Consider the following 288,358-nt stretch of genomic DNA (forward strand, 5'->3'; position numbering starts at 1 on the left):
GATACGACGGTAAACCCGAACAGTGCCAAACGGCTCACTGGAGTGAAAACAGCCTATTTGCCATGCCGCCGACAGGCAAGCCTGCTCCGCGACCGGGAAGGGATGCCGTTTCACCGGCGCTGTGGTTGCCGAGCTCACATAAACGTCGCCTCTGTTTTGCGGGGCGGCCCCTGCCCTGAACCCCCCCCGCAGCTGCGTTCTCCCGAAACACACTGACCCGCGCCCGCTCCCGGCCCGGCTGCAAGAGGCACCCCGCTCGCAGGCGCCCCGCCAGGCCCGTCTCGCCATGTCGGCGGGACGTCCCGGGACTGCTCCCGCCCCGCGCCCGCCCGGTCCCGCTGCAGCCCCGCGGGCGGCGGCACACAGCTCCCCGCAACGCCCGCGCGCCGCCCGCGTGCCACAAACCGCCCCACCCCCTGGCGCGCGCGCGGCCTCTCATTGGCGAGCACCTCCTCGGGAAACCACACCCCGTTGCCCCCGCCGCGGCGGATTGGTGAGGGAGGCCGCGAGGGAGCTGCGGAGCCACGCCCCTTCGGTCCACGCCTCCGCGGATTGGTGAGGGCCGCCGAGGGGAGCGCAGAAGCCACGCCCCTCCGCCAGCGGCCCCTCCGTCTCACTCCCGTGGCCCCCCCTGCCCCCTGCAGGCCCGGCGGCGCCTGCGCAGTGGCGGCGTGGCGGCCCTGGCTGTTGTTATTGTGGGGCTGGTCTGCGCCGCGCGAAGATGGCGGCCGGGCAGGGGGGCGGTGGCGGCGGCGGCAACGGCAACGGAGCGGGGGGGCTGGGGATCCCCGCTCACCTCACTCTCTCCTTCTCGGCCGGGCCGCACTGGGGCGCGGCGACTCTGCCGCAGCCGCACACGGTGCGCAGCCTGGACCGGGCCCTGGAGGAGGCGGGCAGCTCGGGCATCCTCTGCCTCAGCGGGAGGAAGCTGCGCGACTTCCCCGGCAGCGGCTACGACCTCAGCGACACCACGCAAGCAGGTGTGGGGGGGCTCTGGCTGTGAGGGGTGAAGGGGCCTTCTGCCGAGGGGGCCCGGCTGCAGGGGTAATGCGGGGCGGATGGGGGGCCCGGCCGTGAGGGCGGGGGGTGGGGGCGTCCCCGCTGTGGTGGCAGTTGGGGAGAGCAGTGGGAAGGGAGGGCCCTGTGGTGGCAATGGGGGGGTGCGGGGGCCCTGCTGCGGTGGCAGTGGAGGGGGTGCAGCGAAGGGGTCTTCTGTGGTGGCAAAGGAGGACTGCAGGGAGTGGGGGCTGTGGTGGCAATTGGGGGGATGGCATGGGAGCGGCCTGCTCTGGTGGCATTGGGGGGCCCGAGGGTGCCCAGTGGCTGCAATGGAGCAGCGAGAGGATCCTCTGTGATGGCAATTGGGGGGGAGCAGTCGGGGGTGCATGCTGTGGTGGCAATGGAGAAGATGTAGTGGGGGGCTGGCGTGGTGGCAATGGGGAGAAGCACTAAGGAGTCCCTGCTGTGGTGGCAGTGGGAGTCTTGGAGTGTGTGTGTGGGCTGCTGTGATGGCAGTGGGGAGGAGTAGGGGCCCTCGCTGAGTGAGGGCAATGGGGGATAATGGGGAGGCTCCACGTTTGGGGGGGGACGACAATGAGGGGGCTCCCCCTGCATGCAGTGGGACGGGGGGGCTGGAGGATCTGGGGTGTGCAGTGGTGGGGTTCTCCCCCTCTGCGTGCATGGGGGGTTGCTTCTGCTGTGTGTGCTTACGGGGGGAGCGTTCCTGCTCTGTGGGTACGTGGTGGCGGGCTGTGCACCACGGGGGACCGTGTTTCTGCTGTGTGCGTGCAAAGGCAGGGGTGCTCCTGCGGTATGCCTGAGGAGTGCAAGGGGCGAGGGTACCCCAGTATCATGCGCCTGCGCGGAGTGCTGCCGCTGTGTGTGTGCAAAGGCAGGGCTCTGCGGGGAGAGGGGCTAAACCCCGTCCGTGTGTGCACACACAGCGGGGTGTTGTGCTGAGTCCGTGTGTGCAGTGGGAGGGTTATTGTGTGTGTCTGCGGTGGGGAGGGGCGCTCTCTGTGCCTGCGCCCCTGCTGCGGGGGGAGCCGGGCTGCCTGCGCGCGGTGAGGAGAGAGGTTCCCGTCTGTGTGTGCTTGTGCAGGGAGGGAAAGCTTGTGCTTTCTGTGTGCGTGCAAGGGGGGGCGGGCATTCACAGGGAATTAGGCGTTGTGTTCTGTGTGTCTGTCCATAGGTGTCATAAGGATGAGGACTTGCAATTCGTGTGCATGCATACGGTGCCTGGAAGATGAGGGGAGCTATTTAGTTCGCGCTCTGGTGAATAAGAGCTCCATGCCGTGGTTGGTTTATACTTTCAAGTGTGTCAAATCCCTAGCAGTGAAGATTTACTACCTGGGGTATTCCAGTAGGTCCTTCTTCCCAGCTCAGCAGGAAGATGGTTACAAGTGCGGGTAAGAGGGATGTGTGCGCATCTAGCAGAGTGCTTAATGTATTCACCGTGTTGGTAAAGGCTTAGATATCACGAGTGTGAGCCTTGGTCGTTTACCCAGGCTTTTAGGTGAAGTAAACTTGGAGATGTTTTTCTATGCAGTTCCTAGAAAACAAAACTACAATTTCTACGTGGGTTCTATTATATTTTTGGCTCACCTCTGATGTACTTCTGGATTTATTTCCTGCTGGAGTAGCTGCTGAAAATGGATCATTTTGAGTAATGTGCTAGAACAAAATATTAATGAGACGTCTAGCATCTTTTGTTCACAAGTAGTAGTGGCTTTCCAAAATTGTTGTTTGGGTGAATTAATTCCATGGGGTTTTTTTGTTTTGGGCCTTTTCTTTCCCCATGGGTTATGAATAGCTGGCTTATTGTTTTGAATATGAGACTGCCCATTGTGGTACCTTATCCATCTCTGACAATCCTCTACTCCTGGTCTATCAAATACTCATTCTGTTGCTCTTCATTGTGGGCTGCATTTGTGTAGAGGGTTAAATAATGATGTACTCATTCTTCTGTGATATAGGGTGTAGAATTTGTAAGGAACTGATTTTAAAATCCCATTTCTGTATCCAGTACCAAGCCTGCTAATGATTTGTGGGTTATTAGATTTTTTTTTTTTCCTGACACATGTAATGCATCCCTATGTGTGATGCAGAATAGGGATAGGTAAAAGTGTGTTAGTTATTTCATAATGGAAGCATAAGATTAAAATAAAAACAGGTTCCATGAAATAATAGCTCTTTTTCCTTGTAGTAGCATAAAACTGTATTCAGCAACATAGTAGGTCACTTCTGTGTATAAATATTCCATAACTAAAGCATTAAAAATGAAGCATTGTATATAGACAATCTAGTATTAAAAAGACTCTTTCTGTATCCTGAAGCAGGTGCATATTTTGCAAGGATCCATATTTTGTGTTTGCTTCTAATTATTACTAATTGCGTTTTGGGGTTTTTTTGTTGTTGTTGTTTTATTTTGAATCTCAACATATTTGAGTAAAAGCTGTCTGCAGTGATCTTGCCTTTATCTCTTAGGATGTAGTAGAGCCCAGTCGCTACCATCAGGATTGGATTTTCATCATGAAAGACTGTGTGAAAATGTTTAAGGGCAGTCTCTGAAAAAAATAGCTATATTGCTTGCTGCTCTGAAAAAACTTGCTTAAATAGTTCATGCGGGACTATGCAAGTACCATCTCGTAACAATCCTGATTTAATGTAGCACTGATTTGCGAATTAATCCTGTGAAATACAGGATAATACCTGTCTTTCAAAATATGCTTGTAAACAAAAGATTTGTTGTATTTATTTTGACTTAATCTGTAGAATTTTTTTGATAAGGGGGTAAATGGTATTCTGCTGGTGAATCGCGGACATACTTTACAGTATGGCATAGAGGTTGATGGAGGATCAGCAACTGCCTCAGAGGCTATGGTCATTTACTTATTGGCATTTTTGTAGGAGTTATCACTGTTTCACATTACAATATACCCATGAATAAGGTCATAGATTTAGACTGAGGCCTGAATGGGAGATGGGGGGTTGGGTCACAAATTTTTGCTGTGTTTCACTTTCTGTTCTAAGTCAGTGACTCTCTGAAATTTGGTTCTGTGGTACTTGAAACAAACATTTAAAAAACCAGCCTCTAACAAATCTGGATGTAAACAATTTCTTTTCTGTATCATAAACCCTTATGCAGTAGGATCTACAGTGTCGCTGTAAATCCAGAATATTCTGCCTTAAAGTCAATAAAATCAGCAACAGAAAGTAATTTCTAGGATTGAAGTAAAACCACTACAGTTCTCGGTAAGGTTCAGATATATATATGTTAAAGCACAACTACTGACAACTTATCAAAAGTACCCTGGGATTTTTTGTTTAAGGTCTGGCCATATTTTATATCTAACTTATATAATGGCTTGCCAGTACATAACTTGCAAATACTGTAGCAGGTTTTGGGCATCTTAAATTATGTGACAAAAGTTTTTGCTGAGCTAAAAGCACAATGACGATATCTGGCTGTTTAGCTCTGTCCTTATGTTTGTCATATCTTTTTTTAACTGTGAATTGTCATTGCAACTCTTTGGCAAAAAAACCCTTATTTTATTATTTCCCTGAATTTGTCTTCTGGCTGTTCAAACAGATCTTGTGCTGTTGTTAAATAAACTTCTGGAAAAAACATCGTAGGTCATGAGATATCAAGAGGTGTATCAAGAGGTATATTGAATATTCCAATCATTTTATTAACGTGTGTAATTTTGCTTCTCACTGCGTGAGCAACATTAGGCCCCCTGGCAGTTAAGTAATTGAGTATATCACATCAATGTAATCACTGTCTGCTTAGCTGAAGAGTTGTGTGTTTTCTGTTTTGCTTTTTTAAAGATAGGTTCCTGTGCTATATTGCCATGCTGAACTAAGTCAACCTATGCCTTTAGCAATTTCCCCCCTTTTTTGTGAGCACTTCTTAAAACATGAATTGAGTAAATATGAAAGGTACTAGACTGACAGCTCAAGAACAATTTATTTGCTCTGGAAAAATATAGTGGTGCCATCAGGTTTACTTGTTTATGACTTCGTTGCAACAAACTTGATTCCCAATTTTTAATTCTGAGGGAGCCTCCAAGCAATTATAAATAGGTGAGTGATTGCCTGTAAATATATTAACTTTGAAATTTCTCCTTTCTCACCACCTGCTACCTTCTTGTATAGCTGAGAAGTAACACCATTGTATTCCCAATATGCCTTCAGGATGAGCCCTCCTGTCATGGCCAATAACAATCTCAGCACCACAGGCAGAGTTCCCACATTGTGATTCCTGCGTGTGTCTGCTGAGGGGATGGATGGGAGGAGACACGCTTGTTGTTTAAGATACCATTGCTAGCATTACTTGCATGACTCTGTTGATTTTTTACATCATATTTTTGGCCTTACTAAGGTATATAGTCACTCGTGATTACAGATTAAAAACAACAAAACCTACAGCTTAATATTGAGTGTGAATTGCATGAGGATGTTTATTTATAATATTCTTCTTCTGCCTTTATAATACACATTTCTAAACCAATTATATTTTCCTGTCTGAATAAGGTTATTTTTGTTGGTGGTACCAGCTTTGATTAAAGTGATGGCAAGTAACTGAATAGCAAATCCAATTTTCAGCTTAAGAAAATAACATTCATATATGATGTATATCCTAAATCTAGATTACATTCTAGAAATCAAAAGTTGAAAAATAGGTGGTTCTTCATTAATGACTTCTTCAGATTTGAGCAAAAAGAGAAACTCAGATTATATGGTTTTTTTGGGGGAGGGGATAGTGTTTATGCTCAGAAATGCATCAGATGCAAAATCTGGAAGTGACACAGTTTATAAGCAAGTGATTGTGGAAATTCCCCACAGTGGTTTTGTAGCCTGTGCAGTGTTTGGGCTAAGGGAAGATGAATTGTGTATGTTGTCTGAGGCCATCTTGCTGAAGGCCAGTAATAAGGGTACTTGTTAAGGATACTTGGTATTATAGACAAGTTAGGAAAAGTCTCAGTTCAGTCTCAGTTCCTGCATAAAAGGATTACATTATGAAGAATACCACTAATATCTCAATCTAATCTTAAAAAAAAAAAAAAAATTCCATGTTATAGCCTTATGTGAAATACTGACCTACAAGAAACGTGCAATGTGTAGTTTTTTGACTTTTTGTATTCTCCATCTGTCAAAACTAAATTTGCCATCATGTTGACTATTTTTGTGCCTTGGAGTATCAAAAAGATTTAACCTCCGAGATATTTCTGCTTTTGATCGATTTAAAGAACTTCTTGTGATACATATTTCTGCTTTGTTACTTATTATTTGAGGAGGGGGCAAATGTATTTAGATCACGAATTGTATTGCAAAACCTTGTGCGATGAGAAAAATGGACTAGCCTTTGATTTTTCAGATTTTTTGTTTGTGAAACGTAACTTCTCATTTGACTTGTGAAGCTTTGTTGGAGCTGATTCAAAAGTATATATTCATTTTACTGGCAAGGCTGTCATTTAATGCTGAAAGGTGTCCTTAGCAAAAAGGTAACCGAATCAGGACTGAAGGCTAGAATTCCACAGAAAATGCAAAGGTACTCACTAGATCTCTTTTGTGGTAAAAGTTCTACATGACAGTGGAGAGAGACTTCTGAATTCTCTGCTTTTCTGTGTCTGTCCAACAGTCTGATTTTCATCATTCTTCATGTTTGCTGCTTGCTAGGAGAATCTGCTACCAGGTCTGACAGATCTAGAGAAGGTATAGCACTTTAGGTGAGGGGAAAAAAAAAAGTCTTATTCTCTGTTACAGAACTAAAATATTTTTTTGCTTGACAGACGATTATCACTAATGTGTGCCCAAGTGTCAATGTATGATTTCTCAGAAAAGGCTTTTGTTGTTAGAAAGCTTGAAGGAACCCTTCATCTCAGGCCTGTTCGTAGGCTGCTGACCAGCAGATGTAACTGCACAACGAGCAAATCCCTGACCATCTGTGTATCAAAACAAACATCTACTTCAGTTTGTCACTTTACCACTGTTTCAATAGGTGGAACCAGTATGTAGTAGACAAGAACTTGACATACTAAAGACTGACCTAGAACTAAAACATTTGTGGAAGTGTTCACTTCAAATCATTACGTGCAGTAATGAGTGATATTACATACTTATTTTTAAGCTAAGAGAAGTGGCTACAGCCATTCTTAAATGCTGCCATGAGGTCTGGCATGAGTAGGACAGAGTCAGCGGGAGGCACCAGCAAATATGAACAGATGCTGAAGTTGCTACAGCAGTGGCCTTCGTGTCTCAAGAGAACATGCTGTAGTTGTTGCTAGACCCCATTCACTCTGTGCTTATGGATTGTTAGTTTACCCATTTTCTTCAGGGTTTTTTCTGCTTCACGCTTACTTCACTTGCCTTGTTTTTCAGTGTTCTTTGTCTTCCAGCAATCTAGCTTACTTTAAAAATGTTTCTGCTTAGTTTATCCAGTGTCAAGCAATTTTGTCCACACAAAAGATAAGTCATATAGTAAACACTGGTTACAGTTGATTGGTTGTTGAGGTCTCTGCCTCATGTCTATTTAGATTCTAAACTCTTCAGGGCAAAGGCCTTGGATGTATATAACTGAGCATACAGAGACTAACATAAGAAGCTTTACTTAGGAGTTTTGTGTGCATTTGAGGTAATCCTTAACAAACCCAGACTTCGCTTCATTTATGAATGGTGATTACTTTCCCTTATATTACTTTTCTGTGAAAGTTAAAATAATTTGAAACTGAAACTTGGAATTTAAAAAATTCAAAAACAAAAAAGAAATTGACAGAATTAAACCAATAAATAATGACCAATTTAAGTGGGAGGAAGATGCCCTGTGCTATCATACACAAGCTTAATAAGTCTTGCTGACTTGTCAGGAAAACATGTTTCACTCTTTCTGGTAGTAAGCTGTTTTAAGAATTATAGTTTAGACTAAATATTAAAGTGCCGAGTTGTTTAGGGAAACAGATAAGCTTCCTTGGGATTTGCTGCTTACCATTTCAAACTACAGAAGATTTGTGGTGACAAGACACCTTCAGAAGTGGAGAGGAAGATAATCCTTGACATGTAGTAATGTCCTTCTGACTGTATAGCCAATTGGTGTGCCAATTTACCCTTTCATATGCCAATTTGAGGCGTAAATTATTCCCTCCTCTTGGTGGTGTGTTCTTTATTTTTTGTTTTAATCATGCTATGCTAAAATAACTGAACACATCTATTGAAGAGTTGGAGCAGTGTGCTGTCTTGTGTTTGAAATGCCTGGATTCTTCTCATGTGGTAACATGGTGAGGAATTCCCTGAATTCATCTGTTGGTTTCATCCCTGCATTGGCGGGCAGCAGGTCAGCACTGGCATGCCCCCCAGTTGTTCCAACCTTTAGGTCAGAGCTTCTGGTTTAGTTTTTGATGAGTGCAAATTTCAGGAGAAACCTTGTGTACCTGAACCAACATGTGGCAAGTGGAGATGACCTACATGAAAAACAAGAATTGCTTGAACCGAACTGCCAATTTAGACATGTTCAATGTAGATGCATCCAGTGTAGACTAGGAGACTAGGTTCAATGAGGACGGGCCAGAATAGTGGGTTCCTCAAGGCTACCTTGATTTCAAAGCCAGTGTGCTGGATCTCAGTCCTTCCTCTCCAGTAGTGGAAGTCTATGAGAGACAACTGTTGGTCTGTTCCAGTTACAGAAACATGTGTTTCACATGGAAGAACGGTGGTTCGATCAGACGGGATGCTTTTTTTGTTTAAGTCCCTAAAGTAATAAGAGCATATTTTTTTAAAAAAGGATTTTTTCTTTAGTAGTGCTGTTTAGTTTGAAAAGCCAAGAACTCAGAATCTGTAAAATACAGTTTCTGGTTGCCTGTACAACCTTCCCTTTGTGCTTGATGAGCAACTTTAATTATGTGGTTGTGTACAGCTTCTTCGTTTGTCACTTTAACCGCACAGACTAAGTATGTAGCTAAAATCAGTGACATGGATAACCATAAAGCAGGTATTCCCTAGCTCTTCGGTTGTTGGATTTAGAATCCAGACACCACTTTGTAATATCTCTTCGTAATATCTCTTTCACAAAAATAGAAGCTATTCTGTGCTCTGTCAAACACCCAGTTTAAAAAAAAGTAAAAGCTGCTTGTAGCCGCCTACAGTCTTGGGAGTGTTTTCTTTCTTTTAAACAGCTTGAAGAAGAAACACAAGCAGAGGAGTATGAAACTGAGAAGGAACACGAAAAGATGGTTAGCTTCTCTATGATACGGAGCAGCCCTGTGCTAAAATATTTGATGGTGCATTGCTATGAGAAACATGGTCACTCACATTAGCACAGTCCAGTACCCTGTGTTTCACTTTAGTAGCATATAAGGAAACATTGCATGTGTTAGAAGACTGAATAAATGATTGAACATGCACTGGAAGCTGTTAAGCTGGCCAAAGTAATTAATTTTCCTGGAAGGTTTTTTCATCTCTCTCTAGCTTTTAAACAGTGGTCACATTGGTGGGAAGGAAACACCTCCTTTATACTTTTTCTGAACTTGCTCTGAAGTCCTGAGTTTCTCATCCATGCGTGTTGCAATTTTGTGACAGCATAAAAGCTGCAACTCTGTATCAGCGCTCTTTCTCCTTTCAGTTTCAGAAACTTTTCTTGCCCTTACTGTTAAATTACTATCACATCACTTGCAAAGGGTTGTTTTTATCTTTGCTGCTGTCTCCCACTATATTCCCTGGTGTAGTAGGTGCTTGGGAAGGGGTACTGGTCCTTATTGATGTGCAGTCACTCTGATCATGGTTATATGTAGGATTATATACTATATAATTAGAAAAAAGAATAGAAAATTATATATCTACTATATCTTAGAAATATATTTTTCTAATATATAAATTGGACATAACTGTATTGATATAAAAGGTGATCTTTTTAACCTGTTAATTGATAACCTCCTTTGCAGCCCCGTATTTTTACTGAAAATAATGAAAATGGATTGTGTCCTCAGTTGTCTATTCCAGGCAGATGAAACCTATTCTGTACGATCTCCTCTTATACTGAAAAAATTCTCATGTGTGTGCATATACTCTTTGTATATGTTGTACTGTATCTTTTTTGAGATAAGCCAGGAACTGCATGCAGTATCAAGGTATGGGTATGCAATGAAATAACTTTCTATTCTCTGTTCCTAGCACTGTTTTGTGCCTTTGACTTGAGTTGCCATTTTCAAAAGTTCAAGAATTGAGTAATATGACTGGGTGAATCTGTTTTGAAGTGTCAGCATATTCACTTATGAGTTATTAATTAAATACAATACATTAAAGCTAGAGAAGTATGTGGAAGTGAAGTCTCACAAAATTGTGCCTGAAATAAATAGGAAGCAACACTGGAAACACAGAAGTAGAACTAGCTCCACATATAACATTGCTGAAAATGCAAAATGCTGAAAATGCAAAGTGTGTGTAAGACTTTTCCTTCAATTTTTTTTTAATCAGAAGCTACTGCGATATTAATCATGAAGTGAAGATAAAGTTCTGGTAACGTCATTTAAGTTTATTTAAATGTGAAAATTCATACAGTTTCTAAAGTAAGCCCTTCTGAGCAGGGACACAAAAAAAGCTTATTTCTTAAAATGATCTTTTGCTTCTGTAGAAACTTTAAGTGATTTGCTCTTTCTGCACATTGAGTCCATGCTCAGATTAAAAAGGCTTATACTCTTCTGAAAGTTTCATTGGTTTGAGGGAGCTTTTCTAGATGTAGGTTTTACTGTTAACATTCCAGGTGATTTGGAATTAAATTTCAACTCTGACAATGACATATTAAAAAAAAAAATATTTGGAGGATGATCTTTTACATGGCATTAAATATTTATATATGAAAACTTATTTTCTACAAGTGCCTAATATTTTTTGAAAGTAAAACAACGTCGTTGTTAAATGCTCAGGCGTAACTTGATAACAAGTTGTGTCTCTGTCTTCTGTTAAAAAAGTTGCTTCCCATTTGTGGGAAGACTGTGCTGCAGAGTGTGAATCCTGCTGTTTGTGATTCCATAACAAATACTTATGGGGCTTATGAACCAGTTGTGAGTTTTTTCTATTCTATGTCATTTTGATATGTCAATTAAAATATATAGCAACCACAAGGATTAGATGAAGACAGACTATGCTTCTATTTTACTTAAACAGATAAAAATAAATTTAAATATTACTACATAAACTTTTAACAATAGCCTTTAAATGTATTTAACTTCTCTTGTGACAAGGAAAGTACATTGGTCAATTTAGTTTCCTGAGAGCTATAGGTGTTGACAGGTATATCAGAGTTTCCTTATTGTGCATAAGGGCTGATAGGTGCTCAGTTTGTTCTGTGTAGTCCTTCACCATAGCTCTTAATGTTGGAGAGCAAACATATATTTGTATGTGAAATACATAGTTACATGCAAAAATTATTTTTGCTGTAATTCTTGAACATCTTTTGCCAGTAAATTCTAAAAATTTTTTGTCTGTTTTGCAGCTGAAGTGCTTGCTGTTTATATCAGTATGCACAATCATTCTATATTTGGACATATTTTAATTGTTCAATGCTTAATTTTGCAACCTAAGTAAATATTAAGAATTCTGATATTAGTTACTTAATTAACCAGGCTTCTTTTTTCCTTTTTCAAAGGACAAGTTTAAAACATTTCTATGTTTAACACCACTAGTCATGCATTAACATTAACTCTGAACCTTCAAGTAGGATGTGTAGAGCTTGAGGGGAATGCTAGAGGACATCCCTTTTGATGTAATGTCATGGTTTAACCTGGCAGGCAGCCAAATACCACGCAGCCACTCGCTCACTCCCCCCACCCTCCCCAGTGGGACAGGGAGAGGATCAGAAGGGTAAGAGTGAGAAAAACTTGCGGGCTGAGATAAAGACAGTTTAATAGAACAGAAAAGGGAAAATAATAATAATAATAATGATAGAATATACAAAATGAATGATGCACAATGCAATTGCTCGCCACCTGCGCTGACCGATAACCAAGTAGCGATCGGTACTTCCTGGATCACGCCTACCGTTCATATACTGAGCATGACGTCACATGGTATGGAATACCTTGTTGGCCAGCTGGGCTAGCTGTCCTGGCTGTGTTCCTTCCTCCCAGTCTAGCTTGGTAGCAGAAGTTAGTTGCCCTTAACAAGATACTTAGCAACAACTGAAAACAACAACTGAAACCATCAGTGTGTTATCAACATTCTTCTCATACTGAATCCAAAACACAGCACTAGGAAGAAATTTAACTCTATCCCAGCTGAAACCAGGACATGTAAACTTGGCAAGCTTAAGAGTTCCTTTCTCCTGAGGTTCCTGAAAGTCAGGATGAATCAGTAGTTTCAGAAACCTGGTTCTGTTTCAATTGTAATGGAAAGTGCTTAGGTGGCTTATGGGACTTGTGATCAGCATCTATGAGAAAAAAAATTCTTGAATAATCTGTTTTCCACCAAATCTAGCTTTCAGTTTCCGGCTTAGTCTTGAGGGTTTTTTTTTCCCTATACCAGATAACAGCATAGGAGCAAGGTGCTTAAAACACACTGTAGTGCGGACACAGCATACACATTGTTTTTTTTTTTCAGGTGGATTTCAGGGGGGATTTTTGTGGGGGTTTTTTATTCTCTTTTTTTTTTTTCCTGCCATAACTTTGTATTTGAAAGCTCCAAATGAAGATTTGCATTTCATTAATGCTGCCATCAAAATTCATGGCTGGCAGAATTAAGACCCTTTATAGGAAGCAGATATGTATTTAGGCATAGTTGGCTTTTTTGATGCATCTTTAGTTTTCCTCTTTACCATCATATGGAACTGATATTTGAAATACCCAAACAGTGCTAAGATGATTATACTCCTGTAATACAAACAAAGTACAATTTTATATCCTGTAACTATATAGGTTGTAAGAGATCTTTGTAGGTCATCTAGGATAGTCTCTGCTCAGAACAGGTCCAGTTAGAGTAGGTTGCTCGGGGCCTTGTCCAGTTGAGTTTTGAGCATCTTCAGGGATATTTCAGTCTCTCTGTGAAATGTGTTTTCTGGTTTCTCCTAGAAGCCTCAGTTAATTTCATTTTTCTGACTGAAGAAAGCGTTGCTACATAAACAATGAAATTGGTTTGTTCCTGCCAAGTGCCATTTCTGTGGTTAGTAATGAAAGCCAGATCTCTTATTTCCTTTCTTAGTTTCTCAACAAACTGGGCAAGGAGCCTTAAGTTTTAGTAGACTTTGAAATATACTATTTTCTTAATTTTTCTTTTTTTTAAATATATCATTTGTCACTTTAATATTGGGCTGATAGATTTCAGCTTAAGATCAGTAAATTCAAATAGTACCTTTGAATACCTGCTGACTCATGAATCCATTTTCCCCAGACTTAGAATGATCATGTTATTTATATAGTACGTGACTCTTTTGAAGATTAAAACAAGACAAAAAACAAGGATATTCTTAGTGATTACACTAAAGACCAATCATATTCTTAGATTATGTAGATATTCACTACTGAAATATCACGACAGAAACTGGCAGCTTCGGTTTGCTAATAAACAACTACTATATACTATTTCCATGGTTTTTGTTACCTTTTTACTTCTCAAAGCAGGATTGCTAAAACAAGGAAGGAGGAAAATATAATACAAGTGGGTTTGTTTTCTAAACTGTTTTGTTCAAACACTTGTAAGTTGTTAATAGCTTTTCAAGGTCTTTGGAAACTTGATACTGACAGAGTAGTAAAATGAAGGATGACGTTTTCAGATGTGGATAATTCAAGTTTAGTGTTAGCTCATCAATGTTTCTTTTTAATAAAATTTCTGAGCATCTGCATTTAATTATTCCCAGTAAAGAAGATGGCAAGACTCATGATAATGTGAAAATACAGTTTTTGTAGCATTACAAACATACCTGAATGGGAGATGTACAGGCTTGGAATATTCTCCTAAGGACTAAACTAACACTTTTTCATGGTATGGCCATGCAAACTGTGCTAGTATAATATAAAATAGGATGGGAGCTAATGAACTTATGCCACTGCTGAGGAATTACTTGTTGAGCCACAGCCATGAACAATAACAATACTCCAACTGAGATTTGGAGGGTTTTTCTACTTAATTTTGAGTTTCTGTGGCTCTAATTCTGCAGCCCTGCTGTTGTTCATCTGCAGTAGGTGAGAGATTCCCTCCACTGCATGTATTAAAGCTATATAATAACATTGCAGGGCTCTGGAACTTGACCCCAGCATGCCAGGAGTCCATGGTGAGCATAGTGTAGATGAAGTGTTGGACTGCTTTGGCAAGTTGACCTGTTCTTAGTTTTGGATTCATGCTTTTCTTTCTATGCTATGCTGGAATCTCCATTCCTGGTAGAAGGTGGGCGACTCCTGCACATAGGAGCTTAAGATATTAGACTTCTGTAGTCTGACTTAGGGGTTTTTTTTGTTTGGTTGGGTTTTTTGTTGGTTTTGGTGGGTTTTCTTGAGACAAATTTCACTATATTTCGTGCATGCATCTTTGCTTTATGGTAAATCTTAAATGCTTGGCAGCTTAGATTTAACTTTCCTTCCTCCTCCTTAGGGAGATAGGGAAGTGCATACATTTACTGGCTGATTCCTTTAGATTATTTTGACACTTCAGCATTTGGAATATCTTTGTGCAACAGAACTTAATTTCTTAAATTTTTTATTGTCTCCTGTTCTTTGAATGCTGTGGGGCAAATAATGCCCATCATTTACCATGGTTGATCATGAAGTTAAAGGTGTTTGAAGTCTACTGTCCTTACTTGTGGGAGAAGGTGACACATTAGTAAAGCCTTAGTCTTGCCTGTGTTGCTGATATCACTTCACTCTTGGAACTCCGTCAGATAGAATGCAAATCTGATAATTTTCTCCTTATAAGATCTTACTCAAGGAAGGAGGCTTGGCTTTCTGTTTGGGATAGAAGAAGATAGATGGGATATTAGTATAACAGAAGAATAGTTGGTAGGACGTGGTCATAAGGTGGTTTTGGAGCGTTACACTAAGTAAGAACATTGGCCTGCCTGTATTCTTCAGTACCATTGGCCTGTCAAGTGAATTAATAATTGCTGTGTGAAATATAATTAAACTGAGGGTTTTTTTTAATGCTGTTATTATTCAATATAAATTTTAACCATCACAGGATTTGAATTATAAGGTGACTGAGTGTTTTGTGGACGTGGAAAACTTCTGCCTCCTGGAATCACCATATGCAGGTGTTTCTGTGGTGTTTGAGACTTTTTTTTCTTCTCCAGAATCATCTTGCATCTGACAGACTAGTAAATTTACTCATGTTCTGTGTGTTGATCTCAGATTTCTGTTTAGATCGGCTAAAAGTATATCTTTAGGATCAGGTCTGAACAGTTTTAATTTTATACATTCATTGACTTCTGTAAGACTTAATTATATTGTTATTGTTGTTTTTAGATGTTTTTTTGGCTTAGACTCGGCTAAAGCATTACTAGAAAAACTGGCTAGGAAAATCTGTACATATTATGAGTTTGGAGAGCAGATCTGGGTTTTGCGGCGAGGCGGGTTGTTGTTTTCTTTTCTATCTAGTTTCTAAATAAAATTTTGGAACACTGGTGTTGGGTTTTTGCTTGCTCGATATCATGGATCAGCATATTTTTATGAAAAATGTTATAACATCAAGCTGAAGTTCAAGTGTAAATTTCCCAACTAAGCCTTGTATTTCAGATTCAACATGTAGAGCATGCAAAGTGTCAATATAAAAATGATTGCACTGGATCAAATAAAAGGCCAGTCTGTTCTAGCAGCATGCCTCTGATAGTAAGCACTAATGAATGCTTAGGGAAAAGTGCAAAAACAAGGCAAACATGATGTTAATACTATTTGACTACCTTGCTGCACACTGCAAGCTGTAACCTGACAGCTTGAGCTTTTTGTTTTTCCTTTTGATCATGGCTTAAATTTATGCAAGATACATTCTTACTTCTAATAGCTTCCCCTCCAAACTCTGACTGATTTCCTAAAATTCTTTCCTTCTGAACTTTCAATATATTGCCTTTTAATCGTTGTCTTACAGTCAGTAAAGACTTTACTCTTTTTGTTAAAAAGAAACTAAGCTGCAACCAACTTCATATTTTTGTAGTTCCTCTTTTAAATTTAACCTTAGTAACAGTGTACTTCTCACTTTTATTGTTTCTGCAGAGATAATGAATTGAAATACCCAGTGATTCATGAGCAGTCATGGATAGTGTCTTCTATTTAGTCTTCACATAACACTCCCAATTTAGAGTTTTCCAGTCTAAACTGGTTAAGTAAAGAATTCCTATAATCTCACTTTTAGAGGAGTTGTCATTTTAAATCATCTGTAGTTCTGCAGCTTTCCTTGCTTCTTCAGTCTATTCACCCTTACGAAACCATTCTCATTTTAAGTGCAAGCAACGTGCTTCCATTTTGATTGAGATGAAGTCTGTCTTGTTTATAGAGGAACACTTCCAGAAGTTTCTTCCTTTTTTTCTTACAATATTTTCTCAATCATACATTGGGTTATTAGCCTTCAAAAAGTACCTAAATTGCATGAGCTTCACATCTACATTTTATTTAGCATAATAGATGAACTCATCTTATAAATTTTTTGCTCGTTGTGAAAACATTTCTGGAGTAGAAGTAATTTTTCAGTTTAGACAAAGAATAGCATTACTTGTTTTTAAAAAGCTGTAAGTACATTTGATATATGAATGTTGTGGAAAACTGTATACACTTGAATCTTTCTCTTTAGAAAGATTCGAACCCCTGGGACTATTCTAATACCGTTCTGAAATGCATGAATGAAAAATTGCTTGGAAGAGAAGTCATACTATTTTCCAACTCTTTTCTTACCTTTTTTATTTTATTATTGACAGATAGTGGGTATCATTTCCTATTTTAATAGGACCTCTGGAATCCTTGTCCCACAGTGTCCTAAGGCCTTGTTTTCAGGGAAGTGTTTTCAACAGTAGTATATACCAATTTCACAATATTTGTGTATTTTCTTCTAATGTGAAATTGTATGGTTTTTGTACGAGGGTACATTAAGGGACTTCAACCAGACTGTGCTAGTGTGATTTTTGTCAGGCCAGGCTAGAAACCACAGCTGGTTTTATATTGCCTGTTGAGTACTACAGACCTGGTCCACTTGTTGTCCAGAGCAGAGAGTTGGTACACACTATAGTTGTTGTCTGGCCCGCCTTGGGGCTTTATTTCTGCAGAAGAAACGGCAAAGCTGTTTTTTAACCTGTGTCTTTCCAAGATGTGTGGTTGGGGTATGGCTGGATGCACATACAGCAGCAGAATTTTCATGGTACTCTTGAATCTTCTAGTTCAGATATAACCTACAGTACTGCTCTTTGGATCAGAGGCAGTAGGGTGGGATTCTGTCATTTGTGTTTTGTGGACTAGATCTTTGTACTAGCCTTCAGTTATCTTTCCAGCTGTTGATAAAACAAAATCAGGAAGAGCCTTAGAACTGATTTCTTCAGAATGGGATTGTATCAAAGACTGACTGTTCATCGCATGGTAGAGGTTGTAGAACTGTGCTGGCAATAAAACCGTGTGCATCTTTTCTGCACACAGTTGTCCCACTCTGCTGAATATTAGAATGAGAGCGCCTTTGTTTAACCTATAAAGGGTTTTGCAGAAAATTCTTTCATGTGAAAGCTGGTATTTTTCTGTAATGTTTTGCAAATTGGTGTGGTAAAAACAGAAAACAAACCTCATTGTGAAAACTTTCTCAAGCTATGCCAATTTTTTTTTAATAAGCTTTTTAATTCTATTTGGGATTTTTAGTTGTAGTTAACTTTATTCCATTTCTCATTCACTTCATTGAGAATGCCAGTCCTGCAACATAAATCTTTCCCTTTCTGCCTCTTGCAGCTAAAGTTTGCAGAATTCAGTGTCAGCAGTGGATGTCCTGATCTACAGGAAGGCTTTGTGATACTTTAGCTTGAGAATGTTTCTTAGAAAAGATGGAATGATGGAGTGACAGTCAGTTAGCTCACAAGTTTCACATATTCTAGACTTCAGGAAGCAAAGTTGAGGCTACTTCCAAAAATAATGCCACTGGAAGGTGATGTTTCATTGTACCAGTCCATTTTATTTGATGGGCATCTCCAGCACACTGTGTGGATGGCCTTTCCCACTGCTAGGCACACTGATGACTTGGATTCATCCAGGTTGTGTACCAGCATCATGTGTTCTTCTCTACAAAGCTATCTTCTACCCTTTTATCCTCCAGCCCACACTAGTGTGAGGAGTTACTCTGCCAGAGGTACAAGTCTTTGCATTTGCCTTTATTAAACTGGATGGGGCATCTGCCAGTCGAGGTCACTCTGGCTGGCATCCCATCCTTCCAGCATGTGAGCTGCCTCTTCACTCCCTCCAACTTGGTGTTGTCCGTGTACTTCCTGAGGGCACGTTCTGTCCTGTTTTCCAGGTTATTGATGAAGATACCAAACAGTATTGATTCCAGTGTTGGCTCCGAGAAATGCTGCTTATAGCTGCTTTGCCAGTTATATTTCAGGCTGTTATGCTCTCTTCTTTGAGCCTGACGGTGACTTTGAGCCACTTTCTAGTCTGCTTTTTCAGTCTAGTGTAGAAAAAACTGTTTATTCCAATGATAATGTGATAGGAACTGAGCAAAAAGTTATTTCATGCAAGTGCTAAAAACTGAGAACTAAAGCCTGAAATAGCAAGGGATCTGTATTGCTTCTGTGTTAAAAGAGTTTGTTCAGCGTTTCTGAGAAACCACATTCTTTTGAAACATCTTGGGTTGGGAACCAGAGTTACTTTCAAAAAAGTAGACAGTCGTTTTCAAGTAAATACCTCTTTCTTTCAAGAAAGTTTCATGGACTTTCTATGACACAGGTTTTGGTAATTAACTGATAATTTCCAGGATTCTTGAGTCACATCCAACTTGAATTTTCTTTCTTTTTAAAGATTTCATATAGTCAGAGATGATATGCATTTTTGTAGTGTGCTGTTTTTTCATATCTTGTGCATGCAGATCTGCATAATGCAGTCATGCATTGTCAAAATAACTCTAGTTCAAGTATTATGTTTCCATTGTCAAAGATATCTCCTTTTTCTGCTCTTAGGCTAGGCTAAATTGCATCCTTATTTTTATAGCTAAATACATTTGGCATTGGTCTTTGTGACTTTATTCTCTTTTTAGCTAAGTTGTAGATGTGTAACTGGAAAATGTCTCAGTTACTGTGCTTGCAATAAAGAATATTTTTAGACGAGATTTGTAGTTCTTTAGCAAAGTAAATACATAAGATTTTTTTGCAAACTTGGCTTTAGCATTGCAGATATTTTGTGCAATGAAATTAGATTCTAATGTAGCTGTCAAACAGGAAAAGTAATGTTTACTGGGTTTGTACCTTGACTTACTGTTGTGCTTAGAAGTGGAGGAAAAAAACCTAACAGTTGCACAGAAGAAAGACTGATAGAGGAGGGACAATCATAATTGATATTCAGTTGCATTTTAAATGTTCTTAATTATGTAGTGGGTAATATATTTTTGAATTTCTGTCATTTTTCTATTTTCTGTTATAATTGCCTATCAAACAATAATCTTTTAGTATTTTAAGTCTTTTTACTGTATTAATTATATGCAGTAGCATCTGGTAAAACTGAATTATTTTACACTTCTTGCAACACCTTAATTTTTAGAAGCATGACAAGAATAACAGTGGGTACTTCTATCTCCTCTTACTGCAGGGAAACTTTCTACTAAAAAAGTTTTTTGTTTTTTTTTTTTTTGCTTCTAGATCTTTCAAAGAACAGATTTACTGAAATTCCTTCTGATGTCTGGCTGTTTGCACCACTGGAAACTTTAAATTTGTATCACAACTGCATCAAATCCATTCCAGAATCTATTAAAAACCTGCAAATGCTTACCTACCTTAACATTAGGTGAGTAATGCTTGTTATTTTTGGTCTTTATGTAATTTATCTCATTGGAGAGGTGGCATTCTACTTCATCAGGTCATTGAGTGCCCTTGTGCCCTCATTTTTGCCCAGATAAATAAAATTATTCTGTTGTTTGTTTGCCTTATCCTTGGTGTATTAGGGCCAGCAGTTGTTGCTTCCTTTGTGGGAAGGAATTAACTGCATTATGAAATTTCAGTCAGTAAACTAGGGTAGCTGAGGATAAGGAGAGTTTACAAAGTTTGCTTTGTTTTTAATGTTATGCAGACAGACAATGTTTAGAAATGACACGTGTAAAACTTTGCTGCTCTCAAGAGGGTACATTACTCTGTTCAGAAGGCCCTACTCATTTTGCACATTATTTACATCCATTGCTGTATTGCTGTTCTTAAACTTGGAAAACATATGGTTGGATCTTCTCAGAAGAACAGAAGATTAATATGAGCTCTGGAAGGAGAGGGAATCTAGAAGAACCCTCCCATAAAGAGCCAAGACCCTGTTTTCCACAATATTCCTTGTTTCTTATATTGACTACATCAAGTCCAAAACAGTCTTCTCAGCTAAGAACTATTTAACATGTGAGATTTGGTTCCAGAATTTATTTTGAAAAAAATCTGTGAATTGATCCTTGGAAAAGAAAAAAGTAGGGGGGAAAAAAAAACCCAAACCCAACAACCCCAAAAAAACCACAACATCCCCCCCACAAAACAAAAAACCAACAAAACCAACTGTCTTGAAATCTGCAAATACCAGTACTTACAGTGATAATTTGAGTAGTTTTCTGAAAGAAATTTGACCTAACTTTCTTCACAGAGCAGGAACAGCCCATTTCTCTTTTGATGGTAATTGAGGTGCTGAATATAATTCCTTACAGAGAAATAAAGTAGCATGTAGTTCTAACTGGGTGTTGCATGCTCTTTCAAGAGTTGACTTTTCTAATCATCATTTGCCTTACTGTGCTTTGTCTTCATTTTTGTGCTAATGTCTGAGGACTGTTTTCACAATGCATGAACATGTGGACTACAGTAGTTGAAGAACAGGCTAAAATCCTGGCTTACTAGTTTCAATGTTTTGTTACAGAAGAAAACCACATGATCTCAAATTCCAATTGTGGATTCAGATGACTGAAGAAATGTATTATGCAATTCATAGTAAAGTAGGCAGCTCTTTTAAAGAAACAAACAAAAAAACCCAAATACCACCAGAGGAAATTTATTTAAGTGAAACAGAGAATGAGTGTTTCATTGCCACATTTTTATACTCAATTAAAAAAAGTTTACTTGCACATTATATTTTTGTTTCTCATGCTCTCCAACCAAAAAAACCTGTCACATCTGCCTGAACTACAACATAAAAAAAGACACTTACTGCATACCTACATCCGAAACTTACTTGTATTGTTCACTTAAAATTAACAGAATAAATACATTACTTTCTATAAAGATACTGATAGAAGTTTACTTTCATTTTATGGTGTTAAAATTGCAGTACTTCTTTGAAGCTGAAATGTTGCAAGGAAATAAATTTATTTTTGTTGGTTTTGCAGCCCTATAAACTGTAGTCATGGAGAAAAATAATGTAAAAAGCTTTGGTTTAAATATGAAAACAGTGCTCTGATACATGTAAATTAAACAGTAAAACTTCTGGGTTTTTCTTACTATAGTGTGAACGCAAATGTCAACACTTAAAAGATAGTTTGTTTTGTTTGTGTGGGTTTTTTTTTTTAATAGAACTTCTGGCCTCTACACAGTTCTACTTAAAGCAACAGTAATTAATGAATTTTGTTTACTTTTATGTACGAAAGGAACTGCTTTCATATCACATCTGAACAAGCTGGTTTTCCAATGGCTTTTTTAAATGTACAAGTACCTTATTAGAAAAATTCTATGTATTTCTGGCAGTGGCAGTTTGCAGTTGGTAGTTTTTTCAATATGGATTTAAATCAAATTGTCAGTTACAGTGTATTTCTTGTGTACAAAGCAGACATATGTGCATGCAGTTGGAAAATGATATATGCAAAAGAAATAAATTTTAATTAAAACTTACCTTCCAAACTATTGCTTAGCAAAGTAATAAATAGATGTTAAGGGCTTTTTGTGATGGCTCAGGAGTAACATGACCAGATGACATGAGAAGCAATGGCCTTGTATAAAGTTCTGTTTTGCTGAGAACATTAACTTTATATTGGTAGACTGTCAGATCAGGTGGTCCTTCTGAAGGTATCAGAAAGCAGAATAAAAGCAAACATCAAACATATTTCTTTTAACAGATTTCTCTGTATATTTTAGTGTTAGATTCAGTTATAGTACATACTCATTTCATCAAGCGAGATGGGGACCTAAAATTCACATATCTGAGAGAGGCTTTATCTTTCAGGTAAGGAATTCATGATGGAGTTTATAGCTTAAATTTAGATGAAATTGTAGTGGATGGAGAATATCTTCTGGAATAGGAGAAAAATTGTACAATGTGCATCTCAGACTCCCCATCAGGTTTAAAAAGAAGATTATAATCTAGCCTTGCTTTTTCATTTTTCTTTCTTTCAAGTCGAAATCTTTTATCAACGTTGCCAAAATACCTGTTTGATCTTCCACTTAAAGTTCTGGTTGTCAGTAATAATAAGCTGGTCTCCATTCCAGAAGAAATTGGAAAGTTGAGGGATCTAATGGAGTTGGTAAGTACAATTGTGAACCAATTTACTAAGTAAACTTAAACTACAAGCAATTTATTTATAGTATAAGAAAAATATAAATTAATAATTTTTTAAATGTAGAACTACAAAATGTAAATTCAGTTACTGCTTTCTCTTAGTGTTTGAGCTCAAATTACAGGTGTGATATATTGTAGAGTTTAAAAAATGGGGTTAAACTTAAATCAGTATGTTGGGTTAACTAAAGCTTAATGAGTTCATAATCTTGTCAGATTATTTCATTTGAGTCCCTTGCTTGTACGTTGTTAAAAATGGTGAATTTTTCTGTTTATCTTCCTCACGGTAATCATAATTCTATTTATTTTTCTTATATGTTATCAGGAATCTTCTTTCCAGCTGAAGAGTTCATCTTTATTTACTCTGTACTCTTATACAAGTTACGCCATTCAATCATTGTTGTCTTGTTCTGTGTGGTGTGGGTTTTTTTTTCCCTTCTTTCCCCATTTCTGCTATTCCTTTATTTTGATTGGGGTGAGTAGAATGATGTGTGATATTCACAGTTTATGCGTCTGTGCAACATGATTTTATCCTATGGCATACTAAAGTTTTGTGCTTTGTCATCCATTACTTTCTCTGTATTTCTTAATATTCTGGGCTTTTCTGATCATTACTCTGTGTTAACCTCATGTGTTTTGGAGAACTATGCACAATTATTCACCAACCTAGCACTTGGACTAGGTCTGATTTTTTTTTTTTTTCCCCCCGTATGTATGATTTCTTTGGTCATTGCAAGCAATCTTTATCCTGTTTCCACAGTAGATGTATATGCCCTGGAGATTTCTTTTAACATGACCTGGTTTCTGAGCTATAAATCAACATTCTTTTTTAATTTATAAGTAATATAAGATATTCTGAATGTTTGTGAGGCTTTTCTAGTGGCTTTTTCCTCTACTCTTTGGTGAGAAATTCTTTATGCTCACTTCAAGTCATAGGATTTCAAGGTGGCATCACTGCTCTTGTTTACAGGAGGTGAATGTTTTTCAGAATTGCAGGTGTGGTATTTTTGGCTTATTTTTCAGAATTGTCAAACCTAGAATGTGTGCTTGATAACATAGATTAAGGCCATACTAGACAGTTGCATTCCAGTACCTGTGTTACACCTGTTTAGAACATAAGTAATATATATACATTTAAAAAAAAAAAAGTTGACAACTAAGCCATGCACTAGAAAGATCCTTTTAGGAAGGGAATCCCACCTTAAATTTGATGATGTGGACAGAGAAGAGCTTGCAATAGAGACACAACAGTTGATCCCAAGCAGCCTGTACTTTCTGAGACATCCAGCTATGTGCAGACATCATGGTTGCCAAAAGTCAATGAGCAGTGCCTAAGCTGAAGCTCTGGAAGCGTGTAGTGGAGAAGGAGGCTGGATTTGTCTGGTTAAGGCCTGGCTTCTGGTTACTGACTCAGCATGCCTTTGAAATCAGCTTCCAGTTTTTCATCAGATAGATAGGTATCTATCATTGTTATCTAGTCTAGGAAACTAGTCTCTGAAGTCAGTTTTATTGAATTGGTAATAAAAAAAGGTTAGAAACGGTCCTATCAATGTGGTTGTTGACTCAGTCTGGACTACATACATAAATGTTAAAATCAGTGGCAGAAATAGCTGTAGTGAAGTCTGTGTTCACTTGGTGCAACTTTGTCACCCTCCAGTGCTTGTATCCAAAAAGTTGGTGAGCCTGCTATTGCTCTTCGTAAATTTTTAGTGTCACGGATTAGTTCAAGGTTTTTTAAGGAAGAAGAATTTTTATGAAAGGAGCAGAATGCAAATCATTTGCCAGCAGTAGCACAAGAAGTTTTTAACTGATATGGGAACTACACCAGGAACTCCTGATTCCTAGGCTACAGTTCTAACCTCAAAACCGGTCTTTCATCATTCATTGGTTAAACTTTTTTAATTGAGTTTCTGAAACATGAATCACTAAATACTGAAGAAACAGCAAGATCTGTTATGGTACTTCATAATTTGTGGGGAAAAAAAAGATAGGATTTCTTTTTTGTATAGTATGCTTTATAGTAGTTTTGATAGCAGTTTTCTTTTGTTTAATTTCATTTAAGATGTTCAGTTCATTTATTAATTATATCTTTCTTAGGATATTAGCTGCAATGAACTTCAGGTTCTTCCCCAGCAGATAGGAAAATTGCAGTCACTTAGAGAATTAAACATAAGAAGAAATAATCTCCATGTGTTGCCAGATGGTAAGCTGCTAGTCTTCATTTCTTTGATGTAGGTAAATTAGGTAAAGTGTTAAGAAGATATGTGATTTTTTTTTTTTTTTGTGTTTCCCCCAATGCAGAATTAGGAGACCTTCCCTTGGTAAAGCTGGATTTTTCTTGTAATAAAATTACAGAAATTCCAATTTGTTACAGAAAGTTACGTCACTTACAAGTTATAGTTTTGGATAACAATCCAATGCAGATACCACCAGCACAGGTTAGTATTAAAGCATTCTAGTTCAGAAATTTGCACTAGGATCTTAAGAGGAAGCTGTTCTAAGTTATATCAATCAGGTTTTCATTTTTTTTAGCTATATTTCTCCTAGTGGGAAGTTGTGGATACAAACTCAGTGCAGAAATTATTTGTTGGGGTGCATTTTCAAAAGACATGTTATGTAATTAAGATTTTTTTTGTTTGTTTGTTTCCCAACAGATATGTTTAAAGGGTAAAGTACATATATTTAAATTCCTCAGTATTCAGGCATGCCTCAGAATAGATAAAAAACCAGATTCTTTGGATCTTCCATCATTAGGTAAACGAATACCCTCCCAGCCACTCACAGACAGGTGAGTAGTGGGGTTTTTGTTTTATTTTACTTTAGCGTTTGCTATGAAGTGATATATTTATTACAGATAATAGCTGTAACTTCAATACTTTAATTGTTGTGTATTTAGGAGTCATAGTTTTTATTTTCTAAGGTGTTACTGGAAGCTTAATTGGCTCCTCTGAGTTGTTATGAAAAATTTTCATTGTACTTGCTAAAGATTTGGAAATCAGACAAAGAAGTATTTTAAATTCATTTATTGGAAAACTCAGCTATTTATTTCCCAAACAGATATGTCAAAACACTACATGGGAAGTTCCCATAAATGTCCTGAATACAGAGTTAGTCTGTTGGATGGAAAGTCTGCGTCCCACATATATATTAAGAGAAGCTAATTTAAACATCAGTGAAATACCATGGAATTTTTTATTAGATTAGTCAAGGTCAAAAAGTGCAGAATATTTTGTTGGACTTTTGTACTGAGTACCTCTTGAGAAATTAAATGGGAATGCTTTTATATTTTCTGTCTTCAGTTGGCTACCATTGGAAACCATATGGAACAATACTCTTTTTTGCCTATTTTCTTAAAATGTCACGTGCAACTTGTGCATCTCTGTGTTCAAGGCTGAAGGAAAGATGAAAGTTAAGAATAAAGCTTACACAGAACCATCTGAACCATCAGATTCAGTCCATGGTCTTGGTCTCAGGCAACTGTGCCATAGGGAATTAGTCCACAGTGTCTGTAGATAGCTTCTAAATGCTTCTAAAAACTGTGATCCACAACTGCTCCCCAAAAGCCTTCACTGAACTTAAGGCCTGCAACTAAAATGTATTGCAAAGGAACGAGGTCAGGGGTATTACCACTGTACATCATATTTGTAGTAGTGAGAACTTGTTTAATTAAACTTTCCAGATAATCTTATTGTCCTGGTTTCGGCTGGGATAGAGTTAAATTTCTTCCTAGTGCTGTGTTTCGGATTTAGTATGAGAAGAATGTTGATAACACACTGATGTTTTTAGTTGTTGCTAAGTACCCTGCTAGTCAAGGACATTCAGTTTAAAAAAAAAAAAAAAAAAAAAAAAAAAAACCAAAAAAAAAAACAAAACAAAACAAGCATTGGGAGGGAGCATAGCCAGGACAGCTGGCCCAGCTGGCCAACAGGGTATTCCATATCATGTGATGTCATGCTCAGTATATGAATGGTAGGCGTGTTCCAGGAAGTAGCGATCGCTACTTGGTTATTGGTCAGCACGGGTGGTGAGCAATTGCATTGTGCATCACTCATTTTGTATATTCTATCATTATCATTATTATTGTTATTATTTTCCCTTTTCTGTTTGATTAAACTGTCTTTATCTCAACCCACAAGTTTTTCTCACTCTTACCCTTCTGATTCTCTCCCTGTCCCATTTGGGGGGGGCGGGGGGAGTGAGCGAGTGGCTGCGTGGTATTTGGCTGCCTGCCAGGTTAAACCACGACACTTATGATGTAAACCAAGCTCCAGCACACAGCTGGAAAACACATCCTGCTGATGCTGCCAATTTTATGTCTTCAAAAGGCATAAATTTGGAGGAAATATTTCATAGATATTCAGGCAGAGTTAAACATTATAATATGACAGTCTATTAGGGAATGTATATTTGCTATTAGTAGAAAACCATGTCTGCCAATAGAGTTCAAGGAATTGCGGTTTTTCAGAGGGAGCTTTCTCTTCTTAAGACAGTATTGTTGAATGAAATAGAACAATTCTAAAATTGCGTAGATACAGAGAGGCTACCTTAATTGATCATTTCCACTTTAACTTTGCTTTAATACTTTTTTTCTTGAACAACTCTTGTAGGAGATTAAGAATTTGTTCTCTGCACATGGGGCATTGTGCAAAAATTCTGTATCAGCAACTGTAGATGAGTATAGAGAACATATTGTTAAAAGGATATTTATTTTCTTTTAGAAAACGGAAACTACTGTTTCTTTTATTCCTGTGTGGGTTTTTCTGTGTTGTTTTTCTTAATGTAGCATGGAGGACTTTTATCCCAATAAAAATCACGGCCCAGACTCCGGCATTGGAAGTGATAATGGGGATAAAAGATTGTCCACAACAGAAGTGAGTATTTTTCTCTGTTGAATTTGTGTAATTTCTGGTTTTTCGGCTTTTTTCCTTTGTATTTTGTATCATTTGAGAAATACTTAACTAAGTTGCATTTAACATTCTTTGAATATCTGTACAGTTGAGTTTAAACCATTAGATTGCCAGTATCAGACACAAATTATTTACATATTGCTTTGACTTTTCTGGTTAAGGCTCATTCCAGTCCAAATTCCATACATTTTAAAACTGAATTCTGACTTAAGGAATTTTTTGGATCCTTGTGTGAAGTGCATAATCATTTTCTACACAAAGGACAAAATTTATTTGAAACTTTCTTTAGTTATTAATGAAATGAATGTACTTAAGAAAATGAAAGTTTATTTGGACTAAACTTGAGTGTTGTATATGTTAGTAATCCTCATTGTTGTTTAAATTTTAATAAACTGCTGGATGATCTGCTAGATTTAAAGTCATGAACAAAAATACCTAAAAGTTATCTGTGTATTTGTAGAAATCTAGATTAAGGTCCTGTAATTAATAACAGTGATGTCAAAGCTGAATAGTGTGGAACAAAAGGTTTTTGAAACTTAAAGAGAATTATTACAAATGCAGAGTGATTGTTAGTGGGAAAACTATAGAACAAGGAGTATTACTAGTTGGGTTTTTTTAAGAAAATTCCAAATGATTAGAAGTAAAGCTGTGATTTTTTTTCTTTTTTTTTTTTTTTCCAGTAGTCTAACAAGGGTCAAGTAGTGGGAGGCTTTAGATAAGAAAGTACCTAAGTACAGTTTTCTTAGTCCACTGACCGGAGTTGGACTGGACCTCTTTGAACAAAATACTGTATTTCAGTATTATATTATATACTGAAGAGCTGTCTATCACTCCCTAAACTATGATTCTTTTAAACCCCCTTCCCATCCCCCCCCAAAAAAACCCACCCACAAAAAAACCCCACCTGACTTGATGTTATTTTTACTGTCCTGGGAGCCATCCCTCATGATAGGGTCAGTTGCACTATAATTTCTGAGTTCTTAGCAAATCATATAATAATGTAATTTATAGTAAGTTCTGTATTAAATATGACTGTCTTTGCAGCCGTCTGATGATGATACAATCAGCCTTCACTCCCAGGTATCAGAATCAACAAGGGAACAGACATTAAGGAATGACAATCATGTAATGGGAAGTAAACTCGATCCACAGAAAGGTAATATCCGTTGTGCATCTGTCATTTTAGGTAACAGAAATACTTTTGCTTAGGTAATCTAATATAAGAAAATTGCACAAAACGATATGATCACATGTTGGCATTGTATTTTCATCATTTCAGAAAACAATGTAATAATCACAAAGAGACAAGGCCAGAAAGAAAGAAAAAAGATTATTTCTAGCTCAAGGAGACATGATTTCATTGTTTTATCTTTATCTGACATTTTTCTGACGTTTTTAATAAGTACTTATCTCTCTCAGGAATAACATTTAGTTGAGAGAACTGTTTAATATCATCTTTTTCATTCTTCATCAATCCTCACTAGACCAGGAGGTGTATGATTACATCGATCCAAATGCAGAAGAGGGAGCTGTTCCTGAGCAAGGAGATGTACAGATCGGACCATTGCTGTCTTATATCAAGGTAGCATAGCTTGACAAAAGAAAAACTGTTCAGCAGGCTTGCTTTTTTTAATTCCAAGTCTAAGTTTATTTTTCATTCTGTGTAAGGAACGGGGAAAAAATCCTGAGAAAACCCAGAAAACAGAACAGAATGAGGACTGGGGAGATGAAAAAAGGTAAATCTTGATCTTTTTTGGGAAGGTTTTACTGACAGTGGAGGGTGAGGGTGGTTTTGTTTTAAGCTCCTTGCATATGAAGGAAAGAAATCTCATATTGAACACATAGAGTGCTCCTTCTTAGACAGAAAATAAGCTTATAGGAAGCGCTTCTTAGTTATTTCCAATAATGTAGCTGTTTCTGTGTCTTGCTTTACTGAAGTCAGGCAAGTCACTAATGTTTAATTTTTCAGACTTCAGAAAGAACAGCTACTGGCTGAAGATGATGATGAACTCAAAGAAGTGACTGACTTGAGAAAGATAGCAGCTCAGTTACTGCAGCAAGAACAAAAACACAGGTACTACAGTATTAGTTAAGATAACTTGTGTTACAATTAGTTTATTGTTTAACCTGCCTTACCCAAAAGCTCTTGACACCTTATCATTTTGAGAACAATTTTGTCCAGCTGTTAAACAGTTAAAGTGACACACTCTTGCAAGATACCTGTCCTGTGTTTCTTTTCATAAAATTGCTGTCTAGAGAAGCAGTGATATACCTCCTATGGAGAGGAAGAGATGAATGTGAAAGTCTCTTGATTTCCTGCTTTGATGTATGTTAACTTTTTTATACTTTTTTCCCAAAGCAGTATACTTAAGTAGGCATGGTTAATGCTCATATAAGTAGATTATTGGTAACATGTTAAAATGACTTTTTCTTAGTTTGTATGAGTTACAGAACCTGCATACAGTTTGTTTGTGACTGGTTATTTTTATTCAAATATGAGGTAATTTAGGTGGTACTTCTTCCGTTCAGTCTGATGCGAGATATAAGGTTCCTATAGACTGAAGAGGAAATTTGTTCAAAGACTATACTGTCAAATGACAGAGCATATGTATATTATAAATATATATAAAAATAAATAATTGGAACAGTGTAAGTTCATCCTGATCAACTGCTTGACTTTCTCCACTTCATGTTGGGCATCACAACAGAATGATTCTTGAAAAGGAGCTGTAGGACAAGCAGATTAAAGGAATGTAGTAGAACAAGATAACTCTGTAAAAGGAAGAGCAGGAAGGAATACCTGGAGTTGCATAGGATGTGGACAGGCTAGTGCAGGAATCGTGTTCTCTCTGGTTCCTTTACCAAGCAGGCGAATAACCAGTGAGGTACTTTGGCGAGAGTAAGCTCTTTCCTGAAAGGTAAAAGCTGTAGTTAATAGTAGTTCATTAACTAAAATAGTTCATTACAGTCGTTCATTATCCCACAATAGTGGATTTAACTTCATACCAGCTTAAATACTATTTTTGTTTCTTTTTGAACTTCTGTGTAATGATGAGATTCTGCACAGCTGTTTTTCTTTTAAGATAGTTGAAATACCTGTGAAGCCCTTAGAGAAATTGATATCCTGATACTATGAATTGCAGAGCTTTAAAAATTCACCAGCGTTTTATATTAGTTAAATATAATAGCGGGGGGTGGGGTGGGGGGAGATAGGCTTTACTTATAACTCCATGCAGTGTATTTAAGAATTGATGTTCACATTGGGAAGGGAAAGATAAGAATGAAACCTTAATGCCAATACATTCTTATTACCAAAAGTATTGCAAAAAAGACTAAGAATGCTAAATTTTCTTGTATTAATTTATTAATAAAGAGAGAATAAGTGTGTTTTTCTTATATTAGGTTTTTATATGACGGTTATTTATATTGCATGTGGATCTTGTTTGATTAGTTTTAATATTTCCTGGTTATCTAATCATTTGAAATACCAAGCCACTCCTCTTCTGAAGTACTGCAGCTTAAATTTTACTTGTCATAGGTTGTTGTATCTTAATGCAGCAATCTTGCTAATGGTTCTTGAATTGTTCAGACATATGCAATCTTATTAGTTGTTAAGTTTTACTTAGTTTAGCATTTAAATTTTAAAGCTTGCTTATGTATCTTTAAGTATGTGAGGGCAAAATCATCTCTGATACAAAATTTAGCCCAGATTTTGAATCCATAGTTTTGTGAATTTATAATTTCTTGTCGTAAACAGCAATAAGAATAATATTTAGAAGTTTAGTGAAGATATTTCTGTGTTTATTTGTGGAAAATATGTTCAGTCTGACTAAACAGAATCCTCAGAAAAGTGAGCATCACGAAATAATTTCTTACTAATCATATTTCTGTTCGTTCAGTGTGGGTTTTTTTTAAATATTATGCAGTCTCTTTTCTTTTTGCTTGCTATGCTAATGACTTCCCTGTCCTCTCCCATCAACCTATCCTGCTTCCTTCTTCCGTCTTTGGCTTTGGTGTACATGAAATATGAATACAGACGAAGGCCATTAAGCTATAGAACTTCATTCAGTGAAAAACTCTTCCAGAGGACAAGGGCGGCAGGACGTGCATCAAGGTATAAAGTGTTTGTAGAGCTTCAGATTTCCAAAGTTAAAATGTGGACAAAAGAGTTTTGGCCATTTCTTGAACAAAAACAGAGTAAAGGGATTGGATAAATTAGCCTAAGATATTTTGTTATCAAAAATAGACTGTAATGCGTTTATTCTTCTTTAAGATGAAGTACTACTTAAGGAAAATATTAGGCAACTCTCCAAAGAACATTTAAATGAATCCAAACCTAGAAGCGTAGTTTTCTGTACCTTTGGCATGCTTTCTCTTCAGTTTTTTGTTTTTTAATATATAGTACCTCAAGTATAGAACCTCAGGCAAAAGTGTTTTGGTTTTGTTTTGGTTTTTTTATTTAAGATATCTTGGTTTTAAAGTGATCATTTTCAAATTAGCATGACCAGTGTCGATTTGTTTTGCATTTGACAGCCATGAGGGAAGCATTTGCAGATACACAAACCTCACGGGTAACAAGAAATCTGGAATGGGCTGTGTAGACTATCCTCAGACATGCAGATGATGAATCAAGTGATTTCAGACTTTGTTACCTTATCAATTGAAACTCTGTAACTTACTCTGGATACTCCTGATCTGTTTCAAAAGAAAGTAGGATAGTTTAGATTAAATAATCTTCATTAGTACCAAATGAGCCTGTTTCAGTTTACATCAAAGTTAAGTACGGGTTCTTACCTGACGGCAGTGACTTCCTAAAGCTGTCTAAACCCCTGAGACTACAGCTTACGATCACAAAGCAGAGCCATATATGAAGACAGTAGACTGCTCCTGAATGAGTTTAAAACCCATCACTTTTTTGTCACTGTAAAAGATTTCAGGTGTCTTTATACACTTTATAGATCCTAGGTAGTGCTTGCTTGTTTAAACTTGAAGATAGCTAACCTTAAAATGGCATTACCATCGTTCACTTCATTTGTGTCCCTTAATCATGACGTTATGTTTGCTCAAAATATGAAGGTGTAAGTGACTGAGAAGAGATTCCACTTTTTAAATTCTCAAACTTTAGAAAATATTTTCCAATATCACAATTGGTCTTGCCATCGCCTTTCTCTCCCATCTAGTCAGCAGTTTGGAGTAGGTGTTATGCTTGCATGATATAAAACTAGAAAAATGAGTCACAATGTTGTTATTTGAGTTTAATATATATAAATATGCGTCATTGTGTACATGCTGTTGGGTAATTTCAAAGTTTGTATGAGTTTTAGAACTGTTTCAAAGTAATAGTTTGTATGCTACATCTGTAACAAGAGAATTCATGTGGTTAGTAGGAACCATAAGTAGGAAATTAATTGCAGTATTAACACAAGTGTCTTATGCAAGTTCTTACTTAGGGATTCAGTATGACCATCAGTAAGTAATTGGCCTCATAATTGATCTGCCTAATAAAAAAAAAAGTTTTGGAAATAATGAGTTGTAGTATGAATGGCAACAGTTGCAGGAATCTTTGCACCATTAACACCACACTTAAAAGAGCGTGACTTCTGAATATAAGCTGCTTGTACTTTCATTTTGCATACTCTGTTTTGCATTGTATTTCCTGGAAGACACTTCTTAACACGACTACAGTGATCCCCGCCCCCTTCCAGCTGGACAAATTATTTTGCCCTGAATTCCTTAGTCTGCAATTTAGTAAATTCAGATTAATTTTCTTCACCATTTTCTTTAAAGACTTTCAAGTTCCTTATTCCACAGGAAATTCAGATTTCTCTGACTGGACTAGTAACTGCTAACCTGACAGATACTGAACTTGCTGTTACTTCCCCATCAATATTCTTCAGTTTTTAAACAGGAAGTTTCAAAAATGATTGTTTGTGTTTGTTTTACGAAGTATAAAAATATACTTTTTTTTGTAATAAACTTAGTTTATAATAAACTCAAACATTAATTGTATACATGTTTCATAGAAACAGCATCGTTGAAAAATGTGTATGTATATATGTTTGAATTAGCTTGAATAGTTTTTCCTTACATTTCATATAATAAGTATAAAAAATAAATGGCCTGTGTTATATGCTATCATTGAATTTACACTGATGATGTCAGTTTTGGTGTAAGTGTTGCATCAAACTGTTTAGGTGACTCAAATGTCTTTTTTTTTTAAAGTTCATTCTATTGTAATGGTAACATCTTGCTACAAAGTCTCTCTGAATTTCTCATTGCTTTCAGTTGAAGACATAAGGCTAATTTAAATGGGAATTCTCTCTAAAAATTAATGACTTAAAATAGCATGTTTATATTACGGTTTGATAACCTATTCTCTGAATATTATTTTTTTTTAACACTTTTTTCAGGCTGTAGTATAATTTTATTCTGGAATGCGCCCTCAAAATTAAGTTTCTGAAGACAAAATATAGGGAGCAGATGTTGCAGACTGTGAATGCTGCAGACTGTTGGTTTACAGGCTTAACTTCTCATAATCCCATTAAATTGAGATTCACACAGTGAGAGATTTAAACTACCAATGAGATTACTGAGCTCAAAGTTACCACAATAATCAGAGAAGTCTGAAAATCACCAGTCATTTAATGTTAATGGTTGTACTGCCCTATTTAATGATAATAAATATAAAAAGGTGCCTACTGCTTTACTTTCTTCCATTGAATAGTTGGTGTTCTTCTAATTCTTTCTGATTCTTAATACATTCCAGTTCTCTATATAATTTAGTGTAAATATACTTTGATCACAGTTCTGCACATGAAGTCAGTGTCCAAGTGTAATATTACTACCTCCAAGAATTCAGAATTGCTCATTCTAGTTACTGTTCAACATAACACTTACTTGAAAACGTTTAATTTTAAGTGTTACTGATTGTTTTGTTATTTTTAACACTTTAAACATCCATAATAGCTCATACCTTCTTCCTGTGTGTGCGCACACATCTGGTATGTTCCAGATGAAAAAACATTTCTGAATATCTATGTAAGTTTAGGCTTTTTTGACTGTTTACCATTTAGAAGAATGCAATTTCCGTTGGTTTATTTCTGCATTAGACTTTTCATTTAGTTCTTAGCCTGTGTTTCTCCATTTTCCACCTCTCCTTTTTCCTCTACGTTTCCCTTGCACTTGCAGTGTTTCTTACTCAGCTACCTTCTTACCTGCTCCTACTGACTGACTTCTTGTGCTCAGTCTGTGTCTCATTTCTTGTCTGCTTTAGATTGACTATCTTCTGTCTTCTAATTTTAGTGAACAGTGGGGCCTTCTGTGTTGAGGGCAGCATAACTTTACACAGGTGTGAGATCAGTTGAAATAGTATGTGTTTAGGGAGAAAAATAAGAGGAGATTTCATTTTGGTTTGAATTACCAAGTTTTACTTCCTTAAAATTCAGAACTCGAAATATTTCAAGGGCTAGAAACAATATTGTTGATTTAGATGGAAGCAGGATTGGGCTTGGATTTCATATGTGTACACACATACATATTCTAATTTTATGGAAAATGTCACCTTAATGTTCAAAACTCTTTATTTACAGGAAATGTTATGCAGTGAAAGTAATATATATTTTAAGAAAAAGGTTTAGTTACAAAGCTGTTTAATAAATGTTTGGTTTTTTTTCTTTCTAGGCTTCTTAATCATTCAGTTTCAGTAAGCACAAGGAACAGGCCAAAGCAGCCAATGGAATCTGAAAAATGGTATTGATATACTTAAATGTATCACAGCTTTCAATATTTTATTAATTTAATTTTTATATTTATTTTGTGTCGCTACTGCCATCTTCTGTCATAATGTTTTTAGCTCATGATGAAATAGAAGCTGCCCAAATAACCTGCTCTTGAGCATCTTTATTTCAGATAAAAATTAAAATCTGTTCTTTTGAGCCTTTAGGAAAGTTGATGTAGTCCAGAAACTGATTTGTGGGTCTGATTATGGCAGCAATTCAGGTGCCTAAAGATAAGCATTCAGTGATGTTTTAGACATCCAGTTCCTGTCCAGAAAGTCATGTCTCCCATAGGTAACAGTCCTGTGCAGATGTGTTAGATCCTGTGTTACATAAAAGGGCACTGTAGCTGGGCTTAGGCATTTAAATTTTCCTGCCTGGCAGTCCTTTTGCACTTTTAAGAGCTGTTGGAAAAGTGTTGCTGGGAGTTCAGCCTGCAAAACCTTTACTGTTTATGGAGGATGTGTCAATGAGGAATCCATTGTCTGCAGGAGCTGTACTCTTCTGCTCTTTCATTGAATTAAAAAAAAAAACCAAAACAAAACAAACCACAAACCAACAACAAACAAAAATACCCAGAGCCTTGTCTTTAGGAAATTGGGAAATCGCAGCTTCCCATTTCAGACTACATGGGTGAGAGAGAACTTAGCAAGTTTTCAGCCCTCCCTCCCTTAAGGAATCCTAGATCAGTTCTTTTAATCAGTTTGGTCAAGAAATAATCTATTTTAATTCTTAAGCTAAAGAGGGAGAGCTTACTGGCAGCCTCCTAATGAGAACTCCATTCGAATGATGGCTTTTGTGATTTTTTTGCCAGCCCCATAGTTTTCTAAAATCTGTACCTTCAAAAGAATCTGTACCTGCTTGTGTCCAGACGCTAGTTTGGCTGTGAATCTCAGTGACAAAAGCCATAATTGCTTTTGGTGTTGCTAGAGAGCACTGAGGGTGGTAACAGCTTTCTACAGTTCAGGTACACATCAGGAAAGCATTTACTCGAACAGAAAAAGGGATACAGGGTGGATATTTCAATGTGATGCATCCTGTTTTGGCTATCTTCTCTCTCGTTGGTATCTGTGGTTTTAAAGAGCTAGTCGTGCACGTCCTGTGGTTATATGAACCATGCTGCAACTATTAATCATTTGCATTTGGAACTTTCTGGTCCTTGGTTACTTAACATACAGTTTCTGTTCTTTGTCACCTATGGTAGTGTACAGCTATGTTAGGCCTTCATATTATAGGGTAATCCAGGAAAGGTTAAATTTACCCTTCCCTGTTTTGTTAACGAAACAGAAACAGTTCTGAGACTTAAAAACAAAACGACCCCAAAACCAAACAAAAAATCACCCCCAAAAAAACCCTAACCACTCCCTCCCCTCCTTGTGTGAGGTGTGCACACAAGATAAGGTAGATGTTGCAGGCTATTTGTTGTTTTATTGCACAGGTATATAGGAATCCAAATCACACACTGCATAAGGAACATACAAAGAGAGTAGAAAGACTGTCATATCCCTGAAGAATTTACACTTATAGAACATGTCATAATTAATAGATACATATGTATCAACAGCAAACTCAGCTATTTATTGCAGCAGTTTCTGCAGTTCTCAACTTACCAAGCTATTGGACACGATTCAGACAAATTTCCTACGCCTAGCAGCTTTAAAAAGTAGCATTATTGGTTTCAGGCAAACAGAAAGAAAAAGGCAGGAAAAGGAATACAAAGTAGCAGAAGCTAAGTGCCTTTAGGATTTATTATAATTGCTCATGGTGTTATGTCCTTCTTGCATTCAATCCCCAGCTGTTAGTCTTTTTGCATACTGCACAGCTTCTAAGCCAGCTGTCAGAATGTGAATGAAATGGTTGCTGGTAAGATAATAGAAGTGAATTTCACAGAAAGATTTAGAAAGAAAAATTTGAAGTGACACCAAATCTAAACATTTTTATTTTCCTGAGAACATTCAATAATCTCAGGCAGTCCATGTTCCAGCGTGTTTGCAGTTTCACTGTCCCATCTTGCAATGTTTTTCCCTTCCCTGTTAGTATAAGCTTCTACTTTACTGTATAGATCTAACATTGAAATGAAGCATGTGAGTCTTCTAAAAGTTTAAGAACAGATATTTTGTCAGCTTTGAACAAAATGTTTCATTGGTTGCTTTGAGAAACAAAACAAGGTGCATTAGTAATCTCTAAAGATCCACATGCTTAAGAAAAAGCTTTATCTGAGTAAAGTACTATAGTGTGGAAGACCTATTGTCAGAATATGGTAAAGAAGAGTGAAATATGATTTGAGATTTTAGTCAAATGGTCATACTTTTTAGCCACATTGTGACATCCTTATACAGGTAGCCGTAGTGCTGCAAAGAAGCTGCTTTTTAATAGTGTTCACTTTTTTGATACTTTAAAGTAACTTGGTTTTAAAGTACACAAAAAAGCAGTAAATTTCATGATGCCTCTCATCTTAATTTTTAGTGTCTCAACAGATGAAGTGAATTCCCCAGTGTCCCCATACAGCTGGCAGGTAAATAGTCAAATGTAAATGTGGTAGCTCCATATTTGAGTGATTTTTTTTTTTTTGTTTGGTTTTGTATTTCTGGCAGAAAACTTTTATACATTCATATGATTGCTTACATGTGTAGTTATTGTATGTGTGTAACTGTGGTGGAAAATATAAAACCTTTGAAGTACTTATGCTTCAAGATAATTTGACTTGTATGTAATGGAGGCCTTTTCTTTTAAGAACATATGGTACTAGCTTTAAGGGCTTGAAACTAATGAGACATAAGTTTTACTTACTTGGTTTTAGTATTTCTTTACATATAAATTTTATTGCCTCACCATAACGTATGAGTTTAACAAGACCAAGTGCCGGGTCCTGCACGTCGGCCACAACAACCCCAGGCAACGCTACAGGCTTGGGGAAGAGTGGCTGGAAAGCTGCCCAGAGGAAAAGGACCTGGGGGTGCTGGTTGACAGCCGGCTGAACATGAGCCAGCAGTGTGCCCAGGTGGCCAAGGCGGCCAACGGCATCCTGGCCTGTATCAGAAACAGTGTGGCCAGCAGGAGCAGGGAGGTGATCGTGCCCCTGTACTCGGCACTGGTGAGGCCGCACCTCGAATACTGTGTTCAGTTTTGGGCCCCTCGCTACAAGAAAGACATTGAGGTGCTGGAGCATGTCCAGAAAAGGACAATGAAGCTGGTGAAGGGCCTGGAGCACAAGTCTTGTGAGGAGCGGCTGAGGGAACTGGGGGTGTTTGGTCTGGAAAAGGGGCGGATGAGAGGAGACCTTATCGTGCTCTACGCCTGAAAGGAGGTTGTAGCGAGGTGGGTGTTGGTCTGTTCTCCCAAGTAACAAGTGATAGGACGAGAGGAAATGGCCTCAAGTTGTGCCAAGGGAGGTTTAGATTGGACATTAGGAAAAATTTCTTTACTGAAAGAGTGGTCAAGCATTGGAAGAGGCTGCCCAGGGAAGTGGTTGAGTCACCATCCCTGGAAGTATTTAAAAGACATGTAGAGGTGGTGGTGTAGAGGCATGGTGGTGTTGGGTTGATGGTTGGACACGATGACCTTAGAGGTCTTTTCCAACCTTAATGATTCTATGATTCTTTTCTTTTAAATTTCTAAATGGTTTGAATTATGTAGGCCTTCCATTCCCAATACCTCACTGAGAAGCTTGCATGATACAATAAAATTGCAGTGAAACTGTAGAGAGTACTTTTTTATTACTTTAAATTTTAATCCGTTGCGTATTTGCAATTGCTTTAAATGGCGTCGTATTCTAATATGGAGAAATAGTTGGAAGTGTAGTTTTAGCCTTATTATGAAATGGTCCCTTTAAATTGTCTGCTTTCAGTTTTAATAAAATAGACATATTCATACATATTCATTGTTATTTTAAGAATAAATCTACTTTAGCTGTCTCTTCAGAATACATTGCATAATACAATACTTTGAAAGAGAGATTTCTTTTATGGCTAGAAGACATGTATAATCTTTTAGATAGGAACAGCAGAAAAATACTTAAATTGTCTTGTTGTAGCCATCCTTTTCCTGTGCAATGAGTATGCAGATTGAGAAATTAGACATGCTAGTGGCTAACCATCCTTCTAACTGTTTTTTTTGAAGTTATTTACGGCAGTCTTAAGTGTGAAAATTAGGCTCAGTGCAGAAAAGTGTGTTATTTTCTTAAGAATTAATTCATAGATTCTTTTTCTTCTATGAAATATGTTTTAGGATTTGAAAGGAAGTAAATGATTTCTGCCAGAATCACCATTAAGACTGATAACACTTCCATGTCATAAAGCTAGATTATCAGAGAGGCAAACAATTCATAACTGTAGTTCATAATAATTAGTGTTAATGCACACGAAGTATATTTACCTTTTACGTAAAAATATTTCTGAACCTTATAGCCACTGGAAAACCAGAAGGATTCAATGGATGAGCAGCATTGGCCAGAAACACAGCCAGTGATTTGGCAGAATGAAGAAAGAAGGAGAAGTAAACAAATTAGAAGAGAGTATTTCAAGGTAATGGTGGGGGAATGTGGGTGGGTGACACTTTTTTTTTTTAATGAGAGTAGAAGAAACTATGACTAAGTAAAGATAAGAAAACCTCAAAGGTTGTCATGCTTTTAATTTTGCGTGTAACCTGTAATTTTTTGTTTGGCTCTTTTGAGTTAAATTATATATATCTATGTATGTATTTAGGGTAATGTGAGTGTGCAGGAAAATCAGAAGGAAAAAATCAACAGAATACTTTGTTTATCCTTTAAATAAAAGAAAGTCATTTACAGTTATCTTCTGGTAAAGCCAGAAACTAATCTTCAGTCATTGGTCCTTCCCCATCCATTTTGAGGTTTGGTTGGTTTTTTTGTAGTGCAAGAAAATATATATTACCTTTTTTTGCAGCTTGGTTATGAGAATGATTTATGCATTTTGGTTCTCACTGCATTAGTTTGCATTTTAGAGAGGAAATTTGCTCTGCATAACTTTGCTGCTGTAGTGTGTACCATTCGTCACCAGATGTCAGTATCTGCTTAGTGCAAAACAGATACCAAGTTATAGCAGCATTAGATAAAATCTGTTTTGGGGTACGGTAGAGAAATAGGAGAATTCTGACCAGTGCTAGGTTGAGTTAAAATTAAATTTGTCACTTATGAAATTAGTTTCTTGGGTCTTTTGCCATCAAACATCTTTATGAAATGCTAGGAAACTTCAAAGAAATTAAATTCTAGGAAAAAGAGAGCATGCCATATAGCTCAGATACATTCTTGTGATTATAGAAGCTATTAATGTTTTTTTCTGAAGAGTACATGGAGTTGTATCCTAACTTGAATTCTACTGACCTCTTTCCAGGGTTTTCATCCCTAAATTAATTTTGCCCTGCAGCCTTTGAGGGGAATGGGAGAAACTTTTAAGTAAAACAGAATTCAGTCATTTAACTCATTAAACAGCTGTGGTATTAATACAGAAGACCTGCATTAGTGATTCCTCATAACTTTAAAGGATGTCTTTAAATGCTAATACAGATTTCAGTTTTGAGCTCTGTGATGGCAGCAGATACCTGAAATCACGTTACATACAGCTATAGACATGTCTCAAAAGTGAATTAAGCAGGCTGTACCAGTAACAAAAAAAACTGTATCACTGATAGCTTCATTTCCAAAAACAAGGCAATAAGCAAGTGATGAAACGAAGTCTGTCTTCCACGGCAAACTGGGGAAAAAAGTAGGTACCACCAGTGAAAATACAATTCATATTGTGTCCATGTTTTCTTGGCAAAAAAGTTCATTGAATAATCATATCTGTGCTGCCAGACATTAATATCTTAAGAATACATGCCAAGTTACTGTAATGGTGTCATTAGAACAGGGAAAATTTCTGGATCAGCATCCAGAAGTATTTATAGAGCATCTTTATTATATATATTATATATTTTTATCGTGCAATTGTACTGTGCATCAGAAAGGTAGGAAAATGCTTGTGAGAATCAGAACTCCTTTTCTTGTGGCATTGGACTGAAGTCTCACTGGAACCTGAAATCTTTGTTGCATTAAATATGTAAAAAGGAACTTAAGATTGAAGACAATTTTATCAACCAAAATGCATTTTTTTTTTCTTCTGGAATAGTTTGTAGTTGTTTCGGATCCTAGCTACATCCAAGCTGAAATTCTTCTTAGCAATGGAAAAGAATTACTACATGCTGGCTTTGTTATGGTTAATTATGATGAAAAACATGAACACAGAACTGGCCAAAGGCCTGTATAAACAGAAGTCAGGGCTTAGAAAATTAGGCTTTGCCTTATCAGCTGCCAAAGCAATATATTCCCTTGTACTGCAAACATACAGGAAATAGATCTAAGAAGAGAAATATCCAGTCATGGATATATTTAGTAGGTCTCTATCTGACCCAAGAACTACCTGTACTCTGTGCATAGTTTTAAAAAAAAAAACCACACCAAAAAACTCAGCCAAAACAAATAAAAAAAAAAATCCACAACCCCCCCAAAACCTCTCAAAACAAACAAAAAACCCAAAACAACAAAAGAATCCCACAAACCAACAACTGACACTTTATTCAATCACTCTTCAAAAGACATGTTTAATTTGCACAGAAAATGAACAGCAGTAGGATAGCTAACAAACGCTATGTTTGTCCTAGACTTAGATTTTCGAGAGATGCTGTTCGTCATTGTTGTCAGCATCGTTCAGCACACAGTTCAAAAGCTGTTGAAAATTCAACTCTATAAAGCTCTTCAATTTTACAGTCCAACAGTACTCAGTTATAACTTTGAAGAAGACAAGCATCTTCTATGCATAACTAAGAAATACAACTTTCTGTAACAGAGCTATGTAAGTTTGCGTGCTTATTAATATTAAAGAACATAGTTGCAAGTCAGGTTTTTCTTCCATTTTTAAGAAATTCTTCTAACTAGAAGCTGTATGTACCCCTAAAAGTCAGACCTTAGAAGGAGAGCCATCCTTCCAAAGTTAGTCTCTTAATTTAGCCTATGTTATGTGTTATATCATAAAGATGGGTAGGCCGGCCATATACACACAATGCACTTATCAGAGTTTCGTAGTGATGGATCTTTTTAATTCTAGCTGTATGGTTTTTTCTGGTTTTTTGTACACTTGCTCTGCAGACAATGAAACACACTTATTTTCTTAAATACCGCTTTTGTAAATTTCTTCCTTCAATCCTTCCTTCATTTCCTACACTTCCAGGATAATCAGGAATTGGGACAGTGATGAAGGCAGTGCACAAGAAATCAGACAGAACTGTGGAAAAAGTGCTGGTCTTAAATAGATAAAAGTATATGATCAGGCTTTGAAGTTGTAAAGGAAATATTGATTTTTTTTTTGTTAATTTTTTACAATGTCAAGTCAATCTCAAAGTGTAAGCAATCTTAAAATTACATAACAAAACATACTGTAAAAGTAACTTTCACGGGTTGCATAATTTTTTCTAACAAATAATGCTTCAGAGTAACAGTTGTTAAGGACTTTTCATTTGGATCAGCTGTCATATGCACTCAGAGTTCACATTGTATAAGTATTTAGTTTTAAAATGGTCTTATCTCATCATAGTCATAACGAAGATCTTGACTAGCTTAGGAACTAGATACTCCTTTTCTGCTTTGTTTCTGTTTTGTTCCTTTGTTTCTGTACCATGGTTTTTTTCTCAGCAGCTTCACCGGTAATAAGTAATATCTGAGTGATATCAAGCCATTTAGTTCAAATGAAAACCATATTTCCATTTTAAAGTAATAATTCTGTGTGTTTTGCAGTATAAGTCTTCCAGAAAGAGTTCAAGTGGAAATGAAAACGAGGTGAGAAATAGTAATTGTGTAAAAATATTTAAGAAAACATTTTATTCATTTGTCTTTTATGAACACCTACGAGCCACAGTCACAGAACAGGAGAGCATTGGCTAAAGTCCACGCAAACAAAATTTGCATTCCAAAGCCAAAGCAGAAATAAGTATTATACTCTTTATTAGAAAAAAATCATCAAGATTGCGTACTGGGGAAAAGTAGGACATTTACTTGCTTTGGTAATAGGAAAGTTAATTCAGCTATCAAGCAGAGGTAATGTAAAAGTAATATTTGACATGAGCAGTGAACAGTGTTTCCTTGACTTACATGTTTTTAAATTTAGTTGCTGCCAGTTTGTCACACACTTGACAAATGTTGCATGTCTCATGTATTGTGTATTTCATAATTTCATGTTTCTTGTTAAATCATAATTTTCATTTTTATAATTTCATCTCTTTGATTTCTTTTTAGCAAGACAGTGATAATACTAATGTGTCCCCACAGTCTCCTGTGTCGTCTGAGGTACAAGTTTGTGGTTTTGTTTTTCATTCAACAAACATTTCTTTCTGCTCATTACTTGTCATCAGGTTTTCCACGCAGACATAAAGCTGTTCGTTTCCTTTGAAACTGCAATTAGAAATATTTTGTCATAATAAAAATTCAAAAATAGATAGAAATTAGAGACAGATTTTACAAACTTGTTTTACCTTTGCAACTGTCTGATCTCTCCTAGATTTCTTCTTTTTGACTGGTGTGTAGAAAGGTGCATTGCTTTGTCTCCATTATCTTTCCTAATGAAAATAACTAATAAACAAAAATCAAATTTGCCATATTTTGTAGGTGTCACCTATGCAGAGGATTTTAAGTAAAACTTGTAGTTTAGTATTTTATATATCACAGGGAACCCAAACATACTGACATGTCTTAAGAGAGTTTCATCCTTTACAGTTCTGGCTGTTGCCTTTATGGTGCAGCCTTGCAGCTTCATTCACTGGTTGCTTTCTTTTTTAAGGAATGTCCATGTAGTCTCACTGTGGCTGCATTACACTACTGAGCTCTGAATAAAGCATATTATTATTAGATTATTATATTAATAAAGATTATTAATGTTTCCACCTCATGTCAATAAGGAACCTGAGGGAGCAGAATGAGAACATCTCCCAAATACAGTGAAATGAGTTGAAATAAGGATCTCTCATGCACATACCAAATTACTGAGTGCATCTTTCTTTTTAGATGGTGAAATGAGAAAAACCTGATCTTCATAATTGAAATATTAAGAAATATTTTGATGCTAACATTGGAAGGTTATTTGCATTTGTTTACAGCTGGCTTAGAACAGCTGGCTGTTCACAAAATGGTTTCCAGTAGTTTGAAATGGTTTAGAGTAGATTTTAGTTAATCTGGTGCTGCTTTTCTTCCTCAGTAAGATAATTTTATCTGCATATAGTGAGCTTACTTTAATTCCATTTATTTTATACTGTCCTCTTCAAAAGAGTGTGTTACAGTTAAGCACAAGGACTCACTTTTCTTAGGCAAGAGTAATTTAAACACTATCTTGATAGGAAGAAAAGTTAATTCTTTTAATGAACGGAAGAAAATTGACTTTATCTCTTTTAACAGGATTATGAAAGAACAGATAGTAATGCTCATGGTCCATTTGGTCTCAAACCAAGGTCAGGTAAGCTGCTGTTCTCTAACATAGCATGATAGAACAGATGTTTATTTCCCAGGCTGGAATTAAATGGTAAGGATAGCAGATGCATGAATCGGAATGAATATGAAGAGACGCCACAGTACAGCAATACACTCGGTGTACTTATCACAAGCGTAGTACTGGGAAAGACAAAGGCCGCTGCTTTGGCAAACAAATAATTGAAAGTTCCCCAAGTTGCACAGCGACTTTTTTTTTAAAGTTTTTTTCCCACACTTTTTTTTGTGCATATTTAATCACTGTCAAAGAACAGGGAAACAGCATGCAATTGTTCTTGAGACTTGATGGCTGAGGCAGGAGGGTTTCAAGAGAAGTAGATTTTTGTAATTTGTCCTATGAAAGGATGCTTTGAGCAGAGCTTTGCCAGGAGTTTTGTGGCTTAGTGCTACTTTGCACCCTGACTCTTCCAAGACTCTGCCATACCCTCATAAGAAAGTTGTATTGTTTAAAGCAGACTTTCAGTCCTCTGAAATCTAGGTAGAAATAATACAATTTTTTTTGCAGTTACAGTATTCTTTTGTTTGCGAGTGTCTATGTGAACATTGGATGTCAAAAGTGTAAAACATAGTTTGGAAAAGCCTGTGCAATCCTTTCTCCAGTTAATACCACTCTTCTCTGTTTTTAAGGGAACAGTCTTCGTGCAAATTCATTAAGAAAGAATCAGTTCAGCTCTTCAGTTTGATTTCATTCATTGTTTATGGTAGCAAAGCTTGACCTCCTTAATACTAGCCTGTGAGCCCTCAGCAGTAGAGTATGTCTGGCTGAGGTCATGCAAGTGGTTTCTTCAGGGCCCTTAAGTCACTTGAGATTTGTAAGCAGTTATGTGAAACTTCTGTGCCAGAGATAGGACATGCCTGGCTGTGATCATTGAGAGGCTTCTGAGTTATCTACATCTTTGGCTGCAGGAAGGTGCAGCCAAGGTTTGATTTGATAGGAGGAAGCAGCCTTGTTAGGACTTTTCAGCCCATATTTTCTCAGTGCGGTAGTAGGCTTCCTAGGAGCCACCGCTAGTTCATGTCTGTAAAACAGCAGCACCCCTTTCACTCAGTTCTAGGAAAGTGAATGGCATTTTTTCTTCGTTACAAGCCAAAATCTTTGTGGTTTTAGATGTTTCTGTAGATACTGTCGGTAACATGCAATTGTATTTTTCTGTATACAAACTACATACTGTCATGATGTATAAAATCAGAGCAGTGATTTCAAGAGTATCTATAAAATTCCTGTTATTTTTGATTTTTAGGAATCTTGCTAAAATCCAAACTATTAGAAACAATATAGAAAGTTCTAAAGGTGTAATACTGATTTTTTTTTTTTTTTTTTTTGCTCTAAAGCATGGAGTAAAATACTTAAGGATACAGTGGTATTTCTACAGAAGAGTTTTTATTTGCCAGTGTTCTATAAAATAATAGAATTGTCATTTAAAGGCTTTCTGACCATGAAGAACAGTAAAGTGAATGTAATTATTTAACAGACCTCCTTTTTAAAGAAGAACTCTGAACCTTTAGATGAGACACTTCATGTTTTTCAATTAGTTCTTTAATAAGCAATCACTGTGTCTCTGCATATGCACACCAAACACATGCGTGTATGTGTGTGTGTATATATATTTTAAGCCTTTCATTATAAGTTGTCGTGGTTTAACCCCAGCCAGCAAAAATAAACTCCACGCAGCCGCTCGATCACACCCCCCCCCGGTGGGATGGGGGAGAGAATCGGGAGGGCACAAGTAGGAAAGCTCCCGGGTTGAGATAAAAACAGTTTAATAATTGAAATAAAACTAAGTAGAACAGTAATAATAACAATGAGAACAACAACAATAACAGAATACACAAAACAAGCAATGCACAACGCAACCGCTCACCAACCGCTGACCGCGTGTCACGAAGGGGGGGCGAGCCCCCCCACACCCCTGGTTTTTATACTGAGCATGATGTCACATGGTATAGAATACCCCATTGGCCAGCTGGGTCCACCACCCCGGCTGTGCTCCCCCCTCCCGGTTTAAGCATCACCCAGCAACAACCAAAGCATCAATGGGCCATCAACGCTCCTTTCACACCGAACCCAAAACACAGAACACCCCCAAGCTACTGGGAAGAAAGTTAACCCTGTCCCAGGCGGAACCAGGACATAAGTTTATATCAGGGAGTTCTGTCCCTTTTTTTAGTCTCCATAAAGACTTTATACTGGATTAAAAGTAAAACACAATGAAAATACTTTCAAAGCTAGATTGCAAGGTATGCTTGTAAAAGTGCAAAGGGAGTTGTATATCTCAAACAGATATTTGAATATTGAAGTCAGTTCTGTCTCCATATTTTCTAGTTATCCATTTGCACTTAAGTAAGATGATCTCTGTATTTTATTTGAAAGATAAGTTTTGTAGACAGCATGTTTTATACCAGGATACTTAAATATATTTGTTCTGAAAAATTCTTCAGCTTTTTTCCCATTTTTATCCTTGTGGTAGATTTTTAGTCACTGCATTTTTTTTAATCTGAATTCTGAAAACTAACTTCAATAATGTTTAATAGCTTTCAGCCGTGCATCTCGCCAGGACTATGGTGCAGTGGATCCTGGATTTACAATGAGGAGAAAAATGGAGCATTTAAGGGAAGAAAGGGAACAAATAAGACAACTTCGCAATGTATGTACCATTATTTACTATATGGGTGCAGTGCATTTAGTTTGCTATGTACCACAATTTAAACCTTCATAATAAAGGCCTGCAAATCATTAGAGTTGTACAAGGGCATCTCTGTAGTGATATTTCTTCCTAAGGAATTTCATGTAACTGGCTACACTGGTACTATTTTTGGTTCAACCAAAATACCAACCAGGAACTAAATGTTTTTTCAGCTGAAAAATGAAGTGAAATGAAAAAAGAAATTTTTTTTAGGTTTCTGAGGTTTTAGGTTCTCCTACAGAAACAATAAGTCTGCTAGTGTTTGCTGCTCTTTGACCAGAGATTTGAAGAAAGATGGTCGGTGTCTTCTGAATAGCCAAATGCTTTTTGAGTGTAGAATGTTGCTACAAGTTATATAATACTGAATGGGATCTAAATTTCAGACTTCCAGTAAGTTGTTTTCTGTATAGTTCTGTTCTCAAGATATTTAACAGTTACAGTTAACTGTAAATCGTAGCAGCTCTGCTTTCTAGGGCAGTACTAATTTGGGGTCTGACTTCTGTGAGGGCTGTTTCTGTCTTCTCTGGTTCACTTCCTGAGCAGTGAAGGCTTGCTGCTGGGGTGGGGAAAAAACATTCCCTGCTTCCCTTCTCTGTTTTGCAACGCTAAAGCTGTTTAACTGTCATCTGCACGAGTGAAACAGCCTTGCTCAAAGTGATTGTTCCCCTCTTTTTTTTCCCCTCATTCTCCTAGTAAAATTCTGCTAGCTAACAGCTGATGAGGTATTCAGCCTAACATTTCTGTCCTTAAATTCTGTGCTTTCCTATTATGAGTAGTGAGTTTGTCATACGGCTTTGAGAGCTATGTATCATGATAGTTGTTGGCTGAATGTCTTTCTCAACGTATGTAGTTGTGTCATTAAAAAAAAAAGGCAAAGGGAATGTAAGGTTAATGATAAAGAGAAAAGGATATTTGTACTCAGTAAAGTGTGAGTTGACTCCATTTACTTCACTTTAGTATTAAATGTCCCTTTTAAACTGAATGCTTTAAAATACCCTGGATTTAAAAATAAAAACTAGCTAATGTTGAAAGTAATTTACTTATGGACTTTTTAATAGAATCTTGAATCAAGGTTAAAAGTAATTTTGCCAGATGACATTGGAGCAGCATTGATGGATGGAGTAGTTCTTTGCCATTTAGCCAATCACATAAGGCCACGGTCTGTTGCCAGCATTCACGTACCATCGCCAGCAGTGGTAAGTCATTTATCTCACTTTTGTTGTATCTTATGTGAAAACAAGCTTTTTAAGTTCAATACTAAAACATCATGAATCACGTTTACCATATTAATTGGCTACATTCCTCACTTCAATTTTTCTGCAAGAAGCACTAAACAAGGCTCAGAAGTTTAGTTTAAGAGCTATTTACATATACTGAGTCTTCATAGAATTTGTTTTGTGTTTAGCAACTGTTACTGAATTCGCATCATAAATATGCAGTCCTTCACAAATGTATGACGAAGATCTAACATCCTGTCTTTACAGCCTAAACTCAGTATGGCAAAGTGCCGAAGAAATGTTGAAAACTTTCTTGATGCTTGTAAAAAATTGGGCGTTCCACAGGTATTGCTTTATTAACTTATTATTAATAACCACAGAAAATGTCAGCAAATACTGAAGTTGGGTTTTTTGGGGGGCTTAATTCAGGGAGCAATAGTGATTATAACACTGACCAGGGAACTTGAAGATACGAAAAGAAGTCCCATTTCTGGCCTGTGGCATGAACTTGAGGAAGCTACTTTATGGGTTTCTAGTCAGTTCCTTACAGGAGAAATAATACTGATCACCTTGTAAAATAAATTATCATCTAAACAAAAGAACTAATGCAAGAGGATCATGTTGTAATATTTGTAAGTCTTGAGTTTAGCAACTCACTTTGGCGTGAATTTCAGTGTCTGCTTAGGAAAAATCCTGCAATTACAGAAATATGTAGCCTAACTGATAAGCTGTCTTTTTTAGCACGACCATAGTTGCAGCCCATTATTCATGCTTCTGTTGCCCAAGTTCATCCTCTTACTTCCCTGTATGAGGGGAAAAAACCTAAAGATCAAATCATTTCTTGCATATTACGAGAGACAAAAAACTCCTTTTTAGTGGAACAAGAAAATTAGTTCATGGATTTAGAAGCCTGGCTACTGCTCTGCCACACCTTCTATCTTGCGTGGAGCCACAGGCCATTCAGAAGTTAGAGATGCTAGCAGTTGGGAAAATTGTCCAGCTTGTGCTGAATTTTGAAACTGAAGGATGACTTTCCTGGGGAATGGTCATTACTGAGGACCCAGCATATCAGCACTTCCAAGTTTCCCCAAGGGAAAAATGGGTAATAAGCCTACAAAACAAGGGAAGGGGGAAGTAGGCCTCTGAGCCAACAGTGCCCATCAGCCTGTTTTTCTTGCTCTGCTTGTGAAAAGAAATGGTCTTTGGCTTTATGAAATTAGCAGTCTTTTATGTATCTTCTGATGTTGCCATAGTTTAACACTTCAAACAGATCTTAGATATAATTAGTTTCTGACCATTCTGTTACTGTAGAGAACCACATGCGAAATTTAAGGCCAAAGACATTTTCTGTGCAAGTCTCTTATCGTGATGTATGTGTGACTTCAGAGAAAATGCGTTTGTTACCCGCCTTGGGGAAAAAATGGAACGAAGCTTGATACACATACTGCTTTATTTTGCAGGAGAGACTTTGCTTGCCTCATCACATTCTGGAGGAAAGGGGTCTGGTGAAGGTTGGCCTCACAGTTCAAGCTCTGCTTGAATTGCCAGCATTGAAAGTATCTCAGCTTTCCTCCATGTGATATGACTTCTTGGAAGCTAGACAACTTACCATTTGATCTGTTGATTTGGATTGCTCTGAGGCAGTTCAGCTTCCTACGTGGGAACATCCAAGCCATCAAAAACTAGTATCTGTCCAGATGCTGTAGAGAGCCTTACTTTGGAATTGTACGTGAAAACCTTGGAGTCAGCTGACAGTTAAAAGAACATAATTATTCTTTGTCTTTTGTAATTGGATGCACAAAGAGATTGTGGTAGCATCAGGTTCTCTTTTCAGTTAATTTAAGTTAAAAGCTGCCATTTAACATCTCACAGTGTTACAGTTAAATGCTGGATTTCTTTTCTTACATTGAAAATGTTGTTTGAATTATTTTAGAAGTACAAAGCACGCCCCCCCTCACTTTAATCTTTCAAGTCAATCATTTGTTTTAAAGGTAAGACAAAAACATAGCGACGGTATGATGGTAAAAATGCGAGCGACTGATCACTTGTAATCCACTTTCACTCTCTTAGCTTAATTTTTACGTTCTTTATTTTTTGCACTCCTGATTGTAAGTTACACACTTCTAACATTGCCAGTATTTAGTCTGAGTGTATGGTGGTTACACAAAACAGTATACAATGGGAAAAGGACACATTTTATTGAGTTTTTTCCAGTCTTCTAGGTTGGTGCCAAATATTTTTTTCAGTTGTACTGTAGATTGTTTACATGTGAAGTGCCTGTGTAATTGATAACTCTTAATAGTCTTGAGCATTTTTGAAATTTCTTTGTTTAAAATAGATAAAATGGAAATTTTTAAATATTTTAATAGTTTTTTGTAAAATCAGTATGTGAAGATTTAAGTAATACTTCACATTTTTGATGTTGGGTGTTTTAAGTTTGTTGCACAATTTAATTGGTTATTTTGTTGTCTAATAATTAGAAAATACTGTAAATACTTTTTATTTATGATATTTAATTTGATAATACCTAATCACTTTTGCTTTAATGTATTGTTGGACGAAAAAAAGTTGTCTACTTTTCTTTGTTTGGGACAAACAAATATACATGGTGAATAAGACATGAGGACTAGTGATGCATACAGAGTAATTTAGGACATTTTGATAAAACTGCCAAAATCTCAGGTTTACGCTGTGACTTTCAGGATTTTGTGTAATATTGCTCCTGATCTCACATTACATTTTTACAACAGGTATATCCATAATTTAGTTGAGAAATATCAGTGTTTATCTTTTTAGTGTTTACAGGATTTATTGTGTAATTTACACAAGTGTGGCATAGCACACAAGTCAGTTTGTACAAATGTCACTGTGCTGAGACATTAGACTCTTCTGGATAAATGTGAAAAAGGAAGATTTCCACTGTGGTGGTTTTTTGAAACTTCTGAGTTTATGTATTTGTTTGCTTCTGCACAAATTCTCGGTATTATGAGAACATTCTGAAACCATACACAGTTGAGTTCTTCTCCAAACAAGTTGCAAATAATTTCATAATTTTAGTAATAAATCTGTTTGCATTAGTTTATTCTTCATGAATAGGTAGCTCAATTAAAAAAAAAAGTTCTGTCACAGATTTTCTATTTCAGGCTAAGTTAATTTCGATTGAGGGATATGTTTGCCAAGCGTGTAACAAGATTTGATTCTGTTCTTTCCAACTGGTCAAGACCCCATGTAATATAATTCATAAAAGAATGAGTGAGGGGTATAATTTACTCCTTACTTAATTTACTATAGTCCTTAAAATCAATAGCTGAGAGGAAAAATAACCTTTTTCTGATGACAAGATTTTTTTTTAAAAGATACATTATTTTTAAATCCATTGAAACAAGCTGATTCATATGTAATGGTTAAAACCCACTATTATTTAGTGTTTTCTTAAAGTACAGCTCATGGAGAGGCTGGTGTAAAACTTAATTTGCAAAGTCCTAGATATAAATCTTAGGTTACATAAATACTTGCTTAAGGAAACTGGATTGCTTTGACCTTTGAAATACTGTATTTCAAATCTCTCTAATTGTTTTTTAAATCATTCACATAATACTCATTTTAAAAACTTCAATCTCTATTTTTCATTAAAGGCAGTATCTGAAAAGTCATGCTAAGACTAAAATGAAAAAGTAATATAAATCATTAAGCAAAATGCTTGTTGTCTGCTACATTTGAAGAACATAACCATTCAAAAAGAGTAAGTCATTGTCTTGCTATGGTATTTGACAACAACAACAAAGTCCTATTTCAGTATGTTAGCCATAGAATTGCTAACTGAAATTGTCACTTTCAGTTATATGGCTTAAACTGATCTACACTACTATTTCGCTGTCATATTTAAATATGTTTTCTGATGATAAAGTAACTTTTTTCCTACTAGAGCTAAATTTATAAAGTTATATCACAGTGTAAACATTAAGAATTCCCTTGATGTAGCATGCCAGATGCTTACCAGGTTTTTTTAAGCTTAGCTTATTTCCTAAGTAACTTGAAAACTGGATATGAAATTAATGTACTCATTTTAAACTGTATGTCTGAAGTTGAAAACTACTAAAATAGCTTTTTTTTAAGTATTCTGGAGTTCTTCCCCACAAACTTGCTAGAAACAGTCTTGCTTTGCCATTCATTGGAAATTATAATGGCCTTCTTAATGCTTAAGGATAATCATGATTCTTCCAAGGCTTCCTTTTTAGCATTGCAACGATTAAGGCTTTCAAGTATCCTTAGGAGCAATCTGAGAAAGGTCCACTGTGTCTGGATGAATCTTTTCTCATCTTTCTTTAGTGCTTTTACAAATAATAATAATCTAAAGCCTTGCTAAAATTGGCTGTTCTCATCATGATTTTTTTGTGAGCAACTGCAAAAAAGATGCTAAAAAAGCTTTGAATTTGAAGTTTTCATTTTAAAGCAGTTTGTGGAAACTGTTGCCGTCTTGCCTGTACAAGAATTTGCCTACTATCCCCTTTCTCCCTTTCCATTTGATTCCCAGCATCTTCTTATTTATTCTTGTTTGTTCACACATCTAGTGACTTCACATTGTTCATTACTGCATGCCACCTTCCTCTTTACTTTTTTTTTTAAGAAATTGCTCCAGTGGCATTGGTGAACTACTGTGATTCCAGGATCCCTGCTCCCAACATTTAGTATGTTTGAGATATCCTTTTCCTATTTTGTTTAGGATGCAATGTCATTACTTAATATTTGGTACAGCTGATAGGATGGTTAAAAACAGAGGCCTGCCCAATTCCTATTGTAGTCACTCAGTTTTTACTTTGGACGTGAAGAAAAGTCAACATTAAAAGCTTTAGGAAACTGCATTAAATTTTCCCAGTAAATTTAAGAGTTGACTAGGGTGCTTTACAATGTTACTGCAATAATATGGTATGAACTGTAAATTACAGAGTGAATCAACATACTGACAGGGCTTCTGACCTTGTGTATTTTTTCTATTTTTTTATGTCATTGGATGCAGTATGTCGCACATGAATGAACTTTCATTTAAGCAATAATGTCCCAGATATTGCGAGTAGCAGTAAAATAATTGTTGTGAAGTGTAGTGACTTCCCACACAGTAACTCAGAAATGCTTCACATCTATTTTATAATACTGCTAATCCAGTGTGCTAGCTGGGGCACTGCTGGCGATGCAGAAAACCATCTCTACCCATGTATCTGGAGGCTTTCCAAATATAACCAAGAACTAAAACTATCATAAAATATGGAAGAATACATTTGAAACAATAAGTAACTATGACATGAATCATAAGAATTTGAGTAAAATCCTAGCTTCACTGAAGTCAATGCAAGTTTTGTTGACTACAGTAAAGATTTCACCTTTTTAATTTATGGAACACCTGAGCTGGAGACCATAGCAAACATGGCTTAAAGTTGTTTGACACTAGCAAAGCTTTAGTGTCAAGTTCTTGACTAAAAATAGTGATCCCTGGTAAGTCAAAGGAAGCTGTAAAATATTACACAGATGCATTTATTTAATACAAATTTTCTGGTATGCCATATTAAGATGGTAGGAAAAATTACTTTGAAGTACAGCTTTATACTATAAGAAGGTATGTCACCTCAATAAAATTTCAGGTGAGGACTACCATCAGTTATTTACTGCACTAAAAACTTTATTTCAAATATCTTATTGTTTAGCAGCAGTCTTCTCAGATTTTGACATAAATCTGTAGCCAAATTAAAACAAAAAATGAAAAGGTATCTGTTTTCACTAAAACCGAATTTCCATTTTCGTGTCTTCTCAGTATTGAAGAGGACAAAGGCCTGGCACTTCTTACTTCTTATTTCCTAAATGCTTGTATGAAAGGTAGCTGTTTTATCTAATACAGCTGCAGTCTGCCTGTTTGTCTTGGAATCGGTCTGTATACCAATGCAGAGATAAACCATGTTAATAATTCAACTGACTTCAACTGAAAGCAACTTGTGGAAGTTTTTAGCACTTTCTGCAGATAGGAGATGATTTTGTATTGGTAAATCAAATTTCTCTTTTTTCCCCATTAAGTCAGGCTAATGCATGTGTTTCTTTCAAGAGGTACATCACATTAAATAGTGACCTCTACTTGAAAAACAAAAGCAAATAAACAAGCAGCCACCACCCCAACACACACAAAATGGTGAAATACTTCCTACTTACAGGTGACTCTTTAGAATTAAAAAAAAAAAAAAAATCATTAAAACCAGGAATGGGAAAGGCAAAGTATGATTGTCCAAGGAGAGGGTGCTCTGAGTGGATTTCACGTTGAATGACTTCACAATGAAAAGCCTTTAGATTTAGAAGAGAAAGAAATAGATGTTTTGTAGCTACTTCATGCTGAGGGAGGCAGATCCTTAAGTACATGGAGCGTTCCGCAGAGGTTACAGTAACAAGAAATTTGGCATCTTTGTTCTCCCAAAGACTGTATATTTTGGATAGCTTTATCCCAGTGCTGCAGAAAGCATTGTTGATTGTGCAGAGAAGATTGCCCATTCCAAGCCCTAGGCAGGGTACCTCGCTGGTGCCATTTGCACTACCCTCTGGCGTTGTAATGACGAGTCTGGCCTGCATGGTGCAGCTTCTGAAGGAAACAGCTCCTTGCTTCATGCTGCTGCCTCCTCCTGCATAGGCTGCAGAATTCTTTTGAATAGATGTTTGCAATCTGAATAAAAATACTAAGGAAGATGATAACTTTACTTGAGAGTAATACAAGTAGATGTTTACCAATATTTAACTTCCACCAGCAAAGAATGGTGTAGTGAGACAGAGGAAGCTTGCTCTAGGAACTACAGAACTTCACTGATTGAAAATTGCACCATGACTCTTAACAAGTTAGCGTGTCACTTGTCCTCTCACGTGAATGAATCAAAACAGTAATACTGTTTCTTGTTCCATACGCAACACACTGTGGGATATACGTAATTCATTTACAAATGGAGGGAAAGGCAAACTGTATTCTTTTTAATCAGGAATTTTATGGCACAGATCTTTTTGGTAAAATAAAATATGAAGGTAAAAAATTATTCTCTTCCTGTGAAGAAAACTTCTGCTGATCTTGACTGTTAAACTAGAGAACATATGTGATTAACTGAATTTTAGTTTAAACTTGCCCCTGCACAGGAGCAGTTCTGGCTTCTTACATAATAAAATACGGCTTTGCTTTATTTGTCTTTAAGTATTTCACATAGGACAATTCTGAAAATATATTATCTTAAAATTATGGTTATATGTAGTATTTGTTCCCTCATTGGTTTTGACCTTTTTTTTTTTCCTTTTTTTACCATGGGAGGCAAAGAGAGGCAAAATTGCTGTAAGCTACTTGATTAATTTCTATGGAAGGTATACAAGTTATTATAAAAATGACATAATCAGTCATTTTTAGTTCAAATGTTTTATAGCCAACTACATTTTCAAAGAAGAATTTTTAATGTGTTTTTTCCATACACATTTTAGAATTCTAATCTTAAACAGAACCAAAAAGTCTTTCCAGGACTACTTTGGTATCTTAGCAAATATTAAAGGAGAAGAATAGCTTAAACTGACAGCAAATTTAATTGTTTTGGGAAACTTTCCATTTTGGCAGTGTTAGGTTTACGGTTGGGCTTGATCTTAAAGGTCTTTTCCAACCTAAATGATTCTGTGATCTATGACTTCAATGAAACCAGAATTTCCCTCAATAGTTTTGTAACTGAGCTACAACGTGAAGTCAGTCATTTAAAATGAATTCTTGACACTAATGAGGATTTGCTCACTTCTTTCAAAATTGTGTGAAATAAGACAAACATAACATCTTTTTTCACAATAGTTTTATGAAGGCAGATTGTGAAATAGAGAATATTTGGAAATAATAACAAGAATGCTTTTTTGTTTTGTTTCATTTTTAAATATGAGCAAACCAGTGAAATCTTTCCAGAATTGCTATATTTCTTTAGGATTTGGTCATGCCATTCCTGGCATGGGAACTCCCACTGTTCCGTATTTAATACACGTTCTGGAACATGTGCAAGATTGTGCTCTTCACATGCAAATGTTAATACAGTTGTTTTTACTGGATCGATGTGTTACATTAAGCATTGCTGCAACTATTCATGTCTGTTGCACCAGCAGGTAATGCAAGGCTTTGATTCCCATGAGGGATATATGCAAGCATTGCAAAAGGATTGTTTGGTGGATTACGTTGGGAATAATGTGAATACTTTTTACTATTATGTAATGTGTAGAACAAGGAAAATGTGATTGCTTTACGATTATCATTCAGTTGGTAGTCAGTTATTTTATTTTGTAACTCGTGATTATAAAACTCAGAAAACGCAAACGATCAATGTGTGCAGGACATGACAGAAGTAGTTCTGAGGCACAATTGGAGAGTGATCATTTAAAAATAGATGCTTAAATTGTGTATATATTTGCAACATCTTTGATAATGCATTTTAATTCATTTTGCATTTCATGTTCTTGTAAAGTGCATCTTCCAGACTTCTGAAGATTGTCTACTTGTACAATACTGTATTAAGTCTTATTTCAGGACTTCCATTATTGCTGGAGCTTCCAACATATATGTTTCTTTTGAAAAATGTTCCTACCGTTATTTTTTTGTAAATAGTTTTGTATTAAATTTGCATGGATAAAACCCACATTTCCAAAACCAGTGTACATACTCTGTGTATAAAATACAAACTGTTTCGTAACTTTCATGTAGTCAAGTTATTCAATTTGATTTCACTTCAGTTTTTATATTTTCGTAGTAAATAATGAGAACTTGTTGTATGTTCTTTCAAATGTCTATGTTGCCGTTTTGATAGATAAGTGACCTGCCTCATTACATATCAGGAAATATGTTCTTTTATAGTGACAAACAAAAGAAATGTTAACTCTTATTCCAGGGAAATATAGGACACTTTTACATATGAAGTATGTTAGGACTTTGGTTTTGACCATCATGGTGAGAATAGATGAAGATGAAGATGCCTTCACTTGTAGCAGGGACTTTATATGTTTACACGCTTTCCTGTCTTACACAACGTGAAAACCACCCAATGTCTTATAGCATATATATTTGGAAAAACATAGTTTTTTGAATCTTGCTAATAATGAGCTTAATCCAGTACAGAAACTTCTACTGACAGAGGTGATCTGCTTCCCTTCTGTTCCCTGGGTTGGAGCTGGCAATAGCACAGATCACCGTTTGTGTGGTTTGCAGTCATTAATTGCTAGATCCAGCATTAGGGAAACAGAACTGCCAAGTTTTGGAGCTATAGTTAAGTTGGGTTATTCAAATGTAGGTTAAAATAGAATTCTACACAGTGAAATTGATTTTACCTTAATTTATTTCTGTTTATTTAAAACTCTGGACAATTTTATTATTAGACCTGAATATTTGAAAGTAAAAGATTCTCTTTTGAGAGATGTTTTTCCCTGTGAGACTTTTCATTCTGCACCTGCACACACCCAGCTGTTCTTTGTTTCCTGATGAAGCACAATTTGGGACTATAAAGCAGAAATTGAGGAACAGCATTACAAAGAAAGTGAACACCATCCCTTGACAAAGGCATCTAAACAGTTGGAACTCTTTTTGCAGTTGTTGATGAAGGGTTTGTGTTTGAAATGTTCTTTGAGTCTGTTGTTCAGTTTCCGGCTATAAAGAAAACTTTCCTCTTATGAAAAGGCCTTTCGAGCCCACAAGGGAAATGATACCATGTGCAGAGGCCTCTGTTCTGGGCTGGACTCCATGAATCACGAGATTCCTGTCTGTCCTTGGTCATCTTCATGGGGAAAGTCACTGCTGAATAAGGAAAGTGTTGTAAGCAAAAAAAAAAAAAATATCTGCAATTTCCACATGAGATGTATTAAGAGAAATGTAAAATTCTTGAAGCTTTGCAGTGTAATTTTTTTTTATTTGAGCTTAGTACATTTGATCAGGGTGCCACAAACAAGTATGTTCCTTTATATTTAGATTATCAGCTGTGGATAATACAGCTCAGACATGGACTTTTTTCACTGAGTCATGAGGTGTTAAAAGTTCTGTAAATGGCAGGCTCCAGCTATAAATGAAACATAGATAGATTACAACACCTGCCTTGGTAAAGGTGTCTGCTGCTGGCAGGCTGTATTGATTCCAGCAGGATTTGAGAACTATGGCACTGAATACATTTTATGGATCTTTATTGCAGTGCTTTCTCCACCCAGTGATTCTTCAGGAGTAGTTCTTAGGTCTGTATAGGTCTTGCTGACTGCAGCACCTTTTTCACATGCCACACTGAGCTTGTTCAGCTTCTATTTCCTAAATCAAAGATGGTGAACTACTGCTAAATAGAACTTTTTTGTTTTCTGTTCAAGCTTGAAATCTGCATCTCCCTCCATAGTCTGTCAGATACCTGTGATGTATGTTCTCATGCTGTGTCTGCTTTTACAGTCTCTCTACTGCTTACAGACCAGTCGCACATCTAGGTGTCTTCGGCTGCTGGTTTGCATTGGTTAGGATTCATTGTTATGACTGTAGCCTTTTAACTTTCCTCTCTGATTAAGATATGTCTACACCAGTGATGGATATAACTACAGTGCCCCAGCTAGCATCGCTGTTCTGATACTCTTAGTTTGTGGAAACTGTAGAGTTCTTTAAAAAAAAAAAAAAAGACAAACCCAAACAAAAAAAAACCCACAAAAAAACAACTCCTCACACATGGTTTCATGGCGGTTAGAACCCTTCCAAGAATATTTTTTAAAAGGTTTGAAGTTTAATGTTGCAATTACTTTAGCAGATTAAATCTATTTGCAAAATGTGTATGTAATTATTTGTGGTTTTAATTAGTTAGGCCTCATTAATAATGGAAATCTCATGCTAATTATATTCTGATTATATAGCCAAAGAATAGATTATAATACGAATATCTAGTTTTCACCGCTGTAACACATTGCCTTCAGAACTGAACGATGCATAACTCAGCACAATAGCTCATAACTACTAGTAAGGGCAATATAAGAAAAATCAGAACATGTTAACTTTTCTGAAATTCACAGGTGATTGTTAAGGGTTTGACTTTATATCATCTTAACATAGTTTTCATTATAGTGGGGAAGTGGAACAACTAGACTGTGTGTAGAACTTTTGTATTTTTTTTTTAGCTAACATTTAAATGTGACAAACTTGCTGGAACACTTGTATTTTTCAGCAACTCAATAAATGTCTATCTTTAGAGTATTGTAATTGTGGCTTTATTATAATTACTTCATTAGCAGAATTCACAAAACTTTTCATACATATATGTGTATACATACAGATAGATACAGTGTGCGTGATCTCTAGATCAGATCTAGAGATCTTCATCAGAAGTTGGAGAAATAATAAATGATAAATTATTTATCCAGAGAAAACCATGTGTTCTGTGTTAGCTGAGCCTGTAGGGCCTCTGCTTGTATACCTGGTTCTGTTGCAACGTCCGTGATGGAGTCATCTCTACTAGTATATCCATATCCATAGGAGGAAGAAAAACTGAGGTCATATCTAAGAATGCATCTGTGGGACTATGTATTGTTGCCACCACCCTAGCACACAACTATGAAAGCTCATAGCATCATGGGGACTGCAGGAGGCCACCACTTTTTGCATCTTCATCTTGGTATCTTTCCATCCCAAATGCATGTGGCATTGCATTTGTCTGTATGTAAAAAACTGCATTGAAGCTGGTTATTGGAGGTCTTGGGGCTCACTGCTCTGATGAGTTTAAGGTGCGAACCTTCCAGAGGACCTTCTCCTTTACTCTCATCCTTTCACAGGACGTGGCCCCACTGCCAGTGGTAAGTTCTCATTAAATGGCATTCTACTATTTTTATCTTACATAAAACTGTTCGATAGAGCTACATTACATTTCCTGCTCTTCAGCATTTCAAAGAGGTTCATTGCTTTTTCTCCTAAGGCATTTGCAGATCTTTTTCTGCTCCAAGGTTAGTGTGTTTTTGAAACCCTTTTGCAGCTTGAGTGAGAAATACTGATGCCTTAAGTGTAAATGTTAATTTACGTTAGTAAGAATATGACATTCCAGATAAACAGGTATGAATTCATGAGCTGACGAGACATTGTTCATTTCAGCCATTTGCTTTTGATCTCCAGAATCTCCTGTTCTTCTATAATCAGAAGGAAAAAAAAAAGTAAAGCAACAGCAAACACTATGCTTCCTAGCATAAGCTTCCAAGTGTGTGAACTTCTGAAAAATATTTGATAAGACAAACCACCCCACACTCCATATATTCTCCAGCCCCTAAGAAATTAAAGCAAAAGAAAGGAGGATTATTTCTGAAACTTTTCAGCGATTTAGAAATGGGTAAGTAGTATTGAATTCAGTCACAAATAATATTTGATAAAGCTATTCTCCTCCACTAATCAGTGGGTGATGTGTCTAGCTTGCACATTCTGCTGTAAATGGTAAGTTCATGCTGATCTTTCTTCAGTAAGACATTTATATGGTGATGAAATTGAGATACCTCTGCCAACAGTGATAATTTTGTGATTTTTGGCTCCAGCAACATAAACTTCTATTTCCTGGGAATATCAGCTAAATGATAATTATATTGTTTCTGGTGAAATGCTGGGGGAATTGTCAAACAGTTTCCTTCCCCCTGTCTTTGCAAACTAGGGATTGCAAAAGAAGAGAGGTAGTAGATAGAATTATTACTCTTGGACCACCCCAGTGAATCAAGCATCACTTGTTACTCAATTTTCTTGCCTTTTTGTGAGCAGTCCTATGCTTACCTGTTTATCTGTTATTGTAGTATTGCTTGTATATGGCATCATCGAGCCTTATTTGTGTGTTTGGGAACTTCAGAACTCCCTTTGCCAGTTTTTAACCTTTGCTAGTGGCTTAGAAACAGCCTTATCACACAGGCTCGGTTTGACGTGTGCTCTTTCAATAACGCATTAATGTTTTGTTTGAAGTTCTTCGCGAAAACCGCGAAGGCAACAGCGCAGGGGAGCGAGAGGGTGCCCCAGTCCCCCTCCCCCGAGCCGGAGGAGCGAGCTCCTGACGAGCGGCAGCTCTGACTCAGCGTGGGCGGGGCCAGGAGGGACGGCGGCCGAACCCCCTCAGGTACAAGAGCAGCCCCCAGGGAGCGCGAGCGACCCGGAGCGCGGCGAACAGGGCGTGGCGCGCCGGAAGGGCGTGGCGCGGCAGTTGGCGCGGCAGTTGGCGCCGGCAGGGCGCGCGGGCAGGGCGCAGCCCCCCTCCAGGCTCCAGAGGCCAGCTCAGCTCGTGGTTGTCGCCCTCCCAGAAGAGGACCTGGCCATGGTATCCACTCGGCCGAAAGCCATCGCCAGGAGAAACGTGGCGACCCAGACGGAGCCCCTACGCAAACACCCATCTGTCCAGGTCTCCGGCTGCAGGGAGTGCCTGAGGCTGTCCCTTGTACAGGAGGGCAGCAGAGACGACGCCTGCGTGCGTTGCGACCAGGTGGATGATCTGCTCAGCCTGGTGGCAGAGCTGAAGGAGGAAGTGGAGAGGCTAAGGAGCATCAGGGAGTGCGAGAGAGAGAGAGATTGGTGGAGCCGCACCCTGCCATCCCTGAGGCAGGGGCAGCACACGGAGGCTCCGCAAGAAGCGGAGGAACCCCTGCCCTCTTGCCACCAGGCAGAAGGAGGAGACCCAGGCGACGGAGGGGAATGGACACAGGTCCCTGCTCGGGGTGCCAGGCGAACCCCCGGCCGGCCTTCCTCGCCTCAACCTTCCCAGCTGCCCCTACACAACAGATACGGGGCTCTGGAACTTGAGGGCCAGACGAACGAGGACGAAGATGAAGGCCCATCCAGGGGGTTGCCCGAGGCGAGGCAGCCAGCCCCACAAATTACGACTGCCTCCGCTAAGAAAAAAAGGAGGGTAATTGTCGTAGGTGATTCCCTTCTGAGGGGGACCAAGGGCCCAATTTGTCGGCCGGACCCATCCCACAGGGAAGTCTGCTGCCTCCCTGGGGCCCGGGTGAAGGACATTACTAGGAAACTCCCTAGTCTCGTGCAGGCCTCCGATTACTACCCACTACTGGTTATACAGGCTGGCAGTGAGGAGGTTGCAGGGAGAAGTCCCGAAGGGATCAAAAGGGACTTCAGGGCGCTGGGGCGGCTGGTGGGAGGATCGGGAGCACAGGTAGTTTTTTCCTCGATCCCTTTAGTGGCAGGGCAGAACACTGAAAGGAACAGGAAAACTCATCGGATCAACACGTGGCTCAGGGGCTGGTGCCATCGACAGAATTTTGGCTTCTTTGACCACGGGGAGGTTTACACGGCACCGGGCCTGCTGGCAACGGACGGCGTTCAGCTGTCTCGCAGGGGGAAAAGGATTCTCGCATGTGAGTTGGCCGGGCTCATCGAGAGGGCTTTAAACTAGATTCGAAGGGGGACGAGGATAAAACCAGGCTCTCTAGAGAAGAGCCTAGGGACCGCACGCCATTGTCGGGGGAGAAATCGGCAGCCCAGCTGAAGTGCATCTATACCAATGCACGCAGCATGGGCGGCAAACAGGAGGAGCTGGAAGCCATTGTGCAGCGGGGTAGCTATGACTTAGTCGCCATCACGGAAACATGGTGGGATGAGTCGCACGATTGGAGTGCTGCAATGGACGGCTATAAGCTCTTCAGAAGGGACAGGCGAGGAAGGAGAGGCGGTGGAGTAGCCCTGTATGTTAGGGAATGCTTCGACTGTCTAGAGCTCGATGGTAGTGATGACGAGGTCGAGTGCTTGTGGGTAAGGATGAGGGGGAAGGCCAACAAGGCAGATATCCTGCTGGGAGTCTGTTATAGACCACCTAGCCAGGAAGAGGAGGCAGATGAAATATTCTACCAGAGGCTGGCAGAAGTCTCCCAGTCGCTAGCCCTTGTTCTCGTGGGGGACTTCAACTTTCCGGACATCTGCTGGAAATACCACACGGCAGAGAGGAAACAGTCGAGGAGGTTCCTGGAGTGTGTGGAGGATAACTTCCTGACGCAGCTGGTAAGTGAGCCCACCAGGGGAGATGCCTCGCTTGACCTGCTGTTCACGAACAGAGAAGGGCTGGTAGGAGATGTGGTGGTCGGAGGCCGGCTTGGGCTTAGCGACCATGAAATGGTAGAATTTTCGATACTTGGTGAAGTAAAGAGGGGGGCCAGCAAAACCGCTACCATGGACTTCCGGCGGGCGGACTTTGGCCTGCTCAGGACATTGGTCGAGAGGGTCCCTTGGGAGACAGTCCTGAAGGGCAAAGGGGTCCAGGAAGGCTGGACGTTCTTCAAGAAGGAAGTCTTAAAGGCGCAGGAGCGGGCTGTCCCCATGTGTCGAAAGAAGAACGGGCGGGGAAGGCGACCGGCCTGGCTGAACGGGGAGCTCTGGCTGGGACTCAGGGAAAAAAGGAGAGTTTATCACTTGTGGAGGAAGGGGCAGGCAACTCAGGAAGAGTACAGGGATCGCGTTAGGTCGTGCAGAGAGGAAATTAGAAAGGCAAAAGCCCGGCTAGAACTCAACCTGGCCACTGTCGTGAGAGACAACAAAAAATGCTTTTATAAGTATGTTAATGATAAAAGGAGAGCCAAGGAGAATCTCCATCCCCTATTGGATGCGGGGGGGAACGTTGCCACCAAGGACGAGGAAAAGGCTGAGGTACTCAACGCCTTCTTTGCCTCAGTCTTTAGTAGTCAGAGTGGTTATCCTCAGGGTACTCAGCCCCCTGAGCTGGAAGACAGGGACGACGAGCAGGATAAACCCCCCATAATTCAAGAGGATGAAGTTCATGACCTGCTATGCCACCTGGACGTTCACAAGTCTATGGGGCCGGATGGGATCCACCCGAGGGTACTGAGGGAGCTGGCGGAGGAGCTTGCCGAGCCGCTCTCCATCATTTACCAGCAGTCCTGGTTAACTGGGGAGGTCCCGGACGACTGGAGGCTCGCCAATGTGACTCCCATCTACAAGAAGGGCCGGAGGGAGGATCCGGGGAACTACAGACCGGTCAGCCTGACCTCGGTGCCAGGGAAGATCATGGAGCGGTTCATTTTGAGGGCGCTCACGAGCCATGTCCGGGACAACCAGGGGATCAGGCCCAGCCAGCACGGGTTCATGGAAGGCAGGTCCTGCTTGACCAACCTGATCTCCTTCTATGACCAGGTGACCCGCCTAGTGGATGAGGGAAAGGCAGTGGATGTGGTCTACTTGGACTTCAGTAAGGCCTTTGACACTGTCTCCCACAGCATTCTCCTAGAGAAGCTGGCGGCTCACGGCCTAGACAGGTCCACTCTTCGCTGGGTAAAAAACTGGCTGGACAGCCGAGCCCAGAGAGTTGTGGTGAACGGAGTTAAATCCAGTTGGCGGCCGGTCACGAGCGGTGTTCCCCAGGGCTCAGTACTGGGGCCGGTCCTGTTCAATATCTTCATCAATGATCTGGACGAGGGGATCGAGTGCTCCCTCAGTAAGTTTGCAGACGACACCAAGTTGGGCGGGAGTGTTGATCTGCTGGAGGGAAGGAAGGCTCTGCAGAGGGACCTGGACAGGCTGGATCGATGGGCTGAGGCCAACTGTATGAGATTCAACAAGGCCAAGTGCCGGGTCCTGCACTTCGGCCACAACAACCCCAGGCAACGCTACAGGCTTGGGGAAGAGTGGCTGGAAAGCTGCCCAGAGGAAAAGGACCTGGGGGTGCTGGTTGACAGCCGGCTGAACATGAGCCGGCAGTGTGCCCAGGTGGCCAAGAAGGCCAACGGCATCCTGGCCTGTATCAGAAATAGTGTGGCCAGCAGGAGCAGGGAGGTGATCGTGCCCCTGTACTCGGCACTGGTGAGGCCGCACCTCGAATACTGTGTTCAGTTTTGGGCCCCTCACTACAAGAAGGACATGGAGGTGCTGGAGCGTGTCCAGAGGAGGGCAACGAAGCTGGTGAAGGGCCTGGAGCACAAGTCTTATGAGGAGCGGCTGAGGGAACTGGGGTTGTTTAGCCTGGAGAAGAGGAGGCTGAGGGGAGACCTCATCGCGCTCTACAACTACCTGAAAGGAGGTTGTAGCGAGGTGGGTGTTGGTCTCTTCTCCCAAGTAACAGCGATAGGACAAGAGGAAATGGCCTCAAGTTGCGCCAAGGGAGGTTTAGATTGAACATTAGGAAAAATTTCTTTACTGAAAGAGTGGTCAGGCCTTGGAACAGGCTGCCCAGGGAAGTGGTGGAGTCACCATCCCTGGAGGTATTTAAAAGACGTGTAGATGAGGCGCTTAGGGACATGGTGTAGTGGGCATGGTGTGTTGGGTTGACGGTTGGACACGATGATCTTAGAGGTCTTTTCCAACCTGTATGATTCTATGATTCTATGATTCTATGATTCTTTCACTGCACATCTTAAGATTTTGTTTGCATAAATTGAAATGACAAACCTTGTTCTATTTAGGAAACAATAATTGATTCTTTCAGGATTTACGTGCCCCAAAATTGGGATTTCATTTAATTTGGTTAGATTATTTGGCCTTTCAGATATCAACAAACAACATGAAATTCCGTTTTAACTAAAAGCAACCTCAGAGTTGCCATAATGTGCTTAGAAGGCATCTGTAAAACACAGCAGATCTTATTACTTCTGTTCCGATGGGTACAGATGGAGAAAGAAACCTCTCCCCCATCTGTTTTTTCTCACTTGGACTTTTACATAAACTAAGAAAGCCTTATGCACAGAAGGTTAAATTTAGTTTTTCTAAATAGGAATTTTTTAAACCTAAATTTATTGTTTGTTTTTTTTTTTTAAAGCAGCAACAAATTTATATCTAAATTGACAGGCTACTCTTAACATAAAAATTGGTAAAAACATGCAGGTATTTTTAACTTTCTGATGGACCACATCTGTTTGACAGTATTGCAACTTGATTTTCCTGTGATCACTTCTGAGCGCAGGTCATGCTCTGCCTACAGACATTGAACCCCCTTTATTTTGGTAGTAGAGGACTGCTTCTGCACTCTGATCTCCAGGAGTCCAGAGCATGCTGCTGTTTGTCACTTTTTCAGCATTATACAAAACGCCTTTACTTGATGCCACCGAAGCTGTTACCCTTGCAAGCTTATAAACATGAAGAACAAGCAAAGGAAGTGGACAGACATACAGTTAAAAATATGCATTTGGGTAGGCGTCAGGGCTGCCTGAAGGGGTTTCAGTTCTCCATCAGCTTCCAGCAGTGTCGCTACAGTGTCTGCATCCCTTCACCCCCTCTCCAAACTAGGTGAGCTCCATATCTACCTCCTCTATAACCCTTGCCTCAACAAAGTCTAGGGCTTGGTCTAGGGCTAAAATGTGTCTTGCTTAAATTTTAAACCAGTTGCCTGACTGTTAGCGTGTTTGACCCATCTCTGCCCAAGAGGTTGGACTAGACGATCTCCTGAGGTCCCTTCCAGCGTTGGCTCTGCTCTGCTCAGGCTGGCAGGGCAGGCATCTGTGCAGCTGTGAGCATCCTTCTGCTCTGCAAGATCTGCAGTGTGCTGCTCTCCTGCTTGCTGGCTCATGGGCTCCTGAGGACGGTACCTCGGGAAGAGCGAGCCAGCCAGCAGAGTTTAGACAGCTGTGGAGGGTGGTTTGTACCAAATCCAGTGATTTTTTTTTTTTTTTTTTTTTTAGGGAAATGGATGGGCCGCTCCTGTCAGTTGGCAGAAAAGAGGGTGGGATGTTTCTTCACAAGCGAGTGTGCTCTGACATTTCCAAAATGAACAGCTGGACTGATGTGAAAATGTATCTCTATGCTGGTTAATTTGTCAGGCATGCTGTGATTTTGATGGACCGAAGGAATCCAAAGGCATTTTTGCCCTGCCCCACACCACAGTTTTAGTTAAGCACAGTTTTGAGTGGACAGTTCACACATTGTGGTGCCATGAAAAGCACCCACAAAAAGTGCTGCTGCAGGCCAGAAATTTTTTAAACAGTGTAGGAGACAAATTTGAAACCAAAGTAAGGCATTTGAAATTAGGCTGTCAACAGTGATTAAGGGTGGGGAGTGTATTTACTTGCTTCTCTCCACCTCCCAGCAGGAAGATGATAGTGGCTAACTTGTATTTTGTTGAGCAATCCTTCCCAGCGGGGAGGAATTTCTGACCTCTGATGAATGTTTTCTGTGCCAGACATTCACAGACAGAAAACCTAAAAGTATGGGAAAGTTTTATGCTTGATATTCTTAGACTATAAAATAGGGAGCCAATGAGGGACAGGTGTGGGCTGGAAGATAAGCCAAAGGCAGTTTCCCTTGTAAGCTGTGGCTCATTTGCTTCCTCTGGAGCAACCTCCCTGTTGTGCTGGGCAGCCTCCTCTCTTCTCCCTCCGCCTCTTCTCCTCCCCTCCAGCACACACACAACCATTCCAGGATGTCCAGTATGCTCCCTTTACCACAACCACCCCTGCATCCAAGGCAGGGCAGGCAGGGGGGGCACCAGGCTGAACCAGCAGCTCTTGGCCCAGCAGAGACAGCGATAACCTCTGCCCATTGCTACCTGCAGTCCCAGGCTGTGTCATTAAAGGCAAAGTGCTGGAGTAGTGAAGGCATGACCATTTCAATGGTTGAATGTCTGTGAAGACCTTTCCTACTTTCCTGTTCCTGACAATACATGGGTTTTCTTCAAACCCTATTTATTTAAATATATGGTTTATAATGAGCCAATGCATGATCAAGGGACTTCATGTCTTGAGGGACTTAGTGGGAAGTATGACTTCACTAAGAAAGCATCGAAGAGCGCGTCTGTTCCTGCAGCATGTTCCCAGGGGCTTTCTGTAGAGGCAGTTGGTGCAAGACAGGGAGGTGTTTCAGAAGGCGGCAAGCCTTCAAGATTCAGGGTTATAGTTGTATTAAAAGTGTATTGTAAAGTCACTGCTCAGTCAACTTGTGAGGAATTTAGGAGAGCGTAACTCATTTTTAGAAGAGTGCACACTGCTGCACCGACAGGTTTAAGGAATGTCTTTTACAAAAGCAGGCAAATTACTGAGATCCTTTCATTAAAATAAATAATTCCTTTCCTCTATTAAGAGAAATCTTCTTCTGCCAGCTGAAATCCATCTTGTCAGTGGCAATTGATTAACATGTTGACGAAGGATTTATTAGTATATTTTTTAAAGCCTGTTGAAATATTTTTTTTCTCTTGTACATCTTTATAGTATTACTCAAATGTACAAAGTCAACTCTTAGTAATGTAGGGCAAGCCCCAACTGCAGAGCATAGCATCAGTGAAAGAAAAGGGAACAAGTAGGAAATAGCATGATGATCTTTGGGCTTAATCCTACACACCCACCAGCGCCTGTACCCTTAGGAGTTCTGTACTTCTCAAGCATTAGACTTAAGATGTTAGGTGTTAGCCAATATTTTTGTGTGCAACATGCCCAAGCAGTCTTTAAACAGGGTGAGCCCTGCCTGCAAGGTGAAACTGGGGCAAATGCTAGTTTTTTCCTACCAGTAAGGGATCTGCTATTAAGTTATCCCAGTTTGGCATTATTTCGGGAGGTGGCAGTTCCTCTAACAGTGCCCAAGCATGAGAAATACAGTAGGAGAACTGTATTGTTTTGATTAAAAACCATGCTCTCTCATATTTTTCCTCACTTTGCATGTGGGCATAACCTTTATCACACCAAATGTGATAATCTACCTCATGGAGAGTAAACTGTGAATTTGTTACACAACCTGGCAGGGTGACAACAACTTGTGATGGCAAGGTGCCATGCTCTGGTCTCCTGCTGAGAGCTAGAAGGGGGTGGATTTCCAAAGCCCTGGCTTGCAGCATCCCTGTAACCTGAAATTACATGCCAGGGAGTTCAGGCACTGATACCTGACAGCTGTGTGCTTGAGGACCTAAATCTGCATCCAGCCATTACAGGGGTAGGGTCTTTATTCAGGCACACCATGGACATTGGGACACACTTGACTTTCAGTTGCAGGAGTCCTTGGAAGAGGTGGCTTGTTGGGTGTTACGAGGTCTGCACGCTCAGCAGTTGCTGAGTGGGAACCCAGTTTTGCTTATAGGGCTTTGCAGTAGTGTCTCTGCAAGGACTGAACCAATAAATCATTGCTTTATAGCTCTTCAGTAGTGCCTCGATTCATCTTTTCACTGGACTGCTAATGGCACATTCTCCATGACATCAGATTTTTGGCTCTGGCAATTTAGCTCTTCCTTATCCATGGTGAATCAAACATTATTGATTTATGTCAAAGATTTTGTATTCCCTTAGATGTTTTTTTTTATCCCAAGGTAAAAGGCTGTGGTTGGTGCAAATGCTGCCTTCTCCAAAGGGGAAACCCAACAAAGCTCCTATTGAAAAGGATCGTGAGGAGACTTGTATAGGAATGGCCCACCCAGGGCTCTGGCTTTGGAAACCCGCTGTGCTTTTATAGATCTTGGAGCAGTGTTACCTTCAGGTCTGGTCACGTGGACCCACTTCTTCATTGGTGTTACAAATTGTTGGTAAACTATCTGACAAAAACTTCCGTCCCCAACATTTGGCCAGAATCTGTCTCTCCCGCTACCAGGGTGGCAGGGGACAGTTTTCAAAGCAGGGCTCTGCCTTTCCAAGCACGGCTGAGCTGGATTAGCCAGACCACCATGTCAAGAGGCTCTGTGTATCCTGTCCTTGCCCTCCTTGACAGACCACGGTCCTGCAGCAGCTGCTGGAGAAAGGTGCCCTGCACAGTAATGCTTTGCAGAGAGCAGAGCTGCAAAGCAGCTCATTGGTCTCCCCTGGATTACTGTTCCTCTGCTTTTCTTTTCATTGTTATCTAACGTGTGCATGCTCCTGGGCACATACAGAGATTTCAACACTGCCAAAAGAGACTCGTCTACCCTTTTCCCTAATCAAATTTCCTGTTGCAGAACAAACGTATGTAAGAGCATCCACAAGCCAAATCATACCGGTGAAATCTAATCTCTTCCTGGTATCACTGGCCAATAACCAAGAGATCCCAGTCTGTGCTGGGGAAGACCAACCAGCTGTACCTGCACCTCCCTGGAGAGCAGTCCTGCCAGCAATTCCTCCTTCAGCACTGTGATTTATAGCTGAACTGCTAGCATCTTCTCTCAGGATGTGAGGTCTGATCTCTCAGTCAATCAGCTCCATCCCACCAGTGTCACTTCTGCCTGTAACTGCTTGGGGCAGTTTTTATTCCATCATCTGCTGCATTCCTTTCCGAAAGCAGCAGTCATCTGATGAGGACCTTGGTCAAAACATATTTCACGGGAAATAACAATGGAGCGAAGCTATTCCTTGATGAGAAGGAGCCTCATGCAGTTTGAAAGGACCCAGGGGAAGCAAAGACCAAAATTTCCCATTGGATAGAAACTTAGTGTTTTACTTTCATACACTGTTCTTTCTTTTTTCTTTTTTTTCCCCACAAATGAAGTGTTCCAGCTGTCATCTGCCTGTTGAGACTTGCCTGCCCACAGCTGGGATGCTGAGCATTAGTTCAGGATGTGCAGAGGCGCAGCAGTCACTGCGTTGCAGGTGACGGGAGGTGGGAGAGCTGCAACCTCCGAGACCAGCCAGGTTTTTCAAGGTTTTCCTGTCTGCTCACCACAGAGCCCCTAGCCCAGACCTTAGGCACCGGAGCTTGCAGCAAGCCATTTGCTGCCTGGCTGCTGGGGGTTTGCCTGTGACGCTGTTCCCGCGCTGGGATCGCTGCGTTACCAGCAGCCTTGATGCGAGCTGGCTGGCAGCCAAGCAGGAGTCTGTCAGAAGTTAGCTGGAACCAGTGTATTTCCACAAAACACTTCAGATTTATCAGGGTTTTCTGATCAAATTGCATCTTGTGGCAGGAAAACATCCCTCAAACGCTGGTATGGGGCTGTTTACTATATCCCATGTATGTAATGTGCTTACTTTACTATTTGGGAGGGGATGTTGAACCAGAGGCTTGCTGTGGGCAGTGAGCAGTGATTGCCTTCCCTTCCCTATTTCTTCATGTGCATCCTATGCAAAAAACACTTTCAGGCTGGCTGTTCAGATGTAGCTGCTTGAAACTTGCTCTCTAGAAACAGGAACATATGCAGGACTTTTTCTTTCATTTTGCTGTTCCAGTTTTCTTTTTTGAGAGCTGGTAAATGTTTTCGTCTTCCACGTTACCTGGCTCAAAGGAAAATCCTGACGCATTATGGTAAGCCATAACTATGTGATCAGCATTAAATCTCAGCAACTCACACTCTGCTGCATTTAGCCAAATGGGGGTGGGAGAATTTGTCTGCTTTATATTATGATTTTATTTTGTGTTTACTTTGAAGCTTAACATAGCTGTTTAGGTGTAATGCAGAATATGGATTTATGCATACCAGCGTTTCTATATAAATTTGAGAGAGTTTTTTAGTGTTTCTTTCTTTTTTAGTGGTAGTGATGTTTGTGTTCTTGAAATAACTCTGGTTGCATCTGCTCAGAGTTTAATGTGATGCTTGAATTGCAGATTTTCAGGCAAGTATGTTTATACTTTTTGTGTGTGTGTGTTTACACCACTGTTGCTTGAACCAATATGTGTCCCATCCCTTGCAAGCCACATTCTGGCTGTTCTGAAATCCTTGTGGTCGTTCCTAACTTAAGTGTCTTTTCATATTTTCCCTTTTATGGGAAGATTGAAATGCTTTTAATATAATTAACAGTATTTAGGCTTGTCCTAAATCAGCATTGGCTGATAAGAGGTGTCAGCAGATATCATTGAGGGGCTGTCTGTTACTGGCAAAACAGTTACTCTGGGTTAATGCTTGCTCTCTTGAGGGAGGTGTCAAATGATTTGCATCTGAAAAGGACAAATCCATTCAGCATTTTTGGTGTGTCTTTTAAAAAAAAAAAAAAAAATTCTCGGTTTGTTCACCATCAGGCCAAACTTTGTACCTTTAACAAAACATTTAACGAAGCACCTTTCAACACCAGTGAGATGTTTACATGAGATGTAAAGACTTGGGCTGCTGTTTGCATTGGTGATCCCTGGCCACCATACGGCAAGTAGAAGGCACGGGAGAGCCGGCCAGCACTGCCGTCCCCTCCAAGGCACCCCAACCTCCAGGAATACCACCTGCCCCCGGGCAAATGCTATTTTATATCCCTCGGGGTTGCAGCTCGGGGTTCAAGGACCAGTCTGTGATAATGATCTGGACCATGCCCTTTCTCCTGCATTTGCCAGCTGCCCTGCCCATGCGCTCACCCTGTGCTCATCCCTCTGGATCTAGCTGCCAGATCCCGCTCACGGCAGCAGAGGCAGGATCAGGCTCTGACTGCAAAGTGCCTCCAGGACTCACCGGCCGCATCGTTATGGGGGAAGGACCACTTCTCCCAGCCAGCCCCCCGGGGCTGCTTGGCCGTCCTGGGCTCCCTGCAGGATGTACCTGGCCCGCGTGTGCTGGGGACCCGCCAGTGACAACTGCTCAGCCCCTGGCAGATCCTGCCCTGGCCAGGGCAGCAGCAGTGCTGCAGCGCTGCATCCCCACTGGAGATGAAGGCAGGAGGAAAAATGAAGTGAGCAGGAATTGCCAGATCCCCTGTCACCCCAGGTTAGGGCATTCAGCTGTACAGAATATCTGTCTTTTACACTTATTACTCCCACTGCACAGTGATTGTGCCAGAAGGACCTCTGCCAACATCTCTGTAAACTCCCTAGTACAAGATATTGGATGGAATTTAAAGGAGAAGGAAAGGGAAACTTATTTTGCTTGTCTCAAGGGCTAGGAGGCTTGCAGAGGAAAACTGGGTTTTAAAATATGATGCAGAGAGGCAAAAGCCATAAGGTTATTATTATTTTAAGATGGCCTGAAAGCTGAGATGGACCACTGGCTCCTTTTGCTGTCGGTGCTGGTGCTGGCAGAGGCAGCTGGTCTCTGCACATCAGGCACGCATCCCCATCCATGCTCTTGGGGCCCATCTGCAGTGTGCTGCACTGCTGCCAGGCTTGTTTTCCCAGTTACCGTGAGAGCACTTCATGTGGAATGTTTCTGCTTTCATGACAACTCTTTAGACCTCTTTTTTATTTGTCTATTTAATTCTGGAGCAACCTGAAAACAAGATTGGAAGTAACTACCACTGTCTTGTGAAACCTGGCATGTTAAATTAGGAAGATTAAAACCCACAGGCAGAACACAAATCTACTTTTGGGGGCAAACGCTACTGGGAAAAAAATCGGCACAAGGCAGGGCAGGTGGCTGGTGGGGAGTGGGATGCTGGTGCGATGCCTGCCAGCAGCATCCTGCTGGAGGGAGGCTGGGCTGAGACCTGGGCATTCGTCACAGGCGAAAGGCTGAGCGTGGCCCTGGCAGGGCTCAGCCATCCCAGCAGGAGAGCCCCAAGGATGCGGCAGGGTGAGATTCCCCCGCTAGTATTTAGCGCTGAAGTAGCTATTGAAAGCCTGGCTGCTGTCCGTCACATCGCTCTGGTGACAAAGCTGCGCTCTCAGGTTTTCAATAGCGTGTCGGCAGCCGGCCTGGGAGCTTGCTCTGCTCGCTCCAGTAACTGCAGCTCAAGCTGGATTCAGGACCGCACAAAGACTTAAGACCTGTGCCATTCCAGGTAAACTCATTTTTGCAGCCGGGCTCAAAGCCACATGGTGGGAAGACTTCAGTCTTTCCTAAGACAGCCTCTGGGCTGGCTGGGGGACCCGCGTATCCACCTGTGGGAGCTGATGGGTTTGGGGGGAGGAAGCAAACGGAGGTTGTTTTGTACCTCTTAACGAGCAACTACATGGTCACAGCCTGGTGCCCAGGAGGCTGTGGACAGGCAGGGGAGGACAATGTGGATGGGGAGCAATTTATCTTTGGATGTGTTCAGGCTCACGGCTCACTCTGATGGGTATGAGGTGTTATTTCTCTCTGCGCTTGCCTGAGGAGTAGAAAGTGGTCCTGGAGCGGCCCTGGGCTTCCCAGCACGGGGCGTGCAGCTCCCACCGCCTCCGGGCAGCACAGGTCTGAGTCTGCAGACAGAGGGAAACAGGGGAAACGGCACCTTCCTGGGGACCAGGGATGCACAGATCTTCCCCGTAAACCCTGTATCCCCTGGCAGAGCCTGCTGTAGCCACAGGACCCAGTTGCACCCAGCGCTCAAGGTGCTGGGACCAGCCAGGTCTGCCAAGAGTAGCCGTGTCGCAGAGCTCTGTCTGCATGCATATGTAGGGTGACTCTTTGTCCCCCCAGCTCCTGTTGGGAGCTATGTCAGAGCCTTCCTGTTCTGGAGGTAATTTTTAGCTTCTTTTGCATTTCTGGCTGGATGTAATTGTGGCCCATTTATTATCAGTTGTTGCTCTGCCAGCTTTGTGTCTTCATTTCAGTTCTCCGTGGCGCATTTAGCAGTAGAATTTGGGCTCCAGCGTGCCAGGCTGTGCTCTTCATCCCCTTCCAGCTCGCCAGTCCCCAGCATCCCCACAGCCCACCCTGCGCATCCCCGGCCCCTGGAGCCCATCTTCACTGCAGGCTGGTTCCCAGACGCAGCTACACATGTTGGTCAATGCTGTCTAATTCCTCAGCCCACCTTGTATTTTTTTTTCTACAAAAATTTTATGTGCACTGGTGTGCCAGGGTAGAACCTAATCACCGAGTTGTTTAGTAAAAGCTGCCACTGTGCCACAGTAAGAACGAAACTATTTTCACGGGCTCTACTAAACCCCCAGCCCAAGCCCAGCGGCATGGGAGGGAGAGTCAGAGCAAGTCCATGTGTGGGCAAAGGGCACATGCACGTTGTGGAAGAAATTGCTCAAGGAGCCCAAGAAGACGACTTGGTGCGATGTGAAGACAGGAGCCAGCAGGTTGTGGACTCTTTGGTCAGGGTGTGCTCCCAAGGCAGGAGACGTTCTCTGCACAGGCACTGTTTCATCAGCAGTTACAGGAAACCGAGATGATCGGGATGAGGAAGGGGTGCCTCTTACCCAGTGTGGAACCTGCGGTGGAGTAAACTGAAAGGCAGAGAGAAGGGATGACGTTTGGCTTTTGGCTGGACGGACCTTTCTGGGAACAGAATTGATTACAGAAAGCAAAGATTTCAGCAGTGTCAGCTCCACGGCAGCCACCTTGTTGGCTTACATGATACAGGCACATTCAAACAGCTGCTGTCCCTTCTTTGAGATGCCATGTAAGCCAGGATTAGTCCCCAACAGTAGTCATTAGCAACGAAATAGGGAAAACTGAGACCTCCACTCACCACAAGAATAAATATTGACACTGGGCATTGCTAGAGAGTCTGGATTCCAACATTTCCTGAAGTCCCATGGAAGCTGTAAGTGTTTAATTTATTAATGCAAAGAAGGGATTTTTCTTGCAACAATCAGTCTGTCACCACTGCCCCATGCTCCTCTTCTTAGCACATTTCCTCATGGCGACATCCCCTTTTTGGTGCAATTCATAATGCTGTGCTGGAGGCCACAGGTTTGTTTGGAATTGCTGAGTCTCTTATTCCTGCATCTCAGAAAGAGCTTGTTTTATGCAAGTTGTATAAAAGAGACTGGCTTCCCTGAAACATGAGGCAGTTAAGAGGCTTTTACAAGTCATTGATTTTTCATGCCACTGGCAATTTCAAAACCATCCCTTTGGATCAAATGAAACATGCTGTTCAATACCAAATGGTCTGTTCATAGCTGGAGCCTTTTATTTTTTTATTTTGTTGAATAGGAAGCTACTTCTAAACACGGAGCTAAATTGCAAAGTTGAAAACTTTTATTCTGAACTATCAGATCCCAATATTTTAATACAGGAAGGCAACGGATTGCTTGATAGACCCAATTTAGCACAACTGGGATGAATGTATCAAATATATTTTAACAAAAAAGGATTTGACCCATTTTTTGGACTTGGTTCCAGTAATGATCTTTGCCAACTGCTTTGCCATTTGCAATGAGACATTTCAGCAACAATGCTGCTCTTCCTTTATATCCTCAAACAAAAGTGGATTTTTGCAGAAGTGCTTTTTAATTTCTGCGTGCACCTGCCCAGCATATCTGCCAGAGGCCAAGGATTCAGCCCAGGAACTTCGCTGCTCTTTGAAATCTCTTATTCAGTCTGGAGGCACCTTTACAAGTTTGCCTTCCCTGGGCTTTAGCTCTTTTATTCATCTTGCCCCTGTAGAGCAGCTGTGAGACTCTGGGACCTGGCCAGGCTCCTGGAGGAAGAGGAAGCTTCTGCGAGATGTTTGTGAGTACATAGTGACTCCAGTGACTCCAAAAACTCTCAAACTGGACAAGTCAGTGGTGCTTCCAAATACAGTTGTAATGCGGAAGGCAGCCATGCAAACAGGAAAAAATCCCTGTGGCTTTGGCTGTTGCGGGGCGCAGGAGTGTCTTGCTGCCGATTCCATGAGGCTCCGAGGACAGGTGAGTGCGGGGCACAGCAGCGGGTGGCTGAGCCCAGCCAGCAGCTATGCCAGCCGCGGTGCTCGGGGACAGCTCGGTGCACAGTGGTTTGCCAGGGCACACTCCCAATTGCGTGCGGGGCTTGCTGGTGAGCCAGAGCAGGTATATTTTTATTACCTGGTTCCATGAGCTTGTCATCACTTTATGTAGGAGTTTTTTGCAACTTGACCCCGTTTGCAGAATAGTTAGTAAGAAGCAAATTGCCTGCCTGTCCCTACCCCGAGCTCAAGGCCATGAAGCTCTGGTCCAGCATGTGCAGGGATTTGCCCTGTGTTTCCCGCAGCTTGGTAGGGCATTGCTGACAGCTACAGCTGGTAAGATCTCAGCACGTGGCCTTTCCAGAGGTGTGCCCTTGCCACCGCTCTCTATCCCACCCACGGACAGTGCTTCCACTCAGCATCATGGGAACCGGGCACGGATCCTCCCTAGCTTGCCCTCAACCGATCTTCTTCTCCAGGACCAGCATAGCGATTGCATTAACACTGGCAGGGGAAGGAACGCAGCACGAGCATCAGGTACCAGCACAACGGCACAAGGAGAGGAAAAGAAAAGCGTCTGTAGTTTGCAAAGGGAGCTGGTTGGGGCAGGAGGGCGGCGGCCGGATGGGCAGGCGCTTTTCAGCGCAGAGCTGCACTCGCTGCTCCTCCCCACGTGCTCCAGCCCTGCCCCTGCATCGTGGAGCTCTACTGTTGCAAATCCCGACTATGCTTTTTTCCAACCTAATTTTCTCAGGAACTGACCCAGTTCTAGCACTCGGGAACTGGCATTCACCCTTCTGGCAAATGTTTCTCATCTGTTTCAAATTATTTGTCCAGTGTGACCTTTTCTGCTTAATTAGCTTACACAATGAAAATACATGAACTTTAAATCCCAATCTTGCATAACTCTGAAAGCAGGGCCATACATTTACCAGCAGCAAGGGACTTTTTCCCCGTCCTTTGCAGAAAGTAAGAAGGAAACGGCCAGCACTGTGCAATTGCAGTGAAGGAAGAACTCGTCCATAACTCCCTCACCCCCAAAATTCACAGGGCGCTCAAGGCAACAGGGTTTGTACTACTCATTTCTGCTGCTTTTTGCTTTGGAAAGATGAAAAGCAAGGGACTGTTCACCTATTCAGTGGTCTCCAATGACTGGCAAAGCCTCCACAGCCTTCTGGGGCTGTTTCCCAACCAAATGCCACCACAGAGCAGGACAATGGTGGGTCATGGGCTTCCCGGTTCCCCACTTCAGAGCTCCCCTTGGGACCCAACAGGACTGACTTGTCTTCATAGTCCAAGTGCTCTTCCTCGCTCTCATCTCTGTTTTCAAAGCTGTGGTCTCACCCAGCGCACCGCAGTTGGTGTCTGTTCTGGGAGGTAGTTGCTATAACCAGATGTATGGGATCACTTTATATCTTTAGCATAGCGAAAGGTAAAAAGGTTCTGAAATTTTGCTTGACACTGCCTTGAAAGTTCAAAAAGTTCAAAAGTGCGAGGGATGGTCATGCTCTTCCCATTGGCACCTACCTTCACAGCATCTTATTGGAGCCAGAACCAAATAGCTATGACGTGATGGGAATGGCTTCACACCTGAAAAGTGACCGTGCCCCCCCCCAGGTCTGCACAGCCAACGCAGCCGGCTGGCAGCGCTGCCCTGCCTGAGCGCGTGTCTACCTGCATGTCCACAGTGAAATGGAGAGGATAACTGGCAGGTGGAAAGGGGCCTGATCCTGCCTTTGCTGCTCCAAAACATTCCCATTGACTCCAACTGGGAAGGAATAACACATTCATTTGGACATCAATTCAAACAACGTTACCGTAAGTCTTGTACAGGTGCTTGGAGGGCCGTTTTCTTCCTAACGAGAAGCGCTCCTTTGGTTTCTAATGCTGTTTTGCACGTTCTTAGTATGTCTGAACTGTTTCTCAATATGCCTAAATTTGGCCATGGGAAGATCCCTCCTCAGCCACAGCCCGTTGCTTGTCGGGGCACGCGCACCACAGCTCCACTCTTTCTGAAACATCCTTTATTGTCCCTCCTGGAGGGGAGTTGCTGCAACCAGCTCCCCTTGACTCACACAAGGCAACATGGAGATGATCCACCCAAGCATTACTGGTCATGACCTTGGCTGATCCTTTAGCACAGCAACAGGAATCATGAGATGTTTTTTCAGCAAGAGCTATTCAGTACCAGAGCTCTCACCTGGGGCAAAGCAGGTGTGGTTGCAGCACCCACTCCTTGCAAAGGGTGCTCCAGGCTGGGGGCGAGGGTGGTGCAGGGAAGGAGGGATGAAGTAAATGGTGTCAGGCAGGGCTATACAAGTGTCATGTTAACCAGCTGCGCTGATGTGCCTAGCCCACAGGAGAGGAGTGAGGGAGTGGTAATTGTGTATATTTCCTGCAGAGCCCTGAGAGGCCGGAGCAGCTGGATTGGCTCCGGAGCCAGCAGAGCCACCAAGCTTGGGGGGAGGCACTGCGGTGGGTCAAACCGGAGCTGGCCCTGGGGGGCCACCAGCCAGAGCCGTGTGGGCCGCGGCTCCCAGATGCCGGGGACAGCTGTGCGCTGCTGCCACAGCGAGGAGCTTGGGCAGCCTCTGGCAGACAGCCTGCACTGATTATGCCATTTGGTTTTCATTTCAATGGATCATTTAAACATTTCAAACATACCTTTGACCTACTTGAGCACAGTTACAGCAAAATTAACACAAACACCTCATAAATCCTGGCAATGTCCTCTCTGGTGCTAACTTAGTAAAGCCTCTGATCATGTAGCAAGTGCCATAACATTGCAATGTGGCATCTGATTCCTGAAGAGAACAGACGGGCCTCTTCTATGAAATGCAAAGTTTTGAGCAGAGCAGCCATGAGACTGCTGAGGAGCTCGCCACTCCAGAGGCAGACGGGCTCCCATGCACTTAAAGGTCCAGGCAGGAGCACTTTGCTGGTTTTAAATCTTTCTGTGTAAGCCTTTGTTTATTTTTACTTCCCTTGTGAAATCATGTGAATCCATTAAAATTAACTGGACTGGAAAAAGCTTCCTCCACTAACATTCATGCGCAGTCCTTGGATGCTGTTACTCACTGGCTGTGAGTTATAGCTGCTGCTTTTCCCAGCTCTGTAAGCTGGCTCTCCTTATCATTGCATCCTTGTATTGAATTATGAGACCTTTCTGAGGCAGAGACTTATGCACACAGCCAGGTTTGTACTGACACAAGTTTTATGTCGTGTTCGATACATTAAGAAGTAATTCTGGTCATTTCTTCTGACTGGAACTTCTCCGTATGTTCTCATTTCACAGTGAAACAGAGAAATGACTGGTATTGCTTATACTTATGTGATGACTTGGGGAGATTTGATATTAATTTAAATTTAAAATTAACTGTTAAAATTGTTGTGTATTTTTAATTGCTGCCACATGTTGCCAGTACAACCTGTCTTGTCCAGCTCCTCTGAGCCACTTCTTCTTCAAATAATGAGGTTTTTGTTAGCCCCAACCCTCAGATTTCCCAAGGTCCCGCTGACTTAAAGCTCTGACATTCAGTAGACCCCCAATTTCATATTGTCACACCATAGCTGCGGTGCTGAGGAGTAAGCAGCTGTGCCAGACTATGATCTGGGAATTCACCTGTTATAGCCAAGGCTGCATGGACAATGTAAAGTGAATTTGTAATCTGAAAGGAGCTCAGTGATGCATTGCCTATTCACATAGATGTTGCCATGTTCTTATACAAGCAGAGTTCAAGTAGTGGCCTCAAGCTTTCAGAAAGATTGATATCTATATACCTATATCTATATCTAATCTATATGATATCTCTCTCTCTCCCCCCCCATCTCTATCTAATCTCTACCAATACCTGCATCTATATGTAAAAATTAAAGATTTTTTTGTTTTTTTCTTTTTACCTGTAATCCATGTGCTTTCTGGTATAGGGAAGCAGACTGGGCTGGTGTCTCTGTAGGCAGCGATTCCTACACACCTTCAGCATGAAATCCAAAGGAAGGAGAAGCTCCCCCCGGAAACTCTGCTCCTCTCTCCTTCTCAGTCCCCATCTTCACTCCAGCAGCTTGCTCAGGAAGAGAAATTTGTCCTCTTCAAAAATTATCATGACAACTAAGACGACTTCTCACAAGCATATCTACCATTTCTTTTTTCTGGCGGGTGAATTAGAAAGGAAATTCTCTCTCTGCATTTTTTTTTTTCCTTCTTAGTCACCAAATCCTGAAACAGGAAAGCCAAAAGCACTGGTGACAGTTGCATAAGATGGGTCTGTTTTTATTGGATAAAGCGAGGATCAGACGTTCTGTTTTGGTTTTTTTTAATGAAAATGTCATTGATCTGACGCGCTCCCTACAGCAGGCAGGTCAGTCAGTCGGCTGCATCACTCTTTCCACAGAAGATGTGCAGCAGATGGCTTGGTGACTGAAGTAGAGGCTGACATGTCTTTGGAGAATGTGCTTAGCTAGCCAGAAACTATTTCAAATGAAGACAAAGTCATCCATGTGTTGCCATCCCCAAAAGTTACAAATAAAAGTCTTCTGGGAAATGATTAATCAGACTGGTAAATGAGTAAAAAGGCTCTTGTTGTCAGTGCTCACCCTGCAGAGGGAATGCCAGGCCCCACCGACGTGCTGAAGCCTTTCAACTCTGCTTTATTTCTCCAGCCTCCTTGCACGTGTGCCACAGGACCGCTTTTCTGACGCCGCACACCTTCCAGCGTGAACCCCTGACGTCCTACCTCTCAATGGCTCTCCGGCAGCTTTACGCTCTCTCCGTGGCACTGGTGTGGAGCTGCGTGGTGTCCTCCTCCTCCTCCTCATACCACACCACAGGTAAAGCCCGGCGTGCCGTTCGCGTCACTGCTAACGCCTGCTTCACATTAACTCGGGCCCTTTATGAAGTTAGTCCTTCAACCAAAGCTTTTCTTGTGTGTGTGTTACAGCAAGTGGCTGATATATAACCCTGTAATCAATTGTGTAAATATATCGTGTGTTTAGTGGGTATTTTTCTGAGTAACTTCAAAAGGAGCAGAAACTGCCTTTGGTGCACAGTGAATATATTGTTTGATACAGAGTTATCAAATATAGATACCACTTGGATAGATGAATGCTCCTGACCGTGGTCCCAGCTGGACACACTGCTAGGTGTAAGAAAAACAAAGCTTATTTGTAATTGGAGAATAATACTTTCTGCTAAAAAAATACTGCTCTGCAAGCTATCATCCATGGCAATGGCACTTCGAGCACCCTTTGCTTCAAGCCCTTGAGCACCTCTTCGCTGCACAGCACCCGCCAGCCCTTTTGGCCTCCAGTAGCTGGGACTTTGCATCCAAAAGCTTTCCTTCTTCAGAGAGACAGCAAGCAGGTCTGGCCCTCCCTGCCGCAGCTGGTGCACGGTGGAGAGGTGAAAACTTGGCCAGGAGGGCACTGAGAGGCTCCCTGTCCTGCCAGCCAGCACGCACGGAAAGCTGCCAGCCAACACGCCGCCGCCATGCCGAGCAAAGCAGGATTGCCTTTAAAATGGTCTTCTCAAAACACAAAAGTCGCCTGCACCTCTCTGACCAGCACAGAGAGGTGCAAATGTAGAAGATAAGATATGGGAAGCACCTGGCAGGCTGCCATGTTTCCACTGGCAAAATAGGCAGAAAATTGCAAAACCTCCTGCTGCTTGCACCACCTAAGGCACTGCATGGCGCGGGGCACGGCAGCAGGGATGAGCAGGCGGTCCCTCATGAAAGCTGTGGTGTTTGAGTGAGCGTATACGGCAGCCGGGAGCAGGTGGCCATGCGGCACGTCTAGCTGGCACTCACCGCCATGCAAATCAGGTAGAGAAGTTGTTGGAGTTTTTTTTCAAGAAACATTCAGGAGCAGCTTTTCGTCAAGACTGGATAATGAAATGGAGTATTTCTAGTCCTGTGTTCTGTATGAATGGTGTGAGTGAGACTGGTTTGTCATGTAATAGCGTGAAAATGAGAAACTGCAAGAGGCAATGCTGACATTTAAAAAACAATCAAATCCCAGAATGCAAGCCACATCCCAAAAAGAAGCTTTTCCATTCCCTCTGAAATCCAGTCAAAATTTATTTTGCAAGAATTGCTGTTTACAGATGCAGTTGTTTTGAAAAAAATATTACTGTTTTGGTCAAGCTCAGGATGATTTCAGAGCGTTATCATTTCCAGTCAGAAATTCTGTTTTTAACCAATCTAATCCTCTCTTGACAGCTTATCACCAGGCTCATGACAAAGGCTAGTAGCTTTTTGCTTCCCTGTTTGCATAGCTGCAAGGCTCAGCATTTATCCACTCAGGAGGAGCATCCCGAGCGCAGGAGAGTCTAGCTCGCAGCCCTGCCAACAGATCTCCTCGGCCAGCCTGTTATGCAGACTATGCATGCCAGCCACCATAACAGGGTTCGACTCTAGGACATGGCGCTCTGGCGATGTGGAAGCCCTCCTCACGCTGGCCCTGGCGGGCTCTCAGCCTGGGCTGGCCGGTGGGAAGAACACCCCTTCGCCTTCTCCCCCCTCCCTCCTCGGCGCGGCTATAAATGGCCATTCTGGATGAGCCAGTCATTCATTTTTTAGCTCTTCAAGCGCTGTTTCTGCAGACTTGCTGTCCCCCACGCTGATTCTCCCTTTCCTGGAGCCTTTGCACGTTTGCGAAGACCCAGGAGGTGGGTGAGATGCCCTCACCTTGCCCCTGCTCCCACCTCTGATGCTCACCAAGAGCCCAGCTTGAGCACTCTTTGCACAGGCAGAGCTGCCCGTGTGCCGGTTCTCCCTCTGCCTGCGCTGGGAAATCTGTCATCGCATAGCGACACCAGACGCTCGCCTCCTGCGGGAACATGGGGCTGCTGAATACAAGATACTGCACGTGCAAGGCCATGCCCCATCGCCCCTGGAGCTGGAGCAAGCCCACCACCACCCTTTGAAGCCAGGCTGCATTCATGGGACTCACGGTGGGAGGGAGAGCATTTTACTTGTTACACAGAAAATACATAAAATCTAATTTTTCTCCTAATTATTACAGTCTATTGTTCCTTGCCCCAGCACCTCCTAAATACATTGCCATGATATCCTACTTTGCCATGTAACGTAACAACAAATCTCCCATGGAGCTTTACACGCTGGGAAAAGTGGGATCTTAGGACTGCTGCCTGTGGTGTGTTTCATTTGGGAGAGTTTCCTTAGAAGAAATGAATCCTCCAACGATGTTCTCTGCACAATTTCCAAGGAGCACATTGAAGTTTGATTTGTATCACCATCTTCCACTGAAAGATATTCTCAGGGTCTGCTTTCACAATGGATTTATTAAAAAAATAAAAGGAAAAATGGTGTAAATCCTGAGGAAGACATGAAAAAGGTGGCAGAGAAGCCAGTGACCTGGAGGCCAGACTCAGACAGAGAAGTGGTGGCAATGCTGGACTGACACTGCCAGGACATGGGCTCCAAATCACCGTGAAAAAAGTGTATCATGCAGTGAATATGTAGAAACCCAAATAGATAACCTCACCTCTAAAGAGTGGAGAAAAATGACCTTAGATGTTACAAAAATTGACTTTGTTTGAACTAATAAAACTGAATAGCCTTTGTTGTGTGAATGACAGCTCCATCCAGATCTGGGCTTTTAGGAAACACGTCTTAGTACGGAATTCATCTATAATGTATGCTGATTTATTGACATATGGCAGCACCTTACAATATCTTAATAAAAGCCAGATTGGCTGTAAAAGCACATTTTTGTATAGCTGATAGATATCCAAAATAAGAATGATTTTAACTCTCTGCTTTTCTACTTCTGTATGTTTTTTGTCTTGGTTTTTCATTAATCTTTAATACACTTAAAAGGAATATTTAAAGTAATATGGGTGATTTGTGTATGTTACAGTTAAAGAATATAAATTTCCCTGACAGCATGCTGTGATCTGTCATCCTATGTGCTGAACACAATATTTGCAAGGATACTTGTCCTGACAGTTGGTAAATATCATGAGTTAAAAGTAAGCAAATATAGGACTTGAAAGGTCATCCCAGGACAGTAGTTTTGCTTAAAACATCTTGAAAGAGTGTCAAAGATGTGGCATTCTTTGTGCCTTTTCAATGGTCCTTGAGTGTTTTCTCTGAGCATCAGCAAAACCTGTTTTTTGGGGGATGGGCAGGAGTAGAGCTTGTGCATGTTTGTTGAGAATAGGCTATTAAATAGCCAGGGCTCGACCTGGATCAGCAGTGCTTCCCTCCACATCCAGCAGCTGCATTTGTCATCTTCCCAAATTTCACAATGGTTGTTTGTTTTTTTTCTCTGCATCGACACTCTGTTTTACCCCCTGCTTTGTTTTTAATTTAGTTGCTCCCCCACAAGACCTTCACATCACTGATCCTGGACTCTTAGGTTCTCTTGATATAGAGTGGAAACCTCCACCCAATGTACAAACCTTCAATGAATGCACAGTAAAATACAAGTTTGAATACCGCAACACTGGTGACAGAGACTGGAAGGTAAGACAAAGCACAAATTAATCCTCTTAAATCCAGGCTATTGTTCTGCCTTTAGTTCCTGCATAGGTTTATATTTGCATTTCAAGGAGGAGTGGTACCAAGGCAGTTCCAGCTTTCCACGAAAAATCCAGACTGTTCCAGTGGTTTGAATCTTTTGCCAGACGGGAATGTGTTTTGAAATGCAGCAGTCAGAGAAGGGCTATTTCTGTCAGAGGGTGTGGTGCTTGCTGCCAAAAATAATCCAACAATGTCTAGTAGCATTCCTCATTGTAAAAGGCACTACACTTTTTAAAAATTCTTTACGGGGCTTGAACTGAAACTCAGTGTCAACAGGTCCTTAGGGATGCAAAGTGGTGAATAAATAAAAGATTAAATTTCATTAATTACCCTAACATTCTAACATTCCCTTTATCCAGAAGGGTGTTTCTAATTACCATTTAGTTTTGTCTTTTAAATATGGTTGCCTCTAACTCAGATCTATGATAAAATTGTCAGTCTTCTCTTGTTGATGTGTAGCAGGGCAATAGCAGTCAGGCACAGTCCAGGAAGGGTTGTAGGAATATACTGTGGGAGCGCTTAGAAGATGAAAGCTGCTGCAGGGTTAGGACGGTAAATGGAGTGGGGAGAGGAGAAACCCAGCAGTAGGTTGTTTGGTTGGCGCAAGGTACTGAGGAACACATGAAAAATACGCTGAGGATGTCCCCCAACAACCCAAAATACAGATTGATGTCCCGAGAGAAAGGAAGATTTCTTTTGCACAATCCTAAAGCAAGAGTGCGAGAGAGCTTGCCAGCTCAAGAGACCAGGGAGAGAGAGAAGGAGCAGTCACATCGGATTAGCAGTGCTGTGGACCCCAGCCTCTTGCTGTGAATGGTTTCCGCATGTCCTGGACGAGCTGGTCATCCACTTCATCCGCCCGAGGCAGCAAAGCCAAGGCTGCCAGGCTCTGCTCAGCCACCACGCAAAGGGGTTTTGGCCCATCCCATGGGAGCCTGCAGAGGTGGAAGAGTATGGTGCCTCCCACCCTGTTTCAGTTATGGATTGCAATCGCGAGGGCATGGAAAGGTGCTCTTCGACCTGACATTGGTCATGATGCATGTCACACTCCCAGCCATGTAGCAGCGTGCAGCTGTGCAGATTCTTCTATGACGATTTTAATTGGCATTGAAAAAGCACAAAGGAAAAAAGAATGCAGTTTTAAAAAAACACGTCAGAATTCCCTAAATCACAAGTAATAAAAGTGTCTTATACAAGCCAGATCAAAGAAATAGAAAAAAATCACCTTTGGTATCTTGCCAAAACCTTGACCCCAGATAAGGTCACAAAGAAGACTCAGTCTGAAAAAAATCCATGGGACATCAGCAGAAGCAAGAGTCATTGATGTCTGTAGGAAACACATGGCTCAACGCCTCTCTTACATTCTGGGACTGCTGATAAAAAGCCTGATTGTGGGCTGTGCCATTGCAGTTCCCGCTGCAGCACACGTATGCATTTTATGGCACGTTACTTCTGTCCTGCTTGGGCTAACGTGACACCTTCTCTCTCTCGCCATTTGGCGTAACGCTTGCCAACTTATTTTTCCCTTGCGTAAAGTAAGGGGAAGTAAGTCTGAGGGGAAAAAAAAGAAAAACCTTCAGAGGGGGTGCTCAAAAAGTCCCACAAAGGGCTAAGCCCAGCGGCATACGGTGGTGAGCCCGCGCTGCGCTGCCTGGCTGCTGCTCCATCCTTGCAGGGTATGGTTGTGCTTCCCATGGGAACCATCAGTTTCAAGATTTGTTGTTCCTTCTGTTTCTGATTATCTCACGTCACGAACAAGTGCCTTTTATCTGGATTTATGGTAAATCCTCATCAGACCCTCCCCAGCGCTCCTGGCTGGTGGGGATCCCTTGAACCATAGTCTGCTCTGTCTTGTTGTTGCTCGTGTCCTGTGGGGTGGAGGGACTCAAAGCCAGCGAGGCTGGGCAGAGCAGGTGGTACAAGAGCGCTGGAGAAGCACTGGGCAGAAGAAGCAGGACGGAAATGTAAAGAAACATTAAAGCACACAAATGAGCCTACTCGCAGCTGGAGCGGGAGCAATGGCAGCTAATTCTGCAGTCCACTTAGCAACAAAAGAGGTGCTTATAAAGTCTGTCTTTCAACCAGGTTATTTTTACTAGGAAGCTAAAATTCAGAGTTGGATTTGACCTCAGCAGGACTGCTGAAGTGAAGGTACAGACGCTGCTCGAAGGACGGTGTACCGATGACGTGGAGGTACAAAGTGACTGGATTTATGCTACCTTTCAGGTCCCATTGCAAGGTTAGGAGCAGCCTTCCGTACCTGGTGTGGTTTTGCACTTTGCATGAGACTGTTGCATGAACCACTGCTGGCCTGAGGGTTGCTGGATTGATAAGCCATTGCAGGGCTTGTTGAGGTATAAGACATCAGAGCATCTCTGCTTCCACTGTCTGTGGTTGTGGGTACTGGATACTTGGGGCTCATTTCCCTCTGCCCGTACCCTGGCTCTGCTGGGTTGCCCTGCACGAGCTCCACTGCTGAATGAAAAGGTCAGTTATGCATCTTTCTGCTCAAAGCACAGTGAACTGGCTTTTATAGGAAACAGACCACTTGGCAGCAAACCTATCATCTAATAACTGTGACTGGCCGCCTTTTCCTTTTTTCTCTTTCAATTGCAGCACACGATTGTTCGAAGACGTAAAATGATATTTCTGCTGAGCCTGACTGGTACGTTGCTAAATAGTGGTTATTTCCTTCTCATTTGACAGGAAAACACGAATCAGAGGTTCAGAATTTTCACTGCATCTATCATGACTGGGAATACCTCAAGTGCACTTGGCAACCAGGTCTCCTCGCTCCTCGTGGCGTACATTATGGACTATATTATTGGTATGTATCAGCAAAGTAGAAAAACATCCAGGCAGCAATCAGATGAACCTCTCAGGGTACTAAAATGTCATGGTAAATACACTTTTATGGCTGGCAATAATATTACATGATCCACCCAGAATGAGCAGAAATAACGCTCCAAGCAACGTGGCCCTTCTGGCAAGGAATTACCAAATCCTTGCCTCCTTCCTTAAAATCAGGGTCGTGCTGACCTTCTACCAGGAACGCCTTCTCCCTTCCTCCTTTCCCTTTTATTCACTCCACTGTGGAGTACTTTCTGTGTGTTGTCCATCACAAAGCCTGGTGCTTTCCCTTTGCTGAACGTACCTGGATCATTCTGGCTGCACATTTCCCTTGATCACAGTGCGTATATCTCTATATGATAGGATTCAGCAGGAGGTTACCAAGCTCAGTGAACCCTGTACAAAGAGCAGGGCTTTTTGGCAACTAACAGTTTTACTCTTCAAATATATTTTCATAGCCTTAGCACATCTCATACAAGCAAACATGCTGCCAAAAGGTAATAATAATGCATGTTTCTCAGTGTTTCTTTTATACTGCTGCCTAATGATTCTGTTCTGCAAGAAAAACAAAGCTAGACTTAGTGGTTTTGGACAAAGTAAATGCTGTATTTGTGTTTCAATTCCTATGATACTATGGTAAATATGACTAGTTAGGAAATCATTGGGTTTCATGCTTTTGGGCTACATGTAGAAAACCATAGCTGCTTTTTAAAAACAGTTTCCACATAGCTCTTGGAAATAGTCTTCAAAGCAGAAACACTGACTTAAAACCAGTTTGCTAACTACAAAGATCTGCTTGAAGAAAACCATGGAAATTCATGATTCGTTCCTAAAAAAAAAAAAACACAAAAAACCCAACAAACCCCCCCTTATTTAACTGCCTGTAACAAAACCAAGCATTTGGCTCTGGGTCCCATTGTGTGATGAGAATGGGTGGGAACGCAGCCATGGTATCCTTTGATCCCTGTGAGTTAATTTTTATAGCACTACCACATGAAGTTTTTCCCCCAAACATAATGTGCTGTGCAGGGAGACTTTCATTAGGTGTAGAGTACAGGGGCCGGATTCAGCCCTGCCTCAAGGGCACTAATCCAGCAGGAGTCTTAAAAGGTAATATGAAACACCACTTAGTATTTCCAGGACGGGGCCAGCAGCTGAGCTTTGGGGAGTGGCCCCATAGACAGGAGGCAGTTTGACAGGACAGGGTTAGTACATTAGTTGATAACCGGCAAATCCCTTCCTTGCTCCCACCCCTGGGTTTCCACTACATGCTCTACCCGCAATCAGCCCTAGCAGCTCGTTAACACTCATTACATTCATGGCACCTGTCACAAACCGCTGCATTTTGGCTTGGGAGGGGACCTTTCTGCAACTCCAGAGTTGGTGGCTGACGGTGCCGTAAGTGCCCCGTGGGAGGATGGGTGTTACCGTGAGTAGGGGCCAGATCCTGCCCTGGCTCCACTCACACAGTGACACCTTGTGAGGCCTCTTGTGCTCCAGGAAAGGGCTTGGGGAGAGGCTGACACAGCCTACAAACCAACCTGAGAAGCCATCTGTGCATGTTAGTTTGGTTTTTTTCTCCTCCCCACACTTTTCCCATAGCAGGAGTCCAGGTAACTGATGCATAACACTGTGCAAAAGGCAAAGGGTGGATACAGGCGATACTCAAGGCTTAGGTCCAATCTTAAAAAAAAGGCCTTACCCAAGTAGTAACTGCCATTGCTTTGGTTATTTTTTTCTTTCTGTCTTCCTAATACACTGCTAGGTACGAGGGGCTGGACCACGCAGCGCAGTGTGATGACTATATTCAGGATCACGGTATAAACATCGGCTGCATGTTGCAAAATCTGAGCCAGGCAGAATATAAGGATCTGAGCATTTGTGTCAATGGTTCGGCGGCAGCCACTCTGCTACGGCCGTTATACATCACCCTTCGCCTTCACAACCTAGGTAACACTGGCAGGAAAGCAGCAGGGCTCTGGGGACCCGCACGGCCACCACGCACCCAAGGCTCACGTCTTGCACGAGGGGGCTCAAATAAACGCGTGCTTTTGTAGATGGGTGGCTGTAATGTGTCTGGGTGGATTTCACCCTGGAGAAGGGGCTGTGGCATGTGCCACCCAGGGCTTTATTTTCCAGCAGTGTTTGCAGGCGAGCAACACCACTCAGCGCCGACCCTGGAGGGTCAGTGAGGCCTCCAAGTGCTGCGCTCAGCAGCTGGACAACTCGGGACATAAATGGTCTGCTGGGCACATGGCAGAGCAGCTATAGGTTTCTTGGCTCTAGCAGCACCGCCACAGAGGTGGCTTCATTTGCTGCTGCTGGAACTGAAACTGCTGTGCCACTCCTGCAAGCACAGGACAGACCTTTGGGCTTTGCTGTTCAAACCAAGCTAAGGGCTGGGGAGAATTGAGTGCAAGGTGTGATGGGGTCCGCCAGAGCAAAGGTGGATTTCAAACCCGTCAGAGACAGGGAAAGGAAGCAAAGAACAGCATGATTTATAACCCAATACATGTACTTACTTTTTATTATGGGCGCTTACCATGCTGATGCATTTACCCACATATAAATGTCAGGGGGATATTCAGTTAAGCCACTGGGCTAATAAGCGGGATTTCTGGATTCAATTAGTGCTGCCATGTGCTTCATGCGTGGCTTTGGGCATCTGACATAAACCAGAGCCTCTCCTGGGATGCAGAGAGTATGAGGCCAACACTGCTGCGGTGTTTCGCTGCAGGGGCCGAGGCTGCCCTTGCAGCACAGGGAGGGCTGGCCGGCCGCGCTGCGAGGGGAAAGTGCCGAGCACAACGCTCACACCTCAGCGTTTCAAAACCCCTGCACCGCAGCCCAGAGCAAGGACCTTGCCCAGCCCACGTGTCAAGTTAAAATAAACAACCCACCCTCCAGCCTCGGTGACATCCTGCAGCATCGTGGCTGACAGCAACGGGAGCTCAGAAATCCCATCAACGGGAAAAATGGGCAGAGGTTGGCGGTGATTAACTGAATCCTTTCCCACCAGGAGCTGTTTGATCGCACCTTATGGCCTTCTCTCTTTTTGTTCCCCCCGCCAGCAAAGCCCTCGCCCCCAAAGCAGCTGGTGGTTTCCACGTCTGCATCTGAGGAGCTCCATGTGGTGTGGAGCCCGCCGGGTGGTGAAACGCCGCCCCAGTGCCTGGAATACGAGGTTCAGCTGGCAGAAGATGAGGGGGAGGCCAAGGCTACCTGGGCGGTAGGGACAACACACACCGTGCCGCAGGGAGGGGAAGGGGTGGGGGAGCCCTGCCCGATGGCTGGCAGTGGGGAGGCACGCCAGAAAATTAGGGTTCACACCAAGTTGTGAACGGCGTGTTAGCTATGCTGTGCGTGGACTGTGCAGAGACTTTAGCTGGTGCTGCCAGGGGAAAACGCTGACCAGCTGCTCCATTGCACATGTTCCTACTTAACACCCTGACCTCCAGCCACAGCATTTGCTTTAGCAGTAACAGATCCCAGTGCGAGTCTCTGAGCGATCGCTTTCTCTGGCCTCCTGCCTGTTATCTCAGAAAGCTGTCATCACAGAAATTTAAAGGTTGTTGTGGTTTGTTTTCCTGAACATGGTGGCACAAATTGGTCCAATGAAACTATAATTCTAATCTCTCCAAAGAAGTGGCCTGGGACGCAACAGGTCTTTTATGCGTGATGCTTTTTCCTTGTGCATTATCCAGGTGCAGTTTTGATAGCAAAAATGGCAAGAACTAATTAATCATAGGGGACATCTGAAGGACATTTTTTCTTTAATTGCCATATTCTACACATGAATCTTCTTGGCTAATTTAATGAGAGAGTCCATAAATTAACAGGCATAAATGGCAACATACATGATGGCGTCCCCCAGAATGTATGTATTTTCAGTAGATTCATCCCCATAATCATCTTATTGGCATTAGCTGGTCCAAAATTATTATGAAATCATTTAAAACTGCCGAAACATAATCCAAGGGTTCGCAGAGCCTGGAGAGTATGTTCAGAAACATCAGGCCATGCCAGAGAGCTACTCCTTGACATTTGTTCTCTCTGTTTTGTTTCTCAGTCTGTGTCAACCCAAATGGAGACCGCTTTAACAATTTCCAGAGCAAATCAAAGCCGCATTTCATGTGTTCGTGTCAGAGGGAGGACAAATATTTTCTGTGCTGACCACGGCTTTTGGAGTGAGTGGACGCAGGAGTGTTTCTCTGGTATGGAACCCAAAGTAACCAGCGTTTCTTTTACATCCTTTATAAAGCCCATTTGGGACCAAGCGCTGATGGCTGCCATGGGCATCTGCTGGTGTCCAGCACTGGAGGTGGGATCCTGGTTTGGTTACACCCGCAACCTACTCCAGCACAGCCATTCCTACAGCTTTGCATCTCCAGTGCACCTAGCAGGCAAGCCCCAAAATATTAACGGTTCTGCACCTGCACCTTTCCCTGCTGCAGGGGGACAGCTGTGATGGAGGATTGACTGCTTTGCAAGAGAGGGCACGTGGTACTCAGAGTTTCTCCGCAGGGCAGCCTCTTGGCTGCCCTGCACCATGGGTCAGCTCCTTTGCACTCCATAGGCTCTATAGGACTGTCCCTGTGTGCACTGGTTCTGCTGCAAGATGCTGAAGGCAGGGAAGAGGCACATAGCAGTGGCTACATATATGTGCAGGATATATGTTACCCTGAAGGAGTATGTTACCCTATACAGTAATATATACCTGGCATATCTTAAATAATAAATAAAAAAATAAATAAATAAATGTGGGGTAACAAACCTGGACACACTGAGTTTGCATCTAAGCCCAAGATTTGTAAGAGGTAATACAATCTGTTCTGGAAGCTAGCGTTTTCTTATTTGCTGTCATTTATCTTTGCAGTGTCCAGAAAAGAGGACAAGCAGCTATTTATCCTTATTCCAGTCATTCTGAGTTTGTCAAGTAGCCTCATAATATTTATGTTGATCAGCCAGTGCAAGAAAAGGTAAGCACCAAGGCAGCCTGTCCATGCAATGTGCTTTTATGTGGGTGTCTTAGACTACAGTTATAGATGAAACAACATATTAAATACTAAAAGCCAAACATTAACAGATGCTTTAAGACTGGACACCAAACAACAGTTTATTTTCAGGAAACAACCATGTAAGTGTGGCTGTTTCTCGTATGAAATGCCTCACAACAACCCATAAACTCACAGTAGAGACCCAAATCTGCTCATACGAGCCCAGACTGCTTCTGTTAAATGCAGCAAAGTTACTTGCATGCACAGCAGCATAAATAAAGCCATTATCTTGCCCCAAACCGCTCAGGCAGCAGAGATTTGTACTGGTTGTGTTAAAGAAGTGCCATTTTTATGGGCTAAGGCCTCATTCTCTTTGCGCTCCCGTCCCAGTTGTTTGCATTCATGTCAATGATGGCACGTGGGGAAAGCAGATGCAGTGGATGAATTTGCCCGTATCCAAATTATTGGTATTGGTGACATTTTCTTCAGGTCTGAAGGACCACCTAGAGAGAACTGATCCCCTGGTACTGATAACAATTATATTTTCCTTATGACCATATACTGTAAGCAAGTGGGTAGCTTTTCTAATATGCCTTTTGAGGCATCACTGATGAGGGAGAAGTGGCCATAGAAATACCTTCGTGTTGTCCTCAGAGATGAACTAACACCTATTCGGTTGTTGAATGCATGGAGTCTGAGACACACACTCCTTCATCTTTGTTTTGTATCCACCTTTCAAATGTTTTTGTTCGTGAAATTTGAACTAAGTATAGATGCTAGCAAGAAAACGGTGGAAAGCAAATGCTTCCCGCATTGCCACTGGGATGCAGTGATGTGTGACGGAGATGCTGTAGCATGTCCCCAGCTGTCTCTTGGTTCTGGGAATAATAGTCTGTACCCATCTCAGATCCTCAGCAGGAAAGCCATTGCTTGCATCGGTGGGATGCTAACTCTGCTTGTGACTGCTGTACCGCTTGTGTTTGATGGATTGCTCTTAGAACATCATCCCAAGGACAGCCGAGAAGCCCTGAGCTTTCTATAGCCCGCATGGGTCTTCCCTACCTGCTGCCATTTGTGAGGCTGGTTGTTGCAATTCAAGTCCTCAATGGGCCCAGGAAAACATTGGAGGAGTTTTAAACTGGCTCTGGAGCAAGCTCTTTCTGATAACAGGACAAGGGAGAAAAAGAAGGTAGTGGAAACTGCCATGAATAAAGATAACACACTGCTACGTGGGTTTGTCTTTTTTTTAAGGACTCTAGAAATCTGTCAGCACTGAAAGGCGGCACCTCACACAATGCTAGGTACAAATGCCTGCATCTAGTCACTGTACCCAGCTGGCTCTCACCACGTCTTCCTAGTCCCCAAATACTCAGCCTGATGAGAGCATCTAAATGTTAACGTGAGCTCCTTGAGCTATTTATTTCATTAACTGATAAGCCTTATCTGTTGCACACTGAAGTGGGGAGGCCTCAAGAGAAACTTTTGCTGTAAAAAGGCATGATCACAGCTACTGCAAAGGACAGATGCTTCAGAGGAGAAGTGAGGGTTACTCTGGCAAAGGCAGTGTGGGAACTTCTCTAGGAAGTGGGCACTGGTACCAGAATTCAATGAAGCACCCAAGATGTCTCTCAACACCATGTATTCAGCTGATGAAATTGCTGACTGATTTTTAAGGAACCATTCCCTATGATGATGATAAAAAAAATTAAAAAAAACTATTAGCACTAGATGGGACACTCCAAGCCCATTCTGGGTTTTTTTGGTCAAAGAACTAACCACTAAACCCCAGAGGTTTAGTGTGCTTTTGTTTCACCTGAACAACCCAGAAAACATATTTTCTTGCAGGAGCATTTATTCAAAATGGGAATTTCTAGTGAACAGTGGAAGCTCAGAGAGGAAATCAAGTTTGCGTCAATCAGCTATGTAAAGAGCCGTGCTAATCCAATCAGGCACAAAACAACACAGCAAGTGCTGTCTTACACATCCAACTGCGAAATTATTCAATTGCTATCAGCTGCTTCCACTGCTAAATGGGCAACAACCCAATGTTATTTGGGGAGCCACCAAAGGAGGAAAGCACCAGAAAAAAATCGTTTATGCACAGTCTGGAGCAGAAATGAAGTTTCCTGTCTGTTGTTATTTTGATGAGACACAATCTCTGTCTCCTGGGGCTTCTGGCCAGCCAGCCAGGGATGGCTTTACATTTAAAAGTACCTGTGAGCAATGGGCATTAAAATACTGTGTTTTACCTTGATGGAGGTAGCACATGAGAACTGGAGAAGGGAGCTGGACTTGCAAGGCACTGGCTGATCTAACAGAGAAGGTGAAAGGAACCACAAGAGAGGGAAGGAAGCAGGAATAAAGCTGGCTTGGCCCAGAAGCAGCCCCCAGCCCCAGCTCAGGAAGACCTGGCCTGCAGATATCTCCAAAACATGTTCATCAGAGCAATTCAAGGGAATGCATGGTTCATAAAACAGGCCAGATGCAGGAGGCTCGGGACAGCATTTCCTCCTCTGTGCGATGGGAGAAGAGCAGCTCTTTGCTTGGTGCCCTCCCACCAGCCGCAGAGTCCCCCTCCTTCCCTCTCTGGTCTCCAGCAGGATTTTTGCAGCGACAAGGGGCACAGACTTACACCACGGCTGCCCCTGGCCAGCACAGCACAAATGTTTTGCTCTGACTTGCTCTGGAGGCTGGCTGCCTGCGCCTCCCTGCAGAGCGATGGGCATCAGGGCAGGGCAATCTCTGGGAGGACCAAGCCTGGATCTCCTGCTTTGCACGACCAGGATGAGCAGAGGTGCTCGGCCAAGCTCGTTCTAGGGTTTTCGGGTACTGAGGAACTAGAGGACTTTGGCACATGCAGAACTGGGTAGCATTTGGGTTATGGGTTTTCAGAACTGCCACCAGGGCAACAGTTACTGCACTAATAATAGTTGAAACCAGAAAAAGCACTAGAGAAAACTATTGGAAAGAGTCCCACTGAGATTTGCCATTACTGGAAATAATTCCTGGTAGGCCTCTTACATTCTCCCACCCTCTTAAATGGTTTAAACATCTACTAAAACCACGAGTGAACCTCCCCCAGGGGAAAAGCGAGGCAGGCAGCTAGAGCCACCCTGCTGCCCTGGGTACATCTGATGCGATCTCACGCGCTTCACCACGTGGGAACACTGGGCATGGGCATTTGGAGTGGGCCAAATGGTGCGGCAACCCTGACCTGCTGGACAGGTTTAAGCTGGGTTAAAGTTTCTAGTCTAATTTTGTCCAAAAAGAAATAAGAAGGGAAGAAAATTAAAGAGAATGGGCTCAGGTAATAGGTGGCAAAGGAAGAGGTGTTGTACCTCTGCAGCTAGAACTCACCCCAAAAAAGATGAAAGCTATTTCAGTAACCACAAAATATAAAAGTTAGGTTGAAGCCTGCCTAGAAACCTGCCTAGTAACAGAGTGATAAATTAAGTACATCTGCTTATGGTATCTGTATGCTGCAGCTTTATAGGAGTGTTTAGGTAAGGAAAGCTGGGCTTGGCCCTGGTGCAGGGCTCCCCGCTCACCCAACTCACCCCTGCAGAGGGTCCTCGCGGCAGCAGCGGCAAGACACTCCCCACCCGCTTCCTCACCGCAATCACATCTGCAGCATTTGCAAAATTTAATCTTAACAGGTGGACAGCTGCTAGTCCTCCATCCCGAACCTTGCTAGAATTTCAGTAGTATGCTTTTTTCCCCTGTGTTTATAGAATTACACTAATTACGTATTTCTTTCACACAGTATTTGCATTACAGTGGTTTAATTCATTTGCTGTAGTCCATAATTAATATTTTCAGTAAAGCACTTTCAAAATCACTCCTTTGGCATACTCTGCTCTTATTGTTTTCAGCTCATGTCTGGATTCCCCGGTGTTTTTACCATCTTAGCCCCACATGCCTGGGGAGGCATATCTTTGCCGAACATACAAAGAGAACTCCTTTGCATACCCTTGAGTTTAGAGTCTTTTCTCTGTCTTTGACTGATAAGTCTTAGAGCCATTTGTGAAGAAACAACCTTTCCTACGGAGTTTTTTTCCCTAGAGAATGTCAATACTTGTCAAACATATGAAAGCATGATCCTGTGCATGCTGCAGGGAAATGCAAAATCAATTCGCATCTGTCATATTCTAACTGCTTTTGGGAACTAGCAAAACAGAGAAGGTGAATGCCAAGGTCTCTGAACTCACAAAATCTCCCTCCTTCTCTCACTGAGGTCTATTTTCAAGCTGCCAACAAGAGAATAATTTGAAAACCAGTTTACCTTCTGTTTCCCCATTATCCATCCTCATATTTTTTCATTTTTCTGACTGGCCTCTGAATACAAGATTTTGAAGTGTTTCAACCACTATAACCTGCCAATGGCAGAAAGACATAAAGCAAGGCTGGCATCTCTCAGGAGCTCTTCACTCCTCTTGCACTTGAGGAAATGAAAAGGTAGAAGTTGTATCTCACCGGCTGAGGCATCTCTGCTGAAGTTTTCCACCTCGTCCAGGCGCTAGAAACTCCATGGCCACTGGGTGTCAGCATCTGTGCTTGGACGCAGAGGAGGAGGAAAGCAGGCGCAGCATCGCTTCCACCAGAACTCAGTATTTAGTGCATGAAAATTAAATAGAGGGGACAATGGTTCTCTCACTGTAAGATAGATGAGTTTTGTTTCTTTTTGTACTGCTAAGCAGAGAAGTGTCACACCTTTGCTCCATCATTCAGCGCCGGGCTGACTGCTGGGTAACATCAGCCCTTGTGCCTCGTGGCACCGTGACCATGGCCCAGCTCTGCTGCACTGACCGGAGCTGCATCTCCCATAGCGTGTGCCAGCCAAAACCAGCCCCTGCCCCCCTTCCCATGCTCGTGCCATTGAGCACCCACAGAAATACCCCATCAGCTCAAACTGGAGGCTCAGCTGAGCGGGGACTGCACCCTGCTGTATGTCCCTGTCTCACTCTGGCGTCAGGTCCTACATCCCTGAGCCACCACGGGTTTCAGCACCCATCCCAGAGCCACCGTGGGTCTCAGCACCCACCCCAGAGCCTCCGCAGGTCTCAGCACCCATCCCCGAGCCACTGCAGCTCTAGGGAGTACCTAGATTTTAAAAGGACATAAAGCAGCACAGCCCATCTGTGGGCTTCAGCTTCCAGGTGTCGAGGTTTGGGAGTGCAGTGACTAATGATATCATCTAAAAATCTAAAGAGCTTCATGGGCCACGGCAGGTTTGCAGCTCACTGCCTTGTGTGGCAGGGTACATTTGAGAGCACTGTCAAGCTCTTTATGTCTATGTAGAAGCTGAATTTTCTCAGGAGGATCTGTGGTTCTCATAGCTTCAAGGCAAACAAGTAGAACTGATGCATGTGTTTAACATAACAATTTGAGGCAACATATTGTGGCTGAGCTGTCTGAACAGCTGAAACGGCTCTGCAAAGCATCTGTGTCGAGATCCTCTTCCCAGAGTACAGAGAGATAAAACAACCAGCTCAGAAATGATGGCCACCGCAAGTTTCGCACCAAAACCGAGTATTCGCCTCCCTGCCATCCTGGGCTGCTTGCTGGATCCCTGTCGAGATGTACCACCGGACTGCTCTGCTCAGGAAATAAAATGCCATTTCAGCAAGTGTTATGCCACTAGACATATTTCAAAAAAAAAGAAAACTAATTTAAAAATCCTAAGCATGGCCTTGACATTTCCTTTTCTGATGGCTCTGCCCTGGAAACAACCTCAGTGTTTAAACAGGTCTTGCTCCATGGAGAGCTCAGTGCAGGCGCATCCTTAAGCATGGGGGCTTGACAGGCATGGTTGCAGCCCTGCTGCAGTCCCTGACAATGCGTACACTCACCTCCGACAGCAAGGAGAGCCTGTGCAGCACCTGTGCCTTCTCTGAGATACTGAATTAGGCTGCATTGCCCTGCCTTTGCTGGAAGGTGCAAAAGGTCGCCCCAAGTTCCTGCAGCTGCAGTGGGGGGATTTTAGCCATGGTCATCACTGATCATCCGCAAACTACTTTTTTTCTTTCCTTGCCTGGGAAGCTGTGAATGGAGGTGGTAAAGGGACGTCAGACTTTTGGTGTGCTTGGATGCCCCACCTCACCAAAGCACCAGGGACTTGCAGGAGTCATTTTCATTTAGAAAAAAACCCAAGTAATAAATATCAGGGCTTTTTTTACAAACCAGAGAACACCTTCCTTTAACAGAATTCACTTATCTAGATATCTTTATGATTTAAAAACAAATGAAGGTTGGCAGAATGTTCTTCACTGGAATTCACGCAGTGGTAGAGAAAACATGCATACCAAATAGAAACATGGTTCTTGGGAGAGAAAGCTCTATATTTCAAGGCTAAAATCTGTAAACACGTTAGTCCCTCACCATCCAGGCACAGGGTCAGGCTCAGAGCACTGAAGAGTTATTTATCTGCCCACATTTGGAAAGAAAGGTTGCACTGGAACATACGCCAGATAAACCTAAGATGCCAAATGCCCCGTGTGAACATGTGCGCCTCTAAGTGTCCAACCGTCCTCAGCTCCATCCTGCTTTGGATCTGCTGTCGATCCTGTCAGCCTGTGTGCCGACTGTTGTGGCAGTCCACAGCAAGCCTTTTCTGCCAGTCTGCTTGTGCAAAACCTGATCTTTACAAGAATTGCAGCCTCCCGGCCACCCTTGAATATGTCAACCTCCCCTCCCCAAGCCCCCCTCCCTGCGTGGCCATGACACACAAGTGCAGCTTCAGTAACAGCAAACAGATGCAAAGAGTGTATTAAACCATCCAGTGCATACAGCCTTCTCCATGGAATGGCTGCAGAAAATCTACACAGAAGAAACCAGCAACAACAGATGCAGGTTGCCATCCTGCCTCTAGGTACCTGAACATCCTTTGCACCCTCACAGGGTCTGACCGCAGAGCCGGGGCCACCCAGGGAGCCTGGGAGAGCCACTGTGCCACCGAGAGGTCCCCATCTGATGCATAAAGCCCAGCAGAGGATAGTCCTTGCCTTTTATCTGATGATGTTCCAGCTCTTAACTGTTGAACTGGAAATACGTCCCAACCTTTGGGACTGTCAAATTGGTCTTGGCTGGTAGCTGCCCAGAAGTTTGTGCCCATGCTGCCAATTTATTTAGAAACACTCACACTGAGAAAACAATAACCTTGCTGCCTGCCAGGTTCAGCTGAGTCCACTTTTAACAACAGAGAGCTTAAAAGGCCAACACCACAATTTATTTTACTGAAGCAAAAGCATGAAGTTCCTGGCTGCACAGTTGGAAACGCAGCGACAAAGAAAAGCATTAGAAAAGTCAGACAGTGCAAGCACAAAGCAGGCTTTCAGCTCTTAAAGCTGCTCACCAGCATTTTCTCAACTACACCCGTTAATGGCAGCCCAACAGGACATTACCTCAATGCTGCAGCTCTCCAGAGCAGACTGAGACTGGCTCCAATAATACTCAATGTACATGAAAATGCTGTTATGGGTAAATAAAACTTACTTACGTGACTGCATGCAGTCAGGCTTGGGCTAGCCAAGCTGGTTGCTTCTGGATGCTTCTGAGAATGCAAATGAAATATTGCTTCATACAATTTGGGGCTGGCTCAGGGCTGGGAACACACAGCCTTCACGATCCCTTGACTTCACGTTGTCCTACTTGCGGGAGGTGCGCTGACTTGGCATGGCCTTGCCTGCCTTTCTCCAAAATTGTGGCATTTTTTGTGGCTTTGCTAGGACTTGGAAGGACCATAGCACAAAAACAGTGTTCTTGCTTCAAGATGTTTGTTCCTTCTACACTTTAGGACATGTCGCTGGGGAGGTCAGAGGTGCTGCCATGCAGATGGCTGCCTTGGTGCCTGAGCTCTGACAGCCGGGAGGCTGAGGACATAAGGGCTGAGTTGGGCCCTCCCGCCATATCCCTATAGCATAAATTCCTGCATGAATGCAAGAGAGCCCTCAATAAGTTTTTCAGTTGCTGTTACTGCTGCCTCACTAGAAATTGCAGTCCCAGACCTGGAATACTCCTCTTATGAGAAACCTGCTTCCAATTCCTAGTTTATTTCTGGCCCTTTTTGTATGCCAATGCTTCCCTCTAGCCTAAATAGCTCCTCTCCCTCCTTAGTCAGAACAAGCACTCCCTGATGTCCTGATGGAGAGCTTTCTTCACCCATCTTTCGCTGCTAGGAGGAACAAGCCAAGCTTTCTACTCTCTTCTCATAAAAAGGGCTCTCTATGCCCCTGCCTGTGGACTTGTGTGCCCCCACCATGCCTATCACCGGGGCTGCTGCTCAGGCCCAACACACAGTCCTGTCTATTTTTTAAAGCAGAAGTGCCAACTAACTACAGCGCAACAGGCAATCACATTAATTTACCCTCAAGGAGTAAAGATCTGGCTAAGGAAAAATACCGTTTGTTCACCATGGTCTGCTGCATTACCTGCTTTTTTGCATGGAGTCAGTAACGCATCCCACCGCTTTGCTAAATGCCATCATAGGACAGCCTGGTAGAGGAAACAGGCAGTTTTCTCTTCAGCAACACCTAGGAAAGGTGCAATATAGACCAAATGCTCATTTGAGGGTTAGCCCACCTGTGTGCCAGCCTTGTGGCTGCACTGCAAAAAGAAGGGGGGGTACTTAGCTGAGGGAGTTAAACATTGCCATGGCTTCACGGGTGAGTCACTGTGACCCATGATCCTCTCTGAAGACATTTTGGGACATGAACTATTGGTGCCTATAGGGGAGGAACCCCCAACACAGCTGAGATCTCTGCCAGGCATTTGCACTTACCTGTTGCTTTGAGCAGTATCATGATCTTTGGGAAATGTGGGCTCCGCAGGAGGGGCACCTTCCCAAAAAGTTGCAGAAGAGCCGTTCTAGTCTTCAGCCAGGGAAAAGGACCCTGGTTAAAATCTTCAGTGGCTTTGATGAGCATCCATCACCAGCACCCACCTGTTCTTCTGCAGGAGGACACACTAACATCAGCAGCACACACGAATGCAACCAGGCAGTGGTCTGACAGGCACCAGCCTACAGATCGTTTTTAGTGTTATCAGCAATTTAAATAACTCAAAATGCCACAATTAGATCCTATTAAAAACATACGTTGGATAATTAGGCTGTATTTTAATTAAACAATTTATCCAATTTGTTGAACTAATTATGATTCAAGCATAGGAAAGTTCAGAACAGTGGATTTAACATGCCCCTATGTAATGCTGCATGATTCATTTTTCAAGTCCTAATTGTGCCTAACACCTAATTGTTGGTAGCCCACTGGAGTGACAGTGCAGCAGCCGTTGTCCCATGTCCCCCAGCTGCTGGGGAAATTGTATTTATATGCTAAGGGACCCTTCGTTTTTTGGGGAAGCAGAACATAAGGCAACATTCATGAGAGATGTAGTACGTAACAAGGACTGTCTCAACTGTCTCAACTTTCCACAATAAAAACTTGCCCACTTGCTAGGCCCCTCCCCAAAACTTTGAAGTTGTGGCCCAGGAGGTCAGGCTTTTGCAACTTTTTATGTATTTGCACTGCTCAGCACAGAGTGGAGTAAGTCCTGCTGGACAGCGTGCCAGGACACGCTGTGCCGGGTCGTGAAACAAGCACCCTCCCGGCGGGAGCGTGCAGCGGGGCTGCTCAGGGCAGCGCACAGCTCAGGGCTCCCTGCGCTGCCAGAATCCCTCCCCATGTACTGACACATGCTCCTGCCATCAACAGAACCCATGACTTAGGAGAGTTTTAAGCCAAATTTTTCAGTGTGTAGCGCATGCACCTGACTGTTCGTTAAAGATCTGGTGTGGTTCTTTAATCGTCAAGCAAGCCTTGCTGCACTGATTGTCTGTCTCATATATGTCTAAAATCACTCACCTGAAGAGTCTCCATCTCCGTGTTGTTATGGGATTGCAGCATCCCAGCTGAGAGGGAATGACACATCACATCATACTTTGTCGACTTCTGACAGCTTCAGAGCACAAGTTTCAGTGTGGGTAAAAGCAAACAAGCAGAAGACCTGAGACTTAAAGAAAAATGAGGGAGAGGCAGAACAGTCAATAACAACTTCATAGTTTAACTATGAAAAAAAAAAAGGCGTTTTTTGGTACATGCACCCCCACCACTACATTATCACTAGAACAGCCCACACCTACAGTCGCAGTGGATCTCCCATCACAGGTTTCCTCCCCAGCTGTTCAGCTATTCCCATTTTTTCAAGGGAAGACTGAAGCATGATGACATCTCCTGTTGCTCTCTGGGGGCTCTGGGATGTGTGTGTTCCTGTGTGCAGACGTGTGCGTACATCTGTCCTTCTTTCTTCTGCTGCACCTGCCCAAGGCTTGCTGGTTTTTGTATGCGTTTTCCCAGGAAAAAGCTTCTGATGCCTTTTCCCCCCCAGTCTGAAATGGAGACAAAGCCACGTGCAGTTCTTGGCTTGGCACGTAGCTATCCTAATGATACCGTGACCCAGGGAGGAAACCCATCCAAGAGACATCTGCATCTTTATCACATGATGGACGCTGCTTTTGGAATGCCAGATTAGCATAATTTGTCTGCAAGAATATCAGACATCCTTCATTAGCTCAAAGCTAAACAATATTTCTGAAGAGCTGCTTGTGGTTTGCTTTTTTTCTTTAAAATACATTTTTCCTTTGGAATTTGGGTGTCCATATCCAAGGCCCTCGTGGCTCCAGCACATCAGATGACTGCAGCCAGCCTGCTGACTTGGAAGGGAAGAGCACTGGCCGCCCTCCACGCCAGTGATGAACCTCTTTGTAGGGCTGCTCAGAAGAAAGGCACTAACGGTTAACATGAGTGTCTCTATAGAGAAAAAGGCACTAACCACACTGTTCACACTGACTACTCACACATCACCTAACATTAGCATCTTTAAATTATCACTCAGATAAAAACTATTGCTGATTCACAAGTCATTAAAACAAGGAGAGCCATGCTGAGGTGGGACGCCTTGAGGCATCAGCTTTGGCTCTGAACCCTATCGCCTCCCAAATGCCACAGCCTCTGGGTAGCTGCTCTTATCTTCAGCGGGCACAGGACTGAAGGAGCAGGCCCTTGTCCTCAAAGGACAGCCTTTGAGGCCCTCAGAGGTCCCCAAAGCCACACAGCTGACTCCATGGATGCTACACCCCAGACTTGGCTGTGTGGGGCAACATGTCACAGATGTAGATGAGCCACCTCTGGTCTGGAAGCCAGGTTGCTCAGCCACAAGGCTTTGTGCCTGAGCAAACACGGCCAGCCTTGCTTCTGGCCTCTGGTGGGGAAGGCTGCAAGTCCCTACAGCTCAGGAAGGGGCTGACCCCATGAGTAGACTCCCTGATGCAAGTCAAACGGGGAGGTCTGTTTGCTGGGTCGGAGCCTCCACGTGCACGCTCAGTCTCACAGGCAGCCTGCCTGCACATCTCCCATGTGGTTTGGGAAACAAAGCAACCAACACATTTCAGCCTACAGCACCATTTCCAAGGAATTATTTTCACTTGTTCAGACCAAACTCAAAACAAAACACCACCACACACACTATTCATAAGACAGAACTGTACCTGCGCTGAGGTTTGAGGACTCACACAAAACTTCCAGCGGGTACTCCCACCAGGCAGCCCTAGGGCAGGGCTTCTTGAGGCACCACCTGGTCATGGTTAATGACTACAGCTCAGGAGAAGCAAAGCTGCTGTGGGGACAACCTGACTTTGGTTAAGTTGCAGAGAACTAAACCAATTTTTCAAACTGAGGTAATTTTAAAAAATGCCATTTTTAACAGTTATTTCTGGAGGGAGCAAGGAGAAGAAGGGGAATACTTTATCACCATCTTTGTATTTAACAAGTTTTGGGATTGGAAGTGTTGGGATATCTGCGGACACTAATTTCTGTGATTAAGCAACTGTGGGCCATACTTCAAGTGTGGGAGAAGAAATGAAAGTTATCCTCATCCTGACCCTCATGTTTTGTTGTTATTTTGTTTTTTGGTCAGGACATATTTTTCACTCAGGAAAGAGATTTTAATTGGGGACAGATAAAGGAAAGAGAGGGCATGTTCATTTATTTATTTTCTGATAGACCATGAAAAAAAATTAAGAGTGATTAAACCAACAAACTTTCTTTAATAAATTAATAGCAGCATCACAAAACCCTGATGTGAATGACCCAAAGGAAGTTGGGTAAGTGACAGTATTTAACCATTCACAAAAATGTTATCACCCGCTGGCTGGGAGAGAACGCAGGCGCTGTAAGGCAGTCCCCTTGTCTGTTTATCTAAACAAGTGACATACATCACGTACGGGTCCAGCTGAGTCGCAACGCTTGACATATTTACAGTTCTGGTGCTGAATTTTTTAAAAACATTTATAAAAACTCTGTAAATTCTCTGTTCAATTCCCATTATTTACATCCAAATATAGTAGGTTCCCTTTTTGCCCATACAACAGAATCGGCAAGGGTAGACATGAAGGCTCCTATGCGAAGACAATGCCTGTGTGTGGACTTATAGCGAGTTTGAGGATGCTGTGGAAAATGAGCTATTCACATATGACCTATTCACACATATGCTAGAAGCTACTGTAATTCAACTTATTGCTAAATGCTTTCAAAGTCTGTGGTTGGTTTTTAAATATATATATATGTGTATATATATGTACACACTCACACATATGTACACACACACATATACATGTTTGGAAAAGATGTGCTATGAATGCACCCAAGGAAAAAAAGAACTTAAAAAGCAACGTGATCTTTCTAATTTTTCTGTACTGTTTGAGATAGATAGTCAAATCTGACTCAGAGCAAAGGGCAGTCACTGAAGGCACAAGTTTGCGTCTCTGGCCAGTCCTTTTCCTACTGGTTACCAGACTTTTGGAAAGGCAAGTGGATTCCCGAGCATTCAAACCCGTGGCGGTATCAGCAGGCTGGCACATGGTGCATTTCTGCTGCCTTCTGCAAGCAGTAAGCTCCACTCCGCACTGGGATATCTCGCCTGCCTGCATGGAAATACTATGGATTTTTCCCAGGAGGAGATGGAAGGAGATGGAAGAAGAGAGGACCATCAACTTCAGCGCATCAGGCTGGGAGCAACCCAGCAGCAGATGCAACCCGTATGTTGTGTTTCGGTTGTGGCCTCAGCAAGGTTGTTGCTGTACACAGCAACGCGACAGCACAACATTGCGCTAAACCACTAGCAGAATTTTCCATTTCTTCTACGAGTTAATTTTGGTGGGATGAACACAGCAAGCATAGAGTATAAGCAGTTCATGTTAGTAAAATCCAATTTATCTATGCCTAGTGTAAGCTTTTCTGTTCTGAGGATTTTCATAGCCAGATGCATAAATGCATCCATGTTAGATGGGCGCTGCAGCATTTGTGTATTAGTTAAAACCTTACGGGTGATACCTGGCATTATCTCCCTTGCAGAAGGCAAGGGAAATTGCATGACAGGCATCACCCCAGAGGCACAGTGCCAGAAAGACACAATGCCTTGGAGGGTTTGTCTACACAGGAACACAGAGGAAAATCAATTCAAATTATACATGGTGTGAATTAAAAGCAGATTACCTAAACTGCATTAAATCCCAATGTGGATGCTTTCATTAAGATGTAAGTGGTGTTAATATGATATACTATAATTTACTTTGGGAGTGAAATGGAATAAATCAAATTTAAAAGTTAATTCAGATTAATATTCCATGTAGACTAGTTCCAGGTCTGCTTCCTTCCTGTCCCTGGTCATTGTTTGCTTTTGAACCACATCACCAGCAAGTGATTCCAGTCACTACTCTGTCCAGCTCTGCCCACCCCCTCCTGAGTCAGGAGAAATGAGCGGGGATCCTTGTTTCCGCCTCTCTCCTGAGCACCCCCCAGGGAGGCGTATCCTGCACCGCACAGCCTGACCCCGACCAGCACTAAGCGCACAGCAGCTTCTGCTCTACACCCAAAGCAGTGTTTTATCACCAGCACTGCAAGTCCCAGGATGTTGAAAAATAAAAGCAAATGGTAAACAAGCTAAGGAATACGTAGATGTGATGACCGAGAAGACAAGAGCTCTTACAAAGCCAGAGCGCTCTTCTCCAGGTCAACCAAAGACCCTGATCATCCAAGCAATCTGTGAAGGCAGTGCCATCCACACTGAGCACAGCTTGCTCCATCCCAGAGCTGATGATTATCTGTAAGACCAAAGGAGGGCTTTTTATAAATCTGAGGCACTCCATTTATAAAATGGTTGAAGCAGATAACTGGGGTTTGCTCTGTTTCTCATACTGCTTCTCCAAGTGTGCAAGTGATCCTGGCCAGGATCGCAAAACCACACCAGAACTGCATTCCCCACCTTCCTTAGGGGAGCCAGAGCCTGCTGGGGAACGGAAAGAAAACAGCAGGATTGGGGAGGGAGTCAAAATTTAACAGAGGTCCCTTGAGTGCAATATTGCCCCAGTATGGCAGCAAGCCACTACCCGTAACAGGACATGTCTGGCCAGGTGCCTGCACAACCGCTACACTTTCATGATGTCTCTCTGCCAGGTTTCTGCACAGTCTTTACACGGCACAAATAGGGGTGAGGATTTAAAGTATATATTTACTGTCAACTTGAAAAAGAAAGTTATACTGACCAAGTCTAATAGCATGTATTTGATATATAACTATTAACGTGCCATTCTGGACTCCAGCAAATGCCACCTGAGATAAATATTCAGCATTTTTGTTCATGCAGTGGAAGAAGAATTCAAACATTTTGTCCATGACATATGCAAAGTAACTAATAGTTCTGATCTAGTATTAACAGTAAATATAGAACCTTAAACTTCACTGCAGTATATTAATATATATGATTTTAAGTACTGGACTGGAAAGACAACTCTTTTTTTTCTTTAAAAAAAAAAAAGCTTTGTTCAGAATGCAATATTTACATTGTCCTTTGACAACACTTACATTTTTACACAATATATTTTGGCTACAGATACACCATAGCAAAAGGCTGTGTGAGCCACCTTTACACACAGCTCACTCTTTCACTTACAACATTACAGCTGTTTATGGAGAGCTCTGAAGTCCCTGGTTGCATTTCAAGGCCCTCCTCAACTTCATCTAGTTCCATGCTATTGAGTTCATTGCCATTTCGATAACTAGTTAAAGTCAGGTCTTTCCCATATAAAGCTGTTGAAGCAACATTCAGACACTGATTCTGCCGCAGCGCTGATTTTTTACTGGTCTTGTATTGGCAACGGATGTAATTGGAAAAAGCCCTGCGGTACGTTTTATTGAAGAGTGTGTATACGAGGGGATTAATCCCAGAGCAAACATACCCCACCCAAACAAAAACATCAAGTAGTTCACTCAAGAGGTCTTTATCGCAGGCTTCCTTGCAAAGGACAGACATGACATTAGTGATGAAAAATGGGCACCACATGATGAGGAACAAAAAGAAGACGATGCCCAGGACCTTGGAGGCTCTTCGCTCGTTGTTGATGGACTGCATAGTTCCTTTCCGAAAAAGCACTGCTTCCTTATTTACAGGAGAGTTCAAGTGAGATGCCCCCTCATGATTGTGAAGCATTGAAATGTTCTCTGCGTTGTTTTCCTTCTTGAGGCAGTTTACGCTGCTCCTCCTCTGCTTGGGCACTTCTCCACACATGAACACCGTTGCCTGTCTCTGCAGCACTTGGACGGTCAGGCAATAGGTGATCACCATGATGATGAGAGGGATGAAGAACGCCATGAAGGATCCAATGAGGACGAAGTTCTCATCATTGAGGACACAGGTCCCATTTACGAACACCCTGGAGTCATCCTGCAAACCAATGACCGGAATGGGCATAGATATCCCTAGAAGAACAAGGCAAAAAAGAGAGAGTTATCTGGATGAACGGGGCTCCAAAGAGGCAGCAGCGATGATGCAGGTCCTGCATGCATTCAACCCGCTCCCTAAAGCCGTTCGAAAGAGGATTTACTACTCCCAGATGGAAGGGAAAACCTCGTCTAACACCACTCCTGGGAGCGCAGCTCCAGGGCATGAACACCCTCCGCCAGGAACAAGTGCAGCTTTGCTGTGCTCCACAGCTGACACAGCGAATGCAGCGTAACTCCTTTATCAAGTTATTTTTCTAGCGTTAATTGCAATTTGTGGGTGTAGAAAAGGCAGTCATTACCCTGCTCTGTTCCAGCTGGCCACTCCATGCCTGCCAGTTTTGGGGGAGGGTTTGAAATCACTACGTAGGGTAGATAGTAGCAAACTTTAAAGAGGAAAATTATCAAAATGCAAAAGAATTACAGCTATGAAGATTTAGAAGCAAGTTTCTTAAAGACATTAAAATAATCCTGATTGAAAAATGGCCACTTTTGCCATGACATCATGGACACATGGAAGAAAAGCTCCTGGCTTTCTGGGTCCTTATCGACTATCTCGGTGCAAGCAGACAGTGGTCTCTGCAAGCTCTGCATGCCCAGGCATTTCATGCACAAGCAGTGTGAAACTGAGAAGTACCACAAAGACAGTCTCGCTTGAATTCTTAAGGCAATTACATGAAATGAAAAGGCTGCAGCATGCATCTGCCTGATTCCTACCCCTCTATCTTGAATACAGAGCTAAAAACTGGAACAACAGACAATGTGAGAGTAGAAAAGGTGTAACTAAAATAGTAATCAGATTGACATGACGGTCTGAAATCAGAACCCCAGCTACAAACGCTCTGGCTGAAAGGAAGGAAACTTTAAATTATTCAATTATAATAATAACTAGAGCACAGCTTCCAGCTACTCATAAGCACTAAGCAGACTAATAAGCCTTGGGAATCACTGCACTTGCTAAGGCAGTTTTTCTTGTATCCTGATGGCACAGCACTTTTTATGGTCATGGACTTAATGGCAGACAAGTGGGATTAAGAACATTTTGGATCCCTTTTCCCCTTCAGCATCACCCAGCACAGTTTGTCTGTCCAGGATTTCAGGACATCAGGCCTTTCTGAAGCAGAAGCAGGAGTCCTGCATGGAGGGTCTCTGCAGACGGCCATGTGTCCATGCTATTTGGCACATGGGCAGAGCAGACAGCATGTCAAGCCCAGAGCACGATTGTCCAGGACTGCACATAGTAGCCCGCACCCACTAGCTGCGCGTTTGTCCCTTGTAGAGTGAAGGAATGAAAGAATGAAAGCATTTTGAATAGCTCTAATTCAGATGCATTTACTTAATGTCCTCCAACACTGTTTTCCTCTAAGGAATATATATCTGTATAACTGATCTACTCTATCTTGTGAAAGTCATCAGCAATTTACTGTGGGGATAGAAAGAAGAGGGAATACAGGACTCATGCCAGAGGACTGGATCTCACTTGAATATTTTTCATGCGTACTGAGATCCAAACTTTATCCCTTGATCTGTGGAGCTCAGTCCCACACCAGGACAGACCTGAAACCTTCCAAAGAAATCTGTCCAAACATAGCCAAAAACAACAAAAGCAACAACATATTTTGGAATACCACAACATATGTGTACGTGAGAACACGGAAAAGACATGGTGGGCCAGATCTAGTTAGACCATTATGGGTTCATCTAGCCCTGTCTGTTGTCTTTGGCAGGTACCAGAAGTTTAGGGCCATGGTACAAAATGGGGCAGCTGTCAGCATTATAGCTCAGAAAATTCCACAGCAAGAAGTTGCATCCACACCTCATTTTTAAAATAACCTTTGAGAGACCTATCTTCTGTGAATTCTTGATCTCATGTATAACTCCACAGTACTCAGTGGCATTCAGTTCCACAACCTATCTGTTTGTCATGTGAACAAAGTATTTCTTGCTCATTTTAAATTTGCTATCTGAAAATTTCCTTTGACTACCCTCAATTCCTTTACTGTGAGAAACAGTGAATAATCACTCTATGGTCACCTTTTCCAGCTTCTTAGTGATTTTATAGACCTTTATCAGGTCTTTTTCTACTGTCTGATATCACTTTTGGAACTGAAGAATGCTATTCTATTTAGTCTCTCCTCATGCCAAACTCATTTTATGCCTTTGATTATCTTTCTCCGTTTCTTTTCAAATTCCTCCCTGTCCTTTTAAAGAAAGGAAAAAAACTTCACATCCCAGGAGTTAGAGAGCAGCAGAATGTCTTTTGTTCTCCCCTTCCTACCCTCTGGCCGCCTGGCTATCAGTGAGCACTCACTCGGCAGACATGTCTGTGGGGCTGGCCATGCCCTTCCTTAGGTCCTTCACCCAAGAAATAACCAATGCTGAGGCCACTGTTGTGTCTGGATTGCTTTTTTTGGGTTGCTGTGAACAGCACAGTCCTAGAGCTAATCCTGTGGGACTCTGAATTTCTAAACAGAAAGAGTGACATGCTAAAGAGATTAACCAGGGCATTTTTCCCATTAGAGCTAAGTGTTTTCCAGGATTCTGCAGAATACATCTGCAATTTGTCACTACCATAAAATTACCATTTGCCAGTAATCTAGTGAAGGAATTTCTTCTGAAAAGTAATGATTATAAATGCCTTCTGTGATTATAGTATGTGTTTCCTCAGCCCAAGTGATAGTTCTAGGATTCGGTCTTCTTTCCCTCTACATGCTAATGTTTATCAGCTTACCCTTGGCAAGGCACTTGCCTCCTTTCTGGTATGTTAACCCCTGTTACCTTGCCTGTGCCAAATCCCTGTGACTGCAATAACCTCCATCCCATCAAGCCATAGACTCTACCAGTAAATACATCTTTCTAATGCCTTGGCTCCATCAAACCACAGACATTCAGGGAGGTGGAAGAGCAGTCTTGACACAAAGAAGAAATCTGAATTAGATCAATGGCATTACACTGGGATTATATTTGCATGGATAATTTTATGCTTTAGAGCCCTCTATAACACATATCCTTTGAAATAAAACTCCAAAATGAATAAAGGTTCATTTATGAAGTAGTCATCATTGAATTTATTATTGCTTTAGCCAAGGGAATTGAGATGAGGTTTCAGGGTATCTTCATGGTCAAACACATAAAGTACATTTGGGAAGAATAACCTAGTTCTGGGATATAATGAATATACAGATCAAGAGCACTGATGTCAGCCTAAAACTCTGCACGAGCATGAGATACCTCAGTGCTGATGACAGGGAATGAGGAGGTAGCTGCTGTAATGGAAAAGTGTCCCTCACCTCTCTTATAACAAAGTGGGATTTCAAACTGAGAAAGCAGTTTGAAGAGAGCAGAAAGAAGAGAGAGAGCACCAGGTCTTTTTTTGCTCTTTCCTCCAATCCAGGAAAATCCCATCCTTAACAGCGATAGGAAGAAAGATGCCCTTAGAGGAGCTGCCAACACACATTCATTCAGCTTCCAGCGTTACCCTCATCTCAAATGCTTTCTTCCACATCACACTTCTCCTTTGTAACTCGTTCTTTAATAAGAGATTTATTACTCATCCACCCCACAATCCAGCCCTAAAGAGAACTAAGTCTTTTATGTAACTTGGGCAACAGGGACTAACTCTACACCACCCCAGTAGTGAGAAGTGAAGTGTGGAAGGTCTTGGACATCCCAGAGGGGCTTCCAAAATAGCTACTGCCACAATCCCATATGCACAAATACCTGCTTGTAGACACAGCTCAAACCCTGGCCCTGATTTCAATAGGGTTACCCGACCAGTACGTGCTGTGCTTACCACTGAGCATTCCCATGGTGCCTGAACACGGATAAACATGAATGCCTGCCTTACTTGAGTTCAGCTTTTGAACAAGCACAGAGAAGGCATTCAACTCCACTTGACTCAGGCAACCCACAGCGCTGACACTGTGGTTGTAGCTGTTCATAATTTAAGAACTAAGGTCAGTTGGTCAGAGAAAGCCAAACTCACTACACCAGCGCAAGGACGGTGAGTGCCAAATCAGGCAAGAGACTCCGCAGCCTGCTGCTGTCCAGCCTTATTGCTGTTCAGCCCTCCGAGCCCCAGTGCAGAGCGTTTCATGAGCTTTTGCCTTGCACCCAAGCTGACACATTCTTCATCAACAAATGTCAGGCTGATTTAGTGAGCTGAGATCTCCAGCCTTGGAGGCATTTTCCAGTTGTGCCAAATAACCCTTTCTAACTAAGGCGGCAGCGAATTCCCAAAGAGAGGTGGCGTTGTTCCAAAAACTTGCAAGGTAAAAGCATATCACACTTTGCCCTTCAGAGCAAAGATGGTCCTCTTGCTCGATGTTTGAGCAGTGCCTAGGGCAACTGGTTTTGCCCCAGAAAGAATAGACAACCAGCCACCACCAGCCAGCAAGCCATGAACCAGGTCCCTGCTAGACTCAACACTGAGAGCTCTGTGCACCCTTCTGCCAGGCAGCAGCTTGAGCAGGACATCCCTTTTCACCACAGCAGTTCACAAGGGAGAAGATGAACGTGATTTTTTCCTCTTCTTCCCTCCTTTAGCCTCTGTCTGACAGAGTAGTGGGAAGCAAGACAGAGAGAGATCCTCCGGATTACAAATCCAATTACAGTTGTTGTCCTAACTGCTTCTTGTCAGATTTAAAGATGTTCTTAAGCCAGCAGAACGGTTCACCAAATGGGGCTGAGATGATGCTGTGGACACAGAGTAACAGATGCTCTTCACAGATTCTCAATTAATAAAACAAAACCCAAATGACTACAAATACGGCTTTGTAAAACATTTACTAGCTTGCTCCAGAGAAAAAAATGGCTAAAAAGTCCAAATTGACATTCACAGAATTTAGACTTAAATGAAAAACAATAATGTTTTTGTGTTTAATATCTTGCTTTCTTCTGTGAAAGCCCGAGAGACTGATAGAGATTACTGGGAAGATGGAATCTTTGATGGTTATTTCTACTAGAAATAGAAAAAGAAAGGAAGTAATTTCCATTCTTTCTCACAACACTCTTATACAAGAAGACATTCCATTTCCTCTGGGGACAACCACCTCACTAAAGAAAACAGAGGCCTGCATATGGGTTTACTCTGTCTTTCCATGTGTGGGATTCTCAGGGCTGAACACAAGAGGGGTCACATTTTGCTGCAGTTACATGGGCTTAGGAATGCCAGGGATCACCTCCCCTGGTGTCAGCATTGGAATTAAAGTCTGCTGTGGTCCATGGCAAGGGCTCTGCTGATGCAGGTGGGCTTTGGACCTCACTACCATCCTCCTGGCATTTACACAAAATTAAAAAAAAAAAAAAGCAGAGAGAAAGAGCTGTGTGCCAAACAAGCCTATGGCTGCCACAAAAGCAGTCTGCACTGCAAAACCAAGAACACTGCTGTCCATGCTAAACACTGCATGTTTAAATCCATGTCTTTAACCTTATATTTAACCTCATATTTATTATTATACAAAATAAACGTGGGTTACAACTTTAAGAGACATTCACCTGAATGTTAGCAGCTGCTGTAACTATGCATTAGCATTAAAGTCTGTTAGAAGAAATAGGAACTGACTCCCCTAACCCCTCAGAAAAGGGGAAAGAAAACTAAAACAAATCCGTTTGGTTTCTTACAGACGTGTCTCACAAAGTGCCTGCACATTTCTCAATAACTAACAGACAGCAAGAAGTAAACCCTAACAGACAGTAGCCTCCTGACTTGCATTGTAAAAGAAAAGGCACCGGTTTCAGGAAGCAAAGCTCTTCAGAGGCAAATTGAAGAATGTGGGCTTTTGAAGTGCTCAAAACCACAAAAATTCCATATATTCCCCATATGTCAGCAGACTAATTGCAGTGCATTTTGTGTGCTAATGCAGCAACAATGCACCTTCAGGGCTGGATTAGGTCTAGTTTTATCTAACTGTTCTAATAAAACAACAGTGCCAGCTTTGTATTGGTTTAAAGTCAAAGATAAAAGGTGGCTGAACTTTGAAGGATCTCCCTGCCTGCAAGGAGCACAACTGCAAACAGAGGAAAGTAATTACTGACTGTGCCTGAACAAGCAGCTGACCCTTACTTAAACCTTGCGAGAGCACTGAACAACCCGAGCCCAGATGGACAACCAGCAAATGCCTGTAAAAGACAGAAGAAATAAATTATTTTCCCACCTGCCCTTCTATTTTGCTAAATTACTTCTCTTGGTTTGCCCAGCCGCATGTTTCCAACGCTGCATTTGAACAAAGGGGGATGGGGCTCTTGCTCACAGCATACCTGCCACCAGGGCTGGGCTTCCCCAAGAAATCAAACAGTGATGCCTGAACTGGTGCTCAGTAGCAGTAACCTCAAACAGGAGACACTGACATCTCCCTTGCTCCTGGGAACGGATGTGGTGGGATGGTCAACCCATCTTTTGTGCAAAACACTTCACAGACTATCACCATCTGCTGCTGCTGTCCGAGGCAAAACATTTCACTGACGTCTGATGACAAAATCAAACCAATCCAGGCACCTGTGCCTGAAATCCCAAGGTAGTTCCCTTGCTATGAACTCACCTTGTTATCAGCTGCTATGATCTTCCTCACCCTGATAACTCTTGCTGATGTGCTATGGAGATCAATGCCCCTCTTGAGAATCACGGTACAAACACTCAGGCAAAAGCATGTCTTTAGAGAAAATAATCTTGTAATCAATTCAAATGAATGGGAAACAGAGGCAGATGAAGCCTTAGCGTCATGCCCTAGGCCATAAAGCAAGAGTTTCTATCTCACCCGTGACCAGAAGATAGGCCTGAAAAAGTTTTATAAGCACAAACCTGCTCTGCTGCTCCACCAGAAGCAAGTAGTAGCCTGGCTTGCAATGCTGATGCCACCTCTGCGCTCACTTGAGGCTAACAAAATCTATCAGGATCGCCACCACTGCAGCAGCTCTGCCTACAGAAATCATCAACCATGGCCCTCATGCTCGTGAGGGAAGAATTTCAGTCAAACATACACTGTCAGACATTTAATGTCAAAGATAAAAAGGCAAAAATACAATTTTCTCCCAAATCTGGAGAGAAACTAATGCTACCGTCCTTAGGCTTTACTAACATGCAACCATTTTTCTCAGCAATAGTATTACTGTTCTTCTACTAAAGCAGTGCTCGTAGTCAGGAATTTGTACACTTTTCCAGGAGGTGAAGGGTGCCTGTCTAACCTTTGCTTTGCCAGTGATAGTTGTCTTAACACTGCTTCCTCATCTCCAAGTGATGAGCCACAAACAGAACCAGTCTGCTTGGTAGGAAGGGTTTGAGTAAAATCCTGGTAACACATTTTGACCTTCCACTTGATGCCTTCTCCATTAGTAGTGTTTTCGCCATTTTTTTCCGTGAAATGTGTTCAAAGGTTTGTTTGCTAACCCGGGCCTGAAGCCTGCAAAGAAATTCATGGGTGTGTGCTCCTATCCCAAAGCACAGTCTCTCAGGAGCAACTACTGCCCAGCACCAAAGAGAGGGTGCTCAGGAGTAAGCATGTCTCATCAGCAAGCATGCCATGGGAACAAACAAATGCCTTGCTGAGAAAGCCACTGATCCCAGAGACACACCTATGGGCAGAAATGCAAACCAAAACCCTAAACATGCTCTAAAACCAGGACCCGAGGGAGGCTACATGAATTACTCCAGTCCCCCTTTACCTCCATGCACAACCTGCTCTCAGCCGGTAAGTAGACTACAATTCCTTTTAATATCAGTAGTGCCACTCTAAGCATGTTCCTCAAACTGAGTATCATTTCCCACTGGGATTATCTCCAGTGAGACAGGGGAAGGCTTAACTGATACCTGGAGGCTCTTTAAGGACATCATTAGGACAGCTTGCATATATGGGGCTACTCAGCCTTGTGAGAGAGGAACACTCAGGGCAGAAGCAAAAAGCTGTTAGACATAAGATCACTTAATCTGAGATGAGCATTTACTGATCCTTGCAACACACATCTTTCATACTTCTATAAATAGATCTCCTCAATAAAACAATGAAGTAGTATGGAAGTTAAATGGGGATGTAAAATTCCTTTTTAAAGTTGAATGGTTTATTATATATACAAACCCCAGATATCTACCTGAAATCGAAATTATAATATCACCAGTGAGTCAGAGAGAGAATGAAAAGAAAAAAGTCCAATTTTAACACATATCATGGTATTACCATAATTCAACAGTGCATTTCCTTTTTTTGTTACTTATTTTGTTTTCAAACAAACAAACAAACAAACAAAGATGCGGGGTCTGCTTATGGCATGGATACAAAGAGCAGAATTCAAAGAATAGCCTTATCTCAGTCGCTTATCAAGTAAATTGAATTTACACTATTACTAAGAATGTGAAACTGTGAGCTGGGAAACTGGTAGCATGCGTAACTTTGGCGCTCTCTGGTAAATGACTAAACCTTGAACTTTCTGGGAAGCAGAAGAAAATCCCTTTTGTGCTAGCAGGCACACACCTGAGCCACAAGGAGCTTCAGAATTAAAATGTTTTACTTATTTTCATACCAGAAGCAACGTGTGTGCACCCTTCCACATCACTGAAGTTCTTTCATTCACATTTCCAAAGTGATATTTCTTTTATATTAATATTACCCAGTTACCACTTTCTCCTGTATTATATGGTGTGCATTTAGAGTTTGACTAGCTCCTCATCACTCCTGCTGAGAGCTGCACAAGGATCTCCCCTCTTGGCCAGGGTGGCCCAAGGCCACCTTCCTCAGAGCAGGATACAGGGAGTCTGGTGAGATGGTTAAGTCCGCATGTTACCGGTGAAAACCTTTGCACTTGCAACTATGCAAAATCTGAAGTCTTGAAACAACATCAAGATTCTGCCAGCAAGCTCACATCTATAATTTCTTTTCATTTTCAATTGTGTGGATATTTCTGTTGCCTAAATTTCTATTTCCAGCCTCAGCACAGTGCTGTCTATCACAAAACTCATTTTCACAAGCCCAGCACTTCACTGCACCCACTTTTTCTCTAACTGAACACAAAAAGTCTTGCTCAGGTTACATTTGCTAAAACACAGGACAACTGGCTGCTATGTACTTTAATCTGGAACAAACAGGCCTTTGGAAAAGACCCATTCATAAAGCAATTGTCAACAGACAGGAGGACTCTGTTATGTTCCCCTGCTTAAAAACCTAATCATAGGTTTAGGCATGTGCAACCTGCCAAATTCATAGCTCAATGAGCAAAGAACCTCTATTATATATTTTGCTGTCAGCATTAACATTTCAGGAAAATGGAATGCAAAAGCTACTAAATTAAGATAAATTACATGCTTTTTCCTTCCTATTTTAAATTCTGATTTAGGAATTGAATTCAGGATTCTTTACATGGGATGTATTTAAAAGTTTCTTCAGTCCAACTGAAGCAGGATTTTGGAAATGCAAACTGACCAGCCTGCACTTAAGTGCTGCTTTGAATTTGATACTTAATCATGTACAGAAATGCACAAATTCTTTTGTGATATTTAATACTGAAGGGAGGGTGAATTTACTTAACCTATTTCATCTTCTTGAAAAGTGCATGGGATTTCATCAGGCCTTTCCAAGTGACAATTAGGTAAGAGCCAGAAGACAGCAACAATACACTTTGGGTGAGTTCTTCTCTTTCATTCCATGTTCAGTTTATTCCTGTGTCTGTCACATTTCTAAATTCATTTATGAAGTAAAAATCGTTACGCTAAAATAAGCTATATACATACCAAAAGTACTTTTCTTTCTCCATTTAATGCAACCTTTCTGAAGAAAGCCCGAGTAAATGGGTAAGCGCTATCGCATGCACTGGGGAGGGTGGAAATCCAACAGCATTTCAATGCCCTGAACAGACTCTCTGGGGAGTATCGATTCTGCCTGTATTTTCAAAAAATTTTCTTTGCAAGCAAAGACTCCCCTGGGCCAGCTGTATCTGCATCAAAGAGAACGAACAAAACATGAACAAAGCCCAGACATGTTGTACACCCTCTCAGCTATGATCCCAGCAAAGGAGGGCACGCAGGTACAGCTGTAATGCATCTCCCTTCCCAGCCTGGGGAGGGAAGCGCTGCCTGGGGCAGTCCCTCAAAGCATTGTGCACTGCAGACATCCTGCTGAGCAACTGCTCGCAGCTTCTTCCTAAAGACTTTTGGATGCTGGGGAATAAATGCAGCACCCATTGCCTTATTGAGGGCTGACGGGCCATGTGCCTGCAAAAGAAAAGTGCCATTCCACCTCCTTTCCAAGCTATTTCTTTTAGTGTTCATTATTTCACCTGTTTCACATCCTATTATAAATACAGACTTGTAAACATCAGCTGAGAAAGCTGGGCAGGGGTGAGGTGTTTGGACTCTACAGCAGCACAAACCCACCTTGCCTACCCTGGCTCTGGTACTTCTGTCCTTGGGAGGCAGTAGAGCCCATAATGCTCCTGTTCTCCATCGTCCCGAGCCCACTCCCCACCCAGTAACTCCAGAAAGAAGTAGGTCTCTGGCTGTCTTTACATCTATTTGGTTAGGCCCCAGACTTGCTTACTAGTCTGCTTACTCAGCGAACCATGCATGAAGTAGTCGTTGCCTTACTTTATTCCTTGGACCCATAGTCCAAACCACAACCTAGCCCTCAAGGCCCTCAAGCCACATTCAGCACTAACCAAAATTTCTAAGGATATGTCTGCAACATGCAAGGCAGCACAGGCAAAAATTGCAAGATATCTGTGGGTATATATCAAAAGACAGGAAAAGTGGTGGTGATTAATTGGGACGTATTGGAAAATGTGAGATCTGGGCATGACGTAGATGGTATAGAATAAGGGGTGGATACTGTCCTGGTTTCGGCTGGGATACAGTTAATTTTCTTCCTAGTAGCTGGTATAGTGCTGTGTTTTGGATTTAGTATGAAAATAATGTTGATAACACACTGATGTTTTAGTTGTTGCTAAGTCGTGTTTACATGGTCAAGGACTTTTCAGTTTCCCATGATCTGCCAGGTGCACAAGAAACTGGGAGGGGGCACAGCCAAAACAGCTGACCCAACTGGCCAATGGGGTATTCCATACCATATGACGTCATGCTCAGTATATAAGCTGGGGAGAGTTGGCCTGCTAGCAGTGACCACTGCTCGGGAACTGGCTGGGCATCAGTCGGCGGGTGGTGAGCAATTGCACTGTGCATCACTTATTTTGTATATTCTATCATCATTGTGATTATTATTTTCCCTTCCTTTTCTGTTCTATTAAACTGGCTTTACCTCAATCTGCAAGTTTTACTTTTTTTTTTCCGATTCTCTCCCCCATCCCACTGGGGGGGGCGGTGGGGAGTGAACAAGCAGCATATGGTGTTTGGCTGCCTGCCAGGTTAAACCACAACAGCTCCAGAAATGGAAGCAGAAAAGTCTTGTTGCCCAGGTTTTGCAATGTGCTACTTAATGCTGCTGACAGATTTATACGGCTCTGCCAGGGGGATACCGGCTGCTCCCTGTGTGTTAAGTGCAACACAGGGCACAGCTTCTGCGCTGACTCTGAACTGCCCGTGCAAATCGAGCCCAAGCATCCTGCACGTGAAGCTGTTCGCACGTGACTGCTTATGCACTGAATTCAACAGCTTTCTTTCCTATGCCAAATAGGCAGCACAGAGATTCTAAAAAATAATTTCAAAAGTTAAAAATTAATTGATTAAACTCAATCTAATTTCACTGTGGATTGTACTACCTAGAGGAACCACAGCAGGCCTGTGGCACGTGAAAATTTGTTTCTAGCAGATATTCTTGTTAAATTCATGAGGAGAAAAGGTATATTTCCCCTATTTTTTTTTGCTTTATTCCATAGCTTTTTTCCATGGCAAGCTTCTTCAAAAGTGGTCCCTGCAGCACCCAGACATCCAGTATCATATTGCAGGCAAAACCCAAGAGAAGTTCAAGCACCTGAAACATGCTTTTCCTTGCAGTACAGCGCTGAAAGTGGCAACCACTTTATAAAAGAAAAATTAAATGTTAAATCTTTGTAAGACTGCATTTTATTCAAGCAAAAAAGGCAATACAGCAGAGGGAAGTGGTCATACAATTCTTCTGACCCTGCCTCAAATGTCTCTTTTATAAAGCACATTGAAAGAATTCCCCAAAAAATGTTTTTCTTCTCATAATTCCTCATATTACAGAGTCATCTTGCTATCATTTTTCCCTTTCTTCCTTATTTTACTGCTGCTTTATTCATCGCTTTTTATCAAAATGATACAAAAGTGTCTTCTCTTACATCTACTCCTCATTTACTATAACTTCAAACTTGCTAGCTCAGTACTAGCAGCAATCCAACTGTGCCAAAGCATAATATAGGCTATAAAGCCTGCGCAAGAGCAGTAAATACCTCGCTGTTAGCCTGCCTTCAATTCTGCACTGCTTCACTTAAACCGCTACCAGGATTTGAGCGAGTGTAACTGCAGCAACTGCAGTGTAGACATGTCATTTGTACTGGCTGGGTTTTCCTTCCAGAGTCTTTGCTAATGCTATTTTCTACTTTGTTTACACAGCAGTTTTATAGTACCATTTGTCTGTGTTACCGTCATTATCGGCATATTGATATGTACACAGCAGCAGTGCTTCAGCATTGGAAGTGGTGGTATTCTGAAAAATGACTACTTATTTTGGTCACTGGCCAACCGCAATGAGAGACTTCTATTTCCCAGTAACCATTTATTATATTCAGGCATGCAGGCCAGGTAAATTAATTTGAGTATCCTCTTAAAAATCCTAAATGAAAATTGGAGTAACACTATTATTCATTAAGACACAGTTAAGATCGTGAGCCGCATTGCTTACCTATGGATATGGTCCAAACTGCAGCAATTTTCATAATAGCCTTGGTGCGGGAATTGAAGCGGCTGTGCTCAATGGGATTGCGTATTGCTACATACCGATCAAGAGAGATGGCACAGAGATGCATAATAGATGCAGTTGAAAAGAGCACATCTAGGGAAATCCATATAGGGCACAACTGTTTAGGCAAAGGCCAAGCATAATCTGAAACATAGAGAGAAAAGAAATGAAAGGAAAAAAGAAAAGGAAATAATTTGGGAAGCTAGGCCATCATTTCTGAGAAACTGTTGGGATATTTTAACTCTATGATACCAGTAAGGGGCACATGCATGAGGAGTGGACGAAGAAACCTCTCGCGGGGCCTCTCTCCCGGCAGTCCCTAGCTCTGGACACTCCATAAACCCCGTAGCCAGTTCCCACACTCTGTTTTTGATGATCAGTAGCTAAAGGCAAAGAAACATTTGGCAGTGCCTCCAAGTTACTATTCTAGCTGTGTTCCTCTCTCTTAACCTTTCTCCCGTATCTTTCAAAATCAGATACTACATTCATTTATAATTGCCTCATCACATTCTTTTCATACATTGCATAGCGCTATGTGGCATTAACTTCACTCAGATCCGTTCTAAAGCTCTCTTGATATGTACTGCTCAGTTTCTGTCTGCTGAGGAGAAAGGTAGCAGACAGTTTTTCTACACAGTCTAACAACTCGCTAAATGACACTACTTCACCTTAAATATTCTCCCCAGGCAGTGTGCCTTAACAACAGAGGAAAACTTGCCTCCTTACAGAGCAGCTGGGATTGAGTGGCTGAAATCTGAAAACTGTTTTGAGGGTAGACAGAGCTGAGTATTATTCTGTACAGAAACAAGTATGCCAGCAAACTGAACAGACTAGATAGCTACCTCTGACAGCAGCTGGCACGCAGCTAATTTGGGTGCCTGCCTTTATTAATCAGTTTACTCAGTGCTGAAGTACAGCTTGAGAATAAAAGTGACCCAGAAAGATCCTCAAGGGGCACTGGTATTTAAATTAAAGCTCAGAGAAAATTGATTTGTGAATGATACTCCCATGTTAATGCCCAGAATGGATTGTGTGGGATCAATAACATGTCCTGCCAAGCTCTGGGCTTCTAACACACTTATCAAAACAAATCAACAGTATCTATAGCAGCTGAAAACATGAGAGACTTCATAATAGTTGAATAATGAGATATTCTGGTGTCTTCATTCAGAACATGGATATCTAAAGCAATCTTGAAGTTTACCCCAAGGATCAGAAACATCACTCTGCAGAATCAATGTTATATTAAGAAAGATGCAGCTCCATCGTACTGATCTCAGATGGAAAGGGAGAAACGTTAGTCTCCGAAAGCATATTTTGAAACAAATTACCCAGCCAAGAGAGACCCAGGATACCTTACATGCAGAAACCCGAGATGAACTGAACCAGAGCAAATTATTACGAATTGTCCCAGCGAAGCCCAGGAACCCTTCACAAAGAGCACAGCAGAACAAGATGGACACATTAGCTCATTTTACCACTGGGAAACCCACAGAAGAAGTGGAAGTAACTCACGAAACCCACACAAGACCTCAGCTCTGGGGAGATAAACCATTTATTTCAGCAAATTTGCACCACCCCTACTAGATGGACTGTAGGTGGACTGAAATCCAAAGCAGCAAGCATTTAAGAGGTCCTTATCAAAGGGAACTAAGTAAAGCAGTTTGTGGCTGGAGCATCTTTACTTTAAAAGGCACCTCTGCTGTACAAATGAATTGAACTTGGTTAAATTATGACTCAGCTCCTTTATGAAGCTACGATCAAATTCTGCACCTCCTGCTCTCGTTCACACTTTGCAATAGCTTAGGACATCATTGCCATCAACCTGCAATTGAGCTCACAGCTCCAGCTAAGCACACCTCTGATTGCTGGGTCTTTAATGATGCCTCAGTGAACGCTCCAGGGAAGCACAAGTCTGATCTTCAAGTGGTACCCGTGCTCCCTGTACAGCCCCAGGTTTTTGCTGCCAGCCCAAGCTAAAACACGTTCAGTCACTCTTTATCCCTCACTACTTCTCCCTCTTGAGTTGCTAAAGCCAGCTTTCTGATACAGGCTGAAAAGAGCTATGAGCACAAGACCTGGGGAAAAGCACCGGGGAGTGTGCCCTGATGGATGAAGCGGTCCCTGTGAATACGCGTGGGACGACTGTGACTGTGCAGAAGCCTCTGCACAGAGGGACAGTGATGGTGATGGCTGCTCCCCCCACCAGGCAGACGACCAGGAAATCTCCGGTGTCTCCAGAAAGGGACGCCAGGCCTCCAGGCTCTCTGTACGTGGGAGCATCTCCAATCTGATCTACGGCGCTGCAGTGGGTACAATCTGATTCTTGACATTTGCTAGACCTGGAAGAGGTTTCTACAGCAACAACCTTTTCAGCATTATTGAATGATGAATAGCCTCTCTCACTTCATTCTTTGAGCTACCCGAACACTTCCCATGACTGATTCCCCCTGGAGCAACTTCTGCTATTGATGTGAACTAGGCAACGGTATTACAACCAAAAAATTAGAAGAAGCAAAAGTGACAGTAAACATTCATACCCATGGTGTGAGGTTAGTAGGTGTCACCTGCTGTCAGCCCTGGCACTGCAGAAACCACAGCCACCAACAGCTCAAAGTAATGTTGCCCAGAATTACTGCCCGGGCAAACTGTCAGGATGTCTTTAAAGATAAAGGTGATATGAGAGCCCTCCTAATGGCTAATCCTTTTAGTCTTTACCGTCCCAAGGCACTCCGTTATGCTTCTAGCTGAAAAGGCAGTTATATGAGGAGACATTTTACTTTCTGAGGAAATTTCCTGAAATGATCTGCAATAATAAAATGTCACTCTGGAAATTTGTAGAATGGCAGCTTGTAACGCATGACTATACCTTGATAGGAAGGGCATAATATATATCCCATCTCAGAATGCAATTACTTTTAAGTAAGCATGGTGTGTGCATTTGAAAAACACCTACACAGCCTACAAAGCCAGTAATTTGTAAAAAAAAGAAAAAAAGTTTATTCTAATTCTGTTTAGAATAAATGTACAAAACACAGGAAATGTGCCCTGTGACTGTGCCAAGATGCAAACAAGGATTAAAAAACAATTATGTTAACGATGTTATACCTTTAAAACAATCTTATCCTCAGAAATACTCTATCTGCAGAAGGTAACATTTCTCTAATTTGTTCTATTTTCTCTCATTTCATACACAAAGAATAGCAATTTCCATATATTTAGAAGTGCAGATGACTGAGTGAAATGAATTCTTGGACCCCAGCACTTCTAAGCTTTAGTAATTGTATTTCCAATGGAAAGCATGCATCTCAGTCCAAATTTGACTGCAGAAAGAATGAAACAGTACTAAACACCTGGGTAAGCAAAAACCAAATTCTTTGTAAGAAACTCTGATTTTTGTACCTTGAATTAATCTGTGCCCTTAAAATCAGTCATATATTTAATGCACTGGCTGGTAGACCAGACAGGACAGTGCTGAAGGGAATTAGATTAATCCAGCAGGTCAGAACAAAAGGCGATATTTCTTTACTCAGCGTGTAATCAAACTGCAGATTTTTTTGCCTCCAGACATTTTGTGGATGCTAGAAGTTTACACTGGACAAATTCATAGAGAAAAGCGTATAGAAGACTACTGCAACGATATTACTTTTAGATCAGTGTTAGCTTCTGGCTCTGATCAGGATAAAAATACCGTGTATGAAATCCTGGAAGGAAACTTCTGCAGAATGCCTGTGTATATTGCTTCAGCCTCCAACGCTGAATAGCATCTCATGGAACCTGAGATGCTGTCGTTCTTCATGGGAAACACGGGTCAAACACTCATATTTAACCAAGAGCCATGGTCCATAAGTGAGATTGCATCTCCTGCGCTGGGATAAAAAAGCAAACCACAGTTCTTGCATGTCACTGAACAGCTGACATGGGCACAAACTATTGGCAGCAAAATACAGAAACTCAAAAGCATTTTGGCAAAGTCGCAGACCATTTCTGTGTGTAGCTAATTTGCTGTCAGATGAGAGTTCCCTTAAATTTTTTGTGCTTTCCATCAAGAAAGATGGCAACAATGAAATTTAATCACTTTTGTCAAAGGTTTTATGCATATGGGTAAAAAGTGTTGTGTAACACTGTTATTATGGTCATTGTGCTGTTCACTGCATGAGAGTCAAAATTACCAGCCACTGCAGCAGGAGGTGACTGAATAATCCAAAACACAGCAAATGGAAGCAAAATTAATTATGTTGAATGGTAAAACAGAATTACTCCAGATAGTAGGAGAATGGCTGAACTGAAAAAAAAAAAAAGTGTTAGAACCTGCGGCTGAAAGGAAACTGCAGGACTGCGGAATAGACGGAGGCTGATTCAAAACCCCTTCCTTCTCCCAAAGCCTCGAACAAAATCTCATGAGCTTTACCCAGCTTTTTGTGCTAAGCGGTAGTAGACAGGAGTTGTGTGTACACATACAGACAAACACATCCCATGCTACAAATGGACTGGCTCACTCTATTTACATTTTAAAAAGTGACAATTGCTTGTACATATTTACTACTTCTATAGCCCAATCTACCCCAGAATACCTCCTGGGAATACGCAGTGTAACACTCGGGGCAAATCTGGAATAATCGTGACAAAATACCTACTTACACCACAATAACACTAAGAGTTAATGTAAAATTCATCCCTGTAGCTTCAGAAATTTTTCATGGCAAATGCACAGTAAGCTGCAGCAATCATTTATTTTCCAACCATGAACAGGAATTTGGAAAAGGCTTCAGAACACATTTGTTGTGTTTAGCCAGTGCTTTATATCTATCTGGATGGATAAAAGGGTAAAAACCACCCTTCAAAATCACACAGGAAGAATAAGGGCATATTTTGTCTTTTAGGCTCATGATGACATTTTATATACATGTAATATTTCTCCTTTTGGGGTTCTGATATTTACTGTATTTACGTTTCGCTTTAACTACTAGTAGGGCTTGAATGAATTGAACTAAAAATGGTAGGAAATCATTATGTTTGAATGAATCTTAATCCCAGCACAAAGCACAATTTCCCAGCAGTTAACATGGCAACACAGCACATGCTTGAAACACCTCTTGATCATCCTCTAGCTGCCACGGGTCTCTTCCAGGCCATACATTGATCTACTGCTCTGTGTAGTGCTCTGACTCTTGGAAAGGTCAATGACAAAAATCCAGGAGATGTCTCACCTAATTCCCTGAGAAATGAGGATACGGCCTTTCAAAATGAGAGGAGGAGTGCCAATACTCAATAACGGCGTTCGCTCAGCTTTCCTTGCTCGGAGCAGAACGCAGACGATGGGAAAGAGCAACCCAGAAAATGTACCCAAAAGCTGTCACTTTCCGATAGATTTTGCAGTTTTTGAAGATTCTTTCACACGTTCCAGAGAAATTCACTGTTGTGGGCTGCGGAAAAAAGCCTACCCTTGCCCACTGTAAAAGTCTTTTTACCCCCATTGCACCATTAACGTATTGCAACTGAAGCATTTTCTACGAACCAGACTTTCCAGTACTCACTTTAAAGTTTCATAGCTGCCACAGGCTTTACAAAAATAGAAAGCAATTACATACAGTTTTAACATTACTGCATTGCATTATTCCCAAGGGAATGAAAGAATTTAAATTATTCTCTTCTCTCTCTCTTATCTAGGAAGTAAAGTATTTCTTAGCCTGAAATACATCATCAGTAAGTGTAAAGCTATGTATCTCTTTTTTGCTAATTTATTTTCTTCAGTTTTACATACACAAATGACTCAGAGACATCCGTATCACCCTGAGAGTCACAGAACCGAGAGCACTGAAAATCTCCATCACGCCTGAGAAGTACAGAATGTCTTGCTTGACCCCCCGCAGTCCTCAGTGATTACCAGCACATCCACAGAAGGGATCACGCGCGTGTAGCCAAGCTTCCTGGCTAGAGGAACAGCTTGTCTCAAGGGCAGCACTGCCAATGCTTCTGATTTTATCATGAATAGAGTGGAATTTAATGTTTTTCTGACATATTGAACTCCTGGGCGCTGGGTTACGTGAGAAATTAAGTTTACCTCTGAGTTTCTAGCCTGCATTTTTCTAGAGGAAAAAAAAGCTATCCTAAAGCTATCTGGATCTCTTAAATAGCACATATTCTACCACAGCCAAGCACAGGGACACAATCTACGCGCAAAGAATGAAGATGCCTTTTAGGAAAGGACTGTATTCTTGAATGCTGCAAGTTCAAAAAGCCTTGGGTCCCAAAGGTCCCAACAGATGCTCAGCAGAGGATGGGCTCTCAGGTGACATGATGGCTAAGAGGGTGAAAGAGACCACCAAGTAAGAAAAGGAGGGTGACACTGCGTCCAGATGCGGTGTTGGTGAGACCACTGCTGGCACCCTGCACTTGACTCGAACCTCTGTGCCTAGAAGATGCTATTTTGCCATAGTGCAACACCACACAAAAGATTTACTTGAGTCTGTGCCACCCATCATATCCAAACTGGGCCGTGCCACCGTTCCTGAGCTTCGGTCTTCCTCTGAGCTATTTGTTTTTCACCTCGTGGAGCTGTCAGCATGGCACAAGTGGCCCTGGGGCATGGAGCAGCAGGCAATGGGCCCAGAACAGTGTGGTCTCCTTCAGAACCCCCCCCCATCGATGGAAACCCCGGCAAAGCTGGTGTGCCTCCAAAGGTCTTTTGGTTCTTGCCTCACAAGTTATAGCGATTAATTGATGTGACTGTATTTTATTGCAAATTAAACAATTGCACCCACTATGCTGTTTTGATTTTAAATAACTGTGTTAGATTTTGCTTTTTATCGAGTATGGCAATGACTTGCAGTCTTGACAGGACTTGTAAGAAAGAAGCAAATTTAAAGCCAGAATGGATGTAATTATCTGATCTAGGGAAAGATTGCTTGAATATCATTTAAGTAATATTTTAAATGCAAGGAGCCAGCTTTATCACATACTATACTTAAAACAACCCTGCTAATAAAATTGGATGTTTGCTAAGAAGAAAATATAGAGAACGCTGTTGCCATCCCAAAAGCAGCATCTCTTCTCTTAGGGAAATACCAAATTATTCCGGTGTGGTCTGTCATTCCAGGAATCCACATTACATTCATCTTTTCATTTATTGGTGGAGACTAAAACTGTGTTTGAAGTCAGAGGAAAAATTTCTAGGCTCAATAACGTTCTTTGCTCACAGTTTAAGCATGTGCAGTTTAAGATGTAGCTGCATCTGGAATTTTTACATTGAGTGATACGGACAGTTAACAGGACAATGGTACAATTAATTGAATTGTATCACCAATTTTGTATAAAGGGTTCCTTACAGCTTTTTAACTCCAACAGAGATATGATCTCTTGACACAATTCTGAGATACAAGTTCTTCATAATACTTTATCTAAATGAAACCACAGTCTAGTAAAATATTCACACCAGTAAACATTTTCTTTTTACTGATGTTCTGTATGTCAGCACAATGGCAGGACAGTGGCCTCTCCTTTAATTTTCTTCATGCAGGTTACGGATCAGCCTTCACCCATTATTTAAACAACTAATAAGACAACAGTTGAACCAACACCACACTGGAAAATAAGCCCATGAGCAAAAATAGACCCCAAATGAATACCTTCTAAATGTAAAAATATAAATATTTTCAAAAAAACTGTTTCATAACAAAGTGCACAAACATGTGACAATAACAGGTGGTTTTCCCTATTTTTGATGAAATTGAAAAAGATCCATTATCACAAGAAATAGCTGCCAAAACATACAGATCATTTGAGGAAACTAAAATTCAGAACTGAAAATGATGTGGCATTATTCAGATTACAGCTGGCTGCTGAGCAGTTACCTTAGTTGGAACAAAGAAGCCATCTGCTCGAACCTAGAGTTTCTAATATCAAATAAACCTTAGACTATAGCTCTACCCTAGGACTGGCTCTGGGGCTAGTGAGAGGAGACAAAACCATACAGAGGGGATTTTTTTAGGTCTTAGGTTTGATTTCAGCATAACTCAGTGGCAATTCAGACGTCCGTGCCATCCTGACAGCTGTCTGGGAGCCTACCTGGGATTAATCCTTTTTCCCAGCTCGGGCTCCCTCCTGGCAATGCAGCTGAACAAACTGGCCTTCGAATCCTGATAAAATGTCTGATTTCAGAAAGAGACATAATAAGGATTTTCTTCATTTGATGTAAAGGGTTCTGTATTCAGAGAGCACAGGTCTGTCATCTTTAACTAGCCAATGCTTTTACTAAATATCCCAGGAAGATGGCCAATTTAATAAGAATTGACATACTTACTCTAAGCCAACTTCTGCAAATCACTAGCTTTAACTTTGAGTGCACAGATGCAGATGTCTTCAGGAGTTTTGTTAGTCTGGTATACCTTGCACACCCAGTCAGTATTTTTTTCCCTCCTATGTAGGGGGAAGTAAAGAATTGCATCTCGGGGTATAAAGTATAATGTGAGGCCAAAGCAAGATCTGCAGTTTGAAAAGCAGCCGTGGTTTTGCCTCCCATTTGCTCACAGGCTGCTGGATGTGACAGGATACAACTATTGTTTTGGCCCTCGTTCAGCGCAGCGCCACGTTTGTACCGGTCTAATGCCAATGGAAAGTGCAACCCACGCTCAAGTGCTTTGATGAATTTAGGGAAATCAAAGTAGTTCACTGAGTCAACTTACTGTACAGTGCACCTTCCTCAACAGCAGGAAAGCTATTGGGGACAGTGGGTTAATGGTCTGGCTGAACTTCATGCCAGTGTGAGTCACAGTTTGCTTGTCTGATGAGGTTAAAAGCCAGTACAAGCAGTCGGTGAGACTGATAATGGCAAGAAATCACTTCAAGCAAGGGAAATAAGCCATATTTTGGTGACACTCACAGATGTTTATTTTCTTTTCTGATATTTCTCAGAGCAGAGGACTTGCAAAATGCAAAAAAACAGCAAAAAGCTGTTCAGCTTCCTCCAAGCCGATGGACATCTCTGATTCTTCATGATTGTACAGGTAGAAATGCCAGCGTGAGAGTGCGCCACAATAGCCACAGTAAAAAGCAATTATTTGGAGGTTGCTAAGAAGCCTAGAAATTCTGCTCCATATCCTTGAGTGCCATCTACTGTCCTCCTGTTACTGAATACCTTAGATGCAAAACTCCTGCTTGCAAAGCATTTCTGCCACCATGCCCAGGCTGCTTCTGACCAAGAACAGATTTCATTATAGGAGAAGTGTCAGGCTGGAGTTCATCACATTGGAAACTTTCACTGTGGGAGTCTAAAAGGTGATAGAACAGCACCTTCGGTTGCTTTCTCAAGGAAACAACTTGCTAATGAACACTATTACATATGCAGTAATCCCAGGGAAAGCTGTGAACATGTGAGCAAGCACCACTGTTTTCTAGGAGTTTAATGGCCACCATGTGCCAACTCAGCATAGTAATCTGTGCGTGTGCAACCTGCCCCAATTAAAAGGCAATGCAACGAAGAATCACTGTCCTTCCCTGAAACAGGAGTGGAACAGAATTCATCCAGTATGTAAACAAGATTCAAATATTTAATTAAATAATTCTAGTAATCTAGAAAATGCATGTATTGCTAATCAATTCTACACTCTATAGGAACAACCTGGTGAACCATGTGAGTGTGCAAACAACCCCCAGATTGCACCCAGAAATGTACAGTTATCCACCAGGATTCTTGTAGTGGTACAACCCAGACTTACGCTTTGGGGGAATTTTGCTGATAATCTTCTTTTAACTGAAGAATAGGATGTAGAAAGGAGATGAAGCAAACAAGTGCAGCTAAAGTAGAACAAGTTACTTAACTGCTTGAGATCTTGTCAAATCTTGCACAATACTTGAAAAATAACATTTCAGTAGCCTTTATCTTCCAGTACAATGTTTCAAAGTCTGGAGTCCCCTTCCCTCCACGGTCAACCTTATTTACCCGGCTGTACTTCCCCACTTCTTCCACATGTTATCCCACGATACTCAGATGTTTCCCCATTTTGCCCGGCTATAGGAACCCTGGAGGCTCCTTTCACAGGCCTGGAAAATAATTTTCCACAGCAGGACTAAGTCTGGAAGCTTCATTAGCAGATAACCCAGACAGCGTGGTGCCTGCCGGAAAGCCCGTTTCTCCGTCAGCGGCACAGGAGGCTTTCCTAGACAGCCCAGACACCTGCAGGGCACGGACGTGCGAGCGGAGAGCCCTGGCGTGATCTGCTCTGCTTCTATCGCCGCAAGACAGTGCGAACTTTAAATGCTCATGTTTAATCGAACCTCTCTGCGGGGAAGTATGGACAGAATCACAGTCTGGGGATGCCTCTACATTAAGCCTCGGAGGGAAGAAGGCTTGCGGACTTCACCTCGGCATGTTGCAGTATTTCTTCCTTTCTCATCTGCAGAGGCCTGCAGGCTAATTCTGTCTTCAGCCCAGGAGCAGCCAGTGCTATGGCCGAGAGACTCAACTCCTGGTCCTCACGCAGGATTTGATTCATTCAGCCTAGCTGGGAACCAACCTCCCACCTGGGTATGATACTCAAAGAGGGCTGCCTCGTCCCAAGCCCCCTTGCCATGAACAGGGCAGGTCACCCTGTCACCAGCATCCAAGCATCCAAAGCAACCCCGGGAAGGCAGGGGTGTGGGGAGGCTGCATGTGGCCGAAGCTGCACGGTCCCTCTTGAGAAACATGGGGCTTCTGTCCCCTCGCTCACCCCATGCCCGCCCGGCAGAGCCGATGCACAACCAGCCTGCAGCGTGATTTTAAATCAGCCCTTTACTCCAAGCTGATTTGTTATTCAGTGTGACAGCCCAACTTGTAAAACCACATAATACGATGTTAAAGATTTGCAGTATTGTAAGCATTTTGTACGCAACTTGTTACTAATTAAAACTGGTCACTGCTAACAGAGTCTACTATAAAAGACTTGAAGTTGTAATAAGATTTAATCTTAGATTATGGTGCTTTCATACCGCAGCATTTACAACCTATAAAATGCCAAATTGTGGTCAAACTGCTGCATGAGGACACATAAAAGTCAACTCAGCACAGATGCAAAGATTTAGAAACACCTCAGACTATGCCAACACAGGTACCTTCATCCTCACATCCTCGAATTCAGGTGACATCCCTCAGCCAAAAAGAAAACAAACGGCAGCAACAGCAATCCTGCCTGGCTCTATGTCCCTCTCTGACAGATGATGCAGGTGCACAGTTTCGGGTTCTGAGGAGGTCTGTGTTGGAAACAGCAATGCAGGACAAGGTGATCCCGTTTCCCATAACAATGTTTCCCATTACAATGTTTCCGCATGTGGAACGTATTTCAGACGGGTAACATGGCAGAGTGAAAACTTAACATATGACCACCATCTGGGTACACTTGTACTCCTTTATTTTTGAGTTTTGCAGAAATTGTAGGCCTATGGTAAGTTCCATTAACATGAAGTAGAAGTTTAATTTAATATGGATAAATGAAGTGTGGGCGTACTGATATATTACAAAGAATACTATTACCCAGAAAATTATAGTGGTCTCATGAGGTGGAAAAGGAAACTAAAGAAATTATATTTAGTTAAGTTATACCATTGGGTTTTTTGATAGACTTGTTTTTGCTTTGTAATCAAGTGCAAAGTTATTTTATTATCATGGTTATACTATTATTACAGTGTAATCTTGCACTTGATTACAAATCAAAACCAGGGATAACTATGGTAATAAAATAATGTGTTAACATAATAATCTAGCAAAATGTAATAAAATAAGTGTTGCCATAGATTTAACAAATGTAAATGAGTAATATGGGTGCCGTAATAGAACTAGTTACTTCCAAGATGCAAGAGGTACTTACCCCAATGCGGACTAGAAAAAGCTTGGAAAAATCATTCTGGAAAGTAGATAAAGTAAGACTTGAAAGGTATGTTTAAAGGACTTCATCTTGGAAGCTGTTTTTCCTGTGTTCATGCTTGTCAACATCAACTTGCCATGTTATATCAAACAAATAACCTTGTTCTGCTGTTGTGCATCTTGGATGGAGACAGCTAGATAGATTTTTAACAGTAAAGTAGACTCATGACTTTTGGCTTCTGCTGTGTTAAAATGCAATCTCCCTTTCTGTTCACTTCAGATCAGCTGATCAGAAGGAATCAACAAAAGATTAACTGGCAAATTCAAAATTTTACCCAAAAAATTCAAAATTTAAATAGCGGAGTGAGAAGTAATTACCATTCAGAACAAACGCACGGACGTAAGGACAGAGCTCTGCTGCCTCCTAAAACCAGCCATCAATATTCATAGGTGTCAGACACACATTTACAGTCTTCTGCATCCCAGTGGGTGCCAAATAGGTATGGTAAAAGCCTGTCACACCAGTCAAACAACACCAAGACCTTTTTCTACAGCTGCTGCCTCTGCTTCAGGATGGAAATAGACTTTTATAAAAACAAGCGAAACACCCAAAACTTACCTAAAATAAACACATTGCAAAAAAAATTATACATCACAAAATGGAAACGGATTGGTCAGGGTAAAAACTGGTCTGTCCTGATAACTCCAGCACAGCTGGAGAAGAGAGCCTGCTGCCAACACGTCAACAGGAACGGAAATCAAACTGCCTGAAAAACAACAGAGAATCAACCTCATCGACCATCCTGCCTTGCCCATAAAATCTCGTACCTAAGACTTGATAGAGCAACTAGGTATTTCATATTTATGCATTACTCATTGAACTTTGTAGTCCTGAATCTTTTTCTTCTAGGAACTGAGACAGCATCTCAGAGGAGAGATTCACTCACTAAACCCACTGCTGTCACTGCGCTTATCAGAGTTCCTGCAGAAATAGCAAAGCTTTCCAACGACGAGACTTATTACAACCAGAAAACATGGAGGAGGCTGGAAAAATGGAATATATATTTGAAACTAATGCATGAAACCAAAATGTTGATATAGCACATATTGGTAATCACAGCCTAGGCTCCATGACAGGCTCATGAACAAATTTCCCTCATCTCATTAGCATCTTTAATGACAATTTTGGCAGAAAAGCTAGTGAGGATCCATTCTGTTTCTCTTGTGAATTGTCCATTCAGGAAAGGATTGTATTGCGTCAATAAGGCAGCGTGCAAATTAGTGCAAGGCAGAGCAATTGGCATGTGGCCCCTCTTCCATCAATGTAATTTCCATTTAATTACCATGCCAGCAGATGAATCACATCAGAGCCTCTTTCCCAGCACGTGCTGATAAAACACAAAGTGGGAACTTAATGCTACTCTTACTATTAGGTCTAAGGGAAGTGAACTAACCTACGAGGGTATTTGCGCATCTTTTAATGAATATTAGACAAATCTAGAACCAGAATTTCAAGGGATATGTCATGTGAATTGCAGAGAGACATTAAAATCATAATTTGCTGAGTAGAATTTAATGATATCAATTCAACAGACAGATGTGAAAGGAGTAGAAGAAAAATTTGAGTTAATTCTGAGTTAATTGACCCAATCCTCGAAACATTTATAATTCAAACTAATGTAATATATTGGTATATTTGTCTTACAATATATCTAAGTGCTTTTCAGAGATTTCACCTTGCTTCTCTGTATTTCTTTCCATCTTGTGTAAAGCAGCTGTCTATATATATATTGGCCTGCATAACAGCAGTGATTTTTCCATACTTTTGAACTCAAAGGCTGCCCATTACATGCACCTCTTCTAAAAATGCAGTAGTCTGTTCCTCGGGCTCTTGGCATGTCACCATCACTCAGGTTGAGCCCTTAGGCAAGAAATTACGATATTATTGTATTAATCACGTATAAAGAACATTAAGGTTACCATATGCTGAAAGGAAATCATACTTATTTTCACAAAACGCTGCCCATAACACAATACAGTAAAAGCAACAAATATAACAGGATGTACACAAATATACCAAGCAGCAAAATGCTGACATGAGGCATCTGTCTGCATGCAACAACAGACTTCCCAAGAGAATACAGGGCATAATTTCCAAACAGAACAAGGATGAAAGAGTTTTTCAATTACACGTTAAGTCAAGACAGAGTGCAGAAATACAGCTGACCATCCTTGGAGTCCTTCTGCATTTCCCCTTACATTCTCCAATATCTGCAGCTGCAGCCAGCACAGGAAAACGAGCCATATGTTAATTTTTACAACAGACTGCAAGTAGGACCGTTCCTGGAAATTATAACTGCTTATTGGCAAGTGCTGAGAAACACATGCTACTAACTAGTTCCTCAATCCAATTTCACTCTGTTGGGGTGAGTGAGAAGAGATAGCAAGTTCTCAGCATGAGATAATACGTCCTAGATATTTGGTGTGTGAAAGTGTCGCCAGATTTAGCTGCAGGCACCTTCTAGGAGGGGAAGCAAAGGCTTTTATGAGCAAGAGAAAACAGAAGTAAAAGTAATAACTGGTACGAGGTGTTCGGGGTGGACAGAATGGATGAAGCCATTGACATGCGCTCCTCTGTCACAGCTCAGGCCAGGCTGCTTGTGGTCACATCTGTGTTTTAAACTCCAAGTCACACAGATGATGTTTCTATATGGAGAGTATTTTATTTCCCACTTCCCTAAGTTAATTTAATGTTTGGATAAAGACTCAGAGGAGTTGCCATCCTTTCCGCTCTGCTATTCCGTGGAATTTACTATTCCTCTCTCTCCTTTTTTATCCCTTTTTTTTTTTTTTTTTTTAAAAAATGATCACACTGTTTACAAAAATCAATAGAAGTAAATGTCAGTTCACAGGCACCTCCTTTGCTCACTGAGCAGATGCTGCTTGAGCACCAGGCTTTGTGGTGTGGTTGGAGAGGCGGTGCACATTTTAACTGGGTCTTTCTCCAGATGGCCAACAGATTGTGAGAATGAGGGAGGTCTGAGCTACAGTTGAAGCCGAACTCAGGCAAGTTTTGCAAAGGGGCACCTAGGCTGGGACTAGCATCCATATCTAAGATAAAGTCCCTGTAAGAAGCTATCACAGGTAAATACATATGTACAATGACATAGACTAGAATGAACTCAATCTTGGTAAAATGTCTGCAATTCTGGTTAAATCCTTTCTCTTTATTTTAAAATTTAAGTTTAAGGATAGGGATTTAAACATACCTAAGGAAGACTCTGGGTGGCTGTGTCTCACATGGCCCCAGCACCCAGAGGTGATGCTGCTCTTCCTTTCAGATGAGGCTAAATCTGTCTGTGGGAAACACATTAGCTGTCTTCATTTTACTTGTTATCTCGGTGATCTGCCTGTTACCTTTATAAAGCAGCAAATTTATCTCTGGAACAGTTTATCATCATAGGGTCTTTCTCTTTATATACAACAATTCTGCTTTTCTCAATGTCTTGTATCATTTTCTGGTTTGCTACAAAGTATGTAAGTTTATATCTCTTTTCAACTAAACTCATAAAAGTTAATTACAATGAGACAACGCGCTTACAAAGCACTGTCATAAAAAGTAAACAAAGATTCATGCATTTTAAAGCATGTTTAGCTTCACTGATCTAGAAGAAATTGGGCATGAGAAGATTGCACTGACAGCATTAAAACTGCTGCTGTATTTAAACTGACATCAATACTCCTGTAAAACAGAAATGTAACTATACACACTCCAGGTTTTTGGGGCTTTACTCCCGTGAATTTTAAAACCCGTTGCATCTTCCAAAGATTTTTAGCAAAAGGATGAAATAAAAAATATAATTGGATCTAAATCTTTATTTGCATTAAATAACAGCATTTAAATCTGTGCCATTCAAAATCATTCTAATGAGTCATACTTGAACATAAAAGATTTATTTCGGATGGGCAATTCTCAATTACACCAGGCAGGCAAGACATGCCTGTCCAATTTAGTGTCTAAAATATGAAAAGTAGCTCCCTGATTGGAAGCAGCATACATGCTGTGTGTGGGTAAATTAGAAAAATATAAGGCCATATGTTCAACTAGTGTAAGTAGGAGTTAATCCACTGAAATAATCTAGAATATTTTAACATTTCCCTTCACCTCTCAGGAACTTGGGAGGAAGACAAAGGTGGACTCTGCTGGTCTTTTCTGCCATATTTGTGGAGGCTCCATCCAAGGAAACTCCTCAGTGAGATGCCTGAGTGATATTTTTCATGGTTAGTGCTTACCTAGGACTGCTTCCATGGTGTGTTTTAGGGTGAGACCACATCTGAAGTTGAGCTGTGGAGCTGGAAGTGGTGCAAAAAACCTGCCTCCACTTAGCAAGTGCGCACTGAGGCTTTGTTACAGAAACCTGCTCTGCAACCTGCTCTCATTACCAATTAGCTTCTGGCTTTATTTCAGACCACAGCCTTAAATGGTTAAGAGACGATGTGCCTAACTGACCTAGTGATGACTTCTTGTGCCCTGCTAGAGCTGTGAGAGAGGCAATACTGATAACAGGTTCTCTTGGATAAAACTGCAAAGGGGAAGCAGCCCAGTTTATCAAATTTTGAAGGAAAGTTGCAAAGCACATTTACTTCTTACAAAGTACAAAGGTACATGGGGGCTCTGCTTTTTTCACACTGCAGCGTTAGGATTTTCTATTTAAAAACTGCTTCTTGCAAGAAAGTTGAGGTTGGCAAAGAGGTGAATTTTTGATTTTGTAATAAGGTGCTCAGAGATTTGTCATGGCTTTCTGTTGCTACGCACTGACACATACAGATCCTGGCTTCGGCATCCCAACAGCAGGCAGACCTGAAAGGAAACAGGCTCTGGAAGATGTAAGATACGACTGCAGTAGCTCAGTGTCTTACTAACACTTGGTAGCAAACAACAGGACACAGCGAGTCAGAAAGTCCTTTTCACTCCTGTATTCTTGTGGATCAGGAAACTCTCCCTGGAATCTCTTTGTGATTTCATTTTCCTATTTGGATCATGCTGCTTAGCAAAATATGATTTTTCTCTAAGGTGAACTTGCTTCCTCTGCCTTTTTTTAATTTTTATTTTTTTAACAAAAACCAATGAAATAAACAAAACAACCTCAACAGTCTCAGCCAACCCAGAAGAGAGGAGTTCACTCATTTTCCAGCAGGAAACACAGAGCAAAAGAGAAGCGCCTTAGGGAGAACCAGCCTCCCAAAGCCAATGCAAAGGCAATCACAAGAAGCTTTTCATCCCAAACCACATTAAGCAAGTGAATGTCCACTGAAGTATACTTTAGGATCAGGCCCTGCACAGGCTGGGAGCACACTTCAGCACTGAGCTGAATGTTTCATACTGCGGAGCATTAGGTCCTCTTACTTGGACAAATGCCAGCTCATTTCTCTTACCTATATGTACCATAAACCACAGGAGAGTGGCTCGTGATTTGTGTGAAAACCTAATAAACAGCAATGCCACGAAGGGAGCTGCACTGCAGTGGCAGAAGAGATTCCCTTAGACTCAGAGGAGAGCAGCAAAACATCTGGGACCCTTGTAGGTGAAGGATGCTGCCATAGTCATGCCAAGAGCTAAAGTCATGACCAGGCAGGAGGAGTGTAAAGGCGGTTGGAGGAGGCAGAGAAGTGCTCTGGCAAAAGCCCTAGCCTCTCTGAACTTGCTGCCAATGTTCCCACTGACTTGAGAATGGTCAGGATCTCTCCTGGTGCATTTTGTAGGAAGCCATTCCCTAGGTCCACCTGTAAGCACAGGGGAAAAATCACACAATGTTACCTACCTGCAGTCTGCTGCCACTGATCAAAGCAAAGGAGGCAGTAACACATTTAGAAAATAAAATCTGGGGTGTTCTTTAGCATTGCTGGTTTTCATTTTTCTCCATTTAGGGGAAAAAAAAAAAAAAGGACGGACTTCTCTTTTCTATTTGACAGGTCACCTTTAATCTCGGAAAATGGATTCATGCTTCCATGCAGCATTTTCCAGATTAGCACAACCGATTTTGTTCAGGCCTTTCTGCAAGAGGCTCTGTCTGCAAAAAAGCCTGTCAAATCCACAGCGCAAATGATGAGTCTCTGCAGCATCCCTCACGATCTGTGAAAATCAGGGCCACAAGCACATTTTCCTGAAAAAGGCCAGGCTTAGCTCTCAGTCTGGCAGTGCTGTAACATGCCGAGACTATCAAACGGTGCATGCATGGCTCGCTCACACCTGACACCCACCACTGCCAGGCTGGGATGCTGGCACAGCCCCTTGACCCGCTGATGCGCACCCGGCTCTTGAGTGCATACCCAGGGGCTCCGTGATCCCCTCAACTCTCTGGAGGAGTGTCGTTTAATTAAATCTAACACAAGCTGATTCAAAGGGTGTGCAATCAATAAATGCTCTGCCAGCCAACAGAAAGCAGCCATGCAACCTTCTCCATGACCAGCCCTCATGATGAAAGCTACCAGAAACAGAAGCTGTTGGAAGTGTTTGTGCTGTGTTCATCTGTGCTGGACTGAGCAGCCTGAGCTCCATGTGCAGCAACATCAACCCTGGCAGATCACAGGCTAAAGGCTCCATTAACCCACAGTAGGCAAAGTAGCTGGTTGCTTAACAGCAAGAGGTTAGGAGGAGCAAAAAAGCATGTTTACAAATGTGAAATGTTTATTGTTCTCTGGTGTTTTCTCCTAAAGCTGGCATATGGACAAGATTCTTTTGTCAATGGGAATGAACACAGGGAGGGTAATAAAGAATACCTCTGCTACCGAGAAGCAGGCTGAAGCCAGAGCTGGATGATATACAGGCGGCACAGAGTGAAGAAATAACAAGAAAGAGGCAGGTGGTAAAATATTAAATAGTAACAGTTCTGCCTCTGTATCTGACAGCAGAAATTGGTCTTTAGAGTCCCATAAACTGATGCTCCACATGTGGATTATAGCTGAGCTCAAATTAGTCATAAGGACCTGGCACAGGACTGCCAGGCCCTATCCACAGCAGGTAAGAAAGGTGCCATTCAAGCCCTCTTTCAAGGCTGGCCTTGATTTACTCTGGGGAAAATCCTCTTTGTAACAGCAAACCCTTTGCTACACCATCCAGAGCTCAGCAGTACGGGAAGCAAGATTAGAGACCTAAGGCAAGGGGTCCTCTGTTCTCCTCTTGAAAAAAAAGACAAGACTTGCCACATGCAAGTGAACCCGAGCAATGCCGAAGTGACGGGCAAGAAGCTTTCAGAGAACAGCTAATATGTGAGCTGGTGCACCCTGGGAGCTCAGACGTAGCTCTCTTCATCGCTGCCAGAGATGGACGCGCTGAGCTCCTTCCTTGGAGGAAGGTGCTTGCTGACCACAGAAACCGGCTCCTGTTTCCCACAGGCTCCAGAGCTGCCCAGTTCACAGAACACGCCTGCAAACTGCAAACTGGATTTCACAGCTTCATGGCCCTGGAGTGCCTTTTGCTGTTTGAGCATGCTGAAGGACGGCATTTGAGTTTCTCAGCAGTGTTACAGGGCTGGAAATTCGTCTTCATTCAGCGTTAGAATAAACATGAGAATTCTGAAGTTTTTTGCAAGAACAGAGTTATGTTAAAAAAATACACATTTTCAAGACAGAAGTTCTACTTTATAGCTTGAAATATAGTCCCATATGCCCTAGTGATTATTATGTTACTAGCTAAATTTTTAATTTTTGCACAACAGATCATCAGGAAGCTGGCAGAATGGGGACTGGGACCCCCACATCCTGCAAAAATACTTCACCAGCAACGAGAATAATCCCATTCTTCTCCCAGCTTCCCAGGAGAAGCGCTGTAGACATGGATACACTTCTACAGAGTTTTCAGTTTTGGCAACGCACCATATTTTAATGAGAAGTGTAATTAGACAAAAGCACTCTGAGCAGTCTTATTTGCCATGACACGCTCGCTCAGGATGCTGTGTCTCCAGAGCAGTGGCCGGAGAGAGCCCCTGCTCCCTGCTTTTCTGCAACGCAAGGCATCAAGTGGTGCGTAGCACAATGGAGTTCAGGCTCCCACGAGCTACGGCAGAGAGGGAGCTTCACCGTGTGAAGCATTCACTTCCAGGGCGCATAATGAAGAATAACAGCATTCATTTTCAGAAGGAAAGCGCAGAGCGGTACACCTTGTGGAACGTGACCTTCATGTCTATAACCGAAGTTAATGAAGCCTTGCCGAGAGCTCAGGAGGGACACTTGTGCATTCATTATAGCCAGTTATTAACACCCAGTTCACTTGTCCTACCTCAGTAACAGATGGAAGTGCAGGTAAGATGGATATCAAAATATCACGGAGCCTGGGTGATAGTTATGGTTGGTTGCACCTACACATCGTTGCCCCACAATACTTGCTCTGACTTTGGCCCCTACACATTGAATCATAGAATTATTAAGGTTGGAAAAGACCTCTAAGATCATTGAGTCCAACCGTCAACCCAACACCACCATGCCCACCAAACCGTGTCCCTAAGCGCCACATCTACACGTCTTTTAAATACCTCCAGGGATGGTGACTCCACCACTTCCCTGGGCAGCCTGTTCCAAGGTCTGACCACTCTTTCAGTAAAGAAATTTTTCCTAATGTCCAATCTAAAGAGCTGTGTGCTCTTTGCATGAGCCTGGCTGGGGTTTGGTGTGGCTGCGTGCTCTCGCACGGGTTAGAGGAAAAAGACTCAAATCGTCCTGCCAGACAAACACAGCAGGACTTGCTGACACAAGGAACTGCCTGCGATCCTTTCTTGTGGGGCACAGGATCTCCAAGGATGCAATTCAGATGATACTTGGGGTGCACTACCAGAAAGCCCTGCCTGCTCCTCTCCCTCCCAATATCCTGAAATCTATTCCTGGCTGTCACATCCTGCTCGTCATGATAACGCTGCAAATTTACCAGCTGCTGTTGCCGCACAGAGGCCTGCTAAGGAAGGGACAGGTTTGCCCTGAGGGAGAGAAAAGAGCTTCCATACAGAAGATTTACAGTGAGTCCCACGGAGGAATTTACAATGCAAGCCAAGGTTTTACTAAAATCTGAATTTTTATGGGACCAGTTCCTATTATATTAAAAGTGACAAGCTTTCTAAATCTGTCCGTGAAGCTGCAGCACACACAGAAAAAGCTCAGTTACTGATAAAGGACATTACCATCGGCCCAGAGAAGTGATGGCAGGTCAAACTCTGAACACTGTTATAATTTAATCTACTAGAAGAAAGACAGAACCTGCAGATATTAGAAGTGATGCAAAACTACTTTCCAGAGGAGCTAAGTGCACTCTGTAGCACTTCTTGCTCTACCCAACTTTAGGTTGAAACATTGTTCAGAAGTCAAATCCAACTCGAAGTAATGTTTTAAGATAATTAAAATAAACCTCCTAATTGACAACAGTCTTTCTGCAGGCAGCAGTGACTTCCCTGACGTGCTTCCATGAATTTATACAATTTATTTATGCATTTATGGATCCCTTGCTTGCAAGCCCTGAAAGCAAAATCCATGCATTGTCTCAAAAGAAGAAACTCAGCAGAAAGCAAGCCAAGATACAAGCTTGACCAGGAAACTTTTCACTGTCTCCTTCCTAGACCAGAAGCTCACCATCAGTGCTGTCTTTGTGTCTTGTTTTACATAGCATAGCAGCAGCTCATCATGGAAGATGTGGAAATGACCCTTCTCCAGTTTTATGGGCTGCCCATTTTTGATCTTTCTCTTACTCGACCTGATGAGGACTAAAACTTCAAGGGGGCTTAGAAAGGAGCGTATGAGGAAGCCACTTCAGTCAAATAAGTGTTCCCAGGCAATAGGAACAATCAGTACAGGTGTTACTGGTGACATGTTATTTCATTGAAAACAAAAACAAGTTTAAGCCCCGTGTCTCTCTATCAGGGGGTAACTGTGCCCACATAAACACCTCTTGCCACTTAACTGCATCCATGGTTTGACATCAGTTGTGCTTCCTCTTCATTCCTGGCCCACCCAATATTCTTAATTGTCTTTGAATTGTTGCATGACCTCTTGGAGAGGAAGACAACAAAAAAAATCAAGTACCTTAACCCACCTTCACCAAGGGCTAAGCCTTTTTTTTAAAAAAAAAAAAAACAATTTTTTATTTTGCATAGCTACTACAAGACTGCAACATGCCTTCCAGAAGAGTGTCCAGCAGTTTTTTCTATGAAATTAATGAAAGACACAGGAAGAAAGATACGGCATTCGTGCTAATTTCATATAAAATATTTATCTCAATGGAGAATATTGCACTAGAGTCCTACACAACCTGCCTGTTGAGAAAGTCCTGGGGATGGGGCTGTTCCCTGGATGAACAAGTGGAATTTCATCAGTTAGAGAAAAAAAATGTCCAAATGACTGTATCCAGCTTATATTAGTGTCATTCTGCAAATATCAAATTTGATTTCTCATCTCTCATAACAAAAGAATACAAAAACCTTGAGGGGATTTTCAGACAAGACATCAATAAAGAGACACGTCAAAATAATGAGAAAGAATAACAAAAGGCTAGAATAAGTTAAATTCCTGTGACAATTTTTAAAAACAATTCTGTCTTAATAAAAGTAGCAAGAAGATGACTCTGAAGTACTGTGGAGCACTATGGTCTTTATTTCAAAGTGCTTTGCACTCTCAGATGATGACATTTTCCCCACTAGTCTGGCTTCTAATCTTTATTGTGTGAAGCCCAACATTAAAAATTTAACCAAAAAATAAAATAAACAAGATAAAAAACCAAAACCAAGGTATGAATAATATCAGATGAGATCAGAAATGAAATTAAAAAGAAATTTACATGTAGGGAGCAAAGCCAGCTTTCAATATCACAATCAAAAGCTAAAGGCTCCTACTCAAAGTGTTTTGGAAAGAGGTTGATGCTAATACAAGTGACCGAATTTCATCACTGCTGAAAAAGGGCATGTAGCATCATTCCCTCCTCTTGCCAGGTATCTTCACCCTCTCCAGTCCTGAGCTCCTGTGCTGATTTCAGCTCTTCAGCCTTTGACTCTCACTTGACCAGAAGCTAACCATTTTCTACCAATGCAAGCTAAAGCTACATAGGGTCCTAATGAGATTTCCAAACATGATCCAGCAGAGTGTTATCATAGGGTGCAATATTTTCAGAGGCTCTGGAAAATCCTGCAAGTTAACATTTAGCTGCCTCAAGATATTTTACAACCAGGGTCCCGTATTCAAGAGGATACAGAGAGTAACCAAGAGGCTATTTATATTCCCCATCCTCCCCTCACTCTAAGCACAATTTAAGCCTTGGATAACAGAAGAGAAGGTTTTACATGGATTCAGGGCACACCATACAGAGCTTGCTTTCCCAACAGCAAAACAGATATGCCACAACTTAATCCCATTTGTCACATTAGGTAAACAGGCAGTTGTTCATGTGGAGAGAATTCAGTAGCAGGATAGTCAACATCTGAATTAAAGTTTTCTTTGTATTTAATAATCTGGAAAGAGGGTCAACAATGAAGTAGAGTGGTTTTAGATTTCACAGAATTATTTAGGTTAGCTGAGGTTGCAAGAAGCTGTGGGAACTTCAAAAGAGAATAAATGCTGCTGGATGAGCACATAGCGTAGCAGCTAATGGATTTTAGTGATGGCAAAAGATAACAAACTAATACATGCTGTTGGACATAAATTTCATTGCACGCATCACAGGTACAAGGTGTCATTGGAGAGCAAAGAATCTCTGAGTTTATGACATAGTAAGTGCAAGCAGCCTAGGTGTTTCCATTCACCCACACTCTAGCAGAATAATAGTACTCAGTACAAACAGAAAGGTCATGCGTTTAAAATTAACATGCATGAAAAATAATTCCTGAAAATAATGTAACTGCCATCTGGAACTTGGTGTGGTCAAGATGCAGCTAAGGCCATGACTTGGCAGGATTTTTAAAATGACTGACCGTATCTAGATACCTGAATATCATATCACAAAGTGCTAAACAAAACCTTGAGACAGACATATAACAGGGAATATAATTCCCATAATGCAGGGCACAAGTCAAACACCAGTCAATATATCTAGGAGGAAATGATCCCCTTGAGAAGGCTTTTCTGTAACAGTCTGGCACAGGAAAATTCATCGATTTGCTCAGGTCTGTCAGAGACAAAATATTAGTCTAGTTGGATCTCTAGTCTGATTTGATCTGGCAGTTACATTCCAGACTCATTCTCCAGGGTTTTCCATTCATTAAGACCTTAGTCTATATTTTACATAACAGCAACCATTTATATTTTGCTATTTCCTTTCTTATTTTCATTACAGCTGGTGGTAGGCTTAGTGTCCCTGTAACTATGTAGCTTTTTTCAGAGATTTCAAGTAATACCCACTCTCCGTTCATTGTTATCTCTTCTGAAGGGAAGCGCATCTCACCAGCACCTCCTCCCATGCCTGCAGCCATCTCCGTGGCTCCTGGACCATCTTCAGAGCACCCCTGCCCATGGCAGAGCAGATCCCGCTCTCTGAGCATCACCTGCACGAGATGTCAGGGTGCGTATTCAGAACAACATTTGCCTCTGGCGGTCAGAGAACTAAGGCCCACCCGCATCCCCCAAAATAATTTCCTTATAAACGCACCTGAACTGCTGCCAAAATACAATTTTCTCAGGGCAGAGGTGGATGTTTATAAGGTTCTGGGAGGCTCAGTTGGCACTGGCTCACACCATGGCTGGGCTGGCAGCCCGCAGCTTTTACCCTCACCCCCAGGGTTTTGCTGCAGGCATTTACCTTGCCTTCACTGCTCTTATGCCAGACTCTGGCTTTTCTTTCTCTTCTCTTTTGGCTGCTCTCCAAGGATCCTGGTTATACGCCATAAAAAATTTGTTTTCCCTCTGCTCCTTCCCACCATCCCAGCTCACTGATAAGAGGCAACAAACACATACAGGAACCGGTACTGCTCCGTACAGGCTCCTTTTGAGTGAAGGTGGTGTACCTCTGGTATCATTTGTAAGGGCATTATTTTAACGAGGTGAGATTTCACCTTTCTCCTGACAGTAATCATGTTAATACTTAACATCAACGATATAAATATTTAAAGCCTCACCACAGTATTGAGACAAGCAATTAGTAAGTATCTGTGTAGCCCTAGGAGGGCCCAAACGCTAAACCTGATAAATATTCATGTTAAAGGAGCTCCTCGAGCTTCCACTATGCCGGGAGACGCTGCCGGTGCTCTCTGGGAATGAAGCCTTGGTGATACTGTGCTTGTTTTCACTCCTTTTATCAACATGGTGTTTCTTCTCTCCACTGCCATGACGCCAGCCCTGGCCCCAGGTACTGCTCTGCCCATCGGCCAGGCTGGGAGGGCTCCAAAATCCCAGAACATCTAAAAATTTCAGCTGACCCCACTGCTAGCAGAGCTGAGCATGGAGCAGCAGTCACTACTGGCAGTAACACAGGCAGTTAAACCAGCTGGGAGAGGAAAGGGACCCCCTTGGTCCTCCCCGAGGTGTGCAAATGCATATCCAGCAGCCCAGAACCAGTGGGACGATGCTGCCCCGGCACAGGGAGGCACCCGGGGTAACGTGGCAAGGGAGGACAACACCAAGGCAGCACAATGGGTCACAGGTCATGGACAAAATGAACATTGCCAGTTCACAGATTTTGGATTTACCATTTTTCCAGACCACTGATGGATGTTAAGCACAACTTGTTACATTAAAATAATGCAGGGTGATCTCCACAGTTCGCTATGTCAGTCATAAGACAATGCCTGGATTATATAAGAACTAGCTAAAAACTAAGCCAGGAGTTTGTCAGAAGGGAAAGAGTCTTAATTAATCCAGGTGGACTGACACAGTCACTTACACATATACGCGACTGCAGTCATTTAACTCGCAACCATGAATACACTAAAAGAGCTAAGGAAATGTCAGTATAAGAAACATCACTTCTTATTTCATCTTTTTCTTCTTGTTTTTGAGAATGAAGGGCCAAAACAATAACTGTATTTAACTCCTTGTATCCTTCCCACGCAGCATTTGGGCGCAGGTGCCTGTAGCTGGTGGGCAGCAGTAAATACTAACCTGTACCTTGAGAGTCATTACTAGAAATCAGCAGGGAAAAAAATTAAATTATATAAAAAAAAAAATAATGACAGAGCAGATGGCCCCAGCTGTTGAAGGAGCACATTGCTCCTTGCTGCAGCTTCAGAAAATACCTGGCATCATCAAGGTGTGCAGCACGCCCTGGCACTGCTGAGGATATCTGCATTACAAACACCCCAGGCACCCTCCGTCTGTCCTTTCAGATATCGACTGCACCCAGGAACTTATTCAGCAACACCTTGTCCTTGTCTTGTCCGACCAGGTCTCTCTGCAAGATGTTCACTGCTGAGAGCAAGTGCCACCCTAGAAAGGCGAAGCAGGGCCAGGCAAAATGAGACTGCAGAACAGGCTGTTTGACTGACAGCTCTTTCTGCTCCCCCCCGTCCCTCTGCAGGGAGAATAAACAACAGTGTCTGCCGCAAGTGCTCAGCACATCTCTGTCACCACATAATAATGATGATAATTATCAGTAACGGCAATAATCTGGATGTAAAGCTGCTCCAGCAGTTGGGGCTAATGGATGCTGAATCTAATATCATTCCTGGAAGTTGCGTCGGGCTGCCAGCATTACAGTGTTTTTTGAAACTCAAAGAGAAGAGAAGCCTGGGCACCTGGAGTCACAGATGAGCGTGCTGGCCCCTTGTTGGCCACACTCTGGCAACTTGTTAGCAGCTGTGAACCCATTCCATTAGAACGAAGAAAGTTTAATACCTTTTGTGATTTCCACTTAGATCAGGTGATGAGATTCTCTTGCATTCCTTCACTAGTCCTAGTAGACAGAGAGCAGCGCTCTCTTTCTTGCCCATAAACACTAGACACGATGCAAACCCACCAGGGACACTGCTTGTCCCTAAAATGCTCCGAGGTGAAGAGACAACCTCTATGTGTTGTCAGAAGCTCCATTACATGCAGAATACCTGGTGCCCTATCACACCAGTACTTTTAATTAATCAGAAGCTTCTCCATTGAGATTAAACAGGTTGTTAATTTCTCATTTACTCTCCCTAATACATGCTTATTAATTAGCATACTAATTTGTTTAGTTCTTTAGGAACTGCATGCCATGGAAAACATTCTACGTTGTCAAATGCAACTCATCGATTAGTCCGAGACATTTAACAAAGGCTAGTTGATAAATATATCAGAACGCTGACTAATTGGTGAAAAATCCAGCATGATGCATCCTGCCATCCCCTTCTTTGAAATGAGATTCTTGAATTAACTGACAACTTGATTTTTCCTTCTTTTAATTAAGAAAAGAAAACCATTGAAAACCAGAAGTCTTTGTGAAGGGTGTCTATTCAATTGTCTGGTTATGCTTGAAGTGAAATCTATTTCACCTACCTCATTAGCTGAAAAGTAAAGAAATGAACCTACTCTGCAAACTAGAATTTATCATTGGGGCTGAGCGTGCTGATGTGGAAACTTAAGAGCAATTTCATCACTCTTCTATTTATTATATGTATTTTTTAAGGTTCCTTTCAGACTACATAAATTAAAAGTGACTTCTACAAATCTGGAAGAGATGTGCTGCATACATTTCTCCATACAACATACGGCAGCTTTTGAAATAGCCCAGTATCATAATATGTAGACTGTATAGAACGCACAGGGTAAAATATACAGAATAAAAATGACTGAACCTTCACAATTATGTCTCCAAGCAGTAACGCTCTCCCTGATCGGTCCATGGCCATGAACCCTGGTTACTCTCAGAGGAATTCTGCTGATGTGTGAATATTTGCCCCCTTAACCACCAATACTGGTTTGTGTGCTACCACGTCAAACAGAATATAAAACCTACTATAACATTTGTGTATGTTTGGATTTCCTGACCTCTAACTCTTAAAAAACAAGATAAAGTCCACTGTCCTACTGACCACTGTGGCATCCAGAGCGCTTGCAGGCTGCTGTAAGAAGAACCATTTTTCCAAAACCTATAGCTCAAAGAAAACTACGCCAAGAAAGTGTTACAAAAGAGGCCAGATTTTGTCCTCAAAACCAGTGTGTGCAATGATGCAGAGATGTTACTTATGACACCAGATAAAACAGACTCGGGAATAAGTGATGGATCTCTGGAGGCTGTCAGTTATAACAACAGCAATTTGTTAATGTTGTGACTCTGCCAAGAGCCTTTCCAGCTGCTGTCTCATGTTGCCATAAGAACTGGTTCACCAAACTGAGTATAGTATACAAGATACCTGCCAGAGCTGGAAATAGGCGCAGGACTCTGAAAAGCTCGATGAATCCAGCACATGTGAAGTTGAGGAAGACACAGCTGTATTTGGTCTAAGTTGTATGGTAGTGATGAGTGACAGGTTTAACCTGCTTTTCCTCTGTGCTCTTGCATGCATGTTTTATTTACATGAACCATCAAATGCTGAGGTTGTTCATGTGCCCTGTTAGTCTTCTATCCTCAATGATTTTTCTAGAAGCCCAGAAAAGGGCATCTGCATTTTATGGTGGATTTAAAGAGGAGCAATACCCTTGATACAACCTCAGTCTTTTTCCTTTGGTCTTCTCTCAGACATACCCAGTCAGCCCTTTAGCTTCCAGGTATCAAACCAAGTGTTTATTTTCAGGATTAAATACCAAATAATCACTTGGGAGAGAGGACAGACTTTCTCTACTCCCTCTGTCAGCCTTCCCCCCTTGCTGCTGAAGTGGCACAGCCCTGGCTGCTTACTTCCACAATTAGGAGCTTAAATACAAAAAAGTGATTTCATAGGGGTCCTATTCAAATCAGTCCACAAGTTCCTCTGAGGCTCCACTTTCTCCAAATGGAGCTTTTCTTCCTCCCCTCACAAAGCCTGAAGACAAGACGTCTGCTTTGGTCCAGCTCAGCAAGGGAGCCCAAGGGAGCAGTGCTAGCACCCAGTACGGCTCCAGTGGCCTCCTGGCTCCCCTGAAATAACAACAACTATTCTCATTTCTCACAGTATTTCCACAAATTTTCCATGCCTGTTCCGAGATTATAACTTTTGCCAAAAAATCTATTTAGTGCCATTTGCCTGTGGAAAAGTGTTTGGGCCATCAACAGCTAATACTGGTGCTCTGGTAGAAAAGAGGAATAATTACAATTCCTCTTCAGATCCATGATATTTACTCGCTTCTAAATATACAGCATGGTTTACACCTTTAAACGACCTTAAGTAATCATTTTCTAGGCAGAACAGAAAATCCATTTCCATTAGCTTCCAAAGACTCAGAAAGTATGTATGTAGGAAGATCACTTCCATAAATTCACCTTTTTAGAGTCACTGGGTAACCCAGAATTTATGCAAGTGCAGGTCAATTAAATCATTCAGTATTTATATGCTCCCTTTCAAGCTCCAGGGAACCGGAGTAAAATGCTAAAAATAAAATACACGTTGTAATATGCAGAAGATTTAGAGATGGAACTATTCTGACAGCCCAAAATAAAAAGCTTTATGCATAAGATCTCAATGGCTAGGTCTGTACCTAAATCACATATTGATTTAACTCACTGTAGACAAGTTATATAAGCTTTGGAATTATGTATGCTTGATCAATGTGTTTCAGAAATGAATCTCTGTCTGACTTAATCATTTAGGCAAGGGAAGAAGTCACATAAATATCCCTATATTTTACTTTATAGGACAGTAAACCAATTTCTAATCAAATCTCTAAGTAAACAGCATTATTTGTTTCCAAGAAATATCAATATTAAAATACTTTTCAAAGAAAATCTGAAAACAGACTTCAAAAATTGTTAACTGTTATCTATTAAACACACACACATTATATTGATACCTGAGTATACAAACATGATGATCAGAGATACAGAGGCAAACACAATACCCCTTTGCAATATCCAGGGATGGAGAGTTCTAGCACCACACTGAAAAAAATCAGATTCGGAGTCTCAGACAGATCAAAAAGTTGGATGTGTTTGATATTTTACGCTGTTGAAGTGCTAACAGTGATTCTACACTTGAGTGCAGGAGCAATGCCCCACTTCAACGCAAACACTCCGACTCTAATATGGTAGGAGAGCAATAAATGCTTACACCTATACATGCAGATCTCAAAGTTTTTAAAATGGAGGACATTTTCTCAGGTTAAGAGATAGAGAAACTGGGGCACAGAAAGGCAAAATGACTCTTTGAAAGGCACAAGGCAAGCTCAGGTATAAATGCCAAGAGTGAAGGCTTTCATTTGAATGCCAAATCTACTAGTGCAAACCTCCTTTCTTAACCACATTATTGCCCAAATCCCACCGATATCAGTGGGAGCTCAAGGACTGATTCTGACCTTGCTTAGAGCTGGGTCAGTCACAAACACACTCCTCAGCTTTTCCCTAAGCTCTTGTGTCCTAGCTAATTTTGGGGCAGTCCAACCAAAAGGTAAAAAGCTGACTCACTGTTGCAGTTTCTCTGCAATAAAAAAAAAAAGATGCCAACACCATTCAGGGGTCATTCCCGGCAGCAGGGAAACAAGCTCTGCTCCCAGCAGAGCATCGCCGTCACCCAGCAGAGCGTGAACCTCAGCACAGACCCACGGCCAAGACCACACTGATGCTCCCCAAGCTACCAATGCATGAAAAGTTGGGCAAAGCATATTCCTGCAGCCTCAGGGTATTCCCTGCAAAAGCAAATAGTCAAACAAGGAGGGAAGCCACTTACCATACAGGACCGTAATGAGCGACACGGGCATGACCAGGATACCCACCAGCATGTCTGCCACCGCCAAGGACATCAGGAAGAAGTTTGTGGCATTCTGCAACTTCTTCTCCAAGGACACAGCCATAATTACCAATATGTTCCCCCCAATGGTCAGCAGGATGACAACCAAGATCAGGAGGGCTGGCCAGTTCTTCTCCCTCATGGACATCCGAGATACTTCGCCCTTCTCAGAGGCATTAAGAGGATCAGATGTAGGCAAACTCTGATTCAGAGTCAAATTGCTGCTTAAAGACCAAGCCATCAGACCACCATGCAAACTAAAATCCAGCGTAACAGACACTGTCGTTAAGCTGAGTAATATTCCAGTGCTACTTAAAGTGCTCATTGTCTGGGACCGGTTTTTCTGTCTCTTAACTGAGCCTCAGAGATGATCCCTTTTCCAAATTGCGGGTCCAAGACAGATGCCGAACTTCACAAAACCTGAGCCAGAAAATCATTTGATCTTCCATAGTGAAACAAACCTTACAGAAGTCAGCGTGAAGCTCTTCTAGTTTCCTTGGATGCAGTGGAATATGACCAGTGACCAGCAACCTCGAGGGAAAGGAGACTTTGCAATCTCCAGCTGGTTTCCAGGTCCATCATTCTGAAAAGGAAAGAAGTATATTCTTCACTGAAATCAGAGTATACACAACACCTTCTTTATCCCCATGCAAATGACATTCTTATTCTCTCCCTTCCTGCTAGCTAGGATGTTCTCCAGACTGCAAGTAATTTATCTTATGGGTACAGACTATGCCTACAATTATGGGGGAGAGAGGGAGAGAATCACATCAGTGTGCTCTGGCTGGTTAAAAGCTGATTATCACTAATTAAATGTTTTGTGAAACCTGCAAAAGCAAGTCTGAAGAGCAAAATATGTTTCAGTTGATAGCCACTTCACAGATACTCTGCCGCTGTGTAAAATAGTAATTGCACAAAATTCTAACCAATCCAGATAGCACAGCCAAAGCACAGTGTAAAACCATCACCTTAAATGGAAGCATTTGCATATTCTCAGATAAAGTGCAGGTGGTGTAAAAACCCTCAGATGTTAATGATTAACTCTCCTATAATAACCAAGACTATAGTTTGTTTCTTATTGGGAAATAAATGATGGATAAGACACAATTTATATTAGGTAACATTATACGATGCTATCCAGTTAATCTCTCCAAACAAACAGATAACAAAGAGTTAAGAGAAGAGAAAGGACAAACTTTCATAAAAGCTGAGCAGTTATTTCTGTTCTTCTTATTCTGTTTTTGTGCTGCTGTGCTTCCGTGCTGATCACCAGCCACAGCTGGGCCAGTAAGCCCAGTCCCACCAGCCTGCTGCCCAGGACTACTGCCCAGCACGTGCAAGTATCACACACAGCCAGCAGGACAGATTTCCTCAGAGTATCTCACACGATTTATGCTTCTTGACAAATTAGTTGCCAGTGAGGGCAAGTCAGATTACATCCCCTGACTGCCCATGTAATACAGACCAGAAAGCACCACGCTGCTGCCTCTGAAGGAGTCCATTAGCCTCATGCATTGACCTAATTCAGCAAATTAAACATACTCTTAACTTCAGGCACATGCCTACACCCACTGAGGCTAAAGGTATGTATTCTCAATCCTGGCTAAATCACATCCTCAAGAACTCAATCGCTTTGACTGCCAATCCTGTACAACTGATGAAAACCATCAGCTTTGCTTTGCATTTCCATTGCATCAGAGTTAGGATCCTAACAACCATGTACAGCATAGGACTAAAAGCATAGAACGAAAGCAGTTAGTAGAAGAATAAAAAATACCCCACACACTGTATGGAAGTCGACCAGTACGTAGAATGAAATCAATAGCATGCAACTTATGTTGAGCATATCCTCAACTTTTTGTGTAGTCCACAGGAAAAGAGCTGTTCTATAACTGTTAAATAAATAACTAAATAAAAGCCAGATTTTAGCCCTTGAATACACTGTGGCACACATGTGACACAACAATTTGCTATCCAGGGATCAAAAGCTAAATGTAATTAATTAGATTACATTAGATTTTATGTAAAATAAGAAGTGCTTAGAGTCCTATAATAAAATGTTTTACATTCATGGAGGTTTTGGAAACTTACTAATGGGCTTTGTGCACAAAAACGTTTCTTAAATGAGCAGTGCGTACAATGAACCCAGATTTGCTTCTGCATTATAGTTAATTACTCCCAAAGGGTCTCTAAACTTCCTATTTAGGAAGAAATTTTGCACTATGTGCACAGAAAATAATTTTGCAGCTGCACATGCAGATGAATTAGCAAGTAGTCACTGGACCATTTATTTTTCCAACTTAGCTGGTCTACAAAAAGTCTCTAGAAAGTTTCAAAATACTTCACAGTATTTCTTTTCAAAACACAGCTTTTACTTTAAAGCTGTGAAGAAAATGAACCGTTTTTCCAAATCACCTTTCCACAGTGAAGGAGACACTAGGCAGCTTTGTGGCACTTGAGCTTTGCTGTGCAGGACACCCCCATTAAAGCCAGTGGGAATTTCTGGGTCTCCAGAAACCCTCTCTTTGGTTCCGTGACTCTTGGGCACTCCTGATCATGCCACAATAATACTTTGGCAGGATGAGCAGAAAGTTCATGCCCAAACATGAGGACATGGTCAGACAGCAGGAGACTCAGCCTTGGTTTTGCTTCTTCCCAGGTCTGAGCTCTTGGAGGTGACACTACCACCACTCTCATCATAGATGTGAATGAACCTGATGTTCCTGGCACATGCTAGTTGGGGTTGCCGAAGGAACATGGGCAGAGAGATACCTCCACTCTAGATCATTAAAAAACAAAACAAAACAAAACAAAAAAAACAACCCCAAAAACAACCTAACTGCAAGATAAGATTTCTGAATTTAAAATGTCTAATAACTGCTTAGGACTGAATTCTGAAATGGCCAGTAGGGTCATTCTCTCTTGCATTTCACAAATGTATTTGCAATAACATTTTCTTCCATGAATGATGTTGCATCAGAGCATGGAGTTAAAAAAATAAGTAGGCAGAATTATCACTTGCTTATTCATCTATTTTATTATTAAAAATAAAATGTATGTTATTTGGCTACTAATGTACTGCAAAGCATGGGGTTCCAAAATTATACTAGTCACCAAATACAATTTCCTTTGAATTAAAATATCATCAGGAGAAAAATTGGTTTTGTCAGGAAGGTCTAAGAAAGGGAGACTTCAAAATTCATTTGCTTGCTCTAACTGAGCAGTTTTCAAACACACACAGAGACAGACTTTGAGCAAAGTGCTCTCTACACAAAGTAAAGTCAGCAAATCTGGTACACACTAACTTCTCAGCAAGAAAATTACATTTTCTAAAGTCTAACAGATTTCTCAATAATTCTCCCCCCACATTCCTGTCAGTAGTTAAAAATGTACGTGTTCTACATGCAAGAGTAAAATTATGCTATGATATTGAGAAACTAAATTTTTTTAATTAGGACTATAATGGTAAAAATGAATCTCAGACTCCAAATTCCATCTTTGCTATTAGAGGGAATTATTATTTCTTTTAAAACTTGGCCCATTCACCTGTCTATTACTTAGAGTGACTCATGAAGAGAACCATCACTATTTTTGTGCCAATACAGAACTACAAAAAGAAAAGGAAATCACAAAGACACCTAAAAAAGCATTTTCCAGGTGCACTTATGGAAATACAATACCTGAAATAACCGGGTACATATGTAGGAGAGATGTGTAGAAAAAAAGTGATGTCACTGGCAGGAGCTCTGCCTTATCCCATAGCCCCCAAATTCCTGGTTTAGATGGATCAAAGATGTTGGCACAGCTCTGTATGTCATTGTGCTGGTTTTGGCTGGGATAGAGTCAATTTTCTTCCTAGTAGCTAGTATGGGGCTATGTTTTGGATTTGTGCTGGAAACAGTGTTGATAATTCAGGGATGGTTTAGTTCCTGCTGAGCAGCGCCTACACAGAGTCAAGGCCTTTTCTGCTCCTCACCCCACCCCACCAGCGAGGAGGCTGGGGATGCACATGGAGTTGGGAGAGGACACAGCTGGGACAGCTGACTCCAACTGACCAAAGGGATATTCCATACCATATGATGTCATGCTCAGCGTATAAAGCTGAGGGAAGAAGAAGGGAGGAGGGGACGTTCGGAGTGATGGCGTTTGTCTTCCCAAGTAACCGTCATGCGTGATGGAGCCCTGCGTTCCTGGAGATGGCTGTGCACCTGCCTGCCGATGGGAAGTAGTGAAAGAATTCCTTGTTTTGCTTTGCATGCGTGGACAGCTTTTGCTGTACCTATTATACTGTCTTTATCTCAACCCATGAGTTGTCTCACTTCGACTCTTCCAATTCTCTCCCCCATCCCACAGCGGGGGAGTGAACGAGCAGCTGGTGCTTAGTTGCCGGCTGGGGTTAAACCACAACAGTCACCTTGTCCCTGACGGTGGCCAGAAAGAAGTTGGCAGCCCTCGTTCTCACTGCCACTGACAGCTGCCCCTGGGTGCAACCAGGTCTCCGCACCCAGGAAATGAAGGAAGGAAGAGCTAATCTCTCAGACCAGAATAGCATCACCGCTTGTTTTGATGTTGCCTAAACTCAGCCATCATCAGGTCTGGCATAAACAGTGATAGACTCTTTCTTTGGCATAAACAGAAAGAAAAACATTACATGGAAGAGAGGCAACTCTTAGGTCTGAGCCAATGCTTCTGGCTTCGTTCTACCACATTTCTGTGAAAAACCCTGTGCTATAGTCCTTATCAAGTCTCATTGACCCCCTTTTTTCTACATTGCCTTCATTTATTGTTTTATTTTCATTTTTCACTGCCTGGAGAATCATTGTTATTCATCCCAGAATAGCATCAGGTTCTCTAGTGGCAGGAATACCTTGGAGAGGACATCAGGATAATGAGGGTTTTCAAAAGTGCTATAGGTTTTATCCAAGATTATAATGGTAAAAAAAAAAAAAAAAAAAACAACAAACGAAAAACCTACCTCAACTGCCTTAAAATCAATAGAGGAAATATTTTGCATATTCATTTCAAAAAATGATACATGGGAATTTGACTACAGCAATGCTCAAGATTGGGCTCCACCTTCAGAATTAACCGTCCTATTGCTTTGTTAATACTTTATGATTTTACATGGATTCTGGCTTGAAGTCATCAGCTTTCTTTTTCACTGCATCCCTCAGTCTCCACAAGGTAAAACTTTACGACTAATTCCTTCAGCTACAGTCTTTTAAGCACATCACTGTACCAGAAAAATAATTCACATTTTATTCATGAATTCTGCATATATTTAAGAAATATCTCCATAATTTTAAATTAAAACCTGTGCTTATCACAGATTTTTTCCAATAGGTAACTCCAAAGCACACATACTAAATTTTGTGGTCAATCATCAATTCCAGTTCAATCTACTACCGACAGTCCTTAAAATTATAATTTAAACATTCAGCAAAGCCAAGTTCTTGCCTATGCCATTCTTGCTTTTTGATAGAGGTAAGTAATGAGTTCTCTGGGCATGTTTTTTTCCTTCAGTCTTTAAGCCCAGTTTAGAGTAAACTGAAGCTAGAAAAACATTTTTGATTCTCTTCTATCAAGAACACATGAATTATTTAAAGCAAGAGTTTGGTATGCTGAAGTTTTCAGATATTCCAGAAGGTTAAGTCGAAGGGAAACAAAAGCTAGAGTGGTTCATAAGTCTGTACTGGTGGGGCACTGGGGGGTTCACACGCCTTTGGGAGTGTTTACCACCATTACTCTTGCTAAAAGGAAAAAACAAACAAACCAACCTTTCTTGGAACAAACACAATCCTTTTTTCCTTTGAATAATATGCATTCGTCTTTAGTTGTTCAAAACTCAGAACATTTTTTCCTGGAGAAAATCAGCTGCCTGCTGAGAACTCGAGATGTTCCCTGGCCCCCAGCTAGGATCCTGCCTCTCCTGGACAGACTGCAGAGCTCCTGTGCTCTTGTAAATCATTTAATAACTCTCTGGGACTCATAGCCTGAATGTTAACAATATGCATTTGAAGTTGGATAAGAAATCAAGGATAGTCAATTTAGCCCAAAAAAAGAACCTGAGTCTCAGTCAGACTCAGGGAGGAGAATAATACATTAATTCATGGTAAGTCTTGCTGTAAAAACCAAAAGTAGTTAAAGATCAAAAGCAATGACTTTCAGCAATTCCCTCCCCGCAAGAAAAACAAGTAACGTCCAATGGTTTGTCAATGGCACAAAGGCCATATGTGAGCAAAAGAGATTTTTTTCCTCCTAAGCCATCAGCAGTATTCAATTCTCTCAGTCACATTCACATTTCATTGATAAGCAGATGAAAGCCAACAAGTTGTTAAAGATCAAACATATTTTTAAATCAAAAGTTTTTCCTTTAGCCTTGGCTTTGATGGTAGACCTCCATAAGGGTAAGAATAAATCTGAAGTTGAGTAAACTGAACTGCAAGTACTGCAATTTTTGACAGGAAAACAGCTGCCGATACTCCACAACTATCTGAGCCAGATAGTCAGCTGTCTCAGCCCAGAGAAAAGGCATTGAACGGGGACGTATTTGCTGTCTACAGCTACCTGCTGGTGCTTATAGAGAAGACAGTGAGACTCTTCCAAGAGCTACACAGGAAAACAACAAGAAGCAACTGTCATGGTGATAGATGTAAGGAAATCATGTATAAAATAGGAAAAAAATAGATAAAAGAAAGCACAGTGAGGGTGGTCAGACAAGGGAAGTGGATCACAGAGAGACTGCAGGATCGCCATCCTTGGAGATGTTCAAAACACAGCTGGGAATTACCCTCAGACACCTGATCTAACTTTGAAGTTAGTCCTGCCTTGAGCATGAGGTTGGACTAGAGACCTTCAAGAGGTCCCTTCCAGCCTAAATTATTCTATGATTGGATCAGGAATGTGCTTCTGAGCAAAGCTGTTCAACCTGGGAGTGTTTTTGAGCTCCTATATCTGGATACACACCCTATGCTTGTCCCTACTACGCAAGCTCAGGATAAGACCAGCACATCCTGTCCCCTTCTGTTTCCCCAAGGCCAGAAATAAATCTGCATGCCCAGATGGCAGAGCACAACCGTGAGGACCCCAGTCTGCTCGATGGTGGGGACCACAACCCTACAGCTGCCCCAACATATGCCCCTATCACACCGTGGAGATGCACACAGAGATGCCAAGTCCTCATCTCTGGTCATGTGTTGAGGTTGCAGGCGTCCGAGGAACCTACAGTTCAAGTATATTCTGAAAAGTGGCAATTGTAGAAAGCCCCAATTTGTTTTAGTCACTCGGTACCGTCAGGAAATCTTCCTGTGTTTTGAAAGCAACACGTGCACTATCAACGCAGAGGCACGTTTTCACAATAATTTCAGTGGAAAAAGAAAAATCAAAACCTAATGATTATTCTGCAGATATCCACTTCAAAATTAACTGAAGATAGAGCCACTCTTGAACTGGGGACCATATTACTAGCACTTTGATTAGGGACTTTCTTTCCAAGGAAGTATTCGATACTCCCTCTTCAGTTTTGCAAGAAATTCTGGAATTTTTCCCAGCAGGTACTGGAGATAAATCAGTGTGAAAACAATTAATAAAACCTTAGGGAAACCTCCCCAAACACAGCTTTTTACCACTGTTTTTTAATTTCAACACAGAAAATAACTATTTAATTACTTGCAAACTAAAAAAGAATATTTCATTTTTTCACAGCAAGAGAAAAATGAATTTTCTCAGACACAAGCTCAAGTAATGATATTTTGTAGGGTCATAATAATGAATCACTACCATTCTGTCCAAAACCAAATATCATTAATTTCCCTCTCTGTATCTTCCCTCATACTGAGTCAGAAAGGCATTAATTTCTTTTCCAGACATTTCAAGGCAATACAAGCACACAGAAGAGATCTTTATCTACCTTCTGGCAGTAGGACTAGCATCCTTACTTTTTATTTTCATTTGGGGGAAGAGCACCTGGGAACCTCACAAGAAGATGTAGATATTCTGACACTCCCTGCAATGATAAACCTTCTCTCTCGGCTCAGACACGCAGAAATACTACAACAGAATAAATCTGACTCTCATCACATACTGTCCCAACTTCTGGGAATGATTATACATAGGTGTTCATATTTTCTATGTGCAGATATCATTCCAAACTGCCTTTTTTCCCCCCCCCCCTCAAATAAGCATGTCCCAAGTGGCTGAAATTCGTCTTTGTAAAAAGACCAGCTAAGCATCCCTCAGCCTCCTTGGCAGGTGTATTGTGGGATCTTTATTATTGTGTGGGATGTTTACCTGCCACTGTGCATGGAGTTAATCATGAATTAAAATTTGGATTTTGCTTCATCCTGATTGATAAATAACTGAAAGCATTCAATACCAGCATTAAAAAGTCAACACTTGCTATAGGCATCGTGTGCATTGGCTCCCTGGAACGCAAAGGTTTGAGAGTCTGCAGAATCCCCCAAGGCAGCTCTTGTGGCTGTAAAGACCCCCCTTCTGCCACCACTAGGGTAACATTCCCTCAGTCCCTTTTCAATTTAGCCATACGACGTGGTAAACGTCAAATGTAACATTGGTGGAAAATCTTATGTGGTAGGTTTTTTACCCTGAGCTTTTCAGGGTTGCTGTAGGAAAGTACTGTTAAACTCTCTCCTACTCACAAGAAAACCAATTTTTCTCTCCTCTCTTAAATGCTTTGCATGACAGCTCTTTGTTTACAGCATTAAGGTCTGGAAATGAGCACTTGCAATGTTTGCTCCCAAAATAAAACATAATAAAACAAAACAACAAAAACACTTGCCTGGCTTTCTGTAGCTAACTTTTTGCGAGTTTTAAAGCCATGCCTATTTAAAAACCAGAAGGCCCCACAATTTTCAGTAGTTTTTGCAGCACAGTGCTCTATCCCGTGTGTGGTTGAATATCTTCATAATTCTAAGTTACCATATATATGGCATTTGTTACCAATATGCATGCACCCGTGGGAAAACAGACCTAAATACATACTTGCATCTAAATAAAAAATAATCATGAAGTGATTTATTTTCAAATTATGTTTTTGGGGAAATCTCACATTCAGTAAAAATGAACCTGACATTCTTAAATTATCATGCATACTTTGCAATAGTAATAGAAAGCAGCAGTCAGTCTGGAAAGGAAGAACATGAATATGCACCAGGGCAGATCACGAGTCATGGCATGAACATACACACACCATTACATAAAACACATGGGCCCATTTTTAGGGGAATGATGGTGACTCATCTATTACTTAATAAGGCAAATATCTTAAGCAAGAAATTGTTTGATGTTGATTTGTAGCTTTCTTTTCACTCCAGCTCTCTGTGTCTTCTGAAATCACGCCAGTTTGGTGACATCAATCATTTTCTGATGAAGAAACTGGGATTTATTATGCAGCGACATAGGGCAGACCCTGCACCACATGCCACATGTGTTCCAGGGAGAATCTCCCCTTCGCTTTCCACGTGTACCTGTCGCGCCTATGTGCAGCCTGGTACGTTACCAGGACGTGGCTGCTCACCATGGGGTTCACACAGCTGAAATAGCTTCTCCCTTAAATTGATTTTCCCAGTAAGCACCTGAACCTGCAGAACCCTCTAATTCAAAGCTCAGAAAACTATTTATTTTAAATTATAAGATGTTTAATAGAGACCTCCTACCTAATGTGGTGGTGTATTATTAATATATGCCACTGAGTGTCCCTCCTGTTGTCAGTGCTGCCTGAGTATTTTTAAAAAAATCACAGCATCAGATAAGCCAGGAAAAAGCACAGCAAAGGTCAAAGCATAATAAAATGTGTCCCTAATGAACTGACAAACCACTCAGGGCTTTTACTATAATAGTATAATTAAATATATGTTTTCACACACCTGTACAATGTCAGAGAAGGGATTATTGAAATATTCATGAGTTAGTTGACTTATCTGTATCTCATACATAATAACAGTTGATATAAGAACAATTACACAGAAAATGTAGCTATTCATAGCAAGAATAGCCAAAGGTTACTACTGTACGTATAATGCTCACAGAGTGATTCAAACCCACCTCTCGGTAGTGTGCAGCCTCTTACACAACAAAGCTCTGGTCCCACCACTGCACCTCTTCTTTAAGATCTGTGCAGATGCTCTACTGCCTTCCCCAGCAGAGAAGGGGACCATGACCTGGCAGCTGTATTTTTCCTCTTCTTCCAGTTTTACAGGCTCTCACATGGCTATTTAATATATGAGGAATACATTGGATCCTAGGAATGTTAGGGAACAAAGACTGATAAAAGGTAAGTCAAATAATTCTTTAAAGAGATTAAAAAAAAAAAAAAGAAATACCACAACACAAAAACCAGCCAACACACACACACACCCCCAAAGAACACTGCAAAAATGCAAGAGTTTTTTTCCTTTTTAATGTTTTTTTTTTCCTTTTTTCTTTTTTTTTTCCCTTGGAAAACCGATCCATATGGACCTGAAAGGGTATGACTGACAGTATAAATTCAAAAAGCCAACACTTCTCTGATCTAAATATATCACAACTGGATATTTTGGTAAATCAGTACTAAGGGAAACCCTGGGCAAAGCGAGTGTAGTTGGGCTGCACTCATCCATGGGGACAGCAGAACAAAAGGGTCATCTGAGAAGAAAAGAATAAAAGGCTTGACTTGTTTAACCATACAAGGGGACAATGACCATACAAGGGGACTCCAACACAGTGGAACTGACCACCACCACCATCCCTGTGTCCCCATTGCATTTCTTTCTGTAGACTCCACTGAGGCAGGGCCATAGTCGAGCCTCTTGCTTTGAAGAAAAGAGACTACTCGCACAAGCAGGCTTGTGATATCTAGGCAAAGCCTCTCATACCACATTTCTGAATTCCAAGTATTCCTCTGCCTTTCTTGGTAAGTTCTGTGTTTGCAAGAAAGTACATTTTCTTCTTCAGCTACATCGATCATCTAACTGGTCTTTAGCATCTAAATGATTACATGGTTCTTTCCATACCAACTTGCTCTCACCCCCTCTTCCTCACTCCCATACCATTAGACCTCTTGCCTTGGCTCTCTCCATCAGTTTTCATCCTGCTCCTTCCTCACCTGCAACACCACAGGGTGGTAACATGGGTAATCCCCCGGGGACGTCACCCACAGCCCTGCTGACCTTACCCCCCCATCAACATGCACCCAGACTAGCTCCAAGGAGGCTGCCCAACAGATTCAGCCCAAGAGGCCATCAGCACTCCTCCCTCAGGCCAGCTTTCCTCCCAAAATGCAGGATCCCACGTTTCGCCTGTTTTCCATTTTCCCTTCCTTCTCTCTCTGATCAGATGCATCCTTGCACATGTATGCAGGCACCTTGCAAGCCTGCTTCCCCTTTTCAGCATTGAATAGGGACAGTTTAATACTTTTTAAAATTTGTTCTAACAACATGGCTTTTTGATTAAATCTTATTATCTAGACTTTTAAGAAATCTTATTAGCTTGACTTTTTTAAAACAGAATTTTGTTTCATTTCTTTAATTCTAGCTTCTTTCCTTTCCTAGGCCTTACATCTGAGAGAAAGAAAAAACGGGCCAGAAATCAAAATGTTTGATCAGCTTTGGGTTTATAATAAAGAAATAAAAAAAAAAATAGGAAGACTGACTATTAAAAAACTTAAATTACTTTTCTTTTTTCCCCAAAATTTGTCCTGGGGAAAACATACTCCAGTATGAACTAAATTCGCTACTGATTTTCTTAATACAATGATATGAACTGTATTACGAACTGTAGTTTTTCTCCCTTCATTCCCTTTCACCCTTTTAAGAAATGTAATAATTAACATCAAATGTTTCTCTGTATGTTCCACCACTCTAAAAGCAAGCAAACAAACCCCCCCATGCTGACTCCTTCATGCCATGAGAGGTCACTTGAATCTGGATGCCTTATTCCAGGTAAATTCTGTATTGTGCTGCTGCTCCCAATAAGCCAGGGGCAGATTCTGAGCTCTTACACTATAGTAAATCACAGATATCTTCAATTAAACAAGAAGGCCCAATCGTCTCTCTGGTCAGACAGACCTCAGTATAGTCACTCTTGATTTGTACTAGAAAATAGGCCAATTGGCATTGAAACATCTTCAATGAGATTAGAAGCAGGGTCTTTATTTAGAGAAATAATTTAATTTTCAAAGCATTTGACAATTTTAATAGACATCATCTATGAATAAGTCAGGGTGTGTAATATGCCTGAAGCGAGAAGAAAAAGGCTCATTAACTTTGAGAGAATAGACAGATGGGCATGTTGGGGTAGAGCTCTGACAGCTCCCGAATTATGTAAGAAGTGAAGAGCGAGGACTCAGATGCCACGCACACATGTGCAGGAGTCATTTCCATGGGAGCAAATTGCAATGACACAAACTGTCATCTATGACATCAGTAAATGAGTCAGGAAAAACGAAATGAAGGAGATGAAACATAATGGAAAATACTTCAGTTTCCAGCATGACATGAAAGGCAAAGGAGGTCTATAAAAGTTGATGAAATTTGAATTAACCGGGTTCTCTTTATGAGCATACACATGAAATAAGGATTTTGTACAATTCAGATTCTATCACAAATAGAGTGCACTAGGCATGCTGAAACTGCAGCAAGGGAAGCAGTCCTGAGATGGCTGGTGTTGCAAAGAGCAGGCAGATGCTTGGCTGCATTTAACAAAATGGTGAGGACCACAGCAAAGAAAATGAAAATAGGAGAGAAGCTGTAGACAAAACCAGGAACATAACGGTGGACAAAATACGGAGGTTAAAGACTAACAAAGAAGCAGACACTATAATGTAAAGACAACCTCTGGTCTCAATGACAGTCTATGAAGGAAAACTAGCATTTAGAAGTGAAGGAAAACTGGTATTTAGAAGTGGCATCATTCAAACAGGATCCAAAGCAGCCATTTCCTTTTTTAAAGGAATATTTTTCCTACGTTTACCTAAAATTTGGATTAAATTTGTCAGGTGCATCAGCAGTGTTTTCCAGCCAGGCTGTGGATGACTGCTGTGTTGTGGTCAGAGACCCAAAGTGAGCCATCCTCGCGTAAGCAATGGGTGACGGGAGACCAACCTCTCCTTACGCAGATAACGCTAGCACAAGTATATCGGAGGGAGGTTTTTATACAATATAAATTGTATAAAAACAATTTTTATATGAATCAGGTAGTGTCTGCATTTTAATGGCTGGAACAAAGGCAACTGAACTCTAATGGAGTCAATTTTCTCTTGCAAGCTATTACTAAATTGCTTTCACTTTTTCAGCAAGGTAATATCTATGTGAACAGCTCAGAGTTAAGGAAGTAACAAACTGTCAGTTGTCAAGTGGAGAAAAACATTTCCCCCTACCCCTGTGTAAAGCACGTTTGAAAGAGAAACACTTCTGTTCCTCTGGTAACAACAAGCCCTTCACAAGGGGGAAATACTCCATCAGAAACAACAGGACAGGTCCATCACTCCTGGCTTCTGATCTCTAACAACTTCAGTATCACCACAAACTAAAATAATTTGGGCGCTGGCACCACTGATTATAGGTAAACGAGAGTTTTGCCTCTGACTCCAGTTAAGCTGGAATTTAATTATTTTATGTTTAGTCTCACAAGGAGCAAAAGTATGTTTGAAGGCAACGGGCACGATACCTTTTCTTACATCTGAAGTCTTTGAGTAAAGAGTGGGTCTCCTGACAGAGAAGAAGTTCAAGCAAATTAACAGTTTGAGGCAGAAATTACTTTTGTTTGCAAGTACAACTACAGCACACAGCAAGCACTGCATGGAGAGACATGAACTAAGGTTGGGGATTCAGGGGCAAAGACATCTCTTTGGGCACACGGCTGATCAATGTGGGGACGAGTGCGACACAACCACAGCCAGGCTGTGTTTGGGAGTCAGCTCCGTCTTTGCACAGCACGTGCTGTGCCACGCAGGCACTCCTGCTCCATCAAGGGTAGTTTGGGATTCCCAATACACGCATGCATTGTGCCAAATAGATATAACTTCTGTGCAGGCTGGATTAATTAATTATGCTGGCCTGCTGACCTATTAGCAAACAGGAGAGCCAAGAAGCAGAAGCCCAAAGCCCTGATTTCTGTATTGTTCCCATTTATTTGGCCACGTTTCCTGCACATCCCAGCTGAAGGGAGATATCCTCCCCTGTATCAGCAGAGTGGCATTTGGAACAGTTGCAGAAACAGAGCTTGGGTATATTCGTGCAACAACACCACAAACACCTCTTGAGTTCTGCGACAGTAAAAGTGCATCTTATATTTTTGTTTTCTAAACCTGCCACCAACTAATACAAAGAAATGATCATGGATATATTTAAGAACAAGTAGCATCAGGCCAGGTAACCTAAAATTTTAAGCAACTTTACACCAGGCAGTGTAACCGTTACAAACACGTTTTGATAAATGGCAGCACTCAAAAAATGAAACAATTATGTTACTTCCATTAATTAACAGGCAATAATAGACTTCCATGTGCAGATGAGCTAACAAATGTCATCATATAATTTTTAAATTACACTGGCATCGTTTTTCTCTCACACGCATCTGATCCTCAAGGAAGATTTGCATATAAAGGTCAAAGAAGTAGCAAACACATTTCTCAGTTCCCAGTTTTATTACACTAAAGCAGCACAAATAGCAATTAGAAACACTAACTCCTCAGTGAGGCTGAAATCAGCATCATCCACATGGGTCAACAGGACCATGTCCCACCCTGTTGATGCTGCCATGAGCTACAGTGCCTTGCTGGTGGAAATCAGTCTGTGGGGTTGAAATTGTGACCTTCAGACTAGGGGACATGGCATGAACCCCTGCTGCCACCACTACTCGCTATCTCCTTCATGATTTGGGGAAAAAGCCATTGGGCAGTCACTTTGGCTGATCTGTGAGGTGTACGGTTCTGAACTCACAACTTTAGCTTGCAGGCCCTTTAATGAACTGTCTCAGTAACTCCCCAAAGTAAAAACGAATTCATTCCTGTTGATATGTGATCCTTGTGTAAAGATGAGGAAGGCAGGATGAAGCAGCCCATAACACAGGGCTACATGAACATCTGAACCTTACTGAGGAGAAATTTCTGTGTGAAGTGCAACCTAAGCCTTGTTTCCAGTTACAACATAAAAGTTTCCATGAGATTGCCCTAGGCAGAATGAGGTTTTATGTTCTGCTCCAAAATTAACAGACCTCTCAGTGTCATTAAAAATAATATCTTACTCAAGCGCTTTGTTCTGCAAGTCTGAGCTGTCAGAAAACCAAGGAGTTCAGTACAGATACTGACACAAAACAGGATGATGTTCCCTTCTGGAAAACCCCTTTGGGCAAGAAGAACATCAATAGGTGGTAGATAGCAAAAACTCTGCTGGTAGTGATGTGCTACTGCACAACACTTTGCAAGAGCTTCAAGGAAAGCAAGGAGATCTGGCAAAACAGGCGTCTGAGCATTACTCCAGACCAAGGCTACCAAAACACACACCTGGGAACACCCATCAGCAATATTGCACCAGAAAGGAGGACTGGAGGAAGGGAAACACGTTCACCAAAGTGGGGAGCACCACACAAGCTGTTAGAAACCTCAGGGATGGAAGAGGCAACCAGCAGTCATTAAACGTAATGGGTAGAAATACCAGTTTACAGCTCCTGAGCAAAACTGAGGATTTTGAACCTAACTGCAGTCTCAGTGTTTATGTAGGGCTGAGAGAGCTGTTGAGATGCAAAATGTTAGAAACCAAACACCTCTGAAACACTGGAGAAAGTCACCTAAATACAGCTGATGCAACCCAAGAAATCCTCTCGCAGTAGTTTGTCTCTGTATCAGTGAAAAAAATGTTGAACACAAAGAGGATCCCATTTGAGACAACGTCAAGTGCAAAGTAAGGCATGTTATCTTAAAGCTCTTTCATCACCAGCCAAGTTGTACGACTTCACATTTGCTGAGGAGCAAGGGATGGTGTAAGTATTATTACTATGGCATATATTGACGTAAGGCACAGAAACTTCACCGAATGTGGGGACCCGAGCCCCACAAAACCAGCAGGCAACTCTGCCCTCGGCACAGAAGAGAAGAGCTCTGAAAGTAAGGAAATGTGAACTTAATCCTGCTTTCACTTCCCCAGCAAAGCTGTGTGGGAGGACAGACATTGTTCAAGCACAGAACCAAGGAGGAAAGCAGAAAAAACCCAACAACCGAAAACTAGAGATATTGTAACATCATTGAGGATTCATAAGGCTTAACAGTACCAAGCAAAATTTTTGATATTTGATGCTTCTATAGCGTTAAATTCATTTAGAAGGCTGAAAGACATAATACTTCGCACTTTCTAGATAAAAGCACTGTTGTAGTCATCCGGATGTAGAAGAGCTTTATTCTGCCAAAAATATCAGCACCATGCTGCAGCGCAGAAGCCCTGAAACACTATGAGACCCAGCTCTGAATTAGAGCAACCGATTCATTCAGAAACAAGGGTGCTGCACTTCTCCCCTTGATCCCACTCACCACGCCACTGCAGCCCACTGAGAACAAAGTAAGTTCTGCTACTTATATGGCAAGTGAGATAAAACCACTTCATTCAACAGCTTACAGCAAGGGTTACTTCTCACCGAGCTCCAGAAGAGCTGTGAGGCTTCAGTGACAACACCTAGGAGTGCAACTGGGAAGGCAGGGTAGAAAAGGCTAGAAGAACAGGGCTTAGTTCTTGAGAATTAGAGATATTTTGGTAGCTTGCTCATTACAATAATATGCATATTTAAAACATAACAAGAAAAATAAGACCCAGGAAAAGCAAGAGCTTATATCAAAGCCAAATACTCCATGCAGCTTGCTCCCAGGAGAGAAACAGAGATAGCACCTCACAGGCCTGAATCTTAACATATAACGGGAAAAATACAGCATAAGCTTTTTTACAGGAATGACCGAAATGCAGGACAAAGCTGGAATTTCAATCTTAAAGTTATTTTTTTAAACAACATTATAAAGAATTCTGATAAACATCTTAAAATACTTCTTGCTCCCACTTGCTACTATTTAATATCAAATTAATTCTTTTTACTTCATTTCTTTTAAGCCACAAAAGCACAGTGAAGTTATGAGAGGTAACAGCACTGTGAGTTATTCGGATTCCTGCTTTCGTATCACTTTGGGAAAAATGAAACTAGCCTAGTGTTGCCAACCGTCACAGGTTTTCCTCACAAGTCTTTTAGTATCTTGTGTCTCGGGTTTTTAAATCCCAGCCCTTTGAGACAGTAGGTCTCACGGCTGCAGATAAAAGATGAAAAATATGTCTCCTAAAGGCTTCAGAAACAGAAAGCAAAATATAAGCAAACTATATATATAAAAGCAGAGTCTATTATCTTCTGAATTTTCTAATCTTAGGCACTTGACTCATGGTTTTCAAAGGCTCTCAAGGCCAGTGACTTTGCACTCAAAAACTGCAGTGACAGATTCTTAAAAAGCTCCACATCCAGAACAGTTAATATTTAAGGAAAGGGTTCAAGCTTTATGTTTGACACCATCCTTCCCTACAACATTGTTTGCAGATGTCCCCAGAATAACACACTGTATTCCCCAAAGCTAGCATTTAAGTTTGCAGTGTTCTGCAACACTGCTCTTCCCCAAACCAAACTCACACTCCAACTCGCACGTCTCAGCTGTGCCAAACCTAAGGAGAGGCCAGGCAGCAGGGAACGAGGCCCTGATACTCCTGTACATTGTGTTGTGAGCAAGCTGTGGTACCTTATCCCTTTCCAGCATGATCCAAGCGGGATCTACAGTCTGGTTAAGCCACAGCTGGGGCAAGTCAGTCTCTGGGATGAAGTAGATCAGGGCAAATTTCTCCTATAACATTATGGACGCTTGCTCAGACAGGTAACAAACAAGGCCTTAATATCGTAAGATGGTGACTAATCGCTCTTGGGCAGAGAAGAGCACTCACCGCAGAGTCTGGAGCTGGCCAGCGGGGAGCTAGCCTGCAAGCAGGGCATCCCACAGCACAGGGGGACTTTCTGGCCTGAGCAACCTGCTGGAGACCTCGTTTGTATTGGAAAACTTTTTTTTTTTTTTAAAATATCTACAGAGCGTCACAGAAACTTAACATGAGCCAGAGTCCATACCAACTTAGTATATGCACAGTTCGTACGACAAACCTAAACCAAGAATGTTTTTGACATTCACAAGCCTTTTGCCTACAGATGTTGTGTCAGCAGTCAGCTGACAGTCAAGTTTCCTCACTAGTGAGAAGACCCCAGATTGGAAAAGTTTTGAAGAGGGAATTAATCTCTGCTGCCAGCATCACAACAGAAATTTGAAAGGCCAGACAAAATATTATACGCACACAGAAGAAAAGGCAAACCCACACATCCTAATCTTCTATCCTTTAGGCCCACCAAGAACAGCTTACTGCACTGACAAAATAAGTCAGTGGGGTTGACAAAATAAGCAGACAGGAGCTGACAAAATAAGCAAACAGGACTATTTTAACCCAACAGGCTATGCTGCCTGATCACGTTTTCCCCGGAAGTGAGCAGCTGATAGCATAATTTTTTTCCTACTTTTTTGTGAAGACAGAAAACAGAGGCTCTCGATACAAAATGCACACAAATAATACATGAGCAAAGATATGATCCTAAACAATTCTTCTGGACAAGACAAGGACATGAAAGACTTTTATAAACATCCTCTTACCTCTTTTCTTGCTTGGATAAATGTTATTTAGAAGATCTCTTTATCAATACAGGCAGCATGAAGCATGCTTGCTCTGATGTACTTCACACAGAGCTATCAAACACAAAGCCATACATACCCAGATGTGCCTGGTGTGCTGATTTTTATGAGCTTTAGCCTGATTTTTGAGTAACAGCAGCTGTGCACTTAAGCCTCTTCCTCTCTTCCCCCCATGCTTCAACATGCCTTACTTGCAGAGTTGATACAGTGATAGCAACAAACCTCCATATCAGGAGTATCCCTTATTTTAGGGGATATTTTTTTGGTGCTTGTGAGATCTTCCACAGAATACCAAGTTCTGCACTCTTTTGTGAGATCTAAGAACAGATCCTGCCTGGGCCCTACCAGAATGGCTTGCCATTGAAAACCAAGATTTCTTCTCTATTTACCACCATCCAGCTCAGGCTGGAAGGTAATAAGCTTTGTGTGTGTGTATATATATATGCACAAATATATATACATAATCCATGCATGATTTCTATCTCTATGCATTTGCCAGTAATAACTAACTCAGTAATAATTTATTTTTCTAAAAAAAATAATCCAGGGGAAAAAGAAAAAGGAAAGAGAATAAAAACAGACTCCTGGGTTTTGGGTATTTCCCCTATCACAATCTTTGCCTCAAATCCCTGTTATCTGGGAAAAGACCTTCTTAAGTGGAAGAGGGTTTGGAAAGAATTCAGAGTTGAGCACCATCTTCCTACATGACTGAAAATAGTATCTTCCACCCTTCCTTTTCCCAGTGACAGCTGTATCCTGGGGTACCGCTAGGTTCTTTCCAAAACAAATGTGGCACAGCTGCTATGATTTATCTTCACAGCACATAGCTTAGAGTTACAGACAGAAAATACATATAACAAGGGAACATCTCCACTGTATGTTCCGGCATGCTGGAAGAGTTCCCTCAGCTGCAAGGAGGATGCTGCAAATTGCCTGAAAAGACTGAAGCGGCATCCCCAACCGACTAACCCCGTGTTATGTTTCTCTACAAATGTTGGGGATTATCATTAGTTTTGGCGAGTTCTCCAGCTTCTGCAGCAGGAAGTTTCCGTTTGCCCTAGGGAGAGGAAAAGGTTTTTGCAAGCATGAATAAACCAACAGAGAATAGCAGGAAGGGTTTTCTTTCCAAATTACCCCACCAAGTCCCTGCAGTATACGTCACAGGTGCATAAGCTTTCATAAAACAAGAGTCACAGAAGCAGCAGCTCTTGCACGTAACTTCCCTCTGGACCCTGGCATGGGCTGTGTGTTGTGTGGGTGCCAGCACCGCTCCAAGATCTCGCTCTGCAGAGCAGCATCACAGATCCCCCACTCCTGCCCCCCCAGTCCTCGCACTGCCACAGAGGAGACACCTACGTCTGAAAGGAGATCAGTCCTAATATGCCCAACCCAAAACAATTTCATTACAGAGAAACAAGCTGGGAAATTGCACATAAAAGGCACTTCTGTAACCATACTAGTGTGTTTTTAATTCATTTTAGTAGTAGTTACTTAGTAGTTATTATGTTTTACTTTAGTTTTCTGCGTCTTCTTACCTGCAGAATTTGGGGTTCTTCAAAATGCAGAAACTAAGGCTAGCAAGTGCACAAGCCATTACTAGACCCTTACTCCTTCTGACATTAAAAATACCCTTCTCTCCATCTGAGGAGATCAGGCATCACTGCTCAACAGTCTCCACACTGAGGCTTGGATGTCCTAGAACATGGAGCTAATTTCCCACCATACCAGGGCACTTCAGGGTGTCGCTAAACAGAAATGGGAGTTAAGCCATTTATAACCGGTTCAACGGGCTGTGTTGGTATCAGGTAGGTTATAGGTATTGGGATGTATTTATTAGGTTTTCTCCTTTGTATAAAGAAACTAAACCAGAGGTGTGAAAAAGTAATTGCTAGCTCCTGGAAGTATGAGATGGTTCAGTTCTGCTATGTCCATTTAATGACTAGTAAAGATTGTTTATTCTCTCGTGTGCTCCTGTGCCATAAAGACCACCTTACCTATGCTCGAAGAAAATGAATCTGCTTTATCTTGACACCTCTGATAAATTCTGGCTCTGTAGCAATCCTGTTTGCTTATATTGCTTGCAAATGGTGAGATGTAATGAAGAGAATATTTATTAGTAGAGTTGATTGGGAATAGTTCCACAAAACTTTTTTTCTTGCCAAAAAAATGTGTTAAGCCAACATAGAAACTTTTTTGTGGGGAAACAGTTTTGATGTATTTCTCAACAGAAAGTACTGGGGAAAAATGTTAAGAAAATTTCATTTTTAGAGTTTGAAAACAAAAATAATCCTTAAGTTTGAAATTATTTTTTCATTTTTATATTGAACAAAGTAGCAGCAAAAAAAAGTCATATTAAAAATTATATAGAAACCAAAGATTTCAAGATGTCAAAGTGATCCAAATTGACCCAAACTTATTTCTTGTTGAGATTTTTAGTTTACATAGGCCTTTTGACATTTTTACACTTTCTGAGATTTCACACAGGAAAAAAAAAATGGACTCCTGAATAACAGTTGTGGGCTAGAAAAGCTGTTCTCCACCTAGCACTAGTTATGTTATTAGGCTACCAGTGAAAGAGAGAGAGACACCATGTTACCCTTTGGATCTAACAACTACTTCTATCATGCTAAGATAAAAATGTGTGAACATCAACCACATGGAATACAAGTTCTTTGGGTTTTTTTTTCCTAATGAACTGTGCAAAGAATGCAACATAATTATGCCTTCAAAAGAAACTACTATGCTACCAGAGATACTGAAAAAGCTCTGTTCTTTGGCTGGCACCCATCTCTGCAAATGCTGTCACAACAGTCTCCAAACTGTCACTTCAGCAACTGCCCTTCACGGGAAAAACATATTTCTTCTAATTAGTCAAAATTCTAACTCCATGTTTGAAGAGTATAATTTGATCTTTTCTCTAGAAACTCATTAACCACTTGAGTTTAATTATTAACATTTGCTTTAAAAATTCACTGAATTAACTACCAATTGTGTGAGTGCAGCTACTGCTTTGGCAAGATGATGCTTATTGCTGCGGTAGATTGGCATGCCACCAGGGGAGGTAGTGTGGTCCATGTCCACCTAAGAAACTCCTCTGAACATCAAAGAGATGTAGCTTCTACCTCTGGCTATGCCATTGACTCACTGGATGACTTTGGGCAGGTTAACCCCTCTTCCTTTCCTTTCTAAAATGTATTTAGGATGGTCAGGTGTGGTGGTGCATCCCCCCCCCCCTTCTCCTGGGCCACTCGTTGATCTCAGAAATGCCCATGAAACCTCAGCCTTGGTGTACTGAGTCTGACGGTTGAGCGCTCCTTGACCATATCAGAAACTCTGCATGGCTGAGGCTGGGAACGTACTCCCACTGCCTGGCCCAGGCGCCATCTCATCCGGGTTGTAGCTCAGTTGTAACAACACTGAAACCTTCAGAATTTTAGTCCCTACCGCCTTGGACTGTGGCGAGGATGGAAATTCACAGATGACTAAAGTCAATCATCTTGTGCACCTATAAATGGTGGCCTTAAGTGAGACCCTTTGAGCTCTCCTGGACCGCAGCAGGCTGCGCCCAGAATCTCCCTCTGAGATGAATGCTCCTCAGAGTTTGCAAACTCTCGAGTTTGCGATATTCGGAGGACCGTCGCCAGCTGGCATGGGACCTGGGCTGCAATAGTCCTCAAGGCTCAACCCTTCGCCCGTTGAGAAATGCCAAGACATTTTACGTGAGTATTTCACTGAACTTGAGGGGGATTTTTAACAGGTTTATCTTTGTATATTTATCCATCTTTGCATCCATGTGCGTGCGTGTGTAAATTGATGGAAGTACCTGCTAGCAAACACAGTCTGCTAAAATCTTATGATCTATCTTAAAATTGTAAATGAACCTTAGACTGCTGCTAAACGCATATAATCCTTTAGACATATACCGTTGACCAAGTCTGGGACTAGGGGTAGATCTAGCCGGGTCTACTCTGAACCTCATGACTCAATGGGAGGGTCTTCCTTAACCTTTTCATTCTCAGCCTCTGTATAAATCATCCCAACTCAGTTCCAACACGATACCCTGGTTTCGGTTGGGATAGAGTTGACGTTCTTGATAATAGCTGGTATAGTGCTGTGTTTTGGATTTAGTAAGAGAATAATGTTGATAACACGCTGATGTTTTAGTTGTTGCTAAGTAGTGTTTACACTAGCCAAGAACTTCTCAGCTTCCCATGCTCTTTTCCTTTGTATGCTTCATCCGTGTAGTAAGTGATAGAGTGAACCTTGCCATCGAACTCTGCTAAGTCACGCTTTTATAAATTTCTATTAAAATCACTTTCTGCTAATACCGTCAACAGTGATTCTTTGAGCGGCCTCTAAACGACTCATTCGCAACATCACACCATGAATTGTTTGGAGCAGGGACATAGAATCATAGAATAGTTTGGGTTGGAAGGGACCTTTAAAGGTCATCTACTCCAACCCCCCTGCCACGGGCAGGGACATCTTCAACTAGATCAGGTTGCTCAGAGCTCTGTCCAGCCTGACCTTGAATGTTCCCAGGGATGGGGCATCTACCACCTCTCTGGGCAACCTGTGCCAGTGTTTCACCACCCTCATTGTAAAAAATTTCTTCCTTATATCTAGTCTAAATCTACCTTCTTTTAGTTTAAAACCATTCCCCCTTGTCCTGTCCCAACAGGCCCTGCTAAAAAGTTTGTCCGCATCTTTCTTATAAGCCCCCTTTAAGTACTGAAAGGCTGCAGTAAGGTCTCCCCGAAGCCTTCTCTTCTTCAGGCTGAACAACCCCAATTCTCTCAGCCTTTCTTCATAGGAGAGGCGTTCCATCCCCCTGATCATTTTTGTGGCCTCCTCTGGACCCACTCCAACAGGTCCATGTCTTTCTTGTGCTGAGGGCTCCAGAGCTGGACGCAGGACTGCAGGTGGGACCTCACCAGAGTGGAGTAGAGGGGCAGAATCACCTCCCTCGACCTGCTGGCCACGCTGCTTTTGATGCAGCCCAGGATATGGTTGGTCTTCTGGGCTGCGAGCGCACATTGTCGGCTTATGTCCAGCCTTTCATCCACCAGTACCCCAAAGTCCTTCTTAGCAGGGCTGCTCTCCATCCCTTCATCCCCTAGCCTGATACCAGGGGTTGCCCCGACCCAGGTGCAGGACCTTGCACTTGGCCTTGTTGAACCTCATGAGGTTCACACAGGCCCACTTCTCGAGCTTGTCCACGTCTCTCTGGATGGCATCCCATCCCTCAGGTGCGTCAACCGCACCACTCAGCTGGGTGTCGTCTGCAAACAGACTGAAGATGCACTCGATCCCACTGTCTATGGCATTGATGAAGATACTAAACAGCACCGGTCCCAATACGGACCCCTGCAGGACACCACTCATAACCGATCTCTGTCTGGACATTGAGCCGTTGACCACTACCCTCTGAATGCGTCCATCCAACCAATTCCTCACCCACTGGACAGTCCACCCATCAAATCCATACCTCTCCAGTTTAGAGAGAAGGATGTTGTGGGGGACTGTGTCAAAGGCATTAGAGAGGTCCAGACAGACAACATCCATAGCCCTTCCCATGTCCACTGATGTAGTCAACTCCATTGTAGAAGGCCACTAGGTTGGTCAGGCAGGACTTGACCTTGGTGAAGCCTTACTGGCTGTCTCGAATCACCTCCCTGTCCTCCATGTGGCTTAGCATAGCTTCCAGGAGGATCTGTTCCATGATCTTCCCAGGCACAGAGGTGAGACTGACTGGCCTGTAGTTCCCCAGGTCTTCCTTTTTTCCCTTTTTAAAAATGGGGGTTATGTTTCCCCTTTTCCAGTCAGCAGGAACTTCACTGGACTGCCACGACTTCTCAAATACGATGGATAGTGGCTTAGCAACTTCACCTGCTGGCTCCTTCAGGATCCGCGGATGGATCTCATTGGGTCCCATGGATTTGTGCACCTTCAGGTTCCTTAGATGGTCTCGAACCTGATCTTCTCCTACAGTGGGCGGCTCTTCATTTTCCCAGTCCCTGTCTTTGCCTTCTGCGGCTTGGGTGGTGAGGCTCAAGCACTTGCTGATGAAGACTGAGGCAAAAAAGTCATTGAGTACCTCTGCCTTCTCCATATCCCGGGTAACCACGTCTCCCATTTCATTCTGGAGAGGGCTCACATTTTCCCTAGTCTTCCTTTTATCCCCGACATACCTATAGAAGCTTTTCTTGTTGCCCTTGATGTCCCTGGCCAGATTTAATTCTATCAGGGCTTTAGCTTTCCTAACCTGATCCCTGGCCGCTCGGACAATTTCTCTGTATTCCTCCCAGGCTACCTGTCCTTGCTTCCACCCTCTATAGGCTTCCTTTTTGTGTTTGAGGGTGTCCAGGAGCTCCTTGTTCATCCATGCAGGCCTCCTGGCATTTTTGCCCGATTTCTACTTTATTGGGATGCATCGCTCCTGAGCTTGGAGGAGGTGATCCTTGAATATTAACCAGCTTTCTTGGGCCCCTCTTCCCTCCAGGGCTTTGTCCCATGGCACTCTACCAAGCAGATCCCTGAAGAGGCCAAAATCTGCTCTCCTGAAGACCAGGGTAGTGAGCTTGCTGCGTGCACTCCTCGGTGCCCTAAGGATCTTGAACTCCACTATTTCATGGTCACTGCAGCCAAGGCTGCCCTCGAGCTTCACATTCTCCATCAGCCCCTCCTTGTTGGTGAGAATAAGGTCCAGCATAGCACCTCTTCTTGTTGACTCCTCTACCACTTGGAGAAGGAAGTTACCATTGACGCATTCCAGGAACCTCCTGGATTGCTTACGCCCTGCCGAATTGTCTCTCCAACAGATATCGAGATGGTTGAAGTCCCCCATGAGGACCAGGGCTTGTGAACGTGAAGCTGCTCCTACCTGTCTATAAAGGGCCTCGTCTGCTCGGTCTTCCTGGTCAGGTGGCCTGTAGCAGACCCCCACCGTAATGTCATCTGCCCCTGCCCTCCCTTTAATCCTGACCCATAAGCTCTCAGTCAGCTCCTCATCCATCCCCAGGTGGAGCTCCATGCACTCCAGCTGGTCATTGACATAGAGGGCAACACCCCCTCCTCGTCTCCCCTGCCTGTCCTTCCTAAAGAGCCTGTATCCCTCCATCCCAACACTCCAGTCATAGAACCCATCCCACCACGTCTCTGTGATGCCAATAAGATTGTAGCCCTGCAACCGTGCGCACATCTCTAACTCCTCTTGTTTATTCCCCATGCTACATGGGTTTGCATAGAGGCATTTAAGTTGGGCCCCCAACTTAAATGAAGGTGTCTTACTGGCTGGGGTTCCTTTGTGCCGCTCTTCAGGCACTCTCCTGCTGACCTGTGATCCTTCTCCAGGCTCCGGGCATCTATCGCTAGCCCTGGCATCAAACTGGTAGGAGTGGGGTGGACTGAGGTTCCTCTCCCCCCAGCAACTTTAGTTTAAAGCCCTCTTCACCAGCTTGGCAAGCCTATGCCCGAAGATGCTCTTCCCCTTTCCTGAGAGATGGACCCCATCAGCCCCCAGTAGACCAGGTTTCTCAAAGCGAGTCCCATGGTCTAAGTAGCCGAACCCCTGGCTGTGGCACCAGTCCCATAACCATTCGTTGCCTCGCCAGATTTGATGGACCCTTTCAAACCCCTTCCCTTTGACTTCTCCTCCCCTTTCTCCTCCTTCAGTCCCACCATGCTTAATAAAGTGCCCAATACTATAGGACACCAAGGATCATCATTGCAATAATAACTGCTGGCAAGGAGGGAAGGTATCAGTACTCAGGGAACACGCTTCTCGTGTTGTGTCTAGTAAAGTGAAACTCCCAATATGAGAAAAAATTAATGTAAAAATTCATGCCTAGGTAGGGCTTAATGCCAAGGTTACTCATGCTGGGGCTCCTGCAGGGCCCGGAGCAGCAAGGAACCTGCTGAAAGCCCTTGGTCTTCTGTGATAAAATTGAATGATACTGATTCCTCGATGGAAACCTTTCAAAGAAATAGAAATCCACGATTTATTCAGTAACAAAGAGGTTTTCAAACAGCATCGCAAACACTGAACACACAGACACATGCTTCCACTTGGTCTCAGTTATAAAATATGGTGATTTACGAATCCAGGACACTCAGGACACTGGGGTGATGCAGAGTACAGGAAACTCCTTTTTTTCAAATGCAGAAAGATATCATCAGAAAGCCATTTTCTCACAAAAGCTCTTCAATTTGATTAAAAAACCCACCAACAACAAACAAAAAAACCCAAACAACTAACAACTACTTTTGATTTAAATCAGGCAAGTACATGCGTTCAACACTTCTCTTAAAAATAAACAGACGCAAGGTTTCATGGGGTTTTTTCGGTCAGCATCTATGGGTGAGTACCTCCAAGTTAAGGATTTCCTGAGTCCTTTTAAATTCCCCAGCTGGTATTTGCTGCAGTGTGTTGGGTATGCAGAAATGTGTGAAACTCCCCAGGAAACTGAAGGGCTCCAGCACCAGCTCTCTGCTATTTGGATACCAACTCCAACATTTTTGCTTCACAGCAAAGGAATGTTACTTTTTTGTTACCAGATTTGACACGCTTAAGCAGCCTTAAAAAAATCAGTGATATAAAGGAGCTAGCTGAAAAATAAACCTTTCCAAGTTCCCAGTGTCATGAGATACTTTCAGATGAATAAAGGCATAAACTTATGCAAGAACTTCTACATAAACTGTAATATCCGTCTGTATGAGACTCAGGTGCTTTTGTTATTTCTGCATTTGGTAAATTCAGGCGTAACAATTCCTGAAGTCCTTCGGCTTTTACAAACAGGTATGACTGACAGCCTCTAAATGCTCTGCTCTTCATAACAACCATGATTGACAGCCCCTTGGTGTACAGCCCAGTCAGCCTAACAATGTTATTGTTCTCTAATAATTACCTGATAATTTTTTTTTAATGTGTTGCTGTTAGTTATGGTTCAACTAAGTAAGAGTCCTCAGAACTTTTCAAAAGTTTATTTAACTTGCATTGATTTTGGGCTGCCTTTCTGTGAGCCTGATTCTGTGGCAGCACTGGGATTGCAGACATTAGTGCCCAAGGTGCATTGGCTGTCAATCTACCTCTAATTGACGCTTTTCCTGGAAAACAGAACATATTAAAGCCCAAACATGTGACAATCCGTGTGTCATTTTGGCATATATCACTCAGACAGTTTTTGTACAAAGGGAAATGTTTCTTAACTTAATAGTCCCTGGAGCATAAGAAGATAGCTAGTAGTTTTTATGTATCTAGGGCCAGAGGCTTGCGTAGGATGCATGCCTGTAGCTGAGCTCCGTTCAGCACAGCTCAAGATGGCAGCTTGTTTAACTTCTGCTGAAAGCAATAATTGAGATTTTTCTGTCTTACAGAAAGATCATCCTCGAGAACACTCAACCAGGGGACTGACTTGTGTGAATCACTAGCAGAAAATCGTGACCCAGTAGGGTCACTTTTCTGAGTATTTTCTGGTACCTACAAAATAAAATTAACTACATTCTTTTTATATGAAGCGAGTCAACCGTAGCGCTGTATACTAGAGAATGACAATCCTAGTTAGAAAATGCTCAACCCTTTTACCCTTGTACTGGGCATAAATCCAAGCTGGCATTCTTCTGAAATTTGAAAGTGTACCTTTTTCATCTCTGTCTTGATTTTCAGATAGGATGGAAGCAGGCAGGGTGAAAAAATGAAAACCCACATTCTGAGATTTCCAGATAAGGAAGACTCAAGGATCTCCTGGATTTGTGCACACCTACAAAATTGAACTTGGCAGAGCAGCTTGAAGTTGAACAAAATGTTACTCCCACATCAAAGTAGTATTGGGAATGAACCTGAGTCTGGGTGGCTAGTTTGCCATCTACAAACCACCACACATTTCAGAAACTTTGTGAATGTTTTTTTCTTGAGTGTGTTGAAAAAAATTATAAAACCCACCTACCTTGCAAGAAAGGCAAAAAAGAAGATTTCTGTCAGAGGGCTATTGAAAGTATATTGTTATATTATATTTAATTACTTTTAAAAGGACCAATAAAAGAAAAAAGCCCTTGAAGAAGAAAGCACGCTGTCTGGGTCTGCATTTCCAGTTCTGCACTGGGGTGCTGAAAATAGTAGGTAGGTATCAGAATGAGAAAGCTGAGTGTTCTTCTGGGACTTCAGTTTTTGAAACCAGAACTGTGGACCTTGAGCACAGTTTTGTAGTTCACCTGTTTGGTTGCCTTTTCAGGAACTGGTCTAAAGTTTGGCCTCTGCACCAACGTACTAGAGATTCAGGGCTTGGAATTCATACATAGCACTGGAATATAAAGGTTTTTGTTCACATCTACTGCAAATGAAAGCAAGTACACAATGCACAGAGTGTATAGCCAAATGGGCTAATTCTGCTCCTAAACATTTGTTTGCACAGATTTAGGGGCTACGTTGGGGCCAGTTGAACAGTTGGGCCTTTATTCTTTGTTAATTTGCTTTCCAGTACTTCCGAATTTTACCAGCATATTTACAGAATAATGTATTCTCTATGGCTCTGACCCCAACCTCTAATTATCCACAGAGCTAGTTCTGTTATCGAGTATTTTTCCCACACTGTAAACATACCAGGCATTTTCTAAAAGTTGTTTTGGGGTTGATAAATTGTGTACAGAACGATAGTGAAGTAATGAATCATTGCAATGACAGTGCACTTTATCACTACAGACTGAGGAAACTACTCATTGCTTACTAGATACAAAGCAGAGGACAAAAAATTCAGCCATCTGTAACTTACGCAAACACCACCAGCGACAGCTAAAAATGGCTTCTCACAGTCAATGGTATCTCTGATCCCTTTTTTCAAGTACTTTCAGGATGCCTCACTGAGTTCTCAGCCTGTCATCCTGCAATCCCTCACTTCCAGCTTGGGCTTGGGCTGTAATAATCTCGGCATGTCCAAAGTCTGTTTTGGCACCTAAAGCTCTGTTCTTCCACATGCACACAACCTCTGGTTGCTCACAAAAACGCGTGTTAGAGAACGGAATAACCACCGTACAGGTAAACCCTTTTTGGGACACAGAAAGGGTAGGGAGGACCCATGTTTAATACCTAGGGACCTACCCCACCACCAGCAGCAAGGAAGAAGTTTCCAAACAGATGAGAGCAACGTGCTTCTCTGCTATGTGTGGGAAACAGGCACTGAAAAACCAGCATTTTCAAACTGGCAGAGATGCTGGTTTGCAGGGAGTAACAGTTTCTTGTGGATCCAGAACGTTTTAAAATCTTTAAAGCAACTGGACTCCTTCTGGTGCTTCATACAAGATTCCCAGACATTTCCCTAGCACAGACCGACCCCTATCAGGCACCTTGTCTCGTGTATCCTGTCATTCCCACACTTCACAGATGCAAGGTTAATCTTGGGGCTATTCTGCTGCAAGGAAGAGTAAGATGAAGAAAGTATTTCATGTATTTTCAGGATTAGAAATGAGGAACAGAAGCCACATCAACAGCCAATTCTTCACAGACCACCAGCTGTCCACAAACAAGCTGAAGAAAATCCTGCATATGGAAGAAGTGTTAGCACCATCTAACAACAGCTCATATCAAACAGCTACATACCTACAGTGTATGTTGTACTAGATATACCGAACTAAGACAAATTAATGCTCAGTTTTGAGGTTTTTCCCTGCAGTGGGTGGGATAAGCTTTTCCTTCAGCTTTGACTGTGTTTCAGTTCATTTGCCTCATCCCGCAATCCCATAAACCCCAGATGAAACTCCAAAGAACAATGAATTAGATAAATCTATTATTTTGTACTTGATACAAGTTACTGATTCGTCTAAGTTTATTCAATATGTTCATGGTCCTCATAGGAGTTTTGATGACCCTCACTTTCACTTCAATTTTATAACAACAGAGAAATCTTTAGCACTGTTTTATGTTTCATTGTGAGAAAAAGTTGAATACTCTCAGTTAAGGCAATCTTAAATCTTGACTAAATTACTTTTGTCCTCTCTAATTATTACTTTACCAATAGATACACTTCCAGCATCCTCTTCTCATTCATGTTTCCTTACAATCGCATTCTAAAACCAGATGCTAATGAATCAGAATTTATCTAATTTCCAATTTCACTAATTATTTATCAGATCAGCTAAATCAGTTTCATTTAGAATTATAGGCTTAGTTACATAAGACAGATTTTTCTCTCTATTAAAAACGTTAAGCTGCCTAAAAGTAACTAATATACTAAATTTTAATCTCTGTTCAAGGTCCAAATATATTATTAATAAGTGATCTTAAATTGGCAAGAACATGCTTAATTCTAGACATATCGTTTTAATTCAAAATTAATTAAACAAGAATGGAAAAAGCAAATTGTGTTATTGAGCATAACAGACCCTGCAAAAATCACACTAAAGCATTTTAACATTCCAGAGACAACACTGAAACCAGCCTGGTTTTGTATCTTCAAAAATGCTATGAAATATGAACATACTAATCTTGTCAACAAATGAGACAAAAGTTAAGGTGCTGAAAGCTGCATAGACCTTCAACTGCCAGAGATTAGCTCCAGAGATGGGAATGTTGCAGGTATCAAAGAACAGCGTTGGCATCAGAGCCCAGAGGTGGGACACTGCACCGCATGGTCACACCAGCTGTGGGAAGGTGCCAGCTCCGTTGCTTATTGCATACACTTCCTTCCTGAGAACCTTAAAACATTGTTTCTTAAAAAGTGTGTTTGTATTATTGAAAGAAAATTATCTTCCCCTGTGACAAATAATATGGGACATCCTCTCTTCACAGGTGTGCTCCCAGCCTTAAAACCATAACTGAGCATGTCCCCAAATGACTCCTGCTGCATTTATCACCTGCCCTTACATTTTCCAATCTTCCACACTTGGGAAGGCAGACTAAATAACCACAATAATATCTTCTGATACCATGTCTTTGAAGCAACACCTTTCCACCCTTACAGGTTTCCTAAATCTGAGGTAGCTCTGCAGACAACGAGCAGGTACGGTGTGCAGCTGGGGGGTGAAGCTCCTTGGCTCTAGAGGGAGCAGCTCGTGCTGTTACTTTGGGAGTCTCCAGCCTTGCTCCTCTGCTGTGCATCACTCATGCCCGAGTATGATTTCTTCCCGAAGCAAAATCACACCACTTGCTCTTTGCAGATTAGCACTTGACTGTTCAATCCATATTTCTCTGCTTCAGTTCACCAAGCAAAGCCAAGTACTTTGGGCCTTTCAGTCACCCTAAATCCTGTCACTATTAACAACAGAAACACACTCCTGGGTTTTGTGGACCGTTTTTCTAGCCTGAGGATTTTGGGGCATTTCAGCAAAGTGGAAGAGAATGCAGCAATGACATTATTTTTGTCCCATTTCCAGGCAGAGTGGCAGAGAGCCAGTTCTCAGAATTCTTCTGAGAAGCCAATTGATTCATGCTTGTCTCAAGTCCCAGCATCCTTGTGAGAAGCTGTCAGAGGGCAGCCAAAATAGCACAATTGCTTCACCTACTGCCAAACACTGAGACAAAAGGCCACTCCATTTCAATCGCAAACAAAACCAGGGAACTGTCACAGAGCAAACAGTCTTCCCTGAAATTCAGATTGCACCCAGAAGTTCACCAATCAGTAAGCCATTGACTAATCAGCTCATCTTAATGAAACTCTGATGCTTTTCCACCAGCCTCAGGACCTATGGGTTGGTTTGACCCAAGGCAACACTGGTGAATTGCACAGTGGGATGGAGAGTCATGTTGAAGAAGCCTCCCCACAAGATCCTCAGCTGGTCAAGCCAGGCTTGAAGGGTGTCCTGTGGCTAATAGTGCCAACTTTCCACTTACATACCTGGCAAGTGACAGGAGCCATGCAAGCTGCCAAAATGGGAGGGGAGGAAAGAGCAAAATGGAGAACACCATATCCTGGGTTTCTTTTGGCTTTGCAGCTTGTGTCAGATACAGACAGAAATGGGACTATAATTTAGACATGTTCTTTCTTTAGGTGAACTAATTCACCTGGCCATATTTCAAAGCATCCTTAAGACACCAATATATTGCTATATCTTCACAGGAAAAATTCTACAGAAAGACTGACAGCTAATTTAGCAGGACTCCTTCGTTACGAGTGCTTACACAGCAACTCAATTATCTGCGGACTCTCAGACATCCTTTCAGCCACACAATGTCTGTACAACACTGGTAAACACACTTATATCCAATTTACAAGTAGATAAATAAAGACCTACTATCTTGGAAATAAAATCTGAGAGAAGCAGTAGAGCAAACAATGTACCCCAGCTGGGTTCACCCCTGGCTTCTCACTACAGAAAGCCTGGACTGCGCACACTGAAGTTTTCAAGCTTTTTGCTCAGCCATGAGAGCAAAGCCCACCCTTCTATACAAACTGGAACTGTTTGATTACCATGCTGCCTACCAGACTAGGAGCAGTAACAGAACGGCAGAAAGTAAAGGGAGATGATAAAATTAAGATAGTTGGGAATGTATTTCACAGAACTTTCATGCTTCAGTGCTGTTTCATCAGATACCTGAGGGAAAGCATGGCTTTGGGCATGTTTTGGACTGGCTATTCATCATGCCTGAAATTCATCCCTTGGAAGTAAGATGTACCAGTTCACCAGCCCAGCTTTTTTCGGTTTTTTTCTTTTTTTTTTTTTTTTCCTAGCTGAGATATTCACTGTCTAATTAGCAAGTTGAATTACTTCACTAATGGTTTCAGTGAAGACAAGAACTAAAGCAAGAGAAATGCTGGGAAGATACAGCCCCGAGTGAAGGCAGGATGGGGAAACCTGAGCAGGACCATTCCTTTCAAGAGCAGTTAGATGCTCAGCAGTTAGTTGAGCAGAGGTGCTCAACTCATCTTATGCAATTCAATGTAACTTGAATATCATTGCTGTCCTATGCAGCTGACATGGGAAGATATTTTCTACAGCTGCCTGGCACAGCCTGAGCTGGATGCCTGAATTTCAGCAGCGTGAATGTCTGAAAACCACGTCATGGCTCACAGACCATTTCTATTGTGAATTTAAAGCAATTGTAATGTCTGAGACACTTTCTTCAATGCTCATAACTGAATTCAAATTAAAAGCAACAACCGAGAGACACAAGTCTAAGCATCTCTGCCTGAGGCAGAAGAATTGATATATTAACTAAAGGATAAGGTGGAACACATCGTACCTCAGGAAATGCATTTGCTCCAAAACACATTAAGACTGTCAACAATTTGGCTTGGATGTTTACAGCATGGTACACAAAACAAAATCATTACCGTGCCACAGTATGCAATAAAACTGGGCTTTAACACTGACAGTAATGCTATAGAGAGGAAAGGTATATGGCCAGCACCTAAAATAAAAAAGTTCCCGGGTTAGAATCACAAGGGATTAAATTTTGTAGTTTATGTGATGCAAAAAAGTCAGATTAGATCGCAAGGTTTCTTCTGGCATGAGAAAATACTGTTTGATCCTTCTGCTTATAATCTCTTACCACTGTTCTTCGTTTCTCCATCACCTATGTACACACACACCATGTACGTTACAATGCTGTCCTCATACACACCCTGTCCACCACGGGGAGCCCTTCGGCTGACGGAGTCAGAACTGCCTGCAGAGCTCCAGGTGAACAGCGTAAGGAACAGAACTTGGGTATGAACAAGAACTCTGCTCTAAAGGCAGCTCAAGGCTTTGGCAATCAAAATAAATCTTGTACTACAAATTGGGGCTTGGCTACATCTTTTAATTAACCAAAACATCTATAGTAAAATAATTATTTAGTATTCCAGGACAAAACTTGCCTATTCTACTTAAAGCAACATCAAAGGAAGAACAAATCAAGGCCTAAACAAAAATGCAGTGCATTTTCTATGCAGGAGAATAAAATTTGCTGCTCAATTGCATAGAATACTACTAAATTAGATGTAAGACGTGCATTCAGAAGACATCTATATAGGCAAAAGTGTCATCATCCATAGCTAAAACAGCCACAAGTTATATGATATGTGAACTATTAAGTTCATGACAACAGATACTACTGACTGCCCAAAGAATACATTTCTCTCTCTAGAAAATTCAATAAGTAACTGTTCATCTCAAAGATTTTATATTTTCCCATGCAAAGCTAGGAGTAGCCAATACCAGTGACATGGTGGTAAACTACAGAAATCCTTCAGTAACCTATAGAAATCCTCCAATACTTCTTCAAAAAATGCCCTGTTAAAACTATTGGACTCATTGCCACAGAATGTCATGAATACTAAATTTTAGATGAGTTCAAAAAGCAATTAAAAAAAAAATGAGAGCAAAAAAATCCATTCAGGGCTATTAAACAGGATAATACCAGATCTGACTTAGGAAGTCCCTAAGCAGAAATTGCTGGAGCCTGGGAGATTACAGGGGTGAGGACCGCGTCCTTGCCCTTGGCCCAGTGCTCCTCCCTAGGCAGTTTTTACTGGTCACTGTTGGAAACAGGATACTGGGCTGGATGGACCTTTGGACTGACCCACTACGGACACTCTAATGCCAAAAGCTCACAAGAGATCGACAACTCAGTATTATACTGCTTTAATATGCAAACAGCCAGATTCGGTCCTTGTATACAGAGTCTAACAAAGTCAAGGGAAAATGCGTGTGTGCTACCTAGGGGTAGAGCTCACCACAGCTGAGAATAGAAGCACACTTTGGACATTTAAATGACATCATCTTTTTGCTACTGCATCCAACCTATTATGCTAAAAATTGCACCAACAGAAATCAGTACATGCAGCGGATGATCGGTTTTTTGGGGTGGGTGGGGTGATTTTTGTTGTTGTTTTAAAGAAACTAAACAAACTCATTGAAGCCAAAACAAATCAGAGCCCTCAAATAATTTCCCCCCCTCCCCCAGGCCAAATAATTTGGTCTCCTGATAGAAGGAAATGTCTGAACGTAACAAATGATGCTTGGAGACCACAAGATGAAGTTCATGCTGTATTGGAAATCTGTTGTGACCAGTGCCCTGGGAAACCACTCAGTCTGTTCTCTATATGGTTTGACTCCCTCACCAAGCAGGAGAACAATCCATACTGCTGGGTGTGATGTTTTTCACTGCTCTACAGTTCAACTCCTCGGAAGCTTATCTTCCCCCATTGCTTACTGCTTTACTGACCTTGGAAAACGTAGATAGAGATAATAGAATCAGAATACTAAAAGGATTATTGCTTTTATTAACCTGCTATTGGGAAGTTGATTAAAAGCACATATCCTTTCACAGACTACCCTGGGCATTAGCACTCTCAGCTATCTTCTTACAAAAGGTCACCAGACAGGATATTAAACGTAGCCTTAAGTATTGAGCGCTCTTCACTTCCAGCACAGGTGTCCTTCTCATGGCAAATGTCATAGGGAGTTTTCTGTCTCTAGCCCAGGAGTCCTTTTTGACTTCTTACTAAAACAATAACAACATGGATTTTCATAAAAAAACATCACTGGTCTGCTAAAGAGCCAAAGAATGGTGGTGGTGCATAAGTAGCTGCAACTTCAACTGCAGGATTTCAGCCAGATGTCTTGTCTGAGATTGTCCCTATGAGCCACTCCAGCAGGCCACAGCGAATACATGCATGAGCTGGATCGGTCCCCTCAACACTTTCCTGATGAGTGGCAATACAAAGCCAAAGTAACTATGTGAGAACCACCAGAGATATCACCTCATATTTTCACAATGCCAAACTAAGGACATTTTAAAAGGTCTAAAGATAGGGCCTTTAGTATTTTCCCATGATAATAGCAAGCTGCTTTCTAATGTCATGCCTTATGTAGCTACCAGCTGCTTTGGCATGAGGTAGGATCTCCTAATGTCTCCTCCTACCATGTGGAAATGGCAAGGCATGAACCGTGATGACACTCAATGCAAAATAGATTCTCCCAAACCCAGAAAGAGGACAGGGAGAATACACTCCCAGTCTCCCTAGCCTGTACAAATTACCAGTTACAAAATGAGTGTATTTAAGAATAGGTTGCAGTGGTCATCTCCCTAAGCACCTAACAGTCTTATTGAGTAGTCGCACATCTCCTTTAATATAGTAGGTTTTATTTCATACCTGTTTTGGGTAATAATGCATATGCTGGAACACCAGGGCAATATGGTGTTTAATTGAGGATAAGAGCAGATTGCCAAATGGACACAAATAACTCACAGCAGCTGAAGCTATTTTCTCTGATGCCATCTACCTCTACTCTTAATGCATCACTGCTTTTACGGAAGAATCCCCCACAAGGTTACAGAGCACCATGAGTCAGCGTCATCGCTCAGAATAAAACTGGGTGAGGGTCAGCTGTTTTCCTGCTGTTATTGGCCCGAAGAAGTGAAGGAGTCCTGCTTGCTGACAGTCATTACGCAACGGAGATAACCCATCTTTCTGCAGTCATTTGTGGGTGTCAGGAGAAGCTAAGAATAAATGAGGAAAAGCTTCCGGAAAGGTCTGCTAAGAAGTGAGCTGAAAGAAACAGCTCTCAAGATACAGTGTGCATACCCTCACTTCAGCTTAAAACACATCCTTATGCAACCTCTACTAGATGACTGCAGGTCATAATCACATATTGCAGTTAAAATTACTGATTAACCTACCCAGGAATTGTTAAAACAAGCAGAGGAAAGTAGATGTTAGGAACAATAGTTACATCCCTGTTCATACAGGATACACTGGAGTTGCTAAGCTTAAGAAAAGAGGTAAGTGCCCCCTCCTGCTCATTACAGAGAGTTATGAAGTGAATTCCAGCATTTTAAATCGTGCTTATCCACAAGCTGAATAAATTGGGATTTCTTTCTTTCTTTTTTTTAATAGCTTGTCTCAAAAGAGCTACAAAAATACGCAAGCATATCCAGCAGAGAAAGCAGGTCAGCATTGACCCCTGTTCAGAAGGAGAACTGGTCAATAAAAAGAAAGAAGCTGATTAGGACGTAATTGGGTACTCCTAGTCAGTAAGATACTAGGGAGAAAAGAAAGCAGAGAAGAAATATGACTGAGGAAGCATGCTATGATCAGACCCTGGAAATTAAAGAAAATAAACCTGGTTTTGTGCCAGCTTTAAGCTTCTTGTTTTCCTTGTTAATAAGATCAAGAAATTTCCTTGCAAAAGAAAGCTCTCTAATTCTGTAAATTTATGAAAGTTTGTGAAAGCCACGATTACTGATTATCTCTTGAATTAATCCTGAAGTGTTGGGGCAGTCTAGCAGCTAAATTAATACTTAAACTGTACATACAGGTCAGGATTCAAAAAGAACTATTAAGTCTTCTGAGACATGCAAAGCAAGCTTGCTATCAAGGTCTTCAGGATAAACACAATAGTCCTGGGTTTGGTCCCACTTACTCTAAGCACAACAGAACTGCAGCAATACAAAACCTGAGAGAACAAGATTAGAAGGAAGCCCAGGTAATAAAGGGTCGTATCAGATAAAAAGCTGACCTTCACTTTGTTGCATCTGAATTTTTGCCAAAGGCAAAATTTGCAACGCCTTTTAGAAGAAAATGTAACATGTAATCTAACCCACAAGCTCTCCCAAATCAAAGGTCAATAATATCAATTGTACCTTTTTACATTGCCCCAAAAAAGCTGAATATACTGGATCTACTGAAGTGTCTAATATCAGCTAGAATCAAGAACAGCAGAAGCCAAATTTGAATGAAAATGTCTCATCTGGAAGTCACCAGATATTGGCTTCTTGTAATAGTATCAAAATACCTATAAGTAGAAGAAGCTTTTAATTCAATGCAGTAGTAAAGAGTTTAAATGAAATTTATTTCCAGGGAAAAAAAAACAAGCAAACCTCTGCTCAGCATAAAAAGCAACGGTCTTTGTAATGGAGCAGAAAGATTCATCCTCTTCTCTCTTTTCAAAGAAATAAAGCTCTGTAAATCATCGAATCATAGAATCATAGAATCATACAGGTTGGAAAAGACCTCTAAGATCATCATGTCCAACCGTCAACCCAACACACCATGCCCACTAAACCATGTCCCTAAGGGCCTCATCTACACGTCTTTTAAATACCTCCAGGGATGGTGACTCCACCACTTCCCTGGGCAGCCTCTTCCAAGGCCTGACCACTCTTTCAGTAAAGAAATTTCTCCTAATGTTCAATCTAAACCTCCCTTGGTGCAACTTGAGGCCATTTCCTCTTGTCCTATCGCTGTTACTTGGGAGAAGAGACCAACACCCACCTCGCTACAACCTCCTTTCAGGTAGTTGTAGAGAGCAATGAGGTCTCCCCTCAGCCTCCTCTTCTCCAGGCTAAACAACCCCAGTTCCCTCAGCCGCTCCTCACAAGACTTGTGCTCCAGGCCCTTCACCAGCTTCGTTGCCCTCCTCTGGACACGCTCCAGCACCTCCATGTCCTTCTTGTAGTGAGGGGCCCAAAACTGAACACAGTATTCGAGGTGCGGCCTCACCAGTGCCGAGTACAGGGGCACCATCACCTCCCTGCTCCTGCTGGCCACACTATTTCTGACACAGGCCAGGATAATGCTGAGTACATGAGTAATCTGCACCCTCTCAATGCTCTGATTGACTTGGCCTCGCTATCGGTAGGGAGCTGGACAAAGGAAGGGCGCAAAACGAACCTGAAACTCAGTAGTCCACTTCCAGGCACTACTGTTGGTACCAAAATAAAGCACTGGTAAATATTTAGCTCATCTGCTTTCACAGTGGACAAGCGACAGCTATTCTGCAGTCCATAAACTCTTAAAAAGACAAGAGAGAGAAACTACCCATCTGCACTGCTGAGCACAGACACAAATCAAGGGAGAATAATGAGGTCTGACTGCGTGTCTCAGGCATCATTTATTGAGCTGGGTACAAGTCAGAAGGACATGATTTCTCTGGTGACAGGCTTATCGTACCTAGGATCTTCTCTGTGGCAAAGCAGAGCACTGCAGAGATTCCCTGAAGACTTAAACCTAGACATTTTACGATTGAAGGCAGGGCCTGTACTTTCTTTGTTCTGCTCCACCCTAGTATCACCAGGTTGTACATACCTGGTGATAAAAAAGAAACTGGCAAACCTGTGGGTGTTATACGGAGGAAAAAGAAAAGGGATTAGCATTTCCAGCTTGCTTCTGTTCCCTAGAAACACTGGTTTCCTACTACCATTGCTTGGCAGAACACAGGAAACTTCATATAATGAAGCAACTAATGATGGGTCAACAATATGTGTAGCCTGAGGATAGGATCGGAACAGAGAAGGAACCTCAGATCAATCTCACAAGCATCAGAAATGGGTTGTGTAGACAAAGAAGCAATAAATATTATGTTTTGCTGGGTTTTTCCTTGCACTAATCCATACTGTTGTCTGGAAAAGAAAACTCCAAGTGTCCATTGTTTCCCCTTGGGTTTAATGAACAACTCTCATACCAGCTAAAAGTTTTCAGCATCACTCCACCGAAGCACGAGGACTGGACCCATTGTTCGCAGGCTTTTGTTCCTCCTCCATATACTTCCAAAATTGTGATGTTGCAAGAATTTTCCCCAACCAATTCCCATATAAATATTCCTTCAGCTGCAATTGCTTTAGAAAAATCCAAGACTATATATTTTTTTTTAATGTTATTTTTTCCTTTTTAGGATAGAACGAATGAGCACTAACCAGAAGCGATCAGAAGACACTATGGTTTGTCCGTATTAGCCAGGTCTATCTAAGGCTTTGGCACTTCATTTTAACTCTTAGCTTTTTGAAAGGTAAGTCTCAAACTGCTGCTGTATGGTTCAGTCTATACAGAAAGCAATCACACAATAAAGAATAAACCGCAAAGAGATATGGATAGAGTCTGAACATTTACAAAAAAAGGCTGGCCTCATTTTTTTTAGCCATCATGTTCTAAAAAAATTTGCTGCAAATAATAAGAGCGAAGTCACTGCCCTGCATAGTTTGGACTAGGTGCACAACCTGCTTAGACTTGGCTTCAGAGCATATCAGGAATAGGACATGGGCTGTTTTATGATGAGCATGTTTTCAATTCAAGGAAATTAACTTTTTTTTCCAAAAATTATCATCCTGCATCTGTATTTGAATCCACAAATGGTTCCTGATAGAATAACACGTTAAGTCATCAAACAAAACGCTCTTTGGCACTGGTAGCAGCAAGGCAGCGGCTGTTTCTAAGAGCAATTGTACATCAAACGAAAAAGCTGACAAGCTTCAAATTAACATTTAGCTACCTGACCAGGTTATCTTTTTCAGTAGCAAGAAATGTGGAGTCAGCAGGAATTTTTCTACCCAAAGTACACAGAAGGAAATGAACCTCTGCCTTTCAATTAATTATTTAATATACTTGATGCAACCCTTATGTTCACAATCTGTAGCTACACTGAGAAACATAAGCGATCCAAAACCTCCAAGGACCTTCATCGTTACAGAACATGCAGGAGGAACTTGTTGACAACAGCAGCAGTAATTTAAATCTGCTGGCACTTTCGGAGACAAATAGCTCTGTATAAAATCCAGCTGGAGGTGGCTTCCCTTCCTGTTGATCTCTGAACCCTGATGTCAGGACATCCTAACCTACATCGACTGGGTGATTAGCAGGGCAGTTGGTAAATCCTGTAGATGATCGCATGGAGCACACTAGGAGGTTAGTGGGGCTTTTTCTCTCCTGAAAGAAGCACGAAGCAATTCTACTGCAGCCATCACAGGGAGAAATGCTCCCCCAGAAACAACCTGTGTGGTTCTTCACAGCGTTTTTACTGCTAGACAGCAACCATGAATTTTTCATGGAAATAGTTACCCCCTCCAAAATTACAAATCTTTACTATCAAAATCTACAAGCAATAATGGGTCCGTGCTGTTAAGGCATTTCTTGTTTCTCCACCAGAAGGTTATTTTGTCATGAATTTTTAGACAAATTCTAACAAATCATTCCCACCCCTGCCAGGAGAGGAAAACCAAATGTTTTCCTTGAGCAGAACTTGCATAACAGCCTCCGCATCCTCTTTAATGCCATTTCTGGAATAAACATCTTTTTGAAGTTTGTTCTTTAATGGACTTGTCCAAATACTAGGAATCTCTCAAAGAACAAGAGAAGAGTCTGCCTTTTGAAACACTCACTGGCTACCTCTGCTGCCCATGCCAGCGCATTTGTCACTGATTCTTGTCCTACCTGTTCTTGAGAAGTCTCTCTCAAAGTAAACTTTGGCCACTTGGATCTGCTGCTCCCCAAATCTCTACAGAATCAAGGACTCGTTGACAAAACTAGCAACCACGCAGAGCGGTGGTGCAAAACACATCCCATCTCTACCTGCATCAAAGGAGGATGTGCTGCAGCAGTCTGAGACTTCACAAGTCTCCCGTCACCAGTGAGACCCCCCTGGGGTCTTGTCCTTGTGTGCAGACCTCTGTCTCCCTGCTCCCTACTACAGTGTTGCTCAAAACATCCTCCAAGATTGGTACCTATCAAAACACTTTTCTGGATTTTAAGGGACAAGATTAGTACATTAAAAATCAAGAGGCTTAAAGACAAGACTATGAAAATAAGATAAACCATCTTTGCTGTAATTTTTTAGATTAAGTCTACAGGAGCTTTTATGAAGCTAGTGGAAATCTTCTAGATGAACATTTAGTGCTCACCAATTTAAAATTCTTTTCTTTCTGCTCCCTCCTCAGTAATATTGCTCAAAAACCAATGCTGAAAATATTTGCCAGCAACGTAATGCAGCCTGTGAAAGGCACTGAAAAAGCTTCTATGCCTACAAGTAACAGCACAGCTCCGCAAGGCATATCACTTCTGCTCCTTATTGTATTTTTCCATGTTTTTAATTTAAATAGGCAGTAACCTTTATCACATGAAACCAAGATGGCAAAACATTAGATTTGGTATGTTTGCTGGGCCTGGACTGCCTCACTGTGAACTACAGGAAAAAGTGGTGCCTTGAGATTCCCCGAGTTTGAAATGGGAGCACCTGTGTTACTTGTCTCCCTGCTCCCAGCTTCAAGGGAAGCTTTGCCCCACGTCTTTTTTTCCATACAGCAGTCCACAGCAACCAAGTCAGGCGAGCAAACCCCTGCAGAAGTTTGCCCTAAATAACACGTAACTGTTGCCGGACAGCAGCAAGCATCTCACCAGCACGGCTACAAGAAATTGATCCTTACCCTAATACTTCTGCTTTCAAAATATTATAAACAACTGATAATCGAAACAAAATCTAAGTTAAAAGCCACACAGCCAAAACCTTGGGACCAACATTGCAACTGTGGACCAGCCTATGCTTCATTTCGCTTTTATGCAGTATTTCACCCCAAATTTTATGTCTGCCAGTAAACTTTTCAAAATAGAAAGCAGTATCATTTGTGTTTGTGCAATATCCAGCACCATGGGACCTTGCTGGTTGGAAGGTACAGAAACTGCACTGTTAAATGTGTGTTCAAGAACACAAATAAGTATTTTCTTGTTTGCAATAAGACTGAGGAAAACCTATAAGGTAAGTGCCTGAAGTTTGAGATCAGATAAAAGTTCTAGGAGCCACTATACATACCTAATTAGCAGAATGCACAGAAACACTGATCCACTGACACTTTACGAAACAGCAAGAAACTTCTGTGTTTGGGTGAGATTACCTAGAATCGGCACATCTGGAGGGCAGGGTAGGAGACCAATGCCATCCCATAGGCACTGGTGTGTTCCTAGAGACACCTGCAGTCTGGCGCGTGCTGCTGATTGCATGGGCTGGCAGGCAGCGGGGTGCAGGCAAACAAACACTTATCTGGCCCTTTCTTCCCCTTCATATAAGAGAGCAGAGACCTGGGTCCTTCCCTGCTCCAGAGGGAGGTTGTGCAGAGCTGGGGAGGCAATGTCTTCCTCACTTCCCAGAGACTTTAGCTGCATCAGTCTGCAGGGAAACGTTCAGAAAAAATGTCTCTGCTCAATGTCCAGCTCTGCAATGTCAATCTCAAATTACAAAGCATTTCTAATGCAGGATCATGGAAAAAGATGCAAAACCAGCTCAGTCCTGTAGTTGCAAGGAAGAAGAAATGCTGGCAATAATAGAAAGGCATCATCAGTATTATTGTGATAAAATGTTTGTAATTACTACACTGGCAATTTTTCCAAATGGGTTGGCTTAGAGACAGGTCTCTTCCACTCATTACTAAATTATTTTCTTTACAAAGGTCTAAGTGGCTCTGTTTTCCAGATTAATAGCCTGAAGCCACTTGGTTCAGAGCTTTAGTCCCCTGAGATTCACCTTGGACAGTAAAGAAATGAGACAGATGAACACTAAACTATTCTGTGTATGAACCCAGCAGTGGTTTGGCTGATGAGAACCCTTTAGGTAAAGTATCTTTCAATTTAAAGTAAAGACAGAGATGAACTGGGGCCAGGTAAAAGTTACAAGAAGTCAGAAGCAGTATTTGCTAACAAAGCATTTTAAACCAAGTAAACCTTCCTAAAGAGAATCTTGGGTTCACCTCATCTCACCTCATCTGGGAGAGCTGCCTTGCCAGGCAAATTAAGGGCAGTGGGTTGGTGTTGGCACTTTCCCAATCCAGCCAACCCAGCCACTGCCAGACTCCTGGGCTGCCCTCTCTCCCTTGCTTCCCCCAAGGAGCAGCATTTTTTTTATCCAAACATTTGCCCAGCATTTACTGACAACACTTACTTTTTTCTTGAAAGAGAGCACCTGCGCTCAGGGAGGGAAGCTCTTTGCAGCCACCTGCACATCTGGTGCGTGGTGACGCAGCGCTGCTGGCCAGGACCGAAGCAGGGGGAGGCCCTCAGGGAGCGGGGCGAGTATCTCACTCTCACGCGCTACCAGCTAGACGCAGGTTTCCATCAGCCTTCGCTAACACGGAAAAGGCCCTGAGCAGCACAGCAGGAACCAGCAAAGTTCAGCCCTTCTGGTAGCGGCTCCGAAGAGGATTTGAGGCCAGTGTACAGTGACGAGCTGGGAAAGTTTGCTCCGTCTGTGACTCAGGGTCTTGCTAGCATGTCTTCAGTGGGCTCTTTTCGAAGCACTCTGCACTTGTGGATGGCACCGAGCTGAACTGCTCACCAGGCAGGAGACTCAAATACACCAGGGAGACCTTTGGGGGAAGAGAGAAAGAGGGAGAGAGAAGGAGGAATCAAGAACAATGTTCATCCTTGAAATTTAAATCTGTCTGTGGCTTCCACACAGTACATTTCAAACGTCCCCATAAAATTAGTTCATTAGATAAAATCCTATTAATCGGATGACTTGGTCAGCTGTGGCTTACTCAAAATTTGTTGTGGTTTTAGTATTTTAGCATGAAACATAGTTCTGGGTAATTCAAACCTCACAACACCAAGCAAAAATTGCCCAGAATTAACAACTTCAAATGCAAGCAGCTTTTATCACACAAACAGCAGCAAGAGCTCACACCACTCTCCACTCCACTTTACTTGTTTATTTAGTCTGGTTTACGTCTGAATTTCTTCTCCGGGTTCAACTGATGCAAGCTCATGCTCATTTGAATAGCTCCTCTGCAAACACAACAAACCCGCTCCAGCTAGGAAGGTTTAATCCGTCACCAAAGTTTTTCAGCAATCAGACCCCTAAGCATTAACTTTGGTAATTAAAGTAGCATATCTGACAAATTAGCAGAATGGACTATAACAGCATATTTCTGTGCAACAGGGAGAATTTCTACCTTCTGCAGTCACCAGTGGACTATCAAAGCCAGTATAGCATGACACATGATGTTGCAGCATCCCCAGGCTAGAAAAGTAAGTAATCTGAGTCACCCACAAACAGAAACAAATTCAAAAGGTCATTAAAAAGTTACTAAACCTCACAAAATTAAATAAATACATTAATTAATTAAAACCTCTGTGAAACAGCAAAATTGAATTTTGCTGTAGTAGTATCATACGGCTTTGGAAATTGCCCTTCAGTAACCCAACTAAAACTTGGCATGTTTCCATCTCTGCTTATTCTCCCTGGTTATGTCTACAGCATCATCAGACACCTGTCTGAAACATCAGAAAGAAATGAAAAACAGGATGGAGAGATTCAAGAAAAATAAATACTAGTATCTAGCCTTCATCCTGTTCTTTTCATTCATGAATCTCAAACTCATTTATCCAAGACAGTGAATAGTATCCTTTTGCAAGCGTGAACTGTAGCCATGAGCCACTACACATATCATGGAACACAGCATGGCTGGCAAGGAGAGTCAGTCCAGCACGGGAGCCTAGGCCAAGGAAGAGCATGAGAGTTTGAGGAACTGAACAGCTCTTGCTCCAAAACATCACTGCTGCACAGCCTAAGAAAATAAATGACAAAACTCAACAGTGCACCCTATACACTCACACAGACCCCAGAGCACTGAAGCACCACCAGCCAAGGCTCATTCTGCTAAAGGCTGTACAGGCATCCAAGAAGGATGGAAATCTCTGCCCAAGAGTTTCCTGTGGATATCTAACACAATGCAGAAGTGCTAAATGAGTAGGAAGGAGGAGGAGAAGCAGGAGCAGTAAAAGGAAGGCCGTTAGCAGATGTGTGTTGCACACAGTGTCTGTGCCACCAAACCAGCCCCAAAGCAGGATCGGCACAGAAACAAGAGCATAGTGGAGGCACTGACATCTATAAGCATGGAACACAGGGGAAAGTTATGGAATGTAACTGATCTCAGCTAAACCACAGACCTACTGTCATGTCAATATACCAAGTACCAATCCATCGGTGCTCGTGGAAGAGGGGAGAAAGCCAAGCGTGAGGCACAGGAGACTTGCACAGTGTGTTCTTGTGTAAGAGGATCCTGTGGTGGAACAGCCATTGCCTGTTCTTGGCTCTGCATCACTGTCTGTTTCTAAGTACCACAAAACCTCTGTCTTTAAAAAGTCCTTTTTCCAAGAAAAGTGACTCTGAACTGGCAACTCTCCTTTACTAGGCCACTCTACAAATATGACATAATTTATACTGCATACAGATCACAAATCCCAGTGAAGACTTTGCTGTGCTACTAGTTTGAGGCCAAAGGCACTCACCTTGGTGACCATCTCTGCATGCGATAGCTACCAAGATCAGCCTACGAACAGACAACACAGCTGCAGCAACTGCTTTGAGGCTAAGACGAGTGACAAGCGCCCAGCCCTAAGCATCAGCATTGCACAATGCCTCCTCTTGTATCCCTTATAAAGTGACCTTTCAGGAATGCAATTTCCAGAGTGACTAGTCTTGCTGGTGACACACAGCTAGGGGAAACAGAGAATTTACAGTGATTAGAATAGATCAGATTTATGGACTAACAAGGCAGATGATGCAGTGAAGCAAGGAATGAAATGTAATGAGGCTAAGAAAAAATTAAACACATGCTATATTCCAGCCTAAACAGCAGTGTACAAATAGACAGGAAATACAATCTAAAACAATTCACATAACATTTAGTAGCATTATAAAAGAAAACCAGAAAAGATCTTGCAGCTGTTACAGACTTCATAATACAGAGTAAAAACCAATGGAAGGCCGTAAGGCAAGTTAAGAGGTACTGTTGAAACGTTTGTATGAAAAACACAAGAAGCCTTTCAATCTCAGGAGCACTTGTTGCCGCACTGAAAAACATGAGACTGCCAAACAGATTTCCAGAAGGTTCAAGTCCAATCATGAAAGGTTTCATAGATATCAGGTTATTTGGGCAACATTAACATTTGTGCAAAATGCAACCTACAGCTACATTAAATCATCCTTAAGCCTGTAGGATCTGATCACCTTTAGGTATGTGACAGATAAATGCAATAGGGAAGGTGTCTCCCAAAATGAAAAGGTGTAGCAGAGAATAAAACTGGCTTTGAGGAAAACAGGAATGAGAAGCCAAGAGTTTGAACTTGTCCCTGAAAAAGCCTTGGAGGTCTGTTACTCGTGGCTGAAGCATATTAGGGAAAATGTTGTGTCAAACGATATACTGGATTACCAAAACAATATTGCTGGGGGGAATATTGTGATAGATTTTAACGCGAAGAATTTCTTTACAGATAGGTACATCCTTAAGATTGTAAAATGTTCTTTATGCAGGATTATACTTCTACTCTGACAACATATACATACATGCTTAACTTTATATGTGTTGATTAATTAAAATCAACTGGGATAATCATGTGCTTCAATTTAACATGTCAAGCATTAAAAAAATCAAGTGGATTGGCATGTTGGTAGGTTTTCATCTCTCTTTGGTTCACTATATATTTTTTGCAGTTGTATTCAGGATAACGGGAAGAACTGCAACTCCCAGAAAGCGAAGAGATCATGTAAGATTTTAAAACACTATCAGAAGTAACAAAATTTTTCTAAACTATCCCTTTTACTTGAGAGCACTCATTTTTAAAGGCCCTCTGTACATACAACATTATAAAATATTCCCTCAAACACAGCAACTTATTAGCTGTATTCCTGACTAGTTTCTTAATTGGGCTCAGAAGTAAAATTATCACTCAGATGTTAGCAGTTTTGCTGTTCAACATCTAATCTATTTTGAAAGCTTAAACAAATTCTATAAATATTTAAATTAAATATAATCTGCATTTGCTTAGTGATTTTAATTAAGAATTAAGTTGCTGTTCCCCTGAAATGTGTGAATGCTTAAAGCCAGTGCCGTAGCGGGATAGTCAGGGCATTTAAGATTCTATACCATTATTAATACATTTTTCAGTGTACTGCAGGCCAAGTTTAGTGCTGTAGTTGAGCTGCTACACAACTACTCAGAATCATCTTTAAAAAAACCCAACAAACTACAAAAAAAATTGAAAACTTAACTCAATTTTAAACTGCTGTGACTGAGACACAGAATAGGGTTTTACTCTGGTTTTTTCCTTTTTTTTTTTTCTACTTTAAGCCCGGCTTCTCCAGACCTTCCTTCCACTGGCAAAACTCTGAGTCTATGATTTTGAGCCCACTGGATTTCTTCTGAGTCTGACAAAGGAGCCTCACAGAGATTTCTATGGCTTTAGGAAGAAAAGCCACCTATGCTGACTTCACACTATTCTTTTAAAACAAGGGAGTTACAATCCTTTTCAAGACAAATATTTATTCCTTGCAGAGGGTACAATATCTGAATCCTACCCATAGACTCCCCTGGTACTAAGTAAATCCAAGAAGACTGAAGGGTAGCCCATCCACCTCAGAGCATGTCCCTAGCACATTGAACCCACGCCTAGGATGCCTGTTTCAAACTGTGCGTGCGTGCAGGAGGCAGAAATGTCTGTGGTTACTGAACCAGGCTTCACCCGAGGGCACTGCGAGCTACAGGCTGTGTGTGGGAAACACAACCCGATGAGACGTGTGATGAAGCCGGCATGCAGCTGCCCACACTGCAAAAGGCGACCCTGCAGAACGGCGTCGTCAAACTGAACGTACCCTGAGCAACTCCTGTGTGTTACTGGTTACGGCAAAAACATGCACCTGCTTCCTCTGCAGGAAGGAAGAACCTTACACCCAGCATTTCCAACCCTACTGTAACACGGCCAGAGAAAAGACCTCCCATCACAAACATGTCTGAGAAGGAAAAAAATACATAAAAGATGCAAGACACTGGATAACAACAAATTAGATGCCTAAAATCCAGGACTGAGAACAAAACCATTACAGATATTTAATTAGAAAACTAGCTACTAAAGCAGACTGCAGTTGTTTAATAATAGTTTGTCAGTGAACTAATGTAATTAACTGTTGGACAGAAACGGGGACAATAGAGTGGTTACAGATCTTGGAAAGAAGTAACTAGAGAAGAATGAACTGCAAAGGTTATACATCGCAGACTCAACTGCAAGTCTTTTTCTTTTTCCCTCTTAGTCCACAAACAATTAAAAATGTTTCTTCTGTTTGTTCTAATCTTTGAAATTATGACTGTGTAGACTGCAGTTGCATTTTGACCACAACATAGACACTGTACTGGACAACTTTTTCTCTGCATGGCTCTGCGCAGCTCTGCACCTTGGTTTGAGGGACAGAGCCAGAGGCAGGGGGACAGGCTATGCCTGCCCCTTACCCCAGAACTGCTTAAATGGGATTGAACTGGGAACCAGCAAATAGAACCCAAAAAAAACCAAAATGAAAGAATATTTAAACCCAGTTTCAGTAATATTGGATGTTACTAACTAAAGCAAAGGAAAATTATTATTTTACAGAAAATGGCTTTCAGTTTTCCTTTGAATGGCTTCATGGCATGTAAGAAGATAGCTGCGTATTTCCAGAGGCCTGATTTAAAACCTCTAATTCATAACCAACAGCACACTTGGTGATCTAGAAAAAAACAACCCACCACAAAAACCCAGCCCAACACTCCACAACAGAGCAATTCCCACACACACATTCACAAGAGGGCAGAAGATTAACTATCATTTTGATGATATCTCTTTTGATGATATCTATTTTGATGAGACAGAGCACAATTTTGACACAGAACTGCATTTTCTCCAGTGGACACTAAGCAACTCAGAGTAGCACAGACCAAGAGAGCATTTTCAACCTGCCATCCATCTAACTTCAATCTGTTACGCCGATTCAACTGATGACATCCGAAGTCCCAAGGTATGAGCACATTGCTGTTTCCTCATTAAAAAGTCAGCAATTTCAGATATGTAGATTTTATAAAACACTCTTAGGAAAGAAAATAGAATAGAGCAGAGCAAATAGTGAATGATTAAGCTTTTTCGCAGCCAGAAAAAGCAGGCAATAACATTCTCCACCACACTCAAATTTTCATCCCATGGGAGTTGGCCCTGGGCTGAAAAACTGGGTGCAAAGTGGCAGGTTCCCTGCCACTAAGGTAAGGTACAGCAAACACATTAAACCCACAGCAATTCTACATGGCTTCAGCTTTGCCCTCTGTCATTTTCGTTTTTACTGCCGTCCTTTGCACAGAGAACAAGACAGATGCAAGCATCGCCTTTCGTTCTGTCCCTGAGATGCTTCTCCTCTGACATTGTCTCCAATTAGCATTCCTGTTTGTTATCCAATATATCACTTGTAATAATCTTAGTGCAGTCAACCAGTTCCTCCCCAAATGGGAGGAAGGTTAATGATGCTTTCTGTTACTGTTACTATATGCCTTGCATAAGAAAGGGAATGGATTTCTTAAATAACAGGAGTCAGCATTCCTTTCCTGAAATGCCTTACAGCAGAAGACATCCCTTCTTCACCAGTGAGGCCCAACCGGACTGCCCACATTTTACCAGGTCAGGAGTTGCTTTCTGCCCCCGACACACAAGTACTCTGTGGCCAACAGAGAAGTGGCCCAAGTGTTTTTAGTCTAGATCCTTTTCTGTAACAGAGTAAAAAATTCTCCCTTGAAAAGATGGAGCCAAATCCACCAGTGACAAAGCTATTTGCATTGGTGCGCTGCCAGGGTTGTTTTCTCCCTTCCCCTACACCAGATACTCAGCCCAACACCTCAGCCCATGAACCACACACCGCCCCCAGCCCTGGGATCGGGGTGGGTGGAGGGACGGGGAGCTGCTGGAGTCAGGAAGAGTGAGAGAGGCGGCAGCTCCCCACTTCACCTCCAAAGCAATGCGTGCTAAACCCAACTTGGGCATTTAAAGAGCAGAAAACATTAGAGGGAACACTATGCAAAGCAGAAGTATGATCTAAATAGAAGGCTGACCTAGGAGCCACTGACTGCAATCAAACCATTTTCATTTAAGTAACTGATGTTAACCCTGTTGTATAATCCTAGTTACCTGTTAATCTCCCCCCAAACAAAAAACTGATTCTGATTGTCTGGTAACCGTTACCACTGGTTGTGTCATTACAGTAACTTCAAATTTTTTTTATGCTAATAGCACACCATGGTTAGCAACTATTCCTTTTCTTAATTTTTACATTTCTTATTTACTAGATGATTAATTTTACCTGCAATTTGTGTTAAACTGCTTTCGGATCAAAGCTGGAATTCAATTACCAATACAGAAAAAAAGTATTTTAATAGGTGCACTGGCTACAAAAGAAAACATCAAACATGACTTGCATTTAAATGAGTCATCATATGAAGAAAATTATCTCCATAATTAGTGACTTGAGCCAATTGTTGCTGATCATAATACAATCAAAAGGCTAGAAAAGACCTCACCTCACGTACAGCTCTGCCTAAGAAAGGATTGATGACAGCTGCTCTTCTGAACTAAAACAGTTTGCAATTAAGCATAATTTCATGTGTTTAGCCAGAGAATTCACTGGGTTGTAGCTTTCTTTACATGTTAATAGGAAAAGTCTACTGCTTAAATATTGGTTTTATGTAAATTTAAGATATTATGATGGGTTTAAATCTTAATATAGAAATGATGAGAAGTCATTTTAATTTCTGAAGGGGATTATTTCAAATGTTTTGATTTCAAATAGAAATACCAGGTTTAAGTTAAAAAGACAAAAAAGAAAACCAACAAAAAACCCACAACACTTCACGCCCCCTGGAGATGGAACTGATCTGAAAGATGCTATCAACAAGAGCGAGCACAGGGCAGATCCAGAAACTTACTCCTCAACGGCACCGAAGCAGATGGGGCAGGAAATGTAGTCCAGCACCCCCACACAACCAATTCACGGGAGCAAAGGGTCTTATCCAAATTAGGACACAGTGCCTGGGCTGAGCAGGATGTTGGGCACAACTCAGCTCATCATCAGGCTCAAACACCCACTCCTTCAGTCTCTCTTTTTCACTGGATCCCACTGACCCGCTTGCCAATGTGGGAAAACTCTCCACATGCTACTTGCCCTGGCGATTTTGCCATGTCAGTTTTGCTCAGCATCACAAACGTGACCCATGCTGGCCTCAGGAGGGTCCAGATGCTCAGCAAGGCTCACCCCCACACACCAGGATGTCATCCCTCTGACTAGCAGTGAAGCCCGTAGGCCAGCAGATGCAGGGCAGCCCAGGAGAGAGCTCCTCACAGCCCCATCCAGCAAAGCACCCCCCCTGCTCAGGTCTGAGCATGCAAACCATCCCACAAACCTGCCAGTGGGCTCGCCCACGTGCCCAGCTGAACCCAAGCCCTGCAACAAAGACATCTGTGAGCTCAGCTCCCTCGTGCTATGGCCATGGTGCAAGCAGCTGCCGTCCTGCAAGGTCTGGCTTAAGCTTCAAGCTTTAGTTCAAACAGGAATTAATTCAGTGAAGCCCTTAAAGATCCCTCTTGGCTTTAGAATCTCTTAAAGCAAGCATAAATCACTAGCGTTTTGTCTTGGCACCAGGCTTTATACTTACTTTGTGTTACCATGAACAACTGCCAAAAGGGAAGAGAGAGGAACTCAGGTCCATTAGCCATACTTTATTTTTTCATGATCTTCCCAGAAGTCATTGCCCACACTGTTCTGATGCATCTTTGCAGTCCTCATCCAAGTTGCTGAAAGCCCTCGCTGCAGCTCTGGGATATCTACAGCCTTTAATCCTATAGTACAGCAAAAAAAGAGCTGAACCTCCAAACAGTATCACCAGGAAAGAACAAATTCCATGTTAGTTTGCTGTTTTCTTCACAGAATGACATGCACTGCCCAAGCTGCAGGCATCATATAAGGTACTGATTCTGAATGTATGCAAAATGAAGGAAGTGGCATTTCTATCAGCAGGAAACATTTGGGTCAAATTTAGGACAACTGTTTAGGAATGATCAAGTGTACTTACCCCAAGAGTTCATAGCCACAAGTCTAATTTTGTCACCATCTAAAAGATATTGAGCCATTTCTACTACAATGGGTGTGCTTATTTCTGTCCCTTCAGGTGTGACTCACCAAAATAATTGGCCGAGTGCTCACAGAGGGGTGAAGAAACACACACCAGGCCCTCCGTTATAGCCACTGCCTTCGCAAAATGCTTATTTAACGTTTAAAGACTATGAGACTATACTTTGCACTGTTAGCTTTAAGACCTAAGACAGGAAAAGTGCAGCTTATTTCATTTAGTTATTAGTCTTTCAAGATAGTCTCAGAGAAAGTTTTTTAAGAACACTAAGCAATAACAACTAATAATACCTGAGTCACTGGGCTAGCTTGGTTTTAGACGTTAAGGGGTTCTCTGGATTCTCCCATTTATTAGTCGTCTTCTTCAGATTAGAACATTATTTTTATAATTACAGTTGTGAAATAAGTATCTTATGAGGGTTTTCTCCTTTAATGTAGGGTTCCAAAGTGATTAACGTTGAAAATTATGAAGCCTTAAAATTTGAGTTTCCTCTGGGAAATACTATTACTGCAAAGTCTGTACCAATGAATAATATTTAAAACTCATGGAAATACATTTCTTGTGGGGCAGGCAAAACGCTGCAGTCCCTAATGATCCGTGCCACAGGACTAAGAACTGAGCAGCTGCAACTTCCAGCAAAGTTCTGAACATCACCAACTTGGGAATTAAAAACTCTCCTAAACTCATTATGGCCAAGACTTTGAGTGAGAGCACAATGGGCATCTCTTTCCCTGAAATGTGCCATTACCTTCCACATGATTTGCTCATATAAAATTCTGCTTTCTATGTTTTAAGATTCCTGCAATCCTTTTACATGAATTGCATGTAATTGTGACAAATACAACAAAAAAGCGTCACAGAACTCATTTACCTTTCCCAATCATTTTCTAATGAGTAATTTTGCAGGCACATAGTATCTGCTCCGCAGCACGGGCCACTCAAACGCAGTGTTTGAACAGCCACAATCCAGCACTTTGAAAAGCCATCACCCCAGTCCCCACGCCTGCATTCAGTCCAAAATACAATGTTTATTTAAAGGTTTTGCACAATTTCAGAAGGCTGCAAAATGTCGCACAGATAAGCCACACTGCAGAGGGAACGGAGCCAGGGAAAGGGCAGGCACTGGGGAAAAGGACTGCCTCCATACGACATCTACCACGGCCTAACAAACGCTGCATGCTTGGCAGGTTTATTGGTGTAAAAAAGGAGTTAAGAGCAGCCTTAAGAGCCATAGGAGCTGCCTAATGCTTGAATTTTACATCTGGATTTACTGATGTTCTAAATGTCCACATCATTATGAGTCTCACAAAACTCACATTCTGTAATCAAACAACCAAGTGGAAATTTCAATTTTTGTAGATACGGGAGCAGGGGGAGGAGGTTATTCCCCATGGCTGAGAACCAACAACTGAAAATAATATGATCCTAAAATAAATAAAACTTACAGAAGTAGTTAAAAGAACCATTAAAAATCCCTCAATGCAAAGGTGCCGAGTCATGTTTTTTGAGTGTGTGCCAAGACTGCACTGCTCGGAAAACAGATGAACTCTTTAAAAAAAGATCTTTCATAACTCTTCTGAAAAAAATTTTTATTTCCATTCGCTTGAGAAAATTCCCACTATGGACAATTGAGAATCACACATCTAATGCTACACTGTGTTATGACAAAGCTGGTCCTACCTAATGCCTGGTCAGAATCCCTAATGGACATCAATTATTATACAAGGAGATGAATTAAACATGAAGATTATTTATTTCCATAATACATTTTAAATATGTATTTACTTGCATGTGATGAAAATTTTATTGTTTTTGCTTGGGAGATAAAAAGGACAGGATGCCTAGTGTTAAAATGAATTTTTTAATTGGACTTTAATGAACCTTGTCAAACCTTTTGATGCAGCTTTCTCACTTTTAAAGATCACTCAGTCCCTATCTAAAGAATGAGCCTGCATTAAGATTTAAAGGTCTCCCTTTTAGTGGTGGGGCTGTGCATGCTGGGTCTTAACTTCAACCAGAGGCAAAATATTTTTCTTTTCAAAATTAAGAACAATCAACACATTAGCCAAATGGAATTATTTTATATTATTTCATTTGTGAGGGAAAGCACTTAGGAAAAAGTAAAAAAAAAAAAACAACCAAAACACTGCCAGTTGTTAGCAGATTAAAAGCAATAGCAAATTCTACATTCCAGAAGTATTTTTTTCCCTAAAGTTTCCCCTTGAAAAAAATGATTAGTTTTGCTTTTCAAAAAGAGATCACATTTTGACCAGTCTTCTGTGACCAAGGTTATGAAAAATGCCTTAAAACTGCCAGTACATTTATGCTATCCACATTGCCAGGAAAGCTGTTACCAGATTTTTTTTAATGCAAACATTACTATAGCAAAGAAATATTTCATGTGATTCAAGTAGAAAACAGTTTCAGACTACACTGAAAGTGTGCATATGCCAATGTCAGTGAAGGCAAAGAGGACAGTGTGGAGGACAGAGGACATCTCATCTGTGCTCTTCTTGGTTCAGTGTCTCCTCTGGGCTGCAATGGGTCCCTAAGCACTGCAGCGGGGCTCCCATAATAGCCCCAAATATTCTTAACAATAAGGCAGACGTGGCTTCCTAGTTTCACAGGCCTTTTGGAAACATTTTCTTCCTCTTAATGTCAACCTTTTCCTCTTATATATGTCTCTTCCTTTTGCTTCAAGGAGGCTTTTATAGCCACTGCGTCTCGTTTTATGGATCTGAAATGCCAAATCAGGCTACGACACTGCAATGAATTATTCCCATCAGTCCCATATTACAGACTCAGGAATTCAGATTCCCATCATCATCAGTAGTTCCAAAATTAATGAATATAGTTTGTGAGCAATCCTCAGTTCAATTTCATTACCTTACACCAAACTTGAGATAGGGAAAACCAGAGCTTCACTCCAGAAAACAGTGTAGTATGCATCAATTTACAGGAGCATTCGTAACCCGAGGTTGGGCAACCATTTGCTCTTGTGCCTCTGGGGTATCAAAGGCTTCTTTCACAGAAAAGACCTTTTCATTTATGTCGTATTCCTATTCTTTTCACAAAAGGTCCCCCAAAGAAATATAAAAACCTCATTTAATTACATACCTAGCCCTAAAAGCCCCTTACTGCTTTGCAGAAATAAAAATTTCCTGGATGTTAAATAGGAACATCATTCCAAAAGAAAAATAATGGCACGGATAAAACTTTATTCATGAAGAAAACCAGAACTTCATTTAGTATTTTAAAGACTTCATTAACAAAATGCTCTGTGGGTATCTACAAATGTTAAATTAAGATCAAGACCTTAAGCAGTTTGTTAGACAGATGAGCACATCAAAGCATTTCAAAAAGAACCTGAGACTTGAAAAGCTGTCAGAGATCAGAAATGAGAAGAAATAAAGACTAATGAAGTAACTGCAATGCCTGGAGAAATGTCTAGAATACGTTTTCCTTTACGTTATCATCCTCGGACCTTAAGAGGAATAAAAATGAGGCTGAATTCAATTCATGAGGCTGAATTCACTTCATAACGTCCGATATTTTATTACACAGAGGTGCAGATTTCTATAAAAACCTGTTCTTCCTTTTTTAATCTCCTCTTCACTCTATACCTGAAAGATCTCTTTGCTGCTATTTCCAAATTATTTGTCACACTGGGAAATAGAGGAGAAAATACTGCACACATTCCCATAAACCCGCTGAAAAGATGCTGTAAGGCCTGGCGCAATCCCTGGGCCAGCTCCAGCTGCTCACTGCAGCCCCTGCACCTCCGCATTTGCGGATATACCCACACAGGGAGTTACTCCCAAGTGTTGCAACCAGCAGCCTATAACCTATAATGGCCTACATATATCTATATATGTAGACATTAATGGCCATAGCTAGGCATAGAGATCAATCAGAAAGGTCTTCAGGTATGTTGTTGGCGATGGAGCGGACTAAGGCAATTAGGCATCAGATAGATGCACAGATATGCCAAGCTGTATCCCAGAGGAGATCCTCCTCCTCTGTGGACTGCAGCACAGCTCAAGGTCTCCTGTCTTCACTAGCTAAATTGAATGGTGAGGCAGGGAGAAAATAGCCTACTTACTACGAGTAATTCAATGCAATTTCATGTAAATAAATCTCTATAAATAGCCAGAACAAATAAATCAAACTTTTATTCATCTGTAACCTAAGGCTCAAAAAACAACACAACACCCTCATGGTGCAACGTCTTCATGCTTCAGACATTAGCTGTGGCAAACAAGTACCCACTCTGGCATACAGCATGATACAACTCTGTATGTGCACCTCTCCACCAGCAAAAGCAGGTGTATGAAGAAGTCCAACAAAAACATGTCTATTTATTTTTGACAGTAAAAAATTTTTTGGAGGAAAGAAGCCAAGTTAGCAATTGACCCCAACTCTAAAACAGCAGACAGTGCATGAGCTGTGTAGTCATCCTTTTACCTCCTCTGCGAGCTTATAAACAAATGGGTATACGCTGTTACAATAGTTCCCTTAAGTTTTCAAAATATTTTTTGTACCCATAATGATTTATAATGAATGTCCATTTTTATCTTGTGTAACAAATGCTGAGTTTGTGGTTTGCGTGCTAATTCTTTCAGAGCAGCAAGGTTTGAACCCCACAAGGAAAGGACTAAATCTGCTGTGAGCATTGGCATTAATCCCTCTGACTTCCCAAAATCTAGTCTCAATCCTGCCTCTGGGTATTCATTGCTGTGTTAGCCCCCAACACAACCTGAATTTTAAATGTACTTGCTGTGATGTTTTAGTTGCTTATTTTATTAAGTGCAATGCTTTCCAAAATACGATGTTTTTTGATGCATGATTATTTGAAAAACCTGCTCTTAAAAGTTAAATCAACAAAACAATACATTTCATTTAGCACAGACCATTTGGGAACACTACTGGAGGTGCATATAAAAGTGTTCATTTCTAGAGACGTGTATTGTACCCACGTCTGACTGCAACAGTGAATGCATTGCTCTCAGGAAAATTGCCATGGTCAGACCTTGAACTCATTTCAGCGAGGGGGGCTGCAAACTCCCAGGTGCCAGGGAGGAAACCTCCTGGAGCTGAGGGAGCCTTGGCCACGTGTCCTGGTTTGCAGACTTGGTGCCACCACTCCAATTTCCTTGCTGGGTTGGATTTATCAGCCTGTGGCCCCAGGAAGGAAAGTCCCTGCACCCCAGAAGACAAGTTTTCATGGCCCAAATCCAGTTCTTCAGGCCCTGGAGCCTCAGCACAGAGGAGCAGAGAAGGTGGCGTTCACCTTTGATGTGGGAAAGAAAAAGAAATATTGTGCAGGATGAAGATGATCCCTTTGCCACCAGTGGGAATTCATCATCATAGTCACGCGTGGCAGCTGCATAGGCACTTCCGCACCGCCACCTCCCCCTGCAAGGGTTTCACAAAGAGACTCATACCTGTTTTCAGGGGCATGTTGATAGATAAGATACTGCTAAACTCATCTTCCCTCCAGTGGAGCACAGGCAGTGTTCTCAATTACCACAAAGTGTATTTTTTACCTTAATGCTTGGTAAAGCATAAAGCAAACAAACACTGTCAGAAGCAAAAATACAGTCGCAGACCAGTGTTGTTGCCAGTTGGAAATTACGTGATAAGCTGCCTGCAAGCTCATTACCACCTGGCTTCCAAAATAAATTAGAAATTTTCAGAAACAGAAAAATGAATAATCAAGGAAATTCTATAATGTCATTTACTGAGGTAATAGCATTATAAAACAATCTTTGCTGCTGCTGCAGATTGACTTTAGCCACAGAATTTATTAACCACTGATAAACGTCAATCATGTTTTTCCTTCCCAAGCAAAGCAAACCTCTTTCTGCTCACCCTATGCCCCTTAGTGGCTCACTAACATTGTGCTTAATGCTAGGGATGAAAAGAATAATGGGATTCAAAATACAGTATTGTTTCTAAACCTTAATAAAAGGAAAGTCACCGAGTACAAACCTGGGTAATTACTTCTACTTAGAAGAAAATTATTCAGGCAGTTCCCCAGTTTAAAGCACTCAGAGAAAAAAAAGTTATGCTAGGGCTTGTTTTTATAATTGGGCTGTTTTACTTGTGTACGTGACTAAATAAATAACCTCTGCAAACAAGAAAACAGGATCCATACTGGATGGATGCAGCTATCGCTCGTTACTTTCAACTGTATTTTACTGTATTTTTATCAATATCTCAATCTTTAATTTAAAATTATATCTTTCACTGGTAGTCCCAGAAAGCTTTTCAGTTATATGAAAGTTATTCTTAGTTTGCAGAGTATCACTGAGGTTAATAATATCAAAGAAATGTCTCTCGGTATCCTAAGAAAAAAAATTCTTAGTAAGGAGTACTAGGTAGCAGTAAGTAAATTATTTGTTTGCAAAATATGTGATATTGCAGTTGACAAGAAGTAATAGATGAGTAAAACTTTATTGAAGTTGGAATGATATCAATAGATATATTTGAACATTGCCTTTGGGGACAAATCTCCATAACTAGGTAATAGCTGTGATCGCTTCCCAAAGGAGTAAAGTATGTTCTTTGCCTGATCATACCCACCTCAGGAAAGGATGACCCCAACACAGCACTGATTTGAGAGCGATCGAGGTGTCCTGGGTGCGGGTCACTGGTATACAAACTGCCAATATGCAGATGAGGTGAGGCACTGAAAAAATCCCAGTCTCAGATTTCCATACCTCAAAGCAAGGTGTTATTCGGACAAATCTGATCATAAAGCAGATGGCAGGTGTGATCGTGTTGTTCCGTGCTTACAGAGCATTTATCACTAACTACTAGACATTACTGCAAAAGTTGGCTTTACTGTTATGAGAAGTACAGTGGAAGACTTCTGTTTTAAATGCTGTCTGTGACATTTAACCAGTTTCCATGTATTGTTCCACAACCGACTGTTACTTAGAGGATCAGCGGGTTTATTTGCTAAAAGAAAGCTGCACGTGGGGACACTCTGGAGTCAGCATGATCTGCAGGGTCTCAGCATTTCTTTACAGTCACACACTTCAAATAATCACATTTCTCCCTGCTGCCAAGCACTGCCAGAGCCACAGCTGGGAGGTATCTGGTGGTACTTCACAAGCAAGCAAGGGCCATCTTCAGCTGCATAGTTTTGGCACCTGGTCTCTTTAGGAGAAAGTTCTCTCATTTCTCCCTTTCAGCATTTCTGCTTTACTCCTTTGGCCATTTTTCTCTTTTCCCAGCCTCCTCTGCTCTACCCAGCAAGATGAATCAGACACTCCACTAGATGCACCTTACAATGCCACAAAGGCACCCCAAAAATGGTTGAGCTCACTATTTGCCTATCTCAGGAAATCCTCTGCTATCTAAAACAGTCTCTACAACAGCTCTGACTCTAACCACCTCTTGGATGCTACTCCAGGGTTCATGCTTAAGGCTCTCTGATCTCCAAGGGAGTCCCACCTGGCCTCCTTGGTTTAGTTAGTTGGTTCAAACTACAGCCGCCATCAGACGTGCAAGAGTTGCCAAGTGGTTTGGGATCAAAGAGCCCCAAAGACTGTTTATAGCATTAGCAGAGAAGCCGAGTGATAGCGCCCACATATTTACAGTTTAAAGAAGAAATAGATCCTCTCGGCAAACTGGAGCCTGCAGGAATTTCGCAAAACATGTCAGGTTCCACTGATGGAGACGGGTCGCATACAGATGAAGTAAGTGGTAAAACAAATAGCTGCAAAACGTATGCGAGGGCCCTGTACACCCATATCGGAAATGTCACCCTGCATATGAAGTAGTTTATAATCTCCCATAATGCCCAAGGAAGTCAAAATGCATAGAAACGTGATTTATTTCAAATCACAACAACCAAAGGAGCTCTCACAGAAGGGAAAATTTTCCTTTTTTTAAGCAAATCTGCTCAAGTATTTGTGCTATTTCCAGGACCCTGTGTGTGCACAGTGGAAAATGAAATAATTTCCAAAGTCACTTTGCATGGCAGCATATGTAAACCAGAGCACTTCAGATGACTAAACGCAATCTGCTCTTTAGTGCTCTGCATTAGGTTTTGTCTCTGCTATTAATTTGACAGGCTGGCACATGACTGTTGCCCTTGATCTCAGAATTCATTCCATTCCTACCTCCTTACTACTATTTGTCCTCCTACTACAGGTTCTTTCACCAGCACACTGTCAATTACACAACACACAACAATTCCCAAGATAAAGAACTTTTGAGTTACAGGAGGGGAGGGCAAATGCCTATTTGCACTCAGAGCCCCTCTCTCTGAAGTCCGTGCAAGTTTTGCCATGGATTTCTATGGCACCAAAGCAACCTCCTTGCAGCCACATCTGATCCTGAGATCTTCTTTCTGTACTTGGAGAGATGACACCAGTCCATTTCTGCTATCTACTTGTTCATACTCTTCAAAATGAAGGGCTATGCTCCAAAGCAGGTACACTGCAGCTAGGAAGTCTGTTATGAGTGATTTAACATTGACATTTTCTCAGGCCCAGTATTTAGAAATCAGTCAATAGGTGTTCCTTCTCAGTCTATTATCCACTGAATTCACACTGCTTAATAGCACCATGACTTCTACATACACAGACAGTTTTCGAATTTCTACTGATGTAACGTAAGACATGCCAAAATTTTTTGCTACACCTACTTCAGCAATGAGTTTCAGCGTACCAATTTGGTAAGACAAAGAACATTTGCATGTGAATAGTGCTGCGCTCCCAGAGCAGCCTGCTAGTACTTCTCCACTGCCGTGGAAAGCACAAGTCTTTTTGCAGTTGCATGTGCTGAAGGCTGAAACTATTTTTAACAATGCTGCTGTGTTCTAGAGCATCAAACACATAATAGCAAATCCTAGACACAAAAGCAATGATTTTTCAGCTGACCGCCCATACTATCACAATAATTTTCAATGCATGTGAGGCTCAAGGAGGGCATCAGCTGCAGATTTATATGAGGAAAGGGCAAGGGTGTTTCATCCACCCCATCAGGACTACCCAGGGAAGCAGATCAGCTTCCATTGCTTGTAACCCAGTTCCCGCTGTACGGGCCCTTCCTCGTCATTCAGATCAGCGTCTGTGCCAAAAGACCTTTTGGACCCAATACGGAGCCATACCAGCTGCAGTCTTCTAAAACTTCTGTATAGCCCTTCCAATGGTTTTCCTACAGAGGGATGTGAGCCAGCCAACGGTAACATATCTGCCTTCTCAAAATCCTCTGCAAGCAACAGAGATTTATTTCACAGTTACAGGGAAGGAAACAACAGCACAGAAAAAATTAAACATCCAGCTCTGCATTGCACAGTGCCAGTCTCAGAGGCGGGGAGACAACCCAGATCACAGCTCTCAGCCTCGTGCCTTGATCACCAGAACTTGCTCAGTGCTACACAGTTCGGAGCAAACTGCAAAGGGGATACAGCTTCATCTAAACCAAGATGTCATACAACACGACACGCAAATACAATGTCTGTAGATAATGAAATGACCATGGTGATGCACCTAATTGAAATGCCTTGCAGGAGTCCAACTGTTAGAGGCTCACCATCCCCCATCAAGTTGGGTGCCAGCTTACTAGGTAATTTTTGATTATCGGGTCTACAAGAATTTATGGTGTTGTAGGGTATTTCAAGAGAGATTATATGGTCAGATCTGCAATAGTTCCATACAGCAAAAAGGTCACAGAAATGTTCTGAACACTTGCCAGGATGCACAGCTACAGAAACTTACAACTCTTCGGACAAAATGCAGCACAGGTTTCAAAGGGAACATTTTCCAAGCCCCTTAAATTCCTTACAAATTACACAATGATGCATCTTTATAAGGGTAATAATTAAGATGCTCTTCTGTTAGAAAAAAGCCCCAAATTCTTGTCAAGTATTTGTATGTTTATAAAAACACTTGAGGCTAACCTAGGGAAAATGTTAACAAAGTCATTTGTTCTAATGATTAGAAAAAGAGGACAAAAGAAGCCCCAGGTTTTCTTCTTACTCTAGCTTGTGCATGGCCTTTTTGGTGCCCAAGTGTTTTATCTAACACCCCATTCTCTCTCACATCAACCTGGTTCTTGGGCACTTACTTCACAACTGAAGGTGAAAAAATCTTGAATGAAGAATTAAACTTCTATCCAGAGAAAAAAAAAAAAGAAAAGCTGATGCTAGGGCTAGAAAGCGGGGAATACAAGTCTTTTTCTCTGGGTTATAACCTTACTAGTCTTGGTTTTGTCCCCATGGCAGTGGGAGCCCTCAGTATAGCCTCTTCCAGCCATGCCCAGACATGACAGTTCAACTAACAATTTCTGCCTTACATGGGCCTTGACCAAGTCAGCAGCTCAGTTCACGAGGTGTATAATTTGCCTCAACTAGTCCTGAGGCAGTAAGATGACACTTACTTAGGTGGCTTCCCAGTTAAGCTGCTACTTAATAATCAAATCCTACCTGCATTATTTTGATGTTTGTGTAAAATCACATTCTATAACTTCCATAACTGGGCAAGGGAAGGGAAGATTCTTTAATTATACAACATAAACATAAAAACATGAAGGATGAAACTCTCCAGCCTTGGACATAATCCAAAATTCAACTGGATTAGGCCTTGAAAGAGCTCATCTAATCTCACCCTGCTTGAAGCAGGGGGTCGGACCAGTGACCTCCAGACGTCCTGTCTGACTTAAACTACTTTATGCGTTTCTGACCCCAAGTGCTTGGATTTTGCTGATTCTGGGTTTAAATCCAAGTATGCCATAAACTCACTTGGAAGTGAGTTTCCCACACCACGTAGCAAAGCAAAGCTTTCCTACCTATCATCCATCACGAGCATTCGCTGCCTTCCTCTCCTCACTGCAAAGCCAGCTCTCATGCCAGCCCGTATAGTCTGACTGCACTACCTGCTTCTCACCCTGGAGCTCAGGAGTTGCGGAGTTAAGATGTCCCAGCATCCCAAGTTTATAAATCACCAGATCCTTGGGTGAGGAGTGCCCAGGAGCTGCAATTTCCCACAAACTCCATCACCAGACAAAAAAAATTACATCACTTCAAACATTTTTTTTCCAATGTTGTAAAGAGAGAAAATGAGAACACATTATTGATACAGAACACAAAAAAAATCCTCCTCCAGTTCTAACGCAACTAGCTCACAGCCCTGGTGCTCTCTGCTTAAGTGAGAACTACTGCTGTTGAGGTAAAACAGGATTTCTTTGTTAAGGTGCCAATGCTCTCAGCTCAAGTGTGGAACATCTCTTGCTGGCTTAGCAGGGCTTCTTCCTCCCCTGTGGCTGATACTGCAGTGCCCGCCCTGGTACTGCACACAACCTGCCTGCCTGCCTTCCTGCACGTGTATTTACATATTGCTTGCTAATTAGCCCATTCTCTGCTTCAAATTGCTTGTTTCTGGTGCAGCCTTCCAAAGACAACAGATAAAAGCTATGCATCATGTACAAAATATTAAATGTATGATCATCTCATTAGATTCTTCACTAATATTTTCCTGTAATCGTGACATAAAACCCGATGATGATCTGGTGGAGCTGGCAAGTGGAGACCTTGTGACAGCACCTCCCTTTCCTAGTCTTGGCTATGCAGACTCCTCCTGGGAACCCTTCACATATGCACTGAAGCCACAGCAGCTTAACACCCTGCAGCCCACCAGGGGCTGAGTAACAGTAGCTGTGTGAATGCATGATTTTGGCCTGCAGCAAAGAGAAAAAGAGAGGTGAAGTTGTGTTTAAAAACAGCAGCGTTTATCAGAGGCTAGGGACTCATATACCATTACCACAACTCAGGTGATGCATGGTGAACTATAAAACTAATTATGAATCTGAATCCTTATCTATTTACATTGTGGCGATGATACCTGACTGTCCAAAATCCCCTGGAATCAATGCAGACTCTTTCTGCATTCAGTGCCTTATGTTTCCTGCTACGGCCACCTTATTTACTTTGATTAATGATCACTTTGTGTACTATTAGCTGAGCAAGCAAAGTATGACTCCAAGTATCTAAAATAAGACCAGGGAGATATTAAAGCCTAAAGCACAATCAAATGGCCTTGTAGCTCCCTACCCTCTCCTTTCCAGCTCATTTTTAACCAGCTCTGAACTACAGGATATATTTCCCAAGAATCTTCCAAAGAACACATGTTACTATTGAAATAAACAATAGTATTTAGAGCTCCACTGGTTGTTATGAGTAGCTTCCCTAGCTTTCGAATTTCTCCCAGACTGCAAAGCTAGCAGCACTGGAGAAGTTAGCCAAAACGCACGTGTAGTTTACTGAACCATAGGTAAGTCGTCATTTATTGTTTGGAGAGTTTCAAAAGAAAATGATGGGTTAAATGTTCTCACAGTACCAAGAAGAAATGGCCTAAAAATGAAAAAAAGTGGGAAATTCTAACACTACCTACACATATCTAGTTTAAGTCAGAAATACAGGAGTTTGGTGCAACAATTCATGAAACCTTTATGGCCAGCACCCCATGGTCCCGGCGATAACGTGGCTGAGAGTCTTAAACAGTCGAACTAAAGTGAACACTCTCAGTGAGCTTGTCTTCCCCTCTCAGCTTATTTCAATACAATATGCAAGGATTATTCCCTTCCTCTTCCCCCAAAATAAAAAGTAGCAGAAAGAACCCTTCTGTAGAAGAGTTTTAATTAGAAAGTTTGTTCACAAAATAATAAAGCTTTTAAGAATATTTCTCTGCAAAACCACCAGATCACACAAATGCAATGGATATTTATGAAACACGTCAGAGAGATCAGCAATCAGGTCTATTAAGGGGGAAAGAATAATCATGTAATGAAAACTTTATCTTTAGTCAGAACCAGGATTAGGCTTGCAGTTGTCTTTGGCTACAGTCTGAGCCATTTCCTTCCCCACACACAAGATGACTTTGCCCAGTGAAGCTTTCTCACAGCTTGGAGCTTTAGGCAAGTTCCCCAACTATTTCTCACTGAAACATTTACAGATATAAGAGGTTAACTGTCCTTTTGCTACCAAGGGAAGGAGAGGCGTAGAGTGGAGTTCAAGCTTTTTCAACCTCTATCAAGGAAATCTGCCAAAGTCATGCTGCAGATCTCAGCAGCTTGCTGGCTCCTGTTATTAGCAGCATATGAAGTGCTAAGGAAAACAACAACAACAAAAAACCCAACAAACAAACAACCCAAGCAACCAAACAAAACTATTTGCAGACGTTTTAGTGGTTCTCTGAAACCCAGGAACATAGCTATATGTGCTTAAAGATCTGATCTTGTATCTAATCTACGCTGCAGCGATGTGTTTTACAGAGCAAACCTCTAGCAGCTCTCACTGCCGCCTCTCTGCTCACCTTTCCCTGCGCATTCAGAGCCCATCAGAGAGTCATAGAAAAGAGGTAGCCAAGAGCTGTCCATAGACTATTGTAGATGCAGACACAGGTAAATGAAGAACCACCTGCATCACATGCATCACTGGGTTGCTGTTATGATGCAGAGCCAAGATGCTCACGACAATTTTCAAGTCTCAATACCTTGCTGCAGTTTCTGGAGCCTGAAAGGCCAGGACTGTGAGCAAGGGCTTTCCAAAGCCACCTTTGAGAGGGAAACTCAGAGGCCGTGGCTTTGATTTATAGCTACTTTGAATCAGCTTTAAAAGTCTCTATATAAAAAACAACAATTTGGCATTTCGGAGGTGGAACTCAGCCTGTAAGATATCAGGATGATTTGTGAAGGACTACCACAGTGCAGAGCCTACAGACACGTACTTTGTTCAGAACTGCTAAACCTGCACTATGGATTTGCAGAAAAGGTCTGGTGCACATTTACAGAATGGGCTGAAAAAAATCACAGTTTGGACAAAAATAACCCTACAAGAAAAACTGTCAGAATACATGGGACCAGAAATCTTTCAGTTTTTAGAAACCCAGTATCTTGTTAAGGTGAAAAACTCTCAAAGTTCTATTTTAAGCTTCAAGGAAAGTAAGCCCTGGAATACTTGAGAAACACATATCATCCTTTGATTCACAAGGGAATTATTCCCCTTCTATCCCCCTGTAATTCACAAAGAGGAAGGCATTTAGAATATTTTTCTTCTAAAATAGCACTCACTTGGTTAGATCAGAGGTCTGCCTACAGAAATGATAATGAAACTGCAGAACTATTTCAGTACAATCTCGGCTCCAGTAAATTACGTGGCTACTTTAAATAAATGTTATGCATCAGACTGCAGTTCTCAATCATATTTTAGCATAACACTCTATTCCTAGAATATGTTATCCACTAGTTATATATTAAACTTGCACTTTAAATTAAAAAAACTATTGCAAGACTTGGTGGTTCTTGTAAAAAAGCAAAGTGCAGAAGATGAAGTTCCTAGAAAGCAACGTGCTGATAAGAAAGCTAAGAACAGGGGGCTTTTTGCTCATTTGTTCATTTTCAGTTTGGGTTTGACCTGTTTGGCTTTTGCATCCCTTGAGTGCCCTCACGTGTAGGTTGTCCAGGAGCTGTTCCCATCCTGAGGCAGAACTCTGGCCCTTGGGAAGAGGATGGGTGTTGGTGCCTCCATTTCTTCACCTTGCAAACAGCAGCAGTTTTAAAGGGGAGACATTGCTGGTGCTCCTTCTTTTCCAAGAACATACTACGTGAAATTCTAAAAACAAGAAGCAACTCTTGATGCACAAGATCAAATCTGAACAATTGCCTTTAAACAATGCTTTGAAAACCCACTATCTTAAAGATTAGAGTGGCTTTCAAGCTGTGAAAGTCTGTGAGCAAACTAGAAATCAGGTGTGAACAGGGCAGAACTGAAAACTAGCAAGTTCTAAATACAAAAATAGAAAATAAAAAGCCAAAAAGCGTTCATTGAAATGAGAAGAGGGTGGTTTTGGTGAGCTTCACAAGTCATCATGCATCACGAAGGTGATATTCACATCCAAAGCATATGTGGGTGGAGTTGCTTTGTTTTGAGAACTGTCATACTTCTTTGGCAGAAGTCACACCACACAGGGCTTGAAGCTTTGATGCTTCTACTTGACATAAAGGTTTCAACACTTCCTACTGTCTTCTTTTCTCACAAAATGGTCTTCTGAAATCTAATGTAGCCTTTTCTCCACCTCTTTTACACCACATACATTCATGGTCTCAAAACTTCATGAAAATGTGTTAAAAACAGTCACTTAAGACACAATGAGGGCTTTTTAAAAATAATTTGTTCAAAGCTAAACACCAGAGGAAATCTAAGGTCACATAGGCTTAAGCAGTAATTAGCAATGAATATTTTGTTACTGAATTTAGCTTTTTTCTGCTTGCAAAATAGGTAGGAGTAGTGCAAAAAGGTGTCAAATTCAGCATTACTTATTGATTTCTTTGCAAAACCTTAGGTGGAAATATGCAGCATTCAAACTTTTAGGCATGCATTACTGACATGATTTTGTTACCAATGAGGTGCAATACTAATGCAATCATTAGCAGTCAGCACAATACAGCACCCCTTCCCAAAAATAATCAAAAATATATGCTGAATTTCACATTTACAAAATATGAATATTTGAAATTTAGTTGGTTTTACATAAATGTTCCTGTTACAAAAATACTCACGTATCCCTAGGCAGCAAATTTTAAAATCATTTTTTCTTTAATATTCCAAACTGAATTGCAGTACTTCAGACATGCAAACACTTCTAATGCTTCTTACATATGTATTTTCAACATACATATCAAAAGCCTATGCTTACTGAGTGGAAGAGAGTAATAAAGAGTTTTCAAAACCGACAGATTATAATTACCATGCTGCTGATTTGCTTAGTCTAGTAAAAGTTAGTGAAAAAAGCCACTGTTCTGCTAAAAAGGATTTCAGCCTGGAGGACATTGGACAGTTTAGTTTTGCTCAGCTTCTTGGGGCTCCTGCTGACAGCTCCAGCAGGGCTCACCTGCCTCCATACGGGGAAAACCAGGCATGCCTTGCCCATGGCTCCTGGGCAGCCAGCAGCTAAGGGAATCCTGCTCCAGCTGTGAACTAGAAAGCCCAGACCTTAACCAGGCCATCACGTCTGTGGCTGGGATTCATACCGACTGCAGAGGCCTTTAAAATTGATCAGGGAAGAGACAAATGGACAAGAGACACTCCTGGCTCCTTATGGTGTCAGACAATTTGTACTCGACACATCGCCTTTACCCTCTGCTGACATCCTCTAAACTGCCTTTGTGTCAGCGGCAGAGTCATGGGATACATCTTATTCAAGAAGTCCTGTGGACTGGGGTTTCTTGAATAAACTTTTCTAAGCAACTCCAGATCATGGAAGTTTTTTAAAAATACGGTTCAATCTGATTCAAACCAAAACCCAACAGAAAGAAAGAAAACAGCCAGAGTAACAAAAGAAACCCCCAAAAACCAAAACCCAAACCAAAAAACCACAACCCAGAATCCTGCTATTTGGCCTACTTTATGCTTATCTTTCAATTTAGTATCTAAGATAAATTCATACTTGACCCACATTTAAATGATGCCAGTAATTTTAAGAGATGCTTTTTTGCATAAGCAGTAATGTTCAGTCATTTGAGAGGTACTTGGGACTCAAAATGCATTTCCTGGACTCCGTACAGGCTATATGTAAATATTTAGCTTTGTCCACAGCACTGGTCCTCTCCCTGAATGTAAGAGTATATGAACGGTCAGAAATACTATTCCTGTTCTCTATGTAACCATGCAGTTAGCTTCCTCAGCAGGACTGCAAGTTTCCTGGACGTGAGATGTCAACTCTGAACTGATGGGGAAATGACAGTCATGATGCTTTATGGCTACACGAAAACAAACATTCTGAATGCATAGAAACACAATCATCTTCTCTCTCCAAGTGAGCACACGAAGCAGATGAATTGCATGGATTTTGGCTCAGAGCTTTGCTCCAGCATGCTAACCTCCACTTTGTAGGTTAAACAATACTACATATGCAGAACTCAAGCCATGACATCATCCACAGTTATGTACATGTGTAAATGTTAACCCTGAAAACTTATTTTCAAGCTTGTAAATAGCCCTATAATTACAATACTTTTGATCAGATTTCAGAAGAAGCCATCAGTGCATTTTTGCCCACTGACACAACAGAATGTAATTTCTCCCCCAAAAAAATTGATTTGCTTTTGCTATGTCCCTTTGTCACAGTGCCAGTCATAAAGAAGAAGCCCCTGAACATCAGCTCAGAGAAACTCTCTAAAATGCATTTATTTTGTCTCCAAAGGAAAGAAAAAAAAAAAAAAAGACTAGAAAATAAACCTCCCACCCTTTTACCAGACAGTAACTGAATCAGAACTCCAGACCTTCATCACTTTCTGTTGTGCTCCGAAGTATTTCATCTTGCCCCGTGCCACAGTGCTGTGACATGCATTGCATGTGTGGACCTGAGCATGGAGGGCATCCTGCTGCAGACTCCCCATCCCGCAGCATAAAACACTTCAACTTCCTAAATCCAGACATCTGTTATTTCATGCCTCTCATCCAAGAACTAGAAACTTCTTCACTAGTGCTTCGTGATCACCTCAGCTATTACAAACATTTTAATTTTATGTGATCTGACATTACTTTGGGCTTCCTTCAGCTCTGACTTGCTACAATGGATTTAGAAGCATTAATACATTTATCTGGTTTTATGCAAACAGAAACAGCGAACTTGATTTTTCATGCACTGGAATTAAATTCAATGATCATAAGAATATGTTAACGTAGTAAAATCTCTGATGAATAATTCAGGCTCTTAGGAGTGAAACACTGAAGGAGACATTTTCAGATGACTGTGTTGACAGGCTCTGATGTCCAATATGTTCAACTCAATGGAGAATGAGTTGGAAAGCCCATGAATGTCATTTTTCTAGTTCATTTACTTCTCATCAATAATAAATGGCATCATGTATTCATTTTAAATTCCCTACTTGAGAGACTGGAACATTCATGCTAGAAATGAAAAGTGCATCACAGTGACGTCAATACCCAGATGTAGGAATGAGTCAGTCTTGACTTCTGACCGAGACAGCATTGAGACGAGCTAAGAAAAATAAAAGCCCAATATGACCACAATATTTACAATAAGGAGAAGTCACGTGTGAGTTATGCCACATGTGAGCTATCTCCTCTGCTGGCAAGTTCAGGTCGGTAAGGGATATGCTGCTTCTGATGCCTCCAGGTACATGCTAGCGTCTGGCCAGGCTGTCAGAGTCAACCTGCAAACAGCAAGTTAACTAACTCCTGTGTTTGTTTTCATGCAGCCTTTTATCCCTCCCAGGCTAAGATTTCATAAAGCCAAAAGCGATTTGCCTGGATCTCAAAGATTTTAAGTGTTGGCCCACCGAATCTGATTTTGCAAATAGAGACCAGGCGAATGCATCACAAACATGAACAGCAAAGCATTAGAGTTAAGCTTCTTTATGCCAAACAAACCATCAAAAGTCTCCCTCACTCCCCCAAGACGCTCAATAGTCAAGCTCATCAAATCACAGTCATCATTTTAAATAATTTGTGATTTATGTAATCACACACAGGTCTACTGAGCACAATTAACCTATACTGATATATCTCTCAGAAAAAAACTTTCACTATTGCACTTTAATTAGTAAATAGCAGATTTCTCTAATTGCTCGAGAAACAGAGCTCACCCATCATAGCAACAAGCCTGCAGGTCGGCAGGCCGTACGGCACACGAGAAAAGAGGCAGCTCAGCAAGGCACATACCCGAAACGGCACAGTCTTTTCACAAAGTGGACACATTACACATCCCTTTATCACGTGCCTCAGAGTTGTTCCTTAGGTGGGGACCTCTCACAAACTGCTGAAAGCTCAGAGCTGCCAACTCCCTTGTTTTCACTAAGACTGCTGGCCTTTGAAATACTGAGCAAAGCAAAGCAGCGTTATAAATTGAGGTGGGTGTTACTCAACTGCCTCAAGCATCCATTGGCGGCTGCCAAGGCAATATAAAACTGTTCTTCATGCACATCCAGTAAGAGGTTTCCCCTGGGCCGCCCAGGACATGAGGACAAACAGGCACATTAATGAGCAAACCACCCTTTTAAGGAGAAAAACAAGTTCCTTGCCCCCTTCCTAGCACTGTGAACTTCTCCCAATCAACCCACACTCATACTGGTAACTCCTGGCACACAGGAGCCTCCTTCTATTTACAAACTCTAAGGCTGAGTCAAAGATGGCTGGTAACATGTCAGCTGGTTTGCTAAGGTTCAGCTCTCCTTTGGCTTTAAGTCAAATGTATTCAGAAAATATGTCACAAATCCCAAAGCTGAAGCACAGATCCAGGGTTTCTAGATTTGTGCAAGATGGAAGTCCCTACATACTGGATTTTCAAAGGCATTTTGCCAACCAGTAATATCAAAGATAGCTATCAGCACCTGAAAGCCCTGGAAGCCTCTGAAGGTCTGGCTTGGTGGCTGTCCACGTCAGTACACCATGAGAAACATTTTCAAACTTAGCCTTTTATACATAGAGCTGCCTTTCCAACACTGCAAAACTAAACTGCATCATGGCTGTAGTATAAAACTAACTAATTTAATGTTTTGACCATAAAACCATAACTCTGACAAAGACATAAGATTTAAAATTACCTTTTGAATTATTTCAATAGGAGCTGCTTATCTAAATGTCAGATGCAATCAATAACATTACCTTTTGGTATATCCCAGTGTACATGATTTATTTGTGGTAATGTTCCATAATTACAGCTGATATAAAATGACTAATCAACTTCACATTTTGACACTAATTCATCACAGTTAACCATTCTATTCACAACTTCCACCCTGTTTCCTATTTAACACATTTTTAAAAGCAGTTAAATGATCCTTAAATAAGGCAGTGAAGCATGGTCCTTCACGTAGATTTTTATTTATGTGTGTATATATATACCCATACACACACACACACACAGAGAACTGACCAATGCTTGCTGTTTGCCCATTAAAACATTTTACAAACTCCACAAAGTGGCTAATTTTCAATGCAATTCACAGCAGGCGAAATGATTGAATATTTGACAAGTGACAGAAATTAAGCCAGTTTCTACTTCCTCGTGTCATTTATTTTATTGGATTACAGTTATTAGAAGCTGGGGGAGGAAAGTGGGCAGGAGAAGGGGGATTAGGTTTAGTTGTTCAGTCGACAATATAACTTACTCATTTTGGCACATACCGCAATGCCTATTTTTACACAGCCCATCGCTCCACTCTCCCCAAGATGTGCCTTCACCCACACACCACTTGTGCACTGTACAAGTCACATTCCTTATGTAATGGCAACATTTTCTCTGGGATACGTAGGCTTGTGCCAGAGCATGTGAAAGGGGGAGCAGACTTGTAGAAAGGAACCAGCTGGAAGCACCAACACGGGGCACAAGGAGCAGGCTTGCCACAGCTCCCAGCTGGAGAGCTGCTGATGGCTTTGAAGGTCCTCAACAAAAACAAAGAGGAAAAGAATAAACAAGGCCAATACAGCCTTGAAAGCACAAATCAAAACCAGTCAGTACGGTATGCAAGAATTTAAGGCATGAAAATCTCTTTCACATCATTCAAAATGGCCAGCGGAGTTTTTCAATGTTTTTTTTCTTTTTTAAGTCCCCCCATGACAATACCATATTGTGCTACGAGTATTATATTGCTATAATTCTGTGCTTTGGCACCACTGAGTTTTGCTCCTTACATAAAAATAAAGTTTAAAATTAAAGGGAATTTCTCTTTTTTCCTATAATGTAGAAGCTATAAGTATAAAACAGATATTTCAAGCTCAGCCAATCACATGGGTTGCTTCCTTACATTATTTTAAAAAGGATCAATTTACAAGAGAAATGAAAACTAAAGTCAAGCCAGCTTTTTAGTGAGTTTTTTTGCAAAACTATATGCTGTTATTGCTCATGTGAAAATCCTAAATAGGAAGTGAAAGCTAGCTCAATAAATGATTTTACATGGTGAAACTATGTTCTTGAGTATATATAGATATATTTCATATTTAAAATTGATATTTTTTCTTTCTTGTACATTGGTTAACAATCACGATTACTTTTCTATTTTAAAATTTTCATAAATACCATTCTAGAAATTTTAAGCAGTTCATACTCAAAATGGAAAAGATTAAAATTACCTATATTTGCCTTTATGTATTACTGATACAAGAAGCAGAAGGAAAAAACCCTGCCAGTATATAAAAATACAGAAATATATTAACCACCAAACTTACATATCTCATAAAAGAGCAAAGAGACTGGTGGAATTGAAAAAACTCAGGACCTCGAAGGCTGTAAGATGACTGTTGTCCCATTCCTCCAGGACACACACTGTAACCTGTTACCTTGCTCTACTGACTGCTCAGCAGCTCAACACCAACTTCTCTGCACAAGTCCATGACATGACTGCTAAAAAATTCATATAGAGTGGATGAGATGCATGGTCATGTATGTTGTCTACAATTACTTTGCAAATTACTGTCAATCAGATTTAGCACTGAATACATTTCAGAGAAAGGTCAGTTAAACATGCTAAAATATCATTATTAAATGATATAATAATTTAGACGACAAGCACAACAGACGGCTTTCTAGATACTCTGCAAGGAAACCAGCATGCTTTTCCGTGCTATCTAGAGAAACAAATGCATACAAATAACTAAGAATAGTAAAGCAGAGTCACTGAGTAATTCAAAAGATATAGTGGCTTTCCTTCCTACAGAGATTAAAATTATATAACAAAATAAGATAGTAACAAGCTAATTCCATCATCGTCATTATTATTAGCGTGTACAGTTTATGTAAATGTTAACAAGGGTTGTCAAGAAAGTTAGATGATAAAGCATATGCAGCAGACAGATTGGTTCAGTTTAGCATCTGAATTTACATTTTAGCTAAAGAGAACAATTTAAATATGAATTTCATTTGAATTAAAATATACAAAAGGATTTTCATATAAAGACCTTGTCCCCTATAGATCTATATGAAAAAAGCCATCATCAAAATAGAGTTATTTCAGCAGATTTCTTTCTAAAAAGACAGGAGACGGATGATATGAAAGTGAATGAGCCCAGCAAAGCAAACCTCAAATACATTCACTTTATGCTATGCTTATCCCAGGGCCATGGACAGACTCCGACACGTCTTGCTTCGGTGAAAACCCACGTGTAAAGACCTGTGTGGTCCTCTCAGCCTCGTCCCTCCACAGAGCAAAACTGCACGTGAGACGGGGCACTGCCTGCTCCTCCAAGCCCTTGGGTGAAGGGACTCACCGTAGGATGGCACAAATGGAGCAAATCAGCTTCCTGCAATGGACCACCAGCGCCGATGAAAACAACTCCTGATTTACACTGGCACAAACAAATCGGGTTTTTAATGCTCCGGATGGTGCCAGCATTGGCACAGACGATCTGTTAGGGGAGATCTGTCGTCAAACAAGCTGGAAGTTGGGCTCTGCTCTTTTTTTGCTTTTGTGGGGAGCCTGCTCTTTGCAGAGACTGGAGGGGCACAAAGATGGGGAAGAGACGGCCGGCGGCACAGGACCCTGCCTGGCTTCTGGCCATTGAAGCAAGCGCCGTCGAAGGTCCCCAGGAGAGCTGGCATGGCATGACCCTTTAGAAACAACCTATAGCCCAGTGGGGGCCTGCAGACTATAAAATATATCATTTTTGTAGTTTTTGATTTAATCTCAATAAGGTGAAATAGTATCTGCTTTTTTCAGGCCCTGGGGAGCAGTATGAATATCCTCTAGGGCTTTTTTCAATTTCTGTAGAAATCATAATATCTTCTATAAAGTCTAGGCACAATTTTCACAATGTAAGCTCTAATTAGACACCAATATTGTTGTTTCCAGAACAGACAGCTGTTGTTAGCAAAGCAACACTGTGCATCTCAAACAATTTAATATATTATTTGAATAGGGTTTTAGTTTTAGAAAAACACAAACTTAAGTTCAATTCTATGGATACAGAAAATCTGGCTACTTCAGGCAAACAGAAATGCTGAAATGCTTTGCCATTTGAACACCCTTGGAATAATACTGGCATTACCTCCATACACAAAGCACACTGCAGAATACGATAGGAAGTTAAGCTGTGAAAACAGACAAAAGATTACCTCAAAATGAAATCAATTACTTCAGCACTGCTAATTATGATGTCATTGAAAGACATAATTCAGTCAGCCAGAAGAAAAGATCGACTGGAAGTGAAATAACCAACTACCTGTGAAAATGCTCAAAATGGAAACACCTAAAAAACTGCAAGGCATTTTCATGATGCCTTAAGAAACCACCAGACAACTGTTCGAGCTGTGCTTCAGGACATGCTATCTCTAACAGCACACTATGTCCCCAACCAAATCCTGCAACCCTATGCATTTCCTTAGGCAGACCGTTCGGCAAAGTTTTCAAACATTTTTATTTCTGCTCCTACACCGCACGCATCTGTGTTGCTCTCCTTGATGACTAGGGGTGTAGACAGGATTTCCAACTGAAGTTCATCCAGTGCATGTGAACGGATGCAAAAACACTCAACTGGAAATTCTGAAGAGAAAAAAGGAAGCCAACCTCATCTGCAGCACCACCGTACTATGCTCATATGCAATTGCTGCGTTGAAGTTCCTTGTTTCCCTAAGGGGGCTACAGCCATTTTCCTACCATTCATTGCAAGTCTTCATGGTGTGGATGACATCAAAGTATTAAATCTTTTTTCTTACTCTAACTGCATAAAAGAATAAAATTGGGATTATGTATACTGGCACACACACACTGTGCAGCTACAGGTCATAAAGGCAACAAATCCAGTAAATTGCAGTCAATTTGCATTTTTGCCAAACAAAAATGAAATACATCATCACTTCCAGAAAAAACAAATCCACTAACTCTTGAAAGTCAATGTTGTATTTGTATAAAAAGAGATCTGTATTTGTATGAAAAGAGACTCTTTACAGCCAGCATGAATTTGAGGAAAAGGAGTATGAATTTTAATTGCTAATGCTTCTGAGAGATACTTAGCAGTAATTTAAAAGTATTCTGCATGTTTGCTTGAAGGTTTTATACAGTTTATTACTGTATCCTGAACTAAAAGCATACCTTTCGCAGAGTTGCCCTACTCCAAATATTTACTTGTTTGAAATACAAGATTTTAAATTACTGACTTTTTAGTAACCACAGGAATAAGGAAAAAATGCAAATAAACAAAAAATGCCCCTATGCATTTCAGAGGTAAGACGGGGAAAGTGATCTTAAACAAGAATGTGATCTATCGCAGAGTAAAAGTCACTCACACATGGAAGTCCAGGTGGAGCTGAGAGTGTATCACGGGCATGGAGACCTAGACAGTAGTGAAAACTAAATTCAACTGAAAATAGCAGCACTGAGAAACCAAGATCAATGGTGGGGATCAATCCACAGGATAAAAGGAAAGATTGGGAAAAAATGATTTAGGAGGGCACCAGAAGCATGGAGAAACCCTTCTTAGGGTAAGGAAGACCATCTGCCATGTATGAGACTCCACTGTCACTGGAGTTTGGCTATGGTTTCGTGGAGACACCTACAGTGATTTTACAATGTATAATACAGATGTGAAAGAAGACCACAGCTTACAAATAGCAAGTCGCCGAACTCAAGATGTTGATCTGGAAAAGAATAAACGCATTGCTCTCACCACTCAGCCGTGACAGTTAAGTTTTGCTGACCACTCAGCTAACGATCTGGACTACAAATGCATACAACTTGTGAGAAAAGAAGAGAGAGACTGAATTTGAGCTTTGCTTTTTGCTTTCCTCCATAGTGCGAAGTTTTCCTATGACGACAGATGCTTGCTAAGATTATTGTTTATTTAGTTGCACTAATCTTCTCTCTGAAATTTGCATTTTTTATTTGTGGAACCAAGATGAAGAACGACATATTTTAAGAATAGAAAAAACAAATTCAGCGAGTTTATTACCATGGTCTGTTAATATAGACAGAGATATCTCAATAACAAAGCAAGAAGAAAGCCTAAGGGGGACACTTCACTATTTGAATTTTCAGGCTCAGTCTCCATTTACAGGACTTTGCTTTGGAAAAGCTTTTAGAAAAAAAATTAAAAAGAGACAGAAGGAAAGGTTTGCTCACTAGCAATTCCTGCTGAGGTTGCATAAGCCATAGATTTATAATGTTAATGTTTTCTGCTTCCATAGATATGACAAATATATAGCTTGTAATTACAAAAATGAGATATAACTAATGACACAGTTGAGTTTTAGATAATGAGATAGTATCTTGGAAAGCATAATTAGAGGATCAAGGGTGAATCTGAGGCCATTTCAGTGCCACTACTTTTCTAATGGCTCCAAGATTTCCGTTTGTTAGTATAATAAAAAACCTCCAGTTAAGACCTAGCAAAAATTCAAGCAAGCGTTGAGGTTGCTTCATGTCTCTGAAAATCCCTCTCCATTGTACTGATTAAAGAACAACAGAGCAGTGCCAGTAGAAGTAGTGAAGTGTAGCAGGAAGAGCAGTGCCTGCTGAAGTGGAGAAATGACAGAGCAAAACCAAGGGAAAACAGGGAGGTGAGACCTGCAACACAGTACTACTAAAACCTAGCTCATTTTCCAGCACCACTGAGGTGTACCGGCACGGGATCCTAAAGACGTTCAGCTGAGGGCAGAGGTGAAATCGCGCCATATTGAACAGTTAAAATACCCTTTGTGGTACAAGCCCAAAATGCCCATTAATTACTTGTTCAAAAACAAGGGCAGTGAAGATCAACTCTTTTTGAAAACTTACGGCAAGTCTGAATTATGACTGCTTTGTACAGTAAAGAGAAACAACTGAGAATCAAAAATATCTTTCTGGCTGCCTTTATAAATTCGCAGTTACGTTCGGGTTTGGGGGAAGTCCATCAGGACCACTTCACTCTCTGCATTGCACCATTCCTACAAAGGCAGCTCTATTATTTCTTGTAAGTAAAATTTATTTTTCCTCTTGGCTGATAGGATGACTGCATACCGGTAATTTATCTTCATCTGTAGAAACACTTCCTGACACTGCTTCATGATGTGTTCTTTAAATGATGCTACTTTCCACTCTTCCATTATCTCTTTCGGCTGCACATCAGTGTTACTCCATGGGGCTCTCATCCTGCTGTTCTTACTCAGGCAAGACTCCAGCGATGCTTCTAACATCCCCGTACAAGCAGGCTCACTGCACACAAGAGGCATTTTATTCCTTCATTATTGAAAAACCAAGAGGGGAAACAGTTTTCTCTTTCCCACTTACAGCATTGCATTCAAAAGCCCCCAAAATAATTAAGTGCCTACTTCAAAGTCTTTCCTCTTACTTCCAGTCTCTCTCCCACAGTTCCTCTGGTATGGTGGGAGATTTTTTTCGTAATTCTCCTCTATATCAAAGATAATGTTTTCTACAAGGAACTGGGCAAAACCATCATCTAAGTGAACTAGAAAGCACACTTACAAATCTAAAGTTGTCCAGGGCAAGGGCTCTCTCCATGCCTGATGGCAAAGTACCAAGCAAGAGTACCCCATTGGGTGGGAAACAGGTCTGAAAGCAAACCTGTGCTTCAAACAGAAGGAACCACCCCACCACACACAAGGCAGAATAAGCCAGAATAAGCCAGGACTGCTGTAACAGGCAGTCAATGTTTTTCAGGTGTGCGGATACCAGTATCTGAAAGGTACCAATGATACCCAATTAGCCATTCCCTCTTGGAGCATCCAGCCTGGTTCACTGCCAGTTTATTCCTTTTTGTCCCTTTGCATTCAGCTTTCTCTCCATCTTACTCTGCCCCACTTTAACACATAAGCTATAAGCTTCCCAGACACAAGCTGGCTGAAGTCAACTGGGACCAGTTTCAGGGACTATAACTTTGCTGCTTGTGCCAAGCTCCGCCCCCCCCCCCCCAAACTCCTCTTTACAGTTTGGGCAAATAGTTTCCAAATAGTAAAACTGTTTTGATAAACATCTAATAAAGGTTTAATTAACCGAGGAGAGGGACAGGGGTGGGAGAATTATGAAAAAGGAAACAACATTTTCTGTGAAACACAATTTATTTTTGAAGAGCTTTACAAAAACAGTTACTTCTTAGGAATGAGTTTCTGCAGAACAGCTCCTTTGTGACCCATTGAGAAAGCACAGATTTAGCAAATACACTATAGTCATTTTGCATGCAGTTAATTTCCCTGAATTTTCAAGCATAAATAAATCCATAAGGGGCAAAAAGTAACCTCATATAAAAAAAAAATCTAGATGGACTTTGGAGAGATTCTTTTCTATATCACTGACATTTGCAGAATTTTCTGAACAGCATGGAATGTATCCTGGGGAGAAACGAGGGGATAATCTGTCTGCATTTTCTGTGCAGTTTGTCAATTTTATCACTCTGACCACACCATAATCTAAACCAGTATCAGCATCATCAGCATCTTTTGCAATTTATCTGATTTCTTGCAGCAAGTCATCTGAACCGACGGAGAAGTATCCACCAGTAACTGTAGAGTCCCAACTATGACTCATTATCACTTCTAAAGATGTATTTTTGGACATCGACAACGACTCTGATCCTATAAAATATATTAACTGCTGGATGTGCTGATTAACATACCAGTGCAAGTCCTTACATAAAAATAAGGAGTCCAGAAGAGTTGGAACATTCACAAAACTGAAGCCAACAAGCCACAGCAAGGGCACTGTTTTGCTTATTCATATTTAACACATTCAACCCAATCTAGGTATCCTCTTACACCATGTATTCATTTTTTATTAGTCTAACAATCCATCTTTTACTGCTGCATAATATTCTTTGCCCACATTGAGCCAATATAGCTGTTGCTATCGCTTTGCACTTAAAAGCATCATTTCTGAAGGACTGAATGAAATACCCCAAGTTAAATTCACATTCAACCACCTGTCACTTTTGCCATCCCTGTTGCTAAACACTTGTTTTCAAACGTGTCTGTTCAGAGATCCTTCCCGCAGCCCACATACACTTACTTCAAGTGTTTAGGTTTTTCTCTGGCATCACCATCCACTCAGTTCCTATGTGATTTAATTTCCTGTCCCTCCCAGTCCATCCTACTAGCTTTGTTTCCTAACAGCCTCAAGCTCCTTCCAAGCAGCTCCTTATTCTCTAAAGATTATTCTTTTGGATCTTCCCAGGAGCACAACCCACCGCAGACTCCCTATGCTGACTTTGAGCATTCATGATATATAGTATGTATACATATATATTAACCTGCCCACTTCCACAAAGGTGCCTACAGTTCTCCCACAATTACCTCCAAAAGTTCTGACACCAAACTTGGAAGAGGTCTCCGAGATATCAGTCTCAGAAACACATAGCAGCACACTATGGTGGATCACTTGGGGAATAAATGATTCATTTTATCTAAAATTATGGACTCTGCCTCTTCACCACGAAAACAGCCACTGCTTGAACAGGACAATGACTAGTCTTATCATCAGGAAGGCCAGTTTGCCTGCAAAGACCTGCAGGTTTAAATAACGGAAACTTTCTAGCATCTGACAGACGTGCAAACAGGATTTTAAAGAACACTGAAAGCTGATGAAGAATGCTCAACAGTTGAATGACACAAACCGGAAGTGTTACAGGAGAGAGAGATGACTTTTGTATTTTGAAGAGAATATGTGAGCTGGCAGAGCATGCCACAGTATGCTTGGAAATCTGAAAGGCCACCCATGAAATCACAAAGAGCACTGCAGAGCAGACATGCCTGTGAGCCAGTGGAAAGGTAAACAGCTGCCTATTTGCATCTGATGATCTCTAGACCTAGGGATAACTGTTTTATGGAGCCAAGAAAATATGTGCCTCCCTAAAACGAGATGTCACAATCTGGGAATGCCCAACACAGGCAGAGCGCAAGGGAAAGGCAGTTGCAATAGCACCAGGAATGCTCCGAGACCTGCAACCTATAGCAACTGGGTTGCCAAAGTCCCTTCCTGAAAGGATTACAAAAGGTCTGCAAAAAGTCTCACCTTCACTGGGATTTGAGGAAAAACAGTTCCCGTATTTAGGAAGTGCACAGAATGGGAGCGCAGATCCAGACATAGATGCTTGCTATATCCAAGTAGGGAAGGGACCCAGCTGCGCTACAGCATCTTTTGTCATGAGTAATCCCTAATCCCACCACAAAGGAAAAGGAATATGGAGTTTCTTAGGTATTTTGCAGGTTAGAGATGGGGAACGCATCACACACAAGCTGGTAATAGTTGTGCTCCATAGCCTGACAACCAGCTCCTGCTTTGGCTTGCAAGGACGAAGCCCTCAGCAACAAGGAAGACATCTTTAAAAATCAGAGTAGAAGCCTACAGCATGACAAACAGGCAATTATTTCTTTAAATGCATCGCATTTGTTGCAGCCCTAAGATTGCCAGAGGCACAACATAAATTTTTCCACAGCTGTATTTTTATGAGCCCCAGGGACGTCTCTGCTAGGAGCAGCAATCTAGCAGTAGAGAGGTGCAGTGCAAATTCCCTTAGCACATAGATACCAGAATGGCAGAGGCTAGAGAAAATGCAAGCGCAAAAGTAAATTCAAGCGCACAGGTTAGATATAAAGAATCAAGCCCAGATTTCCTCCAGTTTGACCAAAAATTATTAACAAAAGACTCCTACATTTTTCTTCCAGCCAAAACACTATATTAATAACAGTATTCTGAGAGCCACCCTTAACATCTGCACGAAGAACTGAGCTGTGGTGGGCTATGGGGAACTGAGAGCTGGAGTCTTCACTGCTTGTAATTCCTTGTTCCTAGGGTTTGGTTTTCTAGTCTTTAAACACAACTAGAACAGAACTTGATTTAGTCACTGTCAGTAGGAATTAAGGACAGCTGATAAACAGGAAGGATAGGAAAAGAAAAAAAAAAGCACATTTGCAAGAAAACTGTAATCCTGACCTCTAATACAATAAACTTTGCAAAAGTATGCAGATCATCAGCAAATATGCTGCTGCCTATCTCTGTATCTTTCTTCATGCACTCACACTGGAAATTTTGCTTCCCAGGTAGGTGTGCAACAATTTGGAAGAGAGCTCAGCCCAAAAGACAGCGACCAAGCACACTCATAACCACTCATTAGAACGACAGCAAGGACCCCAGCGCATGGTTTACATGAAAGGGTAAGGATCATTAATGGGAATAAACACACAGGCAAAACTAACCTTTTTAGTCTCATTTTGTCGGCCACTGAACTGCTGCCCCAGCATAGGCATCAGCTACGGCAGCTGGTTGCCAACACTTCAGTTCGATGTGGGAAAGCAACTAACGCCCCACCAGAAACTCCCCAGATGACTTGAATTAAAAACAACAAAATAGCCCAATAACAAACCAAAACAACTGCAACCGATCCTAATGGCCTCAGAGGACTCTTCATCAAACTTTCTAGTCTCAGTTTATCCCTGACCAGAAAACTAGGAATAAACACATCTGCACACCGCTACACAGGAAAGAGGAAAAACCATCGAACTGTATGCTTCAGAGTCCCGCAAACTGCACCCACTGCAGATGACACACTGGCCATCATGGAAAACAGATGCTAAATCTTCTCCCATTCTTCTCCCACGCGCTGGCCTCCCGTTCCAGCCCTCAGCTCACCACAGCTGTGCCAACACAACTCTCATGGGAGCCACACTACAAATCAGGAATGACCCACCCTGCAAATAACCTCTGGTTTCCTCACCCCAGCAAAAATTTACTTTTAACCCCTCAGCAGCATTAACAGCACAGTCACACAAATGCACCCCTCATTTGAGGAGTGGCACCCAGGGGGGAGCTTTTCCAAGGATTTGTGTGAGGTCTGAACTGACTGGGAGACCATGGGTTATATTTAATTCAGGTACCTTTTTTAATTTTAATTTTTTTTCATTTTAATTCAGGTACCTTTTTTTTGGATGTTGGGCTTTTTTAAACAAAATATAGACCATCAGGTTTGGAAACGTAATGAGCCTATGCTACAAAATCCATTTTCAGCTGCATTGTGCTGCATTGCTAGAATTGCCAAGGTCCCCTCTTCTGTCTTGCTCTGTCACACTCTGAGACTATTCATTCCCAACACAATCATTCACATTTCCATTTTTATTTTATTATACTCAGATATGATGCAACCTGTATTTAACAATGCATTACCATTTTCAAGGGCAAATATTTTTCTGTAATCCCAACTATGTCATTATTCTCTTTCTATTACGCATACTTTAAATGTCAAAATCCATCTCCTAGAACTAATCAAATATAAAACAAGCCTCGCAGGAGAAAGTGAGCTTGGAGGGGGTATTCCAGATCAAATAAAAACTTACATGTCCTTTCTTTAAAAGAAGCCTTGCCTTTTATTTAATTTACTTTCAGGTTTTGAAAAGATCTCCCAGGGACAACATATGGTAGACCTGGTTCACACCTGTCACAGCTCTGTTGAAACTACCCCCACTCTGGGGCAGCACATATTATATGGCTAAATGCTGAAGAAGAATTAACCTGAACATGATGAAAGAGGGAGGGAGGAAACACATCATCACATCTCTGATTTTAGCTTCTCTCTTAATCCCAACAGGCCATCAGGAAAAGTAAAAGCACAAAGAAAATGTTAATGCAATGGAATGACTGTTTTATGAAAATGGAAGTGTGTCAACATCAGATGTTTAAGTGTTTGAGATTAAGCTTGTGAATTACCTTTTCCATAAATTCCTTTCCCTATGCAGTTTGCTAGAGCTATTTTACTCTTCCTGTTGTGGTTTATTGACAGCATTAATCTTACATAATGCACAAATAATTGGTTATCTTTTAATGCAGCTGTTAAAGTTTATCTGACACCGCAATACACTTAACTAATTTTACATTTGTAGTACAAAAGTCTTTCTTGGGGTTGGTTTTGGTTTTTTGTTTTGTTTTGTTTTTCTAACAGGAAGTCCCATAGTAAAGCCTCTCTCCATGTTGATATAATTCTCTTTAAAGTACTGAGCGATTTAAATTGCTTTTTCTGTTTGAAGGTTTTAAAGTAGTAAACGAGTTCAACACATGGCTTTTATTTTTCTGGCCTCTTAATCAGTTCAGAAAGCATTTCTCCATAGGGGCACATTTCAGTGTCTGACAAAGGTGCACCAACACCACAGATCCTTTCCTGGCTTAGCAAGGACAGTGTCTCGGCTGGATAAAATGAACACTCTCTTCTGGGATTCCAAAATTTCCATGCAATTCAACAAAATAAATTGTTCCACTGTTTTTAGGATCTAGTTCCTTCAGCGAGTAAAGAAATATATTAAGTCTTGAGACATCTGGAGTCTACTTCTAGGTTACAGCTGGGATCTTGCTTCCACTCCCAACATGATCAGCCCATTTAGGTTACAAATGAGACCCTGTGCATTGGTCCCCAAACACTGGATAACACTGGTTAGTATGTTTCTGTCCAATTCACCTCCTTCTTGATTCAGATAAGAAGCTTGATATATTTTGTATTATACTTGCCAGGGTCTTCATAATCCAAAAACTCTGATTTTCTCCTATTTTGGACATTCACTGATAAAAAATACATTTACTTTTGTAGGATATCATTGATAAGACTACAGCTATCTTGTCTGCAGAATGGTATTTTGGCCTGTATTCGCTACGAGGTTTAACGCTGACTTTCATTTTTGGAGCAGCTCTAGTGTCATCTTTAGGTGCCCTCACACAGGTGGGCAAGAAAATGATACCCTGTGTAGTGTTATCTAAACCCACAGCAACTCTGTAAATATCTATTCCTCATCTTAACATGCAGATGGAGATGAGTTGAAAGAGCTGACAGTGACTTCAAGTGGCTGTCTTCTCTCTTCCCCTGTTCCAAGGCAGGCTAAAAAGCACATATAATTTTCCTTTACTAGAAATGATCTAAATGGGTTTTAACCTGTAATGAATTAATCAGTGAAGCAGATTTCACAACCTCCACAAGCAGCCAGTTCTAATTCTTCACAATTTCTGTAGTTTCAAAATATTTCCTAAGTCAAAATTCATTATTTACTTCTCTTATTTTCTGCAACAACCAGATAATAATTCATGAAAATTCTCTTCATAACAATCTTTTATATATTGCAAAGTCACAAGAGCCCCTCTTTAGTCTAAAGAAACCCAGTTCCCTCAGCCTGTCCTTACCAGTCACATATTCTGTACCTCTCATCCCTCCACCCTTTGGACACTTCCATTTGTCTGCAAATCTCTACAAGATAAAGCATAAAACTGTACCTCTTTAGGATAATATCAAAACTCTCATGGTCACCACTCTAAGCTTTTTAGTGGCAATGTGAAGCGGTTCCTTTATATCTGCACAGCATTCACTGTGTCAATAGACCTAAAAAATAAAAGTTTTTCACTCAAGTCAAGTCCCTGCTTACGGGAGCCCCATGCTGGGTAGTCAGTAAGATTGCCATTCCCCACTGTGTATGCCTGCTGAGTTTACAGCCAATTTTAATGCACACAAACTTTTTGTGAAGCTCTAAACCTTGCACACTACAATAGAGATCTTTATAGACATTCCCCTAATGTGCAGTGAATCCTGTGACGTTACTGCACCTTCCTCCTCAATAAATTTTAAGATACTGATTTGGAAGAGCAGCTCCAGATTCACAAAAAAATTATTATTTTTAAATATATTACAGGGCTCTGTTTATTAAAAGTGCTCTCCCTCTTCAACCTCCACAGTAGTCCCAAATGCCCATTTGCCATAGCTGTGCCCAAAAACAATCATATATTCCTCAACTGAATGAAGTTAAGTCATTTTAGGCAAAAATGAAAAGGCGTTCCAAACGGCAAACTTCTTAAATACGACTTCAGTAGATGAGCAAGACAAACAACTTTATTTGCTTCTCAGGAGAAGGTGTTTTAATGGTATAAAATCCTAGCACCAAAGACATAGTGATCCATGAGAAACAACTGTGCCCTTCTCACCTGACAATACAAGGCTCCAATTGCTGGTTTATGCACAAAATTTACACACACAGCTGGCACAGTATCCAAAGAAAGGGGAAGCACTGGTAAAAAGAGGGCATTCCTAGGATGGAGAAAGATGCAGTTGTTTTTCCTGTGTGACTTCAAAGCCAGTTGAAGTTACTATGCAGCTACAAAACCAGGCAACTTCAGGGGGAAAAAAAAAAAAAAAAATTTGACATGCTAAATGAATTGATGGCAGGGGTTTACACACTTGGGAAGATCCCTTCTTATCTAAGACTTCAACAAATGAGTTTTGTGAAGCTGCTACAAGTATTTATGAAAAGATAATATTTTAAACAAGAAAATTATGCACGGCCACCTGGCTTTCACACCAAGCCATTCTGGAATTGAGTAATGCACTTGAGCGTTTCTAAGATTATATTTGGCAGGTTAAAAATATACCAGATGCCACCACCCATACATGTACAGCAAAATCACAACTGTAAATACGTCAGGGACAAAACAGAAGCAAAGGACAAGACAAAGGAAGAAAGCAGCCAGCAAGGACTGTAAAAATAAGCAAGCTCAACATACCGCTGTTCATGGCTACCTGTCATTAGGTGACACTAACCTAACTTCTCTTTCTAATAATCTTCTCCCTCTTAAACCTGTACTTAAAACATGGTGCATGTTTTGCCACCTCCAGAAAAAACACTGAAATTTCACTGGAAATGGGACCATCCTCCGAGGCAACTCAGTTTTTTTAGCTGGCTGCTCTCCGAGCACATGGGCTGGGTTTAGGAGAGGCCAGATTTTGCAGAACAGTTCTGGAGCCTCTCAGGGATCTAGCACTGCTCATGCTGCAGCGATTTAGGCTCCCTCATTGCTCACCATTGCTCAGAGTTATCAGTGCAAGAGAGAAAATTATAGAGAAACTGATGAGAGACTTGTTGATGAACATAAATTTTAAAAGGCCCTTAATCTGCCAACTCAGTCCCTTAGAACAAGGTGAAGTGAAAGGTGGCACACCAAGAAATATAATTACTTACCTTCCAGCTGAAATAAATTATAAGCTCTTAAGCCTAGCAGACAGTTCTGAAACCTGCAGGAGCAGCAGGTAAATGAAAGGTAGCTGCTCTGCAGGCTAGATAGTTCTTAAATCTCTCCTCTTTCTTTTATACACTGCTCTAAGTTGCAAAAGGGACTAGAGGGTCATTTTCTTGAAAATCATGACCTCATAAAGTATAGGAAGCCCGGCAAGAAGAGTGTTCTGACACCAGTCCTGCATCTCTCTGGACACATTTTTCCTTCAACTGAAGCACGTGATTCATAATTTTGGGAGACAACTAAATGGAAATGCTCTTTCCTTCACTGCAGCAATGAGTCACCATCCAGACACCACAGTAAACTCAGTTATGCATTGAACAGAGGTGGCTCATCACCCTCAGCCTTATCTATCTCAGGGAGCTAGAAGGAGCTTTACCTCCCAAAATTGAGCATCCTGCTAGTAAATAAGCAAAGGATAATTATTTCACCTGGACCTCAGCAGCACGCAAGACAAAGCAATGCAACCCAATGGGGCTCGTGGATTTATGGTGGCTGAGGGACTGCAGTCCTCATGAATTTCCCAGCAATGCAGATGACTGATTTGTTGCTTCACCAACTTGTGTTTCAATTTACCTTTTTCACCTTAATTTCTGCAAATTCCTTGATATGTTGGCTATTTCCCAGCTGAATTGAGAAACAGAAAAGAGGAAATCAAATGGTCATAAGTGAGATGCAAAAATGAAATGGTTGAAGAACTGACATAAACCTGGAGAAATTAATTACAAAACTGTCATCCAAAATGTCATCAAGAACAGAGTCACACATATCCCAAGGCCTTTGCTAAAGAAGGTCTAATACCAAAGAGAAGGAAGAGACTTTCAATGTTTCACAAGCTGAAAGCTAATCAAAATTCAGCCATGAAGATGGCATTTCCTTTAAATGACTTTCCCTTCAGCTTGTCAAAATGGTGATAGTTTTAAATAGATTGTACTTTGCAGTTTAATTACTAATGGATTTTGTTTTGTTCTTTGGTGGTCTTTAATTTAGTCTAGGTATTCAATTAACATAATAAAGCAAACAACGATTCTTTTTCCTCTTAAGACTTGCTTTTACAAGACATTAGAAATATTAACAAAAACTTCTGAAAAACCTAAAATTACTGTGTGTGACAAAACTTCTAAATAAACAGTATGGGTGAACATTTCAGCATTTATTATATACACACATAAATTAGATTTATTATTCCAATAGATTGCTGGGCTTGGAGCCATAAGGCCACAGACTCCTTTCTCGTCTGCATACTTTGAGCTACAGACACCAGGTTTTATCCACTGCTGAGCAAAATTTCAAGGAGGTGCTCAGAAAAAAAGCAAACCAGGCTTGCCTTTCCAAAGAAGAAAGGGGGAGTCTGAGCATCATCTCACACCAGATCACCAACGACAGAAGCCCAGCACGCATCTGAACTTCCAAAAGGGAGCCCCAGGTAAGAAACCTGGGGACCGAGAAGAAAACAGAAAATAGTGGAAATGCCAGGGAATATGCACTGCTTGTAACATGCACACAGTAAGATTATAAAAGTCATGCTCTGAGAAGTCAAGTCTTGTCCTGTAATAAATCTAATTTTTTGAAAACATTTCTCTTCATGGGAACAGAGTGAATTTACTATATCAAATTATACGTTCTCCAGGAATCAGGTGAGTGAAACAAAGGACAGGAGAAATTTGGTACCTGCCCTGTGCTTAGCCAGTTCAGACTGAAGCTCCAAGCACCAATGCTCATAAGCACCAATCTACTGCTGCTAAAACAGCCCCATGTGCTTCATAGGTGACTGACAGCAGGACAGAGATTGTGTAAGTACCAACAGTGGGAGAGGTGAAATGTTCGAGCTAGTCTTACAAGGTTCTCTGCCATGCCCAGCACACTGGCCAAAGGAACAGCTTAATCATATGCAACCATTAGCAAGGGTGGCCCAAACAGTGGCTCACCCCCTTTTATCCCCAGAAATACCTAGAATTTCCCTAGAATTGCTGGAGGAGGGCTCACCCATGCAGGTGCACCCTCCTTGTGCACTCCACCCAGCATTTACATAGAGGATTTTCTGTCCATGCAGCAGCAAATGCCAGGTCAGGTGCTACAGACATTGAACTTGCCTGACCCTTTATGCTGGCCCCACATCTGCCTAACAAAGAAAAGCAGTCCCACACCTATGATGCTGTTATCAAGTAAACATTATTGGATAAACAAACATAAATGGTAGGTGGAAAAAAAAAAGTCTTCCCAATATCTTAAAATACCAGAAGAGAAGATTAATCTCTTTCATGGCTTGGAAGAAGGAGAAGGTTTTGGTCCATATTCACTAAAATGACAGCAGGGTTTTCAAAGTATGTACCTTGAAAGAGAGAATAATAATACACGGCTACCACTTATTAGCAGCAGCCTCTGAGGCTGCTTTATTTTAAAAGAAATAAAAACCTAAGGAGAACAGAGAGATGTATTATCAGCGGTACCACCCAATGGTCTGATTGACAGAAAGGTCATTTCCAGTGCAAGCTTAGGTCCCTCTTCTGGACCAAAACAGAGATTACAACAGAGTTTGAAAACCCATAGCAATGACTCGTTGCTATGGCTATGGAAAGAAAAGAGCTAGCTTTCCTAAAAAGCATACTCAAACAAGAGGACAAGCAATACAGAAGTGTGCAGTTTTAGATTTTAAAAATGGTTTTCAGCATCTAAATCAGACACCTTCTCCACAGCCCACCCCACTCCCGTAAAATCAGAGGCTCCAGGCTGCCCCAGTGTTGTGGGCAGCAAGAGAAGGAACAGGAACTTTATGAGACAGTCCCTGAACATGTGCGACCCCGAGTGACTAAGTCTCAGCCCACTTTGCTTTCATTCTTTCCACACATATTCATTCTTTTTACTCATTTGGTCTTTTAAGATGGATAACATCCAGATTCAAGGCTTCGTGAAACCATCTCTAAGTAAATTCTTAGTCACAGTCCCAGGAGAGCTGGATGATTCCCCTTCCTTCTATTTAAAAGATTGACTTTTGTACAAAACACCTTGATGAAATCCTGGCTCTCGTTTATGTTTGCAATCATCTCAGAAGTTTCTATAGGGATTTCCGTGCTGTTTGTCTGTGCCACCAACTTGATTTGCTACTTGTCTCATTTTGGTGACCTGGCTATTCAAAACCACACACATGCAGCCAGGCTCCCTCCACTGATGAGCCAAAGACTCCTACTTTGGAGGCAACAACTGGCAGCAGTTTTGGCCTGGGTTGACTCCAGGCGGACGCTTGGACATTTCCACACTGACCCTCATGCTCCCTCCGGCCCAGGAGGCTGCTGTGTCACCATTTCCCCAAGCCTTGCACCTCCAGATCCCTTCCGTGACACATGCAGCCTGTGTTCAGCAAGATGCCACCAAAGTCCATTGTGGAAAGCTGAGCCTCTTGCCTATCATTGGTTTTGGATATTTTAAATTGACCCTTATCTCAGAAACACCACCCGTCAGAGAGGCCTGGCCCTGCAATTCAGGTGGGCCCAGCTCTCCCCAGCACAACCCACAGGCAGGGCGAAGGCTCAGACACTGGACCACATCACCCCGGGCATCAGCCCCAGTTGACGAGCATCGAGTCCGCCAGCAATATGGGAAACGCTGCTGAATCGAGTTACTCCATCATCTCTACAAGACATATTGCTTCAACGCTTGCACAAGACAAAGTCACATCTTGAGCCAGTCCTCAAGCCGTCTGGGGGAAAGTACAACTCTTGGTGAATTCTTCTCACCAACTCAATAACACAGCATTCAGTTCAAGTTTCAGCAGGATTTCTGTCACAGGCTGCAGAGGGGTTCACAGGCTCCTTTTGCCTCTGAACTCTGCCTATCCCCAGCCTGAAACAGCTCTGAACGCAGGTGGCATACGCAAGCCTAGCAAAGCTATGCCTTCTGAAATCAGTTTAGGTTTTGCCAGGATGTCACCAGCGATCCCTCTTGCAGTCCAGGCTAACGTAAGGTTTGGAATAATCCAAGTTAATGTCTGGACTGAGATCTCTGTACAAAACCTTCTTCTAGCAGAACTGATTATGCCCCAACTTTGCACCGACCTTCTGTCCAGCACGTTGCTTTTGCTCACACAGTATTCCCACAGCATCAAAGTCTGCAAAGGGTTAAAACGTACCTGCAATCCTAGAGCCCATTTTTACAACATCTATCCCTCCCTCTGAAGCTGGTCTGTAGGAAGAAAGGCAACACTATGCCATCTCATCCCAAAACATTTTACAGCCAGTATCAGAAATACTCACCATGACATAGCAAACAACTGAACAGCCTGCAGCCAAGTACAACACACGTTACCTTCCCAAAAGGGTGGGAGCTCCAGCCACAAACCACAACCGGCAAACTAATAATTTAGATTACTGAAGGAAAAAAACCTACATAACTTCAAAGACAGCTTTGAAGTCTCTGACTTCCAAATGCTAAAAATTATAGCTTATAATATTAAAATATGAAGCAAGCTCAGTTTTACACACCAAGACAATAAATTTACAAAGCTCAACATATGGGATTGAATGATAACAAAAAATAATTTTCCTGTCCTGAAGACTGGCAGCTTCTCTGCCCTAAAGGGAAGCACTTTTGAACATATTGGTTTTTATGAAAAGAGAGGAATAATGTTTCCATATGGAAGGCTTGGTTGTTGTTTTTCTTTTTTTTTCTTAACTGACATATGCATTTCGGATGTAGCAGTAAATTAGGCATTTTCATGAATGATCACAGCAGCATGCTTGGCACTGAAGTGTTCAGATGTAAGAGACCCACAAACCACAAATACTAGAAACTACAAGTAGAGAATAGTTGTCCCCACTGGCTTATGGGCAGCACGCTGCCTTAAGACCATCCAACGCTGTTCACAACTCTGTTTTGCTTTCTAGTAAATTTTTCTTCAGGTTGGGAAAAATCATTTCATCGTTTGTAACATCATACGTCCCAAGCTGTTCAGCATTCTCTAATAACTGAAAATCTCAAGAGAGCATAACGGGAAATCACTGCCTGGGTCTTACACCTTTAGCCAATGGCAGCATTAGCAGAACAGCCACCCAATCCAAAATCCCAAGAAAACTTGCAGTAAAGTAAGGAAAGCCTCATAGGGCATATATTTCCTTTTCAAGGTAACTGCCACGAGGTATCAGGGTCTGGTCTTCCCCACTGAGATCGTCTCCACCGCAAAATGTTTATCCTATGAAGGGAAGGAACAGGTATAGTCAAATTCCAAGACAGCAGGCCTTGGGGACCTAGCCACCATGATCATGGTCTGAGTTCATATTGCAAACATAATCTACATCAGACGTGTAAGGCATGAAAAAACTCAAAGATACTGTGTATTGCGAGCAAGGAGGAATCTGTTTTCCTCTCTTCGACTGCAGTTTCAGTAATCTTACAGAGGGCAAAGAGTGTCTACTAGTGACCAATAGACCAGAAGAAAACTTCTAAGCATCACAGCAGGAACAGTCTGTTTGTTTTGCTGGGGCAAAAAATACAACACACGATGGAACTTGATCATGTATGAAAGATAAGAACTGTTTCCCTGCACTATCAGGGACCAAATTCATAAATGCAGAAATCTGTAACCTCTCCTAAATTCCTACAATTTTTTTTTTTTTTTCCTAGGCTGTGATGATGAGCCAAAAATGTGACTTGCTTATGGAAGTCCCTCAGATCCACCATTCTGGGTTAATGTGCTTCTGTTCTACATCAAGAAGAAGTGGTGTTTATTTTACCTGTTCCTGCCTCCCTGCCTCTTCGCCCTGCCTTCTATTCACCATAGTAAACCACAATTTTCATTTTCCTTTCTTAACTCTGTAGCAATGTTTCTGTAACTACCATAGAAATTACTGCAATCAAAACAATTCCTATTCTACCAGTTCCAGTAATAAAAGATCAGGTTACATATATCTGAACATATTCATAGCTCTGCTGTAAACCTTCCCTTCACACCTCCCACCTACTAAAGGCTAAAACACACATTTCCTGACAGAGATCATCATCTCTTGTCTACCATCCTTCATTAGCTAATTTCAAAGCAATTTACAAAAAAAGGTCCACATCAACAAGATAATGATGGCCCAGAGAAAGAAGGAACTTCTCTGTCACGAGGAGATAAAATATGGGTAATTTCAAGAATGCAGGCCTGCCTACCTTAGCAATTTTAGCTTGCACGTGTCCGGCAAATCTGATTTTTAGTTTTAGTACACAAATGCCCTCTGCCTCTTCTGGGATTTTGCTTCCAACTACAATCCTTAATTTCATGAGATGATTGTAGTGGTAAACTATATGGATGTCATGGTTTAACCCCAGCCAGCAACTAAACACCACACAGATGCTCGCTCACCTCCCTCCTCCGGTAGGATGGGGGAGAGAATCAGGAGGGCACAAGTAGGAAAACTCCCGGGTTGAGATAAAAACAGTTTAATAATTGAAATAAAACAAAGTAGAACAGTAATAATAACAATGAGAACAACAATAGTACAACATACAAAGCAGGCAATGCATAATGCAACTGCTCACCGACCGCTGACCACGTGTCACGAACAGGGGCGAGCCCCACCCCCACCCCTGGTTTTTATATATGATGTCACATGGTATAGAATACGCCATTGGCCAGCTGGGTCAACTACCCCAGCTAGGCTCCCCCCCCGCCACAGCTTCCCCTGCACATGGCAAGGCATGGGAGGCCGAAAAAAAAATTCCCCAGTGCAAGCACCACCCAGCAACAACCAAAGCATCAATGGTCCATCAACGTTCCTCTCATACCAAACCCTCCAAACTACTGGGAAGAAAGTTAACTCTGTCCCAGTTGGAACCAGGACAATATCCACCCCTTATTCTATACCATCTATGTCATGCCCAGGTCTCACATTTCCCAATACACTCCAACTCATCATCACCACTTTTCCTGCCTTTTGATATATACACACACAGATATCATTCCCTTTGTCCATGGGTCCTCGCTCTAAAATGTCCATTGAGTTCATTTAGTCCATGACTTCCAGGTTCCATCTGTCATAACAGTCTTTCAGGGCAAGAGAGATGGTGTGTGGTATTGGACTCTTGCATGTAGAGGCCAGTTCTGGTTCCATTATCACTGCGCTCATCTGGTTCTATTATCATTGCACTTTGCTCGGTTTCATCGGCGTTCATTCTTCATTAATCTGGGTGATTCTTTCTCCAATACTGATTATATGACATATAGTAACCATGGAAGTGATGACATACAGTATTGTATAGTAATTAACATCATACAATCCAGTTCACTATTTTCACCCAAAATCAAATCCCCTTGAGGTACACACCGGACTTCCCCACCCTTTCGCATCACCCACCAAGTGCACCCAGGTCCTTGAGCAAAAGCAATCCCACAAATGGGTTTTCTCTTGCCAGAGGCAGGAGTAACCCAGACTGTCTTCCCCAGCATATTTCTTATGTGCACGACAGGGACTTATCCCCCTCTACAGTACGTAAGGGTTTGGATTGGGCAGGGCCAGCTCGAGTGACAGATCCCCTAGTGTTGACTAACCAGGTGGCCTTTGCTAAATGTGTGTCCCAATGCTTGAATGTCCCACCACCCATTGCCCTCAGTGTTGTCTTTAACAGCCCGTTGTATCATTCAATTTTTCCGGAGGCTGGTGCATGGTAGGGGATGTGATAGACCCACTCAGTGCCATGCTCTTTGGCCCAGGTGTCTATGAGGGCGTTTCGGAAATGAGTCCCGTTGTCTGACTCAATTCTTTCTGGGGTGCCATGTCGCCATAGGACTTGCTTTTCAAGGCCCAGGATGGTGTTCCGGGCGGTGGCATGGGGCACAGGGTATGTTTCCAGCCGTCCTGTGGTTACTTCCACCATGGTGAGCACATAGCGCTTGCCCTGTCGGGTTTGTGGGAGTGTGATATAATCAATCTGCCAAGCTTCCCCATATTTATACTTCAACCATCGTCCTCCATACCAAAGAGGCTTTACTCGCTTGGCTTGCTTGATTGCAGTGCATGTTTCACATTCATGGATAACCTGTGCAATAGCGTCCATGGTCAAGTCCACCCCTCGATCATGAGCCCATCTATATGTTGCGTCTCTTCCTTGATGGCTTGAAGTGTCATGGGCCCACTAAGCTATAAATAATTCACCCTTATGTTGCCAGTCCAGATCCACCTGAGCCACTTCAATCTTGGCAGCCTGACCCACCTGCTGGTTGTTTTGATGTTCTTCCATGGCCTGACTCTTGGGTACATGAGCATCTACGTGACGTACTTTTACAACCAAGTTCTCTACCTGGGCAGCAATACCTTGCCACAACGCAGCAGCCCAGATGGGTTTACCTCTGCTGCCAGTTGTTCTGCTTCCACTGCTGCAACCACCCCCACAGGGCATTTGCCACCATCCATGAGTCAGTATAGAGATAAAGTACTGGCCATTTTTCTCGTTCAGCAATATCCAAGGCCAGCTGGGTGGCTTTCACCTCTGCAAACTGACTCAATTCATCTTCTCCTTCAGCAGTTTCTGCAACTTGGCGTATAGGACTCCATACAGCAGCCTTCCACCTCCCATGCTTCCCGACAGGACGACAGGACCCATCAGTGAACAGGGCATATTGCTTCTGATTTTCTGGTAGTTTGTTATACACTGAGGCCTCTTCAGCACGTGTCACCTCCTCCTCTGGGGATATTCTGAAATCTTTGCCTTCTGGCCAGTTCGTGATCACTTCCAAGATTCCTGGGCGACTGGGGTTTCCTATTCGGGCCCGTTGTGTGATCAGTGCGACCCACTTACTCCACTTAGCATCGGTTGCATGAGGTGTAGAGGGGGACCCTCCTTTTGAACATCCAGCCCAGCACCGGCAGTCGGGGTGCCAGGAGGAGCTGCGCTTCAGTGCCAACCACTTCCAAAGCAGCTTGAACCCCTTCATATGCTGCCAATATCTCCTTCTCAGTTGGAGTATAGCGGGCTTCGGATCCTCTGTATCCCCAACTCCAAAACCCTAAGGGTCGACCTCGAGTCTCCCCTGGTGCTTTCTGCCAGAGGCTCCAGGTAGGGCCATTCTCCCCGGCTGCGGTGTAGAGCACATTCTTCACATCTTGTCCTGCCCGGATTGGCCCAAGGGCTACTGCCTGAACTATCTCCCGTTTAATTTGTTCAAAGGCTTGTCGTTGCTCAGGGCCCCATTTGAAGTCGTTCTTCTTCCTGGTCACGTGATAGAGAGGGCTTACGATCTGACTGTAATTTGGAATATGCATTCTCCAGAAGCCCACAACGCCTAAGAAAGCTTGCGTTTCCTCTTTGCTAGTTGGTGGGGACATGGCTGTTATTTTGTTGTTCACATCCGTTGGGATCTGACGACGTCCATCTTGCCATTTTATTCCTAAAAACTGGATCTCCTGTGCAGGTCCCGTGACCTTATTTTGTTTTATGGCAAAGCCGGCCTTCAGAAGGATTTGGACTATTCTCTCCCCTTTCTCAAAAACTTCTTCTGCTGTTCTGCCCCATACAATGATGTCATCAATGTATTGCAGGTGTTCCGGAGCCTCACCCTGTTCCAGTGCGGTGTGGAACCATGGCAAATGGTAGGGCTGTGTTTCCACCCCTGGGGCAGTCGGTTCCAGGTGTACTGGGCGCCCCTCCAAGTGAAAGCAAACTGTGGCCTACACTCTGCTGCTAAAGGGATTGAGAAGAACGCATTAGCGATATCAATGGTGGCGTACCACTTGGCTGCCTTTGATTCCAGTTCGTATTGGAGTTCCAGCATGTCTGGCACGGCAGCACTCAGTGGCAGCGTGACTTCGTTCAGGCCACGGTAGTCTACTGTTAGTCTCCACTCTCCACTGGACTTTCGCACTGGCCATATGGGACTGTTAAAGGGTGAGCGAGTCTTGCTGATCACTCCTTGGCTCTCCAGTCGACGAATCAGCTCATGGATGGGGATCAGGGAGTCTCGGTTGGTGCGGTATTGTTGCTGGTGCACCATTATGTTGTTCTTCGACCCTCAGCAACCCCACACAGAAGGGTCCTCTGAGAGACCGGGCAACGTAGACATCTGTTTTATTTCTTCCGTCTCCAGGACAGCCAGGACAATGGATAACAAGTTATTGTAATCACTTCCAAATAGTCCAGGCTGTTTGCATGAAGGAGAAAGCCACAGCAGCTTTTCACATAGAGTGAAGCCATACCAGTTTAACACTTATGTACAGTCACAGGTATCTATGGTAACAGCAAATTCTATCATATTGGCACAGTATTCACACTTGTTCCTTCCTTGACTTTTATGCTATCCACTCGCTGGGACTGAAGAGACCCATGAGGGCATCTAGTCAATACCTCTCCCTAATTACAACCTAAACGGAGTATCTTAGCATGCAGCATGCTTTCCAGAGCCGAGTATCAAGGCAGGGAGCAGAAGTCCTGCCCCCACACCTTCTGAAGGGATTTCCAAAAGTTGGTGGTCAGCAAATTTGTTTTTGTTGATTTTTTTGCCAGGTAGTTTTTACCTCCTCTACCCTGACTCTTCCTCTCTCTTTAAGGCACTTCCCTTGGCTCTGCCATTATCTGCTCGTACACCCACACCTATCACCCCCAGAAATGCCTCTGTCCCCAGAGTCATCACAACTCCTCCTAACTCCCATTTCTTCCCTAACATTTCTCTAGTGTTGCTTCCCCAAAATGAAACTGCTATTCCAGATCCACTCTTGCTATGACAGAAAGCAGTGTTTTGCTGCTCCTTTCTTCCAGGGCTCAGCACTGAAACATTATTATAGTTGTCATTTCTGCTGCCTCATCATGTCACACAGTCATGCCTATTTGTTAGCCCTTTATTACCCCTACATCTCCCAGAGCTTTACCAGCCTCCCCCCGCTCAGTTCTGATTTATTTATCTTGGATTACAAGCCCTAAATTCATTAGCTTGTCCTTTCACAGAATGAATCTCATAGTAGTTTTTTGGCTGCATTTGGAGTTTCTCTAGATAGCTTTGAATTTTTTCCTTGGCATTTAGAGAGGCATCTAATTCACTATAATCTGCCACTTTTGATACAGCACTGTTTGTTCACTCTTTTAGATCATCAAGAGACATATCAGCATCAGAAAAAAAGAGATTATGAGTTATTGAAACTCCCTTCAAATCATCCTAGGAGTGAACAAGACATCCTCTTTTTCATGAGGTTGAAGGTGCTGAAGCATTTCATGGGTATGAAGCCAGAGGAGACCACAGCTAGTGTTAGCCACAGTGATGCTCACAGATGTTCAGACATCCTCCCAGGGAAGGAATTCAGACATATGATTTTGCATTTAATTGCCCTGATCCAGAAGAGGAATAAGAGAAAAACAGAACTTATGAAAGTGTAAACTCAGGATTGAAAACAATAACTCTGTATTTAATACGTTTCAATCCCAGTTATGAGAGCAAGGTCCTATAAGTCACAAGAGGATAGTTTCTTAAATATTCAGAAGCAGAAATAAGTCATTAATTCTGTATATGTAGCTGATGTTTAGAACTTCTTAGAAATAATTGAGAAATTCTCCAGGGCTTGCAGTTATGACTTACTGCAGTGTGGAAACACACACTGCATGAGTGTTCAATATGCAGTGGTTATTACCTGCTGTGAATTTTGAAATGACACTCCAGAAGCTGGGAGAAACCATGTATTTTCAGGGATAACTTGAAGAAGTCCAAGATGCAAAATATCTTGCAATTATAAACAATATATAAATTAAAACCAAAGCCAAGAAACCTTCCAAGATAACTGACAGAACAGAACACATCTTTCTGAAGATTAGAATGACAAGATAATAAACCCAGGCAGGAGCAAACACATACAAAAATCTTAAAATAATCTAGGATAATTCACAGTGACTCAAAAATACTTACAAAATGTTCATTGTTCACTTGGTCAGAATGCTGATTAACAAATTACAAAACTGCATCAAAATGTTACCAAGCTGCAAGTGCAGACCCCTCAAACTATTCGAGAAACCACTAGATTCACAAAAACTAAATGTGAAAGAAATTTATGTTCTCTCCTCAGAAATGGAGAAGAGACTAGAAAAACCAACAACAATATTTGTGACAACCCACACCATTTGGAAAATACAGCAAGGCAATAGCTATCCACCTCTATCATCAGACCAGGTATCAGGAATACCAGAGTGCATGGTTCACCTTTCATCATTTACAAGGAAAATCACCAAAAAACCAGACTTCCCCAGATTTTCTACAGAATATTTTGGATTTCAGTTCTATTAAATTATTTTTTTACTCAGATAATCCCAAATGATAGCCACTACATAGTGATGATGTTTATTTTATTTCTCCTTATAACTGGCCATCTTAAAATAATTACCCTTCCCTCAGCATTATTTATGCAACCCATTATTTTCCCACCAATATCAGTAGAATCACAATTCCTCAGAAGCTCATTTAGCTAATAAGAGAAAATGTAATTTACCAGCTCATTTTACCAAGCTTGGCAGTATGTAAAATAGAGAAGACACAGTTCGCAGCCCCATGGCCTAAGTATACATGACACCAACACTAAGTTACAGGAGCAAAATAGCATTTCAGTAAAAATAGATAAGAAAATGCAACTGCCATGGTTTTCAGGGGGTTCGAGAGTCCAAGCTGTCAATTGCCAGCAAAGTGTAAGGTGATAACTATCCAGAAAATCGAGCTTCTGCCTACCCAGTTCATTTGCTGCTAAGGTACTAGCCCTGCAGCACATTGCGTAAGTGGGATATTAAAAGGGGGAAAAAAGAAGATACATGACAAAGAGCAGACAGGAGAATAGTGAAGAGAACAAGTTGTTATTTTGCTACAGAGTTTTTATTCAGCTTTTCTTCCAAGGAAGTCTAAAAGTAACATTTATCTCTGTAAAGTCACACTGCTGTTCTTTGAAGATATTCCTAAAACTCAGCAGTGGCCCAGAATTTGGCAAAAACAACGCAAAAAAATCCCCACCAACAGTTTGGAAATATGGCCCTGCTCCCACTGTGTTCAACAATCTTCTTTTACACACACATTCAGCCTAACCCATTTGATCTCTGTCTTTAAAAATTTAATAAAATCCAGGATTAGATGCTTCTGCAACAAACTGTGGGTGCCAGCCATTTCCAGAGATCACACCCTGATCCAGCTTTTCTGGAATGACACATACCACGTCCTTATACAGTTCTCTCATATATATGTCTTTTATCCTACTCAGCCCGTAGGGAGGCTCTGAGGATCAATCACCCAGGGAGGTAAAATAAACCCAGTTTATATTTACCAGGCACCTCAGAAATTATTTAACAGATGTTCTCCGTTCTTACATGAAGCAGTTGCTGCAATTCCCATCTTGTTAGAAGCAAAAAAAAATTGTCAAACAGTTGAATGTCTTGGCTCTGACCGATTGCAGATCTCATGGCTGCAGAGATCAGCCACTTTATCAACCAGATACGGCTACTCTGCAACAGTTCCTCCTAGCAATCTTTCAGAGCCTCACAAACAGCAGTGTTTAGGAACACAGTGCCTTAATTAGTTTCTTTGCTAACTAGGCCCGTTTGTAATGACTATACCTGAAGCTCTTGAAGTTTTTTAAGAGGAAGAAGTGAACTTCCATCCAGATGTGCAGTAACTTGTTGTCTTGTGCTACCTAGTAAGCTTGAAAGCTTCAAAGTGCAATATTGCTTTCCTCCTTCCCTCTGTCTCACCTGACTGCAATATTTTTTCCAGCATCTCGAATAAGACTGCCTTCCTTACATCCTGAAGGAAAAACCAATGACACTGTTTCTTCATTAAGTTTTAGTTAAGAATTTGGATCCCTTGGTTGGGGCTTTAAATAAATGTACCCTCTCTGAAACACAGTGAAGTGCAGAGAGTAAGGGCTAAAGCTGCACAGGAAGACCTATGCAGAGCCTTTGTCTGCTTAAATATCAAGTACCTGCCCAATGCTGGTAAATTCATGAAAGCGGCTTAGAAAGCTGCAAGGATTTCAGTCCTGGGGTTCAAAACCAGACAAACTGTATGTAAAAGCCATATGATTGGATATTCAGCATTTTAGAGTCAGCCAGCAAAGCATATGGAAGACATTTTCCTGAAACTTCTTACAATCTCTCAGTGCCTCATTTACTCCAACAACATGAACTCTGCATTTAACCCTAAACATTGTATACAATACACAGGCATTAAAGATTAAACAGAACACATAGCACACTCTGGAAAGTCTGTGGTCTTCTAAATTAACATATGACATGGAAACACCATTTACTGAACCATTTGAAAACTTCGTTCAAAGCATACAGACATGTGGCGGTAAATTCCTACACAATTTTCCATCTAAAAGCATACTCATTTCTATTATTTCTGATAACGTAAGATGCCAGGAGATAGACCATTCCCAGCCAGAACACCAACATACCATATTTATTGAGCCCAGAAACAAGTAATTCTCAATGACATGGAGCATTTAGTTCCATTTTGCTGAAACGTCCCTTTGCATGCCACTCTTTGCAGACTCTGGGACAAGGGTCTGTAATTGTCCCCCATCGATCATCTCTTGCTTCGTTTCCTGTGGACCGACAGCTCCTGCCATCTTAAAACTTTCTTCTGTGTTGTTTTGCTTTTCAGTTTTCTCATATTCATTATATTTCATAGTGCTAGGCAGGGCAGTCATTCAAGAACTAAAGTAAAACTACTTTAGTATTTGCCTGGAGTTTCCCTGGTGTTTCCCAGTTTTTCAGCTTATCTGCTCCTTATCTTTCCTTCAGACATACCTAGACCTTCAGAAAGCCAGAGCAGAAAACTCTCTCTTTCTTCCTTGCATCTGCCTTTTTAACACAAGTTTCTGCATGAAGGTTACTCTTTTCTCAAATGAAGTTTTCATAAGGAGGTTTAATGGCTTCTTACAAGTACCTTTTACAGCCTTTTCCTCCAGACCTGCAAAACCAGATGACTCTTCCCATCCAGCTGCTAATGGTAAGCCCATTGGAAGGAGCTCGTGTTACGGGGCTCTCCAGGACTGCCATTTCAGGGTCAGGAAGGAATTTTTCCAGAATGACCAACCTGGCCAAGAAAGCAGGATAGAACTCTGGTGGGGGAAAAGGAATATAAATTTCTCCCTATTTAAGGAAAACACAAATGAGAGCAGAGAAGACCCAGTGTTGCAAGATGACCTAGTTCTCAGAGGTCACAAGTAATTAGGCAAATTGAAAATCTTTTAGTCACCGCTAAGGGCTAACCTGCAAATGGAAGGGTTTGGCTAAAGGTAAGGGTACCTCAGATAAAGTGAGTGGAGTCCTGAATATCCAGGAGACCGCGTCTTCCCTTGAGGAATTGTCCAATGATACATATAAAGGGAACACTAGATACATACTTGCACACATATATACATACTTACATATGGGCAGTAAAATATATCTCACATATTTAAATATATATCCATACATAGATGTGTGTATATAAAAACATCCATAAAAGTTACTGCTTGGATATTTCAATTCAGTATCAATTTCAGTATCATCCTTTATCTATGGTGGAGCCAAAACACAAAACATTTAAACCAAGTTGTGTTTAACCATTCAGCTGTTACATTCCCCCAGAGGCAGCAGTATATAACAGATTTTTGCTATTACAGACTTAATAGATCATATTTTATATCAGTGCTACATTGCAAACCCTCTTTGGATTTATTGATTTGTTCTTTTCTCCTTCGGTCAAGTTAAAACTTTCCTGTGCAGATAAATATAGCCTCAGAGCTAAAAGACGACCTGAAGCACATTCAATTTGAAGTTTCTTTCTGTGTACTGTGTTGTAGGTTATGCTACCTGATGGACAAAATTGAGAAGCTAAAATCCATCTTCAGAGATAATTAAAAAAATTCAACTGTGAAATGAAACTACCAGCATGCCACCTTTTAACTAACAAGATTAGAGTTACAAAAGCTGTGAGCTTATATAGTTCTCACCAGTGTAAGTCCCTGCAGAACTGGAAGCTTTATAAAGGATTTCAATCCAAACCCACAATATTTGAGCATGCCCGAAATACATAGAAGCAAGTTATTTTATTTTATTGAGGCATCATACCAGGAGACACCACCAGACCATCCAACATGACAAAAACCAAAGATCTGTGGGACCAAGGACTTAAAAAGCTATTACTACATCTGCAGCACACTCCTGTAACCTTATTTTGGGCACTTCCTCTTGCTCTTAGTGGGCTCAGTGATACAGTGAAACAAAATGCACAAAACCATGAGTTTTTCCATCCCACTTGGGCAAAACACAGTCTACCCAGCTCTTATACAGAAAAAAACTCATGAAAATAAATGCTAAAGCAGTGCTGAATCACTTTATTAATTAACCACTAGTGCCCTAGCTAGGCTTATCATCTTACTCATAAGTATCTGAATACTTTACTTGTGCACAAGGGTTCACCATGTCCACCTCGAAACTTCGAAAATTAAATTTCTGCCCTTGATTAAAAAAAGAAAAATATAATCCCTCAACCCCGTATGTATGTCAGAAGGAAGAGATTTCTGTTTCTAACAATCTTTAGCTTGCAAAATACCTTTTCAGTAATATATAGGTTCTGGAGCTCCTACAGAGTCTGAACCAACTAACAGTGCTTATTCTTACCGTAACGGGAGGCTGTGCGCCTTTGGTTTGTTTGGTACAGAAGAAAGAATGAATACTGATGGGCTTTTGGATGTGAACTTACTGTACTGCACTTGCAACATTGCCAGCTACACGGGATCCATTGCCAAAAAATTATAATTTGAGACTATTTCAACACATGCAGCCCCAGCACTCACTCCTGCAGTGGACTGGGATAAACAGTCCCAGTGTAATCCTGATGGGCCAATATTTGCTCTCCGGGATCCCAGCTACGCTGCTGTGGTCCTGGAAATCGTCTCTGGTACTCTGATGTTTACTGCACAGATTTGAGAAACCCACTAATACAAACCCTTGAGGCAGAGAGTAATGGAGCTAAACAACAAAGGTCAGCAGCTAGAAATTATTATTGAAGGAAAAACAAAAGCAGGATCACACAGAAAGATTTTATCATCTCATGGAAAATCCCTCTTACAAAGTGTTCCACAGTAGTAAGAAAAAACCTTAAATATTTTGATGCTTTGTTTTCTAGCTTTCTGTTTACTGCTTAAATAAATATACTAATTATGTTAATACTTTTAGATGAAAAATTCAGTTCCTTAAATAATCTCAAAGTCTGTAGCAAGTTCAATCTTTTACTCTTTAAAAAGCAGCTTTGCAAAAGGGGTTGAAGTTTTTTGTATCAGTTTGATACTGCTATTCGAGCACACACATGCTGACAGTTCAGCTCTGCTTCAGTGTCCTTAGGTCCACAGCAGCAAAAGCAGCTGGACCAGGCACCAGAAATACTGATAGATTTCCAGTTCTGCCCCTGTTTTTGTGTACAACAGGAATAACAAGATTTATTCTCCTCATCAAAAGAATGTTCTTTGAAATCTATTGCTCACTGTAACAGCATAACTACATCACTTAGTTATCCACTGAGTTAAACGAGGTACTGTTGCAAGAATCTGTATTAAAGACAAGACAACACTCAAGCCTTTAAACTAACACCTTTCAACTGCTGGGCACCCCCCATTAACATTGCCATGGATATTCAATGGACTTTTACCAGATATAATCATGAAAGTGCTGAAACTCCCAGCCGCTGGGGCAGCTGCACCACACGTACATCCTTTGCAATGGATACTGCTGCGAACACCGGCTGCTGACAGTCACCATCTTATTTTATTGATGTCCTAATTCTCCAGGCAAGTCAGCCAATGATTTCCTCATCCGTTCCTGCGTTCACAAATTTCCCTTGTGCCTGCAACGTGTGAATTTTCTTTTTGGCAACCACAAGGCCCTATGACATTCACACTTTTATCTTCATTTCAGAGGCGTTTGAGCAGCACCACCGGAAAGTCAGCAGTAGAGTGAAGCATAAGGAAAGGCAAGTGCCTCCCTGTCTGCCCCAAGAATGGATTGCCATGGAGGTGGCACCTCCTGGGTGAGGAGGTTTGTCTAAGCATATTGCTGCTTGGTACTCATGCCCTCGTGACGTGTTCCAGCTGAGTTACCATTGGGCAGCATGCCATTCGAAGAGACTGGAACAAGTGTAGACGGTTACAAAATGATCTTCCCATAAATCATTTTTCCTGGTGGCAGCAATGTTTAAATTGCACTCCTTCCTGTTCCTGAAGAAACAGATCAGGGTTTGAAGTCTGCCAAGCTAACTGAACTATGAAACCACAGAGGAGGGGGCTGCTGTAACTGCCCATTTTCTTGCAGTGGTGGCATGGCACACCTTACCTGCACGCTCCTCAGTGGTTCCTTAGCTCCTACATCTTTCCCAAGTTTACACCCAAGATGGAGAAGACAGGTTTTCACCAAACTCATAGGGAGTGGCTAGCTTAGGCAGAGGGTACGTCATAGCCAGTTTTCTGGCCTGTTTGATAGTTGATGCACAAGCACGGCAGCCTCCACTGCTTTGCTCTAAATTCACCGAGTGAGAAGTCAATGGTGTTCATTTCCTTTTCTTTCCCATCTCCATCCAGACATGTTCTTCTCTCTTCCCTCTCTTCAAGGTCCAAAATGCCTGTGGTGACATCCAAAACAGACAAGAGGATATGCACAAGCAGATAGCCAACAGGAAACAACAGTGAGAAAATGCTCTTCCAGAGGGCAATGGAGGCAGGAACCTAATTTGGGTTTCCGAATCACTCTCTGAAGGTGCCTGCCTTTCTTCACTACCACAGCTGAGTTAGTTCAGATGATCAGCTTCCTGACTTAGACACCAGAAGTGCCTGAATGTTGGGGTGCCATCTCCCTCCCCTCTTATCAATCTCCAAAACAATCCTAATCTTTGCCCAGTCTTGTCTCTAAAACAAGGGCCCTCCCTTGTTAGCCACAGTTGCGCAGGACAGATAGCGCTCTGTAGGAAGACACAGAACGTTGTGGCAGGAAGGAAAAACACCCTAAACCAAGGGGAAATCAGGACCTCCCCCATGCACTGACTTTCATTACAAATCCCCATAAAGACTATGATTTTCCAAGCAAGGAACATCTCTTCTCCAAAAGAATTTGAAACATAATGATGCCTCCTATAACTCAGAAAAACAATTACCATGGGTAATTAAATCATTCATAATAAAAAAATGACACATTCTGACATGCACAAGCAAAGTGCGAGTGTTTAATACTACACCCTGTGACAAGGAATAAACAGTTTGCTCATTCTGTAATATCAGTCTTAGAATTCAGAGCAGTTGATGAACGTGCTTTTGGGCAGAGTGCATGGTAATTGATTGCTTTCACATGGAAAACAGGGAAGCAAACTCACTGAGAGGTCTGCTACCCCAGGCAAGCATCAGCCAGCAAAAGTAACACACGGATGAGTGGGGGCAACAGGCTGCCCTGAAAATTGAAACTTTAGTTTTGCTGAAAGGAAAAAAAAAAAAGTATCCTCAGTAATTTATCTGCCATCTGACACACATGAACTTTAATTCTAGGTTGCTAAGTCAGAGCTATTAAAAAACAGGGTTTCTTGTAGAAATTTATTGACTTACACTGTTCTAATTTCAGCCCAAGTTGGCAAGGAGAATTGGGGGAAAAAAGCAAACAAAATATCTATGCATCCATGTGATTTTTTTTTTTTCTAAATAAAAATTAGTTCCCACACATCAAGTCAGATTCTGAAGTGCCACACTCATTTTTGGCTTCTAGCAACTGTTACATAGATCTGGTCCAGACACAGAGCAGTATTTTTGTAAGCATTTTCACAAAAATACTTTTGTCTGTTCCAGTTCAGAATTGTATCAATATGAAGAAGAATAAGATTTCTCAGAAACATCCACCTATTAACATGTGAAATTTCATTGAAAACATCCCTGAGATGGCAAATTTTCTACAGCTTTGATCAGTCCCAATAATTGAGTAATAAAAAGGAGTATTCACCCTGCTTCCTCGAGGTACCAAGAAGATTTCATCTCTCCAAAAGTGACTGAAGACCCAGGCTCTCTATCGCATCCCTTTGCAGACTCTCTCCTATACAAGCAGCTCAGTAGGATACACTGTTTGTCCTCCACCCTTTACATTTATCATATGTAATATTCTGAAATCATGCTTCTAATCAGACATCCATTTCCCCTCCTGCCCCAGCCCACACCCTCAAAAAATCAAAAATAGAAAGATTGGGGGAGGAAGAAATGAAGCGAAAAGCAAGCCTTCTCAGGCACCAATTTTGGCTCTAGTTCTTACCATCCTCAAAGGCCACAGCCACCCGAGGGTGACGTGACAACTCAGGGGCTTCTCCTTTGTATGCACCCATAGGCGCTCAGCAGCAAGCATCAGGAACCTTTGGCAAGCAGGTGACAGAAGAGGCCAGAAAAAAAAAGTAAATCGTGGCTCCAAGGGAGAAGTATAAGCTCACTCTCAGGCATGAGATGATGAAATGAAATGCCAAACTTCACCCTAACAATATGAATCACGCATTTGGCCCTCGGACAAATGTCTTGTCTTTCTTTGCTATTTAATGTGAAAGCATTTTCACTGAGAAATCCTGCCGCACAGCAAGGTCACACTTCTCTGAAATTTTTCACACGTTCCAAGTAAACACTCAAACACAACCTACCTACCTAAACCACGTAACCTTTGCGAGGGAAACCATGCAGCACAGCTAAGATTTTTTTTACGTAACTGATACCCTGAACACATGAGCATGGATAAGAAGGTATTATCCATCTGTGGGTGAGAGCTGATTACAAAGCCAGACTAACTCTGCAGCAATCCACACTGGAGCAGAGACCTGCCAAGACAGGCTCCAGGAGATCCGTGTAAGCAGGATCAGCCTGCCACCAAACTTTGCTGGCTTTGAATAAGTCACATCTGCCACGAGTTTCTCCCCAGATGAACCGGTAAGAAGAACATTTCTTGGACTAACTCACAATATCGCAACAGAGCCACAAGAACCAGAGCATTACCAGCACAGGCACTTTACGTTAACACTAAACTGCCCTAAAGGCAGAGAGGATTCAGCAGAAGCTAGAAATAATCATGATCTGTGAACTTACAAATAAGTGAGTTAAAAGAACACATGATCAGGTCTTTCCATGATCTGTGACGGAAAGAGCATAACTTAGCAATGACGTTTCAGAGGTCACACCTAAACGACTCGGGAGTCTCCACTCCATTTACAAAAATGACAATTAGCAAAGAGACACAGGAATCAGAACTGCCTGCAGTAAGAGAAGCGTGAGCATGGCACATTTTGGCAGCCCTACGCGAACTTTAATGGGGTAACTGTCAGGTAACAGCAGCATCATGGTGACAGAGTGAAATGGGAGCTGCTTAATCTCCTGGCTTTGCGTTATTGCATTGAGCACAGTGGTTCGGTGATCTTCAAATGGTGAAATGTTACTCTGCTACTCTGTTCAAGACATGAACAGGTCTAATATAGGTCTTTATTTGCCATAGACATACTCCTATCTCTATCCAGTGAAAATGTTCTCTAGTGCTGTCAGTGCTAGGACCTGGCAACACAATTTCTTCCTATAAGCAAGTCAGGCTGTGACAAAAGCTACATAAATTCAAACCAAAATGCAGGACGCATGCCTCTGAAAACCTTCTCTCTAAAGTTCCTACGAATTGGTATCTGGAATGGAAAGCAAGAGAGGAACACCGAAAAGCAGAGGAGAGGGAGAAAAAAGAGAGAATGATATCATTTCACTGTAGGAAATGCAGAGGAGAGAGGACTGAGTGAGAATACACTGCATGCTGAACATGCTACAGCACCACAATAAATGCCAAAAAATGTGACAGATAGAGAGGATACAAAAATACAGCACGTTCCCCTTAATTGCATGCTATTCTGGTGGCAAACAAAAAAGAATAAAAATGAAAAACTTACTTCTTCCATAAACTAGACTTGTAATAAAAGTCAGGGCCTTAGGTTCGTCAGAGTTAAATATGTCAACACTCCAGCACCCCGGAAGACATAGGGAGCACATTACCAGCCTGCCATCTTCACGCTGTTTCTTACAAGACAGACTTTTCCTAGCATAAAGTAGAGTCACTCTCTGAACTGGCAGCTACATGTTATCAACGGGGAGGAGGCATGAACTGGGCAGGAGCTGCTTGCAGGTACGCAGCTGAACAAACTGCCCTTGGGACAGACCGTATGCACAGCCAACAGACCAGCCCTGCAACAGAACGCTCAGGACAGCAACAGCCCCAGAGAAGACCATTTTATTCCCACAAACACAGCTCTTCCCTCTAAAATGTGTTTAGAGATGACAAACCCACCACCTCTCCAAGGGCTGATATTCCCCTAGATTCCTGGGTTTATTGGTGGCTTTTACCTCCTGCCCTCCCCGGAGGCTTCATTTGGGGAACCAGCATCCAGGTTGATCTCCAGATGAGCAGAAGGAGACAGAAGTGGGGCTGGTGCTTCTGGCAGTCCCTGTCCGTAAGGAGGTCTTAAGGGGCTTTCCCTACAACATCACTAGGGAGAGCCACGTGGACAGGTCTGCTGGAAGGGCTGGCCTCACGCTGAACTGGTATTACTTTGTCCATCTCTCCCAAAATACCTGCTGGAGCCTCAGCATGCTTCTCCCCTTGGCTCTTTGTAATCCTAGTTTGCATCTTTTGTCTACAGATGTCAATATATTCCCTCCTACTCTCTCCACAGAATGATGCATATGCACAAGTCCTTACTTTTTTTTCCCATCTCAAATTTCCACCTTTCTTTCCTTCTGTCAAAGTACTTCTGGTCCTCTCACCACCTCCAGCACAGAACAGTGCTACATTTTTAGCACGCAGTACTTAACCTCACTGTTTACACTCTTCTTTCTGCTTGGTCTATTATGTCTAAGGAGAAAACATTTCCATTAATGGACATGGTGTTAATCCAGAGTCAGAAAATTTTAGTATCCTGAATGCCAAATTCTCATGACAATATCACTCTTCTACAAAAAGAAACTACATTAAATAGGAAAAAAATGCACATATGTGCATGCATAGTGTGGTGCAGAGCGAGAAACCATAGGAACAGAGTCCTCAGAAGCAGAAAAAGCATTGGCCTGAGCTAGGCAGAGAGGCTGCAACCAGGACCCCAGCCCCATCTGATGATGATGCTGCTCAGCCATGGCCATGCTGCTCTTTGGGCACTTGGGCACGTCTATGCTGTCTTACTCCACCTTTGTTAGTACACTGCATGCACCGCTGTGAGCTAATTAGCCCTGCTGAAAGCCAAGACGGTCAGAATTAATAATTAGTTATTTATCACTGAGGAAAGCACCATGTTTTTGCAACCGCCTAGGTCGAAGCTTTCTGACCACAATTCCACAGCCACCTTCGTTTAAGAGTAGTCTAAGCACTGCTTTAGCTTGGGACAGACTACAACTGTGGGAGGCGTAAAAGCCAGCCCAGACCTGGTTACAGGGAAGCTGCTGCAGAAATCCCAGGCAGCACCCGGAGCCCTGCCAGGGGTGGTACAAGTGCTAACAGGATAGCGGCAAAACCGACCATCGCTGCCAGAATTACAGTCGCGCTGAGCTGCGGGAGGCTGTTAGTGCAGACAGATAGTGCTGCCGCTGGGAGACTGATACCCTTCTCCTTTAACACCTCCTCACTCACAATTCCATTGCTTTATGATGGGCACAGGGCACTATCAGTGATCTTCAGCAGCCCTGGTAAGACAGTCCTCCTACAGCTTACACCCTACAGGCGTTCTTCCCTCCCAGGGAAGTTTGTCTCCACAGCAGACAGTACAGGGTCCTCCAGGAGTGCGGGAGGTAGAGAAAGGTGAGAAGCAGAGGAGTGCTAAGCTAGACCCGTCCCTTCTGCAGTTTGCCCATGCACACACCCTTCATGGGCAGTGGGGGCAGATGGAGAGGTGGCCTGGGAGGGATAACAGTAGAGCATATCCACAGTACAGTCACTGTTACGATGCTCAACAGCAAGGGAAAACAAGTTTAAGCTCCTATATTCAAGGCATATGTTGTCTCAGATCTATAAAAACAATAGCAGCAATACTTTACGTAGAAGAACAGAAGAACCAAACAAATGGAGCAGTTATGCAAATTCTGTGCAGACGTCTCAAAAAATAACAATTTATACTACAATGAATACTACTTTGTTATTGTGTTTTCTGCACACTTTTTCATATAGCCATTGAGTACAGCATTTCCAGCAATATACATGGATTTTAGTGTCTTCTCCATATGGAAAATACCAAGATAATGGGCACCTTTGAAATATGGCAAAAGAACGAGACAAGATGCTGACTGGATAGTGTAATTCTTGAAACGTCAAGTATTCCTTTAAAGTACTAGATGAGCTTATTAGATAATATAATTATTGCATTAAGACAAAAACATTAAAGATTGTATTTATTTAGGGCAGGAGCTTCAAGAACACCTGAGTCATGGGACAAAGCAACAATTACAAGTGGTCACAGTCCTTGCAAGGCATTCCTTCTCCTCCCCTTTTCTTTTCCTGCTGTGACCCACAAACTGTTAAAACTTTTCATCAAAACATATTTGCTGACCATTCACACACACAAAGACGATGGTCGCATCACCCTGGCAGTGTCCAGACAAACACGTGAGCTGCTGCGGGATGCAGAGGCAGACCGGGGCAGGTGCCTGGTCTTGCTGCTCATTACTTGTATTAATAGTAATGTTCTCGCTCTTCCTAACTGTGAATCACTGTGTCATCTTCAAACTTTGAAGGGTGCCTGACTAAAATTCAATTATGATAAACTCTGTTCTAATCCTATTAAGTTTTGGTATGGACTTTAAAGGAGAAGGAGTTAAATTCTTATTCGCCGCAGCACTGAGTATACGGGTTAATTACAGGCAGCTCCTCTTTCCAGTTATTTTAATTTTTATTTTGCATACAAAAATAACTTCTGCATACATATTATAAGCACACTACCTCTGAATTCCCTGAACAGTGGACAGCAGCAGCAAGGGAAGTTTAAACAAGAAAATCATTTCCACAAGTGCTGTGAGAAGTCGGAATAGCTGTACCATAATGAAAACGTGTTGGAATGAATTCATTGCCATCTGTCTTTATTTTGCTAACCAGCTCAATCAGACACCACAAATATACTCAAACATGAGAAAAATATTTAAATTATTTGTGCTATGTCCTTTTTCAACATGTAACTCTCAGTGTCACTGTTTTTATAGGTATTGAATTCCCATCAATAGCAGTGAATTCATTCGTACACAGTCTTTGGAATACACCTATGCAACTTCAAATCCACATTATCAGCATAATGCAAAAAAGCCCACAGTAAAGGTTACAATATTATGAATATTTTAAAGGTATTCAAGGAAGCATGACAAAAAATGCCAAAAGAAACTTTGTTCCTCAGTGTCAGAGTAATTAAAAAGCCCTACAGCTTGTGTAATTGTTGGGTAGAAAAAGCTCAAAACAAAAATATCAGGTAGTTCTACCACAACAGTTCTCATGCAAAGCATAATCCCATAGAGCAAGAAGGAAATGGAGACAGAGGCAAACCGAGGAAAGAAAATGGACTGTAAGAAAAATACAGAAAATAATAAGGAGAAACTATCTGAAAACAATTAATGGAAGAGGAGGAAACAAATGCAGAGCTCTGCCCTCCACAGAGCTGCAGGATGATGCCCTGGAAGGCAGGCTCTCCCCAGACCCCATCCCTCATCCTGTGCCTTCACAGGCAGCCCCAGCCATTCCTGATCCACATGGCACAAGGGCAGGAAAGTGAGGATTGCTTTGAGGGGAGACCATGCTGCCCAGAGACACTCCTGGGGAGATGAGGATTACCAGACAAGGTCAGCCTCAGCAGCTGCCCAGAGGCAGCTCATTTCTTTCCATCCTTCATACTGAAAGATGGCTTCAACCCTTCCAGCCTCCAGTCGAAGGAGGCAGAGCTACAGCAAGTGCCATCCCTCCAAGCAGATCCTGCGCCATGCTTAGCTGCCTGCACGTCCATCATCACACGGCCACGTGCTGCAACCTGAAGCTACTGAAGTTTCATTTACTGCAGACGGGACTCAGTGGCAGACCGCAGCTCTGCAGCACCCAAGGTGGGAGTCAATGCTCAGGAACTGGTACAGAGCGAAGGTTTACAGGACATATTTGCTCCAGAGGTTGGCTTATGTCAAAAAAAGGTATAGCATTATAAAGGTGAAATGCATCCCCTCCTTCCTCCCAGCACACCACCACACTGCTCCACAGTTGTTTTCTCGAACACCAACAGGTTAGTAACCAGCACCAAGCAAAGACCAAACTCTTCTCACACAGACCCACCTTCCTCTGCTCAGCGCTCCTGATCCACCGGGCCGCCAAAGCAGGGCAAATCTTCAGCAAGAGCAAGCAATTAGAAGGATGCAGAACAAAGGACTCCTAACAGCAGGCACGCATGCACGTGCACACTCGCAAACCACCCAGCATGGCCCATCATGACAGGTTTAAACAGTCCTCCTTCTGTAGAGAGCTCACTGGAAGAAATACAGCAGCCAGAGCGCAGGCAGAAAGCGAATCCCTGCTGCTTCAGCTGAGCCGTTGCCTGCACCGGCAGCTGCCTGCGAACAAGGGCTCGGGGCAGCACGTCTCGCTCCCTGGTACAAGTGATTTACAAGGGGAGCAGATTATGAAAACCCACAGTGCTTGCTAGTTCAGATGCCTACTCCACATCCAGTTTTAGGAAAGGAGACTGGAGTCCCTAGGGAGCATCTGAAAGGTAGGGATTTGCAATCCTGTTCATTAGTGGTTATTTAGGGCAAGAGGCAAAGTCTCAAGTTCTCCCTGTATGACACACCTTGTAACAGGCTTCTGTCCCCAGCACTCGTTCCCCTCCACACGTGAAATGCTGCTGTTACCACAAACAAGAGAGAGCGGATCGGGACTGCTGACAGCAACAAGCACATTTTGTGCTGTACACAGTAGAGCTGCGAGTGTGTTAGCAGAGGAAAAATCTGCACTTCAGTGAGGTTCATGACTTTTACAGTGGAAATACATGAAGGAAAGCTCTGCTGACTCTTGGCATTTCTCTTTTTTTAGTCTTTTTTCCTGAGTTTGTATTTTCCACCACATGCAGACAATACTAAATTTGGAATTCTTCAGCTGTGCACAGCAGTAAAAACATGTAGTCCTCTAATGCTGCCTCTTGTGAAATCTTTGATTTTCTGGCACAGCATCTTTCCTGCTAGCACAGGCTAGAGATACAGAGAATTCCTCAGCACAACCTAGAGACTAAATTTATTTTATGTAAATAAATGTCTCAAAATAACTTGGACTAGAGGCTGGAGCTATGCTGTCAGGCACCCCAGAATACAACCACCACCGCCAGGCTGAACATGAGCAGCTGAACGCCAGCACAGAGCAAGAGCTCCCAGAAGAGCCAAATGAAACACAGGAGGACCTGCGTGGGACACCGACAATGTTGGCTAGATAACAGAAAGTTTCCCTAAACAAAACAGAGAAGAAAGTCAGCATTACTTCTGACATCCAGAAAAGTCAAGCACAAGCCACACGGGGCCACTCGGAAGAGAACAAAGATCACAAATACGCTGTTACTGGAAGGAAAGATCCAAACATCTTCCTGAAAAGGAAGTGGGAAAGCAAATCAAGAAAACAAAAAGAAAGCCTAAAACATCAAAATACCTAAAACAAAGAAACACCGGAAAGAGCTGGTGTTCACTGAAAACTTTCTGTAGCCCACAGGCTGATAAATTGACATTTGGGAGGGTATTTGTTTTTATCCCTCTAGCAGTTTAGCCCGGATGCTCTAGAAGACTTCATTCACTGCTTCAGCTGTAAACCCCATTTGCCATCAGAGGACCAAACACCGCACACTTTCAGGTGAAGGATGTTCAAGTCTGGGATGTTCAGCACAATCTAGACGGAGAAGATTCTGAACAATGCAGTTTGAGAGCCATTTGGGTCCATAATTTTTCATCCAAGTCCTTCGTCAGGGAATAAGTCTTTCAGCATTCTTTCCTTTACAGAAAACTCATTTAATTCAAAATGACAGAGATGAAGTGAAACACCTCCATTTGAAGAAAGCAAAGGTCAAAGAAAGTTTCAATCTTGGGTTTAGAAATAATAATAATAAGTAGCTCTGGCCCCCCCATTGATTTAATTCTAAAGAGGTAATTAAAAAGTACCTTAGTTGGAAAGACTTACAAAGCAGGCTTGTAAACTGAATACCCAGACAATTGCATGACAGGAAGCCTGGCACATGAGATGGGTAACAGGATGGCTGAGAGCTGTTCCAGTTTGCCATTTTTCTTTATCCAGATAGGGGGTTGATGGAAACTACAAACGCAGAGAGGATATTTGATAAGGGAGTGCTCGTTATGAAAAGATGGCTTAAGATGCAGATACTAAAGACTGGAATATGCCCCAATCCTCTTACAGGTAATTCCCACAGCCCTTGTGCCCTGAACATCCCCTCACAAACTCTTCTTGCTTTTGCAATATACCTAGATTAGCTCCTACAAAACAGTCTTGGAGAAATATGAAAAAAACAGGATGCCCACAAAGCCTGTGAGAGGCAGGCTGGTGTATGTATCTTATGATGTACGTGGACATGAGGCAAACACGAGCAGAAGTTGTCTACTATAAAATATTCAGTAACCGGACCATTATCAGACACTCTCATCATGATAACAGCCTCCCAGCTGAGATTGGGGTATTAATATTGGTATGTTGATACTTTCCTCTAATAACTTTGGCCTAAAAACATAAGCCGCTTTTACATTTTTAATTACGACTGGATTTTATTCTGGGCCTATAATCCTTTTCCAGCAATTGGATTAATGCAAATAGCGATTTAAAGGAAGGGGAAAAAAAAAAAAATCCAGTGAAAGCAAAACTGCCCTGGCAGAGGAGAGCCACAGCCTCCAAGGAGCCTACAGCTCCAGCAGGACTCACAGAGCGAGCTCAGAGCGGAGCTTCATCAGCCACTACCAACATCTGCAGGACTGAGCTTTGATGGGGTTATGTCCCAGCTCCCCTTGGAAAAATACCTGGAAGTAAAGCACTGCTCTCATGGTATTCTCTGCACTGGATACGCTTTCTTTCAAACATCAGAAACTATTTTTCATCATCTCATGTTGGGTCTTTCTTTGTATTAATGTAGACTCAGGGCAGGCAATGAGACAAGGCTACTGAGCTGATACCACCATCTTCTAATATAACTACTGCTCCATCAGAGTTATCCATAACCTAGGAAACTTATTTTTTCTTTTTTCTGTTCACAGTGATGTCTCTGCATACCGTATACCAAGCCTGATGAGCGGACACAGAACAAACTCAGAGGAAAAGGAAAGCAAGCTTTGTTAGGCCTGCAGCTCCTGGAGCACCTTGTAAGCATGGTAAATGAAACAAAGCACTATGTATTATAATCATCATCATTTATGCAATAAATCTGATGCAGGAGAGCACCTTTCATCACTCGTGGTTATAGAATGGCTGTACATGAAGACGGCAGCACGCAGCCCGCTGCACGCCAACAAGAGCAACATTGGGTCTAGGGGAGGAAAAACATCCCCTGCAGCCAGTGGCTTTAGCCATTTTATTCAGTCTTTTCCCCAGTGTAAAACAAACAAGTAATAATACAAAACATCATCATTAGTAATCCTATGAAAGGTTAAGCTCCTAAAAACTCCCACTAAATGAAATAATGCCTTCAGTAGCAACTGGAATACTACACAGTGCAGCTCCCCTGAGATAGCTGTGAGCATTTCCTCTCTGTCACTGAAAACATGTCCTATACCAGCCCCACCCCTCCTTTTAAATTTCATTTCACCGCAGTGAAAGAATCACAGTTTCCAATGCAAGTTTCTGTTCTTGAACAGGGCTTCAAGTCTAGAAAGCAATTGTTGGCCCACTACAGATTCAGGCTACATCCAGTTGAGAATAGACTTTCATTTTTGCAGCTTCCACAAGTCACTTCAGGTGCAATCTTTGCCCTTGTAGCAATTTTTGCTTTTAAATATCTAATTCCTTGTATTTTAGCACTTATGAGGATAACTACTATTCACACAAACATTCAGTTTGTCAAAATCACTTAATGAAAAACCTCGTCATTTAAAATGCCAGTTCATGGCAGAGAAAACACGGAATGTGGCTCTGCATTTGCTGATGCAGATGGGTGACTAGAACTGCCCAAAACAAAAAACAACAATTAGAGCACTTTTCATGAAATAACATTTTCAAAATCGTAGAATAAAAATGACAGGGTTTTTCATTAAAAACGAAACCAGAAGATTCAGTTTTGCTTTGATCTTTTGCTTTAAAAAAAAAAAAAAAAAAAAAACAAAAAACAACACACAAACCCAAAACATAAATGTTGATACAAGATTTACATGACATTTCCCTGTTATATGAAAAAGGCAATTTCTCCCCCCAAACTCTAAGTGATAGAACAAAGCACAGGAAAAAAACGACCCAAAAAAAAATAAACACAACAAGAATGTCAATAATAGAATATATGAACCTAAAATGAATCACCTCGCTATCAGGGGCCAAAATTAGATTTATTTAAGTCCTGCTTATATGTTTCTTTGTGGAGGTCTGAAGAACTGCAATGATGCTGTGAGTTCTTGCCACTGCCTTATTTTCTCTGATGAACTGGTATCCACAACACAATTTTTGGATCCCATCTCGTTACACAAGAATAGTGTGCGCGCGCGCACCAAATAAACAAATTTTAAAATCCTACCAAAAAAAAAACCCAACCCAACATTTCTTGCAGGTATTTTATCTCCTTATCGGGCGTAAATTGAGCTCCATTATGTCCACATTGCATGCGCTGTGTATGTGACAAATACACACAGCATGTACAATGAGGACACTATAGAGCCAGGGCAGAGAGGTCACAGAAAGTTGCTTCATAAAGGAAGATCAGCGTCCGGTGGCCCAAGCACTGCGGCAGTGCTGGGAACTGGTCTCTACTGGAAGAAGAGTTGATGGAGACAAAAGCAATCCCAAAGATTCAATTGTAGAGGAAAGTAACTATTTCAAATCTGGTAAGTTAAAAGAAAGGGAGTACATCAAAAGGCCTTGTAAGAAGAAAGCGTATAGGAAATAATCTAAGTTGAATTGCAATTATCAATATATCAGTCTAATGGTTCTCCAGTGTTACTGGAAGCCAACAGATTTATCAGTGCATTAAGCAGAAGTTTTAGAAATGGCTGCACTTGCATTTTTTTAAACACTAGTTCTATTACACGGATCTTTAAAAACACATTATTGGTAATTGCTAGAAACACTCTGCAAAATATGAAAAACTTCTCCCAATCCTGTCAACTGCAAATTATTTCAAACCTTCTTGTAAAACAGTGCTAAAAGTATACTTTCAGAACTTTGTGTTTCAGGCTTACTATAAAACTTCCTTTATTAAAGCCCACAGATGTTTTTATGGTTATTATAACTAGGTATTTATAAAATCACAGTAGAAAAGATGGGCTGAAGACATATTAACAACCTCTGACAAAAAATCAAAATGCAATAGATACATTAATAAAGTTTAGAATAAAAAAGACTAGCAAAAGTAAAATAAAAAACAAAGCAATACCACAATGCATTTCCTCCTTCCATCTCTCACTTTGTCACTGACAACAGGAGAAAGATGAGATTTTCTGCATGCCCTGGGCTCACAATGCCTGTTCTTCCTGGCATTAGAGTAGGGGCAGGGTGGTTTCCAAACGAAATGACCCTCATAAAAGAAATATTTTCCAGAAATTTCCTCCCATTAACGCTCCCTAGGAAGTCTCCTCCTTTTTTGTCCTGAAGGAGAAGTATATCATATGGAAAGCAGTACAGTATTCTTATCCTCACAATATTTTTGAAACCATCACCTGTTGCCAGCTTCAGTCCTCTCCTCAAATATTAGGAGAGCAGGTCAGAAACAAACAATTCATAAGATTCTTCACAGTTAATATTAGGTTCTTGCTATTTCCTCACTTTCCAGAAATCTCCTTTTTCATAGCATTTTTTGTTTCATCTGTCATTACGTAAATTAAAAACATATAAGCATCTTTATTTCACAAACGAGGAACTTAAGCTAGAGAATTTAATTTTTCTTACCATTCATCGCTATCTTTTAAAATATTCTTCAAGACAGCTTCAAGCACACTCAGCAGCCTGAATATATGTTCACAAATCTGAGTCCCCGTATGATAACACGGCATGTCTATTCTCATACTCTTTATCGTAGTATAATGGTTTATCTCAATCAACCCTGTTTCTCGAGAGTCAAGGATACCCCCTTTACCTGAAACAAGGTCAGAATTGCAGGAGCAAAGGCAGAACCCGGCCTTGTTATGCAAACACAATCTTGTTCAATAGTTGGTTTAATTCAGTTTTCCTAATAACGGGGAGATTTCTAACTCATTGCACTCATATGTTGCTATGGCAGCATAAGATATAGTATAGCAGTTTCTATGAATGTGGTCAGATTCCAAAATGCAATTCTTCTTTCCAAGTGTTAATTCACAGAATGATAAATAAAGTCAAAATAAAATTCTTCCAGTCACACCAAACAGAGTAAAAAGTGCAAGTTTCCTATTTTTGATCTAAAGGAACTGCTTGGCCATTGTAAAAATAACGTTCACTGGAGTTTCAACCAATCTCAAATGTACTGTGTGTTCAACAAAATAGCTACCTTCGTTGATAACTTTACTGGGTCAGTGAACTATGCTGTTCTTGGTTCAAAGGCAGCCTCTGCCAGGGGCTGCAGAAAATAGAAAATCCAAAACAGAGCCTCCTTTCAGCAGCTACTGATCCTTACAGCTACCTACTTGGTCCATGTAATGAGAGAACCAACTTACTGCAAAGACAACAGTTAGTAGCACACAGCATTTAGACCAGAGAGCATCTGTCCTTCATAATGCCAAAGTCCCATTACAGACTTGTCATACTATCAGACAAGGTAGTCAATTTTTTATATTAGATCAATTAAGCAGCTGAAATCCATACTCTTAAGATGAAAAAAATTTGTAAAGAACCCATTAGTATCTACATCATCCGTTTCTGTATGTCCTTCAGATAAGGCTCACATGCTTATAATAAACAGAGGCTGCAATCTCTGCAAGTCAGTAAAATACAGAAGATGATTCAAAGAGCGCAGAAAGGTTTGCTAGAAGTACACAACTGATACCCCGCTTTGTGTGCCAGCACCAGGGAAGCAGCTCCCTCTTTCACCCAGGAACCTCTCTCTCATGAATTCAAAAATTCTGAACTGCATCTTCATAAAATGCAAAAAAAGAGGGTGTTCTCTTTTACCAACCCTCTTGGCAGAAAAAGATTGAAACTTATATCAAGTGTAGGCATATGTAATTACCCAAATATATTTTCTATATCAAGCTGATAATAGGTCCTATTCAATATCCATTACATTTGAATGAACAAATACAACCACTGAATGCCAGAAGTGCATTCAGAATATTTAAAATTTCATACAGTGAAGCCACTGACAATTTTTGAAATACTGAATTATGAATCCTTTAACACCTCAGGCTCATGGAACAGAAAATGATGATAAACTATATAGGTTAGGAGCTAATTTTAAAGGTCATTTGAAAACTTTTCATATGTTTCCATAAACTACCAGAAGGACAGAAATGAGAACAAATCAAGGACTTCAATATATATTAATCCATCATGTTGCCATATACAGTATTAGCTTTTCAGTTATATAATGCCTATGCACATTCAGTTTCTAATTTTATAAAAGAGGCATGTCTTCTTATTATATCTAAAGAGCATATCCATCTACAGGGCAGATTAACCATTCAGTTACTCTCAAACCTGTTCATCAATCACACACGATCAGATTGCTAACAGCATTTGGCACTCACACAATTTCTTTCTCTGAACAACTTTATCAATGTTACAGGGACACTGACCATTTTTTTCAACAGAATAAGGCAAAACCTGAAAGGCTTCCAGCCCACTGCATATCAACATGTGCCAGTATATACTTGGTATGTGCCCAGTGACTGGCCTCTGGAAAATAGAGACTTACCAGCCCAAAACTGGAGATGTGGCACATTGTCAGGTTTCTGTGTTCAAACTCCAAGTGGCAGGGAGCAGCTGTACCCAGAGCACCTGGAGAGGGGTCCCTGGGTTACAGGCGGCTCCAAAGTGGTATCTCAGACCCACACCACAACCTTGAGATGAAAGTCAAAGCTCCAGCACCCCTAAAAAACTGATAGTGTGAGGGCATGTGTGAAAGAGTCCAGAAAGCCAAGAGAAGGCTGAGATCTCTCGCCCGTGGTGAAAGAGGAGATGCGGGGCGAAAAATACAATCTGGCAAGAGAAAGGTGACAAAGGGTGCTGCCCACAAAAACTTCACAGCTGGTGATGACCACTGTGAGATGGCTGTTGGAGTACAGTATTTAGAAAACCATCAGGAGCTGGTCATTTTGATCTTCTGCCTAGTGCAGCGATGGAAGTGATACGGACTCCCAAGGGTTTTCTGAGCTCACCCTTACTGATCACCACGTCGCTTTGTTAGACGCAGCACTTATACTGCACTGTTAATATGGCCCTAAAAGACTCCTGTTTTACAGCGCTGACCTTCAGGGTGGTCCATCAGCTTAAAGCTGCTCATACTTCCTGAACTGAAGAATTATGTTAAGAAAAGGACAATTACTAATGAAAACTGGAAAACTAACATAAAACTCACTTTTCTTCCAGGGCATGAATCCAAAGTCTAATAGTTAGTATTTTCAAGCACCACTTGAGCCAGCTCCAATTTTACTAATTAATGAGAGCAATGCTACTTGTCCTTTAAAGCGTTCTGGCAACAGAAATCCCCAAACCCGGCTTTGAAGAGGAGGACATGCCCAGCCTGTCACTCACTCTGATGGACATACTTGGTCTCCAAAGCATTTTTTTTCCTCTTTGAACCAGTGCAAGGCTTACTTGGAGGGCTGCACCGTGGCATCTGCTCTGGGACAGAGTGCAAGCCAGCTATCCCCCTAAAAGAGGAGTTTAACCATGCCCTGAGGCTGCGCTGTGGCCTTCCACCCCACAGCACTCCATCCATCACCTGGGAGCGGGGATGGGGAGACACTTGCACTCTCTTCTCTTTCCAACTTCTGCAGCTCTCTTACCTGCCCACACACATATTGGGTGGCACTGTCCTCTAGGAGATGCGACTACTCGGAGTAGCCCAACATTTACTTTTATGAAAACATGTCATTTCACATAGAAAATAGTGCCATATTAAATAGAAAGAAAAATGATTATTCTGAGATCAATCTAATTTTCTTTCTGCAAACAAATATTAAAAAACGAGGACTGGGAATGCTAAACCAATTCTCATTTCTGCAGTGGAATTTGAACAGACTATTATGAGTAAACAGGATTTCAGATAACTTTTTTTTCCTAAACTTCTGTGCTATCAAGCCTCATTAGAAATTCCACAGAAGCCAGGTCCCTAATAGGTTTTGTCTTCTTTCTGGGATTTCATTAGACCTAAAAACGAAGCAACTTTTGCATAAATAATTTCATCATACTACAAAGCATCAGTTTGAATTCGCTTCTAAAAATAGACAAGTATTTAAAATATTTTACTCAGCTACCAGGCCTATCCAGCCCCCAACATTTCTATTACTATTATAAAGCCTCACAAAATCGCCAGTCAAATACAAACAGCCACTCCTTCCAATGGCAGCATGTTTTTCATGCCCTGATTTCATTTTCTTCAACCACGTTTCTTGTTCTAACATAAAACCAAGACCTTCTCGCAGAAAGTGGCCACAGGCAGGGAGCAAACAGGCCCACAATGTAAAGTTTCTCCCAGCTTCACAAATATGCACACAGGCAGGACGAGAGCACGCTCAGCCCTATCTGAAATCTGGCTTGTAACTCTACCAGAAGTTACTACTCTCAAAAAAAAAAATCTGACTTCAGATTCAGCACAGCTCATGGATCACGGGTGTTCATGAGTCAGAACAAAAGGACTCAGAATTTACAGTACTCTCGGTTTTCAGTACAGGAGACAAGGCTTTAATAGACCAGAAGCAGGAAAAAGCAAAGTCTCTGCTCTTCAAGCAGAACCTATGTGTCATCTTGTACATGTGGAGGGCAGTCAGATATTAAATGGGCAAAGCAAAAGAGCAGAAAACCTAAAATAAAGCTTCATATCCACAATAACCATTCTCTACAGAGCATGATTGTTCTGACAACCACCTACTAACAACGTGTGCTGTATTAAAGAAGTTGGTATCTGAGCATCTAGTGGCAGGGTATCTGCTGAGTGAGAGACCACGGCTGTGAAATTTAGCTGAAGAGAGTAGGGGAAGGATCGGGGAAGTGTATAATCTTTTAAAAAATCTATTCCTGCACAACAGGAGAGCTCGAGCTTGTGTTTTCACTGAACAATTCAAAATGACAGTAAGCAATGCCCAGAGAAGTCCATCAAAAATGCCTTTCTTCAGGGCATAAAGCACCACACGCAGATGGAGGTGTCTGGCTCAAATACTCAGTGCCTTTCCCCAGACGTCACAAGAGCTGCGGCAAGAGTCACCAAACTCCCTCCAACGCTGCCCAAGTTTGGTCTTTCCATTTTGCCTTCTCATTGCCTGTCTGCATCTGCCACCACACTACAGCCAGAGCAACATGGAGATGGGACACGTCCGCTGGAGAAGCTGGATGACACTCATCAAGGAAGGAAAAAGACAGGCAGTGGGCTGACAGAGCGTCCACAGCACAGGGCATTTAGCTGAAGTGGATGGAGTCACACCTTTGCCTGCAGTGCAGATGCACCCTAAGAGCAAGGCATTTGATGGACGTCAACTCTAATCCAACATGCCAATCTTTTATTCCTGAAACACATCTCAACATCTCGCATGTATGATAGCAAAGAATCAACACTCCAGAAGGAAGATCATCATTTTAATGGTTAGGGTAGACATGGATTAAACACTGAAATCATCTTAGAGGTGGTCATAAATACACTAGCTACTTCACAAATATACCTTCTGCAAAATGCTAGCCAGGCTAAGACCTAGCAATTCAATATTTATAGGCACCACGTGCTATATACTCTCTAGCAACAATAAAGCACCTGGAATGCTCAATGCTGAACTAAATGCTTCCTGAAGAAGAAAGACTGCTTTGCATAAGCTTCTGTAAACTACATTTTATAAAATCTCCTTTTAAATCCACCTTTTCTCAGATGACACTATGTTTGGTAAACCATATCTTTCGGTGCTTTTTAGTTCATTAAATTGTAAAAAACAGTGAGATAATGGGAAAGCCAAGGAAATCCAGTGCTAATATACTACTACAATTAATTAGAAGTATCTCCAAGTCATTGTGGGGCAAACCATTTTGAATATGCAAGGTTCGCAAGTTTCACCCATTTGTGTAAAACTATCAAAGACTTTCTTGCTATAAAGCTTTAATTTCCATTTCAGAAAACTTGGAAGCTGACCTAATTTTTTCATTATTAGGTCAGGAAATACACCATGCAAATTATTCTGGATGAATGTGTCAGTATTTCCATATTAATAGGTTGCATCCACAATGTACAACATCATCTGTTAGATAATAAGCTCTGTTATTATTTTTCAATGCATTGGATGAACACGTACACCTAGTAGCACTACTGAAATGGTAATTAATTATACTTTAATAGAACAAGCTGAGATGTTGCCTCTGATCTACAGTACATACTTGACTTAGGTTATATGGTGCTATAGTACTTGGAAAAGATCCTTTTCTCATGATTCGACTACTCACAAGACCATCTGGACATTGCTTGGTGCTCCTGGAGGTCAGGGTGAAGATGGGGGAGGCAAGGAGGAAAAGGCTGAACACATTTTATTTTGAACACTTTCTGTTCTGGTAGGAACCGATTCACAGTCTCCTCACATCAGCAGGGGAGGAGAGTCAGCCTTGAGTCAGACTCTGCAATGGCAGGAGGGATTTCATGCAGAGTGGCATCACCACTATGGTGGGAGCAGCATCAAGGAACTCTTGGTGACTACATGCAAGAGGGGGAATGTGGACCGCAAGGCTAGAAATTAAGAAGAACATGGGATTTCAGGGCTAGGCTCAGCAGGACCACTGCCCTGAGAGCAGCCCCCTCCCTGTGAGCCCAGCAGCTCTGGGCTGAGCACAGGGAGCCTCCATACACCACGAGGAGAGATCGTGTCTTGGTGAACTGCAGGGTCTCCCTGCTCCTGCTGAGCTCTCCATGCGGAGGAAGGCTTGAGCCCAAAAGCACTGTCTCCCACAGAGCCAGCAGCTTTGGCAGCCTTTTGCCATGCTTGCAGGGACTCACCAGGATGAGTCAATCCCAGGCTTCCACCAGAGTTCCCGGTGCAGGCTCTCCCCACCCTGAAGCCACAGTACGGCACGCTGCTGCACAACTGTGCCATGTCGCTGTTTACAGCTGCCAGTTGACCCTCTATGGGTACACGGAGCGGTGGTTATCACCATTAATGTCCCCAGGGCCGTCCCACATCACAGCACACAACCCGCAGGATCCCCTCCAGGAGCCGCGTGGGCATCATTCACTTTAGGGAGCGACTGCTGCGATTTCAGCACAGCGGCCTATACAGCCACAGGAAGAAGAAACACGAGGCCATCCACAAAAACAGGCTCTGGCTCAGCCAGGAAATAAGTGCTCACCATTGCGAGTTAATCATGCAACTCATCCACTATCATGGCAAAACAGCATGAGGAAAAAGGAGGTTTGCAGGCTCAGCACCCTCACTCCAGAGCAAGGTTAGGGCTTATCCCAGAAGGAAACAGGACTGGTCCCAGTTGTAGGAACAGGCTTTCCAGCCACCTCCCTGTGAGCCGAGCTATCACACCTCAAAGCACAAAATGTTCATTTTAACTCTGACTTTTCTGATTGCGGTACAAGCACTGTAAGAAAACACCAAAGCACTACAGTCAGATACCCAAGCCGCTGCTGCTGGCAGCTGAGGGCCCAAATATTTCACTGAAGACGTGGGGGGCAGCACCCATGCTGCAGGGTTGAGCTCACTGCAGGAGCATGGACCGAAAAGGGTCCTTCATCTCGACTCTTATCTGCAATGCAATTGTGGCACCTATAATAACTATGTGTGTCATTTCAAGATGCTGTAAGCTACTAATTGCATTTTTCATGGGTGTTGACTCTTTAATGAGTTTACAACACAGAGCAGAGTCTCAGAGTGATACTTTTATAATTCCAGTGAAAAGATGAAAAACTATATTGTACTCAGTACTGATCAAACCAGATCTCTTCAAAACCAGCCAATCCTAGAACATGTAATTTCGTTCTCTCATGGCATTCATTTTACTTCACTATTGCTTTACAATTTTCTCAAAAATTATTTCTAAGTCACAGCTTCCAATTCAAACATTCTCCAAACTTATTTTACCATGTAAGTTAACTGAAAAAATGCAATTACCAATAACTTAATTTCTGTATAGTTGTATGGTTTCCCTAGTGGTTGCACAATATGCAAACACATATTTTAGAACAGAACAAAACGCACTCAAGCAGAGTAAGCATGAAAGAACCACCAAGTGCAAGTGCACAGCATACAGTACCCAGTAAACTCAAAGCACTTTGCAGAAGATAGGATGTTCCCCCTAAACAGACAGGAAAACCAACTCACACCTCCCACGAGCATCCTGGGCGGAGCCCAGAAAGACTAGAAGGGTCATTCCATCTCTAAAGACACCGAGCACATTATTTCATAAATACTCTTTTTGGAAATACAAGCATATACTCAGTAGATCAGGAAAGACAAAAAGGAAAGGGACATTTCCAGGATTGCCAGAGCATTGCTGCTGGCCTTATTACGTACCAGACCTCCCAATGCAGGTTTCAAATGAAAGAGGCTATCTGGGACATAAGAGGCTTTCAGATATTCACTGAAGAACAATTCATCCCAACATCTTTGCAGTAAATCACTATTCAGTTTGGAAAATTAGAAGTACATCAACATGATAAGAGAGCTGAAAGCGGTAGATGAACTCATAATAGGTTAATAGAGAATGAATGTAAATCAATAATTTAGAGTTACACTAGAAATGTTTAGCTGGGAGTAGGGGCTCTTCCAGCTATCGTAATGTCCCTTTTGAATATAAATAATGTCAACTATTACGCAGATGGCTCCACACTGGGTACATTTTAGCAAAACAAATTATGCAGTTTGTACATCGCTGTTTGGAATGTTAACTAACAAGGTAGAACAAAGGGCTATAATTTAAGTGATCTTTTAATTTTGAATTTTTTTTTTCTTTCTAATTTTACTCAGAAGGGAATTATCAAGCAATCTCCAGCCTGTTACACGTCTACACTGGAAACATGAAACGGTTTCAGTCAACTCGATCTTGTGGAAAAATATGTTCTCATCACAAGCAGAAAGAGACTGTCAAAGACGCAGCTTAGTGACCACGAATAAAAACCAGAACCTACATGGAGATGATTTTGAAAGTTACCATGTTAAAAAGCCGTACAAAATAAAGGTTTTTTTGAAACTGCAGTGGAAAAACATTTTTACAGAAAAAGCTGTTAGATGAAAGCACCAGGTGCTATTAATGCCTACCTGATATTGGAGCATGCTTTATTTACCTTACAAAGTATCCTGAATATAAGTAGAGTATAATGCTCAAAATACTACATAAAAGTTAATCCTATACTTTACAGGAAGACACCTGATAAATCAGATTAGTGAACCAAACACAGAACAGGAGATGGATATGCAGAGCGAGACAGAGATGAAGCTGGGCAAACAGTATTTCTGAATCTGTTCCCAGTGCTCATCTGCTAGGAGGCACACAGGGCACCCAGTGCAGCGAAAGTGGCAGTCCGCAGAAGCAGCACCCTCTCCAGCACATACCCCCCACAGGCAGGTTATCTTATCTCATGTTCATACCTCCTCTGGAGCCTACCTACCTTCACTTCTGTCAGTCCCAGTGGCGACGCAGGCAGGGACAGCGTGGAAGCGTCACCCGCCCGCTGTCCACCGTGCTTCCTGCAGTCCCAGGCAGCTGCGCTGCAGGTACTAAAATGTCAAGGTGAGGATCATTCATTTGGAAATCAGCAGCACGTGATTATGTTAAACTGCAGCCCTGTATATACCTGCAGTACCAAAAATACAACCCTTTACCATGCCAATCAAAGCAGTATTTATAGTGGCTGTAAGAAAGCAGCATACCTAACATGGATCGAGGTGGTAACCCACCTCCACTCTTCCCAGAGATGTGATGTTTTAGCACAGGGCCTGATGCTGTGAGCATGCTCCATGCCAGCTGATAGACTGCCCTTTCCACTCAGAAAACAGGCTAGAAGAATTAAAAATAAATAAATACATACATACATACCACCCCCCCAACAATCTTAGCATTAAAATATTATAGGAAAAAAATTGAGAAATCAGTGCACACCTACTGCTCATCAGTAGTGCATAGCAAGTGCATAGCTCTAACCCAAGAAAGAATGGTAAATTACAAATCTTGTTATCGTTTTCAGCCTGCCAAAGGAAAGCATGACATGTCCTAATCTGAAAGCTAGATGACTCTGCAGCCTTTCTGGTCCATCTAATGAGGGGATATGGAATGGCAAAACCAGCTTTATAGTCATAGAGGGAGTAGTTCGGATCCGCTAAAAGCATGAGGCTCAACTTAATTTATATTTATTAAGTTTGTTTCTAAGCAATAGGCCAAGAACGGATGCCTGGAAGTACCTGGCATGTTTTAGAACTGCAGAAATACCCCTACTTTGGTTTTAATATAACATAGAAGACTGCACAAGGAGCTGAACTATCATTGCTTTTACTCTTGCAGCTTCACACTCTATGTCACAGGGGTATGAAAGCTCTAATCAGCTATGCTGCATTAATGTCTACTGTACAATAAAGCTGTGAAAGTCAACATATGGCTAGATATTATTTATTACTATTAAGAAAATTCAATTAACACAACATTGTAAATAACAGGAAATAATCAGATTGAAAGTGTAGGCAGACAAAGCTAGACCATCATTTACTGTACGTCGCCAAAAGTATTCACTCCCTGAAGTACCTGGGAAACAGCTTTCCACAGCAGAATCTTCTCCTACCACTCAGCTAGATTTCTATACTACCTCTGCGAAGACTTGCATGCAAGGTTCAGTGGCAGGTCATTACATGCTGTTTTGAAGATATTCAACAGCAGTATATTCTTCTGTTGCTGTTTGTTTTTTAACATTGTCCAACACTATCAAAACAAATGCTAGAGTTTGCCACTCAAGAACTCCCAAGACCATTGCAGTCTCAGAACATCAGCACAGTTTGTAGCTGCATTGAACCAAACGCTACTACAGCAAGATGAATGGGAAAGGATGAAGAATATCATGACACCAGAAAACTATACATTGCAGCAAGTGCCCTTTGACCACATCATGCCCATTTCCCTTACAGGTGTCTTTGTGAGAACAGATATGCTTAAAAAAGAGGGATGTGGCTCTCCACTAGACACCACACATCACTGGGTATGTCCAGAAGAACCCATCCAGCCTGACATTCAGCAATCAATTGCTGATCTTATAAAAATATTTGTTGAGCAAGAGGTACTTTTATCCCTTTTCATTTTAGGTGCAGAAATAAAAATAATGAAGGAAAGTGATGTGGAGAGGCTTCATTATAATCAGTATATAAAAGTGCTACTGCATACTTAATAGTAACATACTTCACATCTGACATTTTATTTCTTTTGCAGTGGTGTCATGGAACTTAAAAAGCTGATGCATAGTAAGGAAAGCAATGATAAAAAATGAAGTTTAAATCTGTGAAGATTCTTTCAAACATTTATGAAGCAAGGGTTTTAAAATCTATCTATTCAGGCTCATTGTTCTATTATAAAATATAGCCCACAATGTTTTTATTCTGCTTCCCTCTTGAATAGCAGAAAAGACTTTGATATTCTTAGAGAGGTGCAGGGTACTATTTTAACACCATCCTCTGATGCTTGCTTTTTCTGCTACTTGTAGAACAAAAAGTAACCCTAACCTTCCCAAAATAAAGGCAGATCTTTAGTTTTCCCAGTTATTGAAAGCAGTTACATTTGATTTTTGAGTTTAAAAAAAAGAAGGGGGGGGAACCAACAGAGAGCACCATCAGTATAAGATGAGATGTTCTCTCCCCAAATCACAACACACCCAGGATGGAATTTCCCTGGCATTTTTCATTGGCTAAAGTAATTTTTTTGCAGTCAACAAAGTAGTGTTTTGAACATTTCAAATCTGGCCCTGAATATATTACTGCTTTGAGAAATTTCACTTAATCCCCTTATTACTTAAGAGTAATGCCTCCTATTCACTCTCTGAAGAAGTTTGCCTGTCAAAAAGAATAATGATTTCCAGCCTTTTCACTAGAAAAGACTAACATTGCTGCAAAATCTGTCTGTGCAGATTTTGAGTGGTTACACCAATACCTCATTACAACATCAGAGCATGGGTATAAAGTAAAACCAACGTCAATGGAAAATGAAATAGGCTTGGGATGTGCAGCGAGAGACCCGTGTCCCTAGCACAGTGTGTACGACGGAGCAAGAGCTGCTGAGCACTTTGGACGTAGCCCTGACCTACCCACGCGTTTGCAAACCCAACAGTACATCACCTGGATTTGGGATCACCAGAGCTTTGGGAAGGAAGACGACGTATCTGCTGCTTGCTCCTTCATGCTGAACCATCTAGGTACACCAAGCCCTGGGTTACCCACACACCCTACTCCTGCCTTGCTGCTTGTTTCTCCCCAAACAACAGTTTTGTTCATTTGGTTTTTAAACAATGTTTAGGAACAGAAGGGTCTGAACTGAAAGACACAAACTGATGGAACATACTGATCTTCTGCCTTCTGCAAAGCTTACATTGTTCTGCAATTTCTCCAGGCTGAGTGGTGGAGAACTTTTATCATCCCCATTTTCCATATGGGGAATGAGCTACCATTCAAGGTCATGCACATAGGTTTTCGCAAAAGAGAAGGTTGGCTCTGGATCTCCCAGGCTGACATCCAAACCTTTAAGCATCCAGTCCCTTCAAGGGAAGGACTAATGCCCAACTAACTGGCCGTCTTTTGACACAAAGGGACTGAAGGGTTTGCATATTTGTCCTGTGCTTTTTGTAAACACAGCAAGTTAAGTGGGATCCAATGTAGAAAACGCAGTGTTAAAAACTTTACAATTCTGTTGTTTTATTTTTTTTCAGTGTGTAAACTTTTAAAATATCTGAAGTTTATTGAAACCTAAATTATCAAACATCATAATTTTTTCTGTCAAAGCTTCATTGGGATTTTGTTCCATAGTTTTTGGTTTACATATTCAAAAATTTTCAGTTACTCTAGAATTCATTATGAATTGTTCAAAATATAGAAATAATTGTATTAAAGGCAAAAGCACCGGACCAGTTCTGACTTAACCTGTATATCATTGTATCTAAAAATAAATCATAACTGTAATTCACACTTAGAAAAGAATTTTGTGTGGCAGTGAACGCCCCCTCTCTGCCCCCCTGCCACCCAAAAAAAGAAGAAAATGGTGGCACCAGAAAATCCTAGCTCTTTACCTTCATATCCTGGAAATTTAACCTGAAAAAATAAGATTGGATGGTTATCCCTTTCCAGTGCTTTCCCACATATACTCAGTTTGATTAAAGCCCAGGACAAGAGGTGAAAAGATCATCACTATCATGTAAGTGTCTGTGGTTTGAGCATCACTTCAGCGTCTACAGCAGTATCTGCAGTGGTAGGACAATTTCTGAGAGTAGCAAAACACACTGTGGCAGTGCTGTCCTCTTCCCATCTGCTGTAATAGTGAGAAGCAACAGATCACCTTTCACTGTTTTGCCTGAATTTTTAAAAAATCCTAATATAGAAGTATTGTCTATAAAAATGTATTCAACATCTGGACAAACGGGAAAATATCTTCCTATTAAAAGACAGCAGATCTGTCAAGAGACCTGCTACTTTATTGACAATTGAGAAATCCCAGTGAGGCACTCCAGCAAGCCCATCTGCTGGGGGACACACAAGTAACTGGGAGCACTGGTAGGAGAACAGGGTGAGGCAAAGAACCTCTTCAGAGAAGAGAATGAGGCTGCATCCCTCATTTGCTTACAAATTATTCTGGAAAGTTTCCCAAACTACAGATCTGCTCCTCTACTTTGCAGCCCCATGGATAAGAATGAAAGGGAAATCTGAATTGCTGTCACTGGGGTTTGTGGGAAGCTGCCTCTTTGCTATCGTGCTGCATTATTCTAGGTCCTAATTGGGTATTTTTTCTTCCAGTTGTCTCACGTTGCAGAATGTGCAAAACTTCAATGTCCTACTGCAAGATTATGAGATTTAAAGTAGTGAGTTTCTTCCTGAAGCTACTTATATTGACCACCGATTAGTTTAGCATCATCTTTTCCCTTGCTAAAAATAAATAAGTAATAACCCAACAAGCAAGCAAACAAACAAAAATGATCCATCAACCCAAAAGAAACCAAGATACATTTAAAAGGTTACATTTATCTTGCCAGCTTAGGTAGTTGGCAATGAAGACAAGCACTTTTGACAGTCGCTTTTTAAAACCCACAGAGTTGATAATGGCAATACTCAGCTCACCACATCTGTATTTGAACACTTCCTGGAGCACTTGTGTTGCTTCAGGGTTCAGTAAAAGGAGCTACTCTACATCCCAGACATTCAAGACTTGCACAGGAAGGTGAATCCATCGCTTCACACTTCTCAGAAAAGCTGAATTAATTAATTTAAGCTAAAGTTAAATTAATTTTGGGCCACTAATTATGTGGCCCAAATCCTGGGGAAAAAAAAAAATTAATTATTTTTTGTTAATCCCTTTAACTCTGTGAGAGATTGTGGTCAACCAAAACTGATCCTTGGAAACAGCCAGCATAGTAGTTGGCATGGCACGTTCTGCTGTAAGAGGTAATTAACCTCTTACAGAAGGCATCTTTCGTCATACTGAATCGCAGATCAATTTGAAAATTCAACATTTCAGCAGCAGATAAAACCACTACCAGCAAGACACATGGAAATAGGCTGTGCAGGCAGTTGACTGGAAATCCCACTGGTTTGTACTCTCTCCTTAGGTCAGCTTCCTCCAGCGACCACAGAGCAGCACCCAGGCTAACAGCTCTGCCAGGTTTGTCATCTGGGCCTGTGCCATCCCCAGCAGAGGACAGAAGGGAGGTGATGGCAGCGAGGGGAAGGCAGCAGTCCCATTGCTGCAGGAGGAGAAGCAGCAATGGCAGCAGTTCAAATCAACCCAGATCACTGCTCTAATGGATCTGGGAAGGGAGGGCAGCAACACTCAGGGAGCAAAAATGCAAGGGCAAAACTTTCAAATGTACTTTAAAAATGAAATACATAAAAAAGAATAAAAATTTTTAAAATGTAAAGCAAGAAAAAGAACAAAAATAGCCCAGTAGAAATTCAAAGTTCTTTCTAATGAAAAACAAAAATTCTTTTTTTGCTTTTAATATTTATCCATTCTATATAAGCTCATGATCAGTGTTTGATTTTCTTTTTACGTCTACTGATTTCAAGCACTAGATCTCAGGTCTGGAAACCATCAGCCACAGACTGGTCGGTCTTTGAAAATCCAGCTGGCCAATATCAAGTCATTGAAATTTTTCAGCTGGCGCTTTGTTACAGCAACATTTCCCTGTTAGAAGCGTATGAGAACTTCTTGCAGTACACTAAACCTCTGCTAATGCTCACTTTGGAGGATCATACCAAATGTCAGACAGGTCCATTCCTGTGGCTATGCAGGAATGGGAAGTTACGCCTTCAACCACATAAATCATCATCTGCCACTAGAAAGAGAAGCACCTTTGTAGCAGGAGTCTGCCATCTGCTCCAGGTCTAAATGCAACTCTGCCAGGTAGGAAAAACTAAGAGTGAATAAGAAATGCAGCCACAGCTTGGCAAAAATTAGAGGTGTTACAAAGAAAAATGATTTGCAGTGCTCTTGTTTCTTGTAACAGAACAGTCTATTTTACATAAAAAAAACCCGAACACTTTTCATTTAAACGCTGTGTGATAACTGAACAAAATGCTGAAGTATCCCAGAGGAGGACCAATTTATACGAGCAACTAAATCACCAGGACTTCCCCAGACATTCACATTAAGCTAAAACCTAATGTTAAACAAAACAACAAAAAAAAACCCAACAACACAAAAACCCCAACCAGAAATCTGGTAAGCAGGTGAGGGGATAATT

General features: G+C 41.7%; 3 protein-coding genes across 5 annotated transcripts; 2 read left to right on the forward strand and 1 right to left on the reverse strand.

The window, feature by feature from the left end:
- Nucleotides 1–664: 664 nt before the first annotated feature.
- Nucleotides 665–58,592, forward strand: LRCH2 (leucine rich repeats and calponin homology domain containing 2). 2 transcript variants are annotated; one of them, XM_075162109.1, is made up of 22 exons: nt 665–980; nt 19,784–19,928; nt 22,491–22,617; nt 24,747–24,852; nt 24,951–25,087; nt 25,304–25,316; nt 25,404–25,437; nt 27,433–27,520; nt 28,601–28,712; nt 29,041–29,138; nt 29,225–29,292; nt 29,526–29,630; nt 35,237–35,305; nt 37,798–37,846; nt 39,738–39,854; nt 43,118–43,159; nt 43,616–43,666; nt 44,768–44,825; nt 47,390–47,502; nt 48,600–48,737; nt 49,026–49,103; nt 50,219–58,592. In XM_075162109.1, the coding sequence occupies exons 1-22, from the start codon at nt 722–724 to the stop codon at nt 50,336–50,338; spliced, it is 2,127 nt and encodes a 708-aa protein (XP_075018210.1). In that variant the 5' UTR covers nt 665–721; the 3' UTR covers nt 50,339–58,592. The 2 variants fall into 2 exon arrangements, with proteins under 2 accessions (XP_075018210.1, XP_075018209.1); XM_075162108.1 differs by having other exon boundaries at nt 25,304–25,437.
- A 22,735-nt stretch (nt 58,593–81,327) lies between these two features.
- On the forward strand, nt 81,328–94,424 carry IL13RA2 (interleukin 13 receptor subunit alpha 2). The gene is made up of 9 exons (XM_075162112.1): nt 81,328–81,905; nt 85,413–85,564; nt 87,707–87,860; nt 88,328–88,448; nt 90,237–90,421; nt 91,543–91,700; nt 92,541–92,685; nt 93,348–93,450; nt 94,376–94,424. The coding sequence occupies exons 1-9, from the start codon at nt 81,818–81,820 to the stop codon at nt 94,416–94,418; spliced, it is 1,149 nt and encodes a 382-aa protein (XP_075018213.1). The 5' UTR covers nt 81,328–81,817; the 3' UTR covers nt 94,419–94,424.
- Nucleotides 94,425–98,326: 3,902 nt separating this feature from the next.
- LOC142087659 (5-hydroxytryptamine receptor 2C-like) lies at nt 98,327–205,972 on the reverse strand. 2 transcript variants are annotated; one of them, XR_012675552.1, is made up of 9 exons: nt 205,687–205,972; nt 197,133–197,556; nt 152,720–153,362; nt 122,093–122,293; nt 108,469–109,274; nt 103,600–104,230; nt 103,326–103,473; nt 102,245–102,414; nt 98,327–101,996 (listed from the first exon to the last, which is right to left on the reverse strand). XR_012675552.1 is itself a non-coding variant. In XM_075162110.1 (7 exons), the coding sequence occupies exons 4-7, from the start codon at nt 153,102–153,104 to the stop codon at nt 104,084–104,086; spliced, it is 1,539 nt and encodes a 512-aa protein (XP_075018211.1). In that variant the 5' UTR covers nt 153,105–153,362; nt 162,842–163,060; nt 197,133–197,556; nt 205,687–205,972; the 3' UTR covers nt 103,485–104,083. The 2 variants fall into 2 exon arrangements, 1 of the variants encoding a protein (XP_075018211.1); XM_075162110.1 differs by lacking the exons at nt 98,327–101,996; nt 102,245–102,414; nt 103,326–103,473 and adding an exon at nt 162,842–163,060 and having other exon boundaries at nt 103,485–104,230.
- Nucleotides 205,973–288,358: the final 82,386 nt, after the last annotated feature.

This window comes from Calonectris borealis, chromosome 13 (genome assembly GCF_964195595.1).
Source record: "Calonectris borealis chromosome 13, bCalBor7.hap1.2, whole genome shotgun sequence".
NCBI classification, from domain to species: Eukaryota; Metazoa; Chordata; class Aves; order Procellariiformes; family Procellariidae; genus Calonectris; species Calonectris borealis.

Coding starts and splice junctions, on each gene's coding strand:
- LRCH2 (XM_075162108.1), top strand. CDS start 722: ATGGCGGCCGGGCAGGGGGGCGGTGGCGGCGGCGGCAACGGCAACGGA. Junction 43,667..44,767: donor AGTCTCCTGTGTCGTCTGAG/GTACAAGTTTGT, acceptor CTCTTTTAACAG/GATTATGAAAGAACAGATAG. Junction 49,104..50,218: donor AAAAATTGGGCGTTCCACAG/GTATTGCTTTAT, acceptor TTTATTTTGCAG/GAGAGACTTTGCTTGCCTCA.
- IL13RA2 (XM_075162112.1), top strand. CDS start 81,818: ATGGCTCTCCGGCAGCTTTACGCTCTCTCCGTGGCACTGGTGTGGAGC. Junction 90,422..91,542: donor CCTTCGCCTTCACAACCTAG/GTAACACTGGCA, acceptor TCCCCCCGCCAG/CAAAGCCCTCGCCCCCAAAG. Junction 92,686..93,347: donor GACGCAGGAGTGTTTCTCTG/GTATGGAACCCA, acceptor TTATCTTTGCAG/TGTCCAGAAAAGAGGACAAG.
- LOC142087659 (XM_075162110.1), bottom strand. CDS start 153,104: ATGAGCACTTTAAGTAGCACTGGAATATTACTCAGCTTAACGACAGTG. Junction 122,294..152,719: donor GCTCATTACGGTCCTGTATG/GTAAGTGGCTTC, acceptor TCTATGTTTCAG/ATTATGCTTGGCCTTTGCCT. Junction 104,231..108,468: donor CCATAAACAGCTGTAATGTT/GTAAGTGAAAGA, acceptor TCTTCTGAGCAG/CCCTACAAAGAGGTTCATCA.